The sequence below is a fragment of the Fringilla coelebs genome, assembly GCF_963513975.1.
Source record: "Fringilla coelebs genome assembly, chromosome: 13".
Taxonomy (NCBI): domain Eukaryota; kingdom Metazoa; phylum Chordata; class Aves; order Passeriformes; family Fringillidae; genus Fringilla; species Fringilla coelebs.
This window is the reverse complement of record NC_140039.1, coordinates 20,903,434-21,169,784: the sequence shown is the minus strand read 5'-3', so window position 1 is coordinate 21,169,784 and position 266,351 is coordinate 20,903,434. Positions and strand designations below refer to the sequence as shown.

Here is a 266,351-nt window from a genome sequence, read left to right as displayed (position 1 = left end):
TCCCAGTTACCCTCACATAACCAGATGTTCTACAGAAATTCCTGCCTTTTGCATGGAATTTGGTAAACTGACTTTCTGCTTGACCCAAATAAACTATGAGTAGATAAGTAGTATATAAATAGATAACACTGACCAAACCACTCCATTAGTGCATTTATCACAACTTACTGAGGTCCCTTTAGTTCCCAGCAGGAAGCACTTCCGAGTGCAGTTGAAGGAGTGGCACGCATTGCATGAACTTTTTGGGTGATTTACCAGGGTTCTTGTCACTGTAACTGGGGTTATTTCAATTCCCAGTCAAAATAAGCCCGAATTCACAAATTTTGTGTTTCCAGCTCTCTGGGGAGTTACACAGTGGCTCGTGCACTGTGAGGCCAGGCAAGAACAAACGGAGATGTAGCAGAAAAAAAAATCACAAGGAACCTTTGGGATGCCAGAGGAATATTTTCTGTTCCCCTGAAGCACAATCTTTTTCCTCAGGATTTCTTATGATGTTGCAGTAAAACTTTGATGACTCAAATTAAGGGCTACTAATGGATGTTAACGGGATTTGTTGGTTGTCAATAGGTTGGAAAAGAGCTACTGTTTTGCACCTGGATGCAATGGCTCTCAAATTATTCTACAAATATTAAAGAGCCAAGAAAACACATTAAGAATGGATTGGGCTGCCTTGAAATGAGCCACAGGCTTCTTACATAAATATACACAGGTGTATGGGACTCCTGCAGAGGATTCTTCTTCTCCACTGCTGGCAGAAGGAAAAGTTCTAAATCCCACAGAAAAAAAAAAAAAAAGAAAAATTTCTGAGCCAGAAAAAATGGGTGTCACAAATCTACTCCTCAGAACAGTGTAAAGCAGGTGTAAAACAACAATTAGAATGGAATTGGTATAAAAAATGGGATTGGTATAAAAACACCAAACAGTGCACTGGGGTGTTACTGTGATATTTTCTGAAAAACTTCTTTGCTAGAATTTTTTCTCTTGGGAAGATGAGAAGCCTCAGCTTCTCCACGTTTTGTTTTTCTAGAATGTAGTCTGGAGATTGTTTATCCAAACATGTGGATTGTTTTTAATTAATGGTCAATCCTAGCCAGCTGTATTGGACTCTCTTATCCATTCCTTTCTAGCCTTCTGATGTACCCTTTCTTTAGTATAGCTTTAGAATATAAATATGCTATGATGTAATATGATAATAAATCAGCCTTCTGAAGACATAGAGTCAAGTTCTCATCTCTCACCTCATCCTGAGCGCCTCACAACACCACACTGGGGCATGGTGTCTGGGGGACATGGATGTCCACCAGGAGGATGCCCACACCCAGACCAGCCCTTGCACTGCCTGCAGCTCCCTGGCCTGGGGAGATCTGCACTAATTGGTCTCTGCTCACAGGGCCTTGCACAGGAGGAACAAATCCCATTAAACAGGAGGAATAAACCCCATTGCACGCAGAGAATAAATCCCATTTCCACCCCTCCTCAGGCTCACAGGGCTGGGGAAGGCACTGTCTCAAGTGCCACAGCTCTGCCACACTGAAATTAGGAACTCCCAGCTCCCCAGTGGCAAGGAAGGCATTTGTGCCTGTGCTTTTCCACCCCAAAACACGGCTTTCCTTTGTATCCATAAAAAAAAGCCAACTAATATACTCCTTCCAATTAAGCTGAGATATGAACTGCACTTTGAAAGTTCTTAATCCATTCTCTGGTTCATTAACTCAGAAAATTTCATCCCCATGGTTAGCCCTATCAGAGAGGATGGAATGCCTGGCACCAATTAGTTCTAATAACGAGCTAAGTTGTGCACAGATTTCGGAGCCTGTCATTAGTATGAGAAAATAGGACAGCTCCTCTCAGAGCAGAATATCTTACCGGGCATTCCTTTAATTTGTCTCTGGCTGACGCCTCCTCCTGCAGACAAAGGAGCTAATTGATTTGATGAGTTACAGAGCCTGCTGCGTGGCACCTCCCTCCCCTGCTGCCCAGCAAGGAGCTACAGCCAAAACACAGTGACAGCACTGCTCTGAGATTCTGCTCTCCTGTTCCTTCACGGTCTGTGCTCTAAGGAGCCAAACACACATGCCCTGGTAGTGCCCTCTGCTCGTTTGGGTGCTGATTTTCTCCCAGGGATTCAGCTGGGTTGTAAAATGTTATAATATAAAATTATGTAAATTCTAGCTAATATAATATAATATAATATAATATAATATAATATAATATAATATAATATAATATAATATAATATAATATAATATAATATAATATAATATAATATAATATAATATAATATAATATAATATAATATAATATAATATAATATAATATAATATAATATAACCATTATGTATTATTATAAAAATATATTACATAATTATATATTTATATATAATTTTATATAAACATTATGCTATTATATAATAATATAAATTATTTAAATTATATATTATATAATTATACAAATTATTAATAAACCAATGTATAAATTAATATTATTGATATAATATTTTATGAATTAATATAATTAGAAGTTATATAAATTTATATTATATACATAATATAAATAATATAAACTATTATAAGATAGATAATATTTTAATTTAATAATATAAAATATGTAAAATGTAATAAGATAAAAATATTATAAAATGTCTTAGAGACTGTGGGTGCCTCCCAGGCAGGATTCTCCCTGGTGGAGGGAGGGAGAAGCTCTCAGATCTGGGGAATCTGAGGGCTGTGAGGACAAACAGGAGCCTCACTCTGCAGTGCCAGCAGGCAGCTGGGGGCTCCTTCCAGCTTTGCTCTTTCAAGGCTCACTGAAAATAATATCAAAAGAAAGGGAGGCAGATGATAGCAGATACAAGATATGTGTCTTCTTATGTTACAGACTCTTAAAGGAAAGGGTAAGGTCAGTGGTCACCTCTGAAGAGATGGGCATTAAATAACTGGATCCTAAACCTGCCACAGCCTGTGAGTGTCCTTCTGTCATTTTATACAGCATTTTTGGTACTGCCACAGCATAAGCAGTCACTAAATACCCTGAGGAGGCAAAGGAAGGATTTCTCTGTGCCTTCCTCACTTCTTTCCTGAAAAAATAAACGTGTCAGCTGTGCTGTTACTGCTTGAGCTAAACCAGAAGTATTCCTTTGCCATGAAGAGGGAGACGCACCATGAAAATTAAACCATAATTTATTTCCTCAGAGATGTTTGCACGCTGCCAGCATGCCATAAAATCCTGCCTCTTTCTGCAGCCCAGGAAAGCACCGAGTCCTCTCCACAGTGGGGAGAGAAGGGAGGGAGGTGGCAGGGAGGGCAGCCCAGCCCTGCTTCCCCAGGGAGCCAGGGCAGCAGCGTGACTCTGCGTGGAGCCTGACGTGAGCAGCAGGATCTCATTTCCCAGAGCCACGGGATCACAGCCCTGCAGGAGGCTCTGGGTGTAGGTCAGAGGGTGCATGCTTGGACATGGAGTTTCTCTAGGAGCACTGCCTGCAGGTGAGCCCAGGTGAGACTCCTCATCTCAAGGTGATCTGGTATCAGCTTCACTGGGAGCGTCCCTCTTCACACACCTCCTTCACCTTGCAGCAGTCCCCAAGGCTGGAAACGTGGCAGCTTGGTGGCTGGCAAGCTGTGCAACTGTCTGTCACTGCCAGGGAAAATATAAATGATGGCACTCGCTTCAGCATCTCAGTTTCGTAGGTGCTGGCAAACACTCCCCAGCAGGAGCTGCTGCATGCAAGTGATGACCTTTAGGAATGCTGGCATCTCCCAGTGCTGAAGGAGCAGGAGCATGAATCAGCAGAAGGGAGCAGGGGAAAAAAAAAAAAAAAAGATAGTTAAAAAGGAGCCTGCTGTTAGCAGGAAGTTAAATAAAATTCTCCTGGTCCTCCAGTCAGATTTATTAGCAGTGACCTTGGCACTCGCAGAGCCCCCTGCACAAAAGCCAGGCCCACGCTTGCAGATTTAGTGCACAGTCAGGGCCTTGGCCAGCCCAGTCACCACATTTCACCCTTTCTGTAATTTAGATTTTAAACCTACAAGGAAACAAACCCATTCTTCCAGCCTAAGCACAAACAGCCTCCAAGTGAGGCTCTGAAAGGCGGGCACAGAGTCCTGGGCTCCAGCTCTGCACAGACACCTGTATGAGCAGATTCAGGGGGAGCAGCACCTTGGGAAGGCCACAGCAGGGACTCCTTGGTTAGACTGAGCCATGAGCTGCCCACATGGTGCGAGGCCAGGACAGGCTTTTCTGCAGCCCCTGCTTTGAGGTAGAGCTCTCTCCCAGCTGCCAGCAATATCCAAACAGTGCTGCAGCCCCTCTCCCCCCACACCCCAGTGCCCACAGTCTGGGCTGCCCTGTGTATTTCAGTCCCACCAGGTGTTTTGCAGCTCATACCCTCCAGCTGTGGCCCCTGGGCACACCCTGGGCACCACCCAGGCTATGGAGCAGTTCTGAACCCAGCAGCACAGCAGTGAGCCTGCCTCTCCAACTCTGCTTATTCCAGTCAGGATTCTCTGCCTGCTGTGAGACTCTGCCACATCACCAGGACCAGCCTGGTCCACGGCTCTGGGCGCTGCCCCTGCCTCACTTATCCCTTCCCACACTGGGAACTGGGATTGTGCCTGGCACTAAGGTGATGTGTCCCAATTTCTGCACGGCTTGTCCCCAGCAAGAGTCCTCTCACTGTGACGGGCATGGGATGAACCCCAGTAGAGCCCAGACTGGATGCTGTGATGTCCCAGCGGGCCCCACTTCTGTTCCTTGCACATTAATTTCCCCTTTTCCTCTCGAGTTTTCTCCTTGGCCGGCGGCTCTGCTGCCTTTACTTGGATTTTCCAGCAGAGGGGGATGCAGCCTCAGCAAAGCCGTCCTGCTTCCCTGAGGCGGGTAGCTGTGTCCTCACCTTCATCCTCACCCTCACCCTCCTCTGGCTGGGCTCCCTGCTCAGCACAGCCGCTGGCCTGGCAGTGCCAGCACCCACACCCAGCCTCTCCTGGCACCTGGGCACCCCGGGTCCAGCAAACCTTCCTCTCTATTTTTCGGGATAAATCCAAAGTGAGGGATGTTATCAGCAGTTCCCAAGAGATGGACAGCAGGAGCAGCAGAGCCAATCCTGTGTGAGCCCCAGCCTGGCTGGCAGGAACATCTCTGTGGAACTGTCCCCAGAGGTGTCACAGGTGTCACCACACTCTCACCTTGTGCTGAAGGAGCATCCAACCTGCTCCAGCTGTGAGGGGCAAATCCCAGCTGGTGCCTTTGCCTTTCAGGGGGGAAGAAGGAACGATCTACAGGTACAAAGAGCCTCCCACGAGCCCAGCCAGCTGAGCTGCCCCCACTCCAGCCAAACACACAACCTGTTGCCTCAGCACCTGGTGAGAGTCCTGAACTGAGCAGGGCACCTTCATGCATGTCAGTGCTGAAATCAGGAGCAGAAGGGAGCACCCAGCCCACTCTGCAGTCTCCCCTGCACTGGATTTTGGGTGCTCTGCTAGTCTGTATTGTCCTTTGTCATCCCCGCTGGAAGTCACCTTCCCTGCTGGCATTTCATGGAGCAGGGCCATTGCAGGGAGCTGGGCACCTCACACCATCATGTCAGAGCTGTGCTTCAAGGTTATTTCCTATCAAATGCTCCTCTTCCAGCCATCCAGTTATTTTCTCCTTGGCTAAATCATCTGAAAATAGACTGCAGCCATCCTAGTTCTTCCTGCTTTGTATGCATGAGCAGGAAGGGGAATTTAGGATTTTGCTGTAATGCCATACACAAAAGCCTGCTGGAGAGCATCACTTTGATTAGCTCTTATTGTACACCCAAGAAAACAGAAAAGAATAAGAATAAGGGAGAGCCCAGCATGTGGCTGCTGTGCCTTGCTGCTTCAAGGCTGCTCAGAAAATCTGCCTGGTGTCTCAGGGCCCTCATCAGGAGCATATTTGTGCATATCCCAAGAATGGCTTGGGTTTTATCCTCTTGATAATAAGGGAGAGAAGGGCAGGAGCACTGTAATGATTTGCTCCCTAGCACATCCCAAAACTTGGGCTCTGGCAATAAAGCAGCCTGACCCCGAGGCCTCCCCTTCCCTTGGTCACCTGCAGGCAGGTGAACCTGTCCAACCCCCACCACACCACACAGGGCACAGCAAAGCTTCCCAACTGCAAACAAGGCATCCCAGCTCCTGGAAGTCTGAGATGGAAAACTTGATTTAGATCTGGGAATTAAATTAGCAAAAGAGATGAAAAAGAAGAAAAATGTCACACATCCAAGCACACATCTTTGGCAGAATTTATGACTGGAAAAAAGTATTGGGATGCGAATTTTGCAGACAGCTCTGATGAGTGATGGAATGGACCAAAGTCCTCGCTCTAAACTGCCTGAACTTTGAGGATTTGATGTAGATCCAGATTTTAAATTTCCATTGGGGCCTTTCTCATTAAAACCAGAAGCAGAAGGATCTTGTTTGCCTAGAGAGGCTGTACCAGATACTAACTTGCCCCTTCTCCCCCTGTGTCCTGGCCACCCCCTCTTTACCCTTTCTCTCGCTGACAGACCAAGCAGTCCTGGTTCTCCCAAGGGCACCACAGTTCTGGAAAACAGAATTTAGTGCAGGCATCTGCATATGGATTTTTTAAATAAACCTCGTCCCAAATAAAGCTCATCTGAAGCTGTGGGCACTCAAATCATGTTTAAAAACACAAGAACACAGGAGAGACAGAACGCAATCGATGCTTCCCTGCTTCCCACCCAGCCAGGCGAGCACCAGTCATGAGACTCACACAGCTCAAATCCCACTGTTACGCTTTCCCACCAGACAAATCCTGCTTTATTAAACCAAAGTGCAAGGGAATTAGCAAAACCGCCCCTTTCCTTCACACTATAGTATATATAAGCAACCTAATCCATACGCCAAAGCTCCCTTCGCTCTCAAAACCTCTCAGCTGGGAATTCCCGTCAGCAGCTCGCAGTCCCCCTCCTGTCAGCTCGGGATTACCTTTCCCTAACAGGGCAGGGAAGGAGAAAAACACGTGGGCACCTGCCAAGCTCATCCCTGCGGCTCCCCCCGCACGGTGGCCCCGCCTGCAGGAGAACCGCAGCGACGGGGATGGGGCAGGGGGCTGCACACCAGACTAATTAGTGCTCGGCTTTGCTCATTAAAGAGGCTCCTTTGGCTGACCTGACCAAATACTTCCCATTGTTTCCCTCAATCCCGTGGAGGCTGGGGCTGCTCAGCGGCGCGGGGAGGAGGGGGATTGATGAACCGGGAGGGATCCCCGTGCCCTGTCTGTCACCCCGCCTGCCAGGGCCGGCCCAGAACTCTGCCCGGAGAGAAAGGAGGTGCGAGTCAGCGAGGTTGCCCGTGAGATAAGCGCCTCAGCGCAGCAGCAGAAACCAGGGGTGATTGGCGGGGCTGCGAGGACGGAGCCTTTTGTTACGCAAGGCTTAATGGGCCTCTTCTGAGGGAGCAGGAACCGGCGAACATCGCAGCCTGGAATAGCGATGTGCTACATCCCATTTCTCAGGAGGGAGGAAGGAAGGAAGGACACGTGAAAAGAAAATAGCAGTAAATGATCCCACTTCATAATTTTTCTTCCTGTAACCCTTCTGGCCTCACAAACAGGAACTTGGTTTTAAACTAAAAATAAAGCCTGATGCCCGTGTGGCAGTTGCAGATGGGCGTTCCCGAGCGCGCCGCTGGGGCTCAGCCCTGTTCTATAAGCAGCCTGGGCCGGGCACCCTAGGAAAGTGCCTGGCCTTGCATTTGCTATATTTACATATCATCAGTTATCAGGAGAACAGGATGTCCCAGGGGATCTGAAATTGGATACCCCGCACTCCGTCTCCTGGTCAGTGCAGCCGCGGGCCGGGCCCTGTGACTGCTCCTGCTCTCCCGTCTGCCGCGGCTCCGGGGCTGCCCGGTGGGTGTCACCCACCCCAGCCCGGCTGGCACGCAGGCCAGCCTGCCGTGGCATCCCCAGCCTCCCTCCAGACACGTGTGGCTGCAGCAGAGAAGAGCTGAGGTGTGGAAAGCTCCCATTTCTCTTTCTGCCACGCTATTTTTTATTGTGAAGGCAGAGGTGATTTACTCTGCCCTCCAAAAAATCGAGTCTGCATTCTCCTCCACACCTTGTTTCTTACACCGAAGCCCCAGCAGCCATCAGAAGCCTTTCAGTGCAGGGTGATGGAGCGTGAGCATGGCCTTTCCCAGGTGGAGCAGCGCCAGGGCAGAGCAGAACCCTGGCACAGCTTCCTGCAGGCCCATGAGGGGCTCAGGGGTGCAAAGCCCAGAGGCAGGGAGGGCAGGGCAGACGGGCTGGTACCGGCTCCCTGGCCCTGCACACCCTGCAGGGCACGGGCTGTCCCGTCGGAAGCACGCGGGGTGCCCTGCCTGCCTCACCACCTTGGATTTGAATGCCTTTCTCACACGCTGGGCGTAGCTGCCAAGTATTGTGCCTTCAGTACATCACTCCACCTTGATTTCAAACCACTTCAGCTTGCGTTTGGGAGTGGTTTCCAAGCATTCAGCTCCCCCGTATCTTATCCACACTGGTTTCCTTTATGAGCTGCACCCACTACAGGTCCAGAGCTTTAAATGCAAACCCAAACAAATATGTGGTAGCGCTTCCCATTCCCACTGGACTGGCCTGGAGTGGGAGTGGAATGAGTCAGGAGTACCATAAAGGAAAGTGAAATAGATCCACCCTGAGCAGATGATAGGATCAGGGCAGATTAGTAGCCTTGGATCAGATTCAAGGGTCAGCATAAATCTTTAATCTTTGCAAAGTCCTCGAGCCTCCCTCCCCTCGCTGTCTCACATGCACACACACCAGGCATGACTAAACAGCTCTCTGCGGGGATGGCAGACGCTTCAGAAACTCCCGGCTGGTTTTGGTTTGCAAAATACAACAATAAAGCTGCTCTCTGTTCTGTGAACGTGAGAACTTCCCTGCGCAGGCACCTCGCCCCTGGATGCTGTGGGATGCTGCCAGGGACGGTGTCACACCACAGCCACTGCTCCCACCAGCAACAGGGGCCCCTCTGGTTTGCTCTGACCCCACAGCCAGGCTGCACCAACCGAGAGCCAAGGACAGTCCCCACCTTGTGCCTTATTAGGTCCCGACATGGTCTGCCAGCACGTCATTACTCATTATTCCTCTGTATTTTCTTCCCACTGCCACTGTGCTCAGTGCACATAATCTGGATAGTTCCCAGGTTTCACGTGGAGCTGCAAGTGCCTGGCTCGGGGGTGGGGGGAGAAATGCCAGGCTGCCCTGGGAAGGGGCTGTGTGGGAGCAGAGGGGCTGGAGGAGAGGTGTGTGCCAGCTTTGCACCCAACTGATGCACTAAGGGAAAAAAAAAGAAAAGGAAAAAAAAAAAAAAACCATAGCAAAAAGCCCTGGCCTAGTTTTTGTTTCACTGTGCTGGGCTCAGGCTCGAAGGATGTGGTTTGGTGGTCAGCACATAAGACAGCAAATGAAAAAAAAAAAAAATTCCTTTGATTAAATCCAGATCGGGTCTGTGCAAGCTCTTCCTGCGGCCATCGGGAAATCACAGAGGGAAAACCCTGCCCACGCTGCCTGGGGCTGGGCACGGGGGATGTGATGCAGCCTGGGGTGGCCTGTCCTGCTCAGTGGGGCACTGTGTCCCACGGAGCAGGGTGTCCCATCCCAGCACCTGCAGGACTCAGTGCCCAGGGGGCTCTGAGACATCCCCCTCCCCACGCTGCAGGCTGCATCTCAAGCTGTCTCAATAGGTTTATAACAATTCAAGTCACCCTCGCCACCGCTCCGTGCACAAAGGGCCAGGCAAGCTCTGTATAAGTGAATATTTATATATTCCCATAAACATTTTTAAATGGGAAATTGCCTAATGTGCCTTATTAAAGGGAAAGCACGAACAGCTGGCCGAGGGCGCCTGGCAGAGCTGCTGACGGTGGATGTGCTGTTGCTGCTGCACCTCGCAGCTCTAATTGTTTCAGGAATCCTTTGACTCATCCTCCGAGGAGCGGCTCCAGGATCTGAGCAGAGATCTCTGTCTTGCCGGTCTCCTTCAAAACACCTTTGCCTCGCTGCTGGGTTCAAAAAGCTCGCGCTGCAGATGCCTCCTGACCTCAAGTGCCCAGGTGCTCGCTGGAGCCCGGAAAACCCCTCTGTGGTTCCTGCCTCAGCCGCACGCAGCAGCCGGGCCCGTGCTTCTCACACGTGCGGCACATCCCGGCCGCTGCCGCCGGCGCTGGGGACAGGGACCTGCCACCAAACCAGCCCCCACCCCCCCACGGTCCTGCCACGTCCTGGCCCAGCCCCACACCTGCCCCTTCTGCCCTGCCAGCCAACAATTCTTTGCTTTCCCGGGGCTGCAGAGACGCAGCGAAAGCCTGACACGCTCAGGAAAGCTGTCCCCGGCTCCTGCACATCGCTGAGGAGTCGGGGACACGGACCACGCAGGTCCTCGGCTTCTCCCTGGGGACAGGGATGTCACTGAGCGCTGCAGTGCCAGCCTGCTCTGTTACTATGGGGACAAGCACCACGGGGCCGACAGGAATAAATGTATAAAAATCAGCAGCTTCGCCCCGCGGGTGGCAGTGGGATCACCAGGGTGCCCGGACCTGCCGTCCCTCCCTGCCCCTTGCCTGCCTCAGTTGCCTCCCGCCCCTTGTGGCACGCATCCCGCGGCTCTCTCGGCCGGATCTGCCCGGCTGCCAGCTCAGGGCTCACGCACAGCTGTGGTTGCGCCGTGCCCGCTGCCCGGAGCATCCCGTGCTGAGCTGCGGGCACGGCACGGGGGCACCACACGGGCTCCGTGCCCCCACAGCACCGGGCTGGCACGGCCGGGCACGGGGGGGGCAAGGCAGCCTCGGGAGGGGAGCGGAGCGAGTCAGGCGTCACTCACTCACTCACTCACTCACTCACTCACTCACTCACTCACTCACTCCTTATTCACCCGGCTCCGTCAGCTCCCGGCAGCGGCTGAATTCCCCGTGACCTTTGGACACTCATTTCAGCCACGGAAAAGGTGATGGGCAGCCAGAGGGAAGGGAAAAGAGGCAAATGGCCCGGCGGGATGGCAGCGGGTGCTGCCGCGGGAGCCTCCGCCGGGCTGGTCCCCAGGCTCCGGGCACACCCGTGTGCGGCGGTCCCGTAGCTGTCCCGCCTGGGGAAGGGAGCTGCTCCCATGGGAACGGGCCCGAGGAGGGATCGGGAGAGGCTGTGCTGCCGGGAGGGAGCTCCCCGCACGGCAGGGACCAGGGACGGTGACAGCTCTCCCGAGGGCATCGTCTTAGAAAGCGGCCCTTGGGAGGCCCGGTGATTCAAGGGGAAAGCTCTGCAACACTCATTCTGGGAAGTTTCCATTTGAATTGCTGCAAAGAGCAGTTTTTCCATGATAAACAGATTGCTTCAGTTCCCCAGCAGCACTGGGGGGGTCACTGCCACCCCCTCCCTCCACGGGGCCCTGAGTCATCCTCCACCCAAAGGCTCAGCCCGGGGCCAGTGTGGCAGGGCTGGGATGGGCCGGGAGAGGTGCCGAGCAGCCTCCCATGCCATGGGGGAATCCAGCCCCGGAGCAACTGGCACCTCTTTGAGGTCAAACGTTTGTCTGAAATCAAGAACCTGAAAAAATCCCTCCCCAGCCACATCCTGACAAGCATGTGCAGAGCCAGGACCCTTCTGGGGGGACTGGGTTTTCATTCCTGAGCCAGGACTCCAGCACTGGTGGGTCAAACACTGGGTACAGGCAATGCTGACAAGAACCCTGCCTCCTTTATCCCCATGCCACCAGGAGCTCTGGATCACAGGGGGCTGCCCAGCCCCTCACCTTTCCCAGAGCAGCCCTGGCAGACCTTCGGGAGCAAACACCACTCATCTCCTCCTTGGGCTGACACCAAAACCAGGCCGGGTGCTTCATGCCCCAGCCAGCTCCAAGGCAAACATCTAAGCAGAGAGATCAATGAGAGAGAGGAATCCCACTCCCTGTGCCTCTCTAATCCTGTGGAATAATGCATCCCATGAAGTGCAGCCTGGATCCAGTCCAGCACTCACGGAAGGCAATGACAGACCTCCCACTGATTTCAATGGGAGCAGAGTGAGCTGGGGTTTAATCAGTGTGGTACCAGCAGCAATAGCTCGTCAGCCCTGGCATTTCTGAATACATTAGAACATGTTGCCTATGCCCATAGGTCACATTTCATCTCAAATCACACCAATTTCACAATACGTGCACTAATACCACAAGATAATCATCAGTGACTGCTCCCATTGGGGCTGGAGCTTTACCCTGATCAATAGCTGCAGTCAAACCCCAGCAGCAGGTCCCCAGGCCCTGCCACAGCAGGAGGAGGGCACTGGGAAAGGCCCCCAACACAGCCATAACCTTACTAATGATTCAGTGTCAAGAATAGAAATAAGAGTTAAATCTTCCCTAAGCTGCTCAGCTGCACTCTGGTGGTGTCCACATCCTCAGGCAGCAGCACCAGCAGAGCTCCGTGCACTCCTCGTGACGTGGATAAGCAATATTTCAGCCCTGATAGTTTGCATATTCATCAGTCCTTTCAAAGCAGGATAGAGCTCGGCCTTTTCTCTCTCTGCCACGGCACAGAGGTGACCAGAGAGCTGCACAGAGGAGGGAGTGCTGCTGTACCTCAGCAGCACCAGGGGCTGAAGGGAGGATAAAGCTGTGCTCCAGAGAGAAACTAATTATTCCTCTGGTCAGACAGCTCAGGCAGCCACAGACTGTGGCCATCATCCTTGGGCTGAGCTGGTGTTCAGAAATCAACAACGTGGGAGCCCCTCCTGGGTACTGGGATAAAGAGCAGGGGTCAGAGAGGAGGTAAAGTGCAGCACTGGGGGCAAGGCCAGGGCTGTAATGGCAAGCCAGCCCTTTCTCATCAGCACTGTCACTGCACAAAGGGTCACTCGTGGACACGGGCAGGGCTGAGATGACCGAGGGGCCACCCCAGAGCAAGCACCCACCTGCTTAGCCAGGCCTGCCCCTGTGTGGGTGCAAAGAGTTGGAAGCCAGGGGCAACTAGCCCAGGACAGAGCCCAGCCAGCTCCCAGCAGCCCAAGGACAGCAACAAGCACAAGAGGAGCTGGGGGAGCTGCCTTTTATTTCCAGGCATTCCTGTTTCCATCAGCTGTGTGGTATTACCCAGACTGCTCTGTTTGCAGTTTTAGCAAGGCACATGTGGTGAAAAACCCTTCCCAGGCAGAGCTTTCCTGCTTGGCCCTTTCCAAAGGCCCTGGCTGTGATGGCAATAACAGCCTCCACGGAGTGATGTGCCTGGGCAGAAACACACCTGCAAGAAACACACATGTCTAAGAAATAAATTATTCCAAAATAAGTACAAATATTATCCTCCATTTCTTACGCTCAGGAGTGAGGGCACCAGGGCACAGGCACCCCTGAGCCGTGCCCAGTGCTCCCAGAGGTGCCTTGCCCAGGGCCAGCAGTGCTCACTGCAATTAGCAGCTCTCCCTGGCACTGCGAGGCACCGGGAGAGTTCTCAAGTGCCGTGAACCGCCGGCAGAAGGGCAGTGGGAAAGGTCTGGAACACGAGGGAGCAGCGAGAGCCACATCTCCTGGCCCCGGCAGCGCGCCAGGGTTACAAAACACGGACACCCCGTGTCACATAGCCAGGGTCAGTGTCACCAGCCCCGCGGGCTACGGTTACAAGGGCTGAGCCCAGCAGAGTCATTCTGCCGGCAAGCCCTGGGGAGCTCATCCCGCCTCTGCCCCCGCTGCCCGGGCATTCCCGGCCCTCTCCTCCCACCCCGAGCATCACACGAAATGTCTAAGGGGAAAAAAAGACTTGCTCAAGACCTGCTGCTTTTTCCACGCTGAAGCAGAAACAGCAATTATCTGGTTCAGTCTGGTGCTGCTGGCCTGGAACATGCCATGACAACGTGTTTCTCGTTTCAAAGCCTCTTTTGTACTAGGACACAGTTCAAGGGATCTTGCAATGCCTGCATTTGTAAACACGCCGCACTTGCAGCTACACGCTCTGCAGATGAAAGCCGAGGCGGAGCACAAGGGCACTTCTCTTCTCTTCTCTTCTCTTCTCTTCTCTTCTCTTCTCTTCTCTTCTCTTCTCTTCTCTTCTCTTCTCTTCTCTTCTCTTCTCTTCTCTTCTCTTCTCTTCTCTTCTCTTCTCTTCTCTTCTCTTCTCTTCTCTTCTCTTCTCTTCTCTTCTCTTCTCTTCTCTTCTCTTCTCTTCTCTTCTCTTCTCTTCTCTTCTCTTCTCTTCTCTTCTCTTCTCTTCTCTTCTCTTCTCTTCTCTTCTCTTCTCTTCTCTTCTCTTCTCTTCTCTTCTCTTCTCTTCTCTTCTCTTCTCTTCTCTTCTCTTCTCTTCTCTTCTCTTCTCTTCTCTTCTCTTCTCTTCTCTTCTCTTCTCTTCTCTCCCTTCGAGTGTCACGGCCGGGGGAGCAGGGCCGGGGCAGCTCAGCCCGACTGCTGAATCAGGGCCCGGCAGCCCCCGGGGCTGGGCAGCCACGCGTGGTCCTCAAAAGTCACGGCACGTTCAGAAAAACGGAGTCCTGGAAAAGCCGGTGGGGAGGGGGGGGGAATGCGAAAATCACAGCAAAAAAATGTGCGTCACTACAGATTATTTTAGGCCCTGGTCCATGCATAATGCAAATAAGCAGCTCCCGGGGTGCATGCCTGTAAAAACCATCCAGTCGCACAGTGTCCGGCTACGGGAGCTTTCCAAACAGGTGGTGAAAAGCTAAAATTATGTGTCTGTGTGTCCTCACCGGGGTTAGGAAAGGCCCTGGCTCTCAGGAAGGCTCTCCCTGTGCCTCCACAGGGCTGGTATGAAACAGGACTGAGACATTAAAAAATTCAGGAGCATTTCTTTCCTTTTGAGGCAATCCTGCGCTCCCACTCAGCAAACCTCACTCAGCACCTCCACGGCACCCTCTGATCTGCCTGACCCCGCTGCCCCCTCCCACCCGCTCTTCACGCACACCAACTTCATTTCTTTTTAATTTTTTGCCCAAAATCATTGTATCCTCCTTGTCTGACTTCAAGGAGTCGCTCGGGAAGCCCTATTTATGGGTTGAAATGCTGTTGAAAGAGTTATTGCTGTGTTATTCAGCTGTTGTGCCAAGCCTGCATGGGGATCGGGTTTCTGCTGAAAGGGTGCCAGGCACGTCTTTTTCCAGGAACCAGCAGCCGTATTTAGCCTCCGGCTGCACATGAAAGACTGCAGTCGGAAACGTGACATTGTGTCAACATTTGAGGCAGGTCAGAGCTGGGTGAGACCATGAAAACAAGCCCGGGAACTCAGCACACCCCGGCGGGGCGGGCGGCACGGGCTGTCCCGGGCTGGCGCCATGCCGGGGGTCGCCCCTCCATCCATCCATCCATCCATCCATCCATCCATCCATCCATCCATCCATCCATCCATCCATCCATCCATCCATCCTCCTCCTGGGCTGGGATGGAGAGCCCAGGGATGCAGCTCTGCCAGGGCTGGGAGGGGCTGCTGGGTGCCCACCCGGTGCCACCACGGGTGCAGCCCCTGCCCCACTCTGCCCCACAGAATTCACCTGCTCTGCTGGCACCAGGCCAGGGGGGCAGAGAAAATTCCCAGCCCATAATAATCTTTTGCTTCCTGAGTAAATGTTCTCTCTTCCACTTCTTCTGCAATTTTTTTCCTCTGAGACTGAGGAACTGGAAATCCCGCAAGTTGTCCCACAGGACAAAGGGGGTCAGAATATGAGGACCAAAGGGGAGTGAGAGCCATGGAAAGGAGCCAGAAATCCAGGGCGTCCCGAGGCTGGAGACACCTCTGCACTGAGCACCAAATGCTGTCCCCAAATGGGGTTGTCACAGTCAGCTTCAGTAAGATCAATATTTAGCCCTAATTAAAGCACAGGTAGCATGAATGCTGGGACATGTGGGGACCCCCAACATATTAAACCAAGCAGCACTTTTTCTAGCATTACTTAAGCTAAGGTTTCTTTAGTTCTAACCACAGTCTAACAGAAGCATTGGCCTCTCCATGTGGGGTCCTGGAGATGCTCAGCCCAGGCCTAAGAGGTTCTGGCCCAGTTGGACCCTTAAACCACTCCCTGCATTTTGTGATTCATCTGCAGTGAAAATCCGCAATACCCCCTCAGAACTGCCCGTCCCCATCCACACACAGGCAGCACCACTGGGAAACAGAGTGCTCCCACCCATCCCTTTGTTTCACCTCTCCTCTGCCTTTGGAGGAGGTTTGGGGTTGCTGTCATTTCATCTGGAGACCAGAAACCAGCACTGCTGCTGGAGAGGCTGGGAGGGAGCCGTGGGGGGATGAGGACCCGACCCTCTGGCTCCATGGCAGTGGAGGCAGCAGGCTGCTCCACCACCCACAGTGCCAGCTGGAATTCCCAAATCGGGGACACCTGGGACATGTGGGGGTGGCAGGGATCACTCCACAAAGGCAGGAGCTGACCCTTACACCCCTCAGCCCCAGGGCCCTGCTGGGCACCATCCCTGGCACTGCTTGGGCACCTCAGACACAGGCTGAGGGTGCTGAAGGAAAACCAGTTTGCAGCAAGTCCATTTTCCTCCAGCAACTGGGCAAAGCCTCTGGAGACTCTGCATCCTCCAGGGAGAGGGGCTGCCTCCTCCCCAAAGAGCTTGGGGCCCAGGAGCCAAATGCCAGACACAGGGAGCACAACGTGACATCAGGAGAGAGCAGGAAAGCCAGCCAGGCTCTCCTGGCACCTCCCTCGAGTCTGGAAGGAAAAAAAATCCCTGAAGGTGCCAAGGGAGTTAAAATACATAAATATCCCTGGTGACACGGGTAATGGGACCCTGAGCTCCTTCAGGCACCCACAGCAGAGGAGCTGTGGGGGGAGCAAGGAGAGCCCTGCTCCCCCCTGCACCCCAAAATCCCTCATCCTCCCTGCACCCCAAGGTCCTGCTCCCCCCTGTGTCACCCCCTGCGGGACCAGACCATGGAATGACCCTGCTCAAACATTTCAAAGCACAGGAGGCAAACCCTTATCTTCCACAGGAAAAGAATTATTTTATTAAGCATTTTTAAACAGCTACTTAACATTTACTCAAGATAAAAATATGTACAATATCCCACCTTGAAGGCGGCTCCAAAATATAAACACTGTACCTCTCCCGAGAGAAAAACGGAATATTCTTCTCTTCAAAAAAAAAAAAAAAGACAACCCAGAAACAAGAATACATTCATATTTCTCACTTCTTTATGCTCAAGTAGTTATACAAATAATAGACATCTGAAACGTTTTAACTTTTAATATATTTATATAATATATATATATTTATAACAGGATTTTACAAATAAAGGCAACAACTGTATACCAAAAAAACCCAAAAAACCAACAACAAAATAAACGTTAGAACACAATCTGCAATCAAGCATAGTGCATCTCAACAGCTGGTGCAACGGGAGGGTGACATGAGGATCCAGACAGGGGTTCTGCTCTCACCAGTTCTCAAAACCAGTAAGAAAAAACCACCAAAGAGCACTGCCTTTAGCAGTGAAGTTTGGGGGTTTTTAATTAAAAAGAAGCTAAACTGGAGAGGACGTTCCTCTGTGGAGAAAGCCCCTTGCAGTTCACAGGACAAGAGTCACCACTCGACCCCTTCTCCCCTTAATACGGGATGTGAGCCAGGTGTGCCAGGAGGAATCCAGCTGCTCAGACCCTGCCGGGATCAGGCTCCTTGGCAATCCCAGCCTCGCCGTCCTCCAAAGGCACTGCCGGGGCACGCTGAGCAGGGATGGATGGCGCTGCCGGCTCCGGCCGAACCGCTCCCTCCGGCGGGAGCCGGGCCGGGAAAGCCGCGGGGACTCCCGAGGGAGCGGCGGCGCGGCAGGGAGAGGCGGCAGGAGCAGGTGAGCAGCGGCGATCCAGGGACAGCTCCTCCCGACCCGGCCCAACGGAGCAGCTCAAGTTACAGGAAGGGCGCAGGTTAATTTATTTATTAGATGTACACCATGGAAAGCTCCAAGCAGCAGCTACCTTTTATTTCTTAAAAAAATATCTATGTATCAGCAAAGGTGTGGAGAGAAACCCGTCCTAGGTCTGTCTGCCCGACCTGTGTGTGACCAGGCAGTGACCGCTGCCCTGCTCCTCCTGGTGGCACTGCCACCACCTCAGTGGCCACTACCCTGCTCCTCCTGGTGACATTGCTGCCCCTGCTGCTGCTGTGCTCATGGTGGCATTGCCACCACCACAGTGACCACTGCCTTGCTCCTCCTGCACTCACAGTGGCATTGCCACCACCACAGCACAGTGACCACTGCCCTGCGCCTGCTGTGCTCACGGTGGCATTGCCACCACCACCACCCCCATCCTCAGGGTCAGTGGGACAGCAGCCCAGCTCAGATGAGCCAGCAGGGCCGTCGCCTCCAGAGCCGCTCAGGGAAGTACCGTGGTTTATATTCACGTATTTTGTATTCACAGACCCTCAAACCAGGTCTGCCCAATGGAATATTTCTTCACAGCTTTGCAATAGGTTCGCAGCTGACCAAGTCAACTGTTGCTCTGTAGATGTGGAGAGGGAAGAAGGGAAGGGGCCAAGCACAAAATCCTTCTTTAATCTTTTGGAAGTAGTTGTTAATCGCTAACCTGGGCGCATCCTTCATCCTTCTCCAAGCTACCTAACAAGTCAGAGAAAAAGGGATTTAGCTTCCTACGCACAGTGAACCTCGTCCCCACACCTCAGTCCAGCCAATATATAAAAGTGAAATAGTCTCTCAAACTAAAAAAAACCAAAAAAAAAAAGAAAAAAAAAGAGAAAAACCAGTCACACTGCGCTCAGTCTTTGGTTTCCAAGTTCAAAGGAGGAATCTGCTTCAAAGCTTGAAGCAGAGCCGAGGAGTCGATGGGGGAATGGGCCGGTACAGGAGAAGGGAGTCTCTGGGGCATCAGCAGAGGGGGGGAGATTTTGTCGGGGTTCATGAAGCCCGTCAGTGCTGCGGCAGAGGCCGGCAGGCTGGGGTACAACACGGGAACCGAGGCCGGGTACCAGCACTTCTCCAGCATGGGCAGGTAGGCGGTGGCGGACGGCGGGATCAGGTAGAAAGGCAGGCACAGGGGAGGCTGGTGAGCGTGGGGGCCCAGGAAGCCGCCGGCAGAGCCCATCATGTCACTGCCAAAAGGGCCCTCGTCCTGCGGCGACTCCAGCCTGCTCCTTTTGGCCGGCGGGTCCTCAGTCTCTTGCTTAATAGAGCTTATTCTCTCCTGGACAGCGTACTTGAGGTCGGTATCCTTTTTGAAATAGGGCTGTTCCGATTTGGAGTCGCTTTTGTCCAGCTCTCCCCCGTACCCGCTGTCCGTGTCCGTGTCGCTGCCGCTCTGCTCCCCGCTGGAGTGAGCGAATGTCCGCTGGATCACGGGCACGCAGTTCTTCCCGTGGCCCTCTCCTGCCGCGCCCAGGGGCGCCGGCTTCTCCTTCAGGTCCAGCATTTTGGGAGGGATGTCCCCGGCCTTGCGGGCGGCCCCGCCCTGCAGCACCTCGCTGGCCATCCGGTGCAGGTGGCTGACCAGCTGTGACGACTTCAGCTCCTTGCCGTTCTCGTGCTTTGCCAGGTATTGCAGCATTTCCTTGGCACACATCTGGAAACCGGATCGAAACATTTCCTGGCTGGAATCGAGGTTTCTCGATGACAGGTCACCTAAGGAAACATTAACAGAAAGAAATTAAAAATTAACAACATGCTAAATAGTTCCATTTCCAGCTCCGAGGCGGGCCAGAGGCGATGCTGGACTTGGGTTACAGCGCAGCCAGAGGGGAACGCGATGGCCGAGCTGGACTCTATGAACAGAAATCCCCAGATTTCTGCAGAAATGGACAATTCCATTGGAACATCCACCTGTCCACTTTTACATAATACATAAAAGTGCTGCCTGCTCTTTTTTGTTATTTACTGTAAAATCCACTTTCAACAGGTACAGGAGTGCGGAGAGGGGAGTGAGTCAAGCTGTGGCTTCTCCAGGAAACCCCCGGGGAGGGCAGGGTGCACCTCGCCCTGCACCTTGGGGCAGGGAGCTCCCGGCCCTGCCAGCAGCTCCACCAGCCCCAGGGGACTCGGCTGCTCCAGCAGCTCCACTGCACTCCCTGTGGCTGCCGGGGCATGAACGGTGCCTCCGAAAAATTCGGGTTTACTGTATCCGATTCACGTGAGAGCCACATGTGAAATCAGCAGGAGGAAGTGCATCTGAGGCTGATAAGCTGAAGCACCGGGTCCCCTCTGCCTGCAGAGCACAGGCCAGTTTGGTTATAAAGAAACTTTAAAAGGTGTGTATAGAAAGCAGATTTATATCTATTTCCAGAGAAAACAGCCAAATAAACCAGCCTGGGTTATCTAAAGCTCACAAACACAAATGGGGAGAACCGAGTGGCTTTGGAGAGAACCTCACAGCAAACCTGGGCTGTAACTAGAACTACTTCAAACCCAGTTTAATTTCAAACCACTCCCAGGGCACTCTGCACTGACCATCTTGAGCAATGCATCTTTTTTTGTGAAAGCTCACAAGCAAAGCCTGAGAAAATGACAGCATGAAAGGCCAGAATTCCTGCCTCCTCCCTTCTCGGGAACAAGGTGTCACAACCGCATTTCACAGGCTCCCCAGGGAAAGCCCATCACACACACACACACACACAGGCTCTCGCCCTGCCGGCTCAACACTCACCCGCCTGCAAACCGTTCTGCAAAGCGATGATCTTCTGCTGCTGCTGCTCGATGAGATTGGTCAGTGCCTTCACGTGCTTCAAGGTGAGCTCCAGAACCACAGCCTTCTCCAGGTGACCTAGAGTCTGGGAGCACAGGGACAGGTTGGCACCCGCCGCCGGCTCGGCCACGCAGGCAGGAGCTGCCAGTGCCTTCCCGGGAGCCGCGGGAGGACGGGCACGGCGAGACCTGAGCAGGCAGGACCACCACCGGCAACATTCCACGGAAATAAGTTAAAAGCAGGCTGCGGAAAAGGCTCTCACGGAACCCCGTGGGTACTTTCTGACCACCGCATAGCCCGGAGAGAAGCGTTTTATTTATCGGTTCTGCTGCCCCTGCTGGCACCGAGACCGGGGAGCCCGGCCGGGGACGGCTCTCGCCCGGCAGCGGTGTGGGGGGAACGGCCCGGCGGGCAGCTCCCGCAGGGATCCGCAGCTCCCGGGGAAGTTTGGGACGCGCTTACAGCCTGCCCGGGCGTGCGGCACCACGGAGGAAAAAAAAAGTTAAAAATAAAGTAAAAACCCACTCGAGATCGGCAGTGAAGCGGCAGCAGAGCGCCGGCCGCGGGGAGCCCGGTGCCTCCGCTCGCACCTACCGTCAGCTTGAGGTGCTCGGGCAGCAGGTCCTTCAGCTGAGCGATGCACTCGTTGATCCTGTCGCGCCTCTTCTTCTCGATCAGCCGGTGCGGCAGCTTGTAGGTCTCCTGCGGGGCCGGGGCAGCGGGTCAGCGGGGGGACAGCCCAGCCCAGCCCAGCCCGCCCGGCCCCGCTGCTCCCGTCCCGAGTGCGCCGGGAGCGGCCGAGCCCCCGCCCCGGGAGCGCTGTCACGGGCGCACACCGGCCGATTCACCCCGTTAACCCCCAATTCACCCCGTTAACCCCCAATTCACCTCATCGCCCCTCACTGTACCCCGTCGCCCTCCATTTACCTTGTTGTCCTCGCTCCTCTTTAAGCCCCTCCGCGGCTTGTACACCTGGTACATGTGCGCGAAGTCCAGCCTGCACGGGCGAAAGGAGAGCAGCGCGTTACCCCCGTCCCGGAGCCGGCGGGGCCGCTCCCCCGGAGCCCCCCGAGCCCCCGGAGCCCCGCTTACCCCGGCAGGTCTCCGCTCTCCAGGGCGGGCAGCTTGCCCAGGCAGCCGGGCGGGGGCTGCGCGCTGGGGATGCGCTCCATGGCGGGGGGCGCGGGCGGTGCGGGGCGCTCAGGGCGGGCAGGGGCTGCGGGCGCTGCCGGTGCCGGTGCCGCTGCTGCTGCTCATGCCGCGCCCGCGCCGCGCGGGCTGAGGAGCGGCGGGCGGCCGCGGGCCGGGTTAAATGCGGGCGAGTGGGTGGACGGGAGCGACGTGCGGAGCCCTGTGACCGCCGGCACGTCTGGCGGCCCCGGCGCCCCCGCCCCGCCGTCACATGAGCCTCACGTGGCGGCGGCGCGGAGGGAGGCGGGGCCGGCGCTCCGGGCCCCCCCGCACGTGTGTCCCGGCGCGGCGGGGCCGGAGGTGGCGGCTTGGGGCCGTGCCGTGCCGTGCCGTGCCGTGCCTCGCTGTGCCATACCGTGCCATACAGTGTCATACCGTGCCGTGCCATACCGTGCCGTGCCGTGCCCTGTCGTACCGCGCGGTACCGCTGCTGCGTCCCGAGATCGGGGAGGAAAAAATAAAATCACCCCCCCCCAAAGCGACACAGGCACAAAACACGGACCCGGAGAAAGCTGCAGCCGCGGAAGTTTGGAAATATGGGGGAAAAAATAAAATAAGTGAGAGTCGATAAAATGTGGCTCTGGGGAAGAAGTGGTGGTGCTGCAGGGAAGTTTTGGGGTGGTAGGACCCCATCCCTGGGGGTATCCAGGGCTTGGAGTAACTTTCTCCAGTGAAAGGTAATCATCCCTGCCCATGGCAGGGGGCTTTAATGACGTGGGCTTTAATGTCCCTTCCAACCCAAACCATTCTGCGATTCTATGATCAGCAGGAAATTCTCCCTGTGAGGGTGGGGAAGCCCTGGCACAGAGTTCCCACAGAAGCTGTGGCTGCCCCTGCATCCCTGGAAGTGTTGCATGGAATAACCTGGTCTAGTGGAAGGTGTCCCTGTGCGTGGCAGGGGTGGGATGATGATAATTTAAGGTCCCCTCCAGCCCAGACCCTTCCATGACATGCCATGCCCGTGCCAGCCCACGGACGCCAGCGGTTGCACAACGCTGAGCAATGATAATGGTTTGTGTGTACCTGCCAAGGCAGAGCTCTCCTGAAGGGCCGTGGTCACTTCCCTGCTGAGTGCTGAGCAAGTAGAGGCAGGCTCAGCTGATAAAAGGTGCATTTACCAAGATAAGGGAACAGCAGAGCTCCAGCACTGCTGCTATTTCCTGCAGAGTCCTGGCTGCTCCACCTTGGGAGGAATCTGAGGGCAGGAGGTGCTACATGAGAGCACAGAGAGGTTTTACATGGGTGATGGAGACAGGCTGTTTAAGGCTTACCCCCATCCAAAGGTGTCTGCTGTTACCAGGAAGAATCCCAAGGGAAGTCGGAGCCTCAGAAAGATGCTAGGTATAAATGTAAGGTCTATAAAACCCCAAAATCTCCCCTACAAGCTCCCAGCAGCACCTCCAATGTGAACACACAGCACTGTAGCAGCGACACGGGGCTCCCACAAAACAGATGTTTGACTTGTCCCACTCAACATGGTCCTCTCAGTGTTTGACATCCGAGCCTGCAAACCTGGTGATTATGGCCAGGATCATGGAATTCCAGAATGGTTTGGGTTGGGAGGGTCCTTAAAGACATCTCAATCCAACCCCCTGCCACAGGCAGGACCTTGAGGCTCTCTGTGTGCCCCAGCCCCGGTGCACTGTGGAGGAGAGGAGTTGGGGCTGGGCACAAGCTCTGAGGAGCACAGAACCACAGCTCCGAGCTGTGACCTCCCACAGCAGAGCTGCTCTTTCCTGCAGGCACTGAACAGACTCTGCAATAGCCACCAGGAGACATGGGGCTGATGTGTTTGTCCCCTGCTGCAGCTCAGGGCACCGTAACCAGCCTCAGGAAGGAGCCCTGGAGCAGACGGTTTGTTCTCTCTGTGCCCCCAAGACCAAAGATGTTATTTTCCAAACAAAGGGTGAAAAAAACACAGACAATTTTTCATCTGTCCCATCACTGACCCTTTGTCCAAGGCAACAGAAATAATTAGAGCTTGCTGCAGCCTTTTGCTAATGAAAAATGAGGTTTGGGGCCAACCTGCTCTGCATTTGAAGTTCAGGCTCCAAGAGTACGTGGACAGCTTCATGCCCATGGATTGTCTGACTCCTGCATGCTCCTTCAGATATTCGGTACATTCCTGCAGTGGGTGGTGAGCCACAAATCAGGGTCAGAGGTAATCCCCAATTATTTAGCCCTTTTACTGTTCTCGTGCTTGCCAAACAATTCTCCATATCAGGATTTGCTCATGACCTTAAGGGACGTTGCCAAGGATTTAGGAGTCCCCCTAAAAGGAGGATCCAAATGAAGTTATTGCATTCTTGGGCATCAAGTGAGATTGCTCGAGAGTTGAGTTACATTTTCCTGGGGATCAGTTTTCATGAGCAAGGACTGATGCAATCATCAATTCGCCTTCTCGCTTGTGTTTGCTGAATTATTTCTACATGGAGGGCTCCTTTACACCACACGACTCAGGCAGTAACAAAATGTTTCAAAAGGCTGAATTCCCTCAAGCCATCCGTGGAGCAGCAGCAGCTCTCCTGAGCGCTCCTCCAGCAGGGCTGGGAGTCACAGGACCGTGACAGCTCATGTCCAAGGGGATTTGCAGTTATTTACAGAGGCACGAGAAGGTGAGAGTTTGGGGGCTGCTTTGGGGGTGGGCTGGGAATCCGAGACTCAGGATCTGCCTTTTCCCCGGGACTGTCCCCTTCCGACCGCAGGGATTTGGGGGAAAACGTTCCAAAAATCCCTGGCACTGCTGTCTGATGGAAGCCTATGTGGGCAGCGCCGGGAGTTAACAGATGGGTTGTGGATTCGAGCTTACGATAAGGTTACTGAGGGTGGTTTTGTTTTAAAATGTCTCTTACTTAATATATCCATGAAGGCCAGGCATGTGCCTGTGGCCTGTAATCAAATCGCTGACTCTCCCTCTCTCCCATTTCCAGCAATCCCGGCTCGGGTTACTGGCACCGGAGGTGAAAGCTCAGCCCTGCCGAGGCTGGACGCGCCGGGATGCGCTCAGCCCTCGGCATCCTCGGCCCCGAGCCGCCGGCAGGAACACCCCGTGCTTTCCGCACCAGGGAAAGTTCCTGCGGGAGCCAGGCTGTCTGTGACAGAGCTGGGCTTCTCTCCTGTGCTCAGCAAACGTGACGGCTCCGCTCCGAGCCCGGCAGCTCCGCAGCTGCTGCTCCCGCCCCCGGGACGGACGGGAGGCTCGGGCGGGGGGACCGCGCCTCCATCCCCATGGGGTCTGTGGTCCTGCAGAGCGCGGTCAGTGTGGGATGCGCCCAGCCGGGAGCTCCCAGGAGAGCTGCGCATCCTTTCCCACCCGCAGTGTCCCAGGCAGAGCTCACACCCCTCAGCCACGGCCGGTCCCGAGGGACACCGTGGGACCGCACAGCGCAGGGTGTGAGGAGCAGCTTGACACCCACCAGGCTCTGCTTCAGCCTTCTGGGAGTTGCAAAAGCCGGATTTGGTGCGAAGCCGGGCGGTTTCAGCTGTGTGTGACTCTCGATAGCACAGCTGGCCACGCTCACCGCCGCGGAACCGTCAGGAACCGTCACGAGTCAGAAGTCGAGATTTAATATTGCAAATATGTGCATCCATCGCTGCCTAATTGCATTGGTTTAGGCTGCCATGGGCTCTGCCTGGATAAAGCACTGGGAAAACACAGCAAGAGCTGTTGTCTCTGTGCCCTCCCTCCGGCACGACCCTGGAGCGCTGCCGGGCACGTGAGAGCTGCGGGAATGACGCTGGCATCGCTCAGCGAAACTCGCCCGAGGACTATTCAAATGAAAGCCATTCCCCTCTTTGAGCAGAGATGTTTGCCAGCACCCAGTGCAGCAGTGGGAGGAACATGTAGGTGGAAACTATTTGGAAGTGGCAGAATTTGTGGACATTAATAAAAGACTTTAGCCCACTTTGATAGTGTGTTTAATAAAACACCGGCTTCCCGGTGACACGATGCCCTGCCAAGCCCCGGCAGCTCACGCTGTTTAACCAGTTCCTCCCCGGCTCTTGCACCATCTCGTGAGAAAGAACCCCGGGCGCGCACACCCGGCACACCCCGGGGCTGCACAGGCCTCAGCTCTGCCTGCACACGGCCTAACCACGGAATCAGCGACTCTTGGGATGGGCTGCCTTGGAAGGGACCCTAAAGTTATCCAGTTCCACCCCTGCCGTGGGCAAGGACACCTCCCAGACCAGGCTGCTTCCATCCAACCTGGCCTCGGGCACATCCAGGGATGGGAGTCCTCAACCCAAGAGCCATTTCAGAGGTGACATCCTGGCTGCTGCAGGTGGGGCAGCGGACAGCAAGGGGTGGCAGCAGGGTTTGGAGGGGCAGGGAGGATGAGGAATGGTTTCTCCTCCCGCTGCTAGCGTTGTCTGGTGGATGCTGTGCACAATGGGATCTGATCACATCCCTCCTCCTGCCTCACATCAAACAGTGAGTCAGCGCTGGAGCCCCATCAGATGTCTCTGCCTCGGCTTTCAGATCTGGGAAGCAGAGAGGATGGTGCTCTGTGAGTATGCAAAGCAAGGAAAGCAGGGTGCCTTCAGATCTGCCACTTGGAAAATACCACGTTATTTATTTTCCACTGGCACCCACGTACCCCGGCAGGAATCAACACCACTGAGGCTCCCAGGCTGGGGAGATGTTGTTCTTTCAGGGGATGCAGGTAACAACAGCTGAACTGCATCATGTCTGACTCAAATATTTACATAGAGAATATTCTCAACTTGCTAATTGAGTCAAAAAAATTACACACCCACCCCTAAAAATAATAATAAAATAAAGCTGGGACAGGCAACAGAAGAGGCCAGGAGTGTGTTCCTCCTGCAGTTCATGTGGGGATATGAGTGAGCTAAATCTTGACCTCTCAGCTCAAGGCTTTGGGACAAGGTCTGTGTGATGATCCCCCTGCCCATGGGGTGTGAGGCACCCGAGGGCTGAGTTGGGGGGAGTTGGTTCAAGCTGCAAAAGCCATCAGCACAGGGTGAGCAGGGGCTGCTCCTCAGGGCAGGGGGCACAGGTGAGAGTGGGGCAGGCCAGTGTGGGGAGCTGGGGCTGCAGTGCTGCCTGGGAGGTGGTGCAGTCACCACCTCTGAAAGTGCTCAAGAGCTGTCTGGATGGGGGACGTGGTTTAGGGGTGATGGTGGGACTGGATGATCTTGAAGATCTCTGCCAACCTTGCTGATTCTGTGATTCCAGGTGATTCTGGGAAGGGGCACATTTTATAAACCCAATGGGCTTTGCCAAGATGCCACCAGCTCCTGTGAGTGGAGCCAAGGGCGAGCAAGCCCCAGGTGCTGCACGTGGCCTTCCTTAGCTCGGTCTGCTCTTTGTGGGATCCCATGGGACCCGCTCGGAGGGCTCGGGAGGGCTGCAGCTGTCTGGATTAACTGGGGCTGCTTAAGGTGGGTGGGGGGCTGTGTTTGGGGAGGAAAAGGGAGTCCTGGCACTCCAGCTCATCAGGACTTAATGAATATTTGGGCCCTTGGAATAAATGGGATGCAAAGAAAATGAAGGCAGGAGGGGAAGTGCAGGTGCACGAGGCCAGACGGGCCATACACATGACATTGTTTCCTTGTCAGGCAGACTGAAAAAACCCTTGGCCAGGAATATCATAGAGCTCTGGGGCAGTCTGGAGCAGCCGTGGGAGAATGCAACCCGTCATTTTCTAAATAAGAAGCCAAACCTCTGAATCCAGATCCACCTCCTCCCAAACTCCCAGTCTGATCCCATGTGCATCATGAGCCAGATGTGGCTTGGGCATTACTCCTGCTGCAAATTCAGCTGAAATAAGCACAAACAGAAATTAAATGGAATAGGAAATATTCATGGTGGATTTCTGCCTAATTAAGATCACACATAGTTCTGCTGACTGTGTTCCTCCAGCACGGAGCTGGGACCCTCCCTACATCATTCCTGGACCCCTTTGTGCCAAACATAGCCCTGACTCCAGCCCCCCAAAACACCACCTGGAGGGGAACGTTTAGGTTTAGGTAAAACACGGCCCACCAGGACAGAGAGAAAGGCAAAGGACACCCAAGGCATCCCCACGAGGAGTAGTATTTGACAGGAATGTCTCTCATAGTGCCCTTCCCTCTGTATCAGCAGGGATCTGGCTGAGAAGTCCTGGAGCAAACCACAACTGAGGGTGTTGCTGTCTTCCCCAAATACTTTCTCTAATGAGGTTTTTAAATAGTTTTGCCCCGCCTACACTGGCAGCCAGAGCACTTTCATCTCCAGGTGAATGGGAACCGAGGTGGGACTCAGCTGTCTGCCGGGAGGATCATTTCCATACTGCAGCAGGCGCAGCAGGGAAGAGCTCCAGCTCCTCTGGGAGCTGATGCCGGCGCAAATATTCACCTCGAGCATCAGTGCTTGAGATGCAGAGAGCGCTGGGGCAGTGCGGGCTGGCAGCACGGGAGGGCCTTTGGCTTCCACCCGGCCTGATGAGAACGGCCCTGAGCCCACAGGTACCTGCTGGAAAATGAGGTTTGTGAGCAGGACTCAATTTGTTACAACCTGCTCCGAGTAACCACACACCTCTCGTTCTTAGGTGGCAAAGATCACGTCTGTCCCGGAGGCTCGGGGTGGGTGTGGAAGCGCTTTCCACAGGAGCGCACCTCGCCCCCCTCTCCTCCCCTGCTGCTGCCGGCGGAGCGGCGCTGACGTCGCCGGGGAGGCGAGCGCTCACCCACCCGCACCAGCCGAGGAGGAGCCCAGACTCCCGGAATTCCAGAACCACCGAGGCTGGAAAAGGCCTCCGAGATCATCGAGTCCAAGCTGTGCCCGATCCCCGCCTTGTCATCCAGCCCCCCCTTCCTTGGACAGCTCCAGGGATGGGCACTCCAGACCTCTCAGGGCAGCCCCTGCCAAGGCCTGACCACCTTTTTCATGCAGGAATTCCTCCCGAATTGAGGCCGTTCCCTCTCCTCCTGTCCCTGTTCCCTGTGAGCTGAGCCCCCCTTGCTGTCCCCTCCTGTCAGGGAGTTGTGCAGAGTCACAAGGTGCCCCCTGAGCCTCCTTTTCTCCAGGGTGATCTCATTGCTCTGCAGGGGTGTCTCCCACAGGCATCAGAAAATCATAGGATTTCCCGAGCTGGGAGGGGCCACAAGCATCACCGAGTCCAGCTGCTGGCCCTGCACAGGACACCCCAACCACCACATCAGAGTGGCCACTGTGCTGGCCTCACACACAGGGCTGCAGGGCTGGTGGGCTCTGAGAGGTCAGACTCAGGCTCTGAGCTCTTCTGCTATGGCAAAAGGAATCATTTCATCCCCAGATATTCACATGGGCTATAGTGCAGTAGTCTGGGGAAATAGAAATGCCCACACAAGCTTATTACAGCTGTCCCTTCTGATTTTACAAACTGCACGTCCCTATCATGGAAACAAAGCCCAGCCCTGGAGAGCTGTGAACATCTGCAGCTGCTGCCCAGATGTGGTTGCCCGGAGCCTGAGCAGAGGTTTCAGGGGAAAACCCCCGTCTGCCTCTCACCAAATGCCAAACCAGAGGGCACAGGTTTCACTTTGTAACCCTCGACCAGGAGACATTAGGTGTCTTTGATCTCCAGATAGAAAATGATCTTTTGATTTCAGATTATGAAAATGAGGAACCATCTGCTAAGAAGCAGCTCTGGACCCACGTTTTATTGAGGCCAGATGGCGTCCAGGGCTCCTACGTATGAATTCAATTAGCTGCCTGTGTCTGCGTCAGTGAGTCTGGATCCACCCAGTCATGTTTTTGGAACAAATATTGTAATATTCCCATGGATCCTCCAGACAGTGGGAGGTGTTTCCTTCACTGTGAAGGTTTTGGGAAGTGGCGACTTTGTCTCATTTTCATCATTTTCATCCCTGCTCTGCATTTCTAGTCCCTTGGTTCTCAAGGCTCAGGGTTTTCCCTGGATCTCTGAGCCAGCTGTGCTGAGCGAAGACATCCCTGACTCCAGTTTGCCCATCAGGGCTGAGGTTTCAGGCCCTGGGAACCTCTCCCATCCACCTCTCCTGCACGGGGACTGAGTTTCAGCATTATTTGGAACATAAGCCGTCTCCAACATCATCCAGACCCTCTCCAGTCTCCTTTCCATGGTGCTTACAAGGCTTTGCTCAGGGTTTAGCTCTGCTGAGAGCAAGGTTCCTGCTGCCAGCACCTTGCAGCCTGGAAGGGTGGCACAACAGGACACCTTTCACAGGATGCAGGATGTGGGAATGAGCAGTTCCCTGAGCAGCCACCAGCCCCAGCACGGGTGGATTTCCTGCTGGACAGCCAGGCTCTGCAGATCCCAATTAGCTCCCCTCACCTTTCCAGTCTAACAATCTGGAAGTCCCTGCTTGGTTTTTTTATCCGGGTGTGGCTCAGCACCACACGTTACCCTCAGCAAAGGAAATTGCTGGAAATTGCATATTTGCAGCAATTTCCCTCACTACAGGGTTGGAAGGAGGAAAATCCTGCAGTGGGAATGGGCTGGGCTGGGCAGCAGCCTGAGGAGCAGCAGGTTGTGATTTGGGGCTGGAAGGGCCTCACTCACATCTCTGACCTCACCTTCCTCTGCATCCTGGGAACTCACCTGCCTTGAAAAATGTTCCTGAGCAGGAAGTATCCCTGGCAAAGGGACAGCATTTGTTGTTTTCCCTTGACTTTGTTGTTTTCTCTTGACTTTTTGGGGAGGGATGGGGCTGTCAATCTCAATTGCTGCTCACAGACACAGGCTCTGCCACTGCCCAACGGTGACATTTCTTGTTTCAGGTTCCTCACCCATGAGCTATGTTTGACTCTGGTTTTCCATCACTGGGAGTTCCATCCTCTCTCTCCCTGCTTTCCTGCCATGGAATCACGCTCTGTCCAGGCATGCTGTGCCTGGGAATCCCCAGGGCACCTTTCTGGGCTGGCTCTGCTCCTCACCCTGCACGGCTGTGATTACAGCCCCATTACTAAATTAGAGGATTATAAGCATAATAACGCACAGAGAAACTACTAATTTCCAATGATTTCTCCTTTTAAAAAGAAAATCCAAGCCCTTTAGCAGATGGGGTTTGCAAAGAGCTCTGAAGGAGCAGCCATGAGGGAAGAGCCACGGAGCAGAGGGATGAGAAAATGGAGCAGGTTCTCATTAAGGTGCAAGGTGTGTGAATAATTACTTGAGGAAGCACAGGGAAGGCAGGGCTGGGTTTGCCCTGGATCCCACAGCCACTGCAGGCTCCTCATGTGCCTGGAACACGATTTCACAGCTCTGCCTCACCCAAGCATCCCTTACCCCTTCCTCCCCAGGAATTCCCAGGAATCCATACCTGATGCCACATGCCACTTGGGCTTTTCCCTCCTGTTGGTGCTGCTCAATAGAGCTGTTATTGCTCCAAACCCAGATTTTAGGCAGCTGGTTCGAGTTTGACACCCCCCAGCACAGATTAGTCAGCTTTACACCGTACTCATACTCTGCTCATTCAGCCTCCATTGACAATCTCACCCCCACCAGATGTCCTGGTTTTCCAGCCTCACACTTTGTGTTATTCCAAGGACCCACCAAAGCTCCTTGGATCTGCTGGCAGGTCCTCTGGGATTCCCTTAGAGCAGCAGGCAGCAGCTTTGGGGCTCCCAAACCTCGATGCAGAACCTTCCAGAAACACTGAATCCACCCACCCGTCCCCATCTCCATCACACATTACCAACGTCACCCCTGCAAACCACTTTGAGGAAGGTTAAGAGTTGGCTGGTTGAAGCCCAAGTTGTGACTAATATTTTTTGGGGAAAGTACTTGATGTCAAAACAAGTGAGAAGTGAAGCGGAGACATGTGGTAGAGAGATGTGGGAAGGGATGGAGGGGCTTTTTGGTGCCAAATTTCCCTCTTCCCTGAAGGGAGAACCCAAGTTGCCTTATTTCTTAACGTAGAAAAGAGACAGAGAAGGAAAACAGAGAAGGAAAACTTCCTTCTTTATTTCTTTTAGATCCTTGCATTTCTAGAAAGCTGCTGAATCACCCCTGTGATACAGTGTCATGGAAAAGGGTCCCCTGGTCACGACAGTGCCACAGGCCAAGCCCCTGCTGGGTTCCAGAGCTGCTGGAGCCCCTCAGTGTCACCCCCAGCCCCTGCCCAGCATGGGCAGGAGCTGCCAGAGCCCCCAGTAGTCCCTTTTCCTCATGGCTCCTTCCCACAGGCACAGGCTGCAGGGCTCAGGTTTTCCCAGCCTTTTTCCAGCCGGAGCAAGGTGTGCAGGCACACAAACACCTGGGAAAACAGTCAGTGGGGTCCAGCCCCAGGGCCAGCCAACACATCCAGGTTCATGCTCAAGAGCCAGCTGGGTCAGGTGTGTCACACGGAAACGTGTGGGTTCTGTGACTTGGGAAGAGAAATAAACCAAATTATTTTCAGTCATTTAGAGCAGACAACCCTCAGAACTACTTTGCTTCCAGGAGTTATTCAAACCCTATGGAGCCACATATATTTGCTTATTAACGAAGTGCCTGTGCTGGCCGAGCCTCCTCCCTCCCGGCAGAGCCCTCTGCGCCCTGGTGCCTGCGGAGGCTCAGCTGCAGAGCTCATTTCCTATTTACATCCCAAAAAAGCCCAGTTTAGCAGCGGCTGCTGCCCCTGCAGCCAGCAAGGTGCGCTGTGCAGGTGTGGGAGGGTGATTCACCCTGCAGCAGCCTCAGGTTATCTGCGTCCTCTGGCTCCCGGTGCTTCCCCAGCACAGGCAATTCCAAGCACACCCAAATAAAGTCCCAAATCAACCCTGTCTGGCCTCACCCTTTTTCTCAGCAGAGGGTTTGGACAGCTTCCATGGCTCTCTTTCTCTTCCTCCCAGAGGAAGTTGGCCTCACAAGCAACTCCCTGTGGAGGCTGAGCCAGAAGGTGGGACCTGGCCTGCTGTCCCTCTCTCCCGACCTCTCCTGATGGGAATAACAACCTCCAAGTCTCTCCTACGCCCCAGATGGGCTTTCCTCCTCCCCACTCACAGCAGCCCCTTCCCAGAGCAGCCCAAGTGCCCTCATTAACCCCTGCTCTGCTCTGGCTGCACAGCCTGGACCAGGGACCCAGGTGAGCTGAGGGGATCAGTGGGGGCTGATTCCTGACCCCACGGATAACCAAAGGAGGCAGCCAGGCGTGAGGAACTGCACATGGACACAAAACATCCCACCACATTCTCCTTTCAGCTGGGCCTGTTGCAATAGCACAGGGGGGGATGGTTTTAAACTTAGAAGAGGAGAGATTCAGATTGGGTATCAGGAAGAAATTCCTCCCTGTGAGGGAGGTGAGGCCCTGGCACAGGGTGCTCAGAGAAGCTGTGGTTGCCCCATCTCTGGAAGTATCCAAAGGCAGCTTGGAGCAACCCGGGATAGTGGAAGGTGTCCCTGCCCATGGCAGGGAGTGTAATGGGATGGTTCTTAAGGTCCCTCCCAACCCAAACCATTCCATGACTCTATAAACAGCTGCCTGGAGCCTGTCAACTTTGGCTACTCTTTACAAACTCATCGGAAATACTAAAATACCCTGACTTTGGTTTGCCATCCCTTGGGAACAGTGGTATTGTTCCCAGCCAGCAGCCAGGAGCTGTCAGGATGCCCAGACCATGACATGACTGGCTGAATGCCCCTGACAACCCCAGCTTCACTGGAAATGATGGGCTGGGCTGGACATCCGGGTGCTGCAGCTTTGCCAGGCTCCAGCCCTCTCGGTGCTAACGTGCACCAAGAGGCACTTCCTGGGGACAGACAGGATAAAAACTGAGCTATCACTGCCAGCTCACCAGGAGCAGGACTCATTGCAGATAATCTTCAGGGACAGGGACCTCAGGAACAACCCACCTGAGCAGAGGCTGCTCCACTAATCCCTTTGGCTGCCCCCAAACGCAGCGAGGTTTGAGGCTCCCTCCTCCATCCGAGACGCCGTGTCACACTGTGACTGGATCCTGTGCTGAAATGCAGCTGCCGGAATTATGGAGGTGGAAGACCTTTATTTAGCCCAATCTTCCATCATGGAACCTCCTCCAGACTTCCAGCAACCCCCTCCCAGAGCACTGAGTAACAGGACCAGCGCAGCTGCCTGCCATGACCTCCCCCGAGCCGCCGAGCCTTGTGTACTTTGGATACCAAACTATTTCCATCAGAAAGTAACTTCCTCAAAAAGTTAGTGGGTGATCTTGGGGTTTATTTTTCTTATGGGACTTAAGATAAATTCTATTAATGTTTGCAAAGAAAACTCGGAAACCTCCTTTAGCTATAAAACAATTTGGGAGCCCGACCTGCCCTTGGGCTGTCGCCTCTCCCCAGCCCTGGCTGTTGTTTGAGGCATCACTTAGCAGCCCTTATGAGCAAGGCTTTGTGCCGGGCTGGGGTCACCACACCCACCACCACATCACACATCTGCACAGCCAACTTTCCAGAAAATCGAAATTCAAAAACCAATAACAACAACAACAAAAATAATCCACTCTTTTAGCAGCTTATTCCTACTACTCAAACGTTACTGATTTGGGGTGGAAATTCCCTGGCAGGAGCTTCTGGTTCTATTCTGTGTCTTGTTGGGAAACACGATGGGGACAGTTTTGGGAGATAAGCTGGGGGTGCCAGAGCTGCAGCCTCCCTCTGGAGTCCCTCAGACCCCTCAGAAGCAGCCCCAGCAGGGTGGGCACTGCCAGGGACCGTGGGTGCTGGTGCTGAGCTGCAGGACACGCTGCTCCCTGAGCTCCTGCACGGGGATGCTCCCGGGCTCCACTGCACGAGCAGCTCTGCCAAGAGGTGGGTGCACATGTGCCCCACACCCTACACACACAGACAGCCATGCCACAGCACACTGGGCTCACAGGTGGAAGCCAGAGCCTCCATCCCTGATGAGGAGAGCATGGACACACATGGACCTGGCACTCCCACAGCAGGAATCTCCTCCAGTCCCAGCCAAGGACAGGGTGCAGTGGCCAAAGGAAGGTCTGACCTCCAACACACCCCCCAGGACAACCAGCCATTTGGGGAACTTCTCCCAGCTGGCTCAGGGGCACCTTTAAGGACACACAGCTTTCCCTGTGTGACACTGAGAGCTGCCATGGAGCCACGGTGATGCCAGCAGGGCTGGCAGGAGATGACAGACACCTCACTCCCCATGGGACACTGATGATCCACCACTGTCCTCTCTTGCTTCTTTCCAATTGTAAGACAGGAAAACCCCTGGAGCCTGCCCTAGCCATGCCCCCGGGGCAGCTGAGCAGGACAGACGTGACTGAGGGCAGGGGGCTCCAGGTCAGCCTGGTCACAGGGTCCCACCAGGCCCCCTGCCCCCGGGGCAAGTGGGATGGGGAAGGCCCTGGGTCAGGTGGGCACAGGGGCACTGCTGGGCTGCCTTCCAGCTGGGCTTTGGGAAGCAGTGCTCGTGTCCCTCACGAGGGCGTGGGGTGTGCCTGCACAGATAACACACAGATCTGTCTGCCTGCATGCTCCCCTCCCTCAGCATCCAAAACAGAAAGTTGTTTACTTTTCTTGCCAGGCACTATCACTCCATTGCCATATTTTATCTCCATGCAGTTTCTATATGGAATTTTCTGCTCTGGGACTTTTTAGGATGAAAAGCCCTGTGTAAGTTTGAAACTATCTCTGAGTTGCCATTGACATTACCTGGAAATAAAATAACCCTTCAGTTCTGGAACCTCAGCACGAGGCAGGATTTCATCTTTGGGCAGTCCTTGTGCTCACCAAGGTGTCTGAGCACCTGCCCTGAAGTGACACCACACCAGGGTTCTGCTGTGGGGCTCACAACTGATGGATTTTCACTGCTTGGGTAAAGTAAGGGAAGAAGTGAAATACTGAAATGAATAGAAGTAAACCCACAGCTTCATTAGAAGTGCATTACCCCCTTTCCATCAAAAACCTGAATTCTGCAGCCTGGCTGGCAATGTCTCATCACTTCAATGCGGCATTATGGCCCATGACATCCCAAAAATCACAGCAGTACAAATCTGTGCTGTTCCCTGCCTCCCTTCCCCAAGGCAAAGAATTAGGAATGGTGAAAACAAAATCATGGGACTGAAATAATAAGAATTTTAAAAAAAAGAAGAAAAAAAAAAGGAATCACAAGACCAGTGGTTGGGAGCCGGGTGGAGCAGGGAGGGAGCCCACAGCCAAGCAGGGACCTCTGCTTGGGCTCCCACCACCTGGACACACCTCACAGGACCTTCTCAGCTGGGATTTCTCCCTCCTTTCTGCCTCTTTCCAGCTCCTCAAGTCTGCACCTGAAAGAAGGCCCAGAGGAACCAAACAAATTTAAAGAATTTTATCCTTTTTTCCCTATAAGGAAATGTTCTTTTTTTCTCTACCATGAACATTTCAAACCTTGTGCATTTTGGGGATGAAAGCTCCTCTGTGTGTCTACAGCTAAAGAGGGACTTTGACTTCCCAGCTGCCACTCTGGGACTGATGTAAGCAGGAGCTCGAGCAAGCTGACTCCCATTTCCTGGGAGACAGATCAGCCAGATTTAGGAAAAACTGAGCAGTCTCCTGTGCCAGGACCCATGGCAGATGCTGGGGGAATGGCAGGGATGGGGCTCAGAGGCTGTGCTCGGTGCCAGGGATGCAGCACAGGCTGTGCTCAGCTCTCCTGGGGACCCCTTTGGGCTTTGCACCCAAATACCTGAGCCGGGTCCCCTCCCCTGGGCCTGAGTGGGGGACAGGTGATGGCCACACCTGTAACAGCCCAGTGCCTGTGGAGGGACCCTGCACGTCAGAGGAGAGGCTTGGCCAGGTGTGTTGTCCCCTTCCCACCATGGCTGGAGTCAGGGAGAGGGACAGGGTGACACCTCCAGCCCGAACAGCCCCCGGCAGGAGGGGAGGCCACCCCTGTGCTCTCCATGTGTGCAGGACCCCAGCGCCTCGCACACACTGCACAGTGACGGCTCCCCAGGCATTCCACATTCCGGCACCTTCAGGAGAGAGAAACGACTTTCATGAGCTCGAGTACAGGGTTTGATGGTGAAATAAGCACCCTGCAAGTGCCCTCTCACTTGGGATGACTATTCACACCTGATTCATCTCCCTCCATTACCCCTCTCCACCTTCCTAAGGGCCTTTTCCCCAAACTTCAGCCCAAGGCCATTAAGTGTTCTTTGGCTCCATCACAGTACAGTTCATCACTTAAATTGCTTTGCTAAATCCCTGGAGCTCTTACTCCCCAACAAGACCATAACAAAGAACCCCAAGTGGCAGAAGGCAACCTGCCTGTTCCCAGAGTGCCTGTGCTTCTGGAGGTGCCAGGACTCTTCACTCCTGTTGGCAAATCCAGCTCTGCAGTAACCCACATCGCCTGACTCCTGGTCTTGTGCCCTGATCACAAGATGATCTTTCCCTCTGCAAGAGCACCGGGAGCGAGGGATGAAACATCCCTTGTGTTGCCCAATACCTCCCCCACGGCTGTGCTCCACTCAGGCCTTGGGACGTGGCCGGCAGCCAGGACCCTGCACAAGGACACAGTTCCCAGGCAGCTCCGAGCCTCCGAGGGCTTCCACTCCCACCTTGGTAATCCCCGATTTTCACAGCATGGATTTGGGACTGAGGTGAACCTCGGGCAGGCAAGTCTGCATCACAAGCAATATCAGCTTTGGCAATGGGAATTTTCTTTTAGGGGGAAAAAACCAAGATAGCATCCTGGAAATTAAACACAACTTTCTGTATTCCCTCTTTTTCTTCTCCTGAGGCCAGGGAGGCCCCACTGCATTCTTGACAAATACAAATGCAATAAACCAAACTCATTTATGTGAGCCTACAGTAAGGATTTAATATCAAGTTAAATTTTACTCAATGGAGCATCTTTATAAACTGAAATCCTGTGAATTCGTCTTTTCAGGATATCCCCATTTCCCACCCTGCTCCAGAGCCCACTGGGAAATTTGGTTTAGATCTGAGTGGGGACTCAACCTGCAAACTGCAGCAGACCAGTCAGAGTCCTGGGGTACCGAGGCCAAACTGGGGCCAAACTGGTGAGAACTGGGGAGCCCAGCCCTGCTGTCCCTCCTCTGGGATGCTGTTGCTGGCACTGCACAGCAGCACGAGCCCTGCCCTGCATAGACCACAGATGCTCAAGGGTTTCAGGTGACACAGACAGACCTGCTCCTGCTTTGGTTCCGATTCCTGTCTGAATCAAAGTTTTGAAAATGTCCCAAGATAAAATAATGATTTCTAGATGAAGCAATGATCTATAGAGCAGAAGCAAAGCCAAGGACTGTGCTGGTGGTGCAGATGCTCCAGGTCAGGTGTTTGCTGTGCCTGTATTTACACACTCTGGGGAGTCATTCCCTATCTTCCAGAACTGCTTTCATGCCGTGTTCATATTTCTTGAGCATCCTGGAGCTTTACTCCACATTCTTTCTCATTCTTTCTGTGATTAACAATGGCCCTCTCCAAAATCAGATAATTTGAAAATACAAATGTTTTATTGATCACATTTTTACTGATCCAAACTGGACTGTCTCCTGAGCAGACAGACACCATGGCTCTGCATTACCCTGCTTTCCCCTGCTTGGCTTGACCCATTTTCCCCTCTCTTTCCAACAGAATCAAATCCTGCAACTAACCTTTAAGGCTTCCTTAGGCTTTATTTTGTTCCTATTAACCTTCTGCTTCTCTGGATAATTCTGCAGCCAAGAGTAGGTGTGACTCCCACGGCACAAGTCTCGCTGTGCTGTTGACTCATGTGCTGTGCTCAGCCAGCTCCTGGGATGGGAGGCTTATGCAACCTAGCGAGGTCTCCCGGAGCATATGCTGCTCTGGAGCTGTGAGATCCCGCCGTGTTCTCCTGCTGGATGTGCCCGTGGGCCGCACGCGCTGCCAACCAGCCCTGGCTGTGCCCCGAGCACGCACACAGGGTCCCCCCACACGTTGAACAGGCTCCCCCCTCCTCCAGAGCTAAAAATCAAATATCTGTGCAGAGAGGCTGCTGGGCTCTGGGTAGGGGTGGCTGTGCAGCTGCTGCCCACCCTGGGCTCTGGGAGCTCCCAGCGAGGAGCCCTCCCCGGGTTTTTAAAGGGCACTCAGCTCTAAACACAGATTATATAAAGTGAACTTAACAGACGGTCAGATTTGGCCTGGCGTGTTGGGAGGGTTCTCACACAGATCTTTTTTTTTAGGAGGGAAACTAGCAAGACATGTGGTGAAAAACACCCTATAGCTTGTAACTCCTGTCTCTGAGATCCAGCCATCTGTTCTCATGAACTTCAAGTGAGAAGCAGCCACCATTTTGAAGGCAGACACTTTAAAAAGTGAGAGGATCCAGCCCTCGATTCCTTGGGCAGAAAGCAGCTCCAATGCCTGTCTGAAAGGGCAGTGCACAAACTGCAAATCTCTTTGGACAAGATCATCCTCCCTTCACGGCTGAGCTAATGGCTATAAAATAATAGAATCACAGGATGGTCTGGGCTGGAAGGGACCTTAAAGCTCATTTTATTTTCCATCCCTATGCCACGGGAAGGGACATTTCCCACTATCCCAGACTGCTCCAAGCCTTGTCCAACCTGGCCTTGAACACTTCCGGGGATGAGGCAGCAACAGCTTCTCTGAGAAACCTGTGCCAGGATCTCACCACCCTCACAACACAGAATCTCTTCCTAATACCTCATTTAATCTCCCCTCCTTTAGTTTAAAAACAATCCTTCTTTCCGAGCACCACTTGTCTGTGTAAATTCCTGACTCTCTGGCCCCCCATGCAGCAGGGAGTGAGCTGGGGCTGACGTGAGGAGCAGCAACCCCTGAGTGGGAAGCCAGGACTGGCACAGGCAGGGGACCCCGGCATCCCTGGCAAGCAGCTGGGGCTGAGCGAGCCAGAGCTGCACAGGTCGCAGCAGCCCCTGCTTCCCCCTGCGTGACTCACTGCCACCCAGCCCATAAACTCACCAGATTCATAAACACAAAAATAAAACCTCCTTAAAAGCTCTGCTAGGGAAAGGACAAACCCATCTCCTGCTGTGCAGCCCGCTGGGCTCTGAAGGCAGGATTTCCCAGAGCGAGCTGAAAACCCCAGGTTTGGGGCGAGGTGTCACCACGTCACCGCAGCCTTTGCTGGAACTCCTGCTGGAAGGCAGCTGAAACATTAACCTGGGCTGGCCGTGGCACCTTTCCCAACAGGAGATGGAAGCCAGCAGCTGCTGATATGGAAAGCAACTGTTGGAGCTGCCGAGCACTGACACATGCGATCGCACGGAGCCACCGGCTCCTGCAAACGTGCTGCAGGAAATGACTAAACATTGAGTGCTTGTTATTGAGCAGGATTCCTGGAGACACGTAGGTGGTGTGGACAGCGTGGTATGTGCATTAAAGTGCAATTTAGGTCAATGATTCTTTGAAAGGACCATTCTCCCTTTTTTCTCCCCCCTTTCTCCCTTCAGGGACATTTGCTATTCAAAGATTAACTTTTCCAGCTTTTTTTTTTTTTTCCAAACAAAATTAAAAAGGGGGAAATACAGTAAAAATTGCCCTGGTTTAATATTGAAATCTCTCTGCAATTTTTTCCCTCATTTTAGCTGTTTTTAATGGTAAAACAGGGTTCCAAAGAAACTTTAGAGGGAACAGTGCGTGTTCAGACAAAACCAATCCTATTTCACGAGGTGTCTGAGTCTCACTTTTTAACAGGTGAACCCAAAATGAGTGCCAGCCCTGGAGGGACTGGACAGATTCAGGCTGTGGGAAGTGTCAGCACAGCTCCAGCTCACGCTGGGGCGTGCCAGGGCTGTGATCCACCTTTTCCATGGACCCTCCTGTGCCCAGCGGTTCCTGAAGCATCTCCAAGAATGTGAGGCGGTGTCTCCAGCACTGCCCCGGCACCCAGAGACCTCATCAGGAAACACAAACCTTCTCCAACAGCTGCTAAAAGCTGCACAAATCCATCCTTATATCAGTGATCACATTTGCATTATTGCACAGAAAACCAGACTCCCCCAGAGCCAATGGCTCCCTGCCCTCCTTGGAGACACAGGGACTCCGGGGGATGAGGCTGCCATGGAAAGCATTGCAGGGTGCTCACCTGCACTGGGAGCACAGCCACGAGACCCACAGCATCCTCCCCATCACTGAGGGATTCTGACACTGTTTTCAGTGGGAACCAGAGAAATCCCAGCCAGGAATTGGTGGGATGTCTGCAGTGGGGCTGGGGGAAGGGAGCTGGGTGTGCTGCAGGACAGGCCTCTAACACAGGCATCACTATAGAAAAGGTCTCCTTGCTAAAGAGAAATAAATTATTGATGGCAATGCAATTTCCTGCAGTGAGAAACTCCAAAGATCCTTTCCAAACAGGAATGAGACCTGGCAGAATACTGGTCTTCTCAGGCCACCTACTTTTTTTTTTCCACCCAAGAACCAGCTAAACAAAATCCCAAGAAAAGCTCATTTGTATCCATTTAATTATTTAATCAATAGCTCTGCTTTCAAGCTCCTCCTCACCCTCACTCCAGCAAAGCCTGGTGTCCCACAGATCCTTGGATATCCAGAGGACAGCAAAGAATTTTAGTGGGCGACTGTTACAGGAGTTAAATTTAAATAAAATTCAATTTAAAAGGCATTAAATTAAAGAGACAGAGCAAGTGGGAACAAGAGCTGGAAGCCTCACCAAGGCTGACCTGAGTGTTTGGGTACAAAAGGTGGCTTTGAGGAGGGCGAGCACAACTCTGGGGTGCTCAGGTTATCCCAGTGTCCCTCCAAAAGCCTCAGGGGCTGTGCAGCTGCCGAGCGGGCAGCGAGCAGGGCCGGCAGGAGGGTGCTCAGGGGATTGTCTCCCGGCCAGGACATCACCTCCAGCAGCCTCGTGCCCCAGGGCTGAACCCGTCCCCTCCTGACCCAGCAGATCCCAACACCAGTTGAGTCATCCAGACATTTAACAGCGCCACTGGCCGGCGGCTGCTGCTGCTCTTCTTGAACCAGGAGAGGGACCACAACAAACCAGCCGTCCAGATAATTTTAAAAAGCTTTTTTCTTGTTTTTGCCAGTCTGTCCAAGTGTTTCCCACATGCATTTGGAGTGGGGGAATGGCTGTGGCTGATGCTGCTAATGCTGCTAATGGTGGCCAAACATGCTTCTCTACCAGTGAACATTTTCTGGGAAAAATTTTTCAAATCTCTGGAAAATCTCTGCTGAATTTGAGATGTGTCTCTGGAGGCTCCCCTCAGCCTTGGTTAGAGGGCCTACAAGGGAGATGGAGAGGGACTTTGGACAATGGCCTGGAGAGACAGGACAAGGGGAAATGGACTTAAGATGACTGAGGGCAGGGTTTGATTGGATATGGAAAAAACTTTTGGCTGTGAGAGTGGCGAGGTTGCCCAGAGAAGCTGTGGCTGCCCCATCGCAGGAAGTGTCCAAGGTCAGGGAGTGAGATGAGATAAGTTTTAAAATGAAACCATTCTATGACTCATTTCCAACCCAAACCATTCTATAATTTTTTGGAGTTGGGATGGGTCAGACTCAGCAAAGGGATTGCACAAGCCACAGTTTCTGTAGAACTTCCTTGTGATGATGGGCTGCAGAAACATGCTGGGTGTGCATCTCACAGGAGAGTCAAGGGGCATAAAAACCAAAAGTAAAATGCAAAAGGGCTCAAAATGACCCCTTTGATGATGCAAAACACTACACAGAACTACCATTAGTTTTCTCATATGTCACCTTTCCTTCACCTTTCCCTTGCTCCCCAGTTTTGGTTTGCTCTTGATTCCCTTTGCTCCTGAGGCTGGGATCAGAGAGTGGCACCACCAACCTCCCATCAGGAAGCTTTGCCTTGGCCAATTCTCCAGCATCAACTGCCTCCCAAGGCCATTTGTTCTGAGGTATAAAGCCTTTTTTTTCTCTGGGAATTGATCTGGCAATGCTTTCGGGACTGTTGCCAGGGAAAGAGCGTCCCTATTGCTCCTTCATTACCATCACAGCTACCCGGACCTCTGCTGCCTGTCTCAGGATCTTGGCTGCAGTTCCCGAGCCTGAACAATCTTTCCAAATGCAGGGAATTCCCTTTGGATAAAGGCACAGGGACTGCCACAGGAGAGCTTTGACTGTCATTCCTCAAACATATTTCTTCATGTCCTTGCAGGGAGTTGCCAACAGGCTGGAGCCAGCCGGCACCTCCAGGCTGGCTCCATCAGTCTCCAACCCAGTCCAGGGCACAAACGCCAATGAAACCCCCAGGGCAGGTGCAGAAATCACTGTGCAGCAAAATAAAAATACAGCAGATTGTCGCTTTTTTTCTCTTGACCCACTTAAAGGCCTTACACAGCAAAAAAACCCCAAACATTACTGGAGAAAAAAGGATGTGCAAATATTGAGCATCATTAAAACAGGATCAACTCATACACATGTGGTAAGGAACTCCAACATTCCCACTCCTCTTGGGGAAGGGAGAAGCTGAGGTGACCCTACAGAGTTCCTGCTCCCAGCACCTCCTGTCCTGGTTTCTGGATCAGAGGAGCAGCATCCTTCTCTCATCTGCTCTGTCACCTCCCTGACCCTTTCCCTCTCATATCTCATCTGTTACTGCCATATACTTTTCACTCCAGACACTCTGGAGCAGTTATTACTCACAGATGTAATTGCTTAGTGCTCCCTCAAGTCACAAGCACAAGACATCAGAAGACATCTAAGAACAGTTTCTCCAAGGCCCTGAAGTAAGGAGACAAAGGCTGCCTTTTCACAGGAAAACTTAAGGCAAACCATAGCCATGATGCTTAAGCCATGAAGATGTCTCGATTCCTTATTTTAAACAGGGATGGCTTTGCATTAACAATAACATTGCCCTTTTGCTCAAGACCTTGAGTTTGGGTTTCACAGAATCATTTAGGTAGGGAAAGACCTCCAAGATCACCAAGCCCAACGTTTAACCCTTGGTTTGGGAGCAGGGTGGTGTGGTGAGGAGCTCACGTGCTTCCTGATAACCACGCTTGGCCACATGACTGAGCAGCACACATCCCACTTACATCTCCTTGCCTCACACACTGATCTCTGCTTTCATCTCCCAAACATAACATGGGTGGGATTTGTTTACACTGGGTGGAAGGACGAGCGAGAGCCAAGCCGGCGACCGCAAGTGTTAGGAACTGGCAGAAAGGGCAGCAGCTGTTATGATGCAAAAGTACATATTTGCCTGAAGACTCTGGCTAGGAAACCATCAGAGAAATCCAGACTGATTCATGCTCTGCACCCTCCCCAGATGACTTCCGAGAGTCACGCCAGCCCTGCTGCCACAGCTGGAGCCGTGGTGGCTGCCCCAGGCCAGCTGCTGCCACCTGAGACACCGGGCTGGGACCACCCAGCTGCCTCCTCTGCCAGTGCCACACATCAGATAGATTTCTCTTTAATCAAAGTTCTGAAGGAAGATATTAAATGCTGGTTTAACTACAGCATCAACGGCTGAATCACAGCGGATGAGCAAGCAAGCAGTGCCAGACAGTCCCGGTGCCTGGGGAGCGCCAGGGGAGCAGGTGAAACCAGGCAGGAATGCTCAAGGCTCCAGCACCTGCACTGCCAAATCCACCCAGCCACAGTCTCGTGGCAGGGCCAGGAGAGAAATGCACAGGGACTCCCTATTTGCTACTGGGAGTAAAACACTCTGAGCCTCATCTGTGTGACTTGATGCAGAACAAATCTTCTCATTCAAGGGACAAAAGTCAGGCAAGTGGGAGAACAGGCTCTTCAAGACATGAAATCTTGGAAATGTGGATTGAAGTTTGAGCTTATCAAAAGAAGACTGCATAAGTTAATTTACAATCTCTAAGCACCTCTTCCTCAGCCAGAGCTTCCCATTCACCCTCTTGAGGACAAGACAGAGAAATACTTCTCTGGGGGTTTTCTGAGGCTTCAATTCAGGTTTCTACATTTGCATGTGATATTAAATGAACAAAGTATGCTGCCTAAAGAAGCTTTCTCCATCATATGTCCTGGTTTTGGTTGGGGTGGAGTTAACATTTTTTCCCAGTAGCAGATACAGGGCTGTGCTTTGGATTTAGGATAAGACTAATGCTGATAACACTCTGATGGTTTAGTTGTTGCTGAGCAGTGTTTACATTAAGTCAAGGACTTTTTCAGCTTCTCACCCCAAAATAACTTCCCCTAAAAAGTTCATAAATATGACAATTATCACAGATTGATGGGTGGCTCAAATTTCCCAAGAGTAGCAATTGTGGTTGCCACATCTCAACTCTCAGTGGAGGAGTTTTCCCCCACTAGCCATATATCCCAGTATTCCATTGCTAGCAGTAACATTTTTGGGATCTTCTCCAAATTCTATCCAGCAATATTCTTAGACTAAGTGCCAGTTCCAGATAAATCAGTACAAATCAGCTGTACCTTCCTCCATTTCTAAATGGATTGGCTTGTACTCACAAGTCAGGACAGGAATCCTCAAATGAAAAGGCCAATCCATCAGGCTTTGGGATTCTGGGCAGCCCATCCTGGAATGGGACAGGCTTTTCCCTGCCAGGTGACACAGCTGCGTGGCCAGCATGGTCAGACCTCAGCTCCTGGCAGGACAAACACCTTCATGGGCTAAACAGTGACTGGTTACTGCAAAAGGGGAAAAAATGGGCTGCTCTGCAGAGAAATAGCAGCAAACCCTCCCGAATGTTCTTCTCAGAAATGAAGACTATTTGGGAATATGTGGTTTGAGTAAAACCTGCTCCAGGGTGAGTTGCTCTGTTCTGCTGGGTGGCAGAATGACTTGTGGAGCTCTGTGTGACAGCAGCAGGGTGAGCAACGCCACACCAGAGCCAGAGGTGGATTTTTTGCCTATATGGTACTCCCAAGATAGCCTCCTTCCCTTCAGGTCATGAACAGAGTTTAGCTGCTATTTTTCTGGGGGGTTGCAGTCTATTTTTCCCTCCTAGTGCTTATAACAGGACTTCTATTCACAGTAACGCCACAAACTCACCCAGCCCCGAGCGAATGACTGAGCATGTTGCTCAACCAGAGCACAAGCAAGAAAGCAATCAGCTGACAGTCCCAAACCCTCCAGCAGAGCACTTGGAGTGGGATAGGACAGGGCCAAACACCAGCCCATGGGCACACAAAGACCTTGGCAGCTGCTCTGCCCTCCCTGTCTGGTTTGCCAGTACAGCTGACACAGCCCAGGGACCCCTGTGCACAGGGAATCCCCTCACCCACGGGAGGGCTGCAGCACCAGCACTGGTGACAGAGGCCCTCAAGCCCAGAGGGGCTGAAAAGCTCTGGTTCTCTGCTTGGTTGTTTGAAGGGACCCCTGGCACAGTGCCCTGGTGTTCTCCAGCCAGGGGAGCTGCCCCACTGCCAAAGCAACTGCTGGGGATTCACACTCTGAGGGCACTACGTGCTGTTCCCACCCAACCATGTCCCTCTGGGTTACAGGTGAATTGCATTACAGAATCCAATGCATAATAAAGAAATGCGAGATATTTCCCTGCTTTTGTTTCCCTCCTCCTTTCCAGCCTTGCATCAGCTTTTTCCTCCTCTCCTGCATTAACTTCAAACTCCCTCCCTCACCCTGAGAAGAACCCCGCAGCAATGCAATGTCTCTGGGCTCTCCAGCTTGAGGAGTTTACTGCCCACACTGGATTTATGCTGTGTTTATTTATTTAATGGCCCAGTTAGGAAACTCAGAGTGGGATCTGTGCTTGAGATACACACAGATCTCAGGAAGACCTGCCACAAATGCCTGGGCAATCTCTGGCCTCCAAACCAGTGCAGTGTCAGGCCACGCTGCATTCACAAGGGAAACAGGAGAATAGCACTGCTCTTCTCTGTGAGAGAAATCACCCATTTCAGCAGGACTGTGCACAGAGCTGGGCAACCAGCACCTGGCCTCAGGCCACTGGCAGCCAGCGCTTCCCAGCCATCAGTTCTCCATGGGCTGGCATGCCATGAGCCTCAGCCCACAGGAACAGGCTTTACCTCCTCAATTCCTGCCTCACTGCTGTGAAAACTGTGCCACAGAACTGTGGAATCATAGAAGAGTTTAGGCTGGAAGGGACCACAGGGTCCCCGCCCATGGGCAGGGACACCTTTCATTATCCCAGGTTGCTCCAAGCCCCAGCCAAGCTTCCCCTGGACACTTCCAGGGATGGGGCAGACCCAGTTGCTCTGGGCAAGCTGTGTCAGGGCCTTACCAGTCTCTGAGTAAAGAATTTCTTCCTAACATCAACTCTAAACCATCAAGGATGCTGGTCCCACATCTCCAGCCTTTGTAACCAGTCCATAGTTTGTCACATCCAACTCACAGGCTTTGCTAGCACTGACAGCCCTGCTCCTCCATTTTCTGTTCCTTATGTCACAACAAACTGTCTGGACACTGCAGGAAGCATTGAGGACACTTCTCTCAGTTTTACATAGACAAGAAATTTCTGTTCTGAAACTCTCTGGCTGGGTTAGCTTTGCTTTACACAACACAGAGCAGCACATCCAACACAGAAAATGACAGAACCTGGCCCGCAAGCATGAAAATTCAACATGAAACAAGGGCTCTGTTAACCTTCCCTGCTCTGGATTCAGGTGGTGGCCAGGCAGGCACAAGAAGTTTCTCCTCTGGCCAGCAGCCAGCACTGAAGAAATGCCAAACCTGAGCACCTGGCTCCTGCTGCACTCACACCAGCTCTACTCCCACCTCCAAGGCCCACGACTTACTTTGATGCTATTCCGAAATCTCCTTCTCCCAGCTCCAAACCAAGACTTGAAATTATTAGAGGGAGTAATACCTCTCAGGGCAGAATGCAAATTTAAAACACTTGTCCCAAATAACAGGAGGTAGTAATTAGGCTCCAGCACTCCAAAGCAGCATCCCTCAGCTACACCCTTTCCTGACTGCTCCACTGATGTAGGGCATGTGCCATGTGATGCCATGAAAACCCTGGTTGCACAAGGCTGTTTTTCTTTATCTGTATATAAATCAGCTCCCTGTTTTTAATTCTCCTCCTTTACTCTGTGCTCTGGTCTATGAGCTTTGCTCCCTGCTTGTTTAAACCTTTTTCTTCTTGTTGCTGTCCCTTACCCTAGTCCCACTGTTTTGTTTTGGTTTTTTTTGTTTTATCTGCTCAAGGTTCCTGTTTCCTTAAATAGTTGTCTCTCTCTGTCTTATTCCTTCCTCCCTTTCCTTATCATCTTTTCTTTCTCACAGTTAACCAGAGCCTCCTTCCTCTTCCCCGGGCTTTCCTGTAAGGCCATTTGCATTCTTTCTCAATCACATCAAACAGGAGATTTCAATTTAGTAGCAATCAGGAAAACACCTCAGACTTCCGCATGGCATCAGAGCCTCCTGCCACCTCTGTTCCCCAAATCCCACTGAACTCTGGCTCCGTGAAGCAGGAGCTCAGCTTCACCTGGCACTGAGCTGACAGAGTGTGTGAGGCACCGCCGTGCCCCACTGCCACTGCGCCACCCCCAGAGCCACCGCTCTGCTCCAGGGGACCGTGTCCTGGCTGACCAAACCACATCCTCCTGTGCATCTCTTCAGGCCAGCAAGGGCAGCTCTGCTGCTCCTGTGAGGCACAGGATGAAGTGAACGAGGCTGAGCTTAGGACTCAGAGGGATTGGATGCCCGAGGCAAAATAACCGGGAGGCAGCTACCTTGCCCCGCTACTGCCTGTGCCCTTGGGGAGGAGCAGAAAGCTAAAGAAGACAAGTCTTTACGTGGCCTTTAGGAATTAGATATGTTCATTATAATCTGATCAAATTCCTTACAAATACACTTTAAAGTTAGCTCTGGGATCAGGGAATGGTCGTGGATCTCCTCAAGGATTTGTATTTTAGAAATTCTATTGTTATGGTAAACCCATGAAGTGAAGAATGTGTCCAATTGGGTCAGAACAGTCACAAGAGCCTCTGGTTCACTGCTCATCCCAACTGCCAGGTTAAAGATGGGCTGAGACTGAAATTCCAGGGAAAATAAGGCAACCTAGAAATAAATGTTTTCAAAACAGCCAATGGAAGCAAAATGAGTATGGGGGTTTTTTTCACCCTCAAATTGTTTAAGGTAGAATTTGTAGGGGAAAACATCTCCAGCCCACCTAAATGACTCCCATGTACTGAGAAAGCAGAGGGGAAGGGAAGCAGCCTAGTGCCAATTACACCAAGCTGAGGCTCCAGGACTTTTTCTTCAGGCAGACAGAAAATTCATTGGAGTGATGTATCAATTGCCAGAATATTTTTGAAATTTTCTAATTCATCTGGAAGTCTACTTGTTCTGAGTATTGAGATGCTTGTCTGCACTTTGGCTCCTTCTGTAGCCACCAGGACAGCTCGAAAATGGCTTTGTTTTAAACTGGCAGCAGAGCTCTTGAGACATCCCCCACCAGGTGTGGGGGCTCTGCACATGCCGTGAGCCTTGCAAAGCCGGGGCAGTGCTGCTACAGCAAAGGTAGGAAGATCCCTGTGCCGAGGAGGGGATGTTCTCGGATGTTCTCTTCTCCTGGGAGAGATGAGCTGTGTCAGCCCTGTCCTGTGCTGGACCATTCCCAAAAGGAGATGGGAGGTGTGGGGGAGAGGGCTGGCTGCACCCCTGAGCGAGGGGGGGATATGGGGCAGCGCTCCGGTCTCTGCTGCAGCTGCAGAGAGAGTTCTGAAGGAGGCTTGTTCCCGCAGCCCCGCTGCATCCCCATTCCGGGACCAAGAGCCTCCTCCCAGCCAGCCCAGGGCTGATTTCACATCCTCCAGCCCGGCGTCCCTTCCCAAAGCTGCGGCAACTGCTGGCACGCAGTTACTACAGCGCTGCTTCCCGACGTCTGGCCGCCCCGCTGCCCATCCCTCCCGGTGGCTCGCTGTGCGGAACGGCGGGGAAGCCCCCGGGCCGGAGGAAGGCGTTTGCCCGCTGTTCGGAGCGGGGCGAGCCCGGCGCACCGAGCGGGGCGCGCAGCCCCGGCAGGAAACACAGCGCACGGCGCGCTCTATTTTAATCCCGTCAAGGGTCTTCTCGGGAGCGAGGCAGAGCCCGGCTGTGCAGAGTTAAGAATGAATCCCTATTTTTAGCCTGTCCTGGGTGAGGTAAGTGCGCGTGAGTCAGACGCCGGCGTGGGATGTTGCATAAGCCGGGCCTGCGCCGCAGCTCCCGGCGCACGGGGGTGAGAGGAGGAGGATGGAGGGAGCCTTCCCTCGCCGCTTCCTGGCATTGTCATTTCAAGACAGACCCTTCACGGTATTTAAATGCAGGGTTCTTTCTTCCCTCCCCACCCTCCCCGAAAAATTTAATTAGAAACAGCAGTAGGCTGGTTATGTAATGTGATTAATTGCAGCATTAGAGTGAAAAAATATAGGGCATACAGGTCTTAAAGATTCACATGCAAAGTCATGTGTGGGAGTGAGAGAGGCAAGGGTGAAATGCAAGACTTATCTGTTTGATTAGGTGCTTTTCACGGGGCAGTGATTTATTCCCTGAGTAATTTCATCGGAGGAATCTGCAGATAGCTAAAGCCAAAAAAAAAAATAAAAAAAGGAGCAAATAAACAGCCAGGAGACAATGTGCCAAAAGTGCTTTCACAGCACCTCTAAAGGTTAGCGTTGTACCTGGGAGCAGGATGTTCCCTCAGCTGCAGACCTGCCCCTTAAAGCACTCACTCACACCAATAAAAAAGAGGTTTTCCCCTGACTCATGATGAAGGAGCTGCAGACACTGCAGCTAAACTTTCACTATGTTGGAACGTTATTCCAGGGAACATGTGAAGCTTCAGATGAATTCTTTTCCCCCTGCCTTTTGTGAGCCTCTCGGCAGGGAAGCCCTGGATTCCAGGCTGCATTCCCTCCCACCAGTGACCTCCAAGCACCCGACGCTGAGGGCGCAGCGCTGGAAATGCTGTTGATTAAATCCAGCCCAGTTCAATAATGGCAAGAAGTCACCAGCGTGTTTGATTGCTCCAGTGTCCCACATGTCCATGGCTCTGCTGCAGAACAGCGGCTGTCAGGGTCTGAATGAGCTCCTCTCTTCTAAGTTGGGCTCTGCCACGACTGAGGAGGCACCGCTGGCTGGATTTTAGCACTGCAGCTCTTCAGAGGGAAACAACTGCTGTTAATATTCATGCAAGGGGGGGAGATGAAAAGGCACCGAAGAAGGGAGCTCGTGGCAGGGTACCAAGGATGTCTCAGCAGGTTTTATCCTGTGCTCTTGCTGGGAAGAGGAGGGTTCACAGCCTGAGTGCAGCTGTTCTCACACCACAGATATTCTCCAGCATCGCCTTTATGCCAGCTATGCCGAAGCTCAATTCTGAGGCTCCACTGAATCAAGTATTAATTTGAGACAGCCTGAGCTCCCTCTGAAGTGAAGGCTCTTCCCTCAGTCAGCTCAGTCTAGTTCTAGAAAGCTTAATTCCTGGCAGCCTTAGCTGTGAAGCCATGGCTGAAAACACAAAAACCTCCAGACTTGTTCTCTTCTGAATAAAAACTTCATTTGTTACAGCTGTGCAATGATTTCAGAGGCTTTGGATTTGTCAAGCAGCTAAATGCCAAGATTAATTTAAAACCAGCTTTACAATTACCTTGAGTTTGCATCCTCTTTCTTGCTTTACTAATAAGCAAAACACTAAATGATTCATATTAGAGAAGAGATTTCAACAGTCTTCTTAGGGAGGCAAGGAGCTCACTCCAAATGATAAATGCAGAAATTCCCTCCCACGAGGCTTCCAGTCCTAACTGAAGCCATAATGTGAGGGAGAGTGCGTGGACCAAGAAGTCCCAGGCCATGAGCTGGGTTTGTGCAGCTGTACAGCCTTGCAATATATTCCTCAGCTGCTTTCCTGCCTTTCTAAAGCCTTGCTCTCCCTGCACAGGACAGCCAAGCATGAAACACATCCCTGGAGTCAGCATTTGACTTTACCTGTCCCAATGCATGTGTTCCATATCACTTGAGCACATTTCCTTCTGCAGAATCTATTTGGAGACAATTACAGGGACAGATCCTGAAGATGCTGCTTTCCCTGGTGAAACTTTCCCTGGAACCATATTCCAGTGGAAACTTTTTTCCCTCTTAGAAACTGGACAAAGAAAATTTGTTCAAGTTCCTCAGTGCTAAGTGCACAGTAAAATATCTCTTGAAGAAATCAAGATCAAAGCTTACACAATTAGAGACAAACCAAAATCAAGGGCACCTTTACTGAAGCTCATTAAAAATATCCTTTGTACTCCTCTCCTGTGTGGCACCCAAAGTCTCTTGAATACTGTGGTCTAATGAGAATGCAGTGAGGGTTTTTTCTTTTCCATAGTTAGCAACTGTCATAGTTTAATTAAGGGATGTCAGAGGCACGGAGCGCTGCCCCGAGATAATCAGACCCTGCTGGTAGATAACTGCTGAGGTGAAGACAAGCAGGAACAGCCACCGTGCAAGTGCCAAATCATCAAGGGAGGGCAAAGTTCAAAAAATGGAACTGACAATCCTTCATTTATAGAGGTGGGAGATGCTTTTGCCAACCTTTATGAATGGGCCCCTCCACCCACGTCTGCCTCACAACCCTTTCCGAGTTCCCGACTCTTCTCTGGCCTCTTTTTACTCCCATGTTGTGCCTTGCAGGAAGATTCACTCTGAAGTATCTCTCACGGATGTGCTGCTGGCACAGCCCTTTCCTTGGAGCAGCCACTGACATGCCCTAAGGAAGGAGCCCAGCTCCCACATGGACACCCCTTGGCTGTGAGCCCTGTTTAAGCTCACTAAGAACTGACCCCCAGCCATTCAAATCCCTAAAAAGGCTCACACTGCCTTTAATTCAGTATTTCAAAGCATGCACGTCTTTATTTGTTAATATGTACCAAAGCCCTCCCAGTCTTTGGCTCTTTGATTTTGCAACCTTTTATGATTCTCACTAGACGAAGTTTTCCTTTCCTGAAAAACAACCCAGTCCCAACCCAACCAGCTGCGTGCTCCTCTTTTCTGCTGTTTGTGCTTGCTTTCATGGGAAGGTTGGCTCCCTCTCCTTTCCCTTTTCCACCCAGGTCATTATTGATCTGATCATTCCAGCAGCAGTTTTGTGCTAACAGCTGTCTCTGTGCTGTGCCCTCTGATGAATCCATGACCTTCTAACCATCCTGATTTCTTGCTTGTTGCCCTTGCCTGGGTTTATTCACAGATCACACAACAGGTTTTTAGAGGGGGGGTCTACACTTTATTTCACCAATTACTTCTATTTCTCAACTTCTGTAGCACAACACCTTATGGGTTCCCCATGTTTTCAGAGTTATCTTCCAATTAATGTACAGGTACTGTATTTCCAGCAAATATTTCCTTTTAATAGAAAATGTGCCCTAAAAATGACATGCTGGAGTCCCTGAATAAGTTCATCAACACAAACTGCTCTGAAGATGGCTGGATGGAGCTCAGGTCTAGGCTCAATCCCTATTCCTGATGAGGATCCCACCAGCCACACAGAAATAAAAGAAAACCTCTCTTTGGGATTATAACACCTTGTACAATTTCCCCATGGCACTGGGGACAATGCCAGCATGGGGTTACAGCATTTTCAGACTCCACAGGTCAAGCAAGATGGATAATTTTTCTTGGATCCTGGCTGATCCCTCACTGCATTATTATCAAACAGCTGTATTTTGACCAGCCTTGATATAAACTTTATCTGACCCAGTGATGAGGTTCTTCAAGTGAGACCACCCCACAGAGGTCCCTGGGTGAGGGGTTCAGAAAATAATTGTGAGTAACAAAGAGGAGCCAAATTAATTCCTTCACTCTGAAAAATGGTGTGTGTCTTCTGAGCCAGGAAACAAAAGGATTTCCATGGCATTCCCGTACAAAAGTATTAATGATTTCATTTCCGTGAAACCAGCTGCATAAAAAATTCTGTGGCTTTCCCAATAAATTGTGATAAAACCAAGCCCCCATACTGCTTAATTGCACTTATTAGCAAGCCAATTGTCTGTCACATTTATTTTGTTATGCGGGCCATGTTTGTCAGAAAGAGCATGAGATTTTTAATCAAACTTGTAATAATAACCACAAGACAGATTTTTGAAGGGCACAACTTCACCCAAACAAGCACATTTATCATCGCTGAGGACACAGAAGAGGTGGATGTATCTGGGTATATGAAAACAGCTGGTTGTATAAAGATTTATTTCCTCCATCCTATTCTGACTCTAATGCATTTGCAGGCCTGCTTGATGGACCTTCGGGTGAGCCTGGGGCTCAGGTCCCTGCCCAGGTGAGAGGAGTCACAACGCACAGCACATAAATCACTGACAGACAGACAGATTTACATGCTCAAAGACTGTCACGTTGCTTCTTTTCCAGCTGGCACAGCTGCCTCTCTCTCTACCTGTTCCACCAAATTTCAGCCCCACAGCTCTTCTCTGTCCAGAGAGCCTGGTCCCGCAGGGACGTGCTCGGCGAGCACACGGCCGCGGGCAGAGGTCGCGGCGGCGCTGCCTCCCTGGCAGACGTGTTCCCAGTGGACTCTGGCCTCTCCTCGCTGCCACACCACCCCTGTCATTGCCCGCAAGGTGCCCGGCACGAACATTTCCTGGGCTGCAGAAAGCACAGTGATTGAACTTTCCTTCCAGACGTTTATCTCAATAACCCACACACATCCTTAGCACGCCGCCCTGTTCTTGTTTGTTCCATGAATATTCCAGACGATCACAAAGGTTGTCCAACACTCTCCACCATAAATCCTCTGTCTCAAGTTGATCACAACTTTGTAAAGGTTCACTGGCTCTCTCTGCCAAGGAAGCAAGGGGACAGGGATATTTTATCCATGCTAAAATAATTCTAAAATCGTTTTTTGTGGAAAGGTCTGATGCCAACATGCCAACAAGACCTGGCAGCAGAGGGAAGGGTTAGTTCTGCCATCTTAACGATGAGGTCGTTGACCTGATAAGCTAATAACTGATAAGCTTCCGAGAAGCTGCAGTTGTTGCATTTCTCAGCAGAGGTTTGATAGATGCTCCCAGCTGAATTCCCCGAGAATCTCATCGATGTGAGGGTCAGTGGGCTCTCCTCTGCAACTGCAGATGCTCTGGGCTCGGCCTAGGCACTCAGGCTGAAGATGGGATATTTAACTTCCTTGTTTTTCTAGGGATCTTTGGGGGTGGAAGCTGCCCCACTTAAGCACCAGGAGGGCAACACCTGCACTTGTGTTTGAGAAATTGCAGTTTGTCTTAGCTCAAACTAATTTTTTTTCATAAACTGGTAGAGAGCAGCAGGGCTGGAAGGGAGATTGGAAGCCAGGCAAAGATGTAAGCACAAGCAGCCCTGAGAGGGGAAGGTAGAGGAACAAGCTGAAGGACAGAGGCCTGATGGGCTCAAGCCCAGTGTCTGGCAGTTCCATTTCAGAGCTTCAACCAGATCCTAAATCTTCTAACTCTCACTGCACTTCCACCACTTCCATCTGCAAGTGCCCATGAAACCTTCTGGCCACGTGCAAAAAGCTGTGAGAGCATGGCTGACTGCCCCAGAGCTGGCTTGGGGCATGTGGGTCTCCCAGCCACAGGCAACACCCTGAGTTACAAAGGTAAAGCAGAACACCGAGTCCTTGCTCGTTAAGAAACACCCTCCACTCTGCTCACTGGATAGACAGGGCTCTGTGCAAAAGGCAGGAGATGAATATCTAATAAGGCTTCTAATCCATGCCCAGAGATAAGCCAAATTAATTTTGCACAGGCATCTCTTTTCAGTCCTGGATTTGGCAGCCGCAGAATTGGCCTTTGAGGAATGTTTCATGTCTGTGCTTTAATCATTTGGGGCTTCACTGTGCCAGCTGTGGTACCAGTGGGGACAACAATGACCAAGGAGACATTTATGTGTGGCAAAATAGACCCAACAGCCACTTTTGTGTAGTAAAAAAAAGATCCAGGTGGGTACAAGTGGCAGGAGGACACTGAGGTACCACAGGTGGGTGAGGGATGGTCATTAATGACTCATGGAGGCAATTCAGAGATTGCATAGAGACCCCAGAGCAATTTTCCAGTATCTGAAGCAGGCTACAGAACAGCTGGAGAGGGACCCCACCATGACCAGTAGTGACAGGACAAGGAATAATGGGTTACACACCTGTGAGGGTGGGGAGGCCCTGGCACAGATTGGCCAGGGAAGCTGTGGCTGCCCCATCCCTGAAAGCATCTAAGGATGGATGCTTGGAGCAACCTGAGGTAGTGGGAGGTGTCCCTGCCCATGGCAGGGGGTGGGAATGGACAGGATTTAAGGTCCCTTCCAACCCCTTAACATTCTACGATTCCATGAATTTGGAAAGGATAGTGAGCGACCCTTGCGCGCAGCACACGCAGCGAGGCAGCGCTGAGGACGCTCACACACACGCGTAGGTGCGAAGAAGGAAATATCACATTCATTTTACACCGTTTCCCACGCTCCTCCATCAGCAGGATCGCTGCCCGGCCGGGACATCCACCGTGTCCCCGGGGAGCGGAATTCACACCATTTCTGAGGGGGGGTGAGGTGAGGGGTGAGCGGTGCGCGGCTGCCCGGGGCCGGGCCGGCTGTGAGGGCGCGTTCCCCGCGGCACGGCACGGCCCGGGAGGGGCGGGCGCTGTGTGACTGCCCCGGGGCCGGGCCGGCTGTGAGGGCACGTTGGGCCCGGCGCGGTCCGTGAGGGGCGGACCCGGACCGGGCCGGCTGTGAGGGCACGTTGGGCCCGGCGCGGTCCGTGAGGGGCGGACCCGGACCGGGCCGGCTGTGAGGGCACGTTGGGCCCGGCGCGGTCCGTGAGGGGCGGACCCGGACCGGGCCGGCTGTGAGGGCACGTTGGGCCCGGCGCGGTCCGTGACGGGCGGACCCGGACCGGGCCGGCTGTGAGGGCACGTTGGGCCCGGCGCGGTCCGTGACGGGCGGACCCGGACCGGGCCGGCTGTGAGGGCACGTTGGCCGCGGCGCGGTCCGCGAGGGGCGGGCGCTGCGTGGCCCTGAGTCGCCCCCGCGGCGGCCCCCGAGGGCGGGCCGGGCCGTGCGGGGCGTGCCGGGCTATGCGGGGCGGGCTCGCCCGGGCCATGCGGAGCGGAACGTGACGGGGCCGCGCCGCCGGGGGAGCGGGGAAAGCGCCGCCTCCCGCCCGGCCCGGCCCGGCCAAGCCCCGGCTCCGCACGGGGACAGGCGGGCGGCCAAGGCGTGTCGCGGGCGTGCGGGCAGCCGGCTCCCGTCCTGTTTCCCTCCCTCCCGTCAGCCCGGCCCCCGAGGGTACGGCCCGTGTCCGCCCGCCTTCCTGCCGCCCCCGCCGCCGCCTGGCAGCCGCCCCGCGGGGCTTTCCAGCGCCGCCGCCGCGCCCGGCACGGGGGGGCCAAAAGGCGAGAAAAGCCCCCAAAACCACGAGCTGCGCCAGCCGCGGGGCAGGAACGCCTTCGGCCGAGCCCCGTTAGGGGCTGGGGACGGACGGGCTGCAGGTAGCGGCTGCCGCGCATCACCGCCCGTCCCTTGAGCCCGCCGCCGACCCGGCTGTTCTCAGCCATTCTAAGATAAAATAAAACCACAGCACTGCTGGATTTTTATCCCGGGGCTGCCTGGTGGGCAGGAATGTCACCCGCAGCGCCGAGAGTGATCCCGGGCTCCCGCGTAGCCTTGGACGCGCCCGCTGTGCCGATCCCGCACGGCGCCAATGCCCGAATTCCCGAATTCCCGAATTCCCGGCCCAGCGGAGCGGCTCTGTGCCTTTGGAAATGTTGAGCTCACCTTTTGCTAAGCACATTCCCCGGGGATTTCGGGAGGTGCAGCAGGCATTTAAAATAGAAGAACGTATGAGACCTTGTTCTTTCCAAAAGGCCTAAGCATGCACTTGCATAATATTCAAGTGTTATCCCTGTAATTACATTAGCTTTTACTTTTCACAATATTAAAAAAAAAGTTCAACCAGAACTTCACTCTGCAGAAACTAATGTTTCTTCTTTTTAACATTTTATAGATTTTATAGATAATATTTTACTTTAATAATGAAAACCACTGCTTCTCAGGCTGTTACCTTGCAGTTTATTATTTATCAGTGCAGAACTGCAGTTACTTGGGATCTGACTGATCCACTTGACTCAGATTTGCAAGGACAATGTGATTTTCCAGATTTTATTATGTTGGGACTTATATATCTGGAGCCCAGTGGGCAATTTATGGCTGCAACGTCATGCCTGATGTGCCAGTGCCATTAGTGGCATTCTGGGCTGGTCTTAAATGCTTCATCTGCCCCAGTCAATGCATTATAGGAGTTCAGCAGAAACTGGTAATTTAGCACAATCGATGTCTTACTTCCTTGAAGAAAGAAACCTTTCAGAGTTTTTAATTCAATGTCTCCCAATCTGTTGGAGGTATGGTATTTCCCCAATATAATCCTGAAAAAAACAGTTGTTCTTAAATAAAATATGCTTAATATATAAGTGACACCTTAAGTACAAATTGAGCCCTGATAGGGCAGAGAGAGATACGATTTCTCTTTAAAACTTTGAAATATGAAACGCAGTCCAAATGTGTTCATATTTGTTCCAGTAATGAGGGAAAGGTGGTGGTGGTTAACAAGAACCAAGAGAAAAACCCCCGTCACAGTCATTTTTAAAGTCAAACCGAGGTCGTGCCAAGCCAAGAGGGAAAATGTTTTCTGCTGTATTTTCACATGACATCGAGGGGGTTGGAGAGGCTGCTGAGCCTTGCCCTGGCACCAGGAGCATCTGTGGGTTAAACCTGAGTGTTCCAGGGCGGGTGGCCCTCGCCAGCTGGATGCATGGAGGGGTCTGGGGTGTCTATATATGTATATATATGTGTGTATATATATATATATATATATATACACACACATACACACACCCCATTAAAAAGTAAGTCGACTACAACACAGGGCTTCTTACATTAAAATAAAATTTTTAAGTACATCAACAAGTGGTTACTGCAAGCACTAGTGACTTTCCCAAATACCAGTGACTTTCCCAAACACCTTTTCATTTCATTGTACCAATTCTTCTACTCAGTGGCCACTTTTTATAGCACATGTGTGTCTTCAGAATGAGCAGGAAGCTTTTTCTGTAGCTTTTTGCAAGACATGGCAAATCCAAATCCCAGTGGGGTTGGTGCAGAGAGGTGATAGTAATGTGAAGAAAACTTGGAACAATCTCTAACATCCCGTGCCAGGAATCACCCTTCCCATCAAACAGTGTGGAAGAGAAATTGATAGTACAGAAATGGAGACCGTCAAGAAGGTCTTTGACCATTTTGTATTTAAATCAGTTCTCTGTAGCTTGTATGCAAAATGCCAGCCTGCTGAGTCATGGCCAGAGTGGGGAAAAAAAGGTAATTTAAAGTGTGACCCGAGAACATAGTGAGAGAAAGAAAAATCTTTTGAGTTTGGAATTTGAACCACTCCTTTGTGACAGCCACAACATAAAATTAGGGGACAGTATATCGAGATAAGAAATGCTTAGAACAACTTTAATCAAACATTTATAAAGCCCAAATTACTGTAAATATCAGGTAAGGAACTGCAAAAATATTTTTCATCTCAGCATTTTCAACAGCTTAAAAAAGAAGCCCTCAACTTCTTAAAGTCTAAGGTACAGCAGAGTAGATGGGTAAAATTCTGAATAACAGCAAAGCCAGCTATCAGCTCTGGGGGTATTTTATATAAAATAAGAATGTATCAATGAAAAGGACATGATTTTCTTAGTCATTCTGGGTTAATGTGTCTAAATATTTTGGGGTTTATTCTGCAGAGGTTCTGGTGTAAGGCTGGAGGGTTTATCTTAACTCTGTTTTTCCCAGCTGAGGATGCAGGGCAGTGCTGGAGGGAGTTTGTGGAGACACGGGGGAGAAAAGCTGCTTTGCTACTGCAGCAAAACAACTTCAGCATTCCGTGCCATTCCCCCTGCCCATGGCTTTCCAAGAAGGGAACCTGGGGCTGGCTCAGCACAGGGGATGGATTTGGAGTGAGGGTTATCACTGTCCGTGTCCTGCTGGTGCTCACAGGAGGGGGGCAAAGTCCTCCTCGTCACTCTGCCGTCACTCGGGCATTTATCTTCAAAGGCCCCGTCGTTAGGGAGCTGTACCGGGGCAGAGGGGGAGAAGTGCGAACGAGGACTTTGGGCTGAACTGTGGCTGCACCGGCAGGACTGCAGCCCGCGGCGTTGAACTTGGGGTGTTCAGGGGGCTTCAAACTGTGTGAGGGTTCTGGCTCTCGGTCCCTGGCACAGCTCCTTGCATGAATTCCCATCCCAGTTGTTCTGGTGGCTGACGTTTAGATATCTGCTAGGAGACAATTTTATCCCTGTTGTTTCCTGCCAATCACATCCTTCCACTCTGGCATTTTCCTACCTTTCTGTCTCAGTTCAGGTGAGACCCCCTGAGAAGATCTCTGACTGGAGTTTGGGCAAGAGCTCTGCCTCTGAGTGGGTGTTGTGAGAAAAACCCCTGAGCATTCAAATGAAGGACAAGAGCAACAGCTGTAGTAGAGTTTATATTCCAGTGATCATGGGACTTTGGGTCGTTTCCTATCTGTTTTTCAGTAACGTGTCTGGTGGTTATAAAATGAGCAGTATTTATCTGACCCGGGAGGCAGAGACATTACCTCATTGTCACGGGGTCAGTGGCAATTAGACTGCAAAGCCCAGCCAAGCAGTGCCGCTGGGTACAATAGTCTGTGGCAGGCTTAACCTTTACGGTCACCGCTGCTGCAGGGGACAGCATTGGAATAGCCAGAGCAGAAATGCCCTTTCCTCCCCAAACCCCTCCCAGGCAGCTCACACACGCTCCTCCCTGTATATGTTAAAAGACTGCAATATATTAATTTAGGCAGGATGGATGGCTTAATGATTTATATCAGTCTCGATTTGGAGTTAAAAATTAAGTTCGTCCCCAAAAAGGTGTAGTAAGGACTGAATGTAACACAAGAGCAATAATTTTTAGACATCATCTGGCTCGTGGTTACTGTAAACACGGTGTACAAAGGTGAGCAGCCAGGTCAGCAGCCGTGCCCAGCGTCACCAGCCCAATTTAACCTGCAGCTGGAGACGATGACAACGGCACTGGGGAGCAACGAAGGGCCCTACCCACTGCTGCCCACCAGCAGCTGAGCCTGTGCTCAAGGGCATTCAGAACTGAAACCAGGTGCTTTTCATCTCTGGAGGTGGCACCCTGATATTTCTGGTCTATTCACACACAGTTGTAAGTCACACACGGCTCCTGTCTGTGGGTGACAGGCTCAAATCACAAGGTAAACCCCAGCTGTGAATTTAAGAGCCATTCACTTTCAGAGAGCACCTTGAACAGTCACCCCAGAAGAGCCACTGACTGAGGGATGCTGGTCACAGCTCCCCAGTGTTACTCACTGGTGCCTGCAGGGATTTGTCAGGGGTGGGCAGGATGCTGTGGGAATGCGCCGCAGGAGCTGTGCCTCAGCCTGGCCGCCTGCCACCAGGGCTTTCCTGCTCCCTGGAGTCACCCGAACCTCTGATTCACACTGTCTGCCCAGCCTGCTCCTGCACCACTTCATGCACCACCTCTGGGCTTTTGGTTCAGGAAATCTGAATGTTCTCCCTATTCATTTTTTCACTGTATAAAATGTGGGGTTTGGCACAGGCTAAGGTAATCCTGGTCTCCCAGAGAGACCAGCTGGGAGAGAGGGGAGGGGGCAGCACTGTAGGTACTGTACAAGAATGTAATCTTCCCTCTTGCTTTACAATTCCAGTTACTCAGGGTGAGGGTGTGGGTGAGGAGCAAGATTTTCTCCTATAGCCATGTCAGACTGAATGCTAGACCCACAGAAAGACCAGGATCTAGGCTTAGAAAATACCTGAAAAGCAAAAATCCTAGAGTTTATGTTCTTACCTTGTAGGGACCACCTCAGGCCCCGAGTTTGGGGTCTCGTTTCTTATGGCAATAGGGGAAGAAAGGTGGGTGTATATGGGAGGCAAGAGCGCCTCTGGCACAGGGATGTGGCCTCTGGTCAGCACTGAACATGCTTCCAGCTGCTTTTCTCCATGCTGGAATCACAGCTGGGAGCTCTGCCCAGGGCGAGGTGGGAAGCAAAGCTCAGAATGCACTGGGCAACAGCCTGGAAGAGCCAGGTAAAAGCTTTAACTAGCAAGATGTCCCTGAGATAGGAACTGCTTCATTCCTCCTTGGATACTTATTCCTTCAAACCCCTCCCAGGTGAGGGGATCCTGCAGCCCACAGCCTTGCTATCTATCCATGCCTGCTCCAGGCAACAGCCAAGGATTTTTATTCACTCCACCCCTTCCCTGTGCATCTGTGCCAATGTTGAGGAGCAGTTGTTGGTAGAGCATTTCCTTAATAAATGGATTGCTCTGTTTGGGGTGGTACAAGGCAGCTCCTTCAGGGCCATCCACTCATCCCAGACATCCTTTGCACTCATGCCCTTGGCTCTGCACAAGAAATTTTCACAGGGCCAGGAAGAAACTTAGGAGCGGCCGTGATGGCACTGACATCAAAGGGCTGAGAGGAACCTGCCTTTCCATTGCTTCCCAACATTTACATTGAGTAGGTTTTGGAGGCCGCCATTTCCTTCTATCCGTCCCACTTCCTAACTTTAGGAAAAAAAGGGAATAAGCTCTGCTTGCCAACCACAAACACACACCTTTGGGAGAGAGGCTCCTGACGCAGCAGAGCGGGATGTCTGGAGCACATTCAGGAGGAGCCCATCAGCAGCATTTCCCTGTGGGTGACTCATCCTGCCCGGCCAGCCCTGCCTGTTTGAGGTTTTCCATAGCCATAGTCCTGGCTTCTTCCACACTTGGAGCAGCTGTAGGTTTGAGGGTGTCTCCAGGGTGAGTCTGGATTTCCATGCATTTTGGGCTTAAATAGCTTCATTTTCTCATCAGCTCTAGATCTAAGTGGACACAATTCAGGTTGCTCTCCACAGAAGTCTGCTGGCTGTTGAGGCGACCTTTGTGCCAGAATGAGATTCACTAGCAGAAAAAATTCAAATTAAAGGCAATAAGTACATTTATCAGTAAAAGCAGTTGGTCACAGAGCCGCATCGCAGAAATCTACACCAAATTTAGCATCACATGGAGATGTTCTTGAAGATGTGGGGCAGTTTTCCCACCACTTTGGGGCTGGACATGGGGAGATACTCTGTGATTTGGGTCCTGCGGGTAGTTGCGCTACTGCACAACCACAAGTTGCACCAGGGAAGGTTTAGATTAGATGTTAGGGAAATTTTTTCACAGAAAGGGCTGTAAAGCATTAGAACATCCTGCCCAAGGAAGTGGAGGAGTCACCATTCCTGCAAGTGTCCCAAAAAAAAAAAAACCTGTGGAAATGGCATTGAGGACATGGTTTAGTGGTGAACATGGTGGCAGGGCTGGGCTGACCAATGACTAGATGATCTTAAAGGTCTTTTCCAACCTTAACAATTCCATGACTCTACTTGTATAACTTGTATAACGGTTCTTTGGTTTGTGAATAATGAATGATCCTGAGATTAAATTGATGTGAAAAATCCCATGGTGTGTAAATAGAGGCAAGCTGCAGTTTTAGCTCCTTTTGGGGTGGCTAACACTGAGGGGATAGAATTTTCTTCTTGGAATGTGATTGTACATGATGTTTGCACCCATCATTCATAAGGAAAAGTTTCTTACAGACTTAACAGATTGTGTTTCCATCTCTGCTGCGTAAAAACAGTGTTATGGACACAAGCGAAATGGAAATCATAACACAGCATCTCCACTATTTTAAGAGTCATATTGGAACACATGGAACAGAGATGGAATTCCACTCTTCACTGCCTTCAGATTTGGTGTTCTGTGTATTTACTTAGCGCTAGAAAAGGAAAGTGAAAACAAACCCGTTGCCTCAATAAAGCCCAGGAATGGGCTCTGCTCCTGCCCATTCCCTTGGGACCAGGCACCATTTCTAGGCAGTGGAAGGCCTCTGGTCAAGCAAGAGCTGCAAAGTCATTCCTGAGATGAGATAAGAAAGGGCAAAAAAAGGGCTGAATATCAGGGTGAGAGGAGCCAGCTGAGGAGAACTAGTGGGTGAGAAAGCCAAGAGACAGGTCTGAGGGATGATAGTGCTTCCGGAGGGAAGGGCTGCCTAGAAATGGGTCTGGCTGTTCCTGCTCCGTGGGGCTCCTGGGGAAGCACCTGCCTCGAGGCAATTTATTCAGCTGTCAGCATGTTCTCACACAGACTCTGGATGCATCCCAGCACTGGGAGTTGGGCTGCACACAGGGTGCTTTTCCCATCTCCTGGTTATTGTTGAATTTCAGGCTTTTTTCCTGTGTTGCATTGGCTCAAACTGCTCCTGTTTCTCCCATGGAGACCTGAAAACAGAGAGAAGATTGGGCACTTCCACACCAGCAGTCAAGCTTTAAATCAATCAGATTTTCTGGGGGGGGTTTTGGTTTTTTGGCTTTTTTTTTTTTCTCCTGTGAACTTCTCCATGCAATTCCAGCTGCACCTCCTGAATGACTCTGATTCAGTCCAGAGTAATTCTTTAATTTTTTTCCTTACACAATTTCAATTCCAAGTGTCCCCCTCACACACGTAACTGCAGCACAGCAGCCAGAATTGGGCAGGCTGCTCTGATCCAAGTGTCCGGCGTGGCACCTCCTGCGTGCACGTCACAATTTCGGGGTGACTAAGCACATTGGCAGTGGTGTTCAGTAGCATCTCTAGAGCACTGCTCTATATTTGTCTTTCCTTCCTCTGTTTGTGTCGGTTTAAAAGAAAAAAAGCGGCTCCAAGCTATGTGCTGACAAGACTTGGCGATTCTGGATGGCAGGAGGGGTACGAGGCTCAGCGCAGCGAGTACTGGAAAGATATTTGTCACTGCAGATTCTGCTTGTCATATGCAGAGATGACATGCAGATCTCCCTCTGACAGATTGATAGTCATTCCGAGATGCATCCACCCACAAAAACCACAGACATGCTGCTTGACTCAATTCTTGACTTTAACCACAACTTTGTGATGCAAAACTGGTGGAGTTTTTGGTACTTTTTGTTAAAAATGAAATCTTTATAGGGGTTTTCCAGCATCCTTGCTAGTTACTAAAAACAAACCAACATCAGCCTACTGGATGGGACAGCTCAGTTTACTCGTGGGTGGTTTTGACATTCAGCTCATTAACATGTTTAGTCTGAAAGAATGTTGGAAAAGGTAGTAAATAAAAAATTGGATGGAGAAATACAGCATCTCTCCAGAAGTAACTCCTTATGTCGCAGTGACAATGCCAGTTTCACTTAGAAGGAATATTTGTCCTGATTTTACTCCAAATACCCACAGCTCACCCTGAGCGAGCTCAAAGTCTGGTCCGTGTTGTTTGTAGAAGTAAATGCACCGTGCTGAGTGTAAAGGTTACACTCTGTGCTGGCCGGGGGCAGGAAGTTCACAGCTTGGCACGGAACTTCCAGCGCGGCGTGGGAGAACCTGGGCACGCTGGCCCACAGCCAGGGAGTCTCCCAGGGAAACAGGGAGCCTCCCCAGTCCCTCAGCATGAGCTTTGTGTCGCCAGGTGGGGAAGGCACTTGACATGGAACTGGCTGTTCTGGCACGGGGTGGCTCCGCAGGCATCCCCCGGGACCTCCTGTGCACTCCTGCCACAAGCTCTGGGATGGCCCCGATGGAGCAGGGATGTTGGAGCAGGTGATCCCTTCCCACCTGATCCATTCTGGGATCGGACATGTGTCTGGAACTGCAGCCAGGGGGTCTGCAGAGCACAGAGAACACACATGGCAGCGTCTTCAGCTGCTTATGTTGGAAACGGGAAAGGGAAAGTACTCCAAATAAGTTTCTCTTGTTCGGAAACACAATGGGCAATTTAAAGCCCCTATTAGGCATGTGTGTAGGAGCATTTCCCATCCGGGGAGACCAGGGGGATTGCTATGGAGCTGTATTATGACTTCGCTGATATCAATCAAGCCCCCATTATGTAACGAGGTCTCCATCACGCACGCCCCAGCGCGAGGCCCCGCCGCGAGCACCGAGGCTGCAATCCCCGCTCCTTTGTCCTGCCCTCTGCCAATTTGCTGCAAAATTGAGGATGAGGCTTGAATTTGCCATTGTGGCGGTGCTGGGGCTGTGGCTGTGCTTTCAGAGCAGTTATTTGCATTGCCTTGATTAGCATGTCACCTGCTTCATTAGCGGAGAAATGCTCCTCCACACACTCAGCCAGTCATGCAAATTGAGGAATGCACGGAGATCCTTCCCCTCTAAGACTTTCCATTATTAGCAAAATTGGTAGATTCGGTTTGTTCCTTCCTCTTCAGAAGGTCATTTTTGATTTCCACCTCCAAATGGAAGTTGTCATTTAAGAGACAAAGTAATCGTGGTCCCAAACTTTTAACATAGAGCAGTCCTGCTTAAGGAAACCTAATGCCAAAGGAAAACCCAGGTGTGTGCAGGGCAGGTGGAACCTCCCTGGTTTCAATCTAATCCTTAAACCAACAGCCATCTCTCTGTCACCCAATCATTAATTTTACTGGATGTCAGTGATGTGTTTTTGGAGCCAAAAAGCTCCCTCCCGTGCAGGACCTAAACTTATTTACATATGACTTTCTCAGGTTTTGGAGGATTTTTTTCACTTGAGAGTCCAATAATTGTGAATAAAGCTTTTTGTGATGTCAGAGATACTCCAGCTTTTGTGGAAAAGAGTACCCCAAATGGGGAAATTAAACAGATCCCTCACACAGCTTTTCTCTGAGATCAGGAAGTTGCCATGGGGCACCAGATCTCAGTCCAGAATGGGAAAGTCCTAACACAGATTTGACCTCGGAAGCTGCAGGGACAGAACCACCACCAGCCCCAGCAGGGTTTTCACCATTCCCGGTCTCTGCTGGCACAGCCATCATAGGCAGAGGAGTTCAGCCAGGAAGAAAAATTTAAAAAGGCTTAGAAAACCCAAGAAGAAAAAAGGAAAAATGTGAGGGTCATGCATGAAATGTCACTGCAGAAATGAATCTGCAGACAGGAATGACCTGTTCGTGGGCTGAGGGGAGGAACAGTCACTTTCCTCTGCTGACCAGCTGACACAGCCTGTGCTCAGGCTGGGGACACAGTGTGACCTCCTGAGCCATCTGTGCCACCCCCGGAACCCCCCACCTGCCCTGCATCCCCACTGCTGAGGTGATGGCTGCACTCTGCTCCTCTTGCTGCAGCTGCACCCAAGGGAGAGAACCTCCCTTTTTGCATCTCCCCACAGCTCCTGGGAAGGCAGAGCCGTGGTGAGAGGCCCGGGTTCCACCCCGCTGGTGTCACACGGATCACAGAGCAGAGCAGGGCTGTGCCAGTGCCGAGGCACTCGCTGCTTCTGCCTTTTTAAGGTAAAGATGAAGCAACAGTGCCCATCTGCAGGGGTGCCCTCTCAGGCTGTGCTCAGCCGCCTCCCTCTCACCTGACTGGCAGAGGCTCCGGGAAGCCTGACAGATTTGTGTGTCTTATCCCTGGATGGCAGGAGGGGAAGGAGTGAGTCAGGTACATGTCTCTGCTGCTCAGGGAAAACGAAATCCTGCTCCTCCACCGCGCCGCGCCGGCGGCAGCCGCAGCGCCGCCCTCCCTCTGCACACACCTTGCTGCAGAGGGGAAGACAGATTTGCCAGGAGATATATATGGAAATACATGTGATTAAGGAGTCACAATCTCACCGATAAATCTGGCTGGGAGACTGCTGGTCAGGCTGCCCTCCTCCCTCCCTCCCCCTCGGGGTGCCCTCCCGCTGAGCTTTCCTGATGACCTGAGCTAGGGGCACGCACCCACCTCAGACAGTCTGTGCACTTACCAGATTAAAGATGATTAATTGTACCAGGTAGTTCCTGCTACATCTTAATCAAATACACATAATCAGCAACGCTCCTCTGCACACGATACTTGGAGCTGGAGGGGTTTTTAACTCTCACGTGCTCCAATGACAGCCACAAACCTAAACTATCCATGGGGAGAGTGTGAAGTATCCCAGCCCGGAGTGACCGCAGGTGAAGGTCCCTGGGTACCAGTGCGTCTCACTGCTGGAGGAGGAACATGCTCTGGTTAAAAAAAAAATCAACCTCTGGCCCTGTGGGCACTGGGAAAAGCCCCATCCTTACCTGCCAGACCCCTGTGACACCGCATCCCAGGACACCTCTGTGCGTGACAGAACTGCCACACACCACCATGGAGGGGACACAAACCACCAGCAGCCTCTGACCATAGAGTATTTTGCATCATTTATTTAAATACCTATATTTATGCATTTACAAATTTTCATAGCTCTTTCTGTAGCTTTTTTTCTTTTTTTTTTTTCTTTTGTAGACAGTATTGCAGAGAAGTCAGCTTCTGTAAAATGAGGTCCATGTATAAAACTATGCAGCGGATTGGAGGAAAAAAACCAACCAAACAACAACCCAACAAGTTTCCTTTCACACTCTGGAAAATCAGAAACCAAAGAAAGTGACCAAATGAAAGGGGGCAGGGAGAGGAAGGGGTGGGACAGAGCAGCCTCAAACCAGTGGCTCTCACACAAGCATTACACACATCAGTGCTCAGCTACAGGACACATTTCAGTCGGTGCAGTGCCTGTTTGCTAAAGCTTTAGCAGGCACGTAGGTCTCTAATGAAAAAATAGAAGGAGAGGATCCTACCCACTGAGAATGCAAAGCCTGGACAGCCTCGGCTCGGTCCTGGGAGACTGCACCGACTCGCCAGCAGCGCATCCTCATTCCAAACTTCATTTTGCATAAAAAGTTCCCTTTAAGAAATCTTAGCATTTAAAAAACCCGGTGTCTGAGCTCTTCTAGCTTCAGTACTCTAAAGAAATCTCTTGAAAAATACCTCCTGCTTTCCTCACTCGGAAGCTTCAAAATAATGTTTTGCTTTAATCTATACCAATTGAACAGCTCACAAAGTCCCAGCATCATTCCTGGGAGGAAGAGGCAACAAATATGGCATTGCAAGATATTTACACACATGGTACAAAAATGTCCAAGGGTATGAAAAAAATCACCAGTTACACAATTTTGCAGCAGCCTCATTTACACCTGTAATTTTATACCATTTATTACATTGTACTAACACACCAGATCCAAAGATGTGCACTCCCTTAGGACATTCAGGAGTTCCAAATATATTGTGATTGCATAATTCATATTGCACAATTGTATAAAAACATAAATACTAGCTATTCTATTCTTTTTTTTTTAAATACAAAATACATGTCACATAGTCAAATAATCTTTTCAAGTGCAATTCAGGTGCTCTCTTAAGTCCTTCCAAGGAAAAGGCAATTTTGATAGTTTTGGCACCAAGTTTAACCTCTGTCCCGTGCCAACAGTTCTAATCACAATCCACGCGCCCCCAGCTTGATAAGAGTAGCAGTCATATACATCTAAGTATAAAACCAGGGTATTTACAGGATGCACAGAAGGTTCAGGGAGCAGCCTCCGGGCTGGGGGTGTTCGGGGTGACCCTCCCAGCTCAGGCTGGTTGCTGCTGCAGGTTCACATTCATGGGCGGGGGGTGTCCAAGGAGACCGATGCGCTGCTTCTGCTTCCTCTGCTCTGTCATCTGGAAAATTAACAAGTTTGCTCATTAGGCCCCGGCGCTTCCTGTGCGTCAGCTCGCCCCAGGGCCTGTTGTGCTTGGCGTTTGCTGCGGAGCCCTGGCTACAGCCAGCGCCTGCTCCTGGGGCTGGGCTGACTCCAGCCCCAGCACGGCCACGAGTGTCTGTGTGCCCAGACACTGCCGTGCCGGGGACAGCCTGGCACACTGGCAGAGCCCAGACAGTGGCAGGGACAGCCCGGCAGAGCCCAGCTGACAGTGGCAATCGGAGCGGGGAGCAGCCTGCAGAAACCTCCCCTGTCAGGAATTCTCTGTAACCCGTCCAGCAGAGAGGGCGGAAAAAGGGGCGAGCCCTGCAGCAGGCTGGGAATACCCTTGCCTTTGCTGGAAAACACTGAGCACTCCCTGCTCTCATCCCGAGTGAGCCAGCAGCCCTCTCCATCTGCCAAGGCAGGACTTAACCACCTCACTGCCACACACCCCAAACTTCGGCGTTCCCCATCTGCTTCCTGCTCATTAAATAAGGATCGCCCGATCGGTGAACCGTGAACGGGAAATGGATCGCTGGTATTACTGATATTGAGAAATGGCCACACTCCAATGGCTCCACTCTGCTTTTTAAAACTTCAGGAGGTTTCTGACAAGTTATATAAGCCATGTAAGGAACGGCTCTGGCTGGGCAGGGTCTCAGGAGTGAACAGCTGGATCCCACAGCTGGATCCCACAGCTCCTGCCATGCTGTGGTTGCAGAGGAGCCATAACATGGGATAGCTCACAGGGAACGCCAGGACAGTCCCACACCTGCCCCACTGAGGGCACCTGGGCTCCCCCAAAAGCCCCCATACCCTCAGGGCTCAGCACACCATGGCAGAAACATCCTGTTTCTGCTGCTCCTTCCAGCTACAGCCACCATTTAACTTCTCCAGTTTTTGCTGTTGAATGACAAATGCCAGCCAATGTCACTGCCTGTGGCAGCAACCCCAGAGAAGGGAGGTGGTGTGTACATGTTTGGTTCATTTGTAACACACTTGGGATCACAGAGTTGGTAAAGTTGGAAAAGACCTCCAAGATCAAATCCAACAGTCAACCCAGCCCCACCACCATGGTCACCCATAAACCACTTGAATGTGTCTGTTTAAAAGCCCATTTTCAGTGCTGATGGAGCTTCCCAGCTGGGGCAGGGTATCCGGTGACCAGCCAGCGGCTGACCTCAGGTCTGGAGCTCTCTGTGGGGAATGGGATTGCTCCAGATGGGCAGCACTGGACAGCCTCTGCAAGGCTCCTCTGCTGCACACCCCACAGCTCACCGTGTGCCCAGTGGCACTCCCTTAACCACCAGGAAAAGGGTGAAACACCATCATTCCTCTTGAAACCATAATTAACCGTGACCGCAGCCCAGCATCTTGCTCACTGCCTGGCCCAAGGGGAGGCAGAGCTGCTGTTTTCCCTTTCCCCAGGGCTGAGTGCAGCCTCCTGAGGCCAGGGCACACCTCCTGGAATTCTCTCCACAAAAAAGCTTCTAATGCTCCACAGGGAATGGGAGCAGGAGGAGAGGGCTCTTCGCAGAGCTCCCTGAGCACACACACAACCCACTCCCTGCTGAACCCCAATGTTAAACTGTTGCTAAGATAACGTACAAGTGGAAATGCAGAGAGGCCACAAGGACTTGGCTTAAAAATGCCTCTTTACATTAATTATCTTCACTGAGCAAACTGAGAGTCACAATTTCACACTGCCAATAAACTGATTCAAAGGACTCATGGAATAAAAATGGAAAGAAAGAGGAATAAAGAAAAGGGACTGTAGGAGATGTTTCAGGCTGAGTAGAAAAGGGATGGGACATCCTGGTGCAGGTGTTTGTAGAAGATGTGGCTTTAAAAAAAGGGAAGAATAAAGCAACTAACCATAAATAAGAGGGAGAAATGCAATTTTAGTGTCAATGCAGAACATTATTAACACTGTACTATGCTTAATGCTGTGTGGAGGGCACAGGGCTGCAGGAGGGAGCAACTTACTGCCATCACATTTACTGGAGAGTGAATCTCCTGCAAAAGCTTTCCAGTGACAGCACACCTAGGCAAACAGGCCATAAAAGCCAGGCACAGCAAATCCCCAGGGAGCTGCCAGGCCCTGGAATTGTGCTGACAGGACCCAAACACTGCTCAGGGGGCCGGGGTTCAGCTGAGCCAGGCTGGGCTCCCAGATAATGCCTGGGCCTGACAGAGGCAGCCTGGCTCCAGAGGTTGTGGTGAGCTGGAGTCACCTCCAGGAACGGGGCACCAGCTGGGGCAGGAGCAGGATCCCCACTGGACACGGCACCTGCCTGCACCCTGTCACCCTGAGGCACACCTGGGGCCCAGGGGGGCTGTCCCCAGCCAGGGCCCGGCCCCAGGAGCCATGCTCCAACTCTGGGAAGGATTTCTGGGTGATTACATCTAATCCCCTGCTGCTGCAGACAATTATGGTGTAATCTTTTCACACAGAATTAAAGTGATCAGGATTTTAATGGCTCTTGGTGCACTTTGGGGAAGCAGGCGGGCTGGAACTCGGCTTCTAATAATTAGAGTCTCCAGAAACCTAACAAGCTTGAAGAGCAAATGAATGAGAGGTTTTCCCTTTATTTAATTACAAGAAAATAAATACAAATAAAAATTCCCTGAGTTAGTTCCTTTCCTGGAGACAGTTCCTGATCAGGAGGAGGGATATACTGGCTTTGTCACATAATTGGAGCATCCTGCATCTTCAGCAGGGCTCTCAATAATGGTACTTGGGGGAATTCCTAAAAGCTATCACCACACTAATGAAGCTGGTTTCCTCTCTTGCTTTTACAGTCAAATAGCTCTCTAAAAGCTAAACCCTTCATTCTAATTTTCATAAAGAGCAAGGAGAGGCTGTAGTGCTTGGTCAGCCAAGAGGGCTGCGAGCGTCAGAAAGAAGAAATGTGTCGTGAGGCTGTGGCCGTGGGGAGGCTCCTGTGCCTGCAGAGCACTTGGAGAGAGAGCCTTCAGCAGAGACACAGGACACACGGGGCAGGGTAATTGTTTCCAGGCAAAACTGCCAAACCACTGCCCGGCAAGAATTAAAGCCCAGACAAAAGAGCAACTGCCTCTGCCCTCCATCCTCAGACCAACTGGAGCAAGGGGCTCTGTGGCACCATGCCTGAGAACTAATTACAGCCCGGGGCAGCGAGGCTGTCAGCTCCCAGTCCCCCACATTAATCCCTTCCTTGCCTCCACAGGGTGCTCGGGACAGGGCCCAGCTGCAGCCCCAGTGCACAGCGTGATCAGAAGGCAGGAGCTGATCTCAGGCAGTGCTGCCAGGGCTCCTGACAGAGGAGTGGTTCATGGAGACACCCAGCCAGCCCAGCAGAGCTGGGCAGCAGGGATGGCACTGGTGCTGGGAGAGGAACTGACCCAGAGCTGCTGGGCCACTCCTGCCCTGGGCAGCTCCATGCACCACCCAGGTGCAAGTCAGCAATTAATCTTAGCCAGTGCCAATACCTACATCAATTCACTAATTGAACCATCTGGCTCAGGTTATTAATGCACAGAGATAACAGCCATCACAAACAGCTCCTGCCAGCACAGGCAGCAGTGCCTTCCCTGCTCCCTCCAGTTAGGCTGGAATCCCCGGGGACAGCACCAGCTGAGGCCCTGCTGCCTCTGTCTTTCACAAAGCCATCGCTGGGGCTGGGCTAGGCACCAGCTCCACGACAACCTCCAGCCCAGCCAAGGCAGAAACCACCCAGCTCTTGCTGCAGAGAAGCTGCTGCACCAGAAAAACCCTGTGAGGTCTGTGGAGCACTCGCTGGTTCGCAGCAGCAGCAGCAGCAGCAGCGTGTGGTGCAGTGCAAACCCTCCTGGGATGTGAGAGCTGCAGGCTGAGGGTGGCAGCAGCGAAATCACATCTGCACAGCAGCACAGCCACAGCACACAGGGACCAGCACCACCAGTAACCACTCGAGTGCTTCTCCAGTTTCTCGGTGGGTTTTGAGGTGCACGGGGTGACACAGCCCTGGTGTCAGTGTCACACCCTCTGGCTGACAGGATCGTGCTCAGCTCTTGGGGTTAAAACCCCAAACAACAACAACAACAACACCCGCAGGCTCCCTGCCCCAGCCAGGACTGATTCAAGTTAACTCTGGTGACTTTTTTAAGACAACTTTTCTCGCTCTGATGTGGCCACTCTGGAACTCACCTACTGGGCCAGCACCAGGCAGGTCAGCTGGAGCATGGGGCTCTGGAGGGACATCTGGTTTGTCACTGCTTTCCTACCCACCAGTCACTCTGGGGAAGCTCTCCCTGGGGTCTGGAGAAGCCGTGGAGCTGCAGAACCCCAGGTGCAGGAGGGGCTGGCAGGAGCCTGTGCTGCCCATCGCGGTGTGTGCCCGCTCCTTACCTGATCCTTGAGCTCTGAGAGCTGCCCAGAGAGGTTGGTCACGAGCTTCATGGTGGACTCCAACTTCTCCTGCAGGTTCCTCAGCTCGTTCTGCTCTCCCTCCGAGTCGCTGCTGACCAGTGACATGGCCCTCATCCGGGGGAACCAGTCCAGGTTTCTCTCCTGAGGATCACACAGCAGGGCACAATCAGCATTTGCCACCTGAAAACCTGCCCCCAGCACACAGCACAGACAGAGCTCTACAGCCACAGGATATTCCTCAGATGCAGCAGCTCTGTGCTTATCTGTAGTTATCTGCAGTTATCTGCATTTGCATCTCACTGGAAAGTTTGCAAAGTGCCAGCCCGAGGCACGGGGCACTGCTGGGAATTGGGGCTGCTCAATTCGGGTTTCCTCCCCAGCTACTCACTGCCCCCAGCCCTTGGTCCCTCACATATACCTCAGCATAAATGCACAACCACTGGACATTAAACCAGCCCAGATTTCACGTCTGGACAAGCACTTCCCAGTGCAAGAAATCTGCTGCCATCTTACAATCTTTTAATTTGTGTTTGAGGAAGATTTTCTGCTTTTTTGGTCAAGCAAAGCTTGGCTGTGCTCTCTGATAAAAGAAACCAAGTTCTGGAAATTCTTCCATAGCTGAAATACTTCCTTTTTAATTGAAAAGAAAATCCTATTTTGACTGTTTGGTTCAGGCTACAATGAAGGACAGATACATTACAATGTGCTGCCTGTAGAGTTTTTCCTCAGCCATACAAAGTCTCTCATAGTCCATGTTTAAGTCGCAGTCAGGAATGTCACTGGACACAGGGATGTCACTGGACACACACTCAGTCTGAGGAGCCTGTACAGAGTCACACAGGCGCTCATGTACTCGCCAGAGATGTTAAAAATAAAGGCAGGAGCGGAACAGAAAGCCACAAAAGAGGAGGAGGGGTGCACCCCACGTCCTGACACCTTACACTTCAACATCACACTGGTTTCCCATCCAGTCTGGTTCTCCTCCCACGCTGGAGATATGCTCTGAAATGGAAGCTGAACTCGGGCTGGCTGAGATAAGGTGTGTGTGCTCTCACAGGTGACACAGCTGGGGAGCTTTGACCACACCAGGCACGCTGAAGGGTGACTGCATTAACACCAAGGGACGCTGATAATCAAAAACCAATCAACACTGCTGATTAACAGTGACCAAAGCTCACCCCCCACTGGCTGGCCAGGCTCTTCTCTGGGCTCCCAGCTCATTTTTGCAGCACTGCAAACTCCTGGCTTTTTGTCATTCCCTGCCTGAATCTCCAGCTCAAACCCCTTCCCTCCATGCTCCCCCTCATTCCCAGGAGCATCCATCCTGCTTAATCAGGGCTGTGCACCTCTACAGAGAGCTTCAGTCACATCCTCTCTGCAATTCAGATGTGATGCCAAGACTCATCAGCTTAAATTAGCTGCTTCTGATGTGCCTGGAGTTTCCTTTTGCCAGGATGAGAAGGCAGAAAGCAGAAAGCAGGCCCGTTCCCATGCAGGCACCACAGCATTCCCACGTGATGCAGAGCTGCCAGGAAGGCTGTTTGCTCCTGATCTCTGTTTACAGGGCAGATGGTTTCTGCTAATAAAAGGGAAAAAAAAATATCTATGTACCAAAAAAATATGCCTTTACCAAGACAAGTGCCAAAATATTTTGGACTTTAGGGAACGCCAGTCCCTCAATTAAGGTTTAATAGTGGGAACAGGCAGCACTGCACTGTGTTCTTCCAGCTGTAGTGAAAGCCTCATTAGGGAGAAGGGGGCAGCTCAACATTTGTGCTCAGGTCCAGCATCTCCCACCCAGGGAAAACCAACGACACCAACTGCACCTCCCCCTGTTCCTCCAAGAAAGAAACAAGGGCAGAGGACAAGGAAAATGGCACTAAAATGCAATTTATATTTGCAGGATTGCCTGGACCTTCAGGCCCATGTCCTGAGGTTTCTAAGCAGACACAGGAGCCCTGAAGCTCCTGCCTACCCCTTTTTTGCTCCAGAAATATTTTCCTTGTTCCCAAAAACATTTCTAAGGCCATCCCCAGAGCATTCCCAGGCCCCATTCTTGAGAAGGATGAAAGGGGTGAGGGAAGCACCAACTTTCCCTACCTGCAGTGTTTCATAACAAATACCCCAAGCACTTTCCAACATTACTCTGCAATTTAAGCCAGCGCTGCAGCTGCTGCAGAGGCTGTGACTTGATCCTTCCAGGCCCGGAAGGTGAAATCAAACAGCACCCACAGCTTCTGCAGCCTGCTCAGAGCTCCCAAACTCGCTGGGTTTCTGAAAGTCCCAGCCCTCAAAGTCAGTAAATCTTGGCTTTGATTTGAACAAAACCAACAAAGCACCTCTAGTTCTCATGTCAGGGTTGAAAGATGGAAACCCAGCCACGCTTCACGTGAACTCCAGAGGCTGAGGCAGGAGGAGGCTGAGGACAAGGAGACACAGCCCTGTGGGTGTCTGTCTGAGCTGGGGGCCAGGGCTCACAGTTCAGCTGCAACTGGCAGTGCCCTGTGGCACTGACCCACCTGGAAAGGGTTAAGGGGCACCTGGAAATTCCCTGTGCAGGGACAGCCTCAGGGAAGGACCTGGACATGCCCTGCCCACCCCGACTGGGCTGTTCTGATCTGCCTCCCACTCCCACAGCTGGTGAGCACCACTCAAACCCAGCATTGATCTGGACATGTCCAACTGCCCCCCGGCAAGAAACCAGGGGGTGTCCAGCCAAACAGGCTGGGAAAGCACAGGGAGAGAGGTGCAGATAAATCCCCAGGATGCAGGTAGTGCAGGCAATGCTGCCTGGCCCAGGCTGGGGCTGGCACTCTCCAGAGAGGACAGAAGGAAGCTGCTAGCAGGGCAGGACACAGCTCTGCCTTCTGCACACACTCCTCATGCTGGATTTCCCTGGAATCCTTGAGCCTGTTCTTCAGCCTCCCCCAGCGCCGCAGAGAGGAGCTGGATGTGACCAGGCTGCTGACACACAGCCTGTCCTGTCCCTGCTGGGAGTGTGGGGGTGTTTGCTTTCAAATAAATAAATATTTAAGCAGAGCCAGCACCAACGGAACAGAGCAGGAATGCTGAAAGGTCAGGGGATGGTGATCCTGCTGGGCCAGCCTGGCTCCCAGCACTGCCACTCAGGGGTCAATAAAAGATTTATATCTCCATGATCCAGTTTCTGCTGAACTTAAGCTCAGCCCTGGGGTGCCTTTAAAGGTACGGCCTCATGTCCATCTTGGGGCTTTGGAGGTGTTTCAGAGGCACTGAGTGAGCCTGGAGAGGGGAGGCTGCCCGAGCTCCTGTGCAGCTGCTGGCACCCACAGACCGATGATGCCCTCTGCTCCTCTGCCCTGGGATCCTGGGGTGCTATCAGCTCCCTCTTCCCAGGATCCTGGGGTACCCTCAATTCCCCGTTCCCAGGATCCCGGGGTGCCCTCGGCTCCCCATTCCCAGGATCCCGGGGTACTATCAGCTCCCCATTCCCAGGATCCCGGGGTACTATCAGCTCCCCATTCCCAGGATCCCGGGGTACTATCAGCTCCCCATTCCCAGGATCCCGGGGTACTATCAGCTCCCCAGTTCCCAGGATCCTGGGGTACTATCAGCTCCCCGTTCCCAGGATCCCGGGGTGCCCTCACTACATCAGCTCCCCATTCCCAGGATCCCGGGGTACTATCAGCTCCCCATTCCCAGGATCCCGGGGTACTATCAGCTCCCCGTTCCCAGGATCCCGGGGTGCCCTCAGCTCCCCGTTCCCAGGATCCCGGGGTGCCCTCAGCTCCCCGTTCCCAGGATCCCGGGGTGCCCTCAGCTCCCCGTTCCCAGGATCCCGGGGTACCCTCAATTCCCCATTCCCAGGATCCCGGGGTACCCTCAATTCCCCATTCCCAGGATCCTGGGGTGCCCTCAGCTCCCCGTTCCCAGGATCCCGGGGTGCCCTCAGCTCCCCATTCCCAGGATCCCGGGGTGCCCTCAGCTCCCCATTCCCAGGATCCCGGGGTGCCCTCAGCTCCCCATTCCCAGGATCCCGGGGTGCCCTCAGCTCCCCATTCCCAGGATCCCGGGGTGCCCTCGGCTCCCCATTCCCAGGATCCCGGGGTACTATCAGCTCCCCATTCCCAGGATCCCGGGGTGCCCTCGGCTCCCCATTCCCAGGATCCTGGGGTACTATCAGCTGCCCGTTCCCAGGATCCCGGGGTGCCCTCAGCTCCCCGTTCCCAGCACAGGCCCAGCCCCGGCGCTGCAGCAGCCGGAGCCAGCGCAGCCGCTGCCGGAAGCTGGCTGACCACAAGGCTGCGTTTCGGGTTCAGCTCTTTTCTAGGTAAAGTTGGAAAAGTCCCTGTTGTAAGGCAGCAGCGAGTGTCACACAGGGCTGGGGGTGCTGCCATGGCCCTGGGAAGGCAGAGGAAGCGCTGCTGCGTGCTGCCATTCATTCTGAGAAGCGCCGGCTCCTCCCGGCTTCTGCCGAAGAGCTGCTTCTGAGAAAGGCTGAGAGGTGACCTCAGCATGGGCTGTGCCAGGAGAGACAAGAGCCCTGCTCCTCCTGGGCAAGGGATGGCAGCTCATGGCAGGGAGTGGTGCTCTGCTCACCCCAAGGACTCACCACGCCTCTGCAGGGTCCCCGTGTACCCTGTGCCTCAGAGTTGCAGGGTGCTGAAGGGCTAATTCAACCCTCTCTGAAATAATCCCCCACAGCTGCCACCAAAGGGCTGCCCAGCAGCATCATTTACAGAATCACAGAATTATTGTGTTTGGGGAAAACCTCCAAGATCACCAAGTCCAAGCTGTGCCCCATCCCCACCTTGTCACCCAGCCCAGAGCACTGAGTGCCACGTCCAGTTGTTTCTTGAACACAAGCAGGGAAAGGCAGCAGCAGCAAATTTCAGTTTCTGTCATGGGAAGTTAAAAATCAGACCCACACAGCTACAAAAGAGCTCTGTGAAGCACTCTGAAAATGCATCTGTTTGTTTGTGGTGAGATGGGACTCCTCTTGGGTCTTTCTTGAGCTTCCTGGAAAAATCCCCACATCAGGTTTTCTCTCTGCTGCAAAGGCCTCACCATCACTTCTTCCACACCGAGCTGCACTTCCCCCCTCCATAAAAACCAGCACGGTGGTGTCTCCCCCCTCCACACTCAGGACATTCTCAACTCCTCACATGGCCCGTGTTGTCCCACAGGAGGCTGACAAGACAAGGTTTAGGGCGCAATAACCTCCTTTTCTCTGTTAAATACCCACGTGGCACTTGGGCTGGCGCAGAGCGGGAGCACGGAACACAGACACCATTCCCAAAGGTGGAGGATGACCGTGGCCCTGCCCCTGAGACAGCCCTGCTCTGGGTGACTCCCTGGAGCCCAGCTGAGCACACCCAGCCCGAGGGGCCGCGGGGGACAGGACAAGGCCCCCTCTCCACCGCAGCCTCCTCCTGTTGGGCTGTTTGATCCCACTGAAGTAGGGCACGCTACGCCCCCACAGCTGGGCAGGACAAGCAATTCCCAACAGAGGCTGAGCTGCACAGCTGGTGGCAGTGGCTGCAGTCACCCACATCCTCTTGCACAAGGGTCAGGGGATGACTCAGGGCCGGCCTCGCCCCAGCCCGGGGCCACCTCGGGCACACTCAGCCCCAGGGGCTTTCTGGTCCCAGGGCTGGTGTTCCCAGGGCTGGTTTGTGTTCCCAGTGCTCACCCCACGGTTTCCAGGCAGGAGCCTTCCCCCTCTCGCTGGCGCTGCTCCAGGAGCAGGACAGGCACCCACCCTGGCAGCTGTCTGGGATCCACCCAAACCCAGCACGTTATGCAAACATCCATTCCCCAGAACTGCCCCAAGCCTTTCCTTCTGCTTTCATCCACCCAGGCCTTGCTCATACACACGCTCAGCCCAAGGGAAACCTTTGCCTGGTCAGCTGGGATGCCAAGCTGAGATTCCCAGCATGGATACCAGGTGGTTTATCCGGGGAAATCAAGCACTGGGTTGGAAGGGATCTTAAAGCTCCTCTTGTTCCACCACCTGCCATGTGCAGGGACACCTTCCACTGTCCCAGGCGGCTCCAAGCACTGTCCAACCTGGCCTTGGACACTTCCAGGGATGGGGAAGCCACAGCTGCTCTGGGCACCCTGTGCCAGAGCTGGGGAAGATGAGGCTGACCTTTCCTTTCTCCCAGCGCAGCTCCGGGTTTGCACCAGGGGTGGAACAAGTTCCTCCCTACAGGAGCACAAAGCTCAGCCCGTGCCTATGACACAGTGTTTCCAGCAGCCCAGGGCCTGCTGCCAAACACTCTGGGCTCTTCCAAGCCTCTGCCATGATTTCTTGATTAACCCTGTAATTATATTGGCTAACTCTGACCAGCTATCTCAAGATACAGCTTGTTGGGAAGTCACCCCCAAACAAAGCACTGTCAGCTCCAGGTCACATCCTGACCTCCTTGGTCTTCCTCCTCCTCTCTCCCAGCTTGCACCAGTACCACGGTGACTGGTAGCCCCAAAACCCCAATTTCCTCATCTGTAACCGAGTCATTTGCACAGGCTGCTCACTCCTGTGTCTGCAGCTGGTTTGCTCAATATTGATATGACAAATCTCTCCTATTTGACTCTGCCTGAAGTACAGGATTTCCAGGCACATATGACAGATGAACATAACTACGTTTCCAACACTTTCTCAGACTGTAATTTCATGTCCATATGTCTTTCACCAGTCTGGAATCATTAAGGGCCTTTTGGAATGCTTTGGGCTGGAAGTATCCTGGTGTGCCCTAGTCATTCCTGGGCTGCTGCAGTGCAAAGCCAGTCTTGGCCATCTCCAGCTGAACTGGGTTTCGTGGAGAGCCTGGACACGGCCACTCCTCAAAGCCATCGCCACTGCTGAATGCCACCTTCCTGCTGGGTTTCAGAGCACAGTGACTGTCCCTGCTGGAAAACTCCAGGGGAAAGGCTTCAAGTCACACTGGCACTTCTGAAAGGAGGCAGTTTAAAAGCCTGACACTGATGGAATCTCGTCTTTGCTTACCAGGAGGCTGTGCCTTGGCAGCAGTCACTCAAACCCAGAATCAGAAACATTTTCCTTTACAGGACACAGCTCAGGACACCAAGGAAAAAAGCCCAATATATACTTAAATCCCCAGGTTTGTACACAGAGGTTAGCTAAGGTACAAAGGGAAATCTGTAGCCTTCATTCCTATTCCAAATTCCTTTAAGGCTACCTGTGCCATCACTCCTATTTGTAAATGGCTCCTGTTCAATGACAACACGATCCAGATTTGGAACTCAGTGCCCTCGATCCGGACACGGAGCTTGGGCAATCGTGACACCTCTGCCTCATTTCTGCAATAAAGGCTAATGACACAGATCCTGCTTGGATTAAAAACAAAGGGGAACTGCAGGAGCTAGTCAGGAAGATCCATGCTCACAACTTTTCCAAAGCAGCCTTTATTTTTTAATGAGCACATCTGCATGCACAACCCCTGACAGCCCACTGCTCGAGGGGCAGAGCAGGGGATGCAGGAGTCGGGCATGCAAATATGTGTCTGTGCTGTGACAGCCCATGCAGCTGCCTGCAGACAGCCTAGGAATGCACACAAACCCCGGGTGCCTGTGTGGTTTTCTCCTTACCGAGCTGCAGAGTGAGAGATTTTACATATTCTAAATGCCTGCACACAGCTGGCTGTGGCAGAGCCCTGCCAAGGCCCCGGTGACAGCTGAGCTGGCAGGGCTGCTGTGCTGCCCAGGCTGCCACAGCAACTGCAGGCAAAGGCCAGAACTCCAGGAGGAATTCTCAAGCCAGGATGGGAAGATAAGACATTTAAATGAACTAATCTGCAGGGAGTTGCACGGAGTTCACATGAGTCATCTGGGTGTGGATGTCAATGTCTGGCCAAGGCGATAAGTGGATCCCCCCACCTCCCACACACAGGGTGTTATTCAGACATCACCTGATCTTCCTGGTGACTGCAGAGCCTCCAGAACCGGGGCCTTTGTTCCTGGGAATCACGGGAGGCACCCTCAGCATCCTTCCCCATGAGCCCAAGCATGGAGCCAGCCCCTCTCTCTGCAGGATGGAGCAGACACATCCCTGCTCCAGCCAGGAGAGCTGTACAAACACCAGGAGCTGAACATCATCTCTGCCACCGAGAGATGTTCCCCCACACCCGCAGCACTGTCTGTGCCACTCAATTGATATTGAGGAGGTGGCTCGGGGATGCACTGCCAAGGGCAGCTGCTCCATGCCAGCTGCTGAGATCCATTTGCCATCTCCTGGCACCCGAGGCTGCCAGGGCAGGGGCAGCAGGGCAGGGTGGCTCAGGGCAGCAGTGGGGTGTGCACAGCCTCAGCTTCCCCCACCCCACCCCTGCAGCCCCATTCCCTGAGCATCTCCAGCAATTCCCAGCACAGATTCCTGAGATACCCCGAGTTTGACATCATCTGTGGCAGCAGGCACACGCTCCCCTCGCTGATGAAAGGGAATATTATCCCTGTTTACAGCAGCAGGAATTCCAGCCTCCATCAGCAGCCTGGACCTGCAGCTACAAGCCCAGGGCAGCCTGGCCCTGCGTGGGACTCGACCAAACCAGTCCAGATCCAGAGCCACCAACAGCCCCAAACTGGTGCCAGAACAGGGCTATGGGAGGGAGAGTGACAGCAGCGCTCTCAGAACAGTTAACAGATTTTATTTTACAGAATCCCAGACTGGTTTGGGTTAGAGGGGACCTTAAAGCTCATCTCACTGGGCAGGGACACCTCCCACTAGCCCAGGCTGCTCAGGTCAGATCACTGCTGGGTGTTTTTGATTTTGATTTTTTTGATCAGTCTTCAGTGCCCTAAACTCAACTCTATTTCCCAGTGTACCTGTTGACTTCTTTCCTCGTGATGTGTTTGAACTTAATGAGCTTCTGTCTGTGAAGAAATATAAAATTCACTGAGGAATTGTAGTTAATAATTGATTTTCAAGGCTACAATTTCTTTTAATGTGGGGCCAGGATCGTGAAGGGTGCAGGATGAATGCTATGGGCCAGATCCAGCTCTGCCATACCCAATACAGTGGGAATCCTCAGAAGTGCCTTTCTACACACAATATTTTTAGACAAGAAAGCATCAAAATTCAAGGATCACTCTTAAAGGTGCCTGAATATTCACTAACTGCATAAATGAAATTGTCCAGGATTCTTTTGATAACACAGTGTTTAAAATATCTTTAGAGCACTGCACAAGCAGCACTGGAAGCAGCTCACAAACTGTCAGTGGATATAATTTAAGTGTCCTAAATTCTTTATTTTTTTTCTTTACTGTTCTGTAGTGTCAGAACAACCACAAATACTAAATTGTATTTTCTTAATTTTTTTTTCTTTCATTTACAGAGGGGCAGAAATCTAAGAGTATTCTGAAGGCCTTTTGTTGGGAGTCAGAGCACAGGTGAAACATCTGAGGTGTGTTCTGCCATCACAGTGGGACTGGGAGCACATGATGCTTCCTACCCCAGCTCCTAAAAATGGGTACAAGCAGCAGCTGAACGCTGGTCCCACGCACAGCCCGGGGAGGACGTGCCCCATCTCTGTCACTATCCAAGATGTTACAGTGCCACCTTCAGTCTGAAACACGGGAGGAAAATCCCTTTAAAAGCCAGCCATGCCCCAAGGAGGCTTCCCAGGAGAGGCTGGTGGCTGCCACATGAACAAGAAGGCAGCACCTCCACAGTGAATCTCTGCCTTGGCACTCATGGAATTAATTTAATTTAAAGCTTTCCTCGGTCTGTCCCTCTGCATTCCTGGGATTTTGCCCAGAGAGGGTGAGGCTGGGGAGTCTCCATCCCTGGAGGTGCCCAAGGCCAGACTGGAGCAGCCTGGGACAGTGGGAGGTGTCCCTGCCATGGCAGGGTGGGATTTAAGGTCCCTCCCAACCCAAACCAATCTGGAATTCTGTGAACACAGAAAGCTTGAGGAACAGATGAACCAGGCCCCACCCAAATTATCTCTAAAAACACCTTAAATGGGAAAAACCCACTTCTGGCTCCTACAGCAGACAGATCTGGTAAAGAAACAGGTCTGGTAGAGAAACAGATTCATCATGTTTTACACCCAGATTTTAGGGCAGAAAAGGAAGTTCTAATGGTAAAGGACACCGGGAAGAAATTGATTTTCAGAGTAAGCTTTGCCAAATGGCTCCTCAGGAATCCATGGACTGCAGAGGACTCCAGAGTCAGGGCACAGCAGCCTGAGCCTGGGGCAGCATGGTGACAGAGCACTGAGGTGAAATCCACATTTCCTGCCTGTTCCACACTCCTGCAGGTACACCCCACATTCACCAGCCTCACTGCGACCTGCTCTCAGAGCTTCACTTAAAACTGGCTCATGAAATGCAAACCCCACCAACTCCAGACACACTCCAAACCTCTACCTAGAACACATGGTTACATAAAATTGCATCTGCATGAGACACTCTGCCTATGCATAATTTATCCCTACTCCCATGCACACACAGTAATTAGCCCTTGCTGACACTTAATGAATGGGAATTCTCATAAAAGTTCTCCAGTTTTTGTGCTTCATGCAAACATATTCAGTGACTAATTTTTGGTTCTTATCTAATCCAAACCGTTCATCAGAAATAATGAATCGGTTGCCAGTTGAAACTTTCTTTAAACTGGTTTTAACAACAACAAAAACACAGCACAGGATCATCTTTTAGAAGCAAAAGCACAACACAAAATTGTCTTTTAGAAGCAAAAACCGTTCAGAAGCGCAGTGCTTCCCCCTGAAGTCATGCGTGCTGTGGGGGGATAAAGGAAAGGAGCAAAATAATCAGCCAGGCTGGAAAGCAGCAGTGATGCACTTGGTTATCTCACTGTGCTAATCCTCCATCAGGTGACTGCTCACAAGATTGCTCTAAGCCCTCATTACCGAGGTACAACTCCAGAAGTAGGACGGACACTTTGGTGACCCCAAAATAACACGTTTGACCTCAGAGAAGCTCGGGGGGATTGGCAGAGCCACCCCAGGGAGCTGGAACCTCCCAGCAGATGTGCAGGGAGGGGAGGAAGCAAAGTGCTCTGCTCTGAATAAATCACACTGAAATTCTATAAATCAAACAGATTTTGCTCCCCAGCCAGAAGACACAAATTAGTGACTGGGCTTCGGATGTAATTCCAGGAGCTCTGAACCTGCAGCTTGGCAGAGATGAGGCTTTTAATTCTCTCATTAAAAGCCCTTCCAATTGAGTAGACATTAATTGTAGTTTTTCATAATAATAAGCTCAAATCATATGACAACAAATCCTACAAGTCAGTTGGAGGTATTTATACCAGGACAGGTTATAACCTGTTGGTTGTGCTTCAGATACTTCCACCAGCTTGAAAAGACTCCCCCTAAATGTGAATTCAAGGCAGAGCAGCTTCTCTTCCCCTGATCCAAGCCATGGGGAGTACCTGGCTGTCACCACTCAATGTCACCTTCTCCAGCACACACACAGAGGGCTCTGAAGGCTGGGAAGTCACAGGTACATTTACAAAATAAATTAAATACAGAGCACTGTACCCAATATTCCATCTAGGACCAATCTAGGGAAAATAAAAGCAAAACTCCAAACTCACCTTGATCATTTCTGCCACGTAACTCTCTGGTCCTGTGTATTCTGTGGAATCTTTGACTTTCACTAAGACAATAAAGCACAAATAGTGCCACATGTTGTGCTCTTCCTTAATGTGCTCTTCAAAGGTCACTGTCTTGTTGTCAAACTTATCTCTCTCCAAACCTGTGAGAGGACACAGGGAGAACCCTGAGTGTTTGCCAGCTGGGGACCAGGAAATTCAGCTCTAGGACAAAACAGGTTTCTAAAGTCTGCTACACTCCTGCAAGTCACTGTCATTCTGGAATGGACACTGGATATCAGGATAAAATCTGACAAACACCCAGGAAGAGAAGGAAGGAGGGAAGGAGAGAGGGAAGGAGGAAGAAGAGAAAGGAGAAAGAAGAGGAGAAAGGAGAAAGAAGAAGGGGAGAAAGGAGAAAAAAAAAGGAGAGGAAAAAAGGTCAGACAAGAAAGAGAAGAAGAGGAGGAAGAGAAGGAAGAGAGAGTAAAGTGTAACAAGTACTGCTTATATTTATTATACATAACAGGAAAAAATTGGTTAAAAAAGGCAACAACCCTGTAGCAAGCAGTTAGTTGGATTTCATAACACATCTCCTATTTTTGGGCAAACTGATAGCAAAAGCAACGTTTGCTTTGCAGCAAATTTCCAAAGGTTATCCCGTCAGGCTGTGTGTTATGCAACACGGCAGGACCATGTCAGTCAACCACAGCACCTCCACTCCCAACCTCCTGGTGGGAAAAGCTTCCACAGGCACGCTTGGAAAAAGTGACTGCTCATAAAAATCCCTCCTGTTCCCATAGGAAACTGTTCTTCGAGGCAGAGGGGAAGCAAGAACTGAAGTCTTGAGGAAAAATGGCATCCTGAGCATTCCCCATCTGCTCCTGCTGCCAAGCTGCAGTGCACGTGGTACCCAGGAACATGAACTGGCTGAGGAATGCAAGGAGGAACAGCCAGCAATTCAAGGCTTTTTCCTCTGAGTCTGCAGCTATCCCTGGCTTACCCAGAGTAACCCCTTCTTGTTAAGTGTGTCTCCACACTTACCACAAATAAAGCAAGTTGTTTTTAAAATTTCTTCTTTCTTCTGTTTTTCACTCCTTAAATCAGCAAAGGTGTCAATGATCACCCCAAAAATCAGGTTCAGGACAATGATGATGACCATGAAGAAGAACAACAGATCATAGATCACTCTAGCAGCAAAGAGAGGTTCCTGCAAGATACATTTTGGAATGATTAACAGCCCAATTAGGTACATATCTCACCCTTAATACCACCCTGCCCCACACCCCTTTGCCTGAGATTCTCCACTGCTGACGCTCTCCAAGGGGAACTCACAACTCAAAACATTAAATGAAACTAAAATGCAAAAATCACTGAAAGAAAAGCCAAATTAGTCAGCTGCCAGTGTGGGATCTCTGCATAGCTGCTCTTCCTGTGTCCAAGATTTTGGACTTCTCTCACTTTCACAAGAGAAAAAACTCTTCTCTCACACACTGAAATTTGTTCTCACCCCTCCCTGAAGCCCTTCCAAATGACATCCTTACATTAATCTGCAGTGTATCAACAGAGGATTAGTGTGGACCATAAAGTTTTTAACTGGAATTTAATATCATTAATTGCATTTATTAGCCATTAAGCTGGACTTTTCAGTGCATATTCCACATTTACTGCAGGCCTGAATATCCAAAATATCCAACCCCCATTTTCACAATCATCCTGCCAGTAAAGTGCCAAATTTATTATTAAGAATTAAGTAACTTTGAAGGCAAAGTTTTAGAAAAAAACTTTGAAATGTCAGGTAAAACAAAAAAAGCACTGCCCCCAGTGTGGCTTTGGGAGTGACAGCCCGAGCCTCAGATCACAGGACCAGCACAGAATGGTAGAATGGGTGGGAAGGGACATGAAATCCCACCCAGTGCCACCCCTGCCAGGGCAGGGACACCTCCCACTGCCCCAGGCTGCTCCAGCCCCAGTGTCCAGCCTGGCCTTGGGCACTGCCAGGGATCCAGGGGCAGCCCCAGCTGCTCTGGGCACCTGTGCCAGGGCTGCCCACCCTGCCAGGGAAGGATTTCTTCCTAAATGATGGACACAAAAGCTTAAACAGCAGTCAGAGGGGGAGCCAGAGGGGTCTTATGGAAAATTCCTGCTGCTTAGCCTGGTCCTCACTCTGATGACAGCTCCAAACCACATCATCCTTCCTCCCCCACACTCCCACCAGCCCAGCCTGGTCCCTGTTCTCTCCTCCCTCCCATTTGACACATTAGCTCTCCCTAGGGATGCTCCCACCAAAGCTGGTGCCCCTGGCATCCAGCAGCCACCACAGCACTTCCCTGAGCCACCTCAGACTCCTCCCTCACTATCTGTGCTCATCTCCTTCCTTCAGCTCCTCAGCTCCCAGCTCAGACTGCTGGCTGCCCCACTGCAGCTCTCTGGGCCCACTCTGCACATCCCAGAAGGGAGGAAAGCCTGGGAGGAGTGGCTGGAGCTCAGTGGGACCCCCAGGCATGTCCCCCCAGAGCAGCATGTCCCTCTGTGTGTCTGGAGCAGTGCTCTCCCAGCACAGCCGATGCCAGCCCTGCTCAGCAGCACTCCTCCACCCCCAGCCCTGGTAATTTACCTCTTTGGAAGGTTTCCTGAGCACATCACCTACTCCACCCCCGCTCCTGAGCCCGTGACTCAGAACAGTAACAATGCACATCAGCAGTGTCTCGCACGTATGCTCCTTGTTCTCTTCCTCCATCTCCTCAGTGAGCAGCTCTGGGAACACAGCAAGCAAAGACACGTTTCACAGCCAAGATTAGCTCTAAATCCTCCTCTCCATTCTTTGCTGGGTATGCTCTCTCCCCCCTTCACACTGCCAGCCTGTGCTGCAAATCCCTGTAGTTCATTCCCCAAATAATCCCAGAGGAGTGTGGGTTGGGGGGACCTCTGCAGATCACCCATCCAACCCCTGCCCAGCAGGGTCACCTGGAGCAGTGCCACAGCACACATCCAGGTGGGCTTGGGATGTCTCCAGAGAGGAAAACTCCACGATTCCCTGGGCAGCTGCTGAAGGGCTCTGCCCCCTCCTTGGAAAGAAGCTCTTCCTCATGCTGAGGCAGAACCTGGTTTAGTTTATGGCCACTGCTCCTTGTCCTGTCACTGGGAACCACTGGGAAGGGTCTGAAAGCCTTCTCTGACAGCCCCTAGGGATATTGTAAGGACTGATGGGATCCCCTCTCAGTCTCCTCAGACTGAACAGGCCCTAAGTAGTCTCTGCCCATAAGGGAGATTCTCCAGACCCCTCCTCATCCCATGGCCTTCCCTGGACCCTCTCCAGAGCCCCCTGGGAGCAGATCTCCTCCCTGCCCTCCCCTCCCCTCCCCTCCCCTCCCCTCCACCAGTTTTCTTTCTGCCTGAACTGCTGCCTGTGACTCGGTGGAATCTCTTTCCATCCCTGCTCGCATGCACAGCTCAGCTCAGCAGATGCCTGTTTATACAGAACCCGAGCTTTTTGACAGCTCAGAGGACAAAGTGTTGCCTCTTCCACTCTCCCCTGGTGCCTGACAGATTGCACAGCCTTTGGGCTGCACTCAAAATGGCAACTTCCACTCAGAGCTTTCAAATGGCTAAAAGATCACTGCTTGTGGAAACAGCATTCTGCCAGAAAAGCAACACACCTCTTCTGACCTTCTCTTCACTCAGCTCGAGGCTCCAACTTCACTGCTTCACTCGCAGAGCTGCTAAAATCCACTCCCTAACCTCACACACTCCCCTGTACCCACTAAACATCTCACCAAAACGCTCCTGAGCAGATCCCACCTTCCCACAGGCAGCCCTGGAGGGGCCCCAGTCCCTCTGCAACCCTGAAATAACCAAAACCCGAGAGCCCTGGCCAAATCTGGGGCACCAGGAACATCCCTGAGCGCGCAAGACCCTGGCACTATGCTGATTATTGGTGAGACAAAAACATCCCTGAGCCTTCCTTCCTGCAGCCAGAATGAAGGAGCTGAAAGAAGCAGCTTTTCCTGCAGCAAGGCTGGATTTTACTGTCTCAGAGAGGACCCCTGAGCCAAGCAGAGCCTCTCCTCCTGTGAGCAGGGCTGGTGGCCATCGTTAACCTTTGGTGGCCGTGCAAGAGCTGCCCTTCCGACAGAAACTGGGATGTTCCCTCTGCCCCTCCCAGCCAGCACCGTAAATCTCCCACATGGAAATTACATTTTCTAGAAATAAAACTGAAATATTTCAATACCCAGGTAATATCTCACTTTCTTGATCTCCAAAGCCCCCAGACCTATCCTTGTCTACTTAATCCGTGGAGCACTTCCTGCCATGATATTAAAAGAGTTTCCTTAGTTTGAGGCAGAACAATGCTGCTAATAAACCATATTTCACAGGGCATTATCCTCTGAGATCACATTTAATAGCCTCATGTTTTAAAATAATAAACTTTGCAAAGAGGCAAACTGCATCTCTTCCTTCTGCAATTGATGCAGAAAATTAAAGAGTATGGCAGTGTTTTATGAAGTCTGGTTTAGCTGTAAGTTTCTCTGCTTTAGTCACTTCATGTAACAGATGTTATTTATGCTGCTGGCCTAAATTAATCCTATTTCAAGTTAATCTCGTGATAGCTTTGTTCTCAAATGTATTGCATAGGATTTTCTAAAGAAGTTATTTTAATTGAAGGTGATTAAGTAAAAAGACAGTACAGACTCAGGGTGTGAGTTAGGAATCCCAGAGAGGTACTCACGGTCGGAGGGGATGATGGAGGAGCAGTTTTCACTGCTCCCTGCCTTGCACACATCTGAGTAGAGGAACTCCCCAGTCATGGTCTCACCAGGCTCTGTGCGATCTGAAACCACAAAATGCTGCATCAAAGGATGCTCCAACACCTCGCAAGGTGACTCCTCAGGTATTGCGGCTCCCCATCTCACACTCAGTGTGCAATTACAAGGCATTTAGAGCAGTATCTTACCCTAGAGTTTAGAAGGGCACAGTTACTTCTGGATTTACACATTCCATGGTTTTAAATTCAACCACAAAAGCTTTTTCATTTCACAGAATCCCAGATTCACTGAGGTTGGAAAAGCCCTCCAAGATTCTTCATTTAGCGGCTGATGCCCCACCTTGTCCCCATCCCAGAGCACTGAGTGCCACGTCCTTAGATCCCTTCAGGGATGGGCACTCCAAACCTCCCTGGGCAGCCCCTTCCAAGGCTTGACCACCATTTCCATGGAGAAATTCCTGCTGCTGTCCCACCTGGGCACCCCTGGAGCTCACTCCCCTTGTCCTGTCCGTGCCCTGGGGAACAAGAGCCAACACAACCCGGGGGAAGGAGCTGCTGGCACTGACCTGGCAGCAGGGTCTCGTTGGGGAGCTTGTCCACTTCCAGGATGAAGTCATCCTTGAAGAAGAGGTAGCCCACGATGGAGAACAGGTAGACCAGGATGAGGGCCAGCACAGCCGTCAGGATGATGGAGCGCCCGTTGCGCGTGACGCTCTTGATGACGTTGAGCAGCGTCTCCTCCCGGTACACCAGGTCGAAGAGCTGGGGACAGCCAAGAGCAGCACGTGGAGCACAGCAGCACTGCTGCCACCGTGTCCTGGCCCATGCCAGGAGCAGGAGGAACTGAGGCAGCTCTGCCCTCCCCTGCAGCCCATGCTGCGGGCAGGATCCTGCCTCGGTGCTGGACACACACCAAGCTGCCAGCACACACTGCTGCCTGGTTTGTATGGTATTATCTACCCCCTCACAGCCTCCAAACAGCTCACTTCAAATTGCAATCTGCTATTTAATTTAAATCTTAATTTATTGAGCATTTCATTAAATAAGCAATACTTTCTCCCCAAAATCTGTATTTAGATTTCTCTGCTGATGTTTCCTTCATTTTTCACTGGGTCTGGGACAATCCACAGCAGAGCCCAGGCAGGTTGTGGCTGTGATCCTGGTGGACCACAGGACAGGTATTTGTTAAACTGGACCTCCATGAACACAGCAAACAACCAGCTCAGGCACCAGAGGATGTGGCAAACACCAACCAAAGCCACAAAAACAGCCTGTTCTGAATGGGATTCTTCACATCTTCACCACCACCACCAGATCCCCTCCTTTGATGTTATTCTAGAAGCACTGTGCTGTGCAAGGTGAACCCCACCCCAGACAGAGGGAATGTGTGCCAGGATCTGTGTCCATCTGTGAGGGCTGGAGCCTGGATACAGCCATGGAGACACTCCAGAGTCATCCAGCTGCTCAGAAAGCAGACACTGTGTTGCAGTTATTGATAATAACACAGCAGAGCATCACAGCCCTTCTCATTCTACCCCATGGCAGGGACACCTCCCACTGTCCCAGGCTGCTCCAGCCCCAGTGTCCAGCCTGGCCTTGGGCACTGCCAGGGATCCAGGGCAGCCCCAGCTGCTCTGGGCACCTGTGCCAAAGCCTGCCCACCCTCCCAAGGAAGAATTTCTCTCTCATATCTCATCTAAACCTCTCCTCTTTTGGTTTAAATCCATCCCCCCATGTCCTCTCCCTATCTGTCTGTGCAAGAAGTCACACATCAGCAGAAGGGATGTGGCAGGAGTCCTGCTGTCTCCCTCAGTAACTGCTCCCAAAGAAAACCTCCAGTCTCTGGCTCTTCCCAGTGTCTGTTCAACAGTTTCCCAGCAGAAAAGCAGAAATTTTCTCAGATATGCCCAAGATGGGACTTCACAAACAGAGCAGAAGATGTTCTGAGGGCCAAGCAAACACCCACCAAGAGGCTGTAAAAGAACTCGTGCACGAAGAGCCCCAGGGCACAGATCAGCAGGTACAGCAGGTGATAGAGGAACTCCACATCCATGATCATGGCCTTGTACCCTCGCGTGAAGGTTCCGCAGTTACCCACAAAACTCATCAGGAAAATTATTTTATTACAAACCTAAGGAAAGATCAACCATAAATTAGGTACAGTATCAGGGAAAACAGACTCTTTATTCAAGCTGGAGGTAACCAGGTGCTTTGCTGGGCAATGCCTGACCACCTTTCCATGGGGAAATTCCTGCTACTGTCCAACATGAGCCTCCCCAGCCCAGCCTGAGGCTGTTCCCTCTCCTCCTGTCCCACAGCCCGACTCCCCCTGGCTGTCCCCTCCTGGCAGGAGCTGTGCAGAGCCACAATGCTCCCCCTGAGCTCCTTTTCTCCAGGCTGAGCCCCTTCCCAGCTCCCCCCCATCAAACTCACAGTGCATCATTTCATGAGCCTCACACAACCCCGTAAATACTGAGGCACTTTGGGTGAATAACCTCGTGCTTTAGGTCACAGACTCCTCCCCATGCCTGTCTGAAGCTGGAGCTGTTCCTACACTGAGCAAAACCTCAGAGCTCTGTCTGCAGCCTGGGGAACCAGGATTAAATGAACAGCTCAGAGCCCTTGTGCGAGGAGCAGCCCAAGGAGGGAATTACTCCTCCCAGCGGTCCCACCACCACGTCCCAGGCTGTTTCTGCTCCACATCTTCCCACAGAGGTAAGGAACCCTGACATCAGGGGCAAGAGGAGGCCAGAGAAGCCCCCTGGGCTCTTACATTGAAGGCTCCCAGCAGGAACAGGGTGGGCTGCAGCCCCACGGAGAAGATGAGGCGCAGGATGGTGGAGGCGATCAGGGCGCGGATGCCGTGGGGCTTGGGCAGGGCGATGACGATGGCCAGGGAGATGAGCATGGCTGTCCACAGCAGGCCAGACAAGTGGGGCTCCAGCGTGCCTGGCAGAGGCAGAACAGACCCATTGCTGCACAGCCAAACCCACCAGAGCACTGCCACGTGTCCTGCCTTGGCTGGGCATCACCCACCCCTTCAGCCACCCCTGGGGGCACAGCAGCAAAGCTGAGCCCAGAGCCTGCAGCAGGAGTTCATTACAAACTCGTTACTAAATCATCATGCAGGTGCTAAGAGCTACAGGATCTCCATTGTGGTGCTCACAGCCGAGTGCTGAGGGCCCTTGGCAGCCCCTTTTGCTGTGCAGAGGCAGTGCCTGGGAAGGTGAGGACACTCCCTGACACTGCCCCTGATGTGGTTTTGGTCAGACCCTCACACCCATTTTTGGCATCTCTTGCTATTTCTGGGTCTGTTTAGACTGTCCCCTGAGACTGGCTGCTTACACAACACTGAGCCTGTGTAGCTAAAAATACACTTCCCTGAAAGAGTCATAAAAAAGATCCAGCCCAAAACACCATTTACCCCAGGTTTATGCAGAATGGCAGACACCTCTTCCTCAAAGCTGACTTAAAAATGTTTTGCCTTCAAGCAACTGGTTCCTCAACAGAAAAGCAAGATCCCCCAAATTTCACAGAACTCTGCAGCCCTTCTGCAAGCACATCCTCACAAAACTTGTGTCTGACTGGCAAGATCCTCACCCAGGGCTTTTCCCCCCGCTCCCAAATTCAGGCAGCTTAGGAAATATTACTCTCATCTGACTACCACGAGCAACCATTTAATCTTGTTCCAAATCACTGCAGATTAATAAAGACAGCAGAGGATGGATGGAAATTAAAAGTTAATAAGCGTAAAGCTGAACAGCTGTTTTGGCTGCCTGGGGGGAGTTTGGGCTCCTGGAGCTGTCACACAGCACAAGGTGCAGAGCTGGGAATGGAGTCACTGGGTGGGAACAAGCAACAGCATGGGGAGGGACAGAGGAAATGCGCAGCAGCTTATTTAGGAATGACTTATCTAAAATCTGAGTAAGATTTACTGGGAATGCATTTGCTTTCAGGAGTTGCAGCAGCTCCCTGAAGAAACACCTGGAGTGAGGGAGGCTCTCGGGTGCTCCCTGGAACAGCCAGGCTGCCCAGCAGCACGAGGAGGGCAGTGCCAGGACCCAGCTGTGCCACCTCAGGGCAGAGCAGGGCCACAGGCTCCCCTCCCTTCCCAGGGACAGGGGCTGGGAGCAGTGTCCTTGTGCTGGCACACAGAGCTAAGGGTGGTCACTGCTCACTGCTGCACCCACCCTGACCCCAAAGCCTTGCTGGAGCACAGGGACTCCCTGCACAGCCACAGGCAGGAGGAACATGCAACCAGCAGGGACTTCTGCCTGTCTCTGGAATTCTCACCATTCCAGTACCGAATTCCAGGCATCCAGTTTTGTTTCTGCTCCTCAAGTCAGAAGTTTTACAGCTTCTGCTACTGTCAGATGCTCATCAGCTGCTCAGTTCACCGTGTCTGAGCAATTCAAGACACTGACAACTTCCCCCAAACAGTCTGTTTGGAAGAGGCTTTTTTTTTTTTTGAAGCTAAATATAAGATACACATGTATTTATTTATTTTACTTTTTGGATTCTAACTAGGAGAGGAAGAGGTTTTATCAAAATGTTACCTGATAAATAAAGAATTTCAAATATGTAGGGTAGGGCACCTTCAAAATGCCAAAAGATCCCCCCCACAGCCTTGCAGTTTGTAATCTCAGGGAACTCGTTTAACCAGCAGCCTTCCTGGCAGCCATAAATTCACTGCTTATAACTTGGGATCTTTGCAACTAGAGACAGAAATTCAGTTGCTCTTTGGGCTTGTTAGAACCTTCCAGCCAAGATCTGGCTTGTCCCCACTCTGGGTGTGACACTGAGGAGCAGCAGCTGCAGCCACAGCCTGATGGTCCTGATGGCAGAAGGTAAAACTGTTCTCTTCCCCCTCTCAGGAACCCTGGAATTTGGTCCAAAATATTCCTCTGACAGGCTTTTTCAGGATGCAAACCCCCTACACACAAGGAAAAAAGCTCCTAACCAGACATTGCCATCACTCTGCAAGTGATGCATGTGACACTGCTGAGAGCATCCCTGCAGATTTCCCAGCGCAGGATCCCAGCCCTGCCCTGCCAGGGTGCAGCCCTGGGGAGAGGCTGGATGTGCTCAGTGTCACTGAGCTGGCTCTGAGAGCCACCAGGGAGCTGGCACTGTGCAATCCCACGGTGCCAGCCCAGAACTGCTGGCAGGAACGTGGCACCCTGCTCCCTCCCCACACCCTGGGGCAGGCAGTGCTGAAGGGGCTCCTCTCCCTCCTCCTCCACGGATTCCTGCTGGTCACTGCTCCCCCTGGCAAGGCAGGACAATGTCTCCCACCCTCCAGCCCTCCTGGAGCACCGGGAAAAGCGTGTGGAAAATGCCATTAATAAACTGCAAGCTCAAGGAAAACAACACATTCAACATTTCACCTATTTTTAGCTCAATCCTTAATTACAGGACTTTAAACTGAAGAACAGTCAAGCAATTAAAGGAGGATGTTTGTCTCAGGTAATTTTATCCCCTAGGAAAAAGCATGGCTCTACATTTTCCTTAAAAATGTCTCAAGAAAGAGTAAGAGAACAGCAGACTTTAAAACAGGGCAATGTAAAATCCAAATTCTGTTCTCCTACCCCCACTGATGTAAACAGCAGTGCACAGACATGAGTGGGGAGAACAGAATTCGTCTCACTACACCTCATTTGTTCCCATGTTTTTTTGGGTTAAATCTCAGTACCTCCTCGAATTCCCTTAAATGGGTAGAAAAATGCCACGAGCAGGTTCATGAGGACAGCCAGGTTGAAGGAAATGCTGCTCCAGAAGGACATGTTCCGAGCACACCAGTACAGGAAAGGCTGAGCTGAAAGAGAGAAAATGATTTCTTTTTAATGGAGGGTTTAATAAAAATAAGAGGTCTGGATAAAAAAAATACATCACCACCAAACCAAGTTTGTTTTCAGTTTGCCCAAAAGCACAGCATCAAAAGTAATAATATTCATGGCTTATTCTGAAGTTTTTTAAATTATCCTTTATCTTGGGGGCCCTTCAAGTTTCCTAGATGGTGTTTTAAGGCAAAGGATCCCTGTTTCAAACATGGTTTAGCAGCAGCAAGAGAACAAGCTGAGGAACTGCAGAGATCAAGCACTTGAGGCCTCCCCTAATAACATACTTTGTACTCAGAGTCACAGCAAGAACAATTTGGAGGAGGAAAATGAGCTCCAGCCCTATCCCTCTGTGTTCTGCTGCTGCCAGCAGCTCACCTGCACCAGACAGTGCCACCTGCAAATTCATTTTCTGCTGCCAACAGCCCAAAATAGCCCCAGAATAACCAGGGGGTGAAGATCCCTGGCCTTCCCTCTGCCCTGGAGGCAAAGGACTCAGCAAATCTGTACAGAGCTCAGTGTACAACCAACAGCACATTTAAATCCTCAATGTTACCCAGAAATACTTCTCAAAAAGACTCCTAATTTTAATAATCCCTGCAGCCAGAACCAAGAGGCAGAAAGGAGAAGCATTCCTTTGCTGAAGTGGTCGTGAACCCAACAAAGCTGCCTTGCAGTAATTCCCTCTGCCATCCAGGCAAAATCCCCCTGATTTGGGCTCCTGCAGGCTTACTGCACAGCAAACTGTGTCCTCCTGAAATCTAGAGCAGGGAAAGAAATCCATTACAAATGCTCTCAGAGGGAAAGGACTGTTTTGCCCTGGTGGCAGGAGGCAGCTGGTTTAGATATCAGAAGACAAAGAAAAAGCTCTCAGTAAAATTTAGGAAGAAGCTGAAAATGCAGACTTTGGGATAATGATAATTTATAACATGCAGGAGTTCTGAGCCTTGCAGCAGCCACCACCTCTCTCCAGAAAATCCCCTCCTCTAACACCCCCAGCTAACAAAGGAGTAAAGAATTCCACAACACCTCAATATTCTCAATTTCCTTTCAACTGGAAGAATCTGTAACCAGGTTTAATTAATTTAAATGGGATTATACAAGGGTGATTATAAAGGTCCAGGTTTAACTTTATACCTTCCTTTGGTGATGGACACTGACTCTCTATGTGGTGCTTCTGCCTGGCTTTGGCAGCTCATTTCCATTCCTAAGAATTAAGAGACTTCTGGTGCTCAGATTATGGGCCAGCACCATGAGCTGAAGTACATGGATCTTTATTTTAGAAGTCTTTTTGAGGGTTGAATAGACTCTAACTGGCATCATGTGAGCACACACAGCACTGCCAGAGGTCACAGCTCCAACACAAAGTACTGAAAATGTGAGAAACAATGCTACAAATGCAAAAAATCAGAGGACAGACAGGACCGGGATATTAGAGACAGAATAAATGATCCCAGTTTTTTAAAGGAAAAAAAAAAAAAAAAGAAATATTCTCCAGTTCTGCAGGTGGATCTTGGCTAATTTGTGGCCTGTTGTTAATGATGGATGCCTTCACAGCTCACTTGGAGACAGACTCGAAGACAAAGTGACTCAAACAACAAAATATAACAGAATATATGGATGCTGCTGAAGTTGCAATTTGTTTAAGATGTCACACTCCCAGATTTCCTGCAGAGCTCTCAGATTTTTGGAAGCAGTCCCACATCTGCCCCAAGAGCGGGTTCCAGGGCAGTCCTGCTCTTGCACTGAAGCTGGAGGGGAGCTGGTGCAGGGGAGGGCAGCAGCAGTGCTCTCAGGTGGCAGGGGTTGAGCTCAGCAGGAAGGAGCTGCCTTATCTCATTTCACAGGGTCACTGCTGGTCAGCTCTCAGCACTGCCCACTGAGCCTCAGCTGCAGCATTCAGCCTTCAGATGAACAAGAAAAAAAATGTAAAGCAAATGAACTAAAAGGTTTACTGGGGGACGTGGTGGCACTCTGTGAATTAAAATGTAATTTTAAGGGATTTCCCAGCTGCCAGTTGGAACCTCAGAGGGAAAATCAGCGCTTGAAAGCACCTGTGTTCAGACATTTTAGCATCACAGGGATGGAAAGGACTTATCAACCTGTCAGCCAGTCTACTTGCCAAAAGAGGATGAATTCTACTTTACAATTACTCAGAAATCCGTCTTTAACTTGTTCTTGAACATCTCCATCCCTAGAGATGCCAGAAGTCTACAGAGTCTTTACAGTTGAAAAAGACCTTTACAATCCAACCTTTACAATGTCCAACCTTGCTGCATTCCCCAGCCTTACTCCCCCCTGCACCCAGCACAGGCCACTGCTCTCCTCAGCTGGCTCCTCCCTGAATCCTTCTCAGTTCAGCTACTCCTCCACACATTTGTTCCTTCCTGCTGGATCTCAGAAAGGACAACCTGTGCTGCTCCTTCCCTCTCTGTCCTGGATGCCCTCCAGAGGGTCCCTGCTGCCCCAGCATTCAGCCTGCCTTTATCCCAGCAGCCTGGCACTGGGCAGGGGAGCAGCCCTGGCAGACCATTGCTGACCATGGTCACACTGGGGAACCACCACCTGCTGCTCAGCCAAGGCTTCAAATCCCACAACCCTGAGAGGAACAGTGGATTTGTTTTTACAAACAGGTTGTGGGTTTGCTGGTAGATAAAAGAAAGAATGGGAAGGATTTTACTGATTGATGAATGGAAAAAGAAATTTGCTTTTACAAATAAACTTTAGCTTTGCTGATAAACGAAATTAGACATTGAAAGATGAAAGAAACAATGGGGAAGAAAAACTCTTAAATTCTGTAAGAATTTAAAATTAAAAGGGAGGGTTATATTATACATTAGAGGGAAATTTTTGGTATCAGGTGTATTGGGGAGTGTTTATTTTTTAAGCATTTTAGTTAATGGGGAAAGAGAGAAAGGAAATGTGGCCGGGGAACTGGGATAAAAAGGAGGCTGCAACTTCCAAAAATCCAGGAGATTTCAGGGGGATGTTTTATGGCTTCTCTCTTTATTGGAATAAAACCTCAGTGCTCCGCCCCACGTGGAGCAGCACTGACCCACCTCGCAGTTTCTTCTGCCAGTTCATCTCGTTGAAGAGGTCCTCAGACTTGAGGAAGAAGTCGTTGATCTTGCTGCCCTGCTCGTCCCTCTCGGTGGTGTAGTAGATGCGCAGCTTGGACTCCTTGGTGAGGAACTCGCAGATGCTGGGCACGGGGAACACGATCTGCTCCATGGTGCGGTCCGACCTGACAATCTGCACAGCAGCCTCGTCACTCCTTCTCAACACTCTTATTTCTTGCCTTTCTGCCTGTTTTGCTCCCCCTTTCAAACCAGCACACGCATTTCCAAGGAACAGCAGCTCGACACAGATTGTATTTAACTGACCTTTTAGAGCAGGTCTACATTTAGCTCCAGAATTGTAATTTCTATGCAGTGGTCTTATTCTAGCAGTACTGGTCTTAGCTGGGATTTCCAAGGGGCCCAGAGAACCCCACATCAAAGCAGGGATTGAGTTCAGAGCAATGTGGTGGCCCAGTTCAAGAATGTTGGCAAATTTGAGCCAAATTTGGGCAAGCACAAGGAATAAGTTATATCTGTATTGCTTACTACAGAATTTTGGGAAGTCACAGAACCATGGACTGGTTTGGGCTGGAAGCCCATCCAGTGCCACCCCTGCCACGGGCAAGGACACCTTCCAGTGTCCCAGGCTGCTCCAAGGCCTGTCCAACCTGGCCTGGGACACCTCCAGGGATAGGACAGCCACAGCTCCTCCAGGACATCTCCAGATCTGTGAACATTTTACTTTTATAAAGCTCTTAGATGGCACATGAGGCCAAACTGTCATTTGAATCCAGAAAGAGTGGCAAAAAGCTATCACAAACTTTCTGGATTCAGCAACAGCACCGGCCAAAATGTAACAGAAGTGAAGCCACACTTCCTGCTGCCAAGAGAGCTCTGCTCAGCTCCATCCCCGAGCCCACACATGACAGCTCAGGAATAGCTCCCCCCGCCACTGCCAGGGAATTAAATAAATAACTCTCTCTGCATGTTCTGTAGCAGAGACAACAGTCCACACACAGGCAGGCAGAGCCATGGCAGCACCATGAATAATGCCCTGGGGCTGCCCTGCCCGGGCTCAGCCCTGGGGTTCCCTACCTCGATCTGTGCCGTGTGCTTGGCGTAGAACTCCAGCGCCTCGTCCCCCTCGATCTGACCCCCTGGCTTCAGCATGTTCTGCAGCTCTTTGTTGTGACGAGCCAACTAAAATAAAGGAATGCACAGGGAGTGGGAGACACCAGATGTCTCTCTGTGATATTAAATTTCTGATTTTTGGCATAAAAAAAGAAATAGTACGCAGTCAGCTGCTAGGAAAGGGCAAAGTTGACAGAAGGCTTGTTCTGTTCCAACCAGACACCCTGCAGCTCTATTTTGGGAGCAAGTCAGAATGATTCAAATATGTATTTCTTTAATGCCAGTGTTGTACTCCTCTTTTCCCCATCCTCTCCCACCCTTTGCCTGGAATCTTTCTGATCACACAGAAATTCACATTCGGTCTGTCCTTCTACACCACCCCAACCCAAAGGTGTGCTCATCACCCAAAGGTCCATGCAGGGACAAAGAGAAAATCTGCATCAACCGAGCAGCAGATGTACAGAGCACTGCTCCAAAAATGCTGCTGGATGCTCCAAATTCATCCTGCAGCACAGTGAGGGTCTGTCTGCTCAGATGCTGGAGGAACAAGAAGTCTCTAATGCAGTGAGAGATGTAGCACCAATATATTAAGTAGATTTAGATACAGTTTTGTCCCCTTTGGTTTTTTGCCTTTCAAACACACATTGTATCGACACAGTGGCTCTGCTTGGTTCCAGCAGAGAGAGAATGTGGCAAGGACCGAGATTTCTGATTACACTTTAATTGATCTGTGAGTAGAATTTCTTTGGGAGTATAAAGTAACCTTTGATACAGCTGAAAAATAATACACTGCTGCTCAGTGCTGCCAAGAATTGAGCCACGTGTCCTCAGGAACTCGGTCCAGAGCCTGCCTGCTTCCCACGATAAAAGAAAATTCCCAAAATTTTCTTGTATTATACTATTTTTGTTTCTGATTAAAATTAGGATTTGCTCTGATAACAGGAGAATGCGCAGTGAGTCTGCCTCAGTGATGAGCCATGAAAACAGTTCCAGGGAAAAGCAGAGTGGCTTTTCCCAGTTTGGGACTCGTGGTGGAACTCTACCTGATGAGCCAAGATATAAATGTTGTGTCCCACGTTCCTCGGAGATGCAGCGACATCCTCGCCGTTCTCTCCATCCTCAAACTCCACCTCTCCCTGCAGGTAAGCCTTCTTGATCACTTCCACCTGGAGAAGGAGACAGGCAAGGAGAGGAGGCTCAGGCAAAGGGTGGAAGCTGCTGAGGGCAGCACACCCCTGGATGGGAATGGAGCAGAGCAGGGACGTTAAAAGGGAGCTCAGTGGGTTTCTCAACACCCAGGATAAACTGAACTCAGCTTCAGCCCAGCTCACTGGCTCAACAAACTGAACCCCACGTTTCCCTGGAGGTAACATGTTCCAGGCCACCCTCTCTGCACCTGCATCATGTTCTGAGCTCAGCTCCAATGCAGCCCCGAGCACTGGGATGAGTCAGTGGTGCTTGGGCTGTGCTTCAGATCTCCTGCTTGTGTTTCACCAGCTCACACATGAACCAGCCCCAAAACCCTGCTAGGGCTCACAGCTCTGGGGCCACAAGGGATTGTCACTTCTCAGTCTCCTGTGCAAATGAAGGGCCAGGAGCTGGGGAGGGTCCCAGGACTCACCAGCTCCTTGGGCCTCATGTTGTAGAGGATCCTCTCTGCGTTCTCACTGTCGTGCCTGCTCTCCATGATGGCCAGGAGCAGCTTGGAAGCGTTGTTCTGAGGGCAGGGAAAAAGCAATGGAATCACTGCCAGGAGCCAAAAAATGAGGGTACCCAGCCTGAGTGGCACCACTGTGCTGCCAGAAGGGCTGCAGGGACACGGGTGCCACAGGCAGCAGCCACGGCAGGCAGAGTGTGCCAGCCAGACCAGGGCTCTCACAGCCTCATCTCACCAAGCCCTCCCTCTCCTCTCATTACTGACCTACACAGGACATTTTAGCAGTTCAGTCCCCAAATCCTACTCATTCAAAGACATCAAATTAACCCCAGCCAAGGTTTAAATTTCTAAAAATGCTGCTGTTTCATGTTCACGTTGTTTGTTTTGATTTAAGGATACTGCAGCATCACCACAAGCTCTGAGCTCCCAAATAGTGCAGCTCAGCTCTGCTGAAGATGCTGCTGATCAAATCAAGGGACAGCCAGGGCTGAAGACACAGATGTGCTTTGCTGCTTTTAACTGAAATCACTCTGCAGTCTGCTCACGCCAAGGAACACAGGGAGGAAATGGGAAACTACCACAAGGCACCAGACTACTTTAATACGAACAATTAAGATTAAAATCCATCATGCCTGACAATAAAACCCAATAAAAGTATTTAATTTTGAAGTATAACGCTAATCGAGTCTAAAAGCATTTTTTATTTACAATAATAAAAAACCCACATTACCCATAATAATGGTGTGAGTCGGCAACGGAAAACGAGGAGACACTGCAGTGTCAGGGAGGGCAATAAGTCAGAAAGGAAATATTTCTCAAGCACAGGCTGAAGCAAGAGTGCTCTGGGACTGCTGTTGCTGGAGGGGAACCTGCTCCTGTGTTTTGGTGTTTTGAAACCAGCAGCAGGGCTAATTATTTCAGCATTAATATGGACAGCCATAAAGAATTGTTGATTTAATGTCAACCTATTAAACAACACCAATAAAGTGTTAGGAAAGTAGTTGCAACGTGAGAAATTTCACTTCCACTGTCCATGTAAAAGCTCAGCAACAACAGAAGAGTTTTCATCAGCTCTGGATTTTTTACAGGAAGTGATTTTAAGATTCCTCAGCATATGCTGACTGCCTGCATCTCCCATCTGAGAACTGGTGGCTCCATGTCATCATGTAAAAGATGAAAGACCTGTGACAAACAATCTTTGGGCACTGCCTGCAGCTCAGTGATGTATATCATTTTTGGGCACTAATGAATATGGGGATATAACAAACACCCACATCATTTTAACAGTAAAATCACATTTTATCTCACTGTTAACGTGCCTCACACAGAGCATTCACTTGCCTTCAGCTCCAACACGAGGTCCATCCTCTTCTTTCCCAGAGGGTTGATGTCATTGAGAATTAATGCTGTGATGATGTCAATGCCGTTGGACTCGTGGGTAGCAATGCAGTTCTGTCCAAAGAAAAGTCATCAGGCTTCACTAATTGCCTGCACTACAAGCACAGCCCGGGCTGGTGACCCTGCCAGAGCAGCAGAGTCCCCTCTGTCATCACCTCGTGGGCTGCCCGAGCTGGAAAACTGCACACAGAGCTCCAGGCAGGGCAACAACAAAAGATTTAAGGCATTTTGTTCCAAGCTTTTCCTCTCCTCAGCCATGGTCCTGCTGGAGCCCCTGGCCTCAGGAAGCAGGAGAACCACAGCTGATAAATGAAGCATTTCCATGCCAAAGCTGCAGGCTGGAGGAACAGTGCTTTACTGAGATTAGGGAGAGTTTTCTTTATTATAAATGTGCCAATCAACACCTACTTCAGTGCTGTCTACACAAAGAAAGGGAATTTCCATAACCTCCTGCCTACCCTTCAGCCCTGCTCTTGGAATGGTCTGTACCTAAAATGTACAAACAGCAGCTTGCTGGCTTCACAATCCAGAGAGAGATTCCTGTTCTGTCCTTGAACTCCACACCCAGAACACCTGAGGGGTTTTAGTCCCCCTGATCCAGAGAGCAGAGGGACACTGACAATTCTCCCTGGCATGCACAGCCTCACACATTCTCTTGCAGAGACAAGAAAGAGAAATCACATTTCAGTCTTTCAGGACAATATTATGGCTCAATTAATAAGGAAATGGAAAGAATAAGTAGAAACTGTCACAGGTGCCCAGAGTAGCTGGGGCTGCCCCTGGATCCCTGACAGTGCCCAGGGCCGGGCTGGACACTGGGGCTGGAGCAGCCTGGGACAGTGGGAGGTGTCCCTGCCATGGCAGGGGTGGCACTGGGTGGGCTTTGAGGTCCTCCCAACCCATTCTGGGATTATATCAAGTACAGCAATTCCCCACTCTCCCCGTCCAGTCTAATGAAACAGATCTTAGCAAAGCAGAAATACTTCTGCTGCTCTGAGTGCTTCAACTCCTCAGAGGGGACCCTGAGAAAGACAAGTTGATTATGAGGAGTTTATAAATGAAAAAAATCCTCCAACTTGGGGGGAAATAAAGTGGGCAGTGTTGTAAGACAGCAGCAGGCTAGCAGAGCTGGGGCCCAGGGAGAAAGGAGGATGCATTTCCCAGCTCGGGTTCATTACCTGGTTCTCGTGGCAGGGCCCCTGACAGTACTCAGTCAAACTTTCCAGCGTCTGGTTGATCAGTGCCACGTTTTTCTCATTTATATACAGACCCAGCAGTCCAAGTCCCCCAGTTGTGCTCCCACAGATGCAGTCCAGGAACTGCAGTGTCTCACACACCAGGTTGTAGTTGGTCTTGTTGTTCTGGCAGCGTAGGAAATTCTGTGGAGAGAGTGTCAAAGCCATGAGGGAGGGGAAAAACCATGCAAAACGCTCTTTGGCTGATAGTATTTTTTAAGTTCATCCATCCCCAATTCCACTGCACGGTGGATTGCTCTGGCTCACTGTACAAGCAGTTTAAGCCTCTTTCCAGGGCTTATTTGCAACATGCTGCTCTCCTGAGCAGCTTGCTGTCCTCATGCTGTACAGCAGTGAACAGAGTGCATCCCATAAACAGAGAGATCCATTAGAGCCTGACACACCCAGCATGGAACAGGCACTCTGGGAAGCTCTCTGGAGCCTGGAAGCTTCACTCCACCTGCTGCACTTCCCTGCCCAGCATCACTCAAGGCTCCCTCCTCCCAGCCCTCTCTGGATTCCCTGGCTGGGGCCTCACAGCAGCTCCACCTGCACAAGAGGGACCTGAGTCCTTGAAGGAAGGTGCCTTAAAATGGAATTCTCTCCACTGCATTTCTTTCCATATAATTATTGTGATTCCTGCTTGAAGCTGCTGATTGGGAGCAGCTCCTCTAATGAAAAGCCAGATTTGCCACCGCGGATTTAACAGCTTTCTGCTGTTATTCCTTCTATATTACAAATAAAGAAAAGCACCAAACCCACCCAAAACTGAAGGACACCTAATGAAAACCAATCTCCCAGTGACTCAGATGCTGTTTGCCAGTGCACTTCCAGCAGTGCTGCAAAGATTAGTAGCCACTACCACTTGCTTTTCCTTCAAGTTTCAGCAGGAAAACTCTAATTTAGCTTAATTCTAGCAGGTAACAACAATTCCAGGGTGAAAAAGCCCTCAGAGGAACAGGAGCCATGGAGTATGGAAGCAGCAGGGTCTTTCCTGCCAGCCCAGAGAGCAGCACTGTCCCTGGCTGTCTCTGCCTGAGTCAGACTAATGAGTCTTTTAAGGCAAACAGAGAGAGAAATTGCAGATTCAGTGGAAGGCGAAGCTAAAAAAGGAAAATGCTGTCTATGAATGCAGACTAAAGGTGACAGTGATTCAGCACATTTCAGCTGATTGCTCATTTAGTATCCTGACTTCTGATTAACTTGTCAGAATATAAAAAAGGTTGATCCTACAGAAATTGGAGCTCGTGCCTTCCCTCCAGGAAAAAAAGCAAAATGAAAGGATAATACCCAAAGTGAGGAAGTAAAAATGCTCCCTGGCTGCAGCACAGCATTTATTCTGACTGCAGCTAAGCTTGTACCTGAGCTGCATGATCCACAGTCAGTAAGGAGAGAAGAGGAATGAGGCACAAGAGGCAGGAGGATATTGTTAGGCTGAAACAAGGGGAAGGAAAAAACTGTAAAAAACAAACCCCTCCTGCACTGTGAGAAACTGCCCCAGGGAGTGTCTCCTGCTGTCTCAGCCAGGACAGAGTGAACTCTTCATTTTCAGTCCCCCAGAGCACGTCACAGTGGGAACACAGCTCTGCAGTGCTGAGTGTGCCACCCCACTGCTCCCCAAATGACCCCGGGCTGTGCACCCTGGGACAGACCCTGCACCAGGAGCAGCAGCCACAGGCAGATCCAGCCAGAACACCTGGGAAGCATCCACTGCTCATCCCAGTCCTTGCAATCATCTGGAGAGGGTACTGCAGCTCCTCCAGCCCCACGGAGGGCTGTGGAACAGCATCCACACGGAGCAAACTGGGGCTGTACTGGGAAGGGAAGGGCTGCCTGATGCAGAGGGCACAGCACTGCAGCTGCCTGAGCACCCAGAGACCTGCTCCTCCTCCTGAGCACAGCAGCTCCTCCAGCATGACAGGCACTGCCCCGTGTTTGCCCATCAGCTGCCAGCAGCCTGGAAAGGCTCGGGGTGCCCAGCACACACCTGCACCAGGCAGGTGATCCCATCTCACTCCTCACTCAAACGCAGTGTGCAATTCTGGGAGAGCCCTTCAGACAGCGAGTCCTCTGGCACTACTGCAGGGAGCTCAGTTGCATGTACCAGCTGCAGACACCAAGATTTTGGAGGATCAGACACTTGTGCATTCCCTTTGGGGCTGAGGGAGAAGGACAAACCTCGAGGCAGGCAGGCAGAAAGAGGATTATACTGGAAAAGCTGCTCTACCTTTTTTTGTTGTTGTTACAAAAAGAAATCCCTTTTTCTCTCAGAGCTGACTACAACTACCTGCTATTTGGGAAATGGAATTGCTCAGGACAGAGAAGAGCTCAGGCCAAGTTTCTGCCCTGGCTGGAGTTCAAGTGTGCTCCTATAGCTGCGGGTGCCTCGCCAAAGGCAGCAGCGGATCCTGCGCGTGCGGTTTGGAACCGCGCCACGGGAACGGCACCGCCAGCGGCAGGAAAATCCTCTGACAAAACACACATCAAAGGGCTCTTTTTCTTCAAAACGAGAGAAAGGCTGATGTATGTAACCTGGGCACTCAGAGATGCTCCCAGAAGGCTTCCATGCAGCTTCCACGTGCTGCCGGGGCATTCCCGCTCAGAGGAAGCGATTTGGCAGCTCTGCAAAGCTCTCACGCAGGGTCCCACGCTCCTGCCGGCCAGGGAACAATGGGCAATCAAGGCAATTATTGCTCTTTCTGAGGGCATTTAGCACATTGTACAGCGCCTCACCAGCTCCTCCATCCCAACCCGGCAGCACTGAACAAAAATCATCTGAATTGCAGCCCCTTTGTAAGGGGGAACCTGCTCTGGGCTCCCTGGAACTGTACAAACGCGTCCCAGGGCAGCACAGGACACCGAGGCTGCCAGGACCTTTGGACACTGCCAACTCCAGCCCCTGTCACGAGGCAGCTGGAGCAGAGCCTGGCCCGTCCTCTCCACATCCCCCACCAGGTGTTTGCACAGATGGGGAGAGATCCTGAGCCTCCTCCTCTCCAGCCTGACCTCTTCCAGCTCCCCCGCCTCTCCTTGCCCATCAGATGCTCCAGTCCCATGGTCATCTCTGAGACTCCCTGCTGGACTCAGAACTCAGGACTGGGGCCAGAATTCCACGTGGAGCCTGGGGCATCCAGCTTGTTTAGATGTTTCCCATCCCAATTCTCAACCAAGGGTAAGACTCCCTTGCTCCAGACCTCACCAGGGTCTCAGGGATGTACAGTTGGTGAAGGCCAGTTCTCCCAGTAAGGGGCAAACTGAAGGTGGTACTGAGCTCCCTGACCTTCTCCATGTCCTCTGTCACCAGGGGCCGTGCCCATTCCACAGCAAACCCACCTCTGCCTATCTCCTCCTGTGTGGATACAACCTAGAAATCCTTCTCATTGCCCTACATGTCCCTCAGCAGATTCACCTCCAGCTGAGGCTTTCCTGACACCTTCACCATGTGTTCAACTCTAGCTAGGCACATCAACAGATCCAAGAAAATCCAGGAGAACCTGGTTACTGGAAAGTTAATCTTGAAGGCTGCTGGAACCAAAGGCCAATGCCCTCTTCATTTTCCTACATGATTTTTCTTTCTTTCCCTCCCCTCTCAAAAGCAAATCACTAACTTGACAGTACAACACCTGCTTGATCTCAACATATACTTTCTAAAAGCCCCAAGAACTGTTGCTCCCACCACCTTTACTGTATGTACCTTCCAAAGACCACTGATAACTGGATTTGCTCGTATCAGCCCAGCAAGGTATAAGTACTTCTTTTTTTTGGATTAACATCAAGACCAAAGAGAATAATTGGTCACATAATCCACTTAAAAAAGGCCTGGGGTTAGGGATAATGGTGTGGCAGCAGTGAGGGCACGAGGCACCCTGAGCACAGCTGCCCAGAACCAGGCGGTACCTGCAAGTCCCGGTTGTGGTTCTCACAGAGCAGCTGCAGGAAGCGCAGGATGGGCTGCATGATGGAGATGACAGCACTCATCTCCAGCTCGTCTTTGCTCTTGTCTGCTGCAGCCTGGGCTCCCTCCCCTGCTGAGTAGTGCTCCTCGGGGTCGGCCTCTCTCCGGTAGGTGTTGTACGCCTTCCGCGTGGCCGCCGACGCCTCCAGCAGCTGGTCCCGCACCTCCTCTGTGATCTGGGTCATGGGTTCCCTCACTGCAACACACCAGGACACATCTTCCTTAGGGAAGCTGGATAAGGAGGGACAGGAAATCTGTCCACACGGTCCCCTGGCAGCTTGACCCTCAGGCGCAGCTGATGAGCAGCAGCTCTTTGGTGAGTACGTTTAGTGCAGGTGGGGTTACAAATCTGGGGATTAACTGGTTAGGGCACACACATCTAACATAAGCAGAAGTTATGGTAAAAGGACCTGCATCAGAACAAAATTAGGATTTCTTCACTTATTGTTAGAGAAGGCACTGACCACAACCCACAGCCTGGGGTTGTTCCTACGGATCAGATTTGGGCAGTTTGTCACGAGACAAGGCAGCAGAGTCTCAGCTCAGAAAGACTTTTCCTCATTTCAATAGCACCACCTCACAAAGGAATGAAGAGGGAATGAAGCTCTCGACATCCTGAGCCAGGGCACCACTGATCTCTGAACTTTGCTCTGTGGGATCAGATATCAGAGCATTATTGCATCAATTGAAATGAGTTCAAAACACACTCCAGAAGGGGAGTCACTTCAGAAGGGGAATGACTGGGGATTACCTCTTTTCCTGTTGGGGACATCTCTGTCTGAGTCTTCATCTTTCTTTTTGTTTCCTAAGTCACTGGTGTTGACTGTGACCGTTGCCTTGATTTCTTGCTGTGCCACTTTCATGCGGTCATAAAAAACCTTAAAGAACTTCTCAGATTTCTTATCTTCCGTCAGTCGGCAGAAGAAGGAGTGCTACAAGACAAAAGGAACAGGATCTGTAGCTCCACACACGGGTCTGAACCCAGACAATTCCACCTTTCTGCACTGTGTGGTATCCTGCAGGACTGGAGCTTCATTCGCTATCAGTAAACTGAAACTCACAGCAATGGAAACTTGTAGTTTATTGTGAGGCAGCTCCAGTGTCTCAGCTTGGTTAAGTCCCTCATTAACAACTTCAAATGCAGGTTTAAAGAGAAGTCAGGGGAATAAATTACACCAGCCTGATACAATTGGGCAGCACACCTCACTCTCAACAAGGGAGATAAGGTAAGTACCAGGAATTAAAGTAAGGAGAAGGGAATTCCCTATAATTTGATTATCAGCAGAAACAAAAGGATATGGGAAAATATAGAAGAACTGTTCTGCCTTCCCACCCTCAAATCCAAGGGACTGTGACTCACAACAGGCAAAAGCCAATGTTAATCACAGTCCAAAAATGTACAAACAGGGCGATGCCTGTGAGAGACATCTCGTGCTGAGCTTCCCCTGCCCTGCCTGCGGCAGCTCCTTAAAACTCCTGGTAGTTCCCACTCCAATATATCTTTAAGTGACAGAAAAACTCAAAGCACTGACTACTTTTAAGAAGGTTTATTACTCTTCTTCTGCACATATGTGCACAGAGACAGAAAGTTCTCCCTAAAATTGAGGAGAATACAAATCATGCACAGGTCAAGAAGGAGCCAACACAGTGAGTGATCAGACAACTCTTGATGAAACCAATATGCTGTTACATAAATCAGGACCAGAGCTTAAACACGACTGAAGGATGAACTTGTAAGTGGGTCACCTTATGCAGAGCATTATGAAATTAGTTAGCATTCTGCAGCGGCTCACCATCCAACAGCTTTACATGATGAATAGGAATGAAGGCTGATTTATTGAAAAAACAAATTAAAATGGGAACAGCAATATATCCTGCCCGCTCTGCTGCGGAGCACACGGGGCCGTGGCTGCTGCTGCCTTTGATCACTCCAGCAGCTGCACGGAGAACACACGGAGTGACTTTGAACACTCCCAGAGCTGTGCCTTTGATTACAGGCAGAGCAGGAGCGTGGCTATTTAAAGAACGTGGTCAATATTCAGGAGATATCCCTCCCACCACTGCAATACCTCACACCTGCCCTTAGCACCTCAGGTAAACTCTGAAGATTGTAGTTATTTCTGGTGATTAACAGAGAGGACGGAAAGGAAAACAACCCAGGACAGACATCCCAAATCCAGTCACAGCAGAATCCCCTCCTGACACCCACCAGAGAGTCCAACAAAGCAGAGCTGCCAGAGCCCTGCAGGACGTGCCCTCTGCCCAAACACTGCTGGGCCTGTGATGTGCCCATGGCAATCTGGGTGCCCAGTTCATTTATCAGCATTGGTACAGTAAAAATAAAATATCCAATCCAAGGCTTTGTATCAACAATTTGAATGTTTTCTCATAATGCTTTCCCATGGCTTTAAACTGAATGAGGGCTGATTTAGATGAGGTATATTCAGGAAATTCTTCCCTGTGAAGGGGGTGAGGCTGACCAACAACCCCTCAATAACTGGGGGTTGAGGCAGCCAAGCCTGAACTAACTCTGTGACTTGGTGGCTGCAAGGACAGAGAGAGGAAGAGTTTGTATCCAAGGAGCATCTTGGAAATTTCACTCTACAAAGATTACAATAGTAACAACAACAATTTACAGACAGACCAGCAGAAACCACAGGCTCTAAAAAGGCCAAACACTTTCCGAAAAATCTGGCTGTCAGGCAGGATGGCCATGACCTGGCTGTCACATCTGCAGAGCCCAGACAGGAGGAATTTCCCTGTGATGAAGCTGTGCTGAAGGAAAAGCCTTTTTCTAATGAACCACACTAAAGAAATACCTTTTATGAGAGTAATTACTTCTTGCTGACAGACTTGATTTTTGTCGTCTTTTCAAGCTTTTTAACTGAGTTTCCACTGTAGTTCAGAGAAAAAACCCCAAATGAAAGGAGCATTTCCAGTAAAGCTTTTTGTGCATGCTGTGCATACACTGAAGGGGTGTCACCAAATGATTGTTTCAGTTTAGGTCAGGATGCCTAACACCTTCACACATATGAATCAACCACATGCCAGCTCCCAAAGATACTGTATTTTAAGAGGTGTGATCTTGCAAGTTGCGCTTGAGCAGGTAACGGGTGGTGATAATTATGACAGAATTCCTAAAATCTTATTTACAGATATAGCCTCCAAGCAGAAAGTGGAGAAATCTCCCTTTTTAAAACGGAAATCGAGTGGCCATTTTAGAGCACCGTCTGCTGGGGTCCTGGCTTGTGTACAGACACCATGGAACCACAGGCTGCTGAAAGAGCAAGCGTGGAGGAACAGCCAACCTCCACACTCCTGGGGGATTTTGAGGAACGGAGCTTTAAACATAGCCCTGACACTGCAGCATCTGACACCAGCCATCCCTGAGGATGCAGTCACTGGGGTCTTGGAGCTCCTAAAAGCCTGCAGCAGGCAGGGAACTGTGTCCCATACAGAACCAGTAGGGGCTGTGTCTGGCTGTCCCAGTAGGGAAAAGCTGTCTGAGAGGTGGTGGAGACACAGGTCCCTCTGGTACTGGAGACACGGGCAGTGAAGGCCAGAGAGGGATCTGTGACAAGGGCATGGAGGGACAGGACACAGGGAGTGGCTTCCCATGCCAGAGGGCAGGGTTGGATGGGATTTTGGGAAGAAATTCTTCCCTGTGAGGGTGGGGAGGCCCTGGCACAGGGTGCCCAGAGAAACCGTGGCTGCTCCTGGATCCCTGGAATTGTCCAAGGCCAGGCTGGAGCACTCTGGGCTAGGGAAGGTGTCCCTGCCCATGGCTGCGAATTGGAAGTAGATGATATTTAAGGTCCCTCCCAACCCGAAGCATTCTGGCATTCACACATTGTGAAACGGCATTTTACTTCAGCCTTGCATTGTTCATGTCTGCTCAGTCTCAGCCCTGCACAGGAGCCATGGCAGGGCCACAGCAGCCTGGAGGTTTGCCCCATGGACTCGGGCTCAGCAAAGAGCTTTACAAGCGCCCCCAGCCCAGGGAAGCCCAGCTGGTCTCCAGAGCACAGCAACCACGGCTGGATAATGGGATGGTGATTAATTACACAGCCTCAGAAGGAAACAGACCCACCCCATGTGACAAGAGTGTCTGACAGGACAGATACTGAGAGCAAGGACATCACCACAGAGCTCTCCATCATTTCTAAGGAGGGCACAACCAACCCCCACACTGCACAGATGCAGCGATGCACATCAGCACAGTGATGCCCGTGCTGGGTTCTCCTTCCATCCCCTTGACACAGTGCAGTTTCCCCTTGAAACATTCACTGATGTTCACTGTTTCAAGGGGGTGGAAGGAGGAGAACCCATCTGCAAAGCAGCCACACCACTGCTCCTCCTGACATCCAGATTAAAGCACCACAGAACAGATCAACTGATAATACCAGCTACCAGGAAACCTGTGGAAGAACTTCCTTTCCTCTCCATCACCCAACTCTGTTCCTAAGGGATTCCAGGCAGAAGCCTCATGCACAGCAGGACATCCCCCCCTTCCACCTCTGCCCCTCCAGTGCATCCCCCTGGGCCAAAGGAGGTCAGTAAGTAAATCCCATCATCACCCATGACTTTATCTCCTGGTGCACAGCACAAGTGGCAGAAGAAGAGCTGCAAATCCAGAGATTTCTCAGGAAAAGAAACCAAAGGCCAAGTTCCAATTGCAGGACCTTGACCTGTGACAGCCCTGCCCACCCTGGAGCACCAGCAGCCCCTCAAGCTCCCCCATGACTCTGCCAGTGTTTCATGTGTGTTTTTGAGAAAATAATCCTGTCTTTCTTGAGCAAGTGTCAGAGATGATGAACTACATCTCCCAATGGTCTGTTCCAGTGGTTAACAACTGTTAGAAACATGTGGTTAAGCTCTTCTTTATGCCCCTAACTTCCAGTCACTGATGTTTTTTTAAGTCTGTGTCTCTTCTCTAGTTATTCCCAGGAACTTGGTCTCCTCTTCCCTTCTGACTATTTACACACTCTGTGAAATGTTTACCTAACGTTTTGTGCTAAACTGAAAATACCATTTTTGCTTGCTGACTTTTTATTCAGCATTAGTATCATTTTCTGTGGTGGGTATTTTTTGGCATGTTCTTAAATATTGCAAATCATTAACAAGCTGGATTGCAGAACCACATTAAAAAAAAAATAAATCACCAAAGAATGGGCATATTTCCTGGTATTAACATTTAATTCTGAGGCCTTTGACATATGTAATATACAAAATTTCTAATGATGAGTGGAAGAGAAGCTCAGCTAACTCCCCAGCAGTTCAGGGGGGTGGGATTATGGAGGCAGGATAACCACAGGGCAGGGACAAATGCTCCTTAACGTATGTCTCATACCAGCAGTGGGTAACAAATTGGATTTAAGCCAGCAGAACTGACATCTGTCCTGTGGAGAGTGAAACCACACAGCACAGCAGTCCGGCACCTTTGTGTAAGGTGTCCAAAGGACACACCCAGGTAACTAATCCACTCTAAGTGTAACTAATCCACAGTAAATTTAATGATGAGTGAGCTTGTGCCCAGTGTAGGATTGTTAAATGGGGAAAAAACCCAAACCAGGCAGCAGCTGAAGACAGCTGATTTCTAGCTCTTGCCTCTGAAAGCCTTGCCAGTCTGGGCTGTGTGCTGCCCCTTTACTGGGAACACCTTTCCCTACCCTGTCACCTGGCTCTGCCCCCAGCACACCACAGCTCTGCCAGCCAAGAAAATGAACAACACTTGGATTGTTTCTCCTGGAACAGCTTGACTTTCCACCCCAGCCTCGTTCCAGGCTGCGCTGTCTGATCCTGGGAGAAGCAGCAGCAAAACCCAGCAGTTTAAGCAATACCCCGGGTTTAAGCAGGCTCTGCTCAGCTGTGTTTGCTCCCCACGAGGGGTGGCCTGGCCTGAGGCAGCCTTGGCTGCAGGAGCCACCCTGAGGTTGCCGTCAGCCCACGGAGCTCGGAGCGTTCCCGGGGCCGCACCCTCCCCTGGATGTTTCATCAGCCACCAAGCCCTGCCAGACCATCCCAACGCATCCCAAAGAATTCCCCAGCAAAACAAGCCTCTGATTACCAAGAAACCAGGGAAAGCAAAGCCCCAGCAAACACCTCAGCAATTAAAGCAAACTGCTTTCACTGTTGTCTCCTTCCCCATTTCCCTAATGCCAGTGAGCAGAAAATACCCCGGGAACTTGGCGAGCCAGGGAGATTGCAGAGAGGAAAGTCCCTCCAGAAGGAGGAGAAAGCTCAGTGATCTGGCTTCAACTCAGGACATTTTATTCCAACACTAGAGAGAAATCATTGCAGGGACCTCAGCTCGCCTGGGTTATCCAGCCAGGCTGCCAGCACGAACTAATGCAAAACTTGTGTGCTACTTCATCTCTGCAGGAAGTTTGCCACCCCCAGATGACTTCTTAGAGCTGGACTACTTCAAACAAGCCACATTTTAAAGGGAACTGCACTAACACAAGCACTGAATTAAGCACAAGTGCCAACCCTCTACATTCTGCCTAAACATATTGCAAGGGCTTCCACTGCAGAGAATTCCAACCTAACTGTGCTTTCAGTCCCCCCTCATTTATTTATTTTAAATATCACTAATCTCTCTCTCTCTCAATCTCTTGTACATCCTGGCTCGCTGGAGATCCATCACTTTGGGCATGAGTGATGGATATCATTAGTCTTGCATAGCTTAAGGAAATGGCAGCTGAAATATTTCACACTGAACATACTTCACAGTTTGAAATAAACCCATAAGGAAAATCTGCCAGAACACCTCAATTGCCTGTTTTTTTTGCAAACTGTAAAATAAACTTTGTCCTGAAAGCAGAAGGAGGACTTCCCAGCTCTATTTTCCACAAATAAGACAAACTCTCCCTGCCATGGGCATCCACTCTCCACCCTGCACAGCTCTGCTCTTTGCTGGGGGTTCTGCCCACTTGTGGGAGAATGTTTTATGGGGGGTGATGAGTGTACAGAGCCTGACCTGTGGAAATGCTTGCCTGTCCCAGCCAGCTTTAAATGAGACCAGCAGCACAACTACACCAGGAAGAGCCCTTGTATCCTGCATGTTCTCCTATTGCAACACACAAAATCTTGATGCAACTTAAAGTCATCTCACAGAAGAAAGCAGGAACAAACCTCACACAGAGGCAGTTCCCTCACACCCTTCCAGAGCCAGCACGAGCCCTTGGAAGGATGAGGTGAAACTGGTGGAGGCACACTGGAGGAACAGCAGGCACAAACAGCACTGTGTGCTCCGGGCTCACAGATGGCCTCGGGAGCTTGGGAGACTCAGGGTCTGCCTGGTGTCAGCACAGAGCTGATTTGGGTTCCTCCTGCATCCCTGTGGGAACACACAGGGCTGGGTCACTCAGCTCAGCCATGGCAGGAGTGGGGATCCCATTCCCTAGAGCAGAATCATGGAGCCCACATACCATGGCAGGAGCAGGGAGCCCATATCCCATGGCAGAATCATGGAGCCCACGTCCCATGGCAGAAGCACAGAGCCCATATCCCATGGCAGGAGCAGGAAGCCCACATCCCATGGCAGGAGCAGGGAGCCCACATCCCATGGCAGGAGCAGGGAGCCCACATCCCATGGCAGGAGCACGGAGCCCACATCCCATGGCAGGAGCACGGAGCCCACATCCCATGGCAGGAGCACGGAGCCCACATCCCATGGCAGAGTCATGGAGCCCACATCCCATGGCAGGAGCAGGGAGCCCACATCCCATGGCAGGAGCACGGAGCCCATTCCCCACCGAACCGGCAAGTGCTGCGTAGGTGTGAGAAACAAGGAAGTCTGCAGACTCCCCAAAAGAAAAAAAAAAAAGTGAAAGATCTCCTTGAGAGACAGAGGAATTAAAGAAAACCATAGCAACAAGTCAGTCCACCTACCCAAACCACCCACCCACCACCAGTTTCATTTGCTGACGCACTTCAAAAACAAGCTGGCTCCTACCCGCTCTGGAAGGTGAGCAAGCCCTGAGAGCTCATTAAATTCCCTTCTCAGCTACTCTTGTGTGCCTGCAGCTAGTGAGCAAGTGGGATATAAATAGAAGTTATATAACAGCGCTTTGTTGATTCCTGTGCTTACCAAAAAAAAGGCAGCATGACCTTGTTTTGCTGAATAGCTTTGCCTCTGCCTGCTCCGGGAGGACTTTAATCCTGCTAGGGATCATCTTGAAAGTTTATGTTGGACCTGGATCCCATGGAGAGGAATTGGGAGAATTACTGATTTACCTCCCTGCTCGCTCCTTGCAGGACCAGGATCCCAGTGGAATGTTGAGAGGAGTGCCACACAGAAGGTGGTACCCAACCATGAACACCACGAGGCCACCAAGTCAAAGCTGAACCCTGAGGTAGAGAGTCTTCTTTTTTTCTACCTACACTGCTCAACCACACAGATGGGCACCTCAGAACCCAGCAGAAAACTTCCCTTTGGGAAAAAGACTGGAGGATGTTCTGCTCCAGGAACACTGATGGCACAAACACACCTCAGGAAGCAGCAGGAGCTGCAGCTCAGGAGCAAAGACAAGGTGCTATCGTTAGCATCTCACCTCATCCAGCCTCAGCCTCACCTGGGAATCCCAGTGGCCTGAATGAAAATGCAACCTCCCCCGCAGGAAGGACTCCTCACACTGCATTATCAGGGGGGCTGGGTTGTTTTGAACATGGTGGTATCCAACAGCTGAGGGACACTGAGACTTCACTGTGCTGAATACATCAAAATATATGAGGAGAAGATAGGTGTGCTCCACAGGCTTGGCTCCCATCTCCATACGTGCTCTGGAGCAGCAGAGCATCAGGACAGAGGTTCCTCATGGCTACTGCAGGGCCTGTGCCTTCTCTGGAAGGCAACTCCACTGTCAAGGAGGTCAGGATTTGCAAAGGTTTCCTTCTGGAGAGGGCTCTTTCAGAAAAGGACAAGAAATCTGCCCACAGTTGATGATGCAGGTCCTTATCAACATGTTTTCTTAACGTCATGTTCATGACATAACCAGAATTTTTTTAAAAAATGGTGTATTTTATCTTGAGTAAAAGCACATTAAAACAGTGAAAGACACAGGCAGGTGATTGTTTAACACATGCCAAGAGATTGCTGGTTGTGCACTGGTTTCCTAAACAGGTACCATTAAAACAATGCAAAAAAAGATATAACATCCTGTATCACAGAATTCCGTCTGTTAGAAGAAACAGAAAATTTAATACTTGTTTTATCAATGATCAAAAGTTCTCAAGTGCTATTTACAGGAGTTTAGTGACCCAAAGACATTCTTGCCTCTGCAGCCTTTACCATTGCATACAACTGCCTGTGCTCACTGATGTCTATGACTGCTGTAAATCTTGCAAGAAATAAATTTGATTTGAGAAGTTCAAACCACAAATTAAGGCACTATTGTGCCACTAAGCCAACATTTTACCCCACCAGTACTTCTGTAATGTTTTGCAGAGCTTTCCCCCCCATTTTGCAGGGCAGTTTCAGCCACATAAAAAAAGAAACAAAGTGTTCCTGCAACCAAATAGGACATTTTGGTCACAGTATTTCACAGCCAGTGCTACAATGAGCTCAAGGACATAAATTTGTCTTGAAGTCTCTGCTCTCTCAATCCCAAGGGCTGTGACTGACCAGCACCAGTGGCTGGTACCCCCAGCTGTGAGATTCCCTGGGTCTCCCCAAGTGCCAGAAACACAAAGAACTGAATAGCTCTGGATTCAACTCCTTTTGTGCATCAGCCCTGCAATTATGTAATAACTATCAATTATCTCTGGACAGTTGGAGGCACAGAAAAGGAGACCACAATTCACCCAGGTGGAGTTTCCTCGCTGGTGGCAACACACGAGGAGAAATGTTGAGAAACATCAACTGAGTCCAAGTATGGAGCAAGACCAGGTTGGGATGGGAGAGTTGTGTGAGTCCAGAATTCCCTACCAGATCTGACTGATGAGGAGCTGGCTGCCAAGATTTCTGTACCCATGGCACCTGTTCCAGGGACAGCACAGCCACAGCCCCCAGCCCCAGGGGCACTCAAGGGAAGGCACACAGATCCTCTGAGAACCAAAGAGCTCTGGAAGTTCAAACAGCTCAAAGCCTCAAGCTTTTTGCACTGTCACATCTCAAAGGAGCCTCACACACCCCAGTGAGCTCCAAGCCACCATACAGCACTGATTCACTCCTGCCATGCTGTGACAGAGGCACAACTCTCCACCACCAGCTCATCAGGGCTGTCTTGAGCCAGGGTGGCCCCTGCTCCTCATCCCATCCTCAGCTGCTGGGGAACAGAGCTGTGCAGCACATTGCCACCATCATCCTCTCCAAAGAGCAGCAACTCTGCTCAGATGCCTTAAAGCCAGGAGCAAATCCCACTTCCTGAAAAAAATCACCTTTTCCTTGTGTGCCAACCCTGATCACCCCACCCTCTGCGACTGCCCACCTCGGGGACAGCAGTGGACAAAGGGGAACTGAGGCACCACCACTCTGAAGTGGCAGAGGTGCATTGTGTCACCTTGGGGCAGCACTTAAACGCTGCCTGCAACAACCAATGTCATCAACCTCATTTTACCTTCCCCTGCTGAAAGCCCCAACATGTGCGTGCGGGTAATTTGTCACGCAGGCTGACTTTTGAGAAGATCCCTAATTAAGGGAGCAGAGTCTCCATGGAGAGGTGTTATGTAAGGGGCTTTACTTGCCATTAACTTCCACAGACCGAGGAAAGCCGAAACCCAGCGGAGGTGAGGCAGAGGAGCAGCACACGGGATTTTTATTTAGCAGATGAGAGACGAGTGTTGCAGGACGAGTCCTCAGCAATTTCCTGCACTGTCACTCACTGGCTGTACCAGAGGAGAGCCTGGCTGTGCTGCCATGCACGTGGGGAGGGACCGAGCGCTCATCCCTCCCCAAGGAGATGCACTCCGAGTGCCCACGAGCATCAGCGCCCACCAGAGCGTTCCCTGCTCTGGAGAAGGGAGCCCAAGGCAGCACCAGGACAGCAGCCAGGCACTGGCACCCGGGGAGAAGGGCAGGCTCAGCCCTCACCCTCTGGAGCAGAGCGTGGGGCACCCCCAGGGCTGCTCAGAACCGCTGAGCCAGCGCTCCCCACGGGGATGCTCAGGGTTATATAAATTAATAAAGGGGTTGATGTAATTTGCAGCTCAGTGAGTTGCAGCGTTTGTCAAGTTAATTTGTTGTCTGGTGCTGACCCCGTGGTTCCACCTCTGCTTCTGTCTCTGTGCAAACGAGGGCAGGCTTCCCACTGAAACCAAGGGCTCCTGCTGAGCCGGAGTGACAGCCACCACAAGGTCACCACCATCCTGCTCCCAAAGAACCTGACAGTGTTTCTAAGTTAATTCCAAAAGCTAAAGCTCAGAAAGTTTCCACCCAAGAGCTGGAAGCGGGCAAAGACCTTCCCAGAAGAGCTAATTTGCCACATTCACATTCACCCCTGCAGCAAAACACGGAGCAGCGTGGGATCCAGGGTGCCACACACCACCAGCTCAGCCTCCTTCCTGAGGTGAACCAGGAGCCTTTTCTCTTGTCCTGCTTCTCCCCCACATTCATTTTCTTAACAATACAATAAAAATCCCTCCTACCAATTACAATAAGGAAGGTTTCGAGATTTGCTTTTCTGCTGGAGTTGGCAACCACCTACTTTGCCTACCCTTAATACTGGCCCTGCCTGCACCTAATGAAACAGCAACACCTATTGCAGTGATCCCTTCCCAGCATCACGGGGATCTGTTCTCCCACTGAAGCTCATGGGAGTTACCTGGGAACTCCCATTATTAACCATATTACAATCATCATGTGCAAGTTCCTGTGTGTTGGTACAAACCTTCTGCTGCACTCCAGGCGGAATCAATTTCCCGTGTGAAAACCTGGAGTTAGGAAAATGCCATGCAGGGGTGACACGTTTCTGGCTTTGCTGCCAAAGAGCCTTTTTTACATAACCTGTCCCTATCCCACCACTTTCCTATTCTCAAAGGCCTGTAGATAGAGGCAATTGAGGTTCAGTAGAAATTATTCAAACTCAGCACAGAACAAACTTGTTTGGAACACTATCAATCAAAAGCTGCTAATAATAACAACAAAAAAAATTGTGAAATGAAGATAAACTCTGTTAGACCTCAAAGACAAAGCTGGCTGGTTTGGCTAGGTCAACTTTCCCAATGACAAATGCATCTGATGCAAAATGAACACAGTTATTAGTCCAGAGACTGGGGATGACACTTCCACTGGCACTTACTGGAAACTGCAGAAGAACTGCAGAAAATCCACTCTGCAGGTTGCAGAGGTTGCCAAGCCCTACTTACCCACTCTGCAAAACTTATCAAAGAACATTAGAGAAAGACTGGGATAAAACACAAGGAAAGTAGCAGGTTAATTTTCCCAAGTGCATCTTGTTTCCATAAGCAGCCAAATTTTGCAGTGTTTTGTAAAAATGAATTCCTGCTAGGGGAAGCCCATCACTTTGCTGCACTCAGTAAATCTTCACTGTGTCACAGCCAAAGGCTGCTGTACAAAACCAGTCAGCTTTGCAGATTAGCAAGTATCCACACAGCCCTCCTGAAGAGCTGGGCTGCACCAGGGCCATCTGCATTGTGAGCCACTCTTCCTACATGGGGACAGCAAAGCTTGATGATGAGTTCCCTGTCTCAGGATACCAGTTTAAGCTGGCCATCCCATCACTCAGCAATTACCCTGGGAGATACAGCCCTGAACTAATGATTTTACTAAAGAGCAAGCCTCCACCTTCGCTTTGATTCCCAGAGTGGAGCCAGCTGTTCTCCCTGAAGTTAAGCTTTGTGGTTGGTGTTTTCCCCATTGGAGCTCTCCCGACTTGGCTCTCTCAAGCCCTACTGAGAGCTCAGAGTGCTGAGGACATGCTGTTCCCCACTGCCAGCGTACCACAGGCCCCCACGTGCTGGAGCCACTGCAAGGCACCAGAAAACTCTCCTCCTACCACCAGGAGTTTGACCAACATGGAGAAAAGCCACAGAACACGTCTATGCACTGATGATGCTCCTTTTTTGCTGTTTGCCATGAAGTCCATGGAGCGCTGCAGCACGGAACATCCACATCCCAACGGCTCCACGGGATATTTTCAATAACATCCCGTTCGTGCTTTGCATGCATGAGTAAGAGCTGCTGGGTGTGTCCGAGCCCTCAGAGCTCACAGCATTAGCTGTAGGCATCACAAGTCATTTGGTTCCTAAAACATTCTGTACTTAAAAGCAGCCCACACTCCAGCAGAGCCCCCTCCCAGCCCATCCTGCTGGAGCATGCACCCAGGGACTGCTGGCTGCCCGTCCTACAGACACCTGCCAAGCACTTATATCCCTGAGTGGGAAAGGATGGAAAACAGCCACTCTGAGCTGTGGAAGCACATCTGTAGAGGCTGGAGTGCAGCAGGACCTGGCAGCAGTGAACAGTGTGGGGCAGAAGTGCCACTGCCCTGAGAGCCATCCATCACTCCTGACCACAGAGTTATTCCACAGCCTGCCAACTCCCGCTCACAGACAGCAAACGCAAACTGAATTGCCTCCCTTTTGGGCAAAAAGGTGTCTTTGGAGAGGGACTGCAGATCTTCCTGTTGGTTTTCAGTGGGTGAGCTAAGGAATCTGCTTCCAACGCAGATTTGTGCACTGCGGGAAGTGGCTCTGCTCAGTCCTTTAGCACTGAGGTCCAGCACAAGCAAAGGATCTCTCCACATCAGGCTGGTGCAGTTTGTTTTTCCTTCCAGCATGACAGTGAGAGGTTACCTGAGGCTCCCTGAGAGCTGCAAGGATGAAAGCTCAGCTTCCTTTACATTAGAGAAGAGCAGGAAATTTAAAGGAGTGACTGTCCCCCAGGAATGTTAATCCTGTCATTGCAGTTTAAGGTGACACAGGATTTTCAACACTCAATTCCCACTTTATCCATTGCAAAGAAGTTTCATTCCAGAGCTTATACACAGGGGATTAATGAGGACACTGATTACAGAGAGAGTGAAGGAGCCCAGAGACATTCCCTGTTCTCTCAAGGGAAGTTTGCATGGACACAGGAGGTGCTGCTGTAGGGATCTAGTGTGTGTTTCAACCACAACAATCAGTTACGACTGGTCAGGACTCAGCCCCACAGACAGACTGCAAACACAACACATGCAGAGCTAAACAAATAAGATATCACAGATTCAATCATCTTTGTAAGCAAGTTTTGCTGTAATAAGGTTTTACTTTCCATTGGGAAGAATGTAAGAGCTTGCTGGTGTGTTCATTAATCCACAACAGGGACAATTTTCTTTTAGGGGAATCTAATCCTTATTGAAAACACATAAAGGAAGATCAGTGAGATTTGCTGGAGCATGGTGGTGGTCTGGAGTTTACAGTACACTTATGTCAAATTCCAGTCTGAATTTAACAGCTCATTGTAAAAGTCTCTGAGCACATTACACTTACTTAAGTTATTTGTAAAAGCAGTCAATAACTTATCTACAAAGCTGTTTTATTACACATTCCCCTATATTGCCCTGGAAAAACACCTCACGTACTCAGTGCCCATGCAAACATTCAATAAGTTCACTTCTGCATGGCAGATATTAGTATTTCCCTTAATTACAGGTCAAAGATCATTCAGATAATTTCCCCTCCCACCTCCTTAACCTTCTCAAATTTCCTGGATTTCATAAAAACATTTCCCTTCCCGACAGGGCTCAGTCACAAGATGGAGTTTTCCATTTCCCTACCTGTATTGTGGTGTTCCCACCTTCCAGCAGGGCAATGGCCAGCAGGATGCTCTCGTGGAAGACTCTGTCACTGGTGGCATTCATGATGAGATCTATGACCAGGTTGGAAGCACCTTCTTTATCCAGGTGGCACTGGACATCTGCCAGGCTCATCTCCCCTCGGCTCATGGAGCTCGACCCAGAGCTTCCTCCTGTAAAGTGATCAGGACAAACAGGATGGCACTGACCCCATGGGGACGGCAAGGCCAGGTGGACAGGGCTCGGAGCAACCTGAGATAATTGAAGGGGTCCCTGCTCATGGCAGGGGGTGGAACAGGATGAGTTTTAAGTCCCTTTCAACCCAACCCATTCTGCAATTCCATTAGTGTCCCAGAGAGGGAGGGAGGCAGATCCCCTCGGGACACAGCCTGCGGAGGAGCAGAGTGTGTCCTACCTGCGGATTCTCATCTCCTCCCTCATCCTGGGACCCCTGTAACACCACCCCACAGATCCCCAGAGCAGGGGAGGCAGCCAGGGAGGAGCAGAGCGTGTCCTACCTGCCGTGCCAGCCTTGCCGGGGCCGCTGGCGGCCAGGGGCCCGTTGCCGAAGGCGGTGAGGCTCTCGCGCCGGCCGGCCGCGCGCACCGTGCCGTAGTAGCGGTTCACCAAAACCTGCCTCAGGGCCTCGCCCTGCAGGCAAAGAGCACAAGGAAATCACCAGGGGAGCTCCACGAACAGGCCAACCACCCATGTTCATTGGTAGCAGGGCTGCTGTTACCAGCACCCTTCTTGTGGTGAGGGAGGGGGGAATGAAACCCTGGAGACTTGGAGAAATCCACTGAGCAGCTCCTGATGTGCTGGGGCAGGCTGGGACATTGGAGGGGTCTCATGGGGCTCAATAAGATTGTGGGTTCCCCCATGCAGCAGAGAGACAGCTGCAGTTCAGGTTTTGTGTACAGCTTTCTAGACAGATTTAATTTTCTGAGAGGTTCGTTTTAATTAAGTTCTATTGTCTTGGTCTTAAATGCAAAGGAGTTGCATCTGTACAGCACCAACACAAAATCAAGAGGTGGATTAGAGGAACACCAGAAATGGTTTTAAGGAACAGTTTAATCTCCTCACACCTCTCCTGTTCTGCCATCCCACCAACCCTGCAGGGCTGCACTCCGCTGTCCCTCCACCAGCAGCTGACAGGACCCATCAGCTGCCGAGCGGAAACCCGAGCGATCCTGCTGGATCCCAGCTCTTAGTTCCCTGCTGGCAGCTGCCCAAGTCACACCAGCCCTCCCACCCCAGCACCCACCCCAGCACAGGGCAGGTCCTCACACAACCCCAAATCCCGGAGCACCCGGAGCTCCAGCACGACCCCAGCACGAGCCAGCGGAGATCCAACACCTCCCTCCAGGTGGAATGTCACCCCACTGCTGCCACTTCAGCCTCCACAGGAATTCCCTGGGATCTGGGGAGCTGGACAAAGCTGGAGGCACTGCCAGCACACAAACACGGCACAAGGGATTAAGGGATTTTTGTAAGGATTGCTGTCACCGGGAGTTCCTGCCCTGCCACTGGCAGCGTGGTTACAGCAGCACCATCCCAGGACAGTGCTGCAGAGGGGAGGGAAGGGCTTTTCTGGGGATTCAGGGAAAAAAAAATTTAAAAAATTAGCCAAAAATCATTTCATATTAAAAAATCTCTCCAAAGAACTAAAGCACCTTATCTTTAGTTCCATTCACAAAAAGTGCTTGTCACTGATTTATTGATTTTCGATTGTATTTCAAATGAAATTGGTTGTCTGACTATAGATTCAAGATGTCATTTAATACATCAGCTGTCATAAAAGTGAAGTCTTACTCTTTAAAATTTCACAGGAGCCCTTTAAAACACAAGTAAATGGAATGACATAAATGTGCATTAATTGGCTTGTACAGAACTCTAGCCCTGCTGCAGTCCCACTGATTTTATACACAGCTGGCACTCAAAAAAGTCACTTCAAGAGATCCTTACACCCCAAAAGAAAGAAAAGACAAAAGTCACTCTGATAATCAAGTTCTTTACCAAATTTCAGAAATCACTTCCACAGCGAGAAGCCCAACACATGCCTGAGCTGGTGAGGGAGCTCTGCCCTCCCCACAGGGCTGGGGCTCAAGTCAGGGCTCCCACTGCCACCCTGTCACCACAATCCAGCAGCTTAGAAATGGTTCCTGTGGATTCTCAGTGTGAAAGCTGCAGCCCAGGAGCTGCATTTCATGGGATCAGATGGGAGGGAGCAAGTGTCAGGCAACAGGATGCAAAATAAACACAAAGTCAGTGTTCCAACCAGCTGCTTCCAAAAGCTCCCAAACAGCAGAAAAAAGGAAAACTCCTGTGGAAGCAACAGCAGGAGGAGATGAGCACTCCTCCAAGGGGCATACACTTCCCATCACTGCTTGGGCCAAAGAGTGAACACATGGGAGAGGCAAAGGACAGCTCAGGAGCTTCAGCAAACCCTGTCCTGGAGCAGCTCCTGCGCCTAACAGCGACGTGAGAGTGTTCAGTACATGAGGCAGTGCTTTATCCACCTCCCTGCTCCCAGCCCGGCAGGTGAGGGAGGCTGTGACAGAACAAGGCCAAGCCAGACAAAAAACCCCCTGAACTACATCTTCCTTGTACATGTGCACTGACTGGAAAGGAAACCCCTGAACTACATCTTCCTTGTACATGTGCACTGACTGGAAAGGCAACTTGACACCCAGATGGGCCCTAGGACACAAATGGCTACGAGGGAGCTCTCACAGCACCTTTTTCCTCCTCTGTTGAACTACTGGCAGTCATCCTGTCAAATGGCATTTAAACCAGGGATTTTTACTGCTTAGTACAAAGATAACACATATCCAGCCTCAAGAACAGCTGCTCAGCAAACTCCACCTTGCCTGAATTCAGGAGGGTAACTAAAGCCCTTGGAGCTGCCCCTAGAGTCTCCTTTTGGCCCCTTGAGGAGCAGGAGATGACTTCTATTCCATGGTCAAAATAGCTGGGGTGAGTGGAGACCTCAGCAGGACCGGCACCTCTGGTGTCTGTAGGTGCTGTGTATCCAAAACAAGACAAATCACCAAAAAATACAGCAGGAACAAGTATCAAGCAGTTGTTTCTAGTCAGAGTGTGCTGATCCAGGTTTGGCAATACACAGTCACCAGCATTTCAAACTCTAACCGGGAAGAAAAGCTTTGGTTCCTACAAATTTATCCAAACCCATGGTATCAGTTAACAAAATATGAGTATGTGATCAAAGCAGAAGGGAGAAAAAATAAGTGGTATTTAAGAAGTGTTCCAATTAATTCAGCTGCAATGCTTGGCTCCAGAACAGTTCTTTAACCATCCTGTTAGTGCTGCGCACCACTTTGACGAGGGCAGTGTGCAAACAAATATCAGATGTTTGGCAGTAACCAGAAAAATCAAATATGGTACCTAGGGAAAAACCCAACAGCGTCCAGTTTCATCTGCATTCACACCAGGTAAAGTAAGAGTAAGTCACACAGAAACATCACTGTACATGCATCAGCAATGCAGATGCAACACACAACTTTAAGTGATATCAGAAACCTGTTAGAAGTTTTAAACAGAGCATCTTTCATATTTTAGAGTGAAGCAGCTGTAAGTTGTTACTGTTGTGTTCCCAGCTACAAAAGTAAAAGAAATGGAGAAAGGGACCAACGATGCTGATTTTGCAGCTTGGCTGGCTAGAAAGGGGCAGTATGGCCAGAGGAGCCAGCACTGATCAATGTCGCTTCACAGCAGAGTGATCAGCACCCACAGGCAAGGTTTTGACAGTGGGAATGGACCAGACCAGGACCTGAGTTCAGTTCAGAACAGCCAAGCACTCACTCCTTCCAGGTAACCCCAGAGAAGGGGCTCCAGGACCTCACTCTGCCCACATGGCTCATTTTTTGGATCTTCCAGCCAGCATTTAACCACACAAGTTTCTTACGTGACTTAGGCTTCACTGTTTACAGGGGAAAGGGAGAGATGAGTTCTGAATGTGCTTGACTGCTGTACATACCCTTCTATGATCCTCCAGTTGCCTCTGGGGTAGAGTTTGATCAAGCTCCTGCTGTGCGTGCAGAAAGTTCATTTTAAAGCAGAACAACACTCAAGAGAGACCAACACCTTGGCACTCATGGGAATACTGGGGAGTCACAGCTGGATGTGAGGGGGGAGATGAGGGAGATGGACTGACAAGCCACCAGAACAGGACACCTGCCCTCTGCCAGCCCTGAGCCCTCTGCTCTGCCACCCTCACACACCCCCCTGGCATGCAGGAGTGCCAGCAGTGCTCCAGGAAACACGGCTCTGCCTGGTGCCACAGCTCCCAGGGACACACACAGCTCTGGGGCTCAGCCCACGCATGCCCATGCACAGACACACAGCAACACCCCCAGCCCCACTGGACACACACTCTGGGGCTGGGGGACTCCAACACATCCCACCGTGGTCACTGAAACTCATTTGAGACTGGGGAGGGCTTCTGGCCCAGCCTGGGGGCTCCCTCTCCCTCCCAATGGCCAGGATGTCAGCAGGGAGTCACTGAGCTGCCCCTTGGCACGGGCACGACTCCAATCAAATCTCTCACTTTAGATATTCATTTCCAGGAATGCAACTTCCACTTTGCAAAGCTGAAGCACACTGGGGTTTTGCTGCTTTAAAGCATCTTGAGAGGTGTAGAATAACAGCTCTATACAGGGACCCATCAGAAACCAGGAGCCATCTCCCAGACATCTCAAATCCATTTGATGACCACTCAGAGTTTCAGGTTACATTTAAACACTATTCCACAAAATTTACAAATACAAAGGCCTAAACCATCACAAACATTTCTTTTTCTACATGATCTCACATTTATAAAAACTTCACAGCTCAGAGAATCAACACTCTCCCAGATTTAGACTTCCATGCTGTTTCATTTAGATTTGCACTGATTTGGCACCCAGTTGTACAATCTACCAATGCCATGTCTGGATATGCCATGAATTTCAAAGGAATTTAAGATTTGATAAATTTTCCTGCCTTCTTTTTGGCAAATAATCTGCTTTAGGCACATAAAGGACATGTTTCCACATATCCATTACCTTTAGAACCAGTGGTCTTGACAATGTGCACTAGTGACCCTGAGCTTGTCCACAGGGGCATTTTAAATGGGACACCAATCACTCTGGAGGTATGAAGCTTCCACTAAGAACTTCCCTTTCATTAAAGTATTGAAGTTTTTAAGTATGTGAGGCAAAGGAAAAACCAAATTCTGCGTTAGGAGCCAAAATGAAATCTCATTTTGCCAATGTAGGAAAATTTGAGAGGAGACTTTTCCCAGTGCCACCTTTAAAGAACAAAGGAAATGGCTGAAAGGAACAGACTTAGGATTAGCTTACAGATTTTTTAATATATTTTCAGACTACCACGCCGATGCTGTATTGGATTAAGGCACTTCAACAAATCTACTTATTTCCACTGTCTAACACCAGGCAGGAACACACATTTCACAGGGGTTTTTACCAACAAGACACTCCACTAGGACTAGTTGAACACCAATATTTGTGTGCTGTACAAATATAGGTGGCTGACACACCTCTACAGGGCTCTCCGTTTCTGGAGCTTGCGGCAGCTAGTTGAAAGTAAAATGTAGAAAAATTAGTCATTCCTCCAGAATCTTTCATCCCAACAGCAATCCAGTGATCAACAGTGAGGGGAAGGGAGATGGGAAAGCACTTGACTTCAGCTGAATCATCACAAATGAATTGTAGCTGTAGTTACTGTTTACATCTCCCACCCTGCTCCTAAAAGGGCCGCATTTGGCAAATTCCGCAGGTATCCTCTGAACATCCCAAACTGCTCTGCATGAACTCAGAGGCACAAGCAGAAAAATGAAGTTGCAAGTGCCCAGAGCACTTCTGGGGACCACACCCCCAGGATCTGTCACTGGAACACTGCACATCCACCCCAGCGGGGAGGAGGAGGAAGCCAGGGCTGCATATCACAAAGGTAGCAGCCTCATAATTTAAGCTGAAAAAAACATATTCTGTGGATTCTCATCTATAAACATACTTTTCTCAAGATAAAAGATACACAACACAGCACCAAACAGGAGCAACTAAATAAGGGCCTGAATGGTGACAGCTTTTCAAATTTAAAATGCTGATCTTCAACTGAAACAGATGAAGACAAGTAACTTTTATCTAGTCAAGCACAGACACACAACAGAGAACTGAACATTCAAACTCAACTGCTGACTTAATTGTGGGGAAATTGCTGTAATTCTCAGGAGCAGACACCAGGAAATAACACTCACAATCCTGTAACCCCAGCCTGAGCCAGGCATTCCTGGCCATGTCTGCCACAGGGATGGACAGACCAAGGGAGCACAGACTGGGAGAGCTGCCCAGCACCTGCTGCAGCCTGGGGAGCCCCAGAGGGAAGCCACAGATGCAGCAGGAGGAAAAATGAGACTCCACTTCCCAGGAAGGAGCCCCAGGAGAGACCTGCAGGGGCTCCTTGGCCAGGAAAAAGACCCTTCTCCATTCTCCTCCTAAGGGACTTCATTCCTGGCCAGCTCCCATGGCCTTTGGTGGTGGCTTCCTTGCATTGTCACTGCTCCTGGACACGTCTCAAGCACGTTGATCCCTTGTGTGGCCAAGTGGAAGCAGGCAGGGTTTGACCCAGAGGAGCACAAGTGAACAGGAAGCAGCAGGTTCCTGCAGAGGAACACATCGTCCTGCCCTGCCCTGCTCCCAGGCTGAGCCCCACCAGCTCCCCGAGCCTGGGCACATTGTCCCCCTGCACAACGTGCCCGGGGCACAGGAAACATCCCTGCCTTCCCCAGAGCCAACAGCAGCAAGGAAACCAGGCCTGTTCCCTGCAGGGGAAATGAGGTCCCTTCCTCCTGGGGAGGGGAGACTGAAGCTGACAGGTCAAGTGGACACGACTGCTGGACTCAGGATTCCAAACAAAAGTTTCCTTCTGGGCACTGGGACAGGTTTCCCAGAGAAAGTGTGGATTTTCCATCCCTTCAAGCGTCCAGGGCTAAGCTGGATGGAGCTCTGAGCAGCCTGGGACAGTGGGAGGTGTCCCTGCCATGGCAGGGGTGGCACTGGATGAGCTTTAAGGTCCCTCCCACCCCAAACCATTCTGGGATTCCTGGGCTGATACCTTGACCCTATCTCAACCAAATATACATTTACATTTTGGGGCTGAAAAGCCCAAAAGCACAGATGAAGAATCACATAAAATTGATAGTTTGCTCCCTCCCAAGCTAAAATTACAAATTCCAGCTCACAAATTCCTGTGCTTTCCCTCTGTGGCACATACAGCACGCCAGAGCCAGCCCCAGACACTGACCTGGCAGCAAAACCACTGCCCTGGGCAATGCCCACGAGGATCACCCACAGCAGCACAGCCCTCAGCCATCTTCCAGTAAGAATATAAACTCCAAATCCTGAAACTGTTATTCTTTGAGTCAAAATGGGGTCAAATAGCAAAGAATTATTAAGCTCTTGTTGCTGTGCTACACTTTGCACTCTCCTGTGTGTGCTGCAACAGCAAAATATCACCTTATGCTTTACCAGGATTGAACAGGGTGGGAGAGCAGCCCAAAGCAGTAATTTTCCAAGATTTCTTGTGCCTCCCTATATTTCAGCTCTGCAGCTGTAAGAAAGGGATGGTTTGGGGGCAGGGGCAGGTTTGTGGAGTACCAAACACAGCCAGGTGATTACAGGACACAGTGGACAGCTTTTAAACTGGAACCCAGTGGGTGGCCGGGTCACAGTCCAACAGCTGTGCTTTTTACAGGCAGGAGGGAAAGGTCCTTTCAACTTGCTGAGCAAAACCTCTCTCTTCCTTTGAAGTTTCCACTCCCCCAAGGCTGGCCAATAAACCACTCCTCATGAGCCATGAGTGGAGATGCACAATCCCTGACCCTCTGGTGACCGGAGCGCTTCCAGCAGCACTTCCCCAGCACAGGCCACGTGTGCTTCCCAGAACAGACTGTCTGACTCAACAGTGGATGTATGGCCCTCAAAAACCACCACAGCACGTGACAGCTCCAGGCTGAATTCAATGTCTGACATACAGATGAGCTTTCCATCCTTTTCCTTTGCAGTTTGGAGGAATTCTTCAAAGTTTTATTCTCATTTGCTTTCAAAATAACAATCACAATGGAAGCTACTTAATCCTTCCTTCAGAGAAAATGCAAACTACTGCTGTGATAGAGTGGAAAAGGTTTGAGGAATAGCAGAAAGATTTTCGTTCAAGTTTGAAGCATCAGAATTGCTTTTCTCCACTTTTTTTGCCCAACTATGCAGTGAACACCCAGAGCACTGAGCAGTGCAAAGGCCTGAAATGCTTTTAAAAGGCTGGTGGAGATTCCAGTTCACAGACTGGGGCTGCTCCAGAAAGTGGCTTCACCAAAAGAGGCTGGAAAACAGCTCATATTGCAATTAATGAGAGGGAAATCAACTGATCAGAAAACTCACATTTGTGTGACCACACAAACACACCTTCAAAACCCCGGTCCTTTTCTCTTCAGCCTCCCCAGACTTTGGAATTTTGACAAAATAATGGACAAACCAGCACAATTCCAAGCACCAATCTCCCACACTTCATACTGCCCAAGAGTTCAAAGGACTGAGAAGTGACAAACCTCAGACTGCTGAACTGATGACATTTTCCAATGTCATCAACTCACACAATTCCTCCACACAATTCCTCCAGGTCCCTCCAAACATCCTCTCTCCTGTCCTGGGAGGTCCCCGAGCTCAGCACTGAGCACTCTGAGGAAGCTGAGCCAAGCTCCATGGATATGGCTCCATGGACAGACAGTGGTGAGGAGTGGGATGCCCTGGGCTGTGCAGGAAGTCAGGTTCAATCACTGAGAGGTCCCTTCTGGCCCCAAAATCTGTGAATTCAGGAACTGACCCAATTCCATGCATATGGCATCTCATTACTGGGGTGGCAGGGGGAGACGTTTGGCAGAGAGGAGGAAATAAAAAGGGAAAACACAACAGCCAAATTGCACATTAAGCTTTTGATAGCCAGGTTGTACATCCAGATGCAAGGAACTAGAGTGAAGATTTCAGATAAATGTTATTCTAAAGCCTCTGCCTCAGCTCCTGCATTGCCAACTCCAGTAGGAGCTGGAATTCCAGTGGGAATGGCTGCTGAGATTGAATCCTTCAAGTCCCTTTCCACTTTTTCCTCCTTTCTCTGAACTTCTCTGCTTTTCCCTTTGAAATACCATCAGCTCTTCCTTGAAAGGCACACAGCAAAAGCATCACCTTGTCTGATTCGTGGCAACAGATAGAGCACAAATTATGTTGCTGTCCTTCATAACTCTTTAAAAATACCACAAAACTCTGTGCAGCCTCCTTGCCAAGTCCCCTTTGTAAAGCCAACACTGTTACCTTGTGGAGCTGAGGAGAAATTTGGATAGGAAATTTCTAGCCCCTGCAGATGATCTGTAGGTGTTTGTCAAACAAGCATTTGACTTGTTATGGAGAAGTTTCAGGGCAGAGGGGAATAACTGGGACCCAGGAGCACTGAACTGCTTTGACAAACTTCCCACGTTGCATTTTCAGGGATGGAGGATCTCAGCCCTGCCTAAATCAGGCAGCAGCAGGAGATGCGGGGCAGCACCTTGTTCTGGCACAGGTGCCCCAGAAGGCACGTGGGATTTTGGGGGCAGGAGCAGCCCCCCAGCTCCCAGCCCTGGCCCTGTCACACACCCAGGGCAGGGACACGGCTGAACATCCTCCCTGAGCTCAGGGAACGTGCAGAGATTTGTGCACTGCCAGCTGAGGAGGTGGCACATCTGCCACAGGGGCTGCCAGTGCCTGCACTCCAAGGTCACCAAGATCTACCTAGGGGAATGCCTTCCCTCATTTTCCAGAGTTTTCAGTGGAGAAATCATGTTTGAACTTGGGCTGGGACTTTCCAGGAGCTGGAGACCTCAGTGTCTGCCCTTCAGTGGGAGTACAAGAACTTCCTCCTCTTTAAATCCTCTGTCTTGCAGGACTTCTGCTGAATACACTGAGAACTACCTTCACAACATTTTACAGCAGCAGTTTTAATTAGCAGTAAGATGGAATAACTACTATTTTTTTGGTGACAAATAACTGTAAGAAATGTTCCAGCCTCCTTTTCCAAGGAGCTCACCAATTCCAGTCCATGTTAAAAAAAAAAAAAAAAGCCCTGTCCAAAGATTGCAGGATTTCTCAAGGGAAAAAAAAAAATATAAGGCAGCCCACAAAAATTTATGAGTGCCTGCATTTCCTCTGCTTGAGACATAACAAGTGAAGCACTGTCTAAGTGCAAAATACACAAGAGAAATGACTGCAGAGTAAGATCTCTGCAAGGAAAATAATTCCCAAGTGCAGCTTTGCAGATCTGAAGAGATTAATACATTTCCTAACTCCAATCAAAAATGCATAGAACAGCACATATTTTGCACCTTAGCCATTGGAATTTTAGTTTATCATAGATAAAGAGCAAGGAAAAGGTTAATTGAGGCAACCCCTCTGAACCAGGATTTTCAGTTCCCTTTCCACCTACTTGAAACCTCAAGATGAATGCAAAGAGGTGAAAAAACCCCAAACCTAAACTGTACTGAGTGGGTCTGCAAGTGCATTTTACTAGATAGAGCTGCCTGTAGATATATCAGCTGCATAAAGAAGTGTCACTACTGAAAAAGCAGATAAAACACCAACACAAGCCTAACAAATAACTAAATAACTACAAGGGAAACTCCATGCCGGATTTGGTTGGGTGACTGCTGGTCCATACCCCAGAAAGAGCAGAACACCCCCAATTCCACCCTGGAAATTGAGCTGCAGTGGTGTGGGATCTGACTGGGGGGAAGCAGAGCACCCCTGTTTCACCCTGGAAATTGGAATAGAGCTGCAATGGTGTGGGGTCAGGCTGGGGGGAAGCACAGCACCTCCATTTTAGTATGGAAATTGGAATATAACTGCAGTAGTGTGGGGTGAGGCTGGGGGGAAGCAGAGCACCCCCATTTCAGTGTGGAAATTGGACTGTAGCTGCAGTGTAGTGGGGACAGACGGGGGGGAAGCAGAGCACCCCCATTTCACCCTGGAAATTGGAATATAGCTGCAGTGGAGTGGGGTCAGGCTGGGGAAGCACAGCACCCCTGTTTCACCCTGGAGAATGAAACAGAGCTGCAGTGGAGTGAGGTCAGGCTGGGGGGAGGCACAGCACCCCCATTTCAGTGTGGAAATGGGACTAGAGCTGCAGTGGAGCGGGGTCAGCCGGGGAGCAGCAGCCCAGCCCCAGCTCGGCGCTACCGGCGCAGGCTGCGGGCCAGCGCGGTGCCTGTAAACATCCCCACCGCCTTTATTGGCAATTACTGCTGAAGGTCACACATCAGCAGCGGGCCTAAATTCCAGGAAAAAAAGCTCTTCTTATGTAACTGCTGCCTGAATGTTGGCAGGTGCCCAGCGGAACAGCTCACTGCAATGTGGCTGGGAGGGGAAAAAGGAATATAAAAAAAAAAAAAGCAAAGTAGGCCATCTCCCAGCGCGATCGGCATCCTGCGCGTGCCACCTGCAGGTCAGCACCGACGGGGCCCTGCCTGGCAGGCCAGCAAAGATTCACGGCTCCTCCAGGATGGGGGTGTTTCAGTGGCCAGGACTCGCACTGCAGGTGGAAACTGGGCCACGGTGTCCCCAAAGGGCGGCCCTGGCTGGGGAGGATGGACAGGAACCTTTCCCAGTGCCGGGCTAGGCTGGAGCACAGGGAGCCCACGGAGCAGCTCAGCATGCAACACCAGCAAATCTGCATTTGCATCACGCCTGCTCTTCTCAGTGGGCTGAGGATTGCATTAACAGCACATTAAGCTGTTGTGTGTAACTACGAGCAGGGTTTAGTTCTTGCTGTTGTGTGAAGATTCACACTCGGTGGAAGAATTCACCTCGGCCCCGAAGCTCTTCCCTGAGACAGCAGCACAGGCTCCACCAGGAACAGGATTAGAGCAGCTCCAGCCCAGGAACGAGGCCACCAACAGAGACTCAGCCCAAGGGCTTCTAAGGACAATGCCCTGCCTTGGGGTTTTGGCTTTATCACCTGAGACACCCGCACAGAGCCCATGTCAAACACACCCTGTTGAGCCCTTCAGCTCCTGCTCCCCCCCCATGCTCCAGGAGAGGCAAAGAGCAGCCACAGCACAAGCCAAAGGCCAACTCTGAGCTCACAACTCCCCCAAACCAGGGGAGAACACAGCCGTGGTGCCATTGTGGTGGGAGACAGTTCCTCATGGTTTGGGTTTTCTATTAGTGCTCCACTACTTCTTGGAAAACTGCAGCTCCTCCCTGTCCCTCCTTTCCAGCACAAAGGGAATTGCACATAAACCCTCAGTAAAAGTGTGAGTTAGGACAACAGCACCAACTCTGCTGCTCCCTTCCACTCCACTTCTCCAGCACCCAAAGCCCCCCAGCTCAGCCCAAAATTGTTCAGGGCTGGAGCCAACCCCACACCCAGGGGATATCCCACCACTGGGTGAACTCCAGCATTATTCTCCACTTCCAAAGGACACTCCCTTCTGCATTCACAAAAACATGAACGAGGGTCTGCCACGACTTTCACTAACAAACACAGATCTCCTGGCATTTTTTATCTCCTTTGTTTTTGGGACACACTGCTCGCTGGGATTACCTTGCAGGACACAACTGAGAGAACTCAACCTACATAAAAAGCCACCATGAAATCATGCCATCAACAGTTACTTCAGTGGAGTATCCCCTGAGGGAACAAGGAGCATTTCAGCTGATCAGAGCAATTAAAGTGAGCATAGTTTTGACAGAAAACAAGTCAATAATTTTACTAATAATGCAGAGTTTTCTATTCTTTGCCCTAAATGTTTACAGTTTCCAGGGCTGACAAGGGGGGAAAAAAGGAAACCAGAAAACCCCAGGATTTCTGAGACTTGCCAGTGGTTCCAGCTCCATCTGAACCCTTTTCCCTACGCAGCCACTGCTCAGTGCTGATGCTTATACACACACCTGCTCCTTCCATGCACTTGCTCCATTAAGGAGCAATAAAATTCCTCCTTTGCAGCCTCCAGACCAAATCCTGAACTGTTCTGCACGCTCTGGCTGATTTACTGCAGGCAGAGACAGCACATCACAGCCAGAAACCAAAGGGGAAAGAGTTTCACATTATGACTTAATTTGCAATTAAACAATTCAACTTTCTCTCTGAAGTTTCTCCAAGCTAAAATTATACGTATACACACGTGCTATTCTGGGAAACTGCAGCAGCACATCATCCAAAGGACCTGGCCTGGTGGAAACATTTCTGTGCTACAGGTTAACTTCTGGAAACCAGAGCAGGCTGCTGGTGTGTACGGCCCAGGTTAAAAGGGGAAAAAAAACCTGTGTTTATTAACCAAAAAAAAAAAAAAAAAAGAGAAAAACAGCAGAGCCCCTCTGTAATGCCAGAAGTGTGTGTGGAGCTTGAGGGGACATCTGAGATCTCATCCCAGCACAGCTCAGAGGTGATGGCACGGCACTAAATGAACTTGTGCAACAAGAAATTTGTCTTTCAGGTCAAAATCAGACTCTGGGCCAAAAGCAGTGATGGGAAACCAGTTTCTTAGGGAAGGGACCTTCAGCTCCAGCCCTCAAAGCTCCCCTGAACAGAAAACACCCTCCAAGCCAGCTCTGGGTGACGTGCACAGTACTTGTCCACTTTAGTGACAAATAGTCTGGCTTTCAAATCCATTTCACCAGGCAAGTTCCCCAAATATTTCATTTTCAGAATGAAGTTTACCCAGTGAATTCAGGTGGTTAACATCAAAATCAACAAGTCCCACCGTGAATTGCTTTCTGTAGATTTCATGACCTACTCCACTAAATAAAGGTCAGAAATGCTTTAGACATTTTAAGTGGTTGAGCTTTGTTCCAAATAAAAGGCTGGCTTGGGAGAGAACACAGGAAACAAAGCACTGAGAGGAAAATATTTCTTTTTTCCGTGGTATTTCAGTAAAATAAGGTGCCAGTCAATCACTTTCTCAGTATTATACATTTATGCAAATTCCACACCCACACCAGGGTTTTTTTGAGCTGATGAGGAAGTTGCAGAGCAGAGGCAGCTCAGCTCCCTCCGCCCTGCGCTGCTGCCCCAACCAGACACCAGGCTTGTCAGAGTCCTTGGAAAGCTCCACGTCAGCTAAACTCCAAGTTTCCCCTCAAAGAGGGCTTTTCACCCAGAAACAGCTTCCCCAGGCACCCATTCCGCAGGGTTACACTCCACCCATCCCACTGGGGCACAGCCAGGGCACTGCCACGCTCCCACGAGCTGCAGGACTGTCACCTTCCCTTCTTGGGAAAAGCAGCAGCACAATTTCTGCACAAGGACCTGCCCCTCCCCAGCCCCACCTGCACCCCCCTGCCTCCAGCTCCTGCATGGGCACCGTTAAAGCTCACTATTTAGCTTTCCAAATCAGAAGAAACAACCCCTTCACATATGAGACAGGAATGGTGGCCAAGTGCTAAATGCTGACTGCTTGGAGCAGTTCACCCTCCAGATCTGATCCTAAACCCCACAGGATCTACCATGGCACCAGCTGATTGCAGACTACCGAAACTGATAACTCCGTCTGGATTAATATTCCAAGAAATGACATATGGAATTAGTTATGGTAACTATTCCCAGGATAGACACACAGCAGACTGAAAACTCCACTAATTCACTGACACAGGCACACAAATCAGAACGCTCAGTGCTGCAGAGACAGGACAGATCACAGGGCTACTGGTAAAACAAACACCATAGAAACAACACTGGAGAAAAGAAATAAAATTAAAACCTCAGCATTATCCAATTCAATGGTAATCTGCCGGGAAAGAAAGAAGGGGAAGAATTGAAAGCAAGGATTAGTAAGAGAAAAGAAACATAAATTTCATGTAAGGATCTTATAAATCATTTAACACTTTAATTCTGCAATCCAACATTATTTCTGCAGTGGGCATGAGGAACATCTGCCAGCTCCGGGTTAGGGAACAGCCACTGCTGGGAGTGCTGTGCCAGGCAGCTTGGGAGGCAGGATGTACCCTGGCTTTGTTCCTGTGCCAGGGACAAACCACGTGGGCCGCCTGACCCAGAGCCAAGGACTTCACCCTTGGGCACGGGAGCGTCACGAGCCCTGAGCAGCAGCAGCAGCAGCTCAGGGGCTGCGCTTCCACTCTGGGAGGGAAAATGGAGCTTCCCAATGCGAGTCCTGCAGAGCTGAGGCGAGTCAGCTGGTAGGCACCCGGAGAGACGCGCATGAATGACATGTTTCAGCACAGTGAAAAACTTGGGTCTAGCCTACACTGTCAATGTAGAGCAGTTTGGTGCCTATTAAATACTCCACAGTATGCTCCCCGTCACTGAGCCATCCTGAGCGCGTGCCAAGCGAGGATCTTCAGCAATATGGAAAAATTTCAGCCTTCCCACAGGCTTCTGTACATCTGCGCTCTGCCCACGGGTTCTGCTCGCTGCTGAGGAGCCCCAGCTGTGGCACCAGGGCTCTGGGTGACAGGAGCACACCCTGTGTCCTCCTGCACTGCCCACCCTGCTCAGGGCCAGCGGGGAGAGGTGACCTGTGGGCTGGGAGAGGCACAGCACAGGAGGAGCCCTGTGCATCCTTACACCCCTGTGTAAGTCAGGCTGCTCCAGAGGGCACCAGGGGGGCTGCAGCAGGACCACAGGCACTGCCAGCACCTGCCCAGGGCTCTGGGGCTGCACACGGGTGGGGAGGGACAGCTGAGAGCCCCGGCACAGGGACAGGACAGGGATGCCAGCTCTGCACTGCCAGGGGTTTAAGGGGTTCTGAGGAAGGAATCCTGCCCTGGAGGGTGGGGAGGCCCTGGCACAGGCTGCCCAGAGACAGAAGGGATGGCTGCCCCATCCCTGGAAGGGGTCAAGGCCAGGCTGGCTATGGAAGGTGACCCTGCCCAAGGCAGGGAGGGAGCTGGGTCATCTTTAAGGTCTCTTCCAAGCCAAGCCTTTCCCTGGTTCTGTGCTTGAGGTCAATAAACTGTTCCCAAGGGTGAGCTCTGCCCCTCGATGGATGGAAGCACCTCTAGGCAGGGACTCCAGGATTTGCAGCAGGGTTTTTACAATATAAGAGGGGTTTCTCCTTCTCATTTTTTTGTTACGCTACAGGATGATTTTAAAAACAAAAGGTGCTACCTTTTAGGTGGTGACTAAATTCAGTTCTCTGAGTCACAAGGGAGAACAAATCCCTGTGCAGTGCTCACAGCCAGACAGCAAAAGCTGTTCTACTACTACTGACAGTCTATCTGTGAGCAATCAGCTGCTCCTTCCGACTCGGAAATCACTTCACAGGCAGGCATATCCTGACTCCTTATGTAACTGAGCCACTGCTTCAGCAATCAATGCTTCTGCCACACTGAAGATTTTTTAGCACCTTGTGGGGTTCTCCGTGGTCTGAATGGTGCAAGGTACGTTAACTGCAGCTTCTAGAAATACTGCTTCATCCAAGTTAGCTGAATGAAGCCTCCTAGAAACTCCTAGAAAATAATTTCCATTTTGGAAAATCTCTCAGTGGCAAATTACATTTAAGGGAAACTCTCAAAGTTCTGATTTGGGTTTCACTGGTGTCTAGTATACACAATATGCATCACACACTGCTTTTATTACTTAAGGTGACCTTGACAGTGAGTCCTGGCTGTTTTGACAGGAGAGGACACACTGATCTGCTAGAGAAGTGTAAGATGTGATCTGTGGTTACACTGAGTCTGTTACAGCCCCAGTGCTGAGCATCAGGAAATACCAGCACTCATTAGAGGATCACCAGTCCCACTCCTTTCCCAGGAGCAGCCTGGCCACAGCCAGCCCCTTCCAGCTGGGATGTCTCAGAGAAGGGACCTTGAGGAGAGGACAGAAGGTGATGCCCCAGCACAGGATTCAGCCACTTGGGCAGAGTACAGTGTGCTCCAAGCTGACACCTGCAGCTGTGCCCTTCCCTGCTCCCTCCCCATCCCACAGGGATGTGCTGCTTTCCTGCAGCTGGCCAGAGAATTCCCTCAAGCCCCTGCTGCTGCACAGGGAGGCAGTGCCCAGGCAGGAGCAGAGCAGCAGCTGGAGCTGGGCTGGCAGCGCTGGGAAGGGCCTTCCTGGCAGGGCAGGGAGCACAGCCCGGGCCATCCCTACCCCGAGGGCATTTTCCTGGGAGTCTCCTCACCCTGGCACTGCCTGAGCAGCCTGGGTGTGCTGGGAGCAGCCCACACGTGCACACCCACGTGTGCCAGCTGCCACTGCTCCCTCCCCGGAGCCCTGGCCCCACATCCTGCTCCCTCCTGCCTCCTGCTGACATTCCCAGCTGGCCAGGATGCTGCAGGTTCCTCTGCCTGTGGAGCATCTCCCTCCCTGGCAGCTGCTACAAACGATTCCCGCTGTTCTCAAACTCTGATCCCTGAAGTTTTTGCCCTTTTTGCTGTGCATTGAGCATGAGCAGCAGCACCAAACCCATCTGTGGGGGAGAACTGGACTGAGACACCACCTGCTCCTGGGCACAGCCTCCGAGTGGCACAGAGAGCCCTGCCACATCCCAGCTTCCCCCAGTCCCTACTCCCAGCTGCTCCCCAACTCCTCACTGCAGGCTGGGTGCCACGGGAAGAACCTCAGCTGAGCAGAATTCCAGGAGAATCTCCAAATCCCAGTCTCAGCTGACTGTAACCAACTCCAGAAACACAAACATATGGGTGCATACACACTGTCCTGATGGAATAAAGAACAGGGCTGTACCTACAGAAAAATGTTCCTCTCGACCAGTCAAGAGTTGTATGTAGGAAAGGGAAAGAAGAAACATGGGTGGGTGTACAGAGAGTTTCCATCTATAAACCACAACAAGATTACTGAGTTGTACACAAATTCAAATTACCACAAAATACCCTCTTGTTGCAAGGTTATATGACCTGAAGAGTCACCTAAACCTAAGAATCAAATAAAGATGTTACAGTCTTCAGAAAAAAGTAACAAAATTGATATTTTAGAGTGCCAGCAACTGCATGGATTAGACTTGCCAGTCTCAAGAAGAAAAGCAGCAGAAACAAGCTTAACTTCAAATATGATTTGAAAGGTATTAGTTGACTAAAAATGTTTTGTCCCTGCTCCAGCCTAGAAGTGCTTACACATACAAAACAGCTTGAAAAAGCAGGAGTTTTATTTTCCTTTACTGAATAAAGCCAGTGTTGAACAGAATGCTGGACTGTACCTTACCTTTTCTCCATAGCCTCTATCTTTGGTCATCATTTCCCTGAGCGTCTGTAATACCTTAATACACAGTTTCTCCTCATTCTCCTCCAGCAGCTGCTTTGTGTGCTTAATTAACCTGAAAAAAGCCATCAATCAGGTTAGTGCAAATATTCTAAAAATGGGGTAAGATATATGTGCTTATCTTCACTGGTTTATGCTGCAAACAAGGTTTATCATCGTACTGTTACACAACCATTTTGGAACCTTCTCTCCAGAGCAACACCTGACAGCTACCAGGGGAAGCTGTGGGCAGGAAAAGAGCCAAAAAACCCCTCTGGGCTGCAGGCAGCAAGGAATCAGTGGGATCCAGGACCTGGTGGTCCTTCAGAACAGCCAGTTAAATGTATTCCACTTGGTTAAAAAACGGACTGAGAGCCCTGGAGGGTGCAATCCCAAATCCATCCCACCCAGCCCTTGGGACTCAGTGCCCAGCTTCCACCACCTCTGTACAGAGCCCACCCCTCCAGGAGGTGAGGGGAGAAGCTTCATCTGCTCTCAATTGCCCTTTAAATGACCTTGTAATCTCCCCTCTCCTTCCCTCCAGCTGTGGTGATGCCCATGACAACAACTGATCCTGGTGTATTCACCCAGCACCTCAGGAACATTCCTGGGGCAAAGGCAGGTATCAGTAACTGGATCAGCTCAAAATGTAACTCACTTATACAACTGCTCAGGACACTTGCATCCTGCAGCAAGCAGACAGCATATTGAAGCATTAGTTGGGAGAACACATCAACCAGGCTTTCCCCATTCCCATGAGCAGTTTTTCTTCCTTACCAAGGACAAATTGCCTTGACCATACCACAAAATACTGGTTTTTACAGTATTTCAGAGGATATCAAGTAAAACAAGCCAGACCTCTAAGACAACTTACTTGCAAATGAAACCTCCGCTTTCACATTTCCTCCTGGCATCCGTGTTCTCTGGGAAGAGCAGCTCAGGCCTGTGGAGCACATCCACCAGCACCGAGAGCTCTGCCTGGACCAGGGGGCGCAGGCGATCCTCCAAGGCTGACACGATGTCCTGGGGAACAACCACACCGGGTTCAGACAAACATTAACAACACACACCCAGAGCTGAATTCACTTCACTAATGGTGGGTGAGAGGCAGGACAGTGAGGCCTGTCCTGCATGAAAAAATTAATTAGAAGACCTCAGGGTTTGGTCAGGTGAGATTTTTCAGTGTTGCTGTGCCCCTGCAGGGGGAAGGGGGCTGTGCAGTCACCTCAGGGTTTGGTCAGGTGAGATTTTCAGCGCTGCTGTGGCCCTGCAGAGGGAAGGGGGCTGTGCAGTTACCTGTAGCCTCTCGATGATGTTCCTGTAGTCCCTGGAGGCGGCGAGCACCGAGTCCCTGCGCGCGGCGTTGCGCGCCGTCATGCGCCAGTTCATGGCCGTCTTCTGCACGATGTTGTGGGATTTCAGGAACAGGTTGTTCACCTGGCTGTCCAAGTCCACAGGGATGGCAATCGCTCTGCTTTTGGCTGCAAAGAGCAAAATCAGTGGGAACTGAGACCCTGAGCCCGTGAACCAGCACAAGCACAGGACCAAGGTCTACGCAGCCCCTTCCTTCTAACAAACTCTCCTTCCCAGGCTGAGAGGAAACAGCCTCAAGTTGCACCAGGGAAGGTTTAGATTAGACACTGGGAAATTAGGACATTAGGATTTTTTTTTTTTTTTCACAGAAAGGGTTGTAAAGCATTAGAAAGGGTTGCCCAGAGAAGTGGTAAAAAACCATTTGTATGTGGCACTTGAGTTCATGTTTTACTGGTGACCAGAGCGGTGGTGTTGGGTTGGCAGCTGGACTTGACCACCTTAAGAGATCTTTTCCAACCTTAACCATTCCATGACTCTTTGAGTGCATTTTAAACAGGGCAGTTCTCAGTCCCCACGCAGGGTCAGGCCTGGGCAGGATTATGTTTAGAGGCTTCCACACCTCAGAGCTGTTACTGTTGTTTGAGGTGTGGGAGTAGGAATCCTTCCCTAAACACACACTCCCAACAGCTCGTGCTGGCACACGTGGACACACAGCAGCAGAACCTGACCCCATATCCAGTACAAGCCACTCTTGTGGACAAAAAGTGGAGCAAATTTGGGCAGGAGTGGCACTCCCAGCTGCACCGGGGAGGGTCAGGCTGGACAGCAGGAGCAACTTCTCCATGGAAAGGGTGGTCAGGCTTTGGAACTGCTCAGGAAGGTTTGGAGTGCCCATCCCTGGAGGTGTCCAAGGAAGGGCTGGAGGTGGCACTCAGGGACAAGATGGGCATTGGGCACAAGTTGGACTCGATGATCCTGGAGGGCTTTCCCAAGCTCAGCGATTCCATGAAAACCATCTCCCTGCTGCAGATCAACAGGACTGCAGGGAGTTTTAAGGTTAGACAGAGAAAGCACTTCATGTGACAGTGACAACACCCACTGCTCAACCACAATGATCTATCAAGCCCGAGCCTGGACTATGAGTTATCCCCAGGTGGCACCTGCAGGACACAAACCACACTGTCCCTGTGGCAGGAGAACACAGCAGCAGCCAGCCTGGATGGCTGCAGCCCTGGAGCAGGCAGCCCTGCTCCCCCCACTCCTTACCTACGTCAGAGAGCACCCGGATGCAGCTCTCCACAGAGGCCTTCTGGCTGGGCATGAGCCAGGTGCAGTGGTAGACCCTGAACACCCCCTGCAGCAGCTGCACGAACACGGGCTGCCGGGTCTGCAAGGCAAGCACAGCGCAGTCACAGCTCAGCCCCGAGCAGGGCTCACCGCTCCCAGCCCAGCTGGCACTCTCCAGTCCCTTCCAGCTGGTCTGCAGCACCTGCTGGGCAACTCCCCGTGGTGGCAGGGTATCTACCAGGGGATCAGCAGCTGGATGGGAAGGGTGGGAACCAATGCTGGAAGGGAAAATGAAACAGGAGCTTCTGCAGCAGAAAGCCCTGGTAATTGAGGCCTGACTAAGCAAAGGAAGTGAGCAGTCACCTTCATCTGTTTTATCAGAGCTATCAGCAACCCTGGCACTCAGATTCCTCTTTTAGTGTTGACCAGCAGCTGACTCAAGAGCCACAGGTAAATGGGGCTTGGCTATGTGACAGCAGAGCTCCAGAGTTGGAAACTCATCATTCCAAGCATTATTAGCCGGTACCCAATTCACTAAAAAAGCAGCTGTGTGTTATTTGGAACACAGGCAGTGGTTAGTGGCAAACACTGCAGCTGCTACAGGATCAGACAAAATCAAGGTGTGGTTTTCACCCCTGAATTTCACAAGGTGATCTTCCACTACAGACAGGTGAGCTGCTCCAACACACCCAAGCCCATGAGCTCTGTTCTTTCACCTTTGCAGCTGCCCAACAATAGTGACCAAAGGTCCATTTGGTTTTATACAGTGATTATTTAGTAGAAGAACATATTACAACCTGTAGAGGAAAGAGATTTTAAGTATTCCAATCTGAGAGGAAACACCCTGTGTCCCTGTGCCCACTAGCTATGGAAGGCTTCTATCAGCTACAGGAACTACACCACAGTGCAAACACCACAGGACTTAGGAACCAGGGAAAAAAATACCTCATTTATTCTGGCCAACAGTAAAGCCTGTTTGCAAGAAAAAAGTGGAGTTAGAGTAAAAAGCCAAATCTATTAGGTAATTAAATCTATTAGATCAATTAAATAAAACACCACTACAAAATGTACAAGAGGAGAAGCAAAATTCAAGCCCCCAAAATTGCAAAGAGGCAAATACCCATTTATCCTTTCTGGAAATAAGCCAAACACCAAAAGCCATGGGAAACAACAGCATCCACCCAGGGCCCTGAAAATACCTGCATGTTTGGATTTAAACCACCCACATATTCCTTCAGTTAATGTCTAAAGACTTTTTTTGGTCTCAAAAACCCTTCAAGACGTTTCATTTGCTTAAACAAGGTCAATTAATCAAATAGGAAATTTACTCCATGTCCCTCATGTCTCCAGCTGCAGTTGGGAAGGGAAACCTCGGGCAGCAAGAACTTTGGAGGCAAACAGGCCGAACAATGTTTGTTAAAGAGAAGCTGTGGGCAGCTGTCCTTTGCCAAGAGGTTTGTGTTCCCCTAATTTTATGTGATTGGAACCACATGATGGATGGACAAGGTGTTCCCTGAACTAGCAAGGCTGACTCAAGGCAGGAAGAATTTCAGCCAAACAAGCCCTGACATGAAGGAGCAGGAGGCAAGAGAAGGCTGGCTGGGATGAGGAGGTGCAGCTGGAAGGGCAGGGAGGGGCTGAACCCAGAGCAGAGCAGCCACAACCCTTGCCTACAGAGATCAGCCCACCTGCAGCACCTCAGAGGGAAGGAAATTCCACCTGAAGCAGGGATGGACAGCAGGCAGGTGGGACAACAGGCTGTGCTCCTCGGGGGGAGAATCCCTGGGTATAGACAAGAGTATTGACAGGCAGGAAAAGGGAAAGAAACCACTTTTAACTTGGAGATGAGGAGGAAAGATGAATCTAGGACAAGGCAGATCTATCAACTGAGATGGGAAAAGAGGTGAACCAAGTGACTTCATCTTGCTAGACAGAGGGGGAGATTGAGAAACTAAAGAAAAACTGCTGATATAACATTAACAGATGGCTAAAATAGGATGGCAAGATGTGTATTCAAATGCTGCATCTCAGAGATGACAAGTAAGAGCAGGGGAGCTCAGGTACATGGCACAGAGGAAGGGCAGAGCCCAGGACAAGGCCACAGTCTCAGTTTCTCGCTTCTTGGAAGAGCACAGAAGGTGCAATAGCAACCAAAGTCACCTGAGGAGCAAATCAGCTGCTGCACTGCTCACTCAGCTGAGGTCAGAGACAGGCAGGGTAGGACTGGATGAGCTTTGAGACCTGGAGATTGCACTGCAAACACCTGCCCTTGGCACTACCAGGTTCCATCAAGTTTCAACAACTGCCCCTCTCAACCTCCTGCCAGAGCTGCCAAGACACCTGACCACTCCACCCACACTCTCCCAGAAAGTTATTTATGCATAAAGAGCAGTGTTATCTCCGTGCAAATATAAACATTGGGGCAACATCCTGACTCTGCTGCTCTGCTGTACCAACCTCTGCCTTCTCCCCTTCACAAGTGTTCCAAGCTCCTCCTTCACATTTCTCCAACTTCTGAACTAGGCAAAAATCTACTCCGTGAGACACGTGAGAGCTTCCGGATTCTTGTACTGAATCCTTTTTTTTTTAAGGGAAATTGAATCTTTCTGTAAAATATGCTGTCCTTAATCACCCTCGCTCCCTCTGTGATATCTGTGACGGGGGTGGGATGAGATGGGCTTTAACACAACACAAACCATTCTGGGATTCAATGGCACACAAGAACTCTCCACAAAAGACCTTGGTGGTAGCACAGAGTTGAATGCACTGATGAATTAGTGTGACATCTGAGCTTTTCTAGAAGAACATTACAGCGACCTACATATTTCTCCATTTCTACAGCAAAAAGACCAGCCTGGTCACCAAAACCAGCGACGTATTTGCTCCCCAATTACACCACCACTGCTCCCATGTTTCCTTTGCACTGTAAATGGCACCCAAGGGGAACGAACACAAGTGCCCTGGCAGTGCTCTCCCTGCTGTGTGTGCGTTTCCCCACCTGCAGGGTGGTGCTCTGGTCGGAGAAGGGGGAGCTGAAGAAGGTGGTGACGATGCTCATGACGATCTCGGTCACGTACTTCTCCAGGATGGCGTCTGCGTGCTTCCTGTCGCTGGTGTTGTTGCAGGCCTGCAGCACAAACCAGAGCAGGGTCAGGGGCAGCTCACCAGGGCAGCAGTTCCTCATTTCACATTGTTCTGGTCCCAATTCAGTGACACTGGGGCTCTGCATCTCCAGCCCACGGCAGAGGACAGCCAGCGCTGTTCCTGGTTTGGTGCGCTGGCCCAGAGCACGGCTCTGGGGGAGGGAAAAAACCACAGTGCTTTGGAGGAAGGCAAGAGCAGGATGGGGAGGACTGAGGTGTAATGCTTTCGTATGGGGAAATACTTGGAATCCCAGGCAAAAAGCCATATGGCCAAATAAACACCAAGCCTGGAAAACAATCTGTCCCGACCTGCCAAAAAGCGCTGAGTGCTGCTCGGGAAGGAGCCCAGCGATGCTGGCCAGAATAAGCAGGCCAGGTGGCAGGACAGAAAAGGCACTGGACAAAGGAGCAGGGTGTGGAGCTTCACTGAGCTTTGGTTTGGGCTTGGATTTTTTCTTTTAAAAAGGAAAATATGAATGCGTTCCATGGAATATGACTAATGAAATCCACAGGCACAAGGAAAAGGAGGCACATATTTGCAGGAACAGAGTATTCAGGGTACTTATTGCCTTGATGCACTGGGATGTCTGATCCTTACTGCTCTGGAATAAAAAGGTTTTCAAGCTGAATTCAGTTCCTTGGTGTGGATACATTACCCGACAGATGTCCACCAGGAAGTTCTCAAACAGTTTCCACATGTGATTACTGGTGTAAATCTCCTTCATTTCTACTTCTGTGTCCACATAGCAGTGATTCAAGAAGTTGATGTATGCTATTTTGACCTAAAAGCAGAGAAAATAATTCATAAAGAGTAAAATCCTGAATGGTGGTATGAATGAATATAATGTCACATTAAAAGTGCTACATAGATCATTTGGAATTCTACTTCTTCCTTTCACTTAAACACTGGTGAAATTTAATGCCATGAATAGCGAGACACCATCCAATAAAAAGCCACCAAGATTACTGCAGACAAAACGTCAGCATAATAATAATCTCCAGTTCTGCAGAACCATCTGTTTGAGGTTAGCAGCACATCCATAAACCTCTCTGCCTCAAGAACCCTATAAAATAACCAAGTACAGCATCACATTGCCATTTGCAGGGTAAGGAGGAAGTATAAAAGGATTTAACTTGACTATCCAGGCTGGCTGGGGGTGCCAACAGCAGCAGCAGGGAAGGACTGCAGTTCCCAGCTCACTGCCCACCTGCACCAAGCCCCTTGCCAGGCCAGACCCAGCAGTATCAACTCTCTCTCACCCAAACCTAGCACATTTCTAACACGAACAGCCCAGCTCCACTGCAAGCCCTCACCTCAGGTATGCAATCCTCGTGGGTCACCACCCTGACAATGTCATCCAGAGGGAGGAGGGAGTTGCATTTGATTTCTGTGTAGACGTTTTTGCCCTCTGTGCACACAGCCAGCAGCTCCACCAGGTGGATGTGGTACATCAGGGGGCTGTTCTCATCCATCCGGTCCCTCTCCGACCTCATCATCTGCACCAGGGTCTGGAAGGAGGCTCTGTCGTTGTAGAACACCAGCACATCCTCCCCTGCATTCACCAGCTGTGGGCCAAGGAGAACATTCCATCAGCAGAGCCAAGGCTGGGATTCCCCCACAGCATCCCCCTCTTGGGGGCTGCCCCACTGCTGCTCCCCAGCCCCTCAGGGACACAGGGCTCCAGGAGGACATCTCCCACTGAACTGACCCCTTCTGAACCACTGAAGGAATTCAAAGCCAGCCCAGCTGCCTCCTAGCCAGAAGCTTTGCCAAGAAGTTTGTGACTTTCCACTGTGCCTTTCCACGTCACCCCAGGTGACTTCCTAAGGTGGCTGTGGACAGCCCTGTGCGGCTGGAGAGCTGCCCAGGGCACAGGGATGGGAGCACTGCAGGGCTCACTCCCTCCACCCTTCCCAACAAACACCAGCCATTTTCCAAGGCCAGTGACACGTCAAGTCACACACTGAAGATTTCCATCAGCTTCACATTTGACACATGGCTGGCCATGATTTCAGAGCAGCTCAGACCTCCTGGAACTCCAGGAAGGGAAGGAGATGGAGCAAACTGAGCCCTGGTCCACTGCTGAGCACACAGTGCCATCCTCCCACCAGGTTTGTGAAAAACAGCAGGGTAAGATGCAGAAAAAAACCCCTCAGGACAGCTGCTGAACTTGGGGGACCCCCTTGCTGAGCATCTCACACTCAGCTAAGTGTTGAGAAGCCCATGGAGCTGGTTTTGAGCTGGACAACAAAATAGGAAAGATTTTCGATCCGCCCATCAGGACTGATGCTCAAAAGCCAGATTGGAACAAATCTGATCCTGGGGCTCCCCCTGCTGAGGAGGCCAAAACATTCCAACAGATGTGCAGATCTGCCAAACAGATCCCATCCAATAACCCCCTTAAAGGCTTTCATTCACCCTTCTCTGTTTATCCTGGCTCCCCAGTTTCCAGTTACCCACACACCTAAAGCCAACCCTCATCTTCTTCCCCTTCACACTTGAACAGCTGGGTAAGCACATCTTGCTTAGACTATCTGCGAGGGCTTGGAGAGACAGGACAAAGGGGGATGGCTTCAGATTGAGAGCAGGTTTAGATGGCAGAGAAAATATGGGTGGTGAAGGCTTGGCACAATTCCCCAGAGAAGCCAGGGCTGCCCCATTCCTCGAAGTGCCCAGGGCCAGACTGGATGGGGCTTGAAGCACCCTGGGATAGTAGAAGGTGATTCTATGGTGGTTCTAAAATTTCACAATGAACTCCCATCAAAATGCTCTCATGGTGAAATTCTCCTTCTGCTTTAGTCATCTTGAAATTAAACTACTTCTCTCCAAGCCAATTTTGCTAGACAAAGGCACCCTTGCTTCATAACCCCACCTACATGCTGCTGGGTACAGGCCTGGGAAGTAACTCGTGCCATTAACAACCAACTCCTCGTTACACCTGTGAGTCAGGAGCTCAGAGAGCTTTTGGTCACAAAAAGCCTGAGCTTCCTGGGAGCTGAAATGCTCTTTTTGCATGGTGAGAGCTGTCAGCTTCTTGGCAGTCCCCGAAGCGAGAGGATCAATTTGTCATGTTCACCAACTGCTATGTGCAAACTTCTGTTCAGACCCTGCAAATCTCTGCAGCTCTCACCTCAGCCATTACCATATCTTGGCATTTCTTAATGAATTTCCCCTCTGCCTTGACGATGGTCTGCAGGAACTTGATGTACTGAACGTTCCTGCCGTGCGTCTCGATGCAGTGGACGAAGTGCTGAACCACGCGCTCGTTGATCTCGCTGCAGAGCTGGAAGTTGTTCATGAAAATGTGCTGCATTGTCACTGCTTCCAGGATCTGTTGGAGGGGATGAAAAGGAGCAAAAAGTCAGAAAATCAACAACATCCCCTCTGGCGTTAGGGTAAAGCCAACACTTCTGCAAGCACAGGGCTGAAGGGAACTTTGCTGAGGACCTCAGCTTTCAACACCACTGCTCCAATCTCAGCCTATTTTTCACTCCAAATCAGCCTCTTGAACTTTCTACACTGAAACTGCCCTAAACAAACATCTTGCCAACTTTTGAGGCTTTAGAATGAAAACAAAATGTGACCTCTTCAACCAGTCTTGCAACAGAACAGCCCCAGAGGTATCACCAAGGACAGAGCAGTCCCTTCTCTTGCTAGAACAAAAAAATAAATCACAGCCTGAGGTTATTCTTACCCCTGGGTTAAGGAACAGGTTTATGTGCTTGTGCAGCAAGGCCTGGTTCTGTTGGTTCCCAGCACAGAAGTTCTGCAGGAACTCGTGTGCAAGCTTCATTATCTCCTGCATCCTCGTGTCTTCAGCCTGGGATTGCATGACAAAGAAGAGGGGGTTAAAAAGAATCCAAAGGTTCACCTTGAGGTGAGCACAGGATGAACCACAGCTCCAGCAAGGGAACTGTCACGTCTCTCACACCCCGAAGGAAAACAAACCTCCACCCAGTCACAGACGTTTGGGATGAGCTGGGCCAGCTCCACACTTCCAAAGAGCGTCAAAAATAAAGCCCATAATAGAAATTACAGTAGTTTATTCTCTAAAAGTGCCTATTCCACAGCCAGACCTGCCAGCAACGTGCTTTAGTCACTTCTACTCTTCTGAACATCCCAGCCCCTTGGCCAAACCACACATCATCACCTCGGGGCTGCCCAGGAGAGCTGCCACGTCCCACTGCAGCGCCTTCCGCAGCCACGCACGGGGAAGCTCATGGCAAAGCAGCCATGGAAAGTTGCTTTTGCACCAGCCCAGCCCAATTTATCTTTACTGGAACCTCCATGCTCCTTGCAGCCTTCCAAGCACTGCTGAGGAACCAGTGCCCTTCCTCTGACGTTAGCGTGGATTCCCTGCCCACCGACGGCAGGAGCCGCACTTTGGAAAATAACTGTCTGATTTTATTTTTAAGGAATGTCATATCTTTCCAAGGGTGAAACCCCTTCCACGCTGCCTGTCGGATGCACATTCACATGTAGGGGAGAGAAAGGTGATGAGAAGGCTTTGAAAGGTGTTTTTGCTGCTGCTTTTTTAGCAAAATATGACGCAAGAAAGCACGAGAATTAACATTAATCAAAGCTACTGTGTAGAATTACTGGTTCTCAGAAACCTGATGAGTTTGAAAGAGAGGACAGCAGAGTGACCAGGAAAATGTGCAGAGGTGCCTCACCTCAGTACTGATAAATACCTGTCAGCTATGATTAATGAGCAGCCAACGTGATGACCTTGGGGTGTGCTGTGTCAGCACAGCCTGGTGCCCTGCAGGCTCACAGGCACAACCCAGGCCCAGTGGGCTCCAACCTGCACAGCTGCCAAGTGTTTGCCCTGACAAGGCTAATTAGGAGCAGCAGACCTCACCTGGAGAGCCAGTGGGTGTTTATTCACCTCTAAGGGGAGTTTAGGACTCTACAGCTGGGGGGGGAGGGTCTGTATCTACTGCTCAACCCCCTGGAGCACCAGGCCCCCTCCCTTCCCTCCTCGTCCCCAGGATGGTGCTCACACAGCTGCCTCACAACAAGGGTCTTGTTTCCATCAACACAGCTTAACCTCAAGGCAGCAGCTGCCTCACATGAAAAGCTCAGAGCTGAGCCTTAATTCTGAAGTATGATGCTTGAGTATTTCTTCAGGCAATCTGTATATTCACAGGATTCAAATAAACAGAGTTTGTCTGAGCTCCTTATTTCTGAGTGGGCATTCTATAGACTATGAGGCTACATAAACCAGCCTCTGTGCATCCAATCTACAGGGAGGAGGTTCAGGAGGGTTCAGAGGAGGTATGAAAAGCCTGTGAGCGTGACACAAAGCCCCACCTTCTCGTAAGGGATCTGCAGCAGCTCCAGCACCACGGCGTGAGCTCCCATGTTCCTCAGGAGTCGCTGCTGCTGCTTCCTGCTCTTCCTCACCGAGGCCCCCTCCTGCACGCAGAGCTTGCTGAGCCGCAGCAGGATCTGCAGGAGACACTGGCCTTAGAGCCCCAACTCTGGCTTTTCTCCCAGAGAGCGCCAGGTCCCAGCGAGCAGCAACAGGGACCAACTCATCTGCAGGAGCAGAGCGGCTCCAGGCAGCCCCTCGTGGCCCAGGCTCCATCCGTGGCATCTGACTAGGGCTGCTGGACTTGGATGATCCTTGTGGGTCCCTTCCACCTCAGGACACTCTACAAATGTGAGATTCTATGCTCCTGCAGAACTCAGCCATGTCAAGTGAACACAACATCAAGCTCCACAGCAGAGCCACAGACACACCTTCAGCTCACACCACACCAGCACCACAGCACGTTCTTCATCTGGTATTTTCTACATTAAATATCAACAGCACAGTGGCTTTGAGTGCAAGGTACTCAGGACAGGGCAAATTAAATGGCTTCTCCCCTTGCTTACTGCCTTTGTAGTCCTTAACAATAAAAATATTGTGTTACCATTGAAACAGCGGCAAACGTCGCTTCTCACTAATCCATTCTTAAGGAAAGAATACACACGTCGTGCTTATTCTATCCTGGCTTCTCATTCAAGTTGGGATTTGTTATTACTCAGCAAATAGTTTCCACAATGGCAGAGTGACTCAGACTTTCCTGGGTGCCTCCCTCTGACTGCAGCTCTCCAGAGCTCTGTTACTCATTTACACTTCCAGTGAACTATCAAGAAGCAAAGTTTTACCTCTTTTACTACCCGGTAGTTGTAGCTGCTAGTACTTTCAGGCTTTTGAGACTTGCTGTGACCTTCCTGAGGATAAAATCAGACAATTTATTAGTAGCTTATACTACTGTCTACATGAAGGCTAAAATTACCGTTCTAGGATAGCGCCCGCTCTCCTCCTGGGAAGGACTGTCATCCTCCAGCTCTCTGACAGCCTCAGAAAAATACATACAATTATCCTGTCAAGTCACATTGACCTCTAGGACACAAAACAAGGTGAGGGAGGGATGATTTCAGAGGCAGCAACCTCCCGTCCTTTGCCTGTCACATTCTGTCTCTAATCAAGTCTCCCCTCAGAAAAAACCCCTTCCTTTCTCTCCCTATTGTTATTAAACTGTCACTGCACAAATACCAAGAGATTCCTCACAGCAATGTGTACAAGAAAAGCAACAAGTGGATTACTTGCATTTACTTCCAACAATAAATGTTCCTAAACCAGGGACTGCTTCTTGCATCCCCTCATCCAGTCTTTCCTATCTGATTGCAAATTACATGGAAACAAGATACTCAAAGAGCTCTAAGCCAGATGTGCATGTGGGGAAAATCCTTTGTTATCAGGTAGAGATAAAGCACAGATCTCTGCTGTCACCTGAGCAGCTCACAGCTCTGCCCTTACCTTACTTGAGGTACTTCTGACTGCACAAATCCTGTGCCACTGGTCAGTGGTGAAAGGGGAGCCAGAGCAAACCCAAACCAGCCCTGACAGACCCTAAAGGTGACACCTCAGGGGCTGCTACTGGGCATCACCTGGCTCAAGTTCTCCTCTCATTCCTGCCTCAACCTGAAAGCAGTAGAGAGAACCTCACCTAGGCAGCGTGCTGGGAAGATGGGGCTTGTCACAGTTCTGACAGCAGCTACACCCTGCAAATACCCACCCAAATTCACACAAACACAACCCAATTACCTCTTTCTTCTTGTGCTCGTTTTCACCTGGCACACTGTCCATGGCCTCATCAGGACCTTGGCCTTTGTACACCCAGAGCTCAGATTTCTCCACTATTGACCTCAGCTGGTCCAAATCTTGTTTGATCTGCTTGTAGTTGTCAACATCTTGGCTGGTAACGAGCAGTTGAACCTTACAGGGAGGCAAAGCCATGAGTGGCATAAAAAGGGCTGGGTTCAGCTGCCATAAATACATTCAGATGAGAAAGAACTCTCTCCAGACACACAGGTACCTGCTTGAAAGCCTGAAGGACTTCTTGTCTCTGGCTGAAGTGCCTGAAGAGCAGCTGCAATGCACCAGACACCAGGGGAGGGTAATCGTGCATCGTTAAATGCAGCAGGACCCGGAGGAAAGTCCTGCCCCCGTGATCATCCAAATCCAGAGGGGTGTTCTCCTCACTGGAAACACAGCAGGAGTCAACCAGCACATTAGACTGAGGGGCCCAGCAGCTTCTAAGTCCCCTTAGCAGTGGCAAAGAACCTTCTTTTCTTACTTTTAAATAAGGGGGGAACTTGTACTGAGATTTTATTGCAGCATCGAGCTGAGATGCATTAATCCTGCACCTTGGCTTTCACCCACAGCACAGAGCCCTCCCCTGATGATCCTTCTGGCTGAGGAACCCCTGCTCCTTATCTCTGGATCCAAATGGACCCTACTCTGAGCTGCATCCAAGCCACTTTAGGAAAATGAAGCTGTTTTCCCAGTCCCCACTCCTTGGGAGCCTTCCAGCCCGGGGACTTTCCCTCAATTAGCACCTGTGAAGAGATACTTTCCTTCCACCAAAGATCCCCTCAGCTTGTTCTTCAATGTGCTCAAAGTCCAGGGCTCCTGAAAAAATAAACAAGACAAATACATGAGGTCAGAGTGGCAGCAAAGATGTTTTTCCAGCTTAAAAACATTTCAAACAGCAAGTGGGGACCTGAAACAATCATCCCATTAGCCCCTTGAAGATTCCAGAGTCTTCCCTAAGCCATACAACCTCCTTCCTTGCCAAATAACCCACCTGGTACATTAGCTGGCATTTCTTGACTACTGCTTCCAGTGGGGGATTCAGACATCTGGGCATTGCTTTCATCAAATTCATGTTTAAATATACAAAGCAGGCAGGAGATCCTGTAGTCCAACCGCACGTTCAGAATAAACTGATGACACAGAAGTAGGAGAAATGTTGAAATAATCTGTTATTTCCACCACATCGACAATTCCCACAAAGACATCAACTGAGCAGAGATGTGGATTTAACCTGGAAAAGTTGCCTAGGGTGGAGAGGCCCTGGCACAGGCTGCCCATGGCAGGTGTGGCTGCCCCTGGATCCCTGGAAGTGTCCAAGGCCAGGATGGACAGAGCCTGGAGCAGCCTGGAAAGTGTCCCTGCCCATGGCAGGGAGTGGAACTGGATGAGCTTCCAGGTCCCTTTCAGCACAAACCATTCTGGGACTCCATCTTTCCATGATATGCTAAATGTCACCTTCAAAACCCCCAGAACTCAGTAATATTTTCCAGGGATTTCAACGAGCATGATACACACACATAATAAATACTGATGAGTAAAACATTTTGGCAGGGTTTTGGTGCCTCATTCCTGTGTGATGCTGGCATCCTCACCCCATCCCCCAGGAAAGGAAAGCAAAGCAGCACTTCCATCTCCATCCTGAACACGTGCTGCTGTTCTCCCGGGGCGCTGGGACACAGGAGCAGGACACGAACTGCCAGGAGCCAGGCTGTGCCATACAAGTCACCACACTTCAGCTGGGCTGGGCCAGCTGGTGCCACAGAAACCTCCAGCCTAGCAGAGACCAGCTTCTCCACGGTCTTCCTCTTGAGGAAGGAGCTACAAAGCCAAGAACACTCAGAGTTCTTGCAGCTTTCGGGGAAAATGCCAGCTTGAATGGCCCCTGGTAGCAGGGAATACTGGCACACTGAAATGCCCCCTGCACATGCCAGGCCATGAGAGAAGCTCTGGCTTGAGCTGAAGTTAGCAATGATGCAAGGAAGGAATGGAGCTTCCCCTGTGCTGCATCTGCTGCTGAGGGAAGGGAAGGGCAGAGCCTCCCATGGGCACGGGGAAGGAACCCCAGGGCTCTCCTGCTGCTCTCCTGCCTTGGCCCACCAGGCTCTGGCAGCATGCTGACCCCCAGGGCCTGGCTGATGGAACTACTGAGCACAAAAAGGACTCCCACACCCAGAGAGAAAAGATGCATCTCAGCTCGATAATTCTGAGTCAGTAACGAGGAAAAATGTGTGCATCCCAAAGACACTGGGGGAGCAAGTGGGAAAGCCAGAGATGGGGGAGAGAGAGGCTGGCTGTGCATGCAGAAATTACATGGCAGCCTGATGGCTCTGCCAAGAGGAGTCTTGAGATCTCCCCATTCTTCAGGGCACTTCAGATGGCCCTGCAGACTCAGAGAAATTGGAAAGGAATTTTCCACAGGGTGGAAAATGAGAGCTTTGCCTCAATTCAGATAGTCACAAATCACTGCTAAATACACAAATGTCTACTGCAAACTCCTTTCTAATAAATTCTTTCAATAATTTGCACAAAATCGTCATAAACAAGTTGGGATCCCTGTGCCTGACAAGGTCACCCTGCAATACTTTCCCAGTCAGAGTCAGAAGTACATTAAGAGGCAGCAGGACACAATTAATGCTGGAGGACAGCACGAGGAGCTGCATGCATGTGGTACCTGGAGTATCTCGATGATCTTGAGCTTGGTGTCCATGACCAGGATGTCCTCCTTCTCTGGCTCACTCTGTTTGACATTGCCCTCAGGGGCAGCTGCCAGGGGAGTCATGGGCAGGAAGCCCCCACCCCTGAGCACCACCTGGGTCATCAGCTCCCCCACGCCGTGGATGGACCTCATCACATTGCTCCCTTCAGAGAGGAAACAGCGAGGGTTAGCGTGCTGGAACGGGGCTGCACTGACAGGGCAAGGACCAGGCACAGCCTGCAATGGGAAACTGTCCCAACATGACACATCCACACCCTGGGGACAGGGGAAGCCAACAGAAGCACTGCACTGCTTGGAGAAGCCCCCTGGCCTCTCCCATCACAGGCACCACCCAGCTTTACAACCAAGCCACAGACAGAAAGGATTTCCAAGCACAGCATCACTGGCCAGGGAAAGAGGGGCTTGTCCTGCTCTGCTCTGCACTGGGGCAGCCTCACCTCCAGTCCTGGAGGCAGTTTGGGGGGCTAAAATGTAAGAACTAAAGATGTTAGAAAGCACCCAAAGGAGGCTACAAAGATGGGGAAGGGACCAGAGGAGAAGTGCTCTAAGGAGCAGTGAGATCTCTTGGTCTGTTCAGATGGGGCAGAGCACACTGAGGTCAGACATCACTGGGGCTGCAGCATGGCCCCAGGGGCAGCTGCCAGCTCTGCTCCCTGGGTCAGGGATAGCACCCAGGGAACAGCTGGAGCTGGGCCAGGGCAGGTCAGGCTGGATTTTGGGAAAGGTTCTTCCCCAAGAGGATGCTGGCACTGCCCAGGGAATGGGCACAGCCCCAGAGCTCCAGGAGCCCTTGGACAGCACTGCCAGGGGTGCCCAGAGTGCGATTGCTGGGGTTCGGTGCAGCCCAGCAGCTGGGCTGGATGATCCTGGTGGGTCCCTTCCAGCTCAGGATGCTGTGTGACTTCATTGTTCCACCCCACAGTGACATTTTGAGATGAACTAGAGCCACCCAAGAACTTTCTGTCCTACACTTTCCAGCCTTACCTTTACTTTCCTCGCCTTTTGCCATCTTGGTAATAGGGAAGATGGTAGTGATGTGCACACAGTCTAATATAGCAAGGAGGATTTTGGTTAGTCTGAGGAGGTCACAGAAGTTGTAGAAACCAAAATATATCAGATTTCTGGCTAAGTTAACAACCTACCAAAATAACAATAAAAAGCCTGATTAATACTAAACATTTTGCTATCACAGTCAAGTTGTCTTAACACAGTGACAAGATCAAGAACCTGGCTGAGGGTCACATTTTATCACAATATCTGGGAATTCTGCAAGACTGTCTAGTTATACATCACAGTAGAACGTTTTCTACTAGCCTACAAACAGTGCAATGCTCGCAGTTCATGTCTGTATCTGCAACTGACATTCTATAGCTACAAAATCAGACTGTACTTGTCTCATTACAAAACAGGGCAAGACTAGAGGGAAGGTACAGATAATTTTTATCATTGCCTTACAAAAAAGATAGCACACCCATAAAGCTGAGCTTTGCAGCTTCCAAGCTATAAATTTCCCCCACAAGTCCACCCCATAAAGACCCACATAAAAATATCACATACAGGGCAAACATTTAATGTAGCCCCATTATTAGAAGCACATGACATCAGCTGTATTTTTTTCAGGATATCACAGCTTTTCTTAAATTTATGGTTATTTGCTGCATGGATTTGAAACATTTTATTTGCACAGACTATTTTAACAGGTCAGTAAGGCACAGGACACTTTTTCTCTTGGTGAACATCACTATAAGATATTTATTCCAGTAAAGCCTGGCTTTGGAATAACACTGAGAGCCTAGAGAGCAAATAAGGTTGCTGCAAACCTCAGACATAAACTGACATGCATTAATTGTATTTCAAGAACCATCATTGCAGACTCACAAACTTCAGTGGGATTACTTGCAAAGGAGAAAGGAGCCAGCTGAGGCTCAGCACTCACTAATTACACCCACTAATTACTTGCCAAACTACCCGGTGCTGAAAAAATAACCAATATTCCACAAAAAAAAAAAAAAAGGATAAAATCAGAACTGGATAACTACCTCAAAAGTGAGCTTATTTTTCTCTTTATCAGAGAAAGGGAACCTCTGACACACCACATCTCTTAAATATTCCTCTACAAATTCCATTGTTTGTGCAAATCTCTCCTTAATTTCATCTTTGGAAGTTCCACTGCTATCATAGCTGAAGAGGGGACAAAAAAGAACAAAACAAAAAAGAAAACAAAACAAAACTTAGCATGCAAATACACAGGGCTCTTTTCCCCCCAGTACAATTTTTCATTGGTTTGTCAAAATCTAAGAAAAGCTAAAGGCTGGTAAATAATTTATCCAAACGAGGGAGTCAGGAAACTGACACCAGAATTTCCTGGCTTTTGTTGGTTTATCCCATATGCTCATTAGGTACTATTTTGAAACATCTGAGGAAAACAAAAAAAAAAAAAGATAATTTTGTCCCAAAAAACACAAAAAGCAACCTCATTATTTGAGTGGAAACAATGACAAGTGATGTGCAGCACTGAGGAGAACGGTGGCCAAGAGAGTCTGAGTGGGGATGGTATTTTTCCTCCAAATGAAACCAATATATATGCAAAGCAGATATTAATTTTTAATATAAATTCTAGGGGTTTTTTCTCAGTACGTGCAGAGTGACTTTGAGAAGGACAATCCCACCACCTCCCACAAAAAACTTTTGCTTCCTGTTTGATCACTTACCACTGGTGAGCCTCTGCCAGAGCTAAAACCATTTGGTTTTGTATTTTGGCCTTGAAATTCAGTTTATTATCTACTGCATCTCAGCAGAGAAAATCAGGCTGGCAAGGAGGGAAATACTGAAACCACTGAACACCTGCATTAACACTGACAAGACTTAAATTCCCAAGATGTAACTTCACTTTTAGGTGTTCATTTTCTCCAACTGAAAAAAAATGAGCTCCAAAGAGCTGAGCACTATAAATTTGGAATTATTAATTATAGAGTTAATACATGTGGTCAAGAAACCATGTGTCTGCTCCAGCTGTGGTTTTCTGTAGGTTTCTGAGCACTGTGCCAGAGGATTTTCCACTGGATGTTCAGGAATGTGTCCTTGTTTGAGCATCTTCCCCCTGTTTCTGCTGGTAGTGGTGAGTTCCTATAAGGACAATCTGTCCTGAGGGGACCACACTCAGAGCAAATGGCCCAGACTGGGGAGGTTTAGAGAGATTTTAGTGAAAATGTCTTCACTGGAACAGTGAAGTGCCCTGGAACAGGGGGCCCAGGGCAGTGGTGGAAGCACCATCCCTGAAGTGTCCCAAAAATGTGTGAATGTGGCACCTGGGGACACGGCTCAGTGCTAAATGGTGGACTTGAGCTTGAAGGGCTTTCCCAAGCTTAACAATTCTGTGGTTCTCCAACCAAATGAGGCAGGAGGAGAGAGGTCCAGGTCAGGACGTGTCCAGGTCCCTCCATGGTCACATCACCCAGACACAGTGCGACCACTGAGCTCACCCCACACACAGGGAGCTTATTTAACTCTCAGCAACCTTACAGGGTGTTTGATTTATTTACAAACAGCAACTCTACAAACAACACATGACTGCAGGACTGATCCTGCCTTAAAACCCCACAGCTGTTGCATATGGGTAAAACCTTGTAAAGTCATGGCTCATGGCTCAGTGCTTTGGCTGAGTACAGCTGATGGCTGGGCTGATAAGCATCTGTGAGAATCAGCCTGCACATCACAATCAATCCTGTCCAGAACCAATCCAGCAATCATCCCTGTCCCAGGGGAACCAACCTGCACCTGGGAGAGGAGGGACTGGTACTCATGGGAAACATCTTCTACCCGGGAGACAAGAACGCGAACGTCTTTAGGGAAGGAAGTCTTTGGCAAGCTCTAGCACCTACTAACAATGAACTGAGCACCCACCAAGCAGAATGAACCAGGACCCTTTCAGCAAACCATACAAACACAAGCAAAGAGGAAAGCTGTGTGAAGAGCTGCCCTGCGCACAGCGGCCGCGCCCCCAGCGGCAGCAGCCCCGCACTCACTCGTCGATGGCGATCTCGGAGGGGATCTCGGACCAGAGGCGGGCGTACTTGACGGGGGTCACCTGCTCCTGGGGGTCCCTGTCCACGTGCATGTGCAGCATCAGGCGGCAGAAGGAGGCGCGCAGGTCGTAGGGCAGGTTCTCGTCGGCCATGCAGCGCAGGATCAGGTCCACGTCCAGCTGCCCCGAGATCTCGTTGATGGCCAGGTACTGCCGGTCCAGGCACATGCGAGCAAAGAGGTTCAGCTGGTACCTTCAGGGCAAAGGGAGGACAGAGAATTGTATGTGGTAATCTATGTGGGCTTGGGGATTATGGTTTAATTTCCTGTGTAAAATACATATGGATATGTATATACAATCTACTTTAACGCTTAGAAACAAAGCATATATAAAATAAATAAATAAGAATGTAAAAATATATAGAAATAAGCATATATAAATATATTTTAAGTACACTTTATACCCACAAAAACATATATAGTGTATATATAAAGCAAAGAGGTTCAGCTGGTATCTTCGGGAGGAAAAGCAAAAAAATAAAATTGTATGTGTTAATTTATGTAGGCTTGAGGATTATGGTTAAATTTCCTGTGTAAAATACATACAGATATGTATATATAATCTACTTTAACCCTTAGAAACAAAGCATATATAAATATATATATAAATAAGCATATATAAATATATATAAATAAGCATATGTAAATATATTTAAAGTATACTTTATACCCACAAATATATATACAGTGTATATATAAAGCTGGAATCTTCAGGGGAAAAGGGAAAAAAGAAAATTATATGTGTTAATCTATGCAGGGTTGAGGATTATGGTTTAATCTCCTGGGTAAAGTACATATAAATATATATATATAAAAAAACTACTTTACTTTACAAATAAAATACCTACTTTGAAAGCAAGTAGGTTTTAAAAAAACTTTTATCTAAGAGGTCTCCTTTTGAGCTCCAACAGGCTCAAATAAAACCAGGTATTAGGAATTTTCCTGCAAGAATCATTTGAATGAAAGAAACAATTCAAAACAAAATGGCTATTTAAACAAATAATCTAGTTGTGCTTTCTGCACTGCCACAATTGAGTCTGTCAAATGACTCTCAGGGGTTTATAACCCAGACACAGGAATTTGGTCTGGGCTGAAACCTGACCTTACACTATGCCAAGAACTCGGTGTCTTGTCAAGTCATCTGGAAACCTCACCCGTGTCAGAGGTGCCCAAAGCACGGCCTGGGCTGTGCAAACAGCCCTGCACCCCCTCCACAGCCAGCCTGGGGCACCAACACAGCCTCACACTGGGTGCTGCTGCCAATACAGGACCACTAAAGGCTGGGGGAGAAAGCAGGAGGCACAGAGAACAGCAGTGACTTCCTGCAAACCAAAAGCAAAGCCATCCACACACCCAAATCCTGCAATCCCCAAGTGCCCCCTGCACACAGGGATCCCTGTGTCACCTGCAGGGGATTTTCTGACACCCACCAGCAGGAAGCCAAGCACAAAGTGCTTGGGATATTCAACACATTGAATTCAACAAAGCCTGAACTATTTTTTAAAAATCAGTTTAAACTGAATCATGTCAACACCTGGACTCCTCACCATGAGTAACTGTGTGCTTTTGCTCCTGAGAGCCTTCACCCTCCCTCTCTGAAGGCTGCTCTGTGCATGGAACAGGAGCTTTGCCTCCCAAGCACACCCTGTGCACCCAGGGCCTGCCCAGGCAGCCCTGCTGAGCTGGGAGCTGCTGGGTGCTGCTCACCTGTAGTAGCTGAGCACGTCCCTGTCCTCCTTCTGCCCCTCCTTGGCGTCCTGGGCCAGCTCCCGGATGCTCTTGCTGCGGATCTCCTTGTTGCTGTCCCTCCAGAACAGCCACACTTCCTCCTCGTCCTCTCCAACTTCCAAGGCATTGTCTCCACTCGACACCTCCTCAAATTCAAATCGAGAGAGCACCAGCCTGGAGAGAAAGGGAGGTTACACTGCAGACCCACATACATCCTTCACATCTCTTTTAAGACGCTTGCTAAACTGTATCGTGCCCTTTCAGCAGTAGCATTTTACTACACCAAATCATTGGGGTGTATTATTAAAAGCATTAGATTGTAAGTTTTCCATTCAGCCTTAAAAGGATGAACATTTCAGCTCCTTTCAAGTGAAAAAGATAAAGAAACAAGGAAGTTAAAGACACATAATAGACTTTCAAAACCTTCTTTACAGGAGAACTGATTCAAAGGTCATTCAGCAGACCAGCAAGAGACATGAGAAAGAAAAAATTGATTCATTCTGTATCCCATAAATGCCAAATGGATCAGAACTTCTTTCTGTTTATGTGATGAAGTAACTAGAAAGAAATCAGCTGCTGATACTAAAAAGGCTTCCAGAAAGAAAATAACACCTCAAAAAAACCCAAATTAAATACTCAAGGACAAATAAGTGATGTACCAATACTAAGAGTTCATGGAAATAAATACATCCTTTATAATTTCATGACAAGAATTAAATGTGCAAGTATACTCTCAGCCATTCGTGTTTTAAATACTACCTGCTTCCCTTTTGCAGTATTTTGATAATGGTTATGTATTCCCTAGTACATATATTGAATAAAGCCATCTTTCCCGAAGCCAAACTGGATTTGGTGCCTGCCGTGAGGCCTCAGCAATGGCAGGAGAGAAGGACACCCAAACCCCACCTCAGGGGGAGGAAAGGTGAGCAGAGCTGGAGCAGCCTCTGCTCTGCTGCCAGCTGAGCTCCCTCAGAGCTGGGGGAGGATCAGCCCAGGAGCCTGCACACCTCCCTGCACAGTCTGCCTGCTTTGGATCAAACAGGAGAGAGCTGAGGGGTTTCTTCCCGCGGGGCTGAGGATGCACCTGGCAGACACCTGCTGTCCCCAGCCCTGCTCCCTGTGTTTGAAAAGGATCCCACACAATTAATTCCCTGCTTCCCTGAGACCTGCCAGCAGTGTGCTCAGCTTTGAGCCACCTTCCTTCTGCTTCACACCAGGAGAACCATCTTGAAAGGCACAAACTTACTTGGTTTCAATGAGAATGTCTGCATTGGCTGGGTTCAGCACGGCCTTACAAATCAGCTCCTGTGTCACGGGAATAGATTTGTTCATGGAGACACACAGATCCGAGAGGTAATCCAAAAACCTGTTGGAAAGCACGAGCCAAAAGGGTATCAATCACTGTTGAGATCTACACTGAAGCAATCTACATTTCAGGAAGCAAACATTCAGAACTCCACTCGAACAGCGCAGAGCAAGACTTGCTGCCCGAGGGGACGGCAGGGCGAGTGCCAGAACACAGTGAACTGGCTGTGCTTCCTCCTGAGCAAGCTGGCAGGTACAGACTTTTCCCAGAAGGAGAAGGGTAATCACATATTCAGAAATGCAGCTCTCACCTGGGCTCCCTATTTTTCCTCACGAGACTCACAAAGGTGTCAATCTCAGCAGCTGTGATGTGCTTCTCCAGGAGCTTGCGGTTGTTATGGAGCAGGGCTGTGATGGTGTCCTCAGCCAAGACATCATAGCCAATCTGCTTCTGCATGAAGCCAAACTGCTTGGCAATGTATTCCTTCAAAACACACAGGCAAGGAGGAAGGGGGTGTAATTAGCCCTCAGAATTCAAAATAATAACAGAAAACAGGTGGATGTTTGTCAATACCAACATTCCAAGGAGGAATCTGGGTTAGATCCAAATTGTTTGTGTGAAAGAAAGCAAACAATGACAGACAACCCTCCATCCCTCCCCTCTCTCCTGGGCTAGACAGTAGCAAGGCATTTATACTTATCTGACAGGACCTTGTTTTTAATACATGGCAACAAAAACTGAACAGCCTTAATTTACAGGGCAACTTTCAATGGAGCCTGTAGTCAGCAAGAGTGAACAGTCTTGAAATTCACCTGTGTGGGACAGTTAGAAATTCTGTTGTTTTCCTAAATCCCACTTAGAACCAGTGCTAATTACACTATAGTCTGACAGATGAAAAATAGAATGAAACTTAGCAATCTCAAAACCTCTTGCTGACTGTGCAGCCACAGCAGAGCAGGGTTTACTTTATAGGATAAAGGGTTTTTTTTTTATTTGAGCAGAGGAACCATGCTGGTGCCACTGATCATGACAGAGGCATTTCCAACCTGATTTTTCCTGTAGTCCTGCTGGGAGTGCCTGAGCACCCTGTAGCAGAGCCTGCAGATGTGCCTGAAGGGCGCGTGGCGCTGGTCCCCCAGCTCCTCCAGCCGCAGCATCGGCCCGTCCCCGCTGTCCGTGAAGGGTGCTTGCAACAGCTTGAAAATCTGCAGGTTTAGTAAAAAACACAGACACAGCCCCATGAGGCACTGCCTGCTCCTGCTCATAACTAGTGTCTAAGCTCTGTGCCTTTGTATTTCAAAAGGTACATCAGAAATAGGCTGCAGTCACCACGGTTCTTGGCCATGGAGCAGCCCAGACACAGGATGCTGATCGCCTTTATTCAACACCATCTGCTGGAATTTTTAGTTGCAGCAATGGTGAGCCTACAGCCCACTGCCCAGAGCCTGCTGAAAGCTGGAAACTCAAAAGACCCTTTGGTCCCAACAATTTGAGACCAAAGTTTACAGAGACACAGAATGGCTTGGGCTGGAAGGGACCATGAAGATGATCTCGTTCCAACCCTCTGCCACACACAGGGACACCTCCCACGGGGCCAGGCTGCCCCAAGCCCCATCCAGCCTGGCCAGGTTCTCTGGTACCAGATTCTTTTTTCCAAGAACTCTTCCCATAGGCAGAGCTCAGAGAAAACCCCAGCCTACCTGCTTTAGAATATTCTGCTCCCTCATCAGCTTTTGCCGTTCTCTGTTAGGTTTAGAAAACACCACCTCAAGGACGTCCTGGCCAGAATTAGTTCCACCAGTAACAAAGTAGACCAAATCCTCCAACAGTTTGGTAACAGATCTATGGAAAAGCCAGAAGCTGTTAACATGAGAACACAAATTTTCTGTGCTAAAAGAGCAGTGCCAGGGTAAGTTTACACAGATTTCTAAATGCTAAGTGAAAAACTAACAGCAATTAGAGACTGGATAAAGCTTAGAGGTTTGCAGAGAACTTAAAATTAGAAACTAATGCTCCCCCATTGCTGCAGCCTCACTGTCCAACAGCTAAACCAGAGCAGCAGCAAGGCAAGAAAATCCCTTTAGGAGAACTCTACACTTGCCAAGTACAATTTGGCACTTATTTCAATTGCCACAAACCATAAATCAGGTGATAAACTCTCCCAAGGCCAAATAAAAGGCACTGGCTATGGAAGCACACGGGCCCTGGTGTGACACAGCCACCCCTGTGCTCTTTTTGTGTGGCCCCATTTTCACAGACACAGTCTGAGGATTTGCAGCAAGTCACATGTTCAGTCCTCACAAGATGGATTAGGAATTCCCACACTCCATTTGCAGAGGTATGCTGGGGATTAGTCCCCCAAGCTCACAACATTTCTCATGCTCTCACTTCATGGAGAACAAGAAAGGCTGGACAGACCAGGCCTGAGAACCTCCACTATGGACACAACATCAAATCCCATCAAGGAGGAAACCAAATCCCTCTTCTATAGCTTACTCTGATAAAGCTGTCAAAGAAACAGTTACTGACTACAGGAAACAACATTATCTGAACCCAATTCTGGCTTCCTTACCTTCTTTCATTCTGGGTTATTGTTCCCTTTTCCAGCTTGCCAGCAATGGAACCTAAAACTTTACTTGCATCATTTGCAAAATCCAAGTCCCGAACCTCTGCAGGAGAGACTGGCACTATAGCAAAAGCTTCTTTGTCCTCCTTCACTGGAGAGGTCCCAATCTGAAAGCCAGAGAAGCTTTATCAGCAAATCCCAAGGCAGGAACAAAGCAGTAGCTCACACTCACTGATAATGAAAGAAAAGCCACCCTCTGCTTAGGCAGCATGGGAGCACTGCTGAACCCAAACTCTGAGAACACTCTGTGCTAGCTCAAAGCTGTCTCTAAATTCAAAGGAGCAGCAGGTGAGATGGCAAAATGTTGCTGTAGCCAGTGGAAAAAAATATCCTGCTCCTGATGACTTTGGAGAAGCTAAACAGTGTAACTAGAAAAATATCAGGAAACTGAGCCATTAAGAGCAAATATTTTGCACAGGCACTGTTCATTACTGTCACATGCTCAGTTTGTGACAGGCTCAGGGAGTGAAACTCCTGCCAACACTTTTGTGGAAGTACAGGAATCAAAGGATGTGCTTACACAAAGTCACAGAACTTACTTTCAGCATCACAGGTTTCTCCTCCTCTTTATCAATTGGGATGTTGGTGCTGTGAACCCAGGTGTTGGTGCAGAGGTGCCTCAGCCTCACATAGGAGTTCCTGAAAGAAAGTCAGGAGTGCCCCAGCATGAGTCAGCCTCCCAGCTGGGAAGCCTTTGCATTGTTGGGATTTTGAGATGCTGGCAGGAACAAGTGGGGAAGAAGTGTCATCTCTGTCCACACTGCATACCACAACTGCAACAGCATTCTTATTGCCTCAGCTCACTCTGAATTCACCTGAGGAAGGTTTCCTCTGTAGTGAAAGAGATTCTGCTCCAGAACAGAACCACAGCCACTCTGAGCTGCTGCACAGCAACAATCTGAACCTCTTCCCACCCTCACCTTTCCACTGCTATGAGCTGCCAACTTCTCCTCTTACCTCTGGGGTTTTCAGCCCAGAACTCCCGGATACTCCAAAATACGGGTACCTGATGATTTAGGGAGTTGCTGAATAAATGGAACAAACTTGCTGTGCTTTCTCAGTGGGAACAGCAGCAAAGAGCTGTGTGCAGAGTGTGGCACTTGGAAGGGTGGAGCACCTTTTCAGCAGCAAGAGGTGCCACATGAACAGTAAAGAACACACAAACAACAGAAAACCCAGTGGTAAACAGCTGGTGTGACATCCTAACACCATCCAGACAGGGCACAGGAATGAATGCCTTGTCCTGATAGATCACCTAAGGCTTTTAGTCCTAGGCCATTCCTGGCAAGGAAGTCACTTAGGAAGTCACTTAGTTTCAATATGCCCATCTGTAAAATGGTGTTCTCCTACTTATACCTCGATTGTAAAGCACTCAAGGCATTTTCTGCTTATTTCTACATTCATTAGAGGAGGAACCTGATTCCAAAGGACAAAAGGAAGACAGTCTGGGGCAGCTTTACTTTAAAATCCCACACAAGCCCCTGAGCTGTGCAAAGCCACCGTACCTGGGGACGAGGCTGTCTCCCCCTCGCAGGGTGGTGGGGTCCAGCTCGAAGATGGAGGAGATGTCGTTGCCCTCGGGCACAGACACCAGGGAATAGGCCATCTTCTCCTGGGGGCCCCGGCCCCGCCGCGCCTCCTGCTCGGGGTCCAGCTGTGGAGAGAGCCACGGCCTTAGGGGAGCCCTGCAGAGCCCCCCAGCCCCAGACACACAGGGGGCACTCTGGACCAGGGGAATGGGTGCAGGACACCAGGAACACCGACAGCAGCTGCCCTGGCCAAGCACACCTTGCTTCCCCTGGGGTAAGTCCCGAGTGCCAGCACAGCAACTCCCCCTCCACGCAGAATTCACGTCTCACAGACAGTGCCAGAAGACACAAACCCCCCCAGCCATTCACCCCACACACACTGGGAGCTCTGACTGCTTTCTGGTAACACACATCAGCTGCTAGCCCCGATCCTGACACTGCCAGCTCTCCAAACATGCCCCACACATTGCAATTATCCCTCTAACCACATAATTAACGAGCTGAAAACATAAAAACCCGGCCACACCGTGCACCAACAACCTTGCTGGGAAATAATCGGCTTCAGCAGCAAAAATGGGAGCCACATCCATCAATCCCAGGCAAGAGAAACAAAAAGCCAATCAAGGAGTTGGAAGTCCTGCTGCTCACACTACAGCCTGTGCTGCTCTCAAGCACAAAAATGTGTTGCAAAGGCCATGGCACCAGAAGGATCTTTATTCCCAAGGTTCCAACAAATCCCCAGCCTCCTCCAGCAAAGTAAAGATACATCAATTGGATAAAACCCCAGGGCTTCAGATGAAAGGGCAAAAGGGTAGGAAAAAACAAAGATGAACTGAGAAAAAGGAACAACTTTCTCCAAATCCTTTTCTAGGGAACTCCCAGCTGTCACAAGTCCCTAAAGAAGCTGCTCACTGTCCTGGCACGCAGGAACCAGCTGTCCATGTACCTAAATCCTGGCTGCAATCTCCAGGGTGACCAAGAAAGCACTTTCTCAGCTTCTCTGTGACAGTGGCACCCAAGGGAGTCAGCACTCAGGCACCTGCCTGTCAAAGCCCTGCTGTAAGGCACTGCCATCCTGGAGCAGATGGAAAAGGTATCCAGTGCTGCTTGTGCCTCAGGATACTCCCAAGTTAACATATTTGCAGTCAATGAACTTGGCTGCAAAGCAGTGACATTTAAAGTCTGATTTTGTACATGGGAACAGGCAGTTATCTGTATGGAACAGAAATACACTTTGGGAGTGTGCCTTCAAGGGAAGGAGCAACTCTACACTCAGAGTCCATCTGGAGAGAAATTCTGGGAGAAATTCGCTCACTTGGAATGAATTCTCTGAATTTCAGCTGTCTCCTTCATCCCCCCCAGCAAGGGGAGGGAACACAGTGAGGGATACAGCTGCTCTGCTTGTCCTTTGGGAGACAACTGGTCACTTCTGCAAACTGGGGCAAAGCTGAACACGAGCAGTAAAGCAGAATGCAGGAAATGGAGCAATTCAGGGAGCACTGAAATTCAACCCCAAAGGTGACAACAGCAGCCCCTTTGCTGCTGGAAGGTGGAGCTGGCACCTCACCCATGCCCATGGAAACCCCTCCTGCACAGCCCTCTGAGGGACAAGGAGAAAGCACCAACAAAACCCGTGAGCTGTGCACAGAAACCCTGCAGAGAGCTCGCACTGGGATCACACTGGAGTTTGGATAAAGTTGGATAAGGCAGCCTACACCCCCTGTCACCAGTGAAGGATAAACGATGTGGCAATTTCCTGTCAGAGCTGAATTATGTGCTCCTGGTCTCTTCTTGCTGGTCTATTTTTGCCATCTAGTGGTAAAGAGACAGATCAGGGAAAAACCAGAGAGCTGAGACAGCGCATGAATGTTATCCATGCACATGTCAGCAGGACACATCACAGGAGCAGGGTGTCTACCTAAGCCCCTCAACACTGATTAGCTCTCCAAAAATTAACCCAACAAAACACCTCAGAATTGGATTCCCCCCACACCCCAGGGAACAGCTGTGGGTGGGGTTTGTTCAGGTTTTTTTGCCATGTTTACTGCAGTCAAGCTGCCAAATGCCACCAAGAAGTAATCAGGAAAACAGCTCAACATCTGAGGGCGAGGGAAGCATTTTAATGGCCAGGCTATAATGAAAAATCCTTTTAGGAGGAAAAATGCACCCTGCAGGATTTCCAAGCAGCACATCCATCTCTTAGGAACGGAAAGAAGAGCTCTTTGTCATACCCAAATGGTGCAAATCCTCCATAATATGGGATAAATGACCAAGAAAGCTGCATAAGGCTGTCATCAAATCCAACTAAATAAATAAAATCCACAATGCAAAGTGCTGCTCCAGTTTTCTCTGTTTTCACCTCCTGAAGCAATGCTGGTTCCCTCTGACACCAAAGGGAAGCTTCTGTCAATACAGAGCACCACACACTCAATCTTTGACACAACAACATTTACTGACAACACAGACTGGCTCCCACAGGAAAACCAGAGGAATGGCACTGGAATCACCCTCCCCCTGCCATTCCTGCTCTGTTATCCTGCTTTCCTGAGACAAGGTACAATAACAGCAAATTTGCTGTTTAACACAGAGGTCAGACAGGCACAGCACTGGGGGACATTCCCTGGGGGACAAGTCCCATCTGGTGTCACCCTGAGCACCTTGATTTCCAGCCCCCAGCAGGACAGAGCTCCAAGGAAGCAAAGGTTGAGGAAACAGGAAGACAGAAAAAGATGCCACAAAGGGAGGAGTTGAGGGGGGTTTAGGTAATGTGTCAATTTAGTTCCAAGTGGGTTGTTCTGCACTAAGGTGTCAACACCCACTCTTTGGACAGGCCTTAAAAGCCTCCAGAGCACTGTCAGGTTTTAGCTGCTTCACTAAGAAGGAAGCCTGGACCAGCTGTGCACTGGCCAGGGCCTGTGCCAAGCCCTCCTGAGTCAGGGGCAGGACCATTCCCTTGCCTATACTTACTGAGGATTGACACTCCAGGTCATCTTCCTCATAGTCAGGGTTTACCTGATGGAACAGAATCACAGGCAGGTCAAACTCCAGCACAGCTGCAAGGGGCACACAGCCTGAGCACCACCTGCACTCCCATGGGCACCAGTGCCCTGCACTGCTCCAGGCAGGCAGAGCACACTGCCCACACCCAGCACGGCTCACCAGGCTGCAAATCACTTAAATAACCTGCCAACATGCAGGGAGAGTTATCTCATCCAGGAGAACCACTACAGGAGCAAGAGTACAGAGTTAACCAGTTAATGCTTTCTTTTTGTTGTTTAAATTCCAAGTGGAATTTCCAGCTATAAACTACTGGCTTGGAGAAATCTTTTAGAACAAACATTATTCTAAGCAGGGATCAGGTGAGCAATCTCCTCTGGGATATTCCTGTATGATCTCAGAGCACGTTTTTGTTTTGGCCGATTAGAAAACCCAAGATTTACTGGAAAAGCTCTACAGTGGATCACTACTAGAAAGGATTTGCAGTGTGCATGTGACAAAATGCTTCTGGTGTTCCAATCTGCTTATCAGAAGAATATAAAAAGGGATATTTAATCTGGACTTTTCTCTATCTGCAGTTCTCACAGAGTGGTCTGAAGTCAGTGATTTCATTTTATACTCAGTTCTACGATTCTGCTCACAAATCAGTGATTCAAGAGAAATTACCAACACTTGAATTCATTTTCCCCCAAAGGCTTTCAGTCATTTACCATTTATTCATCAGTTAATAAAGTCACATTGAATCCAGTGCCCACATGACAGGATACTATTTAGTGCCTATTCTTTGCAGGAGAAGTTCTTGACTGGAGAATTCACACAAAAAGTGTAATCAGCTCATGACTACCCCAAACCACAATATTCTTTCAGCTCTTTCATCTCATCTCCTACATTTAGCATCTCTTTTTGTATTAATCCAAATGACCACTCTCCTCCCCTCCCCGTGTCCAGTTCAGGGTGGGAAATGACAGATTTTGAGCAGGTGCCAAAGGAGGAGAACACAGTGTGAGGCAGGCAGAGGTGCCAGCCCAGCCCACGTACCTCTGCTGCCAGGTAGTGCCCCGTGGCCAGGTGCTTGAACCTGAAGAGGCTGTTCCAGTAGCCAGCTCCCCCCCGGCAGGGATCGTGCTGCACCACCTGAGGGACAGGGAACACACCTGGAATGCAGCACTGACCCCCCTCCCTGCAGCACCTGCCTCATTCCACAGGGGATGCAGGGAAAGGTAAACACAACCAGGGGCTGAGAAAAGACAAAACCACGTTTTATCTGTCACCAGGGCTGTGCAGGGAATGCTCCGAGCTTGCTGGGAACAGTTCCCCTCAGTTTGTGAATGAATTAAAGAAGGGGCTCTCTATGGGCATGTGCTGCCAGGTCTTGAAACAAACCCCCACAAAAGGCAACAAATCCATTACCCTATGGCTGTAACTAAATTTCTGGCTGTTTAAAGTGGATGAGGGAAGACATCTGGAAATATTTCAAATGCAACAATGCTGTACAAAATAATTAATATTCATATTTACTGACAAAGTGGGGCAAGGAGTGCCTCCAACACCTGTAACTCCATACTGGCTACTCTGTGGTTAGGGTTAACCTGATTCCTAAAGAAAACTCATCACAGCTGACCTGTTCCTTTCAGGGAAGAACTCTCACCTGTCCAGGTAACTGCACACACATGGAGAGTTACCACAGACTGACAAAATGCCTGAGTAATGCTAATGACAGGCAGACTTTCATTTGAAATACAGGAGAAGCTGAATGTCACAGCAGATACTTCTGGAAAAGGAATATAAAAACACCTATCCACCATTACAATTCATTTTTTAATTCTTATATGCACTTCATAATTGAATCAATTTAAAAATCATAAACTAATGCTAACAATACCAACAGATTGAGGCTATTTTCAGAAGCCAGTGATGGCCAAGGTGTTAGTCACTCTCTTTAAAAGCCAAGTGAATTTAAAAAGCCAGTTCAGACAGACTAGCAAGGGGCTGCAGCCTCCCATTACATGAGGCTATACATAATCACATTATTCCACACCAAAAATAGAGCCTTCAGTACACTCAGCAGGACAGGGAAAATTATAAGCTGTTGTTAAACTTCAGTGACTGGTAAGAAAATGACTTCATTGATGTTTCTCTGTGCCCTTTTCCTGAACTGTAAAGCACCTGAACTCGAGAGCTCTGTGACTGTGCACAGAAAGCAAGTGAAGGAATTCTAATTCCAACTTGCAACACCAGGAAAATTTTACCTAAAGCAAGAAGCCCAGACAGAGTGCTTTAAGCAGAAGGAGGGGTTGTTCCTAGCAGGGCAGCCCCAGCCTGGGTGCAGTCCTCACCTCCACCTCCCACAGGGCTTTGGAGCTGGTGGCAGACGTGGCCGACTGCCTGCCCGTGGTCCTGAGGAACACGTGCTGCTTCTTCCTGTGCTCGTCACACGTCAGGAACTTCTCCTGCTCGGCGTGGAACAGCCTCACCACGTCCCCCTGCCAAAGGCAGGCAGCAGGCTCAGCAGGGGCAGTGCCCAGCAGGGCCCCAGCTGCAGCCAGGCACAGCTCTGCCTCTCACCCCTTTGAGGATGTCGTCCTTGTTGTCGCTCCATTTCATGAAGAGCACGATTTTCCAGCTGGTGTTGCAGTTCACTGAGTTCACCTAGAAGGAGAATGAGACGACCAGTCCCACTGTCCTGTGTCTGCACAAGATCCTGCCATGAGCAACTGTCTGGTTTTTTAGACAGTTTTCACCAGAACACTGCAGGCCTGGCTGCATTGCCCTGGAGGAGGGAAGTCTTTTCTGTATCTGCTCCAGAACAAGTAATTCCAGAGCTGACTTGCTTGGAAGCCACTTGTTACACATCTGTGTTGGCAGATTTAATTTTCTTCTCAGTAACTAGTATGGGACACATCACTGCACCACAACTCCTGATTTTGAAGGAGGAACTTGCTTTTAGCCTGTCATGCAAAAGAGATCAAACCCAAACCTCTGCCAGCACCCAAGAGAAACTAGAGCTCCAAAACTCTTAAGTCACTGATTACCAGGATAACCATTCCCAATAAGCAGTGCCAAGGGGACCAACCAACTTGCTGAATTCCAAACCACGTACAAATGGTTAAGCTGAAGCACAGAAAGGTTTGTACAGCTGCTCCAGCTGTGCCAGAGTCCCCTTACCTCATTGCACCCCGGATTATCCACAAGCTGATGGCTACTGGCATGGAGAGGCTGGCCAGCATTGACAGGATTCAGGACTACTTTGTCTCCAATGACAACCTGCAGAGAAGTGCAGCATCAGACAAATTTGCACCCTGAGAAAGCTCTTTTTCTTCCTTTTTTATTTTTAATGGGAGCCATGGGAGGAAATCACCTTTTTGCCGTCTGGAGAGATGCCAGTCTGAGTATTCCACCAGGATTCTGTCTGCTTCAGAATTAAGCTCACCAAACCCAGTGACTGAGGCAAAAACCCCTATGCTACTGGACTCAGAGCCTTGCAGAAGAAGCAGACTGAGTTCTGGTACAGATGGGGCTACAGGATAAATGATGGCTGATTGACAAATTCACCACATTATTTGCCAAATATACCCGGCCTGAACCCCAGGGCACACTGAAGCTTGTGACCTCCTGGTTTTAGGAAGATTCCATACCCAAGTGACTCAGCTGTTGCAAAAGGAGGGATTAAAATGGCAATGCATTTAAAAATTTCCCATGAGCAGGAGCATTTCACTTCCTTATTACCTCACTCCTCACATCCAAAGTGATGACGAATTTTGATTCTAAGCTGACAACACTGAAAACCAAGATGCTAATTATTCCTTCCAAACCTCCTGAAGGAGCTCAACACTTCCTACCATTTTGAATTGAGCAGGAATTGTGCAAGGCCAGCCTAATTAGGTCCCTTATTCCCTCCAATGTTAGATCATTCCACGTTTCCAAAATACAAGTTACCATAGCAATTTTCCTCCCCCTCATGACAGCATAGCAAAAAGGTTGTTCCTGCATCATCATCACGCCCTGGGAGATGTGTGCATTGCATTAATTGCAAGAGAGGCCTCCCAAGTGCAGGCTGTGGCCAGGGATGTGTGAGGAGCCTGCTCCCAGCACTTACACTGTCCCCGATGGAGCGCAGCTTGTAGAAGGGCTGGATGTAGAACCAGGAGCCTTCATTTCCAGCTTCATCCAAGGTCACCCTCATTGCATTCTTCTCTAGCAGAGCTGGAAGCCTCTTATTTACTGTTAAGTATTTGTTACTTTTTAAGTGAAGCAGCTAGAATAAGAATCAGAGTTCAGTTCTAAGAATGCTCCTCTTCCTCCCCTCAATAACCCGAGCGTGCATGAGACAACTGCAGTGCCACACAGGAGTGCAAAGTGAATTCTGGGCAAATACTGACAGACTCAGGCACAGCTCCACTCACACTCAGACACAGAACAGAACACCTCAGGTAATCCAGCTGTCCCTTGCCCAGCTAGGACAAACACATGGAGATGCCCTCATCACTTTAAAACAATCTGTTCAAAAAAGCCAGGACCAAAACTTGTGAAATGCTGGGGATTAAGTGGCTCCTCCTGGTAAGGGACAAAGCTGCTCTTCTCTTGCTTTGCTTGGTCTCATCTAACAACAAAATCTAACTATTCCTATTGATTTTCCTTCTGTCAGTTTATGATTTCTATTTCTATTGCTTTTCCTTCTCTGTCTCAGTTTATGATTTAAGTGTCAACATTTCACTGTGAGAGGATATTTGGTGTTGTACATGTGCCACCTCCCAACAACTCTAATGAGGGCTCTAACAAGGATTTCTGAAGAAAACAATCAATGGGGACCTCAAAACCAAGCACAATTAACCCATAATAAAACACGGATCTCATCCTAGATGTAACACCCAGGATCCCACTTCAGAGCACAGGGAAACCTGGCAAAACTACAGGCTCTTGATCATCAATTCCAGAAATCTGAAGTCCACTGAGCGGGCAATTTTCAACTAAATCCTCTCCAGCTTGCACAGATGTTCACAGCCTACCTGGATGACATTCCCATACTGGATGACTGTTCCCAGCAGTTTTCTGTTTTCAGTTTCGTTCTGTTTCTTTTCCAAATCTGCTGCATGCTGAAATTAAAGGAGAACAGTTCAGCCGCTGAGTGTTTTAGAAAAGGGTGTTTTACAAAACTCCCTTTTCTTCAACATTATTTCAAAGGACTGGAAAAACAGCAAGCATCTGAAAGAGCCTAATTTCCTCTTTTTCCAGCTTCCAACAGTGTAATTTTCAATTCCCTTTTTCAACTGTTTGGGGAGATAGACACACATCATTAAAGTAACCCATAATTTGGGTACAATTGGACAAAATTCTGGAACAAAACATGAGATGAAAAGCTCAGACAAGGCAGAAGGCAGATACCTAGGGAGGGAAAGGTGAAAAAGGGATGGGTAACAACTCCAGCCAGGAATTCTATTTGCCTTTCTCCTGACTTCTACACAAAGCTGCTCTCCAGGCTGTGTTCCTCTGGAGACCCCAGTGCCCTCCCTATGCAGCAGGACCACAGGAAGGCACATCCAAGTGCCCACTGCAGCTCTGGACTGGAGAGTTCCCCACTCCCCACACCTGGGCTTGTGCTCCCTGAGGTGATGGAGCCTCTGTGCCACAGCTGAGCATTCCTGCACCACACTGACAGGGAAAGCAAAGGGGAAACCCTTGCAAAATTGAATTATAAGGACACAAACCCCTAATTAATAATTAACAATGAGCCTCTTGCCATTGCTGTTTTAAGAATGATCTATTTGGCCCAGGCTGTTTTTAAACAATTTCATTTGGTAAAGATCTTCTTCACAGGAAAGATGATGTTTTGAATTAGAAACATAAATCTGTATTTGCTTTAACTGCTTTCAGGAGGTGGAGAGCAATTCAAAATCGGATTTTTAGGAGGCTGAGCATCAAGGATTATGGTTTGGTTCTCAGGTCTCAAGGATACCTGGATCCGGGTTTCTCTTGGAGAAGAAAAGTGCCCACAGTTGAGGTGAAGTACCAGGACAAAGGAGCAGCTATTTGCACACTGTTAAAGAATTTCACCAGCTCCAGCTCACTCAAAATGTGCTGCTTTCAGAGGCTGTGCTAGGTATGAAAACTGGCTTCTTACTCCAGGAGAACCTGAGATACAGCTGCTCTTCCAAATCCAAAATTTTACTCAGTCATGCAATGCAACATCATTTTCTCTGCATTACTAAAATACAACTTTTTTGCTTGATTTGCAAGTATTCTGTCAGGAAAAGGTTTCTTCAAGACACCAGAGCTCTCCCAAATAACAGCAACCACAGCCAGGACTGCCCCACCCCACTGGGTGCCACATTTATTATAAATACAAAACCCAATTTTTTTTCTGTGAAAGTGCAACTGGGACTCAGGATGTACTTCAAAAGCACTCCCCAGACCTGACAGTCACTCCAGGAGAACCACTTTTCTGGCCACTAGATGTCAGCTCCTCAAGCAGCTCAGATGCTGCGACCACAGAGAGACAAGTGTCCCAGATTTGAAATCCCTTAAATGGCATTAACTTAAAATAACCTGACCTCAGCATGGAGCGCTCCATGGCAGACAATAAATTCCACCAGCAGACAAACAGAAGCCAAAAAAGGCAAGTGATGATGATGAACACATCTTGCATCATCAGCTGCGTTGGAAATGCAACGCTCTGATAAAGAAATCTCATCCTGAGCAGAGATCACAGCTGTGAGCACAGGGGTTCAGAGCACTCCATGTGACCCATGGACACACAGGACTGGCAGGAGGAAGCTCTGATACAGAGATGTCCATGGGACACAGCTATTTTCAAGCCCCAGGTCACTGCAGACCTGATTCAGCCCATCAGAGTTCACATCCAAGTGATGCAGATTGAATAAACCCCAATAAAACTGTCAGCACTCAAACCCTTTCTCCAAATCAAGCAGGTCTTGGTGGGACATTGCTGTGCAAACACTACTGGGCTCGGGCTCATCCTGGAAAAATCTCATTCTGGTAAAACCTCATCCTGCATTTCCAGGACCCTGGCACAAAAGGGTCAAGTGTCAGACGAGCAGGGACAGGCCCCAGACACTCACATTGGGATGTACTCAGGGAAAGGGAGACAACTCCACATGAGAATGCAACCCAGGGCAATGCCAAAGCCTTTTTCTTCTACATGTTGCAGTATTTAGACTCTAATTTCTGTGAAAACCCATGAACTCTCTCTTTTGCTGATGCACCAAGCAGCCAACCCCAGAACCCCCCTCACCCTAAACCTGCTGCCACAGCCTCCTTCCCTTACCAACATGAGAAACAGGCCCAGGTGAGGGAGCTTTGTGCTACCAAAATAGCTTTGTCCCTGCCAAGCTGATACTTTTGGGTTATAAATACATTTCTTGAAGCAGAAGGAGTCCACCAGTGGGTCTTTGTGAAGTGCAGAGCGAGGCAGCCATATGGCAATCAGCAAGTGACACTCTCCTACGGGGCCATTTCGTATTCCAGGCTACAATGAGCTTAATATAGGCTCAAAGAACCTAAAAATATTCAGAATTGTAATTTTGACATAAAGTACTCCAGCTATGTAATTTTAACATAAACACTGAGTTTATTTAACTCTAAAGTCAACAGATGGTATTTAAGTTAAGTTGGCTTTTTTTTATATAGGAACTCTAAAAACAGCAATCAACTGCCTTACTGAGTTTTCAGCTGCTGAATGTCAACATTTTACCCAGAAAATATTAAATACTGCAAGCTAATAAGGAAGGAGAGGCTGTCTGGCCTTATAATTACTCATAATTACCCATCAACCTTCCCATATATCAACAGCAGCAATGTTTGTTTCAGCAGTCCCAATAGATTGATCAGAGGCAGCAGCCCCTGGTTTCTCAGAGCAGCAGCTCCTGCAGGGCCTGAGGATCCTCTGTGCAATTGTTTCAAGGGTTCCTTTTTTATGCCTTTAGCACCCAAAACGCTCCCCTGGAACACCATTAACTCTACCTCAGGTAAAAGACAAGTGCTCCCATGCTGTATCATGGACACAGCACTGAGGGACACAGACCTGGAGCAGGAACAGGAGGGGGTTCTGCCCACTTTCTGTGACTCAGAACCCAGGGAATGGCTGGAGCTGCGCCAGGGCAGGTTTAGGATGGATTTTTGGGAAAGGTTCTTCCCCCCAGAGGGTGCTGGGCACTGCCCAGGCTCCCCAGGGAATGGGCACAGCCCCAAGGCTGCCAGAGCATTGGACAACACTCCTGAGGACAGGGTGGGACTGTTGGGGTGTCTGTGCAGGGCCAGGAGCTGGGGTGATCCCTGTGGGTCCCTTATTGTGCGATTTTGCCATAAATCAGAGGACTGAAGACTTGGACTGAACATCTCCAAAGGAATCTTGCACGCTGATTTACTTCCACGTACACCCGGCGTCTCCTCCATAACTGTGCCAAGCTGGCTGGAAGTCCTGGTTTGGAGCAGGATGGGTGTGAGGAGGGCCCTGCAGAGGGATACTCACGTGCAGTTTGTTGAGCAGCACAGCATCCGTGGTGCTGTTGGCTCCTGGCTTTGCTGCCTTCCAGAACTGCTTCTGCGCCGAGTAGCGGTTCATGGGACACAGCTTGAACAGGCAATCTAGAAAAACAGGGAACAAACACAGCCATGGCTTCAGCCACTCATAATCATCTGGATTCCTGCTGCTAATGCTCTCCAACTATTCCAGCAGCAAGGAAAACTTTATAAACAAATTCCAAAAAGCTCTTGATCAGACGAATGCTTTTCTGAGCAACAGGAATGTCGCCCTGTGCATGATAAAAACTAACTGCTGCTGCCAACATCTGATGCAAGACTAGAAAATTTATAACTTGTCCCAGTCAAAAACGGTACCAGACTAAAATGGGAACACGTTCCAGTGCTTTCCCAGGCAAACAGACTTGGTTTCTGCACTTTCAGCTTGGAGTTTTTGTACTTCAGCAGGTAAACTCTGCAGTACAAAAACTTGTACTTCAGGTCAGGTTGGGGGGCTTTCTGCTTTGGATTTTTTCACTGCTGTTGTAAGTTTAGCTCTTAAATCCCTTCTATTGCTAGGGAAAACTGTGCAAAAAAAATAGGAACTCCTCACCTAATGAAGTGGCAGCAGCATAAAATACCCTCAAACAACAGCCTGCGCAAGCACAGACATTCAGGGCATGGCTTGAGGTAACATCAAACCCCTCAGGGTGTCAGGTTCTATACCCAGTGCAGCAACACAGCTTATTTAACATTCTGCCTGGCTAAAGCCAGGAATCACAGCTCATTAGTCTTATTAAAAATACATTTCTGTATCAGAGATGCTAACTTATCAGTAATAAACCCACATGAGCTGCAGTGACTGTTTTTCCTCCTGTCGTCGCTAAGCAACGGAACACGCAAAAAAATAAATTCAGCTATTCAAAGGCAGCGCCTAAAGTAGCAGCTCAGAAGTTCAAACAAAGTGCCAGAAGAGCCAGGAGGCTGTTCCCAGCCTCTCTGGCAGCAGAGTGGATGTCAGGCTTCAGGCTCCTCGTTCACATGGCCTTTCTCTAGGTTCCTGGTGTAGCCCCACGGACAAGCACCACAATTTGGGAAGCAGCAAGGTGAGGAGAAACCCGCCTGGGGTTTATCCTCAGTGCCTGAAAAGCAGAGCTGCTCGTTCATGGACACTGGATGCACATCAACCAGAAAGGGAGACACCCCATGCTGGAGACAGGTCATGGCAGCTCTGCCAGAGGCTGGAGTTGCTGAAGGGACAGAGAGCAAGCTTGCTAATTTCACCTCTGGATGCTGTTTGAGATGGACACTGTCACTCTTCTCATGCCCTTCCTCCCGAGCCCACCAGGCAACTTCAAACACCTTTCACAGAAGGGCAAAGAATCCCAAAATGGTTTGGAAAGACCTTAGAGATGATTCTATTCCACCCTGCTTTACCAGCCCAGGACCCCAAGAACAGACCTGGCAGGAACTGGGCATGGCACTGGGGCCCTTTGACAGTGGCACTGTGGAAGGACAGAGCTCAGGGCACGAGGAGGAACACTGAGCTGCACCTTTGCAGAAACACTCAGCTCCACTTCATCCCCACTGCCAGCCTGGGGCTGCTGAAGCACCAGGAGAAGTGCAAACCACACTTCCCAGGTTTGCGCTCCTCACCGCTTTTCCATTTCCATCAGGATGATTCACAGAGATTGACAGCACAGCAGAGATTCAAAAAGCCACTGCGGGCTGGCACTTGGAGCTAAGACTCTGCATTGTAAGCAACACACCAGTTATAAAATTTTCTATTTTTGCTTAAACCATCAGTTCACACAATGACAGCAATTAACACACAGAACTGCAGAGAAGAATTAATTGTATGCTAGATTTAGTCACAGTGCACTTCTTTCCATCCTTTTTTCAGTCAAGAAAGTTGTCAAGTTAAGCCTAACTTCCAAATTGTTAACTGCAAGTAACCTCTCTCCTGCCTGAAGCACCCAGAGAGGGCTACAAGAGTTTGACCTTGTCCAGGGCAAGAAGGGAAGGCATAACATGTTTTCCTTAGGTTTTCTCCCTAGTAACAAAGCTACAGATCTAAAACAAACAATGAAAAGCACCCAATATATTTATTTTCTAGTATTTTTTCTAGGAAATCTATTTCTGAAGTGGTTGAGAAGTTCAACTTTGCCTTATTCACCTTCATATGGCCACCAAATGCATTTCGCCACAGGTCAAACTACATGAACTTTCTGGCCAGAAGACTTTCAGATCTCCAGACCCCACTGCCTTGGATGTTTACAAAGTTAAGGATGTGCTGGCTGAGCACCATCGTGGTCATTGATCTGTAACCCACAGTCCTGATGACTGTGTACGATAAACCCGTGCTGCTCAGACACCATCCTCATGGAATTTAGGTCTAGTTCTACAACAGGAGCCAAAAATCCAAAGCCAAAAATGAAAAGTGAAGTCAAAGGGGCCCAAAGCATCAGCTCCCTGCTCCACTCAGTGATTCAAGCAGCTTTGGCCACATAGGAAAGGTGATAAATAAAGCAATTACTGCACAGTAACGACATCTTTTTATAGACTGTTTGTTGCATATTAACCAGGAAGGAATGCATTTTCCTTTCAGATCTTCATGATACACAGTGAAAAATGGCAGAATTGCACAGTGAGGTAGTATAAAAATAAAATACTACGTCACTGTTGATGAAATGATAATACATCAAGCCTGAGCACCCAACAAAGGTCCTGCAGGAAAAAGGGATTGCATAATCCTGCACTACCCCTTCAGGATGATGAATGCTCCATGGGCACGTATTAAATGTGCGTTTCCGTTCTTCCCAGCTAAATCCTGCTCTTCCCTCAGCGACTGCTCTGCATGGAACGAAGCGAGGATGCAACTGCACCACGTGAGAGATGAACGCTCTCGCTGGTGGGACACTCACAGCCCACGAGGGCCCCTGCCACCTGCAGCTCCCTGAAATATCACAGCGAGGATTGGTTACCCTCTGCGTGCACCAGCAGCACAGAGGAGTTGGCAAAACCAAGGATCCTGGGAAGGGTAGAAACCCCCGTGTTCCAAAGTATTTTGGGGTTCAAGGAAGAGGGAAACTTGCCAGCAACATTATTCCAACTGCCATTCCTTCTACCCTATGCTTTTCACTTGCTCTTCTCTCTGCTACACTCCCTTCTTGACTAGACTGTGCTCCTTCCCAAGCCAGCAGGTGCCAAACTTCCAACCTTCCCTCCAGTCCAAGCCCAACCAACCACATCTCAGATGCCCAACTTTTGCTTTCATAGCACAATGAAAAACCTGACAAAGACAGCTTTTTCTTACCATGGATTCCACCACATGGGAATTTAAGTCACATTTAGGTATTATATTAATAACATTATTTGAAAATATAATGCAAGACTTCTCCAAAATTGCAAATTTGCAAAAAGGTTAGAGAGGCTGAAATGACAGGAGAAGGGAGTTGAGTATTTCAGAGCCCACCCAAGACATCACACCTTCTTTCACCCAAACTGCCTAGAAATACCTAAGTCAAACATTCCTATGCAACTCCAGTCTCCCCTTCAGAGGCTTCTCCCACTGTTTTGGGCAGTAAGTGTTGTCACTCTATCAGTTCCACCCTTGGTCTATGAGGACAGCTCAGAAAGCTCCTGAACACACACTGCTGGTGCCCAAAGCTCCCCCAGACAACATCAAACACCTTTCAGAGAATGGCAAAGGTTCATGGAATCACGGAATGCCTTAGACTGGAAAGGACCTCACAGCTCATCCAGTGCCACGGCAGGGACCCTCCCACTGTCCCAGCTGCTCCAGCCCCAGTGTCCAACCTGGCCTTGGGCACTGCCAGGGATCCAGGGCAGCCCCAGCTGCTCTGGGCACCTGTGCCAGGGCTGCCCACCCTGCCAGGGAAGGATTTAATCCCAATCTCCCATCCATCCCTGCCCCCTGGCAGCAGGAGCCATGCCCTGTGTCCTGTCCCTCCAGGCCCTTGCAGTCTCTCCCCTCTCTTTTTTGTAGCTCCTTGAGGCACCATCCTGGCTGCTACCAGAGCCCAGCTCAGTTTCAGGGGCCCCAGCCCACTTCCCTCCCCCTGCCCTTCTCCAGCACACCCATTCCAGAAAGATCTGGAAGCAGCTCCAGCCAGGCTGGTTGTGCAATCCACCACTCATTTTTTCCAAATCTCCACAGCCTATTTTAAGCACTTTGGAGAAGGTCTTCACCAACTTTTCTGCAGTTGGAGAGAGCAGGAATCAAATACTTTGCTGGCAACAAAAAGGTGATGTCGTTATTTCGGGTTTTAAACCCAGACTCTCCAAAATGCCAACTGGAGAAAGGTAAGAACCAAGAGAAATTACTCCCCCTCACAAAAATCATACTTTAGGGTGCTTACAAATGAGGGAAATCTTATAAAGATGAAGATCTTTAAATAAGTCACTTACAAATCCACTGAATATTTAACACCAACACAGCTGTTTCTTCATTACTTGGAAAAACCAAACTGATTTTTGCACAGCAAAACTAAAATTAAAAGAAAACCAGCAATTCCCTGCTGAAATTTAGCATTTTCTCTTCAGACTTTTCTATACTTAGATACCTGATATTTTCCCTAGGCCAAAGCCTGCTCACAGGAGAGAATAAACACACTGATAATATCTTTTCTTTTTATTTTAAATATGAAAGAACAGCAGCAATGAAGAAGTAACCTAGCTGGCAACGATGGACATACTGTAAATAGAAGTTGTTGACTTTGTATTTATGAAATTGCACAGCTTTAATACACTCACAAGGATGGCAATGCTCCACAAGATGAGTTTATTTAAAGACAAAATGAAGACCTCTCTTGTGCTCAAATGCAGTATTTTCACACAGAACACTTAGAGAATAACACAAAATGCACATATTCAGTCACAGACAAGTTTCACCTTTTCAGAAACCCTTGGATTACTCCATCATCTATTTTATACTTGTTCCCTCTGAGATGTAAAATTAATAGATGACAGCCTAAGAGGTTCAAAGAATATAGAACAAAAGCAGCTACAGAAATGTGTTGATTATTAATCATTCCTGCATTTCCATGAAGAAGGAGAAAAAAGAACCTGATCCTACTGAAATGACTCTCTTTGTGATGAGAAGACATCCTTTCATTCTCGGTTCTCAGGGATCAAGCTTTGCTGCGAGCACAGCAGCTCGGAGCAGAACAGGGGTTTTGTGGTCCCAAAGGAGCTCCAGCCACCCACAGCTCCACCCCAGCAAGAAACCAAACCTGGGCCCTGCACACTCAGCCTGGGGGAAGAACTGCACTGAATTCCCACCTCACGCTGGCAGCAGCTCTGCCATTCCACAGGAGGGGAAACTGAAGCACAGGTGAGCAGGGAGATGGAACAGGGAGACCTGGGACTGCCCCTGGATCCCTGGCAGTGCCCAGGGCCAGGCTGGATGGGACTCTGAGCCCCCTGGGACAGTGGAAGGTGTCCCTGCCATGGTCCTTCCAACCCAATCCATTCTGGGATTTTATCCCAGGCCCAAAGATCCCATAGCAATCACATCCCTTTGCAAAGAGCCCAATCACTCAGGATTCAAAACCTGAACTAATTACATGACAGAATTTATTAGCGGTTTCTGCTGTGGTGACGTCTGTTACCTCCCTGCTTTGTGCTGCTGCATCTTGTGTTTCAAGGGCTTTCAGCACTTTGCTTTTTAAAGCAGAATAAAGGGGGAAAAATCACCCTTGCAACCAACATTTAAATTGAGAGCGTGCACGATTTGTGATCTAAATATATTTTAATTTCTATGTTAAAATAACCACCCTCAACTCCTATCTGCAAGACACGAGGGTAACCACCCTCTTGCTATTATATTCATTTATGCAAAGCCCTACCAGTGGGAATTGCTGCTTCATTTGTTCAAGCTGTAACAACACAGGAAATAATGTAATTGTTATTAACTTGGAGCTGAGGTATCAAAGCAAAAGGAGAAGACTGAGCAGAGATTTCAGAGAGAGAAAAATTATCCACCTGAGAGCTGGACACTGAATATCAATGTCTGCTAAAGCTGACCTGAGAAATGCACCTTTAAGTAAACACCTTGTGTTCCAAAGAGTTCAGAACACACCAGTGTTTGTTTTATTTCTACACGTAACCTCTTTGGTCTCCTTCAAAAAGAAAGCTGCTACTCGAAAAGAGAGAAATATTTAGACACTGGATATACAGGCAGTTCCAAAAGGAAACATTTGCAGGAAAGACCAGATGCTTTTTTCTATCTCTGGTACTGAGGGAAGATGCTGGGTGAAAACACAGAGCCAGAAGGGAGAGCAGCACAAGTAGAAAGGAAAAAAACCCTAAACCCCACTGATTTAACTACACCATATCCCATCTGACATCCATTCAGGCTAAAAAAGCAAGAAAACCATTCCTCTCCTTGCCATCACAAAGGATGATGCGTTCCTCGATGGGCAACACTGGCTACAAGAGATCTGAGATGGCAAACAGAGCAAGTTTCCTCAGAGAAAGCTGCTAAGGACACAGTGAGTGCACCAGGACCCTGCAAGCATTAAGGTACAGCCTCATTTATGGACACAATGCATAACTTCAACCAGGAGAAGCTACCTTAGAATAATCTCCTTATAAATCATCAGAGCACCTTGATGGCTCCTGGCTAATAACAGATACAAGTCAGCAAAAATCTCTTCATGTTGAGGAGATGGGAAAAGAGAGGGAAAACCCTCAAGTGAGGGGTTCAGAGCTGCACACATCAATGAGAGATAACCCAGGATCCCAAGGAAGCTGCTGGTCCCACTGAGTGTTTCTGTGTCTTACCTCAGCTCCATCTCTGGTCCAGAACGAAAAGAAGCCCTGAACAAGAGGCCACCTGGACAAACTGAAATGCCATCCCATTCTCTCTCTCACAAGCACTGAAAATGAATTTTTACACACAAGGAGAAGGATTTGTACTTTATATGAAGGGAATTCAGCAAACTAATGTCATAGGAGTTGCAGAAGCAGTTGTAAGTAAATTGTTGTGGCTCTAGCCTGGGAGCTGGATCCTTGACCCAGGAAGCCATTCCCAATCTCCATTTCAATAGTTTCCATGACAAATCTCCCTGTGAGACACCAACACAATTCTCAGGACAGGAACCCTGTGACATTCCCTCCTCAAAATCTTTGGGTCTTTTCAGTCTACATTTCACCCTGGCAGTAAGCCAAAGCATATTTATTTCCTGGCTGAATTTCATTTAATTTTGGCTGCTCACCCCTTGGATTTCACTCTCACATTTGCTTCTTCACTTGCTCCTGCTTTTCCGGATGAAAGTTCCTGCTGAAAGCAGGGCAGGAAGTGGGGGCAGGAGGCAGGGAAAGCTTGGACAGTCTGAGCACAGGAAGAACAAGGAAGATCAAATTTCAAACCCCCTCTGGAAGCGTCAGTGTTGACCAGCATGGAAAGAATACTGTTCTGCTATTAGACAGAGCTGACTGAACAGCATAATAAAAGTCACTTCTATTTAAAAACATTTCGTGTGTGTTTCTCAAGGAATGAACCACCACAACATCACGCAAGAGGAAAAGGCAAATTTTTCAGCTGTTCAATAAAGCAACTCCATTTTCGGCTCTTAAATGGATTTGGCTTAAAGAAAAACTGCACTGCCAAGAAAATATGTAGGGAGACTAAATAAATATTTGATAATATTATTGAGGTCTTGCTTGGAAGAATGGAAGAAATAATAAAATTGAATTTAGTGCTTCAATTTTTCTAAAGCTAATGAAGCACTTGGGATCTCTTGCCTGAATTGCTTTATTTGTTTCTTTCCCTCTGCACCAGGTGCTGCCCTCCTGAACTGCCAGCCCACTGCCCCCTTCAGAGTTCCAAATGCAGGTTCACAGGGCTGGGAGCCCCTTGGAGAGATTGCTCAGCTCATCCCTCCCTTCCAAGGGCACAATCAGCTCCACTCCTGGCGTAACATCCGAAGGAATCCCTTCCAGCACTCCACCACTTCTGTATCTAACCCAATCATTTTTACAGTTTCCTGCCATGATTTTCTTCCCTCTCTACATGGACATGGCAGAAGAGAACTTCTCCCTCTCCCAGCAATACCTGCAGGCTCCTCTGTCCCACAGCTACTGAGATGCAAGACTGGTCAGGGGCCCTCCTGCCCATTTCCCTCCTGGATTTTCTCTCAAACCTTTCTGGAAGTACAAGAAACCTCACTTGAGGCTCTGCCAGAAAGAAAAACTGGAAAAAATAATTGCTGTTTTTTAGCAATGCTTCTTTTTCTGTATTTTTCAAGGCAGCAACTGCACTTTTTGTCACAGCACAGCACTGACAACTCCTTTTCTAACCACAGTTCCCACACCATGGATCCTTCCCTATCGCACTGCCACGTGCCCACCCTCCTCCTCTCTGGATGCAGCCAACTGAGAGCAGTCTTTGACAGATTCTGAGCGAATTCCCGAGCTGGTGTCTCCTCTGCAGAGCTCACAGAGCACAGCCAGCTGTGACCAACACTGTGGGCAGACATGGGCAGCACCCAGGAGGTTTGAGCTGCCACAGATGCTCAGCCTTCCAGAAACTGGCTTAAGAAAGCAAAGATAAAGGCAAAAACCCCAGGCCTGCCTTAACTCTAGGGAGCAACACCCTGGAGCTGAGCAGAACGGAATTCTGCTGCCCAGCTGCGCTGCAAACCCAGCACAACACCCCTGCCCACGTCTGCTCTGAGTCTGCAAGTTTGATTCCTTCCTTTCTGTTGCTGGGCTTGAGTCTTCCACCTCCCGAAGGCCTCTCCCTTCTCTCCACTTTAAACAGTCCCCATCCTCTCTGGCAGGGGCCCAGAGATGCTCTGCTGAGTCCCAGCAAGTGATGCAGCTCAGTCTGTCCAAGCTCGCTCCGGCGCTGGGCGCCGCTTCCCCTCCCGGGAACACAGCACGGAAAACGCCAACAAATCATACAGCTAATTAAAACCTGGCCTCCAGAACGTAATCCTAGCACTGAAGGATGCACTCTGGAAGTCATTTTAATAAGCAGGTTATGCTGACAAGGTGTATATACCCCGTAAACACAAGTGCTGCCATATATTGCCTCTGCAGCAGCAAAGCAGAAAGTAAAACAGCCAAGCACTTCTAAAAAGCACAATATTCCAGTCTGACAGCACTTAGAAGTTAAGCTGTGCCAGCACTGCTGCTGAAACACAATCCACAGCATTAGAGATCAAAAATGAAAGTGGAAAATAGTCCCTAAAGCAGTAAAACAGCCCCTTCCAGGCAGAGCTCAGAGCTGTGCGTTACCAAATAAGGGCAGCGAGCGGCGGGAGCCAAGGCAGCGGAGCCACGCTGGATCCGGCAGCTGAGCACAGGCAGGGATGGGAGGCAGCCAGCCCCGCTGGGCTGCACTGCAGATGGGAACAACAAATGCTCCGTGGCCCTGGACGGGAGCAGAGCCTGCCAGGATGGGCCTGCAGGCGTTACCCCACTGGCAGCACATCCTTGGGGTCCGTGGGGCTGGGAATGCAGGGCTGCCACTGCAAACACCAACCCCAGAGGCTGGGAGAGACACCCATGGGGCACCTGCCACCTCCTGAAGCACCTGAGAGCCACAGAATGACCAGGCTGGAAGAAACCTTCAAGATCATGGAGTCCAACCCAGCCCCAACGCCTCAGCTAAACCCTGGCACCCAGTGCCACATCCAGGCTTTGTTAAACACACCCAGGGATGGGGACTCCACCACTTCCCCAGGCAGCCACTCCAGAACTTTATCAGCCTGTCTGTAAAAAACTTTTTTCTAACATCTAACCCTAATTTCCCTTGGTGCAGCTTAAGACAAAGCCTGCAAGGAAAATCCCAGATCCTGGGGATGCTCTGTGCATCCCACAGGGATGTAATTCACCTGCTGCACGGAGCTGCCCAAGTGCTTCCACACAAGCACAAACAGAGCTGCCGAAGAGAAACTGCTCCTTTTTCAACTTCAGCTGAGCTGTTGCTTTTCTCTTTCTTTTTTAAACGCATGGATGTAATTCAATTTATTTCTGCCTGCTCTACTAGCTCATGGTCTTCCAGCAAAAGAAGCAGAACATGCTATCATCCATCTCAGGGATGTTTCATCCACGCTCCCAGTGTGAGCCTTCTGCAGAAATAAACACTCTGTTAACTTGGTGCCTATTTTCCAACAGACAGAGCAGCTTCTCTGGCTCCTTGGTTTATCACAGCTGAGGAGAACAGGCTGTAAGAGCCCCCAGGAACACCAAAACTTCCCAGGATAACCCAAGGAGTTAAAACACACCTGCAATGAAAACCACAAGATTCACTTCTTTAACTCCATGCGCAACTACAAAGCAAAGAAGTCTTGGTTTAAGTGCTGACAATCCCTCCTTTATTGCCCTGGAGACAAAAACACCCAGTAAAAAGAATATCCTGCATGTGCCTGAAAACTCCTCAGAAAATAAATGTATTCAACTTGCTTTGTGCTACAGCTATTAAAAAACTTCCTTTTCCACAAAGAACAATAATTAGGTATTTTTACTGTTTTCAGCCATCTTTGAAGCTGCCTTACTGACACAATGATAACACATGAATCAGGGAGGGAGAATGCTGGATTCAGAAGCGATGGATGGGCTGGGAGAATTATTAAATAACACCAGCTGCACCACTGAAAGCATCCTACACTCACATCCACCCAGAGTCAGCAAAGAGTCGTCCTGGCTCACAAATACCACCCCTGCCAGTAGCCTCCAAGCAGAAATAACCTTCCAAGTTCAGAAAAATGAACTGAAATGTTCTTCTAGCACTGTCTGCTCCTTTCCGTTCTCTTCCTTCATTTGTTTCAATTAGTGTCTTTATTTCCAATTATTAATTGTACCATAATTGCATTAGAACTGTTTTCTGGTTGTGTCAGACCCAGTCTCTACTTCCAGATCTACACCAGTTTTATGCCTTGATTTGCAGGATTTCAGGTTTCAGACTAATCAGGTTTCAGAAGAATTTTCCTTTTCTGCACAAAATCCTGGCATTCCGAAACAGCAGAAGTAAACAAAAAAGTCTGATTCCATGCCACAGATTTGATAACATCAATTTACAGCTGAGGGTCTCCAGAGCAGGACAGAGCCACAGAGCAGGAGGTGAAAGCCTCTGCTGGGGACATGCTGGGACACTCTGAAATGGTGACACCTGGCCAAGGCAGCCAGACTCAAATTTAGTCCCACAGAAGGACCCAGCCCTGGGTGTTTCCACAGCCGGGTTGGAGCATTCCAAAAGCTCCTGGAGCCCTCTCTGGCTCTGCTGTACACTGGGGGAGTTCTCAGAACTTCAGCACACCTGAGTGGTGCCACTTCACCCCTATGGCACCATTTGCTGTTCCAGCCCCTAAAATCCAGCCCCTGGCACCCTCAGCCCCAGGAGAGCTCAGTGCCCCTGCCAGCTCTCCCACTGAGGTTTCAAACAATGCTTCCCAGATTAATGACTCCAGAGGAAAACTGCAGGAGCATGAGGCAGCACCAGACAGTGTTACTCACCTGTTGACCACAGGAATAATTTTTACCCACAACAATTCCAACCTTTGGAAAAAACATGATTCTCAATCTGTCAAACCAAAAAGCAACTCCCACATGATAAACCAGACACAAGTTATGAAATCTGGATTACAAGTGTCCTTGGTATTAGAGATGCTCAAAAAAAAATTTTAGAAATAACTGTTTCAGCAAATCCCAAATGAGCCCCAGACAACTGATGTTATCCAAAGGCTCCATCATGCAAAGTGCAAACTGTCCTGATGAAATATCTGAATCTTATTCCAAGATAAATGGCACAAACAGAACAAAAATTCCCCTCAAAACATCTGAGGATAAGGAAGTTATATAAAAAAGCCCAAAAAATTACATGAAAAAGATGTGAAAGCTGATTATCTGCAGTTTCCTGAGCTTTTCAATCTGGATAAGCACTTGGGACTTTCCACATGCATTTCCCATTTTACTGAGCTGCTGTGAAGAGAAGACCACTAGGAACAAGGTAAAATTATCTGCCAAGTCTCTGGACTTTTAAAAGGTGAACTTCACAATCCCAACTGTGCCTCCTCTTTGTTCACTGAAAACATTCCAGAAGTCTGCCGCTTTCCATCAAATACACAAAGTGCACATCAGGGATTTGCAGAACAAATCCATTCTTTTTTATTAATGAGCACTTAGATACTACATGTAAGTGAGATGAAAACCTTCTTCAGGAAAGGATTATGGGTCTAAAAAACAAGATATTGGCTGGCACAAACTCAGGCAATTGTATTTCCATGATCTCCAGCTCTTGCAGAAACAGAGAACCATTAATGAACACAAGTGTCACTGGTGCCCTGTGGCAGATTTCCCCTCCTGCTCATTCCAAATGCTTTGAAGGCGTTTTTAGAAGGTGAAGCCATTGCAAGCATGGTTAAAAATGTGACAAAAACTCTGTATTTGAGGAGAACCAGATGAGCTGCTGGGGAATCACGTGCACTGCAGAGCAGTTGCTGAGCCAAATCTCCTCCATGACACGTGAGAACAGTCCTGTATTTTTTACAGGACAGTACTGAGGCTGAAGTGTGACAGCAGCTCCGAGCAGGGACAGAACAGCACGCAGGGATGGAACAGGTTTGCTGCTCCAGCCCTGAGCTGCACTGCTACAGACACTGCCAAGTGTGACAGTTTGCATGCACATTATCTCCATTTCTTTGATGTAACATGTCTGGAAAGTTGTCATCAGCTTGCCCACACTCTCAGACACTGTGTCCCACGTCTGGGGACACAAATGACCGCTGAACTGAGAAAGCTTGCAGCCTGCACTCCTGGGCTGCTCGTGGATTGTGACTGACTTCAAACACCCCAACCTCACCCCAGAGAACAAGAGTTTCTTACCGAGCACCCCTGCGTGGTGCTTTTCCTAATAAATACACTCACACAGCTGCTGAGTACAAGCCTTAAGCCATATGCCTGTTACATACACAAATCAACTTTTTCACTAAAAATATTTAAACTGAAACTGTTGATAAACCCACTGTGATGGAGCAGATGGATCCGTCAGTTCCCCATCAGAACACCCTTTTGCCAGATTAAAAATTTGCAGAGGACTTTCAAAGTAACAGATTAAAAATCTGCAGAGGACTTCCAAAGAAGTAACAGAGTTGTCCTGCACATCCTTGAAGGGGCAGAATCACAGAAAAGACCTTTGAGATCAAGTCCAGCCTATGAGCAGACACCGCCTCAGCAACTACACCATGGCACAGAGTGCCACGTGCAGTCTCTTTTAAAATGGGTTTAAACAGTGCAGAAATGCACACAGGATGGACAAGGAACTTGACTAAACCCAAAGGTCCATGAAGGCCACCATGCCCATGAGGTTGTCACCTCCTCCCTCTGAGCAGTGCAGGGAAAGCCGCTTTGCTCACACCAGAGCTCCACCCTTCCCCACAGCCCATCTGGGCTCTTCCCAAAGGATGCACAGAGCTCTGGACAGCACAAATTCCCAGGACTGCCTGCAAGAGCAGCCTTGCTGGAGGATCCTCCCCCAGTGCCCCCAGGCAGCTGCTCCTGCCTACTCCCACCCCACGCTCTCCTCCATGGCAACCCTTCCTGCACAGGGGAAACTCAGCAGAGGAACAGGGATGAGTGCTGCCAGCTCAGCCCTCGCCCAGCCGGTACCAGGAGTGGCTGCACAGCCAGGGCAGCACCTCAGCCCTTGTGAAAACTCCAGCCAGAGGTGGGACTGGCTCCATGTGAGCCCCAAAAGGCACAGCTGGCAGCTGGTGGTGGCACCCAGCACAGCAAGCCCCCCCAGGAGCCTGTCAGAGCTCCATCACGGATGGATGAAGAATTCCTGTGGAGCCACATCTGTGGAAAAGGTTATTCCACTGGCTTCCCAACCATCACAAATATCCCTAGCACCTAGTCCTGCCATCCTCAAGAGTGTTAAACAGGAATAAAAAGGTTATTGCAGCCTGACCACAGCCACGTGGTTCCTTCCTGTACAGCCCACTAGCTCTGGTTTGTGTGTATTTACTCAGGATCTGCTCAAAAATTCCCTTTGACACATTGAGAAACTCTCACTAGGTCACCTGACTGCTTCAGCAAGAGCTCTGTCCAGAACCAATTCCCAAAGAGCTTGAGGACATAAAAGAGCAAAAGGCAAATCTCACCCTCGAGGACATTTGGTGTTGTACAGAGGAACTCATCATTTATCTGGAACAAAAATCTAGGTAAGCTTACCTTTACACTTGCAAAATAATAAATATTTATAAACAAACATTCTCCTTTCTACTCACCAATATCAGGGCACTATGCCTTTACACTTTAAAAATCTAAATATTGTAAGTGTGGTTTAAATTAGCACAGTGCACAAGATACTGCCAGTGAATTATCCACCAATAAAAAGCACATTTGGAGGCGGGAGAAACTCTGGGAGCTTCCAACACGCGCCACACAACAGATATTCAAAGTAGCTGAGTCACTGTGGGTTTCTGAAATGAGCCTCCACCAGGATTGAAGGAAGGAACATTAAGTGACAGGCACTTCAAATCTCTGACAGATAAAAGTTTTTCTTTTAAAGTTCCTGAGTTTTTCAGTCTAAGGCTGCAGCTTCTTGACTTCACACTTTTTTCCCTTTTATTTTTGGTTTTTGAAGACTTTGATATCCAGCTCCCAACACAGTGTTTAACTTCAATCCTGCATTAAACATCAGAGCAAGGACCAGGCTCAGCAGACTTCTAAAAAGCCAGAGCAGACAGACAAATCCAGCAAAGGTACAAGAAAGAGAACAGCAAATGCAAACAGTGCAAATACCTGGAGGGAACACAAGGTACAGCAAGATGGAATTAATTCAGTGTGAGATGCAGAGGGCTCCCCCCAACCCCTTCCTGGTTTTAGGCAGGAACAAACCTTGGGGAAGAATCACAAAGATCCTCAGTACAGCACTAATCTATGCAGCCATCAGGTAGGAAAATAACAGTGAAAGCTCAAAAAAAGGAATTTCTGCTAAGAAAAATCCCCTGTCCCTGGAAAAGGCCTGAAAACAAGAACCCATTTCTGTGATTTTTTTTTTTTCCCCCCAAAGAACTTTACTTTTTCTCTGAGTTTTTGGGATGTGCATCTGAATTTCAAAAAATGAAAAACTTGGATATTTTCATATTTTTTCTCAGTAAGGGATTCATGGAGAAGCTGGAAGAACAGAATATTTTCTCCTGTTCGATTCTGAACACTGTTTTGCTCATTAGTGGGAAGAATAAGAACTCCATGTGGTCCCCACGTCTCAAAACCTGGCTAAGATTTTTCCTCCCATCCTTCCACAAGCCCCTCTCTCCATTTAGTGGGTGCAGAGGCAGCACAGGGAATTGTGACACCCCTCTGGAAACACATCCTGAAACAGCTCAGCCTCAGCACAGCTGCAGGGCTTCCCCCTCAACCAAACTCTACATAAAGGCACAGATTAAATCCCATTTCTTCCCTTTACAGCTCTCCCTGCTGCTCCTCTGCCTTCAAGGTCCTCCCAATATTGCTCAGCACTGAGGACTGGGAACACTGAGCAGCTGTGCTGATACCTTCTGATCTTTCAAGGTAACTGCACCTAAATGCTAAAAAATAAACATGAAAACACATCCTTCTCAGGTATTTTTGCATCAGATAAAAACTACAAATTAAATGTCACCCGTGGTATTAAGATTAAAAGGAGCTGCTGTGAAGTATTAGTGGATATTCATAGCATGAGCTGCTACAATTAGACAAAATCATCTCTATATGTTGCACTCCTTTCTCCTACAATGTTTATTTGTTTATATATACATATAGAAATATACACATGAACCTGTAAGGAGACTGCAATACAAATAAGCTGTTAAAACCCAGAGTTCTATGCAGGCAAATTCTGGTCCCAATGCAGAATTATTATCTGTCAAGTTGCCCAAATCATCTCAGAACACAAACTTGCAGCACATGACAGGCTGCATATGGAAAAAAATTATATTTGGGATTAAATCTTATAGATCATATCTGAAGGATCTTCTCCTCATTGTCATTTTTCATGACCAAGGCCATCTGCCTGACAGGGAGTGGGAGGAAAAATTCTTCACTTATTTTAAAGCTTGTCAATGCCAAGCAAGAACGTTATTTGTAAAATCTATATTGCCTTGAGATTTACCTCCAGTCCCCAAGGCAAGAGCTCAGGGTGCTCCCATTCCTGTTTACTGAGGATGCACTTTGCAGCAGGGAGGGATCACCCTCCCTACAGAGCCACCATCCCATAATACTGCCCAACGCTCCCAGAGCAAACACACAATTCTCATTGCCCAGGAAAACGCGGTGATCAAGTCACTCTTACAGAACCTCCATTTCTGAGCCCTTTTTGTGGCAATCACCTAAACAGGGGACATGCTTTGCTTTTCAATCAACAAGGAAAATGCACTTCTGAAGGGCAGAACAAAGTAAGTCAGCACTACCCCCAGTAAAGTTGCACCAAAGTTGCACCAAAGGCTCCAAAAAGCCTCTTTGCTCAATCCTGGAGTTAAGACATGAGCAAGAAGTCAAAGGCACCTGGAGGCATTTGCCGTAAAAGCCCAGCTAAATGCCCATGGAAATGCTGGGGCTGAGCAAGGCTCCGTGCTGAAGCCTTTTGTGACCAGGCAGCATCACAGATCCAGCACTTGGTGCTGGAAGTCCAAACTGGGAGTGGAGCTTTTGCCAGATCAGCACTGCAATTCCTGCTTTTGGAAGGGGCTTGGGAAAGCACCCAAGGGAACACCCAGCTCAGCCCTCCCTGCTCCTGTCCTCCCCTTCAGAGGGAACTGAACTCTCCCTCTCTGCACTACTGCTGGTCACACTCTAATAATGCTGAGATTTATTCCTCTTTCTCTGACAATAAAACACAGCAGCAGGAGCAGCTGAGGGCTGGAATCCCCAGCCCAAACCAGCCCCTTTGGACCGGCTCCCAGAGGTCTGGGCCACCACCAGCCCAAACCTCTGCCCCTGGGGCTGCTCAGAGCCAACTGGTGCTGCCTGGAGATCACGTGCTGCTCCAAAGGGAGGGAAAGCATTTTTGCAGCTCTAGCTCAGATTTTTTCCTTTTCAGGATGGCTGCTCCCACATCCAGCTCCCTCACTTCCTCATGCCTGCAAGTTCTGTGTTTATTTTTTCCTTGTATAATTTTTAACCTCGACAAATAAAAGGGTTGACATTCACTAAATGCAAGGTCTAAGTGCTACCAGATTGCTCCTGCATAGCACAGCTCTGTATCCTCAATAAAACCCAGCTCAGGCATCATTTGTTCTGCTCCAGGCAGGGGAGGATCCTGTGGCAGTGTTTTCAGCACTGTCATGGTTTCTCTGCTTGCAGGAGATTTCTTCCTCTGAACATCTCACTGAGAGCTGCAGAAAGGCTCTTGAACCACAACACGAGGAGTTATGTTTCCACTGAACTTCTGTACATTACACAACCAGAACAGATGATCATTGCCAACACTGAGGGCTCAGTGCTGACTATTTTCACAAATTAGGAATGAAGAAGTGTTAGCCCTAACACACAAGTCCCTCGAGCTCCTCTCTGAACAGTTGTTCATCAGAATAGAATTTTCAAGGCACACTGCAGTCAGTGTCAATCTGTAATGGCTATTCTGGTGTTTCCACACTCCTGTGAGACATAAGGCTTCTTCTACACATTTGTCAGGGGCCACTAAAGCTAATCCAGGATTTTTCAGCTCCCTACCCCCAGCCAGCCAGTTGCCAAGCAAGGAAACAAACAGTTTATTCCTAAAGATCCAGTCAGGTGCTTTTCAAGACTGACCTCAAAGCAGCAAATTCCTCTCTGGGTGGCAAAAACATGCAAAGCAGTTTTCAAAGACAAGAACCTCCACCAACAGCTCACTTGTTTCCTGGAGTTTGGATCACAAACTTTCAAGTCAGGCAGGAAAGACTGGAGGTTTTTATACACTCAGGCCACAAACCAGCAGGAGCTTGACAGATCAGCACTGGCACCTGGCTCTGCAGCCAGCAATGTGAAGAATGCAGCTGGAGGCGCTGGAACTGCAGTGGGAGCTGGAGGAGAGGGATCCCACTCAGGTGCTGACACTGAAGTACCACCCTTCATGCTGAAGGATGACTCCAGCTCCTGCAAGGAGAAGGGCAGAATATTCCATCTCCAGCAGGAGAAGGGAGCTGTGAGTGGCACAGAGTGTTTGCTGAGGACACCTGGCAAGGTCTGCAGTCCCTCACAGCACATTTCATGGCTGGCTCTGCTGGCAGCCTCACCACCTTCCTTCTGACTGCTCTCAAACACAAGCACTCACAGCTTCATCTCCCTGAGACACCACCACTGCAGCCAGGACTCTTGCTCAGTGGGGAACAGGCTGCCCAGAAAATCAGAAGTGAAATTATTGAACTTCTGGGTTGGGTTCCTCTTGGACTAATGACTTCCATGTGGCACTTGGACACAGCACCTGCAGGGCCTCCTTGATATGGGTACTTGGCATATTTATCTCTGGTCTTCATAAGTAAATAACCTCAACTGAAAACACTTTTGAATTGCAACTCATTTTGAAGTCTAAAGCCTTATTTTCTAAGTAAAATAATTGAGGTTTTTAGTATAATTCCTGCTACTGCAAGCAGCACAGAACCCCATTGTGCCCCAAAAGCAAGAGAAGGGAGATGACACAGAACAGACGGAGGAGTTTGACACAGAAGAGCTCCCCAGGGGTGTCCCAGGGCATTCACCTGCTCCCTCTGAAGAACCCAACACCTCAGGACCACAGCAAGGCAAGGGATGAGAGGAAATCAAACCTGGCCACAGAGACATGTCAAGGGGAAAAAGCTTGAGAGGACAGATGTGGCTCCCTAAAGCCTACTGGGGGAGGCAGACCTAAAAACAAAACTCCTGAAGCATCAACATGCAAATCTGGATGTGACTTGGATGCTGCAGGAGCACAGATCACACCTTCCCTGTGTGCTCATCAGCAATCATCAAGCCTGGGGAGCCAGGAGGCTGTGCCTGAGGCTCAGCCCTGCAAGTGTCAGCACTTCCAAGCTGCAAATGCCGTTCTGAACCAAACCTGAGTGTGTTTGGCACCAAATGTTTGTGCTCCCACACACCCAGCACAGCCCACAGCTAAGTCCTGGGAAGGTCTTCAGGGGAGCTACAGCTGCTTTAGAATGAATACAAGCACTGCTAACCTCAGCTACAAAGCCCTGCCACAAGAGCTGATGATCCACTGGTAACTCTAACTCACTGGCTATGAAATTCCAAAAGCTCCCACCAAAGTGGGAAGCATCTTTTGATGATCCTTGTCTAAAAAACATTCCTCTGTGTATTTTGGTGTCCCAAGTACCCAACAGCAGATGAACATAGCTCCAAAAAACTCCAAACAGAAGTGAAGAACAGACAGCCCACCCAGCCTCACCTATTTTGTATTTTGTATATTTATATCCAAATAACCAACCTGGATGTTAGAAAACAATTCATCACAGCACTGCAAAGAAACAAATCTAAGTTGGATGAAATCTCACCCAGGGCCAGGTCAGTGAGCCTGGGCACAATAAATGCCCTCTCAGAGGTGTTCTGGACTGCCAGCAGGATGTCACACCCCACACCTCACCTGAGGCTCTCAGCACTTTAGATAATGAATGTACAGCTCAAGATGTTCCCAATACCTGGGAGACTCCTGTCCTCACACACAGGGGTTTTTCCACACAATTTATGACATTATCCATCTGTCTGCATCCTTCTAAAGGAGTGAGACTCCTTCCTCTGCAGAGCAGAGGCTGTGCTGGCAGCAAACACAACACCCACCCTGAGCTTTACCTGAAGGTCCTCTGGAAGTGCTTGGGATTGCTGAGACTCCCCAGCACCTCAATCCTGCCAGCTCACAGAACTGACTCTGAGAGCTTCTCCAAAGAACAGAGCAGAACTGATGGGGTGCACAGAGGAACACACTTGACTACTCTAAATATTAAGCAAGCCACAAATTTTAATAACTTTGCTATATTAAAAGATAGGCACCAATGTCACCCCACCCCCACAATTCATCAAGGCATTTCACTCCCTTGGGCTCTTGTGACTAAGTATAATATTTCATTAAATATCCTGTTCATACTGGCTTATGTACTAGGGAACACACTAATTTTAGAAAACTGATTAGCTAGTTCTTTCTAACCGAATGTTATTGTAGCTAAGGTCAGATTTTGCACTGAAACTATGGCAACAAAGCCACAGTATTCTTTTGTCTACAAGGTTGGGACCAGGTTTATTAACACAACTGCTCTACTTAATAGCTCAGCACTGCTCTTTGGCAATCCCTTTCTCGATCCTACCTGAAATACCCTGAGCTTTCCACGGGGAAAAGGCTCACACCTGCAAGAGTTGAGAAGGAGTAAGTGCTCAAAAGAGCATTTTGTTCATTTCTTCAGTTTTGGGCACAGTCAACCCCCCTTGTCTCACACAGGGACACGTCAGGATGGAACTGCCACCCCCATTTGCAGAGAGACCAAGTGCACGGATCAAACTTCTCCCCAGGAGAGGGATAATAATAAATTAAATCCTTATCCTTCCTCTGCTGTACCTGAACCAACAGATTGGGTTTCACACAGCGTTCCAGTTATGCATATTAACAGCACTTGCTGTTTCAAAGGGGCTTTGCTCTGTCTTCATCTCTGTGCAAGCATCCCAGATGAAAGCTCTTGAAGCCCAAAAGCTGGCAGACAGCTGTTTGGGCACAGAGCAGCAGGGACACAGCCCAGCCAGGGTCTGTGCCCCAGAGCCAGCTCCTCCTCTGTCCCCAGCTGTCACACAGACCTGGACAGACCCTCCTGATCTGTGTCACACAGACCCTTCCCACCCATCTCAGCACCCATCAGTGGGACACAGACAAAATCCTGGCCACCAGTAATTATTCAGCCAGTCATTTATCTCTGCTAAGCACATCAACACAGAATGCCTGAAGGGTTTGGGGTGGAAGGAACCTTAAAGCTCATCTCATTCCCAGCCTGCCATGGCAGGGACACCTCCCACTGTCCCACAAACCATCCAGCCTGGCCTGGGACACTGCCAGGGCAGCCACAGCTGCTCTGGGTAACAAAGCACCACAGAGTCAGGATGTCTTTGGGATATCCTGGTACTCCATCACAAATAATTTCCCACAAACATGTTTGGTTTCACAGGCCAGTAAGGAACCACTGCAAGAGATGTGGGAAATGAAATAAAAACAGCTTTCCAATTCACTCTCCATGATAAAAAACCCAACCAACCTTCCCTCGGATTCCTGCATCCCCCCTGATCAGGGCATCCCAAGCTTTAGCAGATACAAAGCAAACTTGTCTGCATGGAAAAGCAACATTTCCAACTTCCCAGCTCTTTTAAAATATCTAAATGCTGCAGTGACAATTGTCCCCAACATCTGCTTGCACGTAGGCTGCAGTGGGCTAAAGTTTCACAATTCAAAGACAGGATTCAGGATTTCTTCATCTTATAAAGGGCAGCAAATTCAAATGCATACAAGCAGTTGGCAGTTTTCTAGTGCAGCTCTATAAATACTGAAAGATTCCTCATCAAGGCAGCAAAATGTATTTTAGATTTAACTACAACCTAATTCAGCAAGACTGAAAGATTTTTTTTTACTCAAAATGCTCAATGCTTCAATTTTGAATAAAAAAAATTATAGGCACAACAACAGACTGTATTTTATAATTTTTCTCTTCCATCCAACAAAACAACTTTTGATTTTACACTTCTTATTTTGATTTTTACTCTTTCTGAAAATGAGGTAAGAGGCATCTTGTTTTTTATTTTTATGGTGTTTGGCTATAAAACAGAAGTTGGTTTAAGTGGGTATTCACTATTATGTTCCACTTTCTACTTCTGGTATTCAGCACAGGCATTTTAATCTGACTTGGACATCTCAAAATTGGAAAGGAGTTTCTATTGCAAGTGATGGATGTCTCTGCAAGAAGGCTTTGGCCTCAGCACTCAGGCACTCCCCAAAGTTCTGCTTCCTGCACAAAAAACAAATCCTGCTATTTGAACTGCTACTATCAGAGGGGGGAAAAAGAAGCCATATTTAGACTCCAGTTTAAATATTCCTTAAAGGAACCCAGGCACCTTAATAATGAATGCATCCAGGCATTTCAGCAGCCTGGATATAGAAACTCCATGCTCAGAAGGAAAAGAAGCCCAGACTTGGCTGTGCAGCTCAGGTCTACCCCATCCTCTTCACCATCACTCCAGCTCAAACCTCTGCAGAACACCCACTCCAACTCTGCTGAGAGTCAAACAATTCAGGCTACTTCACACCAAAGTTTAAAAAGCTGATATCATCCCTTTCACCACAGCAGACCAGGAAAAGTGTGTGTGGAGAGCACCAGGATTGAAGGCTGCCCACAGGAGCCTCAGGCTGATCCTGATCCCACAAAAACTCCTGATGCTCACAGGGGTGGCACTGAAGCACCCCAAAGGGCACTATCTGCTGCTCAGACTCCTCCAAAACCAACAGGCAGAGGGACCTGGTTATTCGTTTTAGCTTGTTTTTTAATTTTCAGAAGTGTTTGGGAAAATCAACTATGTGACCCTCCAGCTGAAAGAATCCCTAATCTCAGCCCTGGTGCCAAAGCATAAACAAGCTTGCCCTGGCTAAATAAGGGTAAATAAAGTGTATGTGTGCAACAGAACTGCAGAGCCTCCAGCAGACCTGCAGCAATCACAGATTTCCTTCATCTTTTTCCTTCATATGGAGTTTCCTTCATGTAACACAAAGCAGGAGTGGGGAGGCTTCAGATCAGTGATGGAAAAGCTGGGAAGGACAAAATAGAAAACATTTCTGCCAGGGAGAAGCACATTGACTTCAGCAGAGCTAAGCACAGGGATAACTCAAGAACATCCATCAAAACTGTGGATATTGGGCAGGAATTGCTCCCTGGCAGGGTGGGCAGCCCTGGCACAGGTGCCCAGAGCAGCTGGGGCAGCCCCTGGATCCCTGGCAGTGCCCAAGGCCAGGTTGGACACTGGGGCTGGAGCAGCCTGGGGCAGTGGGAGGTGTTCCTGCCACGGCAGGGGTGGCACTGGATGAAACATAAGTTCCCTTCCAACCCAAGCCGTTCCATGATCCATACTAAATTCAGTTTTACAGCCATATCATTATAAATCAAAGCTGCCTGGGGAGTTCCTCCCGCTGCAGCTCGGAGGCTGAGCCCCCAGGGCTGGCCCCCAACACCTGCAGAGGCAGCAGCCACCGGAGCACAGCGTGGATTAGGATCAAGAGAACAAACAGAATTTGAACTACTCCTCTTCTGCTCTGCCATGAGGGTATTTTAAGTCTAAGATATGGGTTCATTCCTTGAACATCTTGCCAAAAAAAGAGTGTTGCCCAGCAACTACTAAAACAATGTTCTGGAAGGAGGGAGCTGCTGGACAAATTAACCCAGTGAGTGCCCTTTGTGCCAGAGTTTCCAGCAGCTATTGCAGAGCTGCTGGAAGGCTGGCAGACAGCTCTGCATCCCAAATAAAGAGCTGTAAGGAATTTCCTGAGAAGCCTGTCAGCCAGACTGTTTTGCTGTAGTAGCAGTGTCTTGCATTAAACAAACACGTTTGGCTCGGCACAGGGCTGTGCTCCAGCACCAATGAACACAAATAAACCCCTGCAAATGCCCAGCCCAGCTCCCAGAGAGCGCACAACAGCAGCTCCAGCACCAATGAACACAAATAAACCCCTGCAAATGCCCAGCCCAGCTCCCAGAGAGCACACAACAGCAGCTCCAGCACCAATGAACACAAATAAACCCCTGCAAATGCCCAGCCCAGCTCCCAGAGAGCACACAACAGCAGCTCCAGCACCAAACCACCAAGCCCAGGCTCTCAGCTCCTGCAGCAGGGCAGGGCTGGGGGGCACCTGCAGAATGAGGATCTGTTTGTGTGTTCCAGCAGGAATGATTTCCAGTGGAAATTCCAGCTCCAGCCCAGCTGAGGGTCAGCTCCAGTTCATACTTCCCACATCAATCCATGCAGGTTCACAGGAAATTCATTTATAGCCCCTCTTCAGCTGCACAGTCACACTCAAAAGATGGCAATTACAGCTTAATAAAAACATTAAATGTCTTTTCTGTTTAAAGAAGTGCAGATAACTAAGAGAATGTCACACTCTTTCTTTTTTTGGAGATTCATACAAGTAGGATTTCTTCCAGGAATCTCATCTGTACACAGTACATTTACAACTGTTAAGTTAAAAAATCCTCTTTTGTATATTAACATTATTAAAAAGAAACACCCTAATAAATGCAGTCTTCAGTGGTCACATTCTGAAAAGCAGTTTTAGAGGAATTTTGAATTGTTTGGAGCTAGAGGCATGAAGGGCCAGAGAAATGCTGTACTTGAAAAAAAAACCCAAACACACCCAAACCACTGTATTTAAAGTGGACACAGAAAGGCAGAATAAAAAAAATCCACTGAAAACTTAGACCATAATTGCCATCCAACCTCAAACCACTGACCTCAGGTGCTAAATAATTCTGCTTGGGATGGAAAATAGTAAGACAAAGAATCAGCCTTCACACCTTCCAGTGATCAAATGAATATTTTAATGACCCAGAAGCACCACAGCATTTAACATGTGAAATAACTGCAGGTAAACACTCACAGGAATTGGAGTGTGCTGCACTACTCTCCTCTACAGCTCCTTCCAACTCCAGCATTTCACTCTTTTCCATCTAATCACCCTGGCATTCTTTTTTTTTTTTTTTAAATCATCTCCTTTGCACTTTTTTAACCCATCTCCTTTGCACTTTTTCTCCACACTCCAACCCTGAACATCACCCCCCCTCTGACTCTCAGCTGCCTCTTGCACCTCACCCTTTCCAGGGCTCCCCCACCTCCAGCTCCATCTGTCAGACAACTTTTCCCACCATTTCTGTCAACAAAGGCAGTCCTGGTGTCCCCAGGATGCCTCTGCTCCTTCTGTCCCCCCCAGCTCCAGCACATCCTCCTGTCCCACCACACTCACACCCAGATTCCCTTTTCCAAGCAGTGATTTCCCAGCTCACAAACCCCACCTCAGCTGGGAAGGGGCTGTTTTTAGGAACACATTCCTCAGGCAGGGCTATTTTCACACCAGCAGCAGGTTACCAGTGTTTAGTGAGAATACACTCACATTTAGGCACTGCTGCCAAATCCCTCTCTGCAGGCACAGGGGTGGTGCACACACCCCCACTTTGTGCACAGCAGCTCTGCTCCATTTCAAGGATCTGAAGTGGAAAGAAAATCCCCCACCCTCTAGAGCAGGGCCTTGCTGCTGCCACCAGATGCAAGGGATTAAATGTAGCCTTGGCAACATGACTTTTTACAACCTGAAGCACCTTAGGGGAAAAAGCAGGGTGGATTCATTCTGCCACTGGATAGACAGGCTTGAGTTTCCCACTGAATTTTCTTGGAGTCATCTATGCATATCTAAGCAGTCCATCTTGCTTCTAGAGATCTCTCCTCACGTTGATTAAGCATGAAATTTGTATTTACAACAGTTTTACATCTGCCCACAGAGGACAGAGCTGCTCTAAGAAGCTCAGAATGACACTTCTCAAATAATGGTACCAGAAAGGAGATGCCCAAGCCTGGCCAAAGGTGACAGGCTCAGCGTCCTTCCCAGGAGGGGACTGACCTGCACCTGGACACCTTGGAGCACAGGGACATAAAGCAGGTCACAGAACCACAGAAGTGTTTTCCCAGTCCTCTGTAAGATTACAATCCAAGTCGCTTCCATTTGATTCATTTTCTTCTTGCTTCAAGAAGATTTTGGAACATTCCTTCATAATCACCAGTGCCTGACCCCACTCCTCAGGCCTGCAGCTGCTGTGCTGACCAACACGATTCCCAGGATGGTTTGGGCTGGAAGGGACCTCAAAACTCACCCCCTTCCACCCCCTGCCATGGCAGGGACACCCTCCCCTACCCCAGGCTGCTCCAAGCCCCACCCAGCTCCATAAAAATGGGGTATTTTCCATTTCTGCTGAAGATGAGGTGATAAACTCCACAATTACTTCTTCTGAACATATTTATCACGGAAAGCATTTTATCTCAGACTACACTTACAAAGTATGTGTATAAATAAGAGAAAAGCCTGCTAAAATTTTATGACTTTTGTTGCCATTTACCATTAAGCATAAACCTCCCCATGAAAGCTTCACTGAAGTAACTACAAAGGTTGGAAAAGGTTCACACCATTCTTTCTCCCTGTATAAATTATAAGTAATATGAGAACATTTACAATGTCTAACCACGGTATTTTATGTCAGACAAATGTCTCTCTGTACTTGCAGTTCCTAAACTGTGCTAGCAAGAATTGCCTTTTTCTCATTCTTTCCTCTCTCTCTGTCTCTCCCTCCGCCTCCTTCTGCACCCAGCAGTCTCAGTCAAATCTGCTTTTATTCTTCCATACGATTTTAACATCAAGAATGCCTCAAAAGTCAAGGCTCTGCTTCACATAACAACATTGTTCTTTCTTGGAGAGCTTACCACTGAATGCAGAACCTTCCCCAGGTTACCTCTTTAGTGTTTCAATTATCAGCTCTTCAGTTTTCCAGGAAAAAGGGAGAAAAACCAACAATAATGCTCAGTCTTCAGCAATATTTTAAAAGGAGAGCTTCATTATATGCAACATCGTGTCATGGCAAAAAAACCCAAACCCACCCAAATAACAGCGAGCAAAACCAGTAGCACAGACTGTACATGGTTTTCAAGGGCTATCACCTGCAGTTCTGGCCAAACCTGAGCACAATTACGGTGATTCTGAGACCCTGATAGAGGCAAAGCATAACCAAGGACACAAGATTCATCCAAAGAAACACGACACAGGTGCTGCTACACCTGAAACAATAAAATCCAGACCAAAATTGTAGAACATACAGCTGAGTTATCCTCTGGGTGAAAGATGCAACCCAGGGGTGGGAAAAAGAATTCAAGGTCTTTGCAAACAAAATCCCAGTGAGTGCTTCTCTTCCTGTGTGAGGCCCTTTTGAACAAGTCAGCCTTGCCAAACTGAAAAGCAGAGCACTAATTTCTTATCACTGAGCATAAGTTTCCTGGCAGAATGAAAGCAAAGCCCAAGGTAGCTCATATCAAATTAGGTCAGATAACAATAGTTGTGGCTAACACTTGCTCCTTTTTATTTTCTTCCTCCCTGAGGTTTGGTACTGGGTAATTAGAAAGAAGGTGTGATAGAATGGAGAAAAAGAAATTAAATTCCCAGGGATGGTGAACATTTGGAGAGATCTTAAAAGCAAACAGCAGACAACTCAACCCCATCCCCTCACACAGCTTTCTTCATTCCTGTTTGGCTGGGACGGAGTTAATTTTCCTTGCAGTAGCTGGTAGAGCCACATTTTGGATTTGTGCTGGAAGCTGTTGCTAACAAAGGGATGTTTCAGTTACTGCTGAGCAGATCTCTGCTCCCCACCTCCGCTGTGAGGGCTGGGGGCACACAGGAGCTGGGGGCACAGCCAGGCCCAGGGGGCATCACACCAGGATACAGGGCTGGGAGTGCCTGGAGAGGTGGCATTTGTCTTGGCCCAAACACCTGCCTGCCCATGGGATATGGGGAATCAATTCACTCTTCTGCTTTGCTGCTGGGTGAAGCTGCTCCTTTGTGTACTGAACTGCTGCATCTGAACACTCTTCTCTCCCAATTCTCTCCCCCATCCCACTGGGGGGGGCTGACTCAGGTTAGACCACCACAGTCCCAGAGACATTCAACACACACATTTTTCCTCATGAGTTGCCATCCATGGAAGAAGATGACACTAAAATATGCTACAGAGAGCACAGAGGTCAGAGATTGTTACACATCACTGCACAAAACAAAGAATCATTTCTAAGCAGAAGGGTAAGGAGCTGTCTGACCAACTCACCTCTGAATTTTTTGGGCGGGTTGTTAAGATCACCTGCTTCTGGCTGTACCACACACCGATCATCCACCAGGCTGCAAAGAAACGAGCAGTGAAGTGAGATTCCATCCCCTGCAGCCCCCTCCATCCTCGTCAACAAAACCAAAGTCGTTCACTTGCAATATTTCATCCGAGTGGCCGCTTCAGCAGAAGACATTCCCCAAATGCCAACTTATGCCAGACCTTTCTAAGAAGCATGCAGCTGATTTTTACTGTTGCCCAGAGCTATGCTCCTGGTAGGTGGGACAATAAATAAGTCATTGCTCCTGTGCTCTGCATCATCCTTATGTCCCCTGCTCGAGGTGCAGACAGAACAGCCCATATTCTAGGGAGGTGACAGACAGCCTCAGGACAGCTCCTGCCTCTTGGACAGATTTGAGTCACGCTGCAAATGTGTTTATATGAATAGAGAACAGGAAAATATGACAGCTATGCAAACTGGACACTGACCCTGTGAGCCCTCAAGTATTAGGAAATGGCAGGAAGAGTCACTGCCACAATAAAAATTGACTCCTGAGAGAAAGGAAGGCGCAAATGTACCCTCTGCTCACCAGCCAAACACAAGGTGAGCTTGGGTTTGAGCCAATCTCCTCCTGTTCTGCCAGGAAGAGGGGGAGCTGGACAAGCAAATCCAAGAGATGCCAAGAGGGAACGCCAGGACAGAGCTGTCTGTCCCTGCACAACCCCCACAGGGTCAGCTGAAATCTCACAGAATAAAGGGAATAGGTAGGAAGCCCCTGTTCCCACTGCTCTGCCTGAGCAGCTTTGGATCAAGGTGGAATTGGCCTTTTCCCAAACTGGAAAATTGCACCTGTAACCAAACACTTTGGGGTTTGATTTGATCCTAAGTGACTCAATTTGGCCCCTTACAACCAATCTGTCAAAGAGGCTTTCTACACAAACGTAGAAAGTAAAACTCCAAGGTCAAAGGTTTGAGAGGTCCATTCTCATGCAGAATCAACTTGAGGAAGACTGAGACCTAGAATATGAGAGTTGTTCCTTGCAGAGGCTGCTCACATGCAGGGAGCATCCTGAGACAACAATTAGAGAAAATAAGGAAGTGCATGAAAATTAAGAGATCAGAGAAACTAAGAGGGCTCAATAGTTTTATGCATCTAAAATTTGCATATGCAAACATTCAGAGTGAATTGCTTTTTCCCCATGGATTTTCTCCCTACTCAGTACTATATATATATATATTTATATAGGTGCTCCAACATGAATGGTATTAACATTTGAGCTGAAGCACCTGCTTCTGGTGAACAAAGGGCCAAAAATATCCAGGAAATAGGTTACTCTGATCATCCCATACAGATAACCTCAGTGCAATACATCCCTCTCATCTGAGATTAAGTTGAAAATAAAGAGGAACTTCCCAAACTAGTCAGAGGAAAATTTACAGGGTGAGAAACACAAAAGAGGATATATTGTACACCAGTAATCATCATGATGACAGCACTGAGTTTGGGAAAGAGCAACAGTAAAGTTCTGATTAAGCAACATGTCATAGGAATATTCAATAGGAACACTCTTCAGAGATTTAGGACAGCATTAGAATGTAGAGTGAGTGGTATCTGCTCCTCAACCTTCAGGAACCACATAACAAGTCATTACTCATCGTTATGACATCAGACTGTCAAAACTCCACATGGGCTGCAGGACAATTACACCAAATCTTTCCTTTGCTGCTTTAATTTTCTCCAGGACAAAGACTAAATTAAATATGGGACAAAACTAATTTGATTACAGAGGCTTATTAAGATGATAATGCATTTCATGTTTCACATAGCAATTAGGATTTCTGGCTTAAATTAGGCTCAGAGATATGTGGCCATTATATAATGCAGTTACCTTAAAACAGCACTAACCAAATCAAAGAGGAGGCCCAACACTGAGGGGTCTTGAGGCCTGCCACGAGAACATCTCATCAAGCCTAGGAAACACAGGTGCTTGGGGCCTGTCATGTCCACAAGGACCACCCATGGTGAAAAACATCTGCTCAGCAATGCCCTCAGAAGCCACAGCCACTGCATACTGTTCATCATGCACTGCATGGGGTTCACATGGCAGAACAACTTTCTACTTGGGCTGGAGTTATTTACTGCCAAACTCGCTTCAGGACTGGAAGAGAAACAATAGGCAGCTGGAGAGGATAACTCATGTTGCCAGTGTTCAGCAGATAGTATTTGGCCCGTCACACAGCTGATCCAGGGCTGCAGAGTGCACGTGGCATATTTGACCAGGACCTGGGAAATTTGTCAAATACATTTGCCAAATACTATTCGACCAACCCTACTTACTACATCCCTTGCTTTTATCATACCTTCTCTCCTTTCTGGCAGCATCCCATATTTTCTTCTCTTTCCTATAATAGATCATGGTGCATCTTCAGTGTCTGCTTCCTTCTCTGCCCCCTTATTTTCCAGAATCCTAATAGCTAGAGGACTAAACCTACAAGTTAGTTTGGAGTCACTCAGGTGAGATTCCAGCCCATCGTTTCCTGCTGAGGCACTTACCAGGATGCTGGCTCTGTACCCTGCTTGGGAGCTCCATTTATCAGATGCATCTGGGCTGTAGGCATCAAAAAATGTGCTGTGACTGTACCCACCCTGAGGCCCTTAGGGCTACTGGAAATGAGAAGGAGCAGGTTGCGTGTGTGCCCTGCTGGGCACAGCCCCGTGTGCCACACGCTGCTCCTGCCCTCAGGAACGGGGCCAGAGGTGCTCCTGCAGCCTCTCACCCTGCAAGGGCTCCTCCTGAGCGGCACCCAGCTCCTGATGTTAGCAGAGGTTCCTCCTCAGCAGGATCAAACATTCCTTGGCCCTCCTCAGAGCTGTGTTCCAACCCCATGGCTCTGCTCTGCCAGCTCGTGCTTTTCCCACGTGAAAAGCTCCTTTTGTGGTTAATGGAGCAGCATTCCCCTCTCCCTGCTGCAGAGCACCTGCCCCTGGCCTTGTGGAAGGCAGCACAAAGGGGTTCTGTGGGAATCACAGGGGGCAGGAACTGGCACAACACAGCTCCCACTGCAGCTCCAGGGCTCTGGTAAAGCACAAGGGTCAAAACATCTTCTCCTTTGATAGGAGAAAAGCAATTTTGTTCAGAGGAGACATCTCAAATTAAACCTCAGTTTTAAGGCCAAACTAGCTGTAGTGGTGAGTTACTGGTATTTAAAGCACTTGGCTCGGGGATTTGATTTATTTTTTGTTAAATATATATGTCTTTTACACTACTTTCATTGCCTGTGCTACATCCTTTGTGCAGTCAGCAGAGTGCACTGGGGTCTGCTCATCCCTGACTGGGGGAAGGGGCAGGGAGGCACAGGACGGGACACACGGATGGACACGGGACAGACAACAACATGAAAATCATTGGATTGCATTCATTCCCCTCTACCCCTTCACCTGACAAGGTTCTTCCTCCCCACCAAGGACATAAAACTGCACCACAGCCATGGATACACTCTCCAGCCTCCCAAAATCTACCTTGCCATATTCACTTCAGGCCATTTTTAAATTTAGGGCCAAGTCTATCCATAAAGCTCCCTTGCTTTAGCCAGTATTCTCTGGGATAGGCTCAGGAGAGCTAGCTGAGCTCTGCTAGTCCTTCTTACAAGGTTTTTAATACAAGAGAACAGCTGTTCTTACCCCAAAGTGCTAATAAATCCATTTGTTGAGCCCTCTGCATAGAGAGAACAAATATCTCCAATATGAAGGAAGCTCGACATCTTGTCAGTCATCTCTGGCTTATTGCCCCTGGAAGAAAGAATAAAGAATAAAGCACAACATGAATCAGGCAGAATTCCTTGGTGCAGCTACCAGAGGTTACAGCAACAGGAGCCTTTGCCTTTGATTGTGGGTTTGTTTGAAAAACCGAGCAAGTTCTCGCAGTGGAACTTCAGGTATCAAAGGAAACCCAGCAGGCCAGAGTGCTTGCTTGGAAAAATAAACCAGGAAAAACAAGCAGCTACTGGCATCTCATTGCACGTGGGACTGCTTCACAGGCAGGCATTCATCCCAGAGGATGCTGGATTTCAGCACAGCTGCAGCAACCCATTCCATCCCACCTGCCAGAGGGAAAAGGGGAGAGGGGACTGCTGTATTTTCAGCCATATTTGTTAAATCACATTTCTTTGACAAAATTAAAGGTAGATTTAAGCATCCTTTAAAGGTTCTCCTTTGTGCTAGAATGGTGCTCCTGAGAAATTCAAAATATTGACCCGATTCATTGCAACGTTTTTGGACAAAATTTTGACACAACACCAGCAGCCTCCTGCTTACACCCACAGGCCCAAAATCAGAATTAGGTGAAGACCTACTCAGCATTCCTGACAACAGATCTGGCATGTTAAAACAAAGATTAAGATTTTTCCAAAGTCAATTGCTTTATCAGACAATGAAATCCCTGTGAAATCCGTAATACTTCAGTCCTGGGTTTAATATAGATGGCTTAAATGTAACACTGAGGAGACAGACACTGAGTGTTGCCAACCTCAACTGTATTAAAGACTTGATTTTCTCTAAAGCCCCAAGTCCAAATGACACAGGATCCACCTGTCATTTCAATAAATACAGAAAAAATTGAGTTTCAATCTGTCACAGCAACAAAGAGCCAACATGAGGCCAGATAAAAAACCCAACAGAACAGATTTTCAAAGACATCTTTCCCAAGCCCATTTACTGGTTTCCTGGAGATTCTCCCAATCCCTGCTTTTTGATCAGCGAGTTCAAAAGGCCCAAGAGCTCCTGTGCTTGAGGTTTCAAACAGCAGGAGCACCAAGGCTCCTCCAAGCTGCTCCTCCTGGCAGGCTGTGAGCCCTGCCAGCCAGCACTGCCCAGGGCCACGCTCCCACAGCCGAGGCAAAATCAACTCCAAACACCTCCTCCCTCTCTCTCCAGCACACCCAAAGAGGTGCTCAATGCTCTTAGAGCAGAAGGGAGCAGCAGGAAATTCTGCTTATTCTAGAGCACAGCCCTGCCTGTACAGGAGTAAATATCCCCCTTCCCTGGGCATTATCTTGTTTACCAAAAGCACAAGGAGCAGGTTGTTAGGCAAGCCTGGAGCTCAACGAGGGCAAGTTCATGGAGATCTAAAAGGTGATGTTTGCTGCTATGAAAGGGCAATAAAAAGCTAAAGTTACACTTTTCTTCTGAAAAGTTCAAACCAACACTCACTCCCAGAAGATCTGTGGTGCTGAGAATAACAATAACAACTTTCATTATTATTATTAAATCAAAGCACACCATGGACATCCTATCCCTGCAAATCTGTGTCACTGGTACAATGAAAAACAAATCCAGGAAAACCAAGAGATAAGAGGCCAGGCTGATACACAGGTAAAGGGGTCTCAGCTCCTCTGCAATCAAATCTGGGTGCACACAACACCAAACCCTTTGGCTCCAGGCTGCCTCTTAAATGCCAAGTCCTTCAGCCACTGCATGTTACACAGTCTGTTCCCATTCTTTTTTGATAAGTGGACAGAAAAACACTGCTACCTATTTTAAGATATATGCCAAGAAACATACAGAAATATGCAGAGTGACTGAATTAGCAGCACTGGAAATACAACTTTCCCCATTTCCTGACTTGGATGTTAAACTACCAACTTCAGACTAAAAGACTTTTCATCCCTCAAAATTAGGCTCAGCCCTGAATTAATACAGCCCAAAGCAAAAGCTGTCTAAGCCAACAAAGACCACAGATACTCCCAAATTAACCCTTTCTACCTGGCATTAAGGTTTCCTTTCCAGACTGTGGGGGGATTACTTTTTCCTCACAAGAGGCAGATGTTCACCATTGCTGTTCCCAAGGAAATGTGAAGGTCAAAGTTATTGACTTCCATTAGAGATTTTTTTCTTGGCAAAAAAAAAAAAGAAAAAATCTCAGACCATTGCCCAAAACCAGGCTCAGGATGGACAAGCAAATTCCTGCATCACTTTCCAGGACACAGCCTCAATTTTCTCACATTTTCTTCACTGAGGAAGACCCCACCATACCATGAAATTGTAACTCTGACATATGGTGATAGTCAAACCCCTTAAAAAAGCTCTTCTGCAATTTACTGACAATTCCACTAATAAAATGTTTATCAGCTCTACCCAGAACCATCACAGAGTTCTGGATATCAGAAGGGTGGTGTTAAGCCTGGCAGCAGTTCAGTGCATTGAACAGTTGAGCTCTTCACCAGATCATCCCTAGAATTCCTGGCTGAGCTTGCAGAGGCATCCCTGCAGAGCGGGGTTTGGGGTGCAGCTGGAACCCCGGCCTGTGCTGCTCCCACCCAGGAGAGCTGTGCTGGAGTCTGGCTTCACAAAGGGCTGATCTGGCTACAATAACCTTGTTTCCCAAGGCTTTGGCAGGGATTCATCACCATGTAAGTCCTCACTGCCCCTCTCCTGGATTTCTGAATGCTGTACTAACACCCATCAGTGTGATGCCATCCCCAACACGCCAGGAGATGCTGCACCACCTGGGGGAGCAGGGAGCCAATTCCCACCGGGGTGAGGCTCTTCTAAAACACTGATTTATCCTCAGGCTCCCCACAGTCCAAATGAGCACTGGCTACCTCCATTCTTTAACAGCCAAAAGCAGCCCCACTGTCACCTCTCCCTGCAAATGCTCAGCTTGGCCAGGGCTCAGGACCACACAGGACTGGCAGATGGAGAAGGGACTCAGTGACCCCACAGGCCTCCCCACACAGGAGGGAACAGAGTCACTGCTACACTAATTCACCTTCAAAGCTTTTTACAGACTCCTCACAAGGAACTGACAAAATCACTCCAGTTACTGGCATCAAACACTAAATGAGCAGCCACCTCAAATGGAGGCTTTTTCTACCTCTGACAATTGGGAAAAGTGAAGCAAAAAGTGGAACCAGAAGTTTTTAAGAGCAAAGTTCCCAGGTACCAAGTTTGAAAACCTTTTTCTAAAAGATGCTGTCAACAACAGCTGATCACACTAATCCTCCCAAAACCAGACCTCTGTGAGGGTCATCTTTGATTATTTTCTTCAGCAGGACAAGCCAGAAGCAGAAGCAGTAAAAACCTGTTAGCCTTGGCACATTTATCCCAAGTTACAGCACAGGGAGACCACAGGGACTGAGGAGAACAGGTTTGCTCCTGGACATGTCACTCAGAGCATCCATGTGTGTCCCTGGCTGGGAGGGGACACTGCCCTCCCCAAGGCACTGACCACAGACAGGATGACCACAGAACTCCCTGGAAGTGCAGGACAGGGGGATTTTCACACCCTCCCAGTACCTGGCTCTCGAGGGTACAGCACAGTCACGCTGCTCCAACGGCAATTGTGCTCCATGGACAAACACAGCCATTACCCCACTATTTATTTATTTTAGATACGCCAGTGCCAAGAGCAACTGATCTATACTAGATGAGGGGACGGCCCTAAGAGAACATTTGCAGTTATTCTGTGCATAATCCCAGTTTTAATGGCACTTTCACAGCTCTGCAAGAGGGGATTCCTGCAGGAAATTCATCCTGTTCCAGCTGAAACACGGCAGCATTACCCAGGGAGCATTGTCCTCCTCCTCTTAATCGCTGCAGGAAAACAAGATTCCCTCTAGGTAAACTCACTTTGAAAAAAATCAAAGATGAAGCACTGATAAGCATGGCATTATCTAGTAAAAATGAAGTCAGGTTTTCCCAAGCAGCTTAACTCAGGTGGTGGCAACGTCAACAGCAGCAACCCAAGCTGTAAAAATAACGTTCTTTTCTCACTAAGCTGAAGGTTCATATTTTAAGAAACAGAAGGACTTGCAAGGCTACAAAAGAAACATGAGCTAAAAGTGGACTGTACATTGAGAAATTAACTATATCTGCCCACAGACATCAAAAAATTCCTGAGCTATGAACACATTCTACAGTAATTTTTTTCAGCCCTGAAATCCTGAATCTTTATAATTCTGTTGGTGACTGTTTCCTCATGTCTATATCAAAGTTAGCGTCTCAGTATGTTTTATATACAGTTTATCTGCACAGGAAAACAAAAATCAAGTTTCTAAATAAATAAACAAAAATCAGCTCAATTTCATGTGAATTTCAAGAAACTGACCTACAAGTTTTTCTGCCAGCTCTGCTCTATGGGGCTGGATGTGAACATGCATTAGCTAATTTCAGGCAGAGAATTAAAGCCAAGAAAACCTGCTATTCAGCCCAGGAGTTTCAGGGTTTCCCCCCCTGCTCCGGCAAGCACAAATCTGCAGCACACCACCACGAGTGTGATCTTCTGACTGAACAGAAAGTGACACAGCTCCAGGGTTCAGCTCTGATTATTTCTTACTAGAGATTATCTTGTGTGTATCTTCAACACAAGCTGCTTTTCTTACAGTGAAAAGGACTGAACAGAACCAGTTCTGAAAGGCAGAGGAAGGGTTTGTACGAGCCCTTGGCCATGGTTTGTCCCCAAAGCCAAGGAGAAGCTCCGCAGACCCACAATGGCTCCCACAGCTCTCAGGACCCTGTTGGATTTTAGGGCACAAGCAGAGCATATGCTCAGCCTAATGGCCTTGAAAAAGCCAGGATAAGCTTAATATAGTCCCTGAAATTCAATCCTTTTTCTCATGAAAACACATTTCATACGGGCAGTTAGAGCAGGATTAACAGTGAAAACACCACGACATCAAACTGACTGCTCAATATCAAACACCTCCAGGAGACAGCCGCCTTTTGAAACGCTCAGAACGGGAAATGCAACTGCTTTGTAAACATTTCACACTAATTTCTCCCATCACTCATCTCACTCCCGATGCTAAGTCAGAAAAAACAGGTTTCAAGAGCTGGGAGTTTGCTTTCCTTGGAGAGCCGAGTCAAGGCCCCGTTTGAAGTCCCTCCTCACAGGGACTGCTTGTGACAACATCCCTGCCCTGCCATTCCTCATCTCCAGCATTTGTGAAAAGGCTTTTTCAAAGAATTCAAAGCTACTTCCCTGATTTCATGTCTCACACGTCTGCTTTGTGTGGGATTTTAATTCTTTACTCTGCGACTGCAAATCCTGTTTGTAAAATAAACGAGCCCAAATGTGTCTTATTGCCAACTGCTTGATTCCCAGCTACTGTGTCTAAGATGCTTTAATGATGTTTGTTTAGAGCAAGGAAAAAAGCTCCTTGCAGTGCCCAGCAGTCCCAGGATGCACCCAGGCCTCTCCTGGCAGATTTGCACTGTGGTTTAGTGCTCAGTTCAATAAACACTGGCATTTTATATGTACTGGTACCAAAACTGGAGCAACACTTCATCAAAGTCTTTTTCACTGTCTCGGTTGTTTAAGAATAGAATCTCCAACTGTACTTAAGTGTTTCAACTTCATTACTGCCGACAGGAAATTCCAGAGTGAAAGTTTAATTCTGTTTCAGTTTTTGACAGAAGCAAGACCAGAGATTAAGGGCAGAGAGACAACAAAGAAGCAAACACAAAGGACTGCTTAATGGCAAAATCAGAATCATCCAGAAATTAACAGATCTGAGAACCCCCAAGACCAGGTAAGTCTGTATTTGAATTAAATGGAATCAGGTCATTAATATCGGTAAATTAGGCCAAGCAAGTTAACACTTTTTAAATGCAACCAAACACTGTATTATCCTGAAAATCCAGTGCTTAGATAATCTGGTAAATCCAATTTTTACAAGATTACTTGGCTGAAAATTTGGCCCTACAGACTAATCAAGATTTCATGTGTTTTTCTGGATGACACCCACAGAGCATTCTGTATTTTCACAGATACAGCTAACTCGAAAATCTGAATCCAAACCTGATGTTTCTCATTCAGTAAAAAAAAAGGAAGGTTTCCTCCCTGAGGATGCTAGGAAAGATTCCTAAGAATCCCATTAGAACAGCCAAAGAAGGGAGGAAGTGCTTTATTTAAAAGCTCACCCAGTGAATAATCACCGTGCTGGGGCTGAGGACAGAGCTCTGTCATCTGCAAAGCTTCTGACTTAGCAAATCTGAAAGGAGCTCTTTGCACTCACCAGGGAAAGGCAAATAAAGAGATTTTGGGATGTCCTGAACACCAGGATCCTCTCACACCTGCAGTGGGACCCAGCTCAGGGACAGCACTGGGAGGGCTCAGCACTGCTCATTTTATGCACATGGAGTTCCATTTCAGAAATTGCACCTTACAAAAAAACCTATCAGTGCAGTACATTTATCTACCACAGGATCTTGTTTTCCCTTCAGCTGCAACCTTTCATGTCCAGGAGGCTGCTCTCTGCCACCCATGGGCGGCTGATGAGCCGTTAGATTAGGGGGGAGAAATGCATTTCCTCAGACCAAGTCTTTTTCCTCCTGATGCTTAAAATGCGGCAGATTTTTTTTCTCCAATTTCCAGGCTGAACAGGCAAGATGGAGGCTGGGGAAGAGGGGAAGAAGGGAGCAGCACAGCACTGTGACTTTCTCAAGGACATGCAGCAGGTCAGACTTGGGGCCCAGATCTGAATCCAGGTCTCCCAAATCCCCATCCACCAGCCCACACGCCCCTCTGCTCCCAGGGGGCAGATCAGACTCACTGCTCATCTAATCAAGCACACGCTTCCCCTTCCTCTAAAAATAAGTAGGAAGAGGATTGTAAATTCACACACAAGATGAGGGCTGAGTTAATTACATTCTATTCATGCTATTTGCCACTCCACAGATAAATAGATTTATTATATCAGTGACAAAGTTATTCCAAAGTTACTATTTCATAGGTGCAACTGCAGTTTAAGCAAACAGATAAAGCAACTCGTTTTGGTAACTTTAACCTCAATAAAACCTCAGTACAGGAAAGCAAATGTGCACAATGTTCTTTTCTGCTTAGAAAGGGCGTCTGCTTTTTTTTTTTTTTACTATTTGCCCAGTGCAACCAGACAAGCTAGTTACAGAAAATTCAAGTCAAAAGCATGGAAGTTCACTCTGACAGCAACCCCTTACACTCTGACAGCAATCCCTTACACAGCAGCCACTGACTGAGGTAAGAAACGTGACTGACAGGTCCTACTGACAGGCATCTGCAGGCAGCTGGAAAAAGAAACTCTATTAGAGACACACTGTCAGGAGAAAAATATCATTTCTTTGTTCCAAACTCAGTAAGACCTGACAGCATCTTCTTAATCCCATTAAAAGGAAGGAGCACTTGCTGAAGCTGATACTTCCTGAAGCCCATCCTTGCTGGCTCCAGCCCTGCTGGGAGGAGGCAGCCTGGACGTCAGCCTCTGGATGAGGCCCCGATGAGCACACAATGTTTTCCAGCATATTTCTATCAGGAGAGAGCTGGAACACGCCAAAAGGACCAGGACAACCAATGTCATGGGGAAAGAGAGCAAGCTTGGTTTATTACACCAGCTGGAGCTTGGCCAAGGAACAAAGATGGCCAGGGAAGAAGAGGATACAGAACAGTCCCAATGTCACCTGCATGGTCAGGTATCTGCTGAGGGCTCACCACAGCAGGGGCTGTTCCTGCACCCCACATCAACCCTCAGCACTCCTCAGCAAACCCAACACTCCCTGAACTCAGCAGTTTCCTCACCTGTCCCCAAGCAGCCTCCATGCCCCTGCCCTGTGTCCCCCTGCCCTGACCCCTTCCCCAGCATGTCCCCCTGCCCTGACCCCTTTCCCAGCTCTGCACCTCGGCGGGGGCTCCCTCTCCTCCATGGCGGGCGCGCTGTCGGTCTCCAGGGCTGGGCTTGGCAGGGCGTCCCCCGGCACAGCTGGGTCCCCTCGGCAGAGAAGCCAAGGCCTGTGTCCCTCTGGCCAGCCCCTGCTCCTGCAGGCTCCGAGGGCTGTGCTGTCCCTGAGGCAGGACCCTCCTGTGCACCGCTCTCTGCTCGTCCCTCCCGGACACCTCCGCTGGCTCCCGGCTCTCTGGATAAAACCTCAGCCCCGGGACAACCAGCCCAAGAGGAGGAGCCACTGCCAGCACATGATGAGCACGTGTGGAGAGCCACTGGTGGCCGGGGACCTACTTTGAGCTCCAAAGCCCCGATGGGCTGGGCTGTGTTACAGATGAAGGCTCCGGTTCCCAGGCTGGCTTGTACCTGTTGGCCTCCCAACTGTAATTTTCCAGAAGGCAAAGGTTCAAAATACTGAACCACCCACGAGCATCAGCATCTGAATCTACTGAACACTTAAGAGAGGAGCAGCCAAGGACTGCAGAGTTATTTTAATCAGAAGTTCTCAATTAACCCTTTGGATCAGGCACCTTTGGCCAGCTGAGGTCGGTGTCTGCATCTGCGGCCATGTGTTTCTCCTTGGAGTGGGATGCAGATGGGACAGAGCTGGACTGCAAACAAAGCTTTCTTCTTCACAACTTCTTGGCAGATTTCAGAATTTCTGAAGAAGTGGACAGGATGGACCAAGGCACAAAGAAATGTTTATACAAGTTTCACATAAAACTGCTACTAAACAATTCCATAAAATAAAAACAAAGTACAGCCTTTGAGCAGCAGCCATTTTTTGGCCTACTATGATCAGAAATTTCTTCCATGAGCATGCTCAGAGATTATCATCCTCTGAACCACAGAAGATAACACACCAGATGAGGAGAAGATGAACTGCCTGTGTCCATTGTGATGCTGCCTTCAACCTGCCGAGCCTCTTCCCTCAGAGCTCAGCACCACATTACTCCAAAAGCAGAGGCATTACCTAACATCCTAAGCCAGAAACATCTGGCATTTCTATTTCTCAGAGCTATTCCCCCTCCTTTGATCACCACAGCAGCCAAATGATCACAGAAACACAGACCGGTCTGGCTTGAAAAGACCTGAAAGATCATTTCATTCCCCTCCCTTCCACCAGACCAGGCTGCTCCAAACCCTGTCCAGCCCAGCCTTGGACACTTCCAGGGAAGACCATCAGCGAGATATGAACACTCAGATTCCTGCAGCACTCTTCATGTTGGCGTTCTGGCGCGTGAGGATGCAGTGACATTGCCACAAGCCACAAATCCAAAAGCAAGGAACACAGACTTCCACGCACGTTTCCAACCCATTTTCTCTCCAGAGGGTTAACTTGCTCAGATATCAACTGACATTTTATTCTCCACAGAACGCTGCTAGGAAGTTCTGATCCAAGTTTTGACAAGCTTAACCAAAACCACAAGCATGAAAATGAAACTCCTCCGAGTTCAGAATCCACAGCTGAATGTTGCAGCTTTCTTCACTTGAATTACAGTTCCTGTAGTTTCCATTTCATCTTTTTCAAAGAATACAATCCCAGAATGGTTTTGGGTTGGAAGGAACTTCGAAGATAATCTCATTGCACCCCCTGCCATGGGCAGGGACACCTTCCTCTACCCCACACTGCTCCAAGCCCTGTCCAGCCTGGCCTTGGACTCTTCCAGAGATGAAGCAGCCATGGCTTTTCCCAGCAAATTTGATCCCATAAACCACAAGTGCCCTGAAGACCTAGAAATGTACTTTGTCAACAGGTAAAGCACAGGCAAGAGCCACACAAGGAACCTCTGGATGCCCCTGCCAATTTAACAAGTACTTGCAGCACCCTGGAAAGAGGGATCTGCCTCCATCCCCAGCCACTGCCTGCTCATGCCAAGACAGAGAACGAGGCAATAATTGCTGTAGTCCTTTTGTAGTGTCCATGGGGAGCAGAAATTAGACAGGAATATCGAGCCAGATCAAAGCCCGTGCAGCTTTGGCATCCTGCCTCCTGCAGCAGCCTTCAGGAGAGGCTGGGCTGCACAGGAATCACTTGGAACAGCCATGGACACAGCCAGCATCTGGCCCTGCAGCACAGGACACTCTCTACTGCTCTCCCAGCCTGGAAAGCAGCACCTGTCCCCACCCAGCACAGGCCACTGGATGAAACTGGGCAGCTTTTGACACCCCGGATTTTGATTATCACACACAAACAGCACAAAAAAAGGCTCCAGGCCACCCTAGCACCTTCAGTTTCTGCTGCTATCTTAGCAGAATAAACTAATTTGGGACATACAGTAATGCAGATCTTTAGGAACCTGGATTTACACCACAGTCTCATTGTGACAGAGAAGTTACATTTACATAACCCTCTAGCAGCACATGATTTTCTGCCTCTAAACCCTTTGGTCTCCATAAGCTGCTTTGCTGAGGCCGCCTTCCCTCACACTCACCCACGGGCGAGCCAGCAGCTCGTCTACCAGCTACTACAGAGCCACTACCCTCATCCCACCTCCCACGGGAGCCTCAGATTCCTCCTGGCTTTAAGACAATCCTACAACTACAACTATCTTGTATTTATGGGGTAATAATGTCTCAAAGACTCCCAGTACACTTTGCAATTGACACATCAGATATTCCAAAGCAGTCTGCTGAGCACTGAGGAGCAAGCACAGCCAACAAAGCAGGCAGGACCACAGGGTCATGGAAGCTGGAAAAGACCTTCCAGGCACTGAGTTGAACTGACAGCACTGTGCCCACCCAGCCATGGCAGGAAGAGCCACATCAGCTCAGTCCTTGAACACCTGCAGGGATGGGAACCCTACTGCAGCTCACTTCAATGCTTGACTACTCTTTCAAGAGAAGTTCTTTTTCCTAATATTTAACCTGAGGCTCCCCAGCCCAGCCTGGGGCCATTCCCTCTCCTCCTGTCCCTGTTCCCTGGAGCACAGCCTGACCCCCACAGCTGTCCCCTCCTGGCAGGAGTTGTACAGAGCTACAAGGTCCCCCCTGAGCCTCCTTTGCTCCAGGCTGAGCCCCTTCCCAGCTGCTCCTGGTGCTCCTGACCCTTCCCCAGCTCCATTCCCATCTCTGGACATGCTCCAGCCCCTCAATGTTTTTCTTGCACTGAGGGTCCCAGAGCTGCCCCCAAGCCTGGAGGTGCCCCAGCAGTGCCCAGTCCAGGGACAGGCACTGCCCTGCTCCTGATGCCCCCCCAGTGCTGGGGCAGCTCAGGTGGCACTGGTCTCTTGCCTGATGGGGCACAAACGAGCCCAGGTGGCCAAGAGCAGCTACACCTGCTCCAAGAGCTCATCAGAACAAGCAGCACCTGCTCTTCTGATGGCTCCAATTCAAGGGCAGGTACCAGACAAGGGCTCAGGATATCTGGGATCTGCTTTCATCCTGCTTGACAGCACTGAACAAGAAGTTCCACCTCAATGCCGTCCATTTCAGCAATATACCAGGAGGGACCAGCTCATCTGACAAGAAGCAGCCAAAAGGAGCTTCTGCTTCCAGAACAGACTTCTGGACCACCCCAATTTGCCCAGCCCCTGGGGCTGTTCCCTTTTTTCTGGCACACACACAGTACTGGAGGAGCTGGATCCCCAAAATTCACATCAAACCTGCCACTCCTGCAGGTGTCCCTACAGGTGCCCCGTTCTCCTGCTTGCCACACTGTCAGGGACATTGAGGGCTGTCTTTAGCAGAGGAGTTCCTATAAAGTCAGAGCAAGAGCTCACACCACCCAACAGCAGCACATTGTGGTTTGCAGCTCTCCCTCTAAGGTGCAGCAGCTTCACTTGTGAGCTGCCAGGACTTGAGATTATTTCTTCACTTTAACTCAATTTGTGCATTTTTCTAGACTACAGGTTTGTGGAGGGAACATGAGAGGGTTGATGGTGCTGTGGATAAGTTCATGTTACAGAACCACTGAGGCTGGAAAAGACTCCCAGGATCGAGTCCAAGCTGTGCCCAATCCTCCCCTTGTCCCCAGCCCAGAGCACTGAGTGCCACATCCAAGTGTTGTTTGGACACCTCCAGGGATGGGGATTCCACAACGTCCCTGGGCAGTCCCTGCCAATGCCTGACAACCCTTTCAGTGAAGAATCCCTCCCAAAATTACACTTCTCATTTATAGCCAGAGATCACAACTGTCCCTTACATCCCCTCCACCCTGCTCATCAGTCCCAGGACAGCTCCATTCATCCAAACCTGCAGCTCCACCAACCACCATCAAAGAAATAAACCAAACGCTCTCCCTCCTGTGCTCTTCACTAAGGCCTCTTCCACCCTCCAACTATAGTGTTCAGGATTAGCACATCTCATAAAAACCATTTCCCCGAGCTAAGCTCCACCCCATGATTGCAAAGGCAAACCAAACTCACTCCTGTTTGTTTACTTCCTAATTTATGAAACCTGGTAAGAGAAAACTATTTTCAAGGCTTAATCAACACTGCAAAACAATCAGACAGGGGAAAAAACCATCTAAGCAAACACTTTAATCTTGGGGAAATAAGGTATTTTAACAAGAAAAACCCCCATTACTGACAAACAAGAGGCAGCTTAAAGAAAACATTAGAAATAATCAGCTCAGCATCAGCTTGTTTTGAAACACACTGCAACCATAGTTTTGTTTTCACAGCGATTCCTTCTTCTGGTTTAGGCACACTGAGCACTACAGCTTCACACCAGCTCAGGCTGCTGGGTCCCACAGTGGTCAATTTCCATGTTTGTTTCACCACATGTCTTTTAAACTCTGCGTTTCTGGCCTGATGGATGCCACCAGCTTTCTCCACTCACTGAGCAGCCAGTGCTGGGCAGCCAAAGCTCCAGCCTGCAATGCTGTTATTGCTTCAGGCACCTACACCAGCACAGCCACCAGGCATTCAGGCCATGGAATACTTGCTGTGTGAGGAAACTGGTGTAAATTAAGGTACAGAAAAGAAATCCAGTGCCTGGTAGCCCATTAAGGTGGCCACAGAGGAAGCACTGAGGGGAAGGAAGGGATATTGGCCTCACATGGCATTACAGCTGAGCCCTGCAAGGAAAACAGCTCCACCACGGGCCTCTGGCCTGGGCTCAGTCAGCCAACCCTCTGGCTCAACCCGTCTGGAAGTCCTGGGATACCAGGCTAATTCCTGAGCCCAGCAAAACAGCCTCAAAGCAAATAACTAAACACACTCTGAGAATGAAAACACATGCACAGGTGCCGACCCTCACTAATAAATAAAACCAGCGGCTCCCACACACGCTACTCCTCGCACGACTCACAGTCACTAAATCTTCATCAGGCAAAGACCTGGATTGTATTAGCCACGTTCTCCCTTCCTGATTTGTGAGCAGCAGGACCGCAGCCCGATCCATCTGCGGCTGAGCAGGCACAGAACCGCTGCACGGCAATAAATTCAACTCAAGCCTTTCACCTGTTGGAGTCTTTTCAAACTCCTGGCGGCCAGAGCGAACCCACCTGGGGCCGGGAGGGGAAGGGCTGAGGCAGCCCCAGCTGGTCCCGCTGCACGGAGCGCGTTCCCTGCGGGAAAAGCCCGCACAGCAAGGGGCACAGGGAGCCCGTGCCCCCGAGGAGCCCCCAGGAACCCGCAGGACTCGGGCGCTCGGTACGAAGCCGCGAGGCCGCTCGGGACTGTGGCGCATCCCACGTACACGCATGGGGAATGCACATGTGCCCCCACCCCTTCCCCCGCCGAAGTCCAGTTATTGTAGTCCAGGAAACAGCCAAATATTTGGCCTGTCAGGCCAGTCAGCGGGACCCTCCGAAACATCCACCCACAGCTGCCCGCTTTTTGACCATTTAAGAGGAAGATCGCCCATAGCCAAGTCCCCATAAGCGCTCACAAGTGTTTACATAACGCCAAACATCCCTCGCAGCCGAGCCCCAAGCACGGGGGGCAAAAACACGGGGAAAGTTGGAGCGGACGCGCAGCTCCGCTGCCGGGCCCGCGGTGCTCCAGGGGCCGGGACCCCGCTCCGGCAGCGCTGCGGGACCGCCAGGACGGCGGAGGGGGGACTCTGCCCGGTCCTGCCAGGGCTGCGGCGGCCGGGCATCCCCGCCGAGCACAGGAATACATCCCTGCACAGCAGCGGGCTGCATTCCCGGGTACGCCCGCCTAGCAACGGGCTGCATCCCCGGCTGTCCCCACCCAGCACCAAGCTACATCCCTCGGGCTGCGGGACGGGGCTGCCCCGACAGTCGCTCACCGCCTCCTTCCCTGCCCAGCCGTGCCGGCTCTCTCCCGGCCGTACCTGGCTCCGGAGGCAACGGGGCGGGCTATGGACGGCTCGGCAGCTCCATGCTGGCGGCGCTCCCGGTCCCGCTCCCGGAGGCTGCGCCCGCCGCCGCCTTAGCTGCGCGTCCACATGGTCACTGCGCTCCGCGCCCGCCGCCGTGCCTTAAATAACCCGCGGGGCACGCTGGGTAACCGAGTCCTGCCGCCGCCGCGCCGCCGCGGGGGCGCGGCCCACGGGACTACAAATCCCAGCGTGCCCCGCGGTCTCCTCCGGGCGGGGGCAGCGGACGGCGGAGACCCGAGACCCTCTGGGTTCGTGCGGTCAGGGACGGGGTCTGTGTGGTTAGCGATGGGGATGGACTCCTTCTATCCGTACGGTCACGAATAGGAATGGACCCCCTTTGTCTGTGCCCTCGGTGATGGGGAGGGACCCTCGAGTCCGTGCGGTCAGTGATGGGGATGGACTCCCTGGTTTGTATGGTTAGCGATGGGGATGGACTTTCTCTGTCCGTGCGATCACTGATGGGGAGGGATCCTCGGGTCCGTGCGGTCAGTGATGGTGAGGGACCCCCTCCTGGTTGGGGATGCCGGACGTGTTTTGTTCTGGGGGGTCTGCGCAGAGCTAGGGGCGAGTGTACGGGAGTACTAGTTACAGAGGCTACGAGAGTAAACCCTGAGTAAACGCTGAGTAAACCGGGTGTCAGCGCTGCTTGGGGAGCGCAGAATAGCGGGAAGTGAGGGCTGAGGTGAGTACCTGCCTGCACAGGTGCTGTCACCTCTGCCGCGACCCAGGTGTGAGCCCTTGGCTGAGCAGAGTCCCGGCTGTTCTGTAGGAACGGCTCCAAACTCTGGAAATAGTGAGTGTCACAGGAGCTCCTCTTCACTAAAATTACGGCACGGGGCTATCGCTAACGAGACATCACAACTTCAGCTAGAATGACCAGCAGCCAATAAAAAATACTAATATTTCATTTATTTATTGTATTATGTAATTATTTGTCCTTAAATATTAGCCAAGGTTATTCCCCACAGTCGCACCCTGATTTTCCTGACCTCTGTGGCTGCCTGGCAGCACCCAGAGCCCTGCAGGGGTGGGTACAATGTTTGCCAGCAGAACAACTGTATCGCTTTAACTGGGATTTAGGTGGAGAAAACAGTTCCCTCCCTCACTGTCACCCATAGCCACGTGCTGCCGTGGGTAACAGGTAGGAATGGTGCTGGGCTCCTCGCTTGTTTCCTTCTCTACAGCAGCAGGAGTATGCTGGTGAATGGGAACAAGCCCAGATGAGCCAGTTTGAAATCAACACAACTTCCCCTGCGCTGGCTCTCCATTAAAAATAGCTCCAGAGGAGTTGGAGCTGGGGCTCTGGAGCAAGGACATGCAGAAGCTGAAGCCCGTGACTCAGGAACTGAAGCGAAGGTCAGAGAACAGAGTTTTATGGGTTTCCTATGTGGCTGCAATACTACAAGCCATTACTCATCAGGAATTTGGCAGAGTAGTGGTGCCTAATATCATTAGATAATCCTAATGAATTCTTGTGTAATCAAATCTAATCTCTAGATGGGTTCAGCAGGCGGAGGCTGTGAGTGGCTGCAGTGGCTCCAGGGCAGTGACAGAAGGGCTGTCACCAGAGCCAGGGGCAGAGCTGTGCCTGCTGAGCACCTTGAGCAGCTCTGCAAACAGTGTGCCTTAAAATAGCTCCAGCACTGAGGGATAAATCTGAGCAGCAGCACTGGGGGAGGGCACGGGAATGGGCTGCCCGGGGAGGGAGTAGTCTGCCCCTCCGAAGATATTCCTCCCCCAAATACCAAAGCCCTCATTTTTGCTCGTGGACTAGTTTGATTCTGGGTCTTGGTCAGTTCTTCAAAGGAGCGCATAGTATCCCAGAATGGTCTGAGTTGCTCCCAGCCCCATCCAGCCTGGTCTTGGACACTTCCAGGGATGGGGCAGCCACAGCTGCTCTCTCTGGGCACCCTGTGCCAGGGCCTCCCTAGCCTCACAGGGAGCGATTTCTTCCTAATATCCAACCCAAACCTATTCTCTGTCAGCTGGAATCCATTCCCCCTTGTCCTGTCATTACATGCTCCCATGGCCCCTCACCAATTTTTGGGCATTCAGCCAAAAATAGTGACCAAGCTCTGCAAAGAACTTGCTAGATTTGAAGGGATGCTGGCAAAGACAAGATAATAATAAATAGAAGTTTCCAATGCAGGAGAACATTTCCATTTGTCTTTAGGAGCTTGCTGTGGGCTGCTGCTGCAGGCACTGTGAGTTCATGGGGCTCCTATAATCTTACAGCATTGAAAAGAGGTAAAACTGTAGGGCAGTGTGGGAGTGGGAAAGGTCACCTTGGGAAGGACCAGAGCATTCTCTTACAGGAATTTTCCCTGATAATGGGACCTACAGGAGGCAGCCCTGAGATGGGAACAGTCCTGTTCAAATGAGGGCTGGGCTTGGAGCCCACACACCCCCAGAGGGTCGAGGGAACGAATTCAAGAATTCAGAGAGGAAATAGAGAAAAAACACTTCTTGGTAGGTATCACTTCAGCCCTGGGAGCTGCACTATGAATGTTTGGCCCAATTTCACATGTGGTTTCAGTCACAAGAAAACAACTTGTGAGGGATTTTTAGTTTTTGCTATTGGAGTCCTTTGTTCTTTTTCTCTTTTTCAAACCTTGTTCTGCTCCACTCCTACTTTATTTTTAGCAATTATGGAAATTCAGCACTGATGAAAGATGCTAAAATGAAATTTGAAGTAATTTATTTTTCTTTTTATTTCTATTGTCTTGTTTTATGTTGACAAATTTGCAACTAACCATTGGCTGTTTTGGAAACATTGCACCTCTAGCCTGCCGGGTGGCTTTGCATGGTTTTGTCTTTGCTGTTTTGGTTTTGTCTCTTTTGTCAGCCCTGGAAGAAAAATGAGAGCAGGAAATATCCCAGGACTGTGAGGATCAATCTGTCTCCTCTAGCTCATGGCTGGTCTTCACAATGGGGAGGATGATCCCAGAAGTTCCCTGTCCTTAGGGAGATCCAAGCAGGCACTCAGGGATGAAAAGCACTCCTAGAACACCTTAGCCTCTCATGAAGTGCTGGAAAATCTCTCATTCCCACCACATTTTAATAACAGCAAGATCAGAAGCCTGGGGCCTCGGTGTGAGGAGAGAGAAAAACCAAACCTTGCATGGCTGAGCACAAAATGATCCACAGCAGCAAAAGTTCTCCAAGTCCTCAGGATCTCAGCATGGAAGTTGGATGTTGCTCGGAAGCAAACTGTAATTATTTCATCTGTTCTCTGGGGAGAGTAAGGAATATGAACCCTCCTGATGGAGCCACACAAATGATGCACACAAGAATTCCAGGAAAACAAGCCATGAGAACGAGTGGGCAGGATACACCAGAGAGCTGTCCCAGCTCGTTGGAAATCAGCTGATTTTCCTGAATTCCAGCACCCCATGGCCAGAATCCCAGGGCTTTATTAAGGGGAGGTTATCCTGGCAGACTGTCTTCAGTTCTAGAAGTCTGTAGAACTTGGATGCCTACCTTTTGCTCTCGCTTCAGTGAATTGTATTGGGAACTTTTCTGACACTTTTCTGGAGCAGGTCACAAGGCAAAAGGGACCAATGATGGATAATTGGAATTCATCCCTGTGAGGCTTCCTGTCACATTCTCTGAAAAATCCCCTTGCCCAGGATTTTCACCTGGGATGCTGTGAAGCCTCAGAGAAAAAATGAAAATAAATTCTTATCTCATTTGCTTCTCCTGTGTTGTGCTCACATGTGGAATGTGTTTGGAGATTGTTTACCCACAGGTGATTGTTTCAAGGGATTCTGCTGGGAAATATTTTGACTTTTTGGCCAGTTGATGCCAAGCTGTCAAGAGTCTAGAAAGAGTCGCAAGTTTTCATTGGCTTTTTAGCTTTCTGTAAGTATCCTTTCTACATTCTTTAGTATAGTATTCTTTAACATAATATAATATAAATGAATAAATTAGCCTTATGAACACATGAAGCCAGATTTATCATTCCTTCCTGCCCCTCAAATACAATAGCCTCCCAGCACTGCCATTTTACACAGCAAAACTTCACAGAGCAGTGCAGCTCCTTTCAGCACTCACACACACCAAAGCATAACACCCCTCCTTCACTCGTGCTTCTCTTTGCTGCAAGCATAAGCCAAAATTACATGGAGTATTTTGAATTAATACCCCGCAGGATGAGTAAAGATTTATTTCGGTGTAGGGGATGATGCAGATCCGTTCTGTTGACAGCTCTGAAGAGAAGCTTGTCACATTCATATTTTCTGGAAAAATCCCCTTGCCCAGGATGCTTCTCCTGGGAAGCTGAGAAGCCTCAGAGAAAAATGAAAACAATAATTATCTCATTTGCTTCTCCTGTGTTTTGCTGCTTTGGAATGTGTTTGGAGATTGTTTACCAACAGGTGATTGTTTTATTGGTTTCATGTGAATTGTTTTGAGTTAGTGGCCAATCACGGTCAGGCTGCGTGAAGACTCTGGAAGGAGTCAGGAGTTTTGATTAGTAACTTTTTAGCATTCTGAAAGTATCCTTTCTGTATCCTTTAGCCTAGTTTAGTCTGGCATTCTTTAATACAATATATTATCATAAAATAATAAATTAGCCTTCTGAGACAATGGAGTCAGATTCATCATGACTTCCTTCATCTGGGAACCCTGCAAATACAAGAGAAGCTCCCACAGGAAAGTAAAGATTTTACAGAGTCTCCACCAACTGCAGTGAGCTGCGGGAGAAATGGAGGAGAAGCCCGGAACTGCGAGTCCCTGCTGGAGAGGGGCAGTCCCACAGCGCCCTGCCAGGGACGGCCCGGCCGCGGCCCTCGGGGCCCCTCAGGAGGTACCTGTGGGACACCGGAGGTGTGTGACGGTCGGGTGAGATGGCCGTGGGCATCTGAGGTGTTTGAGTGGATTGCTGAGCTCCCCTCTCTGTGTGCTCGGGACCAGGGAGGGCTCAGCAGAAACTGCGGTGGATGGCGACACAAGGGGACAGGGAGGGACACAGAGGGGACAGGGAGAGGATGGGAGGGACAGTGGGGTCAGGAGGGGAGAAGGGAGGGACACAGAGGAGACAGGGAGAGGATGGGAGGGACAGTGAGGACAGAGAGGGACACAGAGGGGACAGAGAGGAGCAGTGAGATCAGGAGGGGACAGGGAGAGACAGTGAGATCAGGAGGGGACGCAGAGGGGACAGCCCCACTCCCGCCCCTCAGGGCGCGGCGCGGCCCCTTTAAGACGCTCTCGGTCACGTGACCGCGCGCGGCACGTGGCCCCGCCGCCAAGATGGCGGCGCCCGCCCGGCTGTGCCGCTGCCTCTTCCCGCTGCTGCTGCTGGCGATGGGAGCGGGAGTGGCGGCGGCCGCCGGGACCTCCGGTACCGTCGGCTGCGGCTGCAGCGCCAGCCGGGCCGCCGGGGACGGGCGAGAGGCGGCGGCGCGGCGCTATTCGGCGGCAGCGGCGGCGGGCAGCGGGCGGAGCGCCGGGCAGGGGCCGGTGAGCGGCGGGGCCGGGCCGGGAGGGGGCTCGGCCACCTGAGGGGCCGGGCCGGGCCGTGGGGCGGCCCCGGCGGAGCACGGCCTCCTCCGGGTTAACGGAGCAGCCGGGGAACTGCTGTGGGGAGAGTTTAAATTATGGGCGGGTGGGGCGAGCCCCTGAGGAACTGGGCTTGGGTGCGGGTGCTGCTTCGGGCCCCACCTCGCTCTTGCCTCGCGGAGAGAACGGGAAAACATGAGGGGCTTTCTGTCCAGCTGCCTCTGCTCCAGTGCTGGGAAGCTGCATCAGCTTGGAAAAGCCTGTGTGCAACAGGCAGTGGGGGAACTCGCTCCACCAATTGGAGAGTATTTAAAGAGTATGAATTGAATAACCCCTACTGTGCTTGGGGTCCGTGTCACCAATGGATGTTTTGTGTGACAAACCTGAGCAGTTCTCTGTGGGTTTGGAGAATGAAAAAATTCTCTGACCCTTCATGCAGCTGGCAGCTTAGCAGTAGGTAATGAAAGCTAATCACTAATTATGCTCACAGTGTAACTTGATGATGCTCAGCTAGAGAACATATTTACCAGCAGAGAAGAGTTGGCCTCTGCATCACCCACAAACAGGTCTATTTATTTCCAGCATGGTTTTAGAACTGGGGAGCCAGCAAGAGTTAATTTTGCACTCGTTTTAGCCCAGTGAGCTCTGAGCCTGGCTTGGAAACCTCCTGAGGGATTTGTTCTAGCTACCAAGGGTTGGAGAGAGATTGGGAGGGAGGAAGTGGTGCAACTTTGCACCACGCTGTCATTTCCTAAGTCCTAAAAAATGTAAGCAAATTTATCCTGAAGCCCTTTTATGGAGTCAGTTTCAGACTGTCTGTAAGAGCTCAGATTCTTCTCAGTGGAGAAAGTTACAAGGACACAGCCAGCTTCAGATGGGGGTAGTCTGAAGGAGAAGCTGTTTGTAGCATTTTTTATGGGCCAGTTACAAGTTGTGTGGATTTTAGGTGTGGCTGGGAGAGCTCTACAGTGGAGAATAAACACAGAAATGGGATGAGTAAGGTGATGCCAAATACTCATTCCCCTGTCCTGAAGAGGCAGGAGAGGTGCTGGAAGCTGCTGTGAACTCATTTTCTGCTTCTTTGCTGCTCTGGCAGTGGTGTAACTGCAGAAATAACAGCACAGTGTAACGTAGGAAACACAGCAGGTTTCTCCTCATGGGAGCACAGGCATGACCCAGACTTCCTGTGAAAAATGGGGATTAGTTCCAATTGCAGTTCTGTCTGCTGTTTCCCCAAATGGGCTGGCCAAAATGCTCCTTCCAAATCACCTGCAGAGGTGAGGAGCAGGAGGAGGAAAAGCAGCCTGGGCCCCTCCGTGGCTCACTGTTCCTCCCCTGGGGGGTGTTTGCTGTGCAGATGGTGCTGATCCCAGCAGGGGTGTTCACCATGGGCACCCAGGAGCCCCAGATCCAGCAGGATGGAGAGGGCCCTGCCCGCAGAGTCCACCTGGGCAGCTTCTACATGGACCAGTACGAAGTCAGCAACCTGGACTTCGAGAGCTTTGTGAACTCCACGGGCTACATCACGGAGGTGAGGCACCCTCAGCCTGGGATGATCCCAGCTGGCACCCAGGCTTGTCTCTTTGAAGGATGTCACAACACTTGTTTGGGAATTGCACACTCCAGTATTTCTGCTGGAGGTAGTGGGGAAAAGGAATTGCCTCGCTGTCCTGGGCTGAAAGGGCAGTCAGGTGTTTGTTTCTGACTTTAATAATTGTCACCTGAGCTCACATCTGTCCTGCAGCCTGCGTGATGCCAGCAGGTCTCTATAGGGGGTTTTGGGGTGGTTTGCTTGGGTTTTTTGATATTTGGGTCCTGGAGTATAGGAGCGTGCCCCCTGTTAACAGAGTGACAGAACTGTCCTTTGTCCCCTCAAAAAGGAAAGAAGCCCAGAAGTTTCTCTCCTTGATTAGGTGCAAAAGCCACTTCATAGGACCTTGGGGACTTCACCTCAAACTTCAGGATAGCTAATTGGACAGAAGCCAAAAAGTCCCACCTGGGCAATTCACTAGGAAAAGAAGAGAACGAAACTGATCGCCTTTGTGAGGTGTTTTTCCAGGAGCAAGGACCTCCTGCACCTGGCTCGGTTTTTCTGTTTGTTATTTTGTCTTGTATTAAACCTTTTTGTTTCCAACACTGCAACAGAAGCCATCCTGCTGATTTTTATGCCTCCAAGGGTAGCTGAGCTATCTTAGGTGTGTTATAGACCTCCCAGAGCTTATGGGACCTAGCTCAAAGAGACTGCTATAACACTGGAGCTCTTTGTACCAGGTTAGATTTTCCTTATTTTAGAGAAATCTGGAGAAGGGATTTAACAAACTGAGATGGTCAGGGACTCTGCAGGCTGGCTCAGCACAGCTCCTGCTGGTGACAGAGAGCCCTGTGCCTAAGGAGGAGACAACAGCAACTGCAGTGATAATTGTGTGCCTGTTCCTGGGCACAATGGACTAGGAATATGTTGAGGTTCCTGCCAGAAAGGAGCCCCCTGTGCCTGAAGCTCAGCTCCCTCCTGACAGGTGACTGTTCCTACGCAGCTGTTACAAGGCCTGACAGCCCTTTCAGGCAAATGAAACCCAGGGAAGGAGCAGGTCTCCAAGGAGGCACTTTGCTGAATTCACTTGATGAACCGGTTCTCATTTGGAAGGCAGGATCCTCTGGTTGGATCAAGAGCTTCTTTTGTCTCATATTTCTGTTTCTTAGCTCCATAATTATGAAAAGAGGGAGGTTTAACTATTTTGAGTTGGAACAAAGCTTGCTTGTAGCAAACAGCTTCTGGGATGAGCACCTGTGTCGTGGGTTCAGTGTGGAATCACAGAATATCCTCAGCTGGAAGAGACCCCAGGGATCATCAAGTCCAACCCCTGGCTCTGCACAGATACCCCAGCAATCCCACCCTGTGCCTGAGAGTGTTATCCAAATGTTCCTGGAGCCCTGGCAGGCAGAACTGCATCACGTGGGCCCTCTTGCAGACCCCATGGCTCAGCTGGTGTCATTGAGTGCTGCACTTACACCTTCTCCCTTTTCTTCTCTTGGTATAATGTACTGTGATTGATGGAAATTATTTGTATTTTTTATTCTTTTGGATTGATATAGTGCTAGATTTAATGACTGAGTTACTTTTAACTCTTCATTGTTGTAGCAGCACTTTTAAACATGGTACTACTGATGATGGAGCAGTAAGTGACAAGATTCAAGTCTTTTATTGTGCTTCCCAAAGGAAAAATAAGAGGAATGAAACATGCCCTTTTGTATTAGACTGATGACTGTAGCATTTGAAAGCAGTTGGGACAATCAGAACTGCATTTTTAATTAATAAAAGTAAAAACATGTGCAGAAGCTCAGTGAGCTGCCATCTGCCCAGTGGCTGCTGAACAAAATCAACATCCAGAGAAAAAAAATCCCTTCTTTTGTGTTCCAAAACAGCTTCCTTGAAAGAAAACTCAAATTCACTATTAGAATTTGTTTGGTCAAAGGTTGGACTTGATGGCCTTGGAGGTTTTTTCCACCTTAAGGATTCTCTGCATTTTTTTTATCCTTGATAAAATGAAGCTGTAAATGTTGAGCATGTTTCCAAGAATAGCATTCCTTTGATGACATCATGGTTGACTCCTTTGTTCTTTCCACAGGCAGAGAAGTTTGGTGACTCTTTTGTGTTTGAGGGGATGCTGAGTGAGGCAGTGAAGGCTGACATCCACCAAGCAGTGAGTAGCACAGCAGGGGGAAACTCCCTGAGCAATCCCTGGGCTCTATCTGTTGGCAATAAGAGCAGGGAAAACTGAACTCTGTGATGTCCCCAAAGCCAGGTGCAAAAATGGGGATTATGGAGAGGTGTTAGGCCAGGAATCATAGACTGAAGTGAGGAGGATTTGCAATCTGTTTTCTGTCCTTTTTCTTTAAAAAACAATTAAAATTATCAATTCCTGATGGGCAAAACTTGGTATCAATCCCTTGTCTCTTTTTGCCCCCTACCTGAGACGTTCAGGCTGTCTGTAAGATTCCTTATGTTGTGAATGGCTGGAGTTTATGATGTTTCCTCCTCTCTAGAGGATCCTGTGTTCATTTGCTTCTTTTCCAGCTCCCCTGGGCACTACAGTGGTCCTGGTAGGGGCAGTGCTGACTCCTTTGGAGCTGATCCAGTTTTTCTGTTGAGTGAAAGTGAATATTGGTTTAAAAAGAAAGGAATTTCTGTAGTAAATCTGCCCTGCCCTCCCTTTCCTTATTTTTTTTCTGTTGTGACTCTGTTGCTGAGCCTTCCTCAGGCTTCATTTACCTCCTGCTTAGCAGGTCAGGTCCCCTTTGCAGCTCTTGGCAGATAAGCAGATTGTGCCCTGTCATCTCCTGGATGAGCTGATCTGCTCTGAGCACAAGTTTGGACAAAATCACCTCCTGAGCTCCCCTCCTGTCAGAATTCTCCTCAGCTCTGAAGGGGCACAGTTTGATTTTTGTTTTCAAGGGGCAGCCTGAGAGGTGGGAGGTTTCAGGAAGCCCTGTGTGAGTGTGTGCTCTGAGGGACTGGCAGAGAACGTGGGATTTGGGTTCCTGCTGCCAGGGAAGGAAGATTACAAGTGCAGTTTGTAATCTTTTCGTTCAGGACTAGCATTTGTGCACTGGGAGAGATAAGGCTAAATTGCAGTTCCCACCACCAGCATAAGTGATGCAAAATCCATCCGTGGATTTGTTCTGCCTTCATAAAAATAATAAAAAATACAAATAAAAAAATGACTGGTTCATCCCATCTTCCCAACAGTCAGTATTGGAGAAATTCCTTTTCCTGTGTAGTTCTGTGTTCCAGAAATCCCTAAATCAGTTTCTGTGTTTTAAAACAAACAAACAAACCCCAAGAATGCTGCTGTAAGCTCAGCCTTGACAATTTTGTAAACACAGTGTTGGGAGCCACTTTCCTGAGTGTGTCAGCCAAATTTCCAAGTGTTGGCTGCAGTGCTCACAGGACAAGTGTTATGCCAGAGGCCTGGGATGGAGCCCAAACTGGTCTTTTTTGGCTGCTGCTCTCTGAAGGTTTTCTGGAGCTGTTAAAAGTAAACTTGCTGTTAAAAGTCATCTTCTTCAATCATAGCTATCAGATGAAAAGCAGAAATAAGATATAAATGTTGGTATGTTACTGGCACTGTAAATCCCTCCAAGCAACCATTGGGAGAAAGGGCTGTGGTTTTCCTTTGCCTCAAGGAGTGTTTTGACAAGGATTGTCTCCAGGTGAGGCACAGGGATGTGAAATGCAAATGTGAATATAGGGGAAGAGCAACAGGAATGTAAGTTTCTGAAGTGGTATTTCACATGCTGTGAAATAACTGGGGAAAGGTGAAAGTGGAAGAACCAAACTAAATAATTTAGAAATGATGAGCTGTGTGTGTCTGTTGGGGGTTTTGCTCTGTTTGGCTACTTTGTCTTCTCCAATTCTGAAAGCAGATTTATCAGAGCCTCAAAGCCACTGGCTGAGGCAGAGCTGGGGCTGGTGGCAGCTGCTGAGGAGTGACCCAGCTGAGCTGCAGGGTGATTGTTGGAGCTCTGGGTGTGCCTTTCCTGGAGGTGAGCTGGGCTCCCCGATAGCCACTGACAGGAATGTGGGCTGGCCTCACCTCTGGAAGGGAAGCAGTAAAAAGGGGTGTAGCAGCCAAGGATGGAATTGTTGCAGATTTCTGGGAACTCAGGTTTTAGTTTTGGCCTCCAAGTTTGTGGTGGTCACGTGGCAGAGGGAGGATTTGGTGCTGTGCCAGATGAGAGAGTTACTGATGGAACTGGGGAGGACTCCTTCAAATGGGTGAGGGGGGAAGGTCCTTTGAAGCTGAGATTATTTGTGTGGGCTTAAAAAATTATGAGAACTTCGCATCTTAAATTCTTCACATGCAGTCTGGAGGGTAGAAGGCTCTGGAGAGACCATGGAGCCCATTCCAGAGCCTAAAGGGGCTCCAGAAGAGGTGGAAGAGGACTTTGGAAAGGGACAGGACACAGGGAGTGGCTTCCCACTGCCAGAGAGCAGGGATGGATGGGATATTGGGAATTGTTCCCTGGCAGCGTGGGCAACCCTGGCACAGGTGCCCAGAGCAGCTGGGGCTGCCCCTGGATCCCTGGCAGTGCCCAAGGCCAGGCTGGACACTGGGGCTGGAGCACCTGGGACAGTGGGAGGTGTCCCTGCCATGGCAGGGGTGGCACTGGGTGGGCTTTGAGGTCCTTCCAACCCAAACCATTCCATAATTCCATTTTATTCTGAGGGATTTGAGAGCTCTTGCCAACCCCTGCAGGAGTTTCCTTGCTGCCCAGGTACCAAGGAAAAGGGAACCAGGATGGCACAACAGGAGTGCAGCCTCAGGCTTTGCTCACTGGAGAGTTGTTTTTCTTGGCTCATGGAAGGCAGAAAAATTAATTTTTTGCTTCAACACCAGATAAATTCTACACTGAAGAGCCTGAGAGCATACAAATGTGTGCTGCCTTTGTCTGTGAGAGTAGGGAATTTTGGGTCTGGAATGCAGTGGAATTGGCTCCCTGGCAGCTCAAGCCAACACGAAGTTCTGGCCAATCCAGAACTGTGGGATGCTGCTTTCATCCCTGTTGGTATGAAAATCTCTGCAGTGGCTGGAGCTGTGCAATTTGCCTGTTTCACAGTAACCCCAAATTGAAACATTCTGCATTTGAGCTGAACATCCCAAGGTGCTGCTGAGAGGAGCCCTGGCTGCAGGTGGGACAGCAGTGCCAGCGTGGGCAGGGTGAGCTGTTCTTGCAGCCCCCAGTGCTTCAGCTGCTCCCTGCAAGGAGCTGGAAGATGGAGCTGTTGAAGTGTTCCTCTGTGGGTTTTTGTGCTCTACTCCCACTGCTAAGAGGGATGTGCAGGAATTCTCCCTGGGAATTGCCAGGAACATCAGCCTGTGTTATCAGAGCTGCAGTTTATAGCAGGGCATGGTTTGTGCCTCAGGACAAATCTGTGCACATCTCCTTTCCTTACAGCTCATGTGCACTTGGTTAGTGGAAAAAATGACCAGTTGGAGGGCAGATTTAGATGTTGGCTGGAAATTAGACTTCCAGAGGTGTCTGCCTTCACCAGGAATATCAGTTCCTCAAAAGAAGCTTCTTCTGATTCCAAAACTTGCACTTAATGAATCTGACTAGATTTTAGCATCATGTATTTGTGGTTATTTTTCTTGGAGGATTGACAGGGCTGTGAAGTTTTACGCTTTCTGAACTGAAGTTCAATGACCTTTCCTTCTGCAAAGAAAAGATCCCTTCATAAAAGTGCTTGTTTCCAATCGAGTCTGAAATATTTTTTGAAGTTGTTGACTTACAAAGTAAAATTAAGTGTATTTTAAAGCTGCTGCCTTTCCTTGGTGTGCAGTTTCAAACTGCTGTAAAAGACTGGATTTTAAGTCAGATAATATTCAATATTAAACAAACCCCCTTGTTGCTTCTGTTCCTGAGCTCGTGAGGGAGGCCATTAACATTAGAAATTAAGAGTGAGAACAGATTCTTCTGTAATTAGAGCTTTGGGGGAGCAGGGACTTTTAATTGATAGAATAAATAGCATGGGAATTGCAGGAGCTGGCAAAATCAGTTATTCACAGAATCCTGGAAGGGACCTCTGGAGATGCTCTAGTCCAGCCCCTGATGCAGGTGTGAGCTGCCTGCTGGACAAATCCTCCTCAACCTGTGAGTTTGGGTTTGTGTGTGGTAGGATTTCCCAATCCTGGCTCACTCCCTGTCCATAATTACAGCAGGTTTGTTCTCTGTGGGGACAATGAAGTGGGTCTGTTGCACAGTAATTATTTTTATTTCTTAAACTTCTCACCCTACTAAAAATGCTCTGTTTTCTGTCTGCCTCTTTCTTCAGTAGTTCATTAATCAGTGCTCAAGGTTTAGGGTCTGGCTTAGAGGAGGAAGAACTGTCAGAGATTTATGTGTATCTGCCTTACACGAATAAAATAAAACCTCATCCAAAAATTCTGTTCTTTACTGAATAACAAATTTTTCCTCACATCCTACCAATGCTAACAAGATCCTTTTGCATATTAAAGATGTACAGAGCTCAACACCATCTGATTGAAACAAGTGGTAACCTATTAAGTCAGCTTCTGAACTGGAGTGGTTTTTTAAGAACCCACCACTTAATAAATTATTCTTAAAGTGGCTTCCAGACTTGGGCTGCTTTTCACTCAAAATCTCTTTTCACACAATTAATTCCAAAGTTCTTACTCTGCAGTCACTTTTGGTTTTTTCCAGCTGTTTATTCTGACCTGGAGTAAGGCTTTTAAAATACTTTATTAAAATAACATTAGAATGCTGTAGCACAAAAAAAAAAAGCTGATGTTTGGTGCTGTATGACTGGACAGCAGCATGAATTTGTCATCATCTTGTGGGCCTGTCTTAAAGTTCAAATCCACAGCTTTGTTATTTCAGGGGACTTGCTACTTGATGGAAAAGTTGGAGCCTGAGCCAAGATGAGCTCCTCTGTGGAGTTTATTTTTGGTAATTTTTCAGATACATAAATCTGATTTGAATTTGAGATTTGCTTCTCAAGTGGGGGTTGTTTTTCTCTCAAAAGTGGCCTGTGACAGGTTAGTGCAAGAATAATGAATACTTGTATGGCTTTGGGCTGGGTGGCTTTGGGGTGGTTTTTAGGGGTATTCCCCTACTGCAGCAGCAGCAACAGGGTAATGCTGACAATGAAACTCACTTGGTGATGTTCCTCATTCTAATTTTCTTTTCTACATAGATTTAGGAAGGAATTTTCTTCAAGCTAATTGTGTAGTTTAAAAATCTTGACATTGTGAGGTAATGGAGCAATTAAAGTTAGGCTGTCCCAGCCCACTTGGAAAGGAAAATGGAATACTTAGGAGGAGAATTTTCTGCAGGCTGTTAGTGGGAGCTCAGGCTCCAGCTCTGCAAATTGCTCTGCCCCAGTGCAAAGCTCGTGGGCTGGAATTAATTGTTTGAGCTCTTCCCAGTGTTAGCACACTGGGCTCTCTTTTCACAGTTCTCTGGGTCTGCAAGAAGCAGAACAGGGAGTTCTTAAGGTTTAATCCTGGAGGGGAGAGCTGGATAATCCCTGTTTCCAGCTGGATCAGACCAAACCAAGCCTTTGTGCCTCTGCTTTGCTCTGGGAATGTTTCCCTGTGCACCAGGGTGTAAGGATTGCAGGGCAGGTGTGGGTAACCTGGCACAGGTAACATGCTGCAAGAATTAACCAAAAGAAAGGGGATTGTCCTTTCTTCTGTTCAAGAGCTGTTCAGCAGCATCTGCTGCTATTTGGGCAGCAGGAATCTGTTGCCAGTGCTCAGAACATGTTTTGGAGGGAAGCAGAACGTGAAGTGTTATGAAAGTAACTAAGCTCATTATTGGCAAGGGAGGACTTGGCTGTATTAACTGTGATGTTGTAATATCTCTGTCTAATTAGCTCTTCTGCTAATTAGATTTAGAGCAATTAAAAGCTTTAAAGACTTGTGAGAAGTTCTGGGAGAGAACTGTAGATTTCAGGTAGGAGATTTCTGGAAGGAGCAGCTTGGGGTGTGTTCAGCGGAGCCAGGGGCTGCCTTAGGTGAGTCTCCAGGTAATTCTTGCAGGCTCTCCGTGCTCTCCCCCTGTTATCCCTGTCCCAGCCCTGCATGTGTGACTGCTCTGGGTGCTCTGCAGAGCCTGGCAGCCATTTGGTGCTCAGCTCAGCAGAGCCACAGCCGGGAGCTGTGCGCATGCAGTGCTTTCCTGTGGAGAGACATTTTTCTTGGGTTAAAATAAACCAGCCTGATTGAAAGCATCTGCTTTTTCTTTTGCATCACAAAAATGTTTTCCAAAATTAAAGTCGTCTAAAGTGTAAATCTTTGCAGTCTCCTGCAGAGATGTTTTTATCCAAAACCCAGCAGTTTAATTTACAAAAATATGTTGTGCTTAGAAACTGTCGAAATCTTTCTTGTGATCTTTCAGATTTTAGCTTTAGCAAGTGGTTCTGCTGCTCTTTTATTTTCCTTAAATAGCTGTAAAATGCTAATTTTGGATTTCTGTCCTATTTTCAGTGTAGTTTAAAGGTCAAACCTCAATATGGGCGAGGAATTGGTTAAATCAGTCTAGTTTTAAGCCTCTTGACTGTTGTATCAGTTTAGCTGCCCATCACTCTGAAGCTTTAGTACTGTGAAGTTGAGCTGAGTATCTGCAGGAAGGTCTCATTCTGGGGTTTGAATGCTCAGTAACAGAGCTGTAATTCCCTGATCAGATCAGATATTTCTCATGCTTTTTGCCAAGGGTGGTGGCTCTGCTTGGGGTGAGAATGTCCTTTGTTGGACACCAGGCCAGAACTGGGGTCGGTGTTGTTGACTGATGTTCTTGTCGTGCTGGGGAGGGCAGAGAGGGTCTGTGAAAGCTGTCATTGCCTGGGGGGTCCCACTGAGGGGGACAGCAGAGGACACAATGTCTGGGTCAGCAGCAGGCTGCTGGGAGCATCATGGTTTCTTTGGTGCTTAGCACTCAGGTGTTCCCTTTGGGAGGGATGTGTCCACACCGTGTGTGAGCACCTTCCCAGCCTGGAGGAGCCCTGCAGCCTCCTCAGGCATTTCACAGCCTTTCCCCAGGGCTCCTCAACGCTCTGGGCTCTGCAGCTGTGCTGCAGCAACAGCCCTGCAGCTTTAGCCCAGGATTGCTGTTGATTTTCAGGGAGCTTTTCCATACCCAGATGTGCTGCAGGCAAAATCTGTGTGCTGGGAGGGGAGGAGGGAAAGACTGTCAGCACAGCCCTGATGGGGCTCTAAACCCAGGATGATGTGTGTTTGGGCACTTGCTACTGAAACATCCTTGTGAGTGATTTGATGTGTAGCTTGGGGCAGAGTTTTCTCGACCATCTCTGTGTGACATAGATAATCTCTTGTCCCACACACATGTAATTACATGTTCTGTTGAAGGATGCAGCTTCTCCCTAGAAGCTGCTCTTAAAATTGCTTGACCAGACTGATTCTGGGGCTCCTCAATACCAGCTTGCAGTGACTTTTTGGACTTTGCTCTGAAGGTTTGGTGAGTTAAAGGGTAACACTCTTGGCATCTTTCCTACCTCTGTGAATAGCACTTAACAAAGTCAGTCTAGGACTAACCAGCCTCTGGCTTGTTTACCTCCTAAAGCATTCCAGGCTTATTTTCTCTGATTTTTGTTCTTTATAGACATTATCTCTGTAATAGGAGTATTTTGGAAACTGCTGGAATAAACCCACTGTTGATGGGTGGCATAAATGTTCCTTTCTTTGCATCGGTGAAGGCCCCATTATTAAAATAAGTATTTCTAAGTGAATATGAATCACAACAGTTAAGCATTTCTTTGAAGTAAGCCTTATAGAAGAAACCCCTAAGGAATGTCTTCCAGGAAAAACTCCTTGGCCTTGAAGCACCAAATTTGGGACTTCTGTTTTGAGAGAACTACTCAATGTCTGCATTGCTACACATGAATTTGGCTGTGTGATGTTTCCCAGCAAACCAGCTGGGGAGAAAAAAAAAGAGAAAGGCTTCATGCTTCACTTCCCTTGTGTGGTTCTTCTGTCTCCACCTTCTGGAAGCTGAGAGCAAATAATTTAAAATCAGCTGAGTGGGTTAATGACCTGGAAAGCAAATGTGTTGCAAGATGAGTGTTTGACCCCCAGCTAAAGGGCATAATTGTTTTTTTTTTCAGTGATGTCAAAACACTGAGTCCAGGGAGTAAATAATTAGGGTAAAAATGCTCTTTAGGCCAAAATTGTAACTTTTTTCCCTCTCTGCAAGTTGTATCAGACTGCTGTCAGGCAGGAGCTGAAATTCACACAGGCACAGGCTGGTTTGGGTTGGAAGGGATCTGGTGGTTTTTCAGCAACCCCTGAGCTGGGAATTGAAGTGTCCTTCCCTGCTGCTCTTGTCCTTTTTCAGGTGGCAGCTGCTCCCTGGTGGTTGCCTGTGAAAGGAGCCAGCTGGAGGCACCCTGAGGGCCCTGACTCCAGCATCTCCAGCAGGTGAGCCATGAGCACCCACTCCATCACAAAACACAGGGGCTGTCCCTGTGCTCCCAGCAGGAATGGGGCTGCAGGAGAGGGCTTTTATTCACTCACCTGTTGGCTGCTGCTTCTGGGACTGTTTTCCCACCTTCTGATGAGCTGCATGCAGCTTTCCATGGCCATGGGCAGTGATGGAGAGCACAAAGGTCTGTCAGGACCGTGCTGATTGATCCTATTTGCTGTTCATGTTGGTGTGCCAGCAGGGAGCACAGCAGATCCTCCCTGGGTCACAAACTCCAGACCTGGGTTTGGAGGGGAGGAATCAATCCTCACTGTGTGCACACTCCAGGAGTCTGGGCACTCTGAACTCTTCCATGTGGGATTTGGAAGCCTCTTTCTCTGGCAGCAGAAGACCTGAGGAGTTTTCTGCTTTTTTCACTGTATTCTGACTCTGTGAAAAGTCAGTTGTGACTATGTAGAACCTCTGAATGCTTTGGAAAACTCTGCTTTTTCTTACAGCTAGTGCCACCTGTTGCCTGCACAAATCCTGAAACCTGCTGATCCTTGTCTTCATACAATTGCTTTCCATTCTGAAGTGGGATGAATTTTAGGCCTAGAAAATCAAATTACTGTCTTCATTTGGGACCTCTAACATTGCAATTGCTTCTCTGACTAGGCAGGTGTCAATGATGTTGGCACTTCATCAGCTAGTGAAAGTTTCTAACAGCATTTTGGAATCAAATCAGACTCCCTAGCCTAGATCTAGTAGGTTTTTGAGTCCTCTAAGGACAGGACTTTGTTAGTGCACCATCATCTGATGGCTGAAGTGCTCAGTAACGAGTTATCTGCTCTCCAAGGGCAAGGAAAGAATTATCTGAGGCAAAAATAGAGATAATAGCTGGAGGCATTGTTAGGGGGAGCCAGGAATTGAGGTCAGAGCCAGCAGACAGGAGCTGGAAACCTGCCATGAAATTCTGGGCTGCTGCAGACCTGGCCTGGCACAGCTGCTGGGAACCTGCCACCTGGAAATGGCCCCAGGGGTTGACAGGGATACACTGGATTTTTAAATGGGGCAGGAAGGGAAGCTTATAGCAAGTTCCTCTCCTGCACCCTCAGCTCTGGGAGCATCTTGGTCTATTGGAGGCTTGGATGGGGAGGATCCTTCTGCAAGAATGCCTGGGCATTTTTTTCTGTCTTTTTCTGGAAAAAGGGACGAGGTTTTTAATGTCAGTCCTGGAACCAAACCCCATGAAAGATGGGAGCTCTTGTGTAAACTGTGACTGCTTAAAGCACCCAAGGAAAGTCACTTCCCAGCTAAATTTCTGCAGTTCAGTTTCCTGGACAGGGTGCTGCAAAAGCTGATGTTGGTGAGACTCTTCCTCATGTCACCTCTCCCTCAAAGCCCCACAGCTGACAGCAAGGACAGGACCCAGAGCAGGACAGGAGCCCCAGGGGAGGGAAGAACAGTCAGCATTAAAGTGCATTTTCCTGTTGAGCCTCCTGCCTCTGGCTGAGATGGCCCTGGCCAGGCCGGTTTGATGCAAGGTGCCCTGTGCCAGGCAGGTTTGGCAGTGGTGATGCTGCAGCTTTCCAGTGCTTTCCTTTGGCTCTGCAAGCACCCAGGCTCCCCCAGAGGGCAGGGTATGGATGGTTCTGGGTGCTGCACTTGAGAAACCACAAACCATAAATAACTGCAGAGCTGGAGGTGGCAGCAACGCAAGACAAACAGAAGTTAATTATTTTCTCCTCCTGTTTCCCTCTGATGGCTGCATTTCCCTTCCAGTATTTTGCTGTCTTTCCTTAAGTAACTTTCCTGTAAAGTCACCTGGTGCAGCTGTAACTCGTCAGACCTGTGTGCCCCTGTCTGGCTGTCACATTGTGCTGTGCAGCCCTGAGTCTGCCTGGTGCCCTGAGGAGCCTGTCCTGCTCATTTTGTTCCCAGAATGGACCACCCAGTCCTTCATGTTTCCTGGAATGATGCCCTGGCCTTCTGCAGGTGGGCAGGGAAGCGGCTGCCGACGGAGGCTGAGTGGGAGTACAGCTGTCGAGGGGGCCTGGAGAACAGGTACCTGTCCAGGGCAGCCCTGAGCAGGGGCTGGAGCTGGGCTGGGAACACAGGGAGGGCTTGTGAGGGGTTTGTTACCCCCAGAACAGCTCTGCAGCCAGGCTGGAGGTGCTACCTGGAGAGGAGAGCTCCAGAGAGAGCTCAGAGTGCCTGCCAGGGCCTAAAGGGGCTCCAGGAGAGCTGGAGAGGGACTGGGGACAAGGCCTGGAGGGACAGGGCACAGGGAATGGCTCCCAGTGCCAGAGGGCAGGGATGGGTGGGAGATTGGGAATTGTTCCCTGTCAGAGTGGGCAGGCCCTGGCACAGGGTGCCCAGAGCAGCTGGGGCTGCCCCTGGATCCCTGGCAGTGCCCAAGGCCAGGTTGGACACTGGGGCTGGAGCAGCCTGGGACAGAGGGAAATGTCCTTGCCATGGTAGGGGTAGCACTGGATGGGATTTAAGGTCTCTGCCAACCCAAACCAGTCTGGGATTCTATAATCTGACTTTTAATTAACAGTGTTTGACAGCTGCTCTGTTTGTCTTTCCTCAGGCTTTTCCCATGGGGCAACAAATTACAGCCCAAAGGGCAGCACTATGCCAATATCTGGCAGGGAGAATTCCCCACCAATAACACAGCAGAGGATGGGTACAAGGGGACTGCACCTGTAAGTGTGTCTCAAAGACAATCCAGCATGTGGAAATGATCTTAATCTTCCTAAAATTAAGGTCTGTCTTCAGGAGGATGAGCCATGGCTGTTTTCCATCCCTGTGCTCTTTCATTTTAGATTTTAAGCTGCATTAAATTTCACTGCAGGCTTGAACATTATCAAGGGACTCTTTTACAAGCTAATTGAAAAGTAAAGATTACTTTCATTTTAACTTCTACTTCCTCTCAAACTGACCTCTTTCCCCCCTCCCAGTCAGTTTGTAGTCAGAAGCTGAAACACTTTCTGCCTGCACTTCTGGCCTTGCAGTTTTGTGAACTCAAAAATCATGCAATAATTTAAAAGAAATTAAACTTCCCTTTTGGGAAAAGGTTGGGCCTGTCTAGTATAACAACCAGAGTGGAATTTTAAAGGCAATCAAGAATGTGAATGAATTATTTAATCGTAGTTAAGTAAATCCAAAAGTTTGATCAGAAGAGGAGTCTGCACAGGCAGGAGCTGACAGCCACCCTGGCTTTTCCTTGGTGGGAGGAGAGTCTGGGAGTTGTGAGTGGGCTCAAGTCCCTAATGCCAGGTGTGTCTGCTGCTCAACCAGTGCCTCTCTGGAGAGGCTCAGTCTCCAAAGCCAGCGTGGGGATGCTGTGTCACACTGGAGCAGGGTGCTGAGGATGCAGAGGTGACCAGAGCCTTCCACCCTGCTTGACTTACATGCAGGATGTAGAAGTGTTCCAGGTCTGCACTGCTGATCTGCTGCCTGCTTCTGGGGCTCCTCAAAGTGCACCTTGAGCAGACTGATGTGAGGATTCCAAGCCTGTCTGGAGTGTCACAGAGCTGTGTCCCCTGTCCTGTGCAGGTCTCTGCCTTTCCCCCCAATGGCTTCGGCCTCTACAACATGGTGGGCAACGCCTGGGAGTGGACATCGGACTGGTGGGCTGTGCACCACTCCCCCCAGGACCTGCACAACCCTGTGAGTGTTTGCTTGGCACATCTGCAGAGTCCCCTCTGGGACCAGGGTCTCCTTGCTGTGTGAAAGCTTCTGTTCTGTGCTCCTGGGGTGGGGGATTGGGAGCATCACAGCACAGCTCATCCACACTGCAATCGCAGTGCTCTGGTGCAGTTTTGGTGTTGCTTGGTTAGTTGTTCACACCTGGTTAGAATGCCCATTGAATACTTCCCAACTGGCCTCATATTACAGAAATCAGGAATGTATGGAATGACTTCTTTTGAAAAAGGAAGGGTTTTAGCTTATTTATATTGCTACAAGCTGTACTTATTTTCCCCCTCCCAGGCAGAGAACAAACCATCATGAATTATCTTTCTGCCTTCTGGTAGCTTGTTTTAGACTGAACATGTGATAAAACTGAGTTTTAGGAGAAGTCACCAGGCTCTGAGAGGTGAATCTTTGTTTTCCTTTGTGGCAGGCAGATGAAGGTTCCTGCAGGGTGAGATGTGTGGGATCACTGATGCTCTGTCTCAGCAGATTCCAGTTCCAGTGCTAGATCTGCTCCTCTCCCAGTTATCCAGGATGAGTAAATCCCATGATTTATGAATATGACAAGTAAGGCCGCATAGTTTGTCACTCAAAACCCCACCAAATACAGTGGGTGTTATTTACTAACAACTTACAAAGCACTTTCAGGTTTATTTTTATTCCTGGTAACTACTTGTGAAGGCAAGACAATCAATTATGGAACCCCCCAACAATCTGTGTGCAGAATTCCATCCATTCTTTGTAACCAATCCCCAGCATAGCCCAGATCTCTCCAGTGCTAGAAAGCTGCTTTGAAGATTTTGGGTGTTAAACTTAATATGTTAAAAAACTTTGCCTGAGCTCTGACCCTCTGGAAGAATTCAGAGTCTTTTCAGCCCAGAGAACACATCCTATATTTAGGTTACACTGCCTTGTGCTCTGCAGAGACTGGAGAGCTGGGCTCTGATAGATCTGGTGCTAATCAGTTCTAATGTCTCAGAAGATAACTGCAGCCTGGCTATTTTGGGACACCTTTTCACATGAGGAGATGCAGTTTCCTTACCCATTTAACCAGAAAAACCCTTTGGAATTCACTTTGAAGTGCTCTGCTTCAGACACTGGATTCTGACAATCAGTTTGCATATGAAAAAACCCTAAAAGCCTCATTGTTAACGCCTGATTTTTAAATACTTCCTGAAGTGTCTGGGTTTAAAACTTCAGCAAACTCTTGGAGAGAGCAAAATTCACAGGATAGTGGTTCCCCACCATCACCTTAATCCAGCAGGCAAGTGTTGCTGCCTTGGCATCATCAACACCAAAGTGTCTCAAATAAATAATTATAATAAAGGTGCCTCACTGCAGTCACAGAATCCCAGAATGGTTTGGGTTAGGAGAGACCCTAAATCCCATCCCAGCCCTGCCATGGCAGGGACACCTCCCACTGTCCCAGCTGCTGCAGCCCCAGTGTCCAGCCTGGCCTTGGGCACTGCCAGGGATCCAGGGGCAGCCCCAGCTGCTCTGGGCACCCTGTGCCAGGGCTGCCCACCCTGCCAGGGAACAATTTCCTCCCTAAAAATGTAACTGATCCTTTAGCAGAGAGAGCAAAGTGTGTGTGTGAGGTCCAGTCAAACCACAGTCCCTTTAGGGGTTATTTTGTGGTGACTTCTGGCTCTGATTTTTGTGTGAGCTGCAGTTCTTTGTTTGAAAATTGATTTCTCTCAAAACAGGGTAACCATGTGGCTGTGCACTGAAAATCACCATGTACCATCAGAAAGCATTTGTTTGATGTAATCAAAGAAATACAACTTTATTTTCATTAACAAAAAAGCTTCTGGGGTTTTTTTTAGTAACTTTTGAAAGAACAATCCTACTTTTATGAGCTTTGGTGATGGAATGCACAAGCATTTATGTAATCAGACTGGAATATGTCTGTTGCAGTATTCTAGTACAGAATAACCTTGTTAATTTACAGTAAACTCTGGGGTTTAAATCTGGGTTCAAAGTCTGGACAGCTCTGGCCCTTTGCACCAAAGTCCTTCCCCTTCAGTACCAGCTGGTGCACTTCTCCAGGTCAGGCCATAAAACAATGGTGGTTGATAGAACAGAGATTTGCTTGTTTAAATCAAATGTGACCTTAATTGCTGGGCTGTGATTAGCTTTTATGAGGGGAAGCACAGCCAAGGCAGTTTCCCTCATCTGTCAGGGAGATATGTGCACAAGCAAATATTAACACTGCAAATGCTGCTGCTGATGTCTATTGGTTTTCTGGCATCTTTGCCACTTGTTTACTGATAAACTCTTTGCCTTCAGTGATTTTAAATAGGAGAATGATGCTTTATAATGGAACAGATTTATGAAGGACACTACAGCAGATTTCTGCAAGTGAGCTATTTCAGGGCTGTAATCCTCCTTCAGAGGCTGTGGGGGTCAATTTAGGTTGGTTTTTATGTTACCAAATAACTTTTGATGCTCAATTTTGGCCTGGTGGAAGATCTTTGTAGTTAATAAAAAGATGCATTTCTGAGCCTTTGGTTCACACGCTGCTCAGTACGGGTCAGCCCTTTGTAATTGCTGACACATTATAGATTTAGAGCTTTCTAACCCTAAACAAAAATGTTCCTCTTCATTTATACAAGTGTCTTTGGAGCCAGTTGCACAGATTGCTGCTCAGCCCTGCAGCATTTAGGGGAAATCCTGCTCCACAGCCCCATTGTTCTGCTTTGTCTGGTTCCCATAGAACTTTTTTTAGGTCAGTTTTCTCCTGGCTTCCCTTGAAATGAGATTACCAGGCTGGGTGATGACTGTGCTGGTTAGAGGCTTATCTCAGAGCAGGGACTGTGTGTGCATGTGCAGGTGTTGTGGGGACAGTTTCCAGAGGCCACAGTGGGAGCAGGGCTGTGCTGTGGAGCAGCACCCAGGCTTGGAAGGAGCGGATCCTGCCTCAGGGTGTGGCTTTCCTTGAGTATTTGGTGCCATTAAATGCCAAATTCTTTTTCACATGTATAAATTTTGGCAGTAAACATGAAGCTGCTGCAATTTGTGGGGTGAACTTTCACACAAAGCTGTCAAACTCAGGGAGTGCAGGGAGAAGCTTCTAGAGTACTAACATCAACTGTCAAGGTTTTCTGACAGTCCCTGGGATTTATGTTCAGTTACAAATGCTCTTCTGGGGTAGATTCTTCTAGAAGGTCACCCCTGGTAATGCAGACCTGTGTGGGAGACAACTGTACCCCTTGAGACACGGTAGGAGGGATTCATGGCAGGTCTGACCAGACCAGTCACAGGGTGATCACTGAGGAAAGCTGGAGCTCACTTCCTTCCTGGTAAAATCCTCTTTAGGAACCCCCCTGTTCCCAGGCATTATCAGTGAGCAGCACCTGGAATATTAAATATCTGCAGCACTGGGGAGGGAGCACAGTCACTGTCACCTGCAAATCCTGTAGGGCAGAATTATTTCAAGCTGTCTGCTTCAGACACCACTGAGATCCGTGTCTGGAATATTTATGATTGCTCCTTCCCCATCCCATTACTCCCTGTAATCAGCAGTTATTCCCTGAGTACTGACCAGTGTCCTCCCTCCCCAGCAAGGGCCGTCCTCGGGCACGGACAGAGTGAAGAAGGGTGGATCCTACATGTGCCATAAGGTAACTTATGTGCTCTTCTCCTGTTCCTCTTCCCTCTGAAAGCACTTGACCATGATCCTCTGACAGTTTCCTGGCAGCCTGGATGCTTGTCAAGGGCTTTCATGGGATTTATGAAGAGCCACACCTGATGTTCCTAAGGACCTATTTTGCTTAGCTTGGAGTTAAAACAAGTAAGTTTTTTTAATCAGTATGGATTTTACATGCAGAACTTAAAATTGATGTAGGCTTCTAGTGGTGTTTTCATGCTGGAACTTGAGTGATACTTGTGAGAGTGGAAAGTATGGATGTGGTTTTGCTTTTTAAGTTTTAGAATGGCTTTTGATCCAGAAAGGATATGGAGCTCTGAGTAACCTGGTCTAGGAAAAGGTGTTCTTGCCCAGGGCAGGGAGTTGGGACTGGATAAGCTTTAAGGGCCATTCAATCCCAAATCCTTTTACAATTCCATGATTCAATGATATCAAGTGTTTGCTGAGCTGGTTGGGAGATGAAGTGTTTCAGCTGAATTGGTGGCATACCTGAAAATCCTTCAGAACTGCCAGGATGTCACTACAGAATGATGGCTGTTCATGACACAAAATAGTGTTTTAAACTCTGCTCATGCAGTGCTTAAAAGCCCTCATTGTATATCTCCTGTTTCATTAAAGCTGTCCTGTTCTTCCCTTGCAAAGCCTGTGCTGGCAAATCACTCTCATAATTAGATTAAATTTTCTACAGTGAGATCCCATTTTCTACACTGATTTCCTTCTTAGGTGAAATCAATGTCAGATGTTAATTAGCAGTTTTGATTAAATTAACACTGGAATAGGCTCTTCAGTGATGAATAACATGACCCATTTTGAAGGTTTGTGAAGATTCTAGTCTGCCCTAGTCTTTTTTTGTAGGTGATAAAACTAGGCTGTGTATCAAGACAAAACCACTGACTACTGTTGGTACAAGGGCTCTTTATTAGGTGCCTGATGTCTGCTGAGACTGATCTTTGTGTGCTGGTGCTCTTCTCCCTCTCAGAGCTGACAGATCCTGAAGTTGCGCCTTTTTACATCCCATCCCAAAAGTCTGGCACCTCATTCAGGGAAATGTTCAGTACCCCATTCCAGTGGGGCATTAGCACATGGATACACAGCTCAGCCTCTGAGGGCAAGCTGAATGGCTGTTTTGGCTTTTTCCCAGAGCAGGAGAGACTCTTGGCTGACACTTTATCAGACACTTTGCCATTGAGTGTAGTTTTTGTGTCAGCTGGTGGCTGTGTAGGATTCCCTCATTTCTAACACAGCGATTTCCATCCGTAGCACTTCATCGATCTGTCCCACAGTGATGGCAACGTTTTGCTGTATTAATCTAACTAATTAATCTGTGAATCTAACAAGTTGTTGCCTGAGGAACCCCAGCTGTGCTAAGAAGTTCCTTTTCTGTGTTGCTGTGCAGTCCTACTGCTACAGGTACCGCTGTGCAGCTCGGAGCCAGAACACTCCTGACAGCTCCGCGTCCAACCTGGGCTTCCGCTGCGCCGCCAGCACCGCCCCGGGGCCACGCTGAGCCACATCACAGGGCTTGCTCAGGGCACAGGAAGGGCTGCATCCCACCCCAGGGACAACAAACCTGAGCAGTGTCCCTTGCTGATGGCACACAATGGAAAAACCTTGCTTGAGGTTCCTGCTGAGGGAAGAAAAACCAACATGACTCGAGAGCGCTTGGAGAACCTTCATGTTCACGTGCAGCCTGGCCTGGGTGTTTTGGATTCAACTGGAACAAAACTGAGCAGAAACATGGCAATCGTGCTTTCAAAGATTACTTAATCCCAGAATTAGGCTGAAAAAAACCTCCAGAATTATTGAGTTCAGCCCTTGACTGGTCACCACCTTGTCAACTGCAATTGCTCCTCTTTAGACAGGATCTTTATTAATTAGTTTTATTTATGTAAAACTTCTACACTCAAATGCAATAAGAAAAGACTTTATAAACTTCTAGACAGCTTTAAAAGAAATTCTAGGCAGTTAGGAAATTCTAGGCAGCTTTGAGAGACAATGAAGGAGTCAAGAATGAAGGCTGGGAGATGACAGCTCTCCCCACAGGCAGCTTGTCCTTTGTTACATTCCATTTGCAGTGAAAATCATGTCCAGAAATGGGCTTCTCCTGGGGAGATATTTGCTGCTCTTTAGAAAGTGCCTTCTGCAGCTAAGGGAGATGATCCTCAGGGTGATGATGATTAGAAATCTTGTACATATTTGAATAAAATATCAAACATTTGTTTATGCCAAAGACTTTTATTGATGGAAAAACACAATTTCCTTTGAATTTCTTGGACGCAGTGTAGGCATATTTTAGGGACTTGGAAAATGCAATACTGGCCTCAGAAACTGAAGTTAATGAATGATTCCACTTGAATAGGAGTCATGGAAGTGATGGCAGATGGAACTGTGAGCCCTAAGACCTAATAGGGTAAATTTCTAAACTGTTTTGTTGAAAATAAAATTCCTCACTGGAAAGGAGAGGAATTTTAGCAAGTGAGAAGGGAAATGGGAGCAATTGAAAGCAATTGAAAGCAACCTCGTTTAGGGATCTGAATGTGATGGTGGATTAACAAAAGCCTTGGCACTGATACTGATCCTTGCTAGTGTTGTCTTTGCTGTAGAAAATTGTGTTTGAGTTTAATGCAAATCCATCACCTGGCAGCTCCTTCTGCAGTGGTTTCATGTTGAAAAGATGACACAGGAGAATGCCTGGGCAGCCCTTCACCAAACACCAGCCTCCAGTGGGGTCCAGGTAAGCCCAGCAAGCAGAAAAATCTATCCCAGGACACAGCATGATGTGGCATAACATGGAGATATTGATAGTCATTATTGCACTCAGAGTAGAAAGGAGGAAGGATGAAGGGAAGCTCAGAGCCTTTTGAGCTGTTTGACTGGATTCATTGTGGATGAGCACACTGAGCTCTGAGGGGCAGACTCTGAAGCTGAAAGGAGTCTGAAGGAGAAAGTGACCAGAAATTCAGCAGATACAACAAAGACTATTTCTTTCCTAGTTTCTTGACAGGGAATTTTTTTGTAAGATTTTGGTGCACTCCCCCAGGCAGCTGCAGTGCCAAGGCATGGTGGAGTATAGTGCTGTATGGAAAAAGACCATTAACAACTGTCAGGATGGTTTAAAACTCAAAAATTATGTTGTTTTTGCAAGGCCCTCAGTGTGGCTGTTTTGAGCAGTCCAGCACTGTTCCTGTTCTGGGAAGTTTGCTCCAAGCAGATAACTGGGATCAGGTCACTCCCAGGAGCTGCAGCACTGGCGTGGGCTGAGGACTCAGATTGCAGGGACAGAGGGCTCAGCTGTGCTCCTGCTGTGGGGCTGTGATCAAGGACCAGATACTGCTCAAGGTGGTTGGATTTTTTTTAATCTGCACTTCCTTAACTACTCAAAATCATGCCAAGTGCATACTCATAACAGGAAGGTAACAAACCGTGCTGTCATCCTGAAAACGAGGAGTGCAGATGCTGTAACACTCATCTTGAAACTTTGCTCAGGAGGGAAAGAAGAAGTGGATTGGATCATCTGCTCCCAGCCCTGTGGTCTCAAGGTGGCTGGCATGATGCTTTTTCACGGAGAAAACCAGATAAAACTCTTCTGTACAAGAGACCTTGCAGTCCAGGCTGTGCCCTGGGATCCTGTGCATTCCAAGATAGGGGATCCAGGGAGTTTCCCTCCTGTAGCAGCAGGGACCCTAAGAGGCAAGGACTGAAGTTAATGTCCACTCAGCCTGTCAACTACTTCTGCCAGCAGCTGAAATCCTTTGGAAGGTTCTGCACTGACAGAAATGATGCTTAATGATTAACCCGAAGAGAAATCACGTGGTAATGTTTATCTTAACATAAACCCACAGCTGTGTCTAAACCCCAGCAGCAGCAGGAAGGCACTTAAATGGGGGAGGTTAACACTGCATCTTATCAAGGAAGCAAACATAAACACCAAGTAGGATTTTGTTTAGTAAATAGCAAAATGTCCTTTATCCCTGGTCAGTATCAGGTTAATCAGAGTGGTTTGTGTTGGAAGGGACCTTAAAGCTCATCTTGTTCCAACCCCCTCCCCAGAGCAGGGAACCTTCAATTGGTTCAGAGCTGCATCCTTGAATTATTCTGATCATATTTCAATAGGAAAGTAGATCTCCCAATTATTATTGAAATACTGATAATCATTACTGCTCTTGGAGAGCAGTCAGGATTAGAGAGAACTCCCAGTTTTTAGCTGTTTGCCTGGATTCCTTCTGTAAGAGCACACTGAGCTGGGAGTGACAGCTCAGTCCTTCAGTGGCACCAATCCTTCAGGTCCAAATCAAAGTTGTCTATAATTTAAAAATGAAGTTACTGATCACCTGCAGAACAGCTGATCCCCACAAGATGTGCTCCCTTGTGTGTTTTATGTCAAAGGGTATGGTTGGTGAAGATCCAACTGTCCAGAGCAAATAATTGAGGGTTTGTGCTGCTGATGGCAGAGTGTGACATGAATAAAAAACTGCATTGCAGTTTATCCATCTTAAATATCAAAACCAGCCTATGTCAAATTGCCTTAACTTGATTTTTGCAGAAAGGAAGTGAAGGGACCTGCAGTTACAGAATGTGCCCATGTGGCAGTGCATCCCTGGGGGAAGGAGGTGCTCAGAAAGGCCCTGCACAGCCATTGGAGGCAGACAGGGATGATGCAAAGAAGATGGAATGACCTTCTCCCTGTGCTGGGAAAGGCCAGGCCTTGCGTAGTGCTGCCTGGCCCTGGAGTAGTGAAAACACGGATCAGTTAGCAGCTGAAAGAACCCTCGTGCATCTGTCAGCTGTTCAGCACAAAACACTAATCTGTTGCTGCTCAGATGCACTTCTGTATTTCTCCTTTCAGGTGGCTGTCAGCACCATCCTGCTTCAAGCTGCAGGGGCTGCATTTGCTTCCTGAGCAGGTACTGAGTGCTGGGGAGTAACAGATGTGCTGCTTGTTGTGATTGCAGAGGTCTGATGGGAGCAGCCTCGAGCTGAGGTGGTTAGAAAACATGGGATGTGGTGCTCCTCAGAGACTGCTGTCCTGCACCAGTTCAGCACAGCTAAATGGGAGTGAAACAGCCAGTCAGTCACAACTGCTTTGGGCATGCAGCTGGAGAAGGGACACACCAAGTACTAAAGCTACTCTTTGCTTTTACATCAATAATTAGTAGTTACTGTGCTTTGTGGAACAAAAACAAAACCAAAAAAATACAGCAAGTAATTTAAAAACAATAATTTAATGGATTTTAAGAATCTAATGCCTTTCTTGCAAGACTCATGGTTCATGGTGTTATTTTCTTGTGCCACTCTCAGTGACTTTCCTTGCTTTTATCACATCTTGTCCATGTACAAGTGCCAAAGGTACGAATTCTTTCTGAAGGGTACAAACTGAGAGAGCTGCTTTAACATACAGCAAACTGTCAGAGGAAAACCAGACAAAAACACTAGGCCTGGCTTAGTCACTAATTTTGGAACACCTCAAAGTTCCAATAATCCCTTGTACTATCCACCTCGAAAAGGTTTTTCCATAAAACTAGTTCTTGAAACCACATCTCTTTGCTGCTCCTCAAACCCACATGTACTTCCTTGTTGGAACAAATGAGTTTGATTTAACAGCTAGGGAAAACAGTATTTTTAGGTGTGTTTAAGGCTGAAAGGCTACAGAGAACTCGCTGGTGTTGAAAACAGGGAGCTGTCCCAAGGTAAGAAGGAAGCACACGTGCGGGAACCACAGTAGCAAGGTTTCCTCAGGCTGTTGTCTTCCTCCAGAGCTTTGTGTTCTCTGCTGGCTGCTGGGCAATTATGGAATCTTCCAGAGTAATCGTATGTGAGTTCCTCTCCAGCAGAAATATCAGTGGCCGCAAAAAGCGCCAGTTTGGGCACCATGGAGTCAACTCTGACCGGCACCATGAAGAGGTTGGGTTCACAGGAGTGGTTCAAGAACCTGCCCACGTTCCCAATGCGCGTGGGATCCACGAAGGTCTCCATGACCCGCCCGTCGTGCAGGTGCTCTCTCACCGCTATGATGTAGTTTGGCTCCTGTGGGCTCTGGGCCTGGACTCTCCTCTGAGCCTCGGCAAAGCCCAGCACCTCCCCGGCGTACTCGCACACGAAGCTGCCCGCGGGGACGGGCTGCAGGGCGCGCACGCCCCAGCCCTTGCGCTGCGTGCGGAACACCTGCAGCCGCAGCCGCAGCCCCCGCTGCACCAGCCTGTTCTGGCAGCCCTCCCCGCAGCAGCACAGGCTGTTGCACTCGAACACGGGCCTGGAGAAGGGCTGCTCCTGCTGCTCGGCCAGCCGGAGCCCCAGGCTGCTGTAGTTGTGCCCGCGGCTCAGGCAGGGGCACTCGGGAGCCGCGCAGGAGCTGCTGTGGCAGGAGCAGCCCGGGAAGGTCACTTCGGTGGGGTCCAGCTCTCCGTCCGCTCCGGCCACGCTCTCGGGGCTGTACTGCAGAGAGAACGGCAGTCTTTCAGCAGTGCTTGAAACCAGAAGGGTAAACAGGTTTGTGTGTGTAAATCGCTGATCCTGGAATGCAAATCATGAATGCTTTGCTTGTCTGTAAACTTCTAACTCAAACTTGTCTGAAAGAATACAAATCAGATATTCCATATAGACCAAAACCAGCTGATAGTCTCATTACTGCCTGAATTTCTCAAAATAGCCCCCGGCCACAAAAAATGCTTAGCAGAAAAAAAATCAGCTCATTAGACTCTACTAAGTGCCATTTTCATTTATAGTGATACTAAAGATATTTATTTATGGATGTATTTATTTGCAGAATTATCAAGGTGTTCTTAAAGTAATTTTCCCCACACTTCAAAAAGCTCAATAAGTTACTTCTAAGGTTAATCTATAGCTCTTCAAGCCACAGAATTTCAAATACACAATTATAATGAAAATGAAGATACTTTCAATGTATCTCTCCAACTTGTTATATTCACACTTCCTCCTAATTCCGGTAGAAAATCAGGTTCTCAAATTACACTGATGCCCCCAGCAGGTGAATGGCTATAGAACCACGAAGTGTTGCAAAACAAAACCCGAGAGAAACTGCTATCTTTGGAAACCAAGGTATAAGGGCAGCCACGGGGCTATTTCCCCTCCCTCCTCAGCATTCGGCTTTATTTAGAAGCCTGGAGGATGTGCTATCGCTAAATACATTTCACAGCAGCTTATACCTGGCAGTTCTGGGTGTTGTGAAAGATGACAGTGCATTTGCAAGTTTCTTTTTAAAATAAGCATCAGCTTCTCAGTCACTCGGCTTTACTCAAAACCAAGTTTAATGTTCCTCAATCACCATTTCAGCAAAATAAGAGCACACCATGCAATTCAGGGAGATTTGGCTCTACAGGGATCACAGCTTAACTTTTTCCTCAAGGCTTATTAGAAGCTTCTCCAATCTGGTTTGCAAAGACTCTAACACTACTAAAGCAAATTCCTAGGCATCCTGGTGTGACAGGACAAGCAGGACCTGATACAGACTAAAAGACAGCAGATTTAGATGAGATATTAGGGATAAATCCTTCCCTGAAGGATGTGGAGGCCCTGCCATAGGTTGCCCGGAGAAGGAGCGGCTGTGGTACGGCCGGCGGTGTCCAAGGCCCGGCCGGAGGGGCCTGCAGAGGGAGGTGTCCCTGCAGAGGGAGGTGCCCGTGTCCCTGCCCCGCTCTCCTCCCCGGTGTCCCCGCTCCGGTACCTGGAAGGCCGGCGGGGCCTCCCCGGGCGGCCACAGCGCCACGGCCACGGCCTCGCTGCCGCCGCTCAGCTCCGCCATGCCCGCGCCCCGCCCCCGCCGCCAGAGCCCCGCGCCCATTGGCTGCGCGGAGCGATACCGCTCGCTGATTGGGTAGAAGCAGTGATTGACAGTACCGCGAAGAGGAGGTGCTGTGATGCGCTGTCCAGGCCCCAGAGGGCCGGGCGCCCACCCCGGGGCGCCCACCCTGCTCCCGTTCAACGCCGGTCCGCTCCCGCCCCGCTCCCGTTCCACGCCGGCCCGGTCCCTCCTGCCCTCGGCAGGGTACGGGAAAATGCCGCGGCACCCCCTCCGGTCCCTCCCTCCCCCAGGCTGCGCCTGCAGTCGCGCTGCGCTTCGTGCGACGCGTGTGAAGTGCTCGCGTCAACGTCAATATTAATGGCAAACCTCTGAGCTGTGTTAATTCCTCGCATGGCTGTCAATCCTTCCTTATTTTGAAGGTGATCGGGTTTGCTTTTTTTTGCTTTTTTTTTTAACAAGTTAAAGTGTCTGATGAGCGGATGGGACTCGGAGCCCCCGTGCAGGGCAGGCAGTGCCCCATGCTCCTGTCCTGGGGATGGGAACAGCCGTGGCCGTTGTCAAAAATAGGTCAGAAATTGTTGTCAAATAGGTAATAATTGTTGAGCGTGCACTGTTAAAAAGTTTGGTTGTTTTATTGTAAGAGGGGTTAAAGGGTAGTAATAAGAAATACGGTACTCAACGTGCTGTATTACACCTCAGTAAAGGGCACTGCCCCAGGCCGAACGAGCCAGCCCGGACAGAGCTGTACTGGGCCAATCCAGCGCCTTGAACCTTCATGCAAATGAAGGATCCCAACAGAAACCAATCCAGAGGGACAGAAAACAGGATAAAAGGGGACATCCGAGCCAGTGAACATGTGCCGCTCCACCTGGGACATCGCTGCTCAAGGAAGGAAGAAGATCCAGCGCTGCAGCATCCTCAATGGGAACGCTCCTGCTCAGCCCGCAGGCCCCCCAAGCTTTAGGCCTTATTATAATAAATGCTGAAATCACTTCAGCTCCGGGAGTGTGTTCCTGTATTTAACAGCTGGGGGCTATGGCTTTTGGCAGGACATAATCCAGCCAAATCAGTGTTCTGCATGATGGGAGACACAAACCCATGGAAACAAGTTGTGGCTTGGGATCACACACCAATTTGGGTTGGAAGGGACCTTAAAGCTCATCCAGGGCCACCCCTGCCATGGCAGGGACACCTTCCACAGTCTCAGCCTGCTCCAAGCCCTGTCCAACCTGGCCTTGGGCACTGCCAGGGATCCAGGGGCAGCCACAGCTGCTCGGGGCACCCTGTGCCAGGGCCTGCCCTCCTCACAACCAAGAATTTATTCCCAATCTCTCATCTAAACCTGGCTCAGGGAAATCCTGCATGTGACATTCTTCTAAAGCATCTCACATAATCTGTTTCTAAGCTGGAAACTGCCCCGTGTCTTGGGAAAACAAAGCCAGGTGTACTCCCCTGTTGGGGGCTCCATTAGCTTTTGTATTTACCCAGGCTCAGGTGTTTTGGGTTTGACGTTGATGAAGCTGAAGCTGTTAAATCATTTCACCTGAATCTGTTAAATCATTTCACCTGAATTTGTTAAATCATTTCACCTGAAGCTGAAGCTGTTAAATCATTTCACCTGAATCTGTTAAATCATTTCACCTGCTTTTTCCCTTTGCACAAGCCAGGTGTTTCCATTTGGAACTTAATTAGCACACCTACAAATAAGCCCCTGACTCTGAGCTGGGTCTCAGAAGTTTTTGTAGTGTACTTCTCTAGGAGGTTGTTACTTGTGGCTGCTGTTCTCTGGCGTGGTTATTGACCTGGTTTTTCTGATCCCTCTTTCTGCAACGTTCAAGAAGTGGAAATCTGTTGCCTCTTTTGTTTCCTTCGTCCTGTGTGGAAAGAGAAGCTGAGCAGCAGCGGGAGTTGCTGGTGAGTTTGGACAATGAAATCTGTGTTTATGGAGGTAGAGAGTTGGTATGAAGGCAATGAAAGTGTTGTTTGTTGGGTAATTGAAAGGATTGTTTTTGCACTGGGGCTGTAAGAGGAGGGGAGATATAATAGAGGCACTTCTGGAGGTCTGTGCCTCTCAATGTCTGGCCTGTCTAATGTTGGGGCAGACTTTCATCAATTTAGAGTTGTACTATTAGTGCTTTATTATTGATCAGAATGTATGTGGTGGAAGGGTCTAAACACAGTCTGTGGTCCTGGGCTTGTGCACCCACAGCTGCTCATGGTGCCTCCAATCTCTGCCTCCTTGGGGTGGCTGCTCTCACCCTGGGAGTGTGGGGAAGGCAGGTCAGCTCTAGGAGAGGTGCTGAGCAATGGGTGATGCTAAAATACCCCTCAGTTTAGGGCTTCCTGGTATTACCAAGCTGATCTTTAGATCCCAACACTGATTTGGCTGCTGATTCATAGTGCCAGATGGAATTCCCTGCCATTTTGAACTGATTGCAGTAACAAGTTATTACTCTGCTGTAGAAGAAACAGGTTGCTTGTATGTACAGGGGAGGCGTTTGGGAATCTGCAAAAGGTCATGGGAAATCCTGTGTTATCCTCCTCCTCATCTCACCCAGAGCTGTGTTATGTTGAATTATGGGTTAAAGTGTTGAGAACCCCAGGGTGGGTGAAAAATGGGTGCAAGTTAGTTTTCATTTGTTACATAAAACTGTTGTGGAAGGACAGCTTTAAATGGAGCTGGAAGAGTGAACTGGAGGTGAAATTTGTGATGCTGATCTGAGGCACCTGAGAATTTCTTTTGCGGTCTCTAGGATGAGACTGCAAATCTCTTTTGTTACATTATATGTATTAAGCTGTTGGGTTTTCCCCTTATATAAATAATACTTTCTTCTTATAAGTAATTTTTGTCATCCCTTTCTATACTCTTTTGGATTTCTTATTATTCTACTGAACATTGGAATCTGGGAGGTTTGCCCTGCCTGATCTGTGAGTTTGTCTTTACCTCACTCAGAATTTTGGTGGCTGAGGCTGTGTACTGGACCAAGGTGGGGGAGCTCAGGGGTGGGAACCTGTGGCTCATCAACTGCACTTCAGGGAGGTGTGCTCAGAAACCTTGGTGCAATCCTGGCCTAGAGGAAACTGCATGTGAAACTTTCCTGTCCTTCTGGTAGGCAAAAGGCCCAGGAACCAAAGATTCCAAATTGCTGTGGTGGAAACTAAACTATCCTAAGTGATAAGCACGGAATTCCATGTGCTTCTGGTGCCACCATCAGTGCTCCTGGGCATCTGGTGCAGCCCCTTCTCCAGCTGGGAGTGTTGCCAGCTCTCCATCAGCTCAGCTGTGTCTTGTGCTGATTTTGGCTCCGAAGGGCCCTGGTTTCAGGGCTCTCTCAGAGAGGGTGACCAGGAGCCTTTTGCTCAGGAGCTGGTTTGGAGGCTCCCTCGGCTTCCCTCTTTCCTGTGGGACCAATCTCTGAAAGAACAAGGTAGAGCAAAGGGATCCTGTTCAGGGAATGTGAATGCCACAGGGGGGCTCGTTCCTCAGCCCTGCTGGGGAGGGGGGCTCGTTCCCCAGCCCAGGCTCCTGCTGTGTGCTAATGAGCTGCTGAAATCCACCCCTGGAAATGCAGGCTGCAGTGAGAGCTCTGGCCGTGGTGTGTGTAAATCCTGCAAGGAGAAGTTGAAGATCAGTTTATTTAAGCGTGCCTTAGCTGCTCAGAGAGGGCTGACCTTGGAAAATGCTGTGTTTGAATAATGCAGTTTATCAAAATATCTCCAAGTGCTTCTGCAGAGAGAGATGAACTTTGTTTACTTTCTTGTACAGATAAGAAAACTGATGCAGGGGCACAGGGAAGAAGTTAAGCAGTGGTTGAGCTCTTGGTTATCACAGGGCTCTGCATTTCATCCCTTCCCTTGTGCTGCTCTTGCAGCATTGATTGGGTAATAGGAACCATAAATGTCTTTGCCAATACATGGGCACTCAAAGTCTTGGCTTTGAGATGAGTAACAAAATTTTATCACTCAACGTTTTTCACATCCTTGGATGTAAGCAAAACAAGTTAGAGCAATGAGAACAATTCAGCTCTCACCATGCAAATGGATTGCTCGTTAATAGTAATATATTTTTATGAAAATTAGTTTTGATGTATTTCAGGTGATTAAGTTCACCCCTATTTTGGCCTGGCAGCAGCCGGTGAGCCACTTACAAAGATTGGATGGGCCCCTCATCTCCTGCCTAAAACTGTGCTGATGTTTTGCAGGGAATGTTTCCTGATATTTTTGTTAATAGAGAAAGCCACAGAACAGCCTTTTAATTTAACAGACTTCTGTGTAACAGTACTTCTTCAAAAGAACCTCATTACCAAGTGAGACACAGCACTGCCTGCCAGACTGGACAAATTCCCTCCCTTTGAAGTGCACATCAAATTCCCTCCGTGCTCCCCATCTGCCTGCTATGAACAAACTTCATCTGACACGGGTGACCTCTGGCATTTCCCTCTGCCTGAGGGAGATGTATTTGCACACCATTAGAGGTTTTATGGGCTACATGTGTAAGGGGCAGTTCAGGGGACTGCAGGCAGTGTTTGAGTGGTGTCTCAGGGATACAGCAGGCTCAGCAAACTCCTGCTGCCAGCCCTGGCTGCTGGTTTCACTCATGTGCTGCTGCTTGCCAGAGGCAGAGCTGCCAGTTCTGCCAGAGGAAATGGGGCTGAGAGAGGATCCCTGTTGTGTTTGTGGGGGTCCCAGACAAAGGGAGGAATGATGAATCTGTCTCCATGTTCTTGAAGGCTAATTTATTATTTTAAGATACTATATTATATTAAAGAATGCTATACTAAACTATACTAAAGAATAGAGAAAGGGTACAGACAGAAGGATAAAAAGATAATAATGAAAACTCCTGACTCTCTCCAGAGCCCTGACACAGCTTGGCACTGATTGGCCAAAGAGTGAAAACAACTCACAGCAGAACCCAATGAAACAATCTCCAACCACATTCCACATGAGCAAAACACAGGAGAAGCAAATGAGATAATAGCTTTCTTTTTTTCTCTGAGGCTTCTCAGGAGCAAAATCCTGGGCGCAAGGATTTTTCAGAGAATGTAATGCCACACCCTCTTAAAGTTTTAAACCTACTTTGCCTTTCTCTTAATCCTATCTCACAAAAAAAGTGAGTGTATTAGTCATTAGCCAACACCAAACCCACCACATTCTTTAGTACATTAACAAAAAAAAATCTCAAAATTAAAAATTATCTTAAATGAGCCAACCAAAACCACTACAGTGTTTTCATCTCAGTTGGCCCCAAAGGACTGTATTGATTCAAGTTGTCTTCTCAGAGAATCTAGATGTTTCCTTTTCTCAAGTCTCATCTCTATACCTCATAAAACAGGGTGTAATGAAAATTTCTTGGTTTTTTTTTTTAGCTTCCTTTTTAAAGTAAATAATTGAGTTTCCTGCTCTTGATTTCTCATCACTAGCATGGCCTGGTGCCTGGAGATACTCTGGTTGGAGTGGTTCTTTTTGGTGGTTTGCTGTCAGTTGTGAGTGTTTCATCTTGCTGGTTCAAGTCTCTCAAGAAGTGTTGGAATGCAAGTCCTGCAAATGCACAGGAGCCAAGGCTAATGGAAAATTCTAATGCTTTGTGAATAAATAGAAGGGTTGAGTGAGGAATAACCACATTTATCTTGAGTGGATGCTGGGTCAGGCTGGAAAAAGTCCTTCTAGTTCTCATTACAGGTAGCATCTTTGTCTGAGCCTTTCCTTTCTTAAATGATTTAACAGTAATAAAAATGGGTTAGGGTTTGGTTTTTTTCCCACAAGCAACATTTGCCTAGTATATTATGAATTTTTCACTGTGATGATTCTGTGCTGTTTATGCTCTCAAAAAGATTTCATGTTGCATTTTTTCCCATTTGCATTGTTGAAAAAGATATGTTTTGAGAGAAAAAAATGTTGCTTATCTTGTCTTGCTGCTCCATAACTGTACTCTGGCTTATATGAGATCTGTAATTTTTCCTTGTTGGTAGGACAACAGAAAACATAAAGGTGAAACTAGAATAGGAATATAGATTAATGTTAGCTGTGTGTGCTGTGGTTAAATAAATCACTTAATGACTACAGAATAATAATTCAGTGTGGCCTGCAGTCAGACAGGATGCTTTAAAGGGGGGAGGAGCTGGATGAAGAATGAATTATGTGTGTTTAATGCAGTTTTTCACTGTGATGGTAAATCAATTCCTCTCATCAAATTACCCAAACAAATTTATGGGTGTGTATCCAGGGCAATTAATAAACCATTTTGCATTGGGCTGAGAGATGTAGTTTTGTGCTGTAACCTTTAAATACAATTAATCTCAAAGGCATAATGCTTAAATGCTAAATGCGAAAATTTAGGAAGGGAAAAAAAGAAATAACCAAGTTAGCTTATGTAGGATTTTGGTTTCTTCAAAATTAATAACTCAGAAGGGTAATTAATTTTGATGTAATCCCTCAATTTTTATCTTAATGTTCTATGCAACACTGGTTTTGGGTGGCTTTAAACCGACAGAGAGTAGGTTTAGATTAAATATTAGGTAGGAATTTGTGCTGGTGAGGCACAGGTGCCCAGAGCAGCTGGGGCTGCCCCTGGATCCCTGGAAGTGCCCAGGGCCAGGCTGGGAGAGCAGGAGGATGGAACCATTCTGGGGTTCTGTGGGAACCTCTCAGTGCCAGGAGGGCTCCCAGGGTGGGGCAGGTGGGCACTGGGAGGGGTCCCCGGGCAGGTAACTGGGAGCCAGGGGAAATGTGCTCTCTGTGCCTCCAGGCATGGATGGCAGGGCTCAGGCAGTGCCAGCACTCACAGCAGCTGCCCCTGAATGTACAAATCAAACCCAAAACCATCAATGGGAGGAGGGTCCAGGGATGCTTCTGGGCAGCCTCCAGGTGGGAAGTGAGCTTTTTGTGAACTTTTTAGGAACGTATCGCTGGGATGATTAGCCCTGCTCTGAGCTCCCGGAGTGTGTCCTTTGCATCCAGCCCCCATCACTGGGCCCTGAGCAGGCAGACATGGAGTGAAGGCTGCTCCTGCTTGGAAAACATCTGGAGCTCTGATTTTAGTGCAGCATTAGCTGGGTTTAAAGTGTTGCATAGCAAGGATTTCAGTTCCTCTCCCTGTTACCAGGGTGAGAATAGTGATAGAACTGTCATACAGACCAGCAAATGAATCCTTTGTGCCAGCAGTCTGTCTTACTGATGATTCTGATGTGGTTTTGGTGTGTCCAAGGAGGTGATGAGCTCCCTGCTTGCCCAGGCAGCTGTGCTTCTGCTGTTGTGGGCTACTCAGCTCTGACCACATCCCATGAAACGTGGACACAGTGAAAAGCAATCTTGCTTTCAAAGGATTGTTGGTGACCTTTAAATTAGGGCTGGGAGTCTCATCATGAACTGCCAGGGCAGGAGACATGACTTACTCCCCTTTCCCTTGGAACTGAAAGGTTATTTTCACTGAAATTACCACTTTTTACAGAAAGGTCAAATCCATATAGCTGCATCTCGAGGAGCTAGTCAGTGACCTTGTTTATCTCCCAGTGTTTGCAACTTCATAATTCTGGGTGGATTTTTACAGCTCTTGCTGTTGTCATTCTTTTATAACATTGCAAAGAGCCGCATTTGATGGGCTCGATGTTGAACTGCTGCAAATTGTTTCTGTTCACTCAGCTGGAATAATGGTAATGGCCCTGGTGCCTGGCTTGGTGCTCTGTAGGAGCTGTTGTTTAACTGCTTCTGGCTGCTGTCCCCTCAAAACCACTGCTTGGAGCCTCTGCTTTAGGGGTGTTAACTCTGCTGGGCCTGCCAGGACTCTCTGGTGTGTGTTTCAGTTGCTGACTTGCACATAGTTAGAGAAATCACAAATAAAATTCATAAGCGTCCCCCAAGAGCCACTGGATTTCACTAGGACTAAATCCTCAAATTGCTCTAGGGGCTTGCTCTTAAACTAGATTTTACAGCTCTGTGCTGAATAAAGGATCCCTTTTTCAAAGGCTTGACAAAGGTTTTCAGAAAGTAAAGAAACCCAACTCTCTGCTATTTAGGTTCTTTGTGGCTTTATATACTTAAGAGAACAGAGAACTTTGAGCCATATTTTTGCCCATAAGTCTGATTGTTATTTGATATTCTTTTAATCAAGGGTAAAATCTTGAATTCAGAGTAGTGGTTATGTGCTGCTTATATAAACTGGTTGTCAAAATTAGTTACTCTCTTTTGTACAAAAATTTAAAAAAAGGGGGGGAGTGGCCTAGACTGTATTTAATTTCTCAGTTGCTTGTTTTTTAAAGTGTGCCTAACATCAAGTACAGGTATTGAGAGTCAGGAAAGTGAAGTGGATATTGACTCCTTAGCTAGACTTTCAATCTGGTTTTGTTTGGCTTGTCAGAGAAACATGTCTCTGTTTATAGCTCCGATGTTTTGTTC

General features: G+C 49.4%; 4 protein-coding genes across 6 annotated transcripts; 1 reads left to right on the top strand and 3 right to left on the bottom strand.

Moving 5' to 3' along the window:
- Positions 1 to 16,967: 16,967 nt before the first annotated feature.
- BHLHE40 (basic helix-loop-helix family member e40) lies at positions 16,968 to 21,980 on the bottom strand. The gene is made up of 5 exons (XM_084214229.1): positions 21,770 to 21,980; positions 21,605 to 21,674; positions 21,272 to 21,379; positions 20,639 to 20,762; positions 16,968 to 19,620 (listed from the first exon to the last, which is right to left on the bottom strand). Exons 1-5 carry the CDS (start codon positions 21,847 to 21,849, stop codon positions 18,761 to 18,763), a joined length of 1,242 nt encoding a protein of 413 aa, XP_084070355.1. The 5' UTR covers positions 21,850 to 21,980; the 3' UTR covers positions 16,968 to 18,760.
- A 45,915-nt stretch (positions 21,981 to 67,895) lies between these two features.
- ITPR1 (inositol 1,4,5-trisphosphate receptor type 1) lies at positions 67,896 to 225,410 on the bottom strand. Of its 3 annotated transcripts, XM_084214761.1 has the most exons (58): positions 225,364 to 225,410; positions 211,112 to 211,219; positions 207,432 to 207,502; positions 179,591 to 179,706; positions 176,112 to 176,198; positions 175,202 to 175,360; positions 174,271 to 174,369; positions 173,671 to 173,754; positions 173,442 to 173,588; positions 172,144 to 172,239; positions 171,076 to 171,120; positions 168,085 to 168,233; positions 167,119 to 167,218; positions 166,526 to 166,686; positions 165,654 to 165,795; positions 165,000 to 165,158; positions 164,264 to 164,436; positions 163,894 to 164,013; positions 162,627 to 162,821; positions 160,862 to 161,113; positions 158,876 to 159,017; positions 157,821 to 157,974; positions 156,792 to 156,979; positions 155,112 to 155,250; positions 154,878 to 154,936; positions 154,341 to 154,502; positions 154,070 to 154,240; positions 153,127 to 153,192; positions 152,284 to 152,421; positions 150,665 to 150,790; positions 150,101 to 150,301; positions 148,284 to 148,535; positions 147,626 to 147,751; positions 146,825 to 146,953; positions 143,806 to 143,926; positions 142,522 to 142,706; positions 142,100 to 142,248; positions 141,190 to 141,301; positions 123,489 to 123,621; positions 122,953 to 123,143; positions 108,987 to 109,167; positions 108,178 to 108,431; positions 104,224 to 104,424; positions 102,989 to 103,099; positions 101,612 to 101,707; positions 101,034 to 101,156; positions 99,955 to 100,059; positions 98,860 to 99,052; positions 95,656 to 95,778; positions 92,737 to 92,912; positions 91,930 to 92,094; positions 90,530 to 90,725; positions 89,928 to 90,029; positions 87,816 to 87,955; positions 86,243 to 86,408; positions 85,202 to 85,362; positions 73,621 to 73,782; positions 67,896 to 69,228 (listed from the first exon to the last, which is right to left on the bottom strand). In XM_084214761.1, exons 2-58 carry the CDS (start codon positions 211,201 to 211,203, stop codon positions 69,139 to 69,141), a joined length of 8,136 nt encoding a protein of 2,711 aa, XP_084070887.1. In that variant the 5' UTR covers positions 211,204 to 211,219; positions 225,364 to 225,410; the 3' UTR covers positions 67,896 to 69,138. The 3 variants fall into 3 exon arrangements, with proteins under 3 accessions (XP_084070887.1, XP_084070888.1, XP_084070889.1); XM_084214762.1 differs by lacking the exon at positions 171,076 to 171,120; XM_084214763.1 differs by lacking the exons at positions 175,202 to 175,360; positions 176,112 to 176,198; positions 179,591 to 179,706; ... (1 more) ...; positions 211,112 to 211,219; positions 225,364 to 225,410 and adding an exon at positions 174,464 to 174,513.
- Positions 225,411 to 230,661: 5,251 nt separating this feature from the next.
- Positions 230,662 to 252,378, top strand: SUMF1 (sulfatase modifying factor 1; the record flags this gene model as incomplete). Its single annotated transcript, XM_084214536.1, has 9 exons — positions 230,662 to 230,871; positions 232,268 to 232,441; positions 234,537 to 234,611; positions 242,785 to 242,867; positions 244,792 to 244,914; positions 245,444 to 245,558; positions 246,412 to 246,525; positions 250,113 to 250,172; positions 251,595 to 252,378. 9 exons carry the CDS (start codon positions 230,662 to 230,664, stop codon positions 251,703 to 251,705), a joined length of 1,065 nt encoding a protein of 354 aa, XP_084070662.1. The 3' UTR covers positions 251,706 to 252,378.
- Positions 252,379 to 255,443: 3,065 nt separating this feature from the next.
- LOC311158801 (histone-lysine N-methyltransferase SETMAR) lies at positions 255,444 to 257,957 on the bottom strand (the record flags this gene model as incomplete). Its single annotated transcript, XM_084214418.1, has 2 exons — positions 255,444 to 256,630; positions 257,880 to 257,957. 2 exons carry the CDS (start codon positions 257,955 to 257,957, stop codon positions 255,842 to 255,844), a joined length of 867 nt encoding a protein of 288 aa, XP_084070544.1. The 3' UTR covers positions 255,444 to 255,841.
- Between the last annotated feature and the right edge of the window lie 8,394 nt (positions 257,958 to 266,351).

What these genes read in the sequence shown, in the direction of transcription:
- BHLHE40 (XM_084214229.1), bottom strand. Translation starts at nt 21,849, where the DNA reads ATGGAGCGCATCCCCAGCGCGCAGCCCCCGCCCGGCTGCCTGGGCAAG. An exon ending in AGAGGAGCGAGGACAACAAG is followed by an intron (nt 21,380 to 21,604) that starts GTAAATGGAGGG and finishes CCGGCCCCGCAG; the next exon opens with GAGACCTACAAGCTGCCGCA. An exon ending in CCGAGCACCTCAAGCTGACG is followed by an intron (nt 20,763 to 21,271) that starts GTAGGTGCGAGC and finishes CTGTGCTCCCAG; the next exon opens with ACTCTAGGTCACCTGGAGAA.
- ITPR1 (XM_084214761.1), bottom strand. Translation starts at nt 211,203, where the DNA reads ATGACTGACAAGATGTCGAGCTTCCTTCATATTGGAGATATTTGTTCT. An exon ending in GGAGACAGCCTCGTCCCCAG is followed by an intron (nt 167,219 to 168,084) that starts GTACGGTGGCTT and finishes ACTTTCTTTCAG; the next exon opens with GAACTCCTATGTGAGGCTGA. An exon ending in ACATGAGGCCCAAGGAGCTG is followed by an intron (nt 101,157 to 101,611) that starts GTGAGTCCTGGG and finishes CTCCTTCTCCAG; the next exon opens with GTGGAAGTGATCAAGAAGGC.